Consider the following 288,358-nt stretch of genomic DNA (forward strand, 5'->3'; position numbering starts at 1 on the left):
TGTATCTATAGATTTAGTGCAATTCCAATCAAAATCCTAGCAGCTTTATAAAGCAGAAACTAACACAGCATTGTAAAGCAATTATACTCCAATAAAGATGCTAAAAAAAAAATCCTAGCAGATTTTTAATGGAAATTGACTGGCTGATTCTAAAATATATATGGCAATGGAAAGGCAGAAAAATGATCAAAGGCACATTTGAGGAAGAACAAAGCTAGAGGAGACATACATCTTGAAATATCAAGACTTATTTTAAAGCAAATTAAACAGTGAGAGATTGGTGTAAGGAGAGGCAAATACACCAATACAACAGATTAGAGGGTATAGAAACATAGGGGTCCCCAACCCCCAGGCCACAATGGTCTGTGGCCTGTTAGGATCCAGGCCGCACAGCAGGAGGTGAGCAGCTGGTGAGTGGGCGAAGCTTTACCTGCCGCTCCCCATCACTCACATTACCGCCTGAACCATTGCTTGCATTACCTCCGGAACCATTTCCCCCTTCCCGTCGGTGGAAAAACTGTCTTCCATGAAACCCGTTCCTGGTGCCAATGAGGTTGGGGACTGCTATAGAAACAGACCCATGCATACATGGTCAGCAGAATTATGGTAAATATATCACAACAGTACAGGTAAAAAGGATGATATTTTCAATAAGTTTACCAGATCAATTAGCTTTCTATACAAAAATAACTAACTCTAATACCATACATACACACAAAAATTCAGATAAATTATAAAATTAACTGAAGAGTAAGATGATTACATTTCTAGAAGACAGATGAAATATTTTCCTAATGCTGGCATAGGTAAAGGTTTTTTAAACAGGCTAGAATAACACTAAAGATCTTAATCATAACTAACTGATATACTGTATTTTGTTAAAATGAAATTTCTGTTCCTCAAAGACACTATTAAGAAAGTGAGAATGTAAAGCAACAAATGGGGGAAGATATTATATCTATCTATCTATCTATATTTGTATATGGAAAAGGACTCATGCCTAGAACTCCTATCAATCAATACAAACATCAGCAACCTAATTTTTGAAATGGACAAAAGGCTTAAATAGGCACGTAGCAAAAAAGGATATCTAAATTGCCAATAAGCCTATGAAATGGTGTTCAAGATCATCAGTCATCTGTAGACATAGACATGCTTATTTTAAATGTAGGTATTATTTATTTACTACTTAGTTACATAATCTGCTGATATGTAAAATATGATCTAAACCTTAAAAAATTCAATAAAAGTATCTAAAATAAATTAGTGAATTTAAATATTTTATTACAATTTATGTATTTTAAAATTTTGTGATTATATACTTGAATTCTTCCAAATATTTGTGTATGAATGAATTATTCCTCTAAAGTTATGGCCCAATTGTCAAAGCTTATATCACATGTACTAGTTAAGAGCTAATTATCTGGAAAGTTTAGGACAAAACTATTTTCATTAGGAAGAATTTGGCAAATATGTTCTGTTTTCAGGTATCTTCTGAATTTTTTTTTTTTTTTTTGGTTTTAGGTGTACAACATAGTGACTTGATTTTTTTTTATACATTAGGAAATGATCACGGTAAGACTAGTTACCATCTGTCACCATACAGAGTTATTAAAATATTACTGACTATATTCCCTACACCATACATTACATCCCCATAACTTACTTCTTTTATAGCTGGAAGGTTATACCTCTTAATCTTCTTCACCTATTTCTCCTGTCTCCCCCAGACCCCTCCCCTCTGGCAACCACTAGTTCTCTGTATCTATGAGTCTGTTTCTGTTTTGTTTGAATCATTAACACCCTTAAATTTCAAATTGAACAAAGGAGATAATATTGGGCTTTTTCCTTTGAAAACATGTATTAAGATTATGTTTTAATGATATCCTAAATATTAAAATTGCACTTATGTCTAGGGTTTCTTAATATTTTTAAGACAAGGAAAATGTCTACAATAATATCAAAATAGCCAGGTCCACACAAGTTTCATTTAATCTTAACTATGCAATGTAGGTAGGGAAGCACCAAGGGTAATTGTAATTAGGGATGTGTTTTATGTTGAAAATGTTAAAATAATAATAAAACCAACTAAAAGACAGTTTTCTTGGCAATTTGAAACAATGTCATTGACAAAACACTACTCTGCATCGCAGCAGACTGCTTATACCACCCTTCCCTTGGGATGCCACTGCTGGGTACAATTCATTTTTCAGGGAAAATTGGGATAAATATATGATAAATCCACACCAACTAAACTAACAGATCAAAATAAAATTATCTGTTTTCTTTGTATGAAACAGTAAAAATGGTTACTTTGAAAAAGCCTACTCTATCTGTGACTTGGTTATTTTTTCTTAAGCAAAATCATATGTGTCATCAATACAGACTTTCCAACTGAAATCATCAAAAATCCATGTGTGCAACAGCTGAGTAACTAAAAATTCAATTTAGAAGTATTTCATAGTGGTTTGTTAGCCTGTTTGTTTACTCTTCACTGGAAACATTTTTAACTTTGTGAGAAGAGGTCATGAGAATGACTATGCTGAATGCATAGTTGTTAAGAATTAATTTATGTTTATTTATGATCAAAATGTTTTTGAGCTTAAAGTCCACTCAACCCATTAGGAAAGAAAACGTTAAACTTGAAAGAGTTGTTATGAAAATATAATCCATCAATCATATATACATATGCGCTAATCTGACAAACTCATAATATTACTCAGCCTTCTGAAACTTTAATAATGAAAATTCTAAAACTTTGAATGTGTGAATCGCAAATGTGTGTGGGTTTTTTTTTGGTTATGCTGAAAGATATGACTTGAAGGCTTGATGTTGCAAAGAATTTTAGTGATCTGTTAGAAATATACTTTGCTATAAGACCCAGTTGTTAACACACGTATTAAAATGTTAAATTCTACTCATATGTCATTAATACCCACTGCTGGCTTACTTGTAATCCTTGTTAATATTTTGCCTATTGGAAAATGCATTTTATATCAGGTCAGTGTATAAACCCATAAGGAACTTATGTATTTGATTCAGAAACTATTCACGGAGGCTTCACCTTTTAAAAATACTGTTTTTCTGCCAAGGAATATAGTAAATTACAATATTATTGAAGTATAAAGATAATCAGTTTATTAGAAATTTCATAAGAAGTGATTTTTAACAACTTTTTAAATAAGAATGTTTTGTTTTAATTTAATTGAGAAAGGATTATACTTGCTTCATGAAGGCAATCGTTAATGTAAATGCATAATTTATTTGTAAATGACACTTTCAAATGGTTTTATATCAGTTGACTCTGTACCTCTGATGTTGCCTTTTTACTTTTTGCCTTTTTGTTTGTTTTGTTCACTGAAGTAAATGTTGACAATGTATTAGCTAAACTAATTAACATGGAAAAAATTACATTTCCTACCAGTAGAAATGCCAGGATTAAAATGTCCTATAATTCATTTTCAGATACTGAAAGATGCAATTATACTGCAGATAGGTTGAGTATCTCCACCATATGAAAAGTTCTCCATTTGAATTCACAGGATTAATTACATAATTTTGACATCTAGTCCAGATCTTGAAAAAAAACAGATAAAAGATTATGAACCCAGAAATTTCAGATGAAAGATAGAAAAACATTTACCACCCAAGAGATATGAAGAATCAATCATATGAAACTAGTTTTCACCAGCTCCTGATACAAAATGTCTCCTGACACAAATTTAAAAGCCTCAAAAATCAAATTGGAAGAAAGAAAGGAAAGAAAGAAAGGAAAGAAAGAAAGAGAAAGAGAGAGAGAGAGAGAGAGAGAGAGAGAGAGAGAGAGAGAAAGAGAGAGAAAGGGTAAACCAAGGCTATCAAATTCAAAGAATTAGAAATGGAAAGTCTATCACCAGCTTAGTTACCTGCTGAAATACACTAATTATTATATGAGAGATGCTGTTTTAACTAAGAGTAGGTCAGTGTATTTGTTATCTGAATTTACTTCAAGGATTCACATTTAAACATGAAAATCTAAAGTTGGGGGAGGGATGAAAAATGTGAGCTGAACGATGGATGCAATGATCCACAACAGAACAAGACAGAAAAGAGAATCTTGACACTAAACCCACTTAATTTTATCCATTTATATGTTATTACTTTTTCTAAAAGTTTTATTTCTATTTTTCAAACCCCACTTTTAACATATACATTTTTTTTTCAGGGACATTTTGTTCTATTTTTTCCTAGTCTCTTTTAGGTAGCTTCCATTTTTCTGTCCTGATTACTGCTTCCTGTGTCCCTGTAAGTATTCCAACTCACAATCAATGTCTACTAGAGACATTATGAGGAAACTTATGAATCAAAAGAAGAGTTGGATTCTCAGGTGCTGCAAAACTCTGACATTCTATGAAATACAGATTATAGTATGTCTACTGATTTTCTGGAGGGAACTGTTTATTAGTAAAAGTAGATGTAAGTACTTATTTTAGGTAAACTAAGGTGCTGAGAATAGTGAATAACCAAAGGAATGAAGGCTATTCGTGAGCAAGAAAATCATAATCTCTTTGAGGATATCTATCTGATCATTTGTAGGTAATATACTATAATAGTTACAGAATAAGATCTCAAGGGATATAAACTAATATATATTTGTCGTGCTCCAGTCCTCGGAAAAAGCAGGACAAAGCAAAGCCTTCTATTTCATTATCAAATAAATTTACATTTCCCCATGATGATTTATTGAACAATAAGTAGCAATTAAAAATAAGCCATCATGGGCTTCCCTGGTGGCGCAGTGGTTGAGAGTCCGCCTGCTGACGCAGGGGATACGGGTTCGTGTCCCGGTCTGGGAAGATCCCACATGCCGCGGAGCAGCTGGGCCCGTGAGCCATGGCCGCTGAGCCTGCGCGTCCGGAGCGTGTGCTCCGCAACGGGAGAGGCCACAACAGTGAGAGGCCCGCGTACCGCAAAAAAAAAAAAAAAAAAAAAAAAAAGTCATCACATAGAAAGTGACTCTTGAAGTTAGTCACTAAAAGCTAATGCCAACAGTCAAAATGAAAGTCAAAACCCATTTGTGAATTTTTATCAACAATTTAAAAAAATCATAGACTAGGATAAAACAGTACAGAAGAATTGAATCACATATAATTAGAGTAAACACTGCTTTGTGAAACACATGTTGCATATATGTACGCATAGTTCAGTAACATATATATGTATATACCATCACAATGTAAAAGGCATTCTTATTGTGAGTTATAGTTACAACACTTGAAATCTACTGTGTTTATCTATGTATAATCACGTTGACAGTACTGTAGTTCAACAGACGATAAATAAGTTTAAGAATTATTTTAATAACTGAAAATAATGCAATGACATGGAACGAAATGGCACAGAACAGTCAAGTAGGTGGGTGTCATAGTTATATAAGCACAAAAGAAAATAGACGATAACTTAAACAAAAGTTATTTTAAGGAGAGAGGGAGAAGTTTTAAGACTAGAGGAAAAAAGGATAAAATGAAATGAACTGTTTAGTCAAATTCAGAAGAACTGGAAATATGATGATTGTATTTAAGATAATAAGAGTATTTGAAAATGTTGCTATTGTAATGAGAAAGCAAACTGTCAAAAGGTGTTTTTGTTAAGTGTAACAGAATCACATAAGGAGTGATAATTAAAATGCAGAGTCTGGGGCCTCCTGCCAAAGTATTTAATCCAAAACTCTAGAGGTGCAACCCAGGAATACATACTTTTTAATAGACACCTCAGATGATCCTTATGCACACCAAAATTTAAGAACAGCTTCTTAATATTCTAACATAAAAATATCTTTTATCAACTCTTTGAAAATTTTCACTAAGAGAATGATTGAACTATGAGCCAGCTCACAATTTTCTCACAAAGCCCGTTATGTCTTTAGCACTGCAAGAGAAAAAATAAAATGACATGAAATGCACTCTGATGAAATTCTGAAGATTATAATGAGAGTACATTCATTTCAAATGTATCTAGTATTGGAATTTTTATGAGCACATAGGATAATATTATGTTCCTGCATTCTAATGCCATAGAGTAAGAAGAGAATATGGTAGAAAATTAATTTCAGCAATTATCAATCTCATGCTTCTTCTAAAGTACACACTTTGATGTTCACTTATTGGGATGCAAGAAGAACTATGGAAGCACTGAGAGCCACTTGGTATTTCAAAAGAGAATTAAATATCAGGTAGTTAAAAGTTCCAGTTGATTATTCGTAGGCAATGTACTGCAATTAGCATTTAAATAATTCAATGTTAGAAACCATTTTCTCTGAGATTAACAATGATTCATTCTTACATGCTGTGTTTTTAATCAAAGAGGTGAAAGGTATAGAGCATGGGACAGGAACAAAGATGTCTAGTTACAAACCCACTCTTGCAATTTGCTGGTAATGTGCCTGCCTGCATGTTTAAAAGCAACTTGAATGTGGTATGCTGCCTATTCAGACCTTAATGAGAATGTAAATGAAGGATTATTCGTTCCACCAGCAGATGATATTTCTTTAGAAATATTGCCTGAACCTTACTCCATTATTTCCCAACTTCCAAAAAATCTGTACGATAATGCACCTCATTAATGATATTGTCATTGTCATTTAGAAAACATGTGGAGACCTGCAAAGTCATTAATTACAGTCACATTCATGAAAGCAGAAACACTCAAATTCATCACTGTTTTTGTTAATTAGCTGAAAATTCAGTCCTATTTTATACATATTTCCCTAAAAATAACCTTATTACTTTTTTTTTTTTCTTTTGCGGTACGCGGGCCTCTCACTGTTGTGGCCTCTCCCGTTGCGGAGCACAGGCTCTGGACGCGCAGGCTCAGCGGCCATGGCTCACGGGCGCAGGCGCTCCGCGACATGTGGGATCTTCCCAGACTAGGGCATGAACCCGTGTCCCCTGCATCGGCAGGAGGACTCTCAACCACTGCGCCACCAGCGAAGCCCAACCTTACTACTTTTTTAAGGATAATTTTTTTTTTCAAAATGGACACTGATCAGGAGAATCATAATATGCCTTTCAACATAAACTACTCAATTTATTCCAGTCTAAATTGTCTCATCCAAAAGAACATGGTAAATACTACAATAGCAAAAAGTTTTTTTCCCCCCACTTTCCCTCCATTAAAATGGTCTGATTGCCCCTTGTCCATTTTTCTAAATGATAGATAATATCCTCTCCTCTTTTGCTTTTCTTGTCTATTATGTCCTTTATAGAAAACCTAAAATGAGGCATTTCCTGCAAGCCTGCAGAGAGAGAAGACTGAATAGGAAGCTGAAAGGGAGTATAGAGACCAGGATAAAAGGCAGTTATTAAATTTGTGAACTCTATCAGAAGACAAGAAAATAAACTATACCACTGGCTGGAAGGGTAGTGAAGTATGACATTTCATTTTTATGCAGGTCTCAGCATGATAGAAGTAACAGAGTGAAGAACACTGTAACAAAGCAGTTAGTGCATTCATTGGATGCCAGCATGGCTCCTCTGCTGTTCTTTGGTTGATCCTTTTTGTGTCTTTGTGGAATAGTAGTTCAGAGATTCATATATATGAGATCAGACCCATCAACAACCCTTTGTGAATTTTGATGATGAGAGGCCGAAATCTCATTCTGTGTAACTCCATGAGATTCAAGGTCCAGTTGTGCTTTATATTCTTCCACATTTCTTCTCCTTCAGTGTATGAATGCAGTCTCGTGCAGTTTCAATCTCTCTTTCTTTCTCCCTCTGACACACACACAGTGTCATAGAATAGAGGTGCATATAACGCTCTTACGTTAAGAATTCTTAGACATTAAATGGATATTTAATGTTTTGCTTTAGTTCATGAAAATAATACTAAAACTAAATATTTCTCTTTAGTTCTTTCAGATATTACATAAATAGATATTAGATAAGCAGGTGCAATAACTTTTTTAACATATATTTGTAACTTGCTATAAAAATTTTTTTAATGAGCTGTGCTAAATAGACAATGAACACAACACAATTTTATTTTTTTCCCCTTTCCTTTTTACAAATCTGATTTCTAGTCTCCATGTCTACCATACTTGGATGAAATCTTGAGTAGGACCTATTGCTTTTCAGCCACTGATCAGTCACAAAAATTGCCTTGGGTTAATAAATGAAAAATGTTGTCCTGTGTAATTTTTTTTTTTTTTTTTTTTTGCCGTACGCAGGCCTCTTGCTGTCGTGGCCTCTCCCGTTGCGGAGCACAGGCTCCGGACGTGCAGGCTCAGCAGCTATGGCTCATGAGACCAGCCGCTCCGCGGCATGTGGGATCTTCCCGGACCGGGCCATGAACCCGTGTCCCGTGCATTGGCAGGTGGACACTCAACCACTGCGCCACCAGGGAAGCCCTGTCCTGTGTAATTTTAATGCTCCAAACACATGAAAACTTTAAACTTTTTTCCCTTCTGCAACTCAAGTCTAACCTAAGCTTGAAAGTTTCAAGTGCGGACAGAGGCATTATAAGCTGGTTACTATGCTCTAACTCCAAAACTAACTCCAAAACATGCATCCATGAGTAGAAAGGATAGAACAATAACCTCTAGTACTCTTCTTCAGCAGCTATGAATATACGGCCATACTTATTTCATCTTTATCTCTTTCTTCTTTTTCCACTTTCCTACTCCTATTAGTTACTGAGTAATTTAAAGCAAATTTTAGAAATGACATCATTTCATCCATAAATAATTTGTTACATATTGCTAAGTGAAGACACTTTGAAAAACATAGCATAAAAACAGTATCACATAAATTTAAACAATAACATCTCAATAGCATCAAATAGCATCAAATGTGACCTGTCAAGGTCACAGAGTTTTGATTTTCTTAGAAATGCAATTTAAAAATTGTTTTTCAAATGTCAGTCATGTTTCAAATATTATACGCATTTTAAATCTCTTTTAGAAGAGATTTGATTAAAATTTTTTTCTTCTCATTTATTTGTCTTATAGAACACCCCACATTCAAATTTTTCTGATTGCATACCTGTGGTGTCATTTAACATTTTCTTCTACCTGGTTTTTAGAAACTGATTTATCTAAAAACTAGATCACACTTGATTTTTTGGCAAAAATACTCCATAGATGGTTTTCCAGTCTTCATATTGCAACACTATGGCCAGTAGGAGGCTCTTCACATTTGCATAACACTAGTAGTGTTTAATAGCATCCTTGGTTTCTAGTTGAACAAGTTCCCGTTTCACATGGTATAGGTCCGACTATTTCTCTAAAGGAGTCTTGTTTCTTTGGATAAAGAAATGGTAACTAGAGATGATAATTTAAGCACAAAGTGCTCTTTGCTAAAATCTTAGTCACTGCATCTAGACCTTTACAATAAACAGGGTTCTCCAGAGAAACAGAAGCAGTAGAATATTTTATATATATGGATGTTTATTATAGGAATTGGTTCACATGCTAATAGAGGCCAAGAAGTCCCATGATCTGCTATCTGCAAACTAGAGAACCAGGAAAGCCAGTGGTGTAATTCAATCCCAGTTCAAAGGCTTGAGAACAAGGGGGCTAATAGTGTAAGTTCCCATCTGAGGCCACAAGCCTGAGAACCAGAAGTGCTAATGTCTGAGGGCAAAAGATGGATGCCTCAGCTCAGCCAGAGAGAACAAATTCGCCCTTCCTCTGCCTTTCTGTTCTTTTCAGGCATACAACAGACTGAATGGTGGCCACCACATTAGAGAGGGCCATCAGCTTTACTCAGTTCACCAATTCAAATGCTAATCTCTTCTGGAAATATCCTCACAAACACACCCAGAAATAATGTTTAACCAGCTACTGGGCATCCCTTAGCCCAGTCAAGTCGACATATAAAATTAACCACATATATACACATATATATATGCAATGGATATGTACTATATATTATGCACACATACATACATTAGTGAACATTAAAATATCAAGATTATTATTAATATATGAATTCTGAATACAGGTTAAGATTATTTGTAGCTGTTAATTTTTCTTAGGCTACATCTCATCAGGGATATTCAATCAAATTACTGTCTTTTAGAGATGCAGAAAATAATTCTTCTCTGTGTAGTTAAGCAACTATCTCATTACAAGTATTTTTTAAAAGTTTGCTTTAATATTTTTGAATATGCATAATATTTGCATGATTGTAAGGTAAATATTATACAAGATACATTCAGAGAGTCTAGCTTCCAAAATATCCCCTTCACCCTATTCTCTCCATCTCCTTAACTAACTACTTTTATTAATGTTGCTCATCTTTTAATCAACTTATTTGAACTTATAAACAAATACATAAATATCTGCATTCTATACATTTTATAAAAATATATTAACTATTTACATTTTCTGGAACAGTATATCCTGAAGATCAACCCAAAGTAATACCTAGAGATTGTCCTTTTTAAAGCTGGTATCATGGTTTGTATGTATAATAATTTCTTATACATTTCACTATTCACTTACATTTGTGTTCTTTCCAGTCTTTTGCTATTTTAAATAGCACTGCAAAAAATAGCCTTTAGCATATTCCATTTTGAATATTCACAGTATGTCTTTGAAATCAATTCCTAGAGATAGTATTACTGGGTTAAGACGTAAACACAGTTGTAATTTTGTAAGGTATAGCCAAATTCACCTCTGTAGGAGGTTATAACATTTTGTATTACCACCAATACGGTAGAAGATACTTGTTTCCCATTAGCTCATCAAGAAAGCATGTTGTCAAATGTCTCAATAGGTGAGATATAGTATTTTATGTAATACTAAATTACATTTCTCCTAATTATAAATGAGAACAGTTTCTGTAAACTGATTCTATATGTTTTCTGTTTTCCATAAGTGATGGTCTTTTTCAGATCATTTTAATATCATATTAACTTCGTGATATTGTTGTAATTTTCTCTCAGTATTCCATTTTTTTTTTTTTACTCTCATCTTGGTTTATTTTTATATGTAATTTAAAAATTTGTTTAGTCATGTGTGCTATTCCTTTGTAACATAACTCCTGAATTTGAGCCTTATTTAGGAACATTTCCCCACAGCTATTTTATAGAAAAATAGCCTGATTTTTTTTAGCATTCATAAATATTTATTTTATCTGTAAATCTTTAATCCACTTATAAATTATCTATTTTCTTGTATGTGGTATCTGAACCAGATCACATTTAAAATTTTCCATAGGATTGTAACAGAGAAGAACAAACCTGACTCCTTATTGGAGCTATTCTTTTAGCTCTAACCCTTGTGCTCTGTTGCCTGTGTTTAGTCTTGCTGACTCTGTGTCTTTGTAAAGGAATGTTGCCTGTAGCCTGAAATACACATAATGATCCTTTCTCAAGGCTCTGCCTCCCAGGCTTGACCTTTAGAGGTATGACACTTTTCATTCTTATAGAGATATAAAGTTGCAGAACAGAGAATATTTGTCTTGTTGGCACTTTACATGAACACCTTGACCAGACCTACATGAACAGCTGCAAGAAAAAAGGATTATCACACCCCCTCCAGGGTCTGGCTGTCACCAAGAAGTATGCAACAACCAGCCACACCCCTTCCCCTTTTAGTGTAATAGAAGCCTGAATTCTAACTCAGATAAGATGGTTCTTTGGGACACTAGTCTGCCATCTTCTCCATCCGCTGAATTTACAAATAAGTTGCTATTCCTTGCGCCAGCACCTCATCTCTCCATTTACTGGCCTATTGTGCAGTAAGCAGTAGGGACCTGGACTGGGTAACATGATTATCCAATACCTCTTCTCAAAACAGTTTTCATTTTCCACTGATGTATTTGCTACCTTTTCATATACAAAATGTTTAAATGTACTTTAATCTATTTTTGAGTTCCAAATTCATTTGATCTATTAATCAATGCATACGATTTTGATTAAAGGTACAACACTTTGTAAAATATTTTGATATGTTTGTCTATCATTATTCAAGAACAGCATAGGCCATTTCATTTTTTCAAGTCTAGTTTTGCATCTTTCAGGAGTGTTTTATAGTTTTTCCTTTTATAAAATTTGGGCATTTCTTGTTAAATTTGTCATGCATAGATTTTTTAAGTGCTGTCTGAGTGAATCTGATTTTATAGCCCAGACAGAGACTCACTCACCCACTAGTCTATAGTGTTTCTGCTGAGGTTGTGCTTAATATTATTTTTAAAATATTCAAGTCCTTGGGCTTCGCTAGTGGTACAGGGGTTAAGAATCCACCTGCCAATGCAGGGGACATGGGTTCAAGCCCTGGTCCAGGAAAGCAACTAAGCCCGTGCAACACAACTACTGAGCCTGCGCTCTAGAGCCCGTGAGCCACAACTACTGAAGCCAGTGCACCTAGAGCTCGTGCTCCGCAACAAGAGAAGCCACCTCAATGAGAAGCCCACGCACCCCACTCGCTGCAGCTAGAGAAAGCCCACACGCAGCAACGAAGACCCAACACAGCCAAAAGTAAATTAATTAATTTTAAAAAATACTCAAATCCAATATGAGTTAAAAGTATAAAACTAGTGGGATTGTTAAAAGTGCTAATACAAAGAAGTATACAATTTTAATAAAGAAAAAATTTGAGTGAATCATGAAGTGAGAAGTTTGCTTTTAGCAAAATTGTAAACTACAAGTTCAGAAAACAATGAGAAGTCTGATAGCACCCACTAGATTATGAACACAATGAAGGCAAACTTAGGTCTTATTCATTGGTAAAGCAATTGGCACAAATAGGCATTGAGTAAGTTCTAAAAAATCAGTTGTACAGTATATGCAGATTATGTGCCTATATGACTTACCTTCATCATCAAGAGGGGATGAAAATTGATTGATAAAATTGAGAAGGAGGAGACAAAACTTTTGAGTGTATGACTATAAAAGAAGTCTGAAATTCCTGGACCATAAGCCTTATGGTGATTAAATTAAAGGCCAGAATAGAAACGCCAAGAACCATGAAAATATCATAAAATATTTGTTATAAGCCAAGAGTGGTTCTATATATTTTCTAAAATTAAAAAGAGAAATAAAGATTTTGATCTTTCCATTGATAAAACTCATTTCTGTAATAAAAAAAATCATATGACAACGTGTTTCTGTCATAACCTCTTACATCACTGTTATATTGTCCTATAATTACGCTTAGATGGCTATTCTAAATATCAGAAAACTGAGTTTAATATGGCATTAATTTGTCTTAGCAAGATTTTTCTTATTATTATCTGACACAGCATGAAGAAGCAATGATTTAGCATATAATTACTCAACAACAGTTATGCTAGGCTCTGAGGGTCCAAAGATGAATAAAATGGAAATCCCCTAAGAAGATCACAGTCTAGTGTCAAAAAAGACATTTTTTTTTGCAGATTTATTTTTAATAACATGAAGTACTCCTATCCCTCTAGCTGAAATAAATTCACTAAAAGGAAAGCTGTCTTCATTAAAAATATCAATGTTTACACAATTCCTCATTAATGCTTTGCAAATGGAGAAAATTAATGATGTGTTTTTTTGTATATTTCATTTGTGAATGATAATCACACAAAACAAAGCAGACCAAAATAAACAAAAGCAGCCAGTATGAAAAGTATGGATGAAATCAATTCAAGGTTTGATAACGCTAGCTTTCTTTTCAGTCTTTTTGCATGTACTATATTTATGGTAAACACTTGTGATAACGCCAGCAAAAATTTTCCATCTTGCTGCATGCTTAATTTCATCTAACTTGTTTTATGGCAGTGTACTGAAACACAGAGTGAAGTTCTGTTTAAACCATTTGTCTCTGTTTCTCTTTGCAGAATGCCAACAGATTTGTTTAAACCAAAACAAAACGCATAAACAATCATGTCTTCTTTAAGCTAACTATACAACTTAAATTTCAGAACTTATTTTTATAATATGCTGAAATTTATTAACTGAAATTCTATTTTTGGTGCTAGCAACCTCTTTTTCTGTTCCTTTTTCTGTTCACCTTGAGAACAAGGTGAAGAATGTTTACTCATTCATTATTCTTTATGTTCCTGGGCTGCATATTGTTTTGGTTTTATAAATTACACAATGCAAATATACACTTTATTTTAAATACGGTAGTTTCAGGTGAATAGTCAGATAAATGTAGTGTTTTTACTGTTTTTTCGGAATATCAGACTTCAAATGTGGACACAGGTCCCTGATATATTTTTTCAAATTTGAGAGCAGCTGTAAAATTTTTCCTATCTGGGTAGCTAACATCAAATCATTTCCTACAACATTAATTGAGTTTAATCATTTTCGTGTGTGATTTTTAGACCAGCAGTATCAGCATCACTGTGTAAGAAACGAGGAATCTCAGACCCCTCCATAACTACTGGATCAGAATGCACATTTAACAAGATCCTAAGGTGATTAACATGCACATGAAAGTGTGAGATGTTCTTATTAAGAACGAGCTGATGAAGGAAATATGGTTTAAGGAAGGTTTATTCCTATAGTAGGTCTTATTGGTAGTAGATGTGGATGGAAAGGACTGGGTAATTTTTGCTTTTGCTTAAGAACGAGAATTCATACAGTCATATTATTTGAGCTTAAAATGACCTTAGATATTATATAATCAGTAATCCTATTTTTACTTGAGGTAATTGAAGATATATTGTTTTATCACTTTTGTATTTTGAGAAAGCAGCTAATGATGTATATGGATTCATTTCAGAATTGTAAAAATATATAATTCTGGGCTTCCCTGGTGGTGCAGTGGTTGAGAGTCTGCCTGCCGATGCAGGGGACACGGGTTCGTGCCCCGGTCCAGGAGGATCCCACATGCCGCAGAGCAGCTGGGCCTGTGAGCCATGGCCGCTGAGCCTGCGCGTCCGGAGCCTGTGCTCCGCAACGGGAGAGGCCGCAGCAGTGAGAGGCCCGCGTATCGCAAAAAAAAAAAATATATATATATATAATTCTATATTGATGCTATAATTTGTTCCAGAAAGGTTTTAAAGGATTAACAATGATATATAAAGTATAACATGATAAATAAACTTAAAATAAAAGAAACAAAGAACAAGAAAGTAATGACATAAAAGTACGGGAAAAATATGGGTAAGAAAAAATCAATGCCAAATTTAAGATGTATAGCTTTGCAAAACAAAAGAAACCCAGTTAGACAAATTTATTGCAAAGATCAGATCAAAACAAACCATTTGCTAATGAGAAGTATATTATTCTTTGTATAAATTGCAGACAGAAATTTCTCTGTTGTATAATAAGCAAGATCTTCAAATTATTCTTAAAAGAGACACAGGTAGAATGAATTTCATGAGACTGTAGTTTTTCTTATAATGACAATATCAATTGGCAATATCATGTAGAATTATATTTTGGGTTAACAGTTCTGTTAGTGGGCCAGTGAGATCTGAAAAAGCAGCTTTTGCTGATCTGACTGCAACCAATGAGTAAGTAAATTTCAACTATAGGCTGTTTATGGAAAATGTTTTTTCAGAATACTGTTTGAACATTACTATTGTACTTGTTATTCCGAGCACAACTGATGCATATAAAAGCTTTGTTTGCATACTTGCTCACTCAGTTCCTGAGGGTTGCAGGGAAGGATAAATATTCCTTACAACAAATCTCACTACACACCCTAAAAGATATAGAAACATAAGATACTTGTTCTCTACAGTGATCTAAACCATAAAAATTGCAGTAAACATTTAATCATCTAGTTTCCAAATTCCTTCCTACCAGAGTATAATTGCCAGATCATATTCCTCACCTTGGTAGAATCAGTCCTGTCTAAGCATAATAGACAGTAGGTCTTATTCCATATGCATTTATTTAAATCATCCATGAAAGAGTTTTCTAGACACTTAATGAAGCTTAGAGGTAAATGGAATACACATTTTCAACTTTTGCAGTAGTCCAAAAAAAAGAGAAACACATTATCTTATTGGTTTGCAAAACACACTTTTATTTCCTGCTCATATTATGTGAGAGCTGGTGCTTCCACTGCACTCTACCAGGATTCATGTGTCTTCCTACCTGAGACCCAGACTGAAAGAGTACCTGCCCTGTAGGTCATATGAGTCTGGTGGTAGAGGGGAGGAGAACAGGAGAGTCAGAGGGAACCACAAAATCATCTTTAAAGCATCTACTATGATGGGGCAATGCTGTTCTAAGCTCCTCTCATTAGCCAAAGCATATCATCTGGCCAAACTTAAAGCCCATGAGACAGGAATGCACATACCCCTTATAGGATAAATTACAAGTTGGGAAAAAGTAATTCTACCTAACTTAACAGAGTAAAATATTTTCTATTCAAAAGAACAACAATTCCTAAGGGAAGTGCTGAGAGGCTGGCTGGGGAGTCAGACAGCATAGGTTTGAATCCTGGATCACTCCCTGTGTTAACTTGGGAAATTTATTCAACGTTTCTGAAGCTTAGATTTCTTTCTGTAAAACAAGGATAAAATCCATCCTTGTGATTATTTACGAAAACAGTGAATCATTGATTTTGTTTCCCTTCTTAACTCTTTATTCAAAAGTGATTAGAAGGTCTAAGGTTTAAATTTATTATTTTAGACTTGTTTTAAATTTATCATAAATGAAAACAATGCTTTTCTCAAAGATGTGCTAAATTGTAAAAGACATTGTTCTCTGTGAGTACTTATGATGCTCACCTCTTAATCATGTTTACCGATTATTGATTTTCATTATTCTTGAAAGTTGGCTAGTGCATGTCAGTTTTGCCAATATAATTCAGTGGTATTTTAAAATTAATCAGAAAGTGTTAAATTTTTTATACATAAAAATATTTTTAAACTGGCATAATCCCCTTGCTTAAAACATTTTTTTAAAGATTAGAATATATTTTCTGTCTTTCAAACGTTCAGTTTTAGATTTCCTAAAATGGTGACATTCTTATATTTCCTTGGGCCATACTAACATATAAAAATGGAGCTATTTCCAAAATATTTCTAAAATATATTTTCTGTAATATGAGGGTTGTTGTTTGAAAAATAATTTCCAACCTATCTTGTTAAGATGCCACATTTACACTACAGAGCAGTTGTAAGTTTTATATTTTTAATGTTATATTGCATTCTCATCATTTATACTTTATAATCTTGGCTAATCAAGAGCTCTTTCTAGGGACCGTAGTGTCCAGCTGACCTTTTCTCATTCTTTTCTTTCAATCATTGTTAATATTTTCTCTAATTCATGTTTTTGTGCAGATATAGTTTTATGATATTTTTCTTTTTTGTAATGTTTAGTTGAAAACTAGATAATATAATTCATGACTCTATAAAACATTACATCATAAAACTTTGAAAGCAAAATAAAAACTTGGGATGTCACTCTAGGCTCCTCCTCTTTGCAGAAATATCACTTAGATATTTAGTTATCCAGAGGGTTTCTCAGACATCATATAAGAAAAAGGTCTAACTTTCTCTTCCTATTTTGTATTATAGTATGCGCTTCTAGACTGCAAACACCCATGTAGACCAGTAGTTCGAGTACAAATGCAAAGTGCTATGAGAAAACAAACTAAAAATAAGGGCAGTCAACAGTGGGAAGATGATCTGGAGATAGGTCCATCTCAAGGGCCTCGTTATGCAGCATAGCTTAGTTTGACCCAGGCTCACATTGCACAAGAGTTCCACAGATGTATTGATTTCCAAACTCAGGTGGACTTCTACATACCTATGCTAACTATAAGGTAGGTCAGCATCTCTTAAAAATTCAAATTAGTCAATTAGCTCAAAGACTTTAATTTCCAAAATTATTCTTTTCTATTTGTGTAACAGTTTTATTCAGATAAAATGCACATTTATAAAACACACTCCCTTAAAGTGCACTATTTAGTGATTTTTAATATACTCAGAGATGAGTAACCATCACCACTATCTATTTTTAGAATATTTTCATCACCCCAAAATTGAATCCCATATTCATTAGCAGGCACTCTCCATTATCCCCTCTCCCAGACCTTAACTATCACTAATCTATTTTAGTCTCTATTGATTTGCCTGTTCTAGATATGAATGGAATCATAACATATGTGGTTCCTTATCTTTGGCCTTTTTCACTTAGAATGTTTTCAAAGTTCGTTCATGTTGTAGCACATATTATTAGTACATTCCTTTTCTGGCTGAATAATGTTCCACTTTATGGATATACTGCATTTCTTAATCTATTCATCGATTCATGGAAGTTTGGGGTTTTTCTACTTTTGCTATTAATAATGCCTCTATGAACATTTGTATATAGTGTTTTTAGATCTCTTGTGCATATTCCTAGGAGTGCAGCTGCTGGGTTTTATGGTAACTCTATGCATAACCTTTTGAGGAACTGCCAAACTGTTTTCCAAAGTGGCTGCATCATTTTACATTCCAACCAATTATTTATGAGGGTAACAATTTCTCCATAACCTCACAAACACTTATTATTGTCCAACTTTTTCATTGTAGCAATCCTAGTGTGCTTGAATTATATCTCATAATGGTTTTGATTTGCATTTCCCTAATGAATGACTTCCGATGTTGAGCATCTTTTCATGCATTCACTCACCACTCATCTATCTTCTTTAGAGAAATGTCTGTTCAAATCTTTGCCCAATTTTTAATGCTCACTTGTAAAACTTTTTTATATATTCTGGATACAAGTTACGTATAAGATATGTGATTTGCAAATATTACCTCCCATTCTGTGGACTGCCTTTTAACTTTCTTGGTAGTATCTTTTAGAGCACAAAGATTTTTAACTTTGATGATGTTCAATTTACCTATTTTTTTTCTTCTGCTGTTTTTGCTTTTACTATCATATCTAAGAAACCATTGCCTAATCCAATGTTTCAAAGATTTACTCCTATGCTTTCTTCTAAGATTTTTTATAGTTTTAGATATTAAATGTGGGTCTATGATTCATTCTAAGTTATATTTTGCATATGATGTGAGGTGGGCATTTGATTTCATTCTTTTACATGTAGATATCCAGTTGTTTCAGCACCATTTATTGAAGAGACTTTTCTTTCCTTCACTGAATTATCTTGACCCCCTGTCTAAAATCAATCGACTGTAAAAATAAAGGTTTATTTCTGAAACATCTATTCTTTTTCATTGCTCTGAGTGTTTATCCTTAGGTGAGTACCTCACTGCCTTGATTACTGAGGCTTGGTAGAAAGTTTGAAATTGCAAAGAGTGAGTCCTCAACTTTGTTCTTCTTTTTCAAGATCATTTAGACTATTCTGAGTTCCTTGAATTTCCATAAACTTTTGAATCAGCCAGAAAGTTTCTGTGAAAAAAATGCAGCTGAGATTTTGATAGAAATTGTGCTGATTCTGTAGATCAACTTGGGAAGTATAGCCAACCTAATAATATTGTCTTCCAGTCCATGGAGAAAAAAAAAAAAAAGGATGCCTTTTCATTTTGTAGGTCTTCTTTAATTTCTTTCAACACTGTTAAATATTATCAAAATTCAAGTACCTCTTTCTGTATTGATTTATATAATGTAAAGTTATATTTAAAAGCTTTGACAGCCATATTATTGATCTACCTACTGGAATATTACCTTATAGAACATTATGTATTTTCAAGAATCTAATTTGGAAGATCATTTTAAAGGCATCTAAGTGATTATATTTCTCTTTATTAATAGAAAGATACAAAAATTTTAATTTTTTTCATAGTTAAATCCTCCTGGTTCAGAACTCTTGGTGGAGAAACCTCCAAAGCAATATGTTACTACTTGGAAAATTGTTATAATATCTAAGTTTAATTTTATGGTGCTTATAAAATAAGAGGATCACGTCTGATATTTGAAATGTATTTTAATTACATTTTACAGAATTCTAGATCCCCAAACGATATATTCACCTAAAATAATTTTTGAATTACAATACTCTTTTCAGTAAATAAGGCAAACATGACCCAGCTTGTTTAAATCACTCCACTAATAGCAGGAAGAAAAGGGGAATTGACAATCAGATTCATGCACTGCCTGCAATATTACAGCTATTCTGCAACACTATCTTGTATTTATTGTTTCTAAAATCTGAAAACTTTACAGTTAGGGCTGCCAGATTTAGCAAAATATACATGCATGAAACCCAGTTAAATTTGAATTTTGGATAAACAACCAATAATCTTTTAGTATAAGTATGTCCTAAATACTTTGTGGGCAAAACTTAGACTAAAACATGTGTTATATATCTGAAATTCAAATATAACTGGTCATTCTGTATATTATCTGGCAATCCTATATACAGTATGTGTCTGAACTATGATCTCTAATATAGACTTGATTCGTGCTTCGATAATAGATTTAAAATAAAGAACTCAGTTGAATTCAAGATTATTTTTTAAGAACACACACTGACCTCCATTTATTGATTTCAAGACACATGAAAAAAGTTTATGAATTCCTATAGACCAAAATTTTATCTGCATAGTTCCTTTGGGAAAATGTTCTACGAGGGAAACTATAAAGTCACTTTCAATTCCAAGATTATTTAATGCTTTGCAGTATCAAATGAAGTCTGGCACTTTACATGACACATACTGTCTTAGTTAATTCTAGTCAATTTTCACCATTTTACTTTCTCTTTATTTAACTGAGAGATACGTGTAAATTTCCCCCATTAAATACAGATGAGAAAACTGAAACTCAGATAATTGCTCAAGGACTTATAGTTGGTGGTATTACAATTAAACACTGATCTGGCTTATTCTAAATCCTATATTCCCCCTTTTCATACTTTTTATACTTTTAAGTGTTTGCATATGGCTACCTCTATAATCCAAATTAGTAAATATTCACCATTTATTTCACTTTGTGCATACATATCTGAACTTTCAGATAGTATCTAAAACCAAAACATACTGATTAATTTAACATTAAAGATTTTTATTATTACTAAGTCCAGAAAAATTCTATACATATTTTATAATTCATTGATTCATCCAATTTTATTATGTAGGAAGAGCAGTGAAGAATGAAATTGTCTTATTATTTTAATCCTTCTAGAGAATGAAATTGTCTTGTTTATTATTTTAACCCTTCTATTCTAACATTTCAAAAGAGAAGTGTTCATTATTTATCCTGTTATATGCTGTTATTTTTGACATAAAAACATTTTAAATGATGCCAGACCCCTAATTAGAGTCTCAAATTTTATTGTATTTAGTAATTTGAAGCTTTTATGTTCCTGAATATTGCCCCAGGTAAAAGAAACACCTATATTCAGGTCAGTTTATATATTCCCAGCTCTTTGTTACATAGCAAAGCAAAATATAAGTTCTGCTTGTCATTTATTGGATACAGGGTTATGTTTCACTAGGATGACACAAACTGCTTTTCCAACATAATTCCCCTGTGGGGATTTAACCAACCAAAAGTATCAATAAATCAGAAATGGAATTTTGCTCTAGTCTGAATCTAGTTTAATCATACTTTTACTGAAGAAATCTTCCTTATAAGATTCAGGGTTATCTGCTATGCATATATTATTGGAAAGCATGACCTACTAGCCTTCACGAGTCTATGATACATTTTGAAAGTGTCAAAAGTGGAAAATGAAGACTTACTATCTCTTCTGGCAGGCAACCAACATGGCAGATATATTATACATATAAAACTACAATAATCTATAACAATCTAGGCTTCTAGTAATTTATATTCCAAAATTTCAATACTTGCTATATATATATTTATTTTTATTTTTAATTTTTTGCTAAATCTAAGTGTCAGCCCCAGGTTTAGCCAAAGGCAAAGCTGTGAGACATTGGGAATTTGCCTTTACAATTTTCAGCCTTTCTCTCATGCTCTTCTCCCAGAGTAGCATAGCTTCATTCAGCTCTATCATGTGTCCTAGGCCACTAAGCTCTAATAACACTTTTTATACTATTTTCAGTTCTTCATTCAAAATTATGTGCTACACCTCCTAGAATTATTGATACTTTGATATCTACTTTTTCATTTATTCAACAAGAATTGAGTGCCTACTGTGTGCAAGTCACTGATGCTGAGTTCTAGAAACCAGAGCTCCCTTAAGGAGCTCATAGCCTGTTGGCTGTACAGAAACAAAGACAAACAAGAAATAGGAGATATCCAAGAACAGAACAAACACCATATTTTTATTTAGCCCACAGGGTGCCCTGGCCTCTTGATTTTATTGCTACTTCTCAGGAAACAGTTACTCAGAGCCTGTGCTAGTGCTTCTTGTCTTCCAATAATTATGAGAGTCCACGGATCCATCATGAGCTTTTTTTATCTTTATCTATACCCATCCCATGGTGATCACATACTGTCCACTGGGTTTAAGAAAACTGATGGTCCTCCAGATTATTACCTCCAGCCCTTACCTCCTCTGTGAATTCTAGACTAACATCTCTAACCTCCTGCTTGAAATCTTCCCTCTGATGTTTAATAAATATCTCATATTTAACATGTAAAACAACTATTACTTCCTATTTTGCCTCCTCAAATCTGCTCCTGCACCAGGCTTTCCCACCAAAGGTATTGTCATTGCTTTTGTCCCAAATGCTTTATGTCCTACTTTTCAACCAATCCTTCAGCAAACACTATCAAACTAAACTTTTAATTCTATCAGTTAACTTCTTCCATTTCTGAATTTTTTCTCAGCCATGATGATCTTTGGTCTGGAATAGGTAATATTCCATCTAACCTAGCCTCTCTGTTTGTACTTTTGTTCTGTTTCCCTATAATTTATTCTAGGAGCAAGATACTTTAAAAGGAAAAAAAAAATGATCATGTGTTGTTTTCAACACTCTAATCATGTTAGGTCACACTTGGAATAATATTTGAGTGTAACATATCAAAAGGACTCTACGTGGTCAGACCTCTGCCAAAATTTTTACCCTTATTTTCTAAAACCTTATACCTCAATCACTTTAATCCAGGCACACTGGTCTTTCTGTCATGCCTTGAACACATCAATCACATTTCTGCCTTAAACCATTTGCAAGGACTGTTCCTTCTCCCCAGAATATTTACTGTACTGGCCTGTATACTCACACCACTTAGGTAATTTTCCTCACATATCACCTCCGGAGGTCTTATTGGACCACCCTATTACCCATTCTAATGCCTCATTTGTAAATCATTTCTACTCCCATTTCCATCCCACATATTTTACTCCCCTCATCTCTTTTTTTTTTTTTTTTTTTGCGGTACGCAGGCCTCTCACTGTTGTGGCCTCTCCCATTGCGGAGCAACAGGCTCCGGACGCGCAGGCTCAGCAGCCATGGCTCACGCGCCTAGCCGCTCCGCGGCATGTGGCATCTTCCCGGACCGGGGCACGAACCCGCGTCCCCTGCATCAGCAGGCAGACTCCCAACCACTGTGCCACCAGGGAAGCCCCTTCTTATTCTATTTTATCCTTCTTTATAAACAGTTATCAACGACATTATACTATATATTTATTTACGTTCTGTCTCCCTGACAACAGAGTAAGCTCCAAAAAGGCAGAAATTTGTCTTTTCTGTCCACTGCTGTTACCTCAATGCCTAGAAAATAATTGATAATATAAATGACTTTCTCTTTTCTCCTATGGCATCCATCACAAAATAGATGTTTGTGTTCAAAGTTTCTACGTTCCGCCTCCCGCTTTCTCTTTTTCAAACTCCAATCTACATTTTGTCCCCCTACATTAAAACACCTCTTTTTGCATATAAGAGAACAGGAGTTTTCAATCACTGTCAGTTATGGAGACAACTGGTAAAATCCTTATGGAGATCAATTTTGCAACATCTAATCAAGTTCCAGCACACATATATTGTACAGACAAGAAACTCCATATCTAGTTATACGTCCCAAAGAACATGAGTCATGTGCAAAGATGTTCACAGCAGCATTATTTGTAATGGAAAAATATTGGATATAAGTGAGATGCCAGTAATTAGAAGAATGAGAAAATACATTTTTGGCAAATTTTTCTATTCATATTCAGCAGTTATAATCCATGAACTAGCTCTATATATAGCCACACAGGTATCCAGAATGTGTGATGTTGAGTGAAAAAAATCAAATGTTATAACACATTACATTTAAGAAATTGATGGAAATGGAAAAAAAAAACTACTTAACAGTATTATATTTGTGTGGTATACATACAAGAGTGTGTGTATGTGTGTGTGTGTGTGTGTGTGTGTGTGTGTGCGTGCAGTTAAAAACATGAACTAGATATCATTTTCATGGGTAAACCACTAAGTGAAGAAAATGACAAAAGCCCAAACCTCTTTTTGTCTCTGCCTCTTTGATCTCGTCCCCTCTCTCTCCTTCTCTCTCAACAGAAATTCATAAATTAACATTCAACTTCCAAGTCATTTTTAAATTTATTAACCTAGAACATGAATAATGAGTTTCTAAATCTTCATATTTAATGTCATGTTTCAAATATCTTTGCTCTGATTTTTTGCATTTTTGTATAATCCTAAGGGGTCTATACTTAGAATGTATGATTGGCATATAATATCCCATGCTACGATTTACATTTTTTTTTTTTTTTTTTTGCAGTACGTGGGCCTCTCACTGTTGTGGCCTCTCCCGTTGTGGAGCACAGGCTCCGGATGCACAGCCTCAGCGGCCATGGCTCACGGACCCAGCCGCTCCGCGGCATGTGGGATCCTCCCGGACCGGGGCACAAACCGGTGTCCCCTGCATTGGGAGGCGGACTCTCAACCACTGCGCCACCAGGGAAGCCCCTATGATTTACTTTTAAGGTTTTGATTATGAAGATGATGTGGGTCTCATAAATGATTTAGATAATGTCTCCTTTGTTTTTATCAATTATTTCTCAAATACTGTGGTAGAGTTCACTGGCAAAGACATATGATCCCCAAAGTTTTATTGGGAGAAATTTTAAATTAATATTTCAATTACTTAATAGTTATAGACCTAATTAAGTCTCCTACTTCTTAATGCATCTCTTTCAAAGTGTTGTATTTTTCTAGTATGATGAGTCAACTTAATTTGTAAATTCGTTTTCATAAAGTATTCATAATCTAAGTATTTCTTTGTTAAATGATACGACTTACATATAGTAAGATGCACACAATTTGATGTATAGCTACATGTGTTTTACATAGGCACACGCCCACATAACCACCTGAGAGACTAAGACTGAGCATTTCTATCACTCCTAGGAGGTTTCCTTATGCCCCTTATTAATAACCACTATTCTGACTTCTCTAATTATACATGTTTTGTCTTTTCTTGCACTTCACGTAAATGGAAACATAACCTAATTGTGCCTATCTTCTTTTGTTAAATAAAGCTTTTTAAAAAATTAATTCCTATTGTGTGTATCACTAGTACATTTTTTAATTTCTGTGCTAAATCCCATTTTACGTATATATCACAATTTGTTTATCAATTTTCCACTAGATGAATATTTGGTTTGTTTCTAATACATGGCTATTATGAATAAAACGGTTATGAACAATTTTTATGTGCCCTTTGTGCAAATATGCACTCCTTTCTCTTGAGTATCTATCTAAAACTACAAGTACTATATTGTTTAGATATTGTTGAATAGTTCTCCAAAGTGAATGCAGGAATTACACTTCTGACAATTATTTATAAGATTGCTAGGTTCTCTTATTATCTCACCAACAATTAGTTATTTTTTTCGTTATATCAAGCATGAGGGTGGGGATTAAATTGCAAACTAATGCTACATGAATCCATGGAGTTTTATTATATCTTAAGTGAGAAATCCTTTCTTGATAGCAATTTACTCATGTGTTGAGAGGGATTATCTTTGCTTTTGGAGATCAGTGTACTAGTTGATCAAATTAAATGCATGTTAAATACATTACTAATTGTCAAAAAAATCATTTTTTGCTCCAAGAGTAAAGGATATATTTCATATTTTAGATAAGATATTTTGTGTGTAGATGACACCGTGGTGAATTTTCTTAGGTTAAATTGCCTATGGGTGTCTCTATATTCAATTACATTGCACAAGTACCTTATTTTTAAACAGTCACGGATATCACCATTCCTGTTTTTGTTATCCTCTTTGTGTGTAGGATCTGATTGTATATGACCTTTCTGGTTCCCTTGACATTTATATTGGCACAAGTCTAAGCATCCTGAAAAAGTTGCCTGCGTGTATCGGTCTTTCAGATTTGAACCCTGTAGGTTTTCTACAGATCTGATATTTTTATTAATCTTGATAATAACAAAACTCAATACTTCAATGTATTGAATGAGGTTTAAGAGAGTAAATTCCACTTATAATATGCACTACTCTACCTCCTACCCCACGCAAATACACTATGTACCTGAAACCCTCCCCATTCCCCTTGGAAGACATGTTCTTCCTTCTATGAAAGAATATTTACTTCCTGTTTCAAATTCAGTATTTTCCCACATGATTTTGATATTTTGAGTTAATTATTGCAATTTGCATTATCCTTCACTGAAGCTGACAGGCCTGATGTTTCAGAAAGATGTTAAATTCTTAACATCTGTACATGAGGACTTCAGAATGAAAAATATGAATCAAGAAATATTACATCAGTATAGACACAGATGTCCTCTATCCATTCTTCCTTTCATTTATACTTGGCTTGATATTCTTAAAGTATATGGATATCTATACCTGCCCATCCATGATTGATTCAAGCAAAAAATACAGTCTTTCATTACTTCTACATGAATATGTACACACGTATAAACGTATTTTTATATATGTGTTGCTGAATTGAAGGGATAAGTTTTAGAGGAACATAAATTACCCTATATGTACACATGTTCCAAAATTCTGTCCATATTCCATTTGATTCTATTTTTCCTCCTTCTCTCCCTACCATTTCCAAGAAGAGTAATACTAAATATTTCTATATATCACTACATAGGTATTATTTACTAAATAATATTTTAAAATAACATAAGTGATTGCAATTTTGTCCCTTTTGTGCCTGAAATCAACTTTTCTAGCTTTCAAGTGATTAATACTTATTAGACAGTAAGATTTACTCTAGGGTTCATGGTGATAATCTCTTACATTACTATAAAATGAAAAATATACTTTGTAAGTTCAGTGTTCATTCCATTTTGTTGGAAGGAGTAAATACTTCAGATTTGAAATGAAAGCCAATTGTCTGCGTTTGTTGTATATGATTACGTTTGATTTGAGGGTGTTCATGAAGTATCTTATCATGATGATAAATAGTAAAGATGATTTTGCCTAATTTCATTTTAATACATTATAGACATTTAATCAAAAAATAGAAGTAAAGTGAAACTTGCCTTACTTAAATCACATCAGGATTGTGTTTTTTGGGGAGGACTGATTCTTGGCAAATTTGTAATCCTCACTTGTTTAGACCTTGTGATTTTAGTCACATTGACACATGCTTTAAACTTATCTGGATCATACAGTTCAATCTATAGGATTCAACTACTTTGTCAGATCTGTATCAGTAAGTTTGAGCACCCTATAAATGTGTTCAGCTTCTTCAATACCATCTACATTCTTCTAAGGAGTAAAACAAGATCATTTATTACCTCTTGGGAAGAATCTGTCTTCTAAAACTGACTTGCCTGAAACAAAAGACAAAGCCCCCAAATGAAAAGTCCTCTCAGTATTCTCTAAAGCTCTTGTCATACTTGTTACTATAAATGACGACTTCTGCCACAAAATATTTCTTTCCTTTATTTATCTTCTTTTAGTTAGTTATCTGGTTCAAGGTTTAATTTAAAACAAAGGGATGTAGTAGATTTTAGTGTTAGTTGGCAGAGGATTAAGGGCCTCAGTACTCCATTTTATTTTGCCCTGATGTGTGATGGAACTGCTAATGAAAGTAAACAAAGAAATATACAAATGCATTGAAATTTTAAAAAGATATATGTATTAGTCAGTGTTGTGATAGTTTCCTGAAGATGTTATCAAAGCAGGGATATATACCCAAAACAGAATGACATAAACAGAGAAGAATATCTACTTTTCTTCAAAGAATTACAGCAGCTAAACACTTCTGTTTATGCTATTCTATGTATTTTCTCTTTCTTACGTGCAGATTCTGGATGTGGTTTAATCAAGCTTGCTAATTATTCTGTTCATCTGTCTACCTATTAATCTTGCCTTTATCTATTAAACAACATATTGAGACCAATTTCAGCATACGGATAAATTTTTAAAAAAATATCCATTGAAGCAATACTTGTGTCCCATAGCTACATAATCAGGTAAGAGTGGGCTTATGTCCACGAACACTAGAATTTTCTATTATTTTTCAGATTAAATTCATGGTACATTATTTCCTTGGTCTTCAAGTTAATAAAAAGTCTTTGGAAACCTTGGCAGCAAAAAAAGAGTCAAGAAGATTCCATGCATGAGAAAGATTTCAATTGTCATTGCTGATTCTGAGATGCAGGGGCCCGTACATAAAGAGCAGAGAGAAGCTTCTTATAGCTAAGGGAGGTCTCTGGCTGAGAGTCAGCAAGGAAATGGGGACATGAGTCCTATAACTGCAAAGAACTGAAATTGGCTAACAACCAAATAGAATTGTTTTTCCTCACAACCTTCACTACAGATATAGCTCTACATTAACCTTGATTTTAGCCTGGTGAGACCCATGTCAGATTTCGAAGCCACAAAGCTGTGAGGTAGTAAGTTGGTGTTGTTTTAAGCTGCCAAGTTGGTGTGGTTTGTATGGCAGTAATAGAAAACTAGTATAGGCAAACTCAGAAGAAGCTCTAAGAAGAATTTTAATTCTAATTGTATTTCTAATTGTCCTTTTACCTTTAGAGAAATGCACAAAGTAAGTTTACTAATGATTTTAACTTCATGACTACTTCTTTCCAAACTCCCCTTCTGAAAGAGTACTACGAGTTGAATTGATTTTTTGCTCACTACTTTCTTTCCAATATTCAACTTTTTCTCCTGCCCTATTCTCCATTGTTTGTTTTTTCAGTTTGTCCTGTTATGATTTTTTAATTTTTTCTTTTATACTCTAGTAAGAAGCCATCAATTTGGCCAATACAAGTGTTAGGAACAGAAATCTAAATCAAAATTTTTTCATCTCTTTTACATATATTTGATAATATTAACAAAAGTCTTAGAGTAAAATTTTTATAGTATCATTATCAAATATAGATAACCAACATTATTTAAGTATATTCATCTAATTTTTGTATGGCTAGATTTTCATTCAGTATCTCTGAGGAAGAATAATAACAGTATGTGCTCTTATATTTATGTTAATGTCCATGAAAGGAAAATTTAAATGAAAGTGTAGAACGTAAAACTCACACTGTTATTTATTACCTTACATGATTGTTAAATAAATGATTTTTCTTTTAGGGTATTTTGATACATGAGGCAAAGAAAAAATATCTTTTCCAGAAATTTAGCAAAATTTATTTTTGTTTCAGAAAAGAAAAATAATAAAGTGTAGACAAATACTAAAATTATAATGTTCAAATAAATGAATGACATATGTTTTATAAACTATTTCTAGCCAAAGAAAAGTGTTCAGAGGTGGATATATAACTTCCCTTATATCCAATTCAGGGGAATTAAATAAAACTTGGGAAATTTATTTTTTATCCATAGCTGATAATCAGTTATTATGAAAAAGTAAGTTTTCTATATCTGGTAATTCAGTCAAGCATGTGAAAATGCCTAGTAGTACCAGAAAAGGCCTACCAATTTCTAATCCTTATCATACCTATAAAATTCATTTTTAACCTACAAAACTGTAGAATCAGTATGAGATGCAATGTGTCAGTAAATTCTCATACTCTTTTAAGTGGTACACTGTAAGAAAAGAGATAATAGTTTTGCACAGGGCATGACAACTCCTATTCATTCATTTATTCAATATGCTCTAGTGCACACCATGCATAACATGGAATTCTATTATGGGATATGTAGAAAATAGAACTTGACCTGTAAAACCTAGCCCAGTATCCGACTATAATATAAAGAGCAAATACTACCCTTAAAGAAATTTCAGCATAACAGAAATTTATGGATGGCATAAATTTGGATTTATGAATGGATGGCAAGTGCATAAAGTTAAAGTGTAAAGGAGAAAGTATTAGTCCTATAAGAGTCCTAATTTTCACATGCAGTTATTGCTTCCAGCTGGTGGGATCAAATAAGTTTTCATTGAGAGCGTCATATTGATACTGAGACATGAAGAATAAATAGAGTGAGACAAAAAGAAAAAAAAATGATAAGCATCCCATTAAAAGAAGTATGGGACATCCTAAAATGGAAAAGCATGAAAAATTGGTATCAAGAATTGGGTTTTGGTAGTGTATATATGTCCATGTCACTCTCTCACTTCTTCCCAGCTTAACCTTCCCCATCCTCATGTCCTCAAGTCCATTCTCTACATCTGCATCTTTATTCCTGTCCTGCACCTAGGTTCTTCAGAACCATTTTTTTTCTTTTTTCAGATTCCATATATATGTGTTAGCATACCGTATTTGTTTTTCTCTTTCTTACTTCACTCTGTATGACAGACTCTAGGTCCATCCACCTCACTACAAATAACCAATTTTGTTTCTTTTTATGGCTGGGTAATATTCCATTGTATATACGTGCCACATCTTCTTTATCCATTCATCTGTCGATGGAAACTTAGGTTGCCTCCATCTCCTGGCTATTGAAAATAGAGCTGCAATGAACATCGTGGTACACGACTCTTTTTGAATTATGGTTTTCTCAGGGTATATGCCCAGTAGTGGGATTGCTGGGTTGTATGGTAGTTCTATTTTTAGTTTTTTAAGGAACCTCCATACTGTTCTCCACAGTGGCTGTATCAATTTACATTCCCACCAACAGTGCAAGAGGGTTCCCTTTTCTCCACACCCTCTCCAGCATTTATTGTTTGTAGACTTTTATACACTACCAAATGTAAAATAGATAGCTAGTGGGAAGCAGCCACATAACACAGGGAGATCAGCTCTGTGCTCTGTGACCACCTAGAGGGGTGGGATAGGGAGGGTGGGAGGGAGACGCAAGAGGGAGGAGATAAGGGGATATATGTATATGTATAGTTGATTCACTTTGTTATAAAGCAGAGACTAACACACCATTGTAAAGCAATTATACTCCAATAAAGATGTTAAAAAGAAAAAGAATTGGGTTTTGCATTTTATCAGAAAACCCTAGATAGGCTAGAAAATCACTAGTTTGGCTAGAAATGTGAGAGTCAGGAAAAATAATACAAGAAAACAACTTTTCCCATTAGATTCAGAAAAATAATTCAGGACTAATGCCTGGAGTGTCTGGCCAAGACTCTAAGATTTACTGCAGAGACAATGAGAAACCATTAACAGTAGAATTAACACTATTTGGATGAGGTTGAGAATGGAGTTACCATCAACAATTTAGTAACACTTTTTGATTGAAGTTGTAGGTACCTATATATATATGTATATATATATATACATATATATATATGATAGGTATGCTGATTACTAACATTTAGACAGTTTTTCTAATTTTATTGCTATAACATCATGTTAACTAATGCTATCTTCAGTATTGATACAGAATCTTCATTATAAATAGATACAATTTTATAATGTTTATATTTAATATGTGAAGAATATTGTTTATAAAATTCTGCATTTAAATAATGTATTCCCATTGTTCAAAACTGGTATTCTCTATTTGTCTTGAATCAACTTAAAGCCAGATTGTGTCTTTTTTACACTGTATGATACCTGGAGCCTAATATACTAAGATAAATTTATAACATCAATATACACTTGGATGATTGTATTTATAGTGGTGTTATACTTTAAAAATTAAATTTGTAAATTTTATTCCTACATAGTATACAAACATTCATTTAGGATGAATTTCTCTCAAAGTATATGCAGCCAACAGATTTAGCTAAATTATGTTGTGGTAAAAATAACCCAAAAAATCTTAGCAATCGACAAGAGGAGTTTATTTTCTCTCATGGTACATGCCTTTTGAGGATTGCCTGTAGCTCTGTTCCAGGCTGCTATTCATTCTATGATCTAGGCTAAAAGGATTACCTCTGTCCTGGTCTCTTGGCAGAGGAAAAGCATGTGGACAATCCATGAGATGCTTCTTATAGCTTTGCTTCCAACTATTCCTATATCACTTTTGTCCACATTCTATTGGACAAAATGAGTCTTATGTCCAAGGCTTGTCCATGGGACAAGAATATATTCTCCTTTTACAATGAAGTTCTGCCAGTTACATAGTGCCTGGTAAGAATAAGACACCTTCCTACAGGCAAGGGAGCCAATACTTGGTTACAATAATGCAATCTATAACATTTAATTCTATAGGCACTGGTATCATGAAAAGGTCTGGTTAAAAAATAAAACCTTTGAAATTTTGTAAGTTATATTTATTTGGAGATCATGATGTATCTTAATATGTTAAATATGTTTAGTTTTTTGTAGTGTAAAGGTGGATAGATTTTTAGGTTTATTTTTTAATGTAGTTCTTCACAGTAATCTGCTTAAGTCCTGTGGTTGGTGGCTTCACTTCATATCACTTACAAAGACTTATTTTTCAGCAAATACTTGGGATCTGAAATACTGTACAGGAAAGTACCAAGTTGACAAAAAAATTCACCTATTCATGCACTCTCTTAAAACAATATAATAAATGCACATGACGCCTCTTGGTCATTTACTGTCTTAGAAATCCCCGCCCATCACTTCAAAGAAGAGTGGCAAATTTGCAATATATAATAAGATATATTCCATTTCTCACTTTCCTATATCAGCCATCCATAATTTTTTCTCCATTACTATGTTACAAACACTTTTCTATTATCAAGGAAACAAAAAAGACATACTAACTAGTAGAGAGGAAAGAAACTCACAGATTTGAAATAATTGAATTTGTGCCACTACTGGCCTTTTAGAAAGTCATTTACCAGGTGAGAAACTCATTTCTATTATGTGCTGTTACAGTACCTATGAGATTCATTTACATAGAATCCCTTGATACTATTATTACCTCTTCATCTTGATAGTAAAAATGGTTCACTGTTATAGATAGTAGGGCAGAGATGAGTATTTACAACTGTAGCACTTAGTTGGTCTTCACATATACTATTAAACTATTCCTTAGAATTATGTGCCTATATTTGAGTACATTTTTGTGTATTTATTAATAAAGTTTTATCTGCTCTTATTTTCAGTTCCAATTCTAGGAATTTCAAAATAATGGATGTGGCTGAGACTGCACATTACATAGCAGTAAGCCAGCTGCTGCCACTTAAAGAAATATTTTACAACTTACAATGCTATTATTTGACATAGTAAGAAAGAGAACACAGTTTACCATTCTACACAGTAAGTTTAAAACTTGGTCCATATATTTAAAATACACTCGGCTTGAAAAATGAATAAAATTATCCTACATTAACCCTCATAGATACTAAATTTTTATTCATTGTGGGCAAGTAGATATTTCCATGGATGCTAAAATACTTGTTTAGCCAATTATTTATAGAAGAGTTGAAATTCTCAAATTTTAGTGCATACACACAAGCTTTTAAAATAAGACTTATGTTTCATGTCATACTTCATGTCCCCCCAGAAAATGTAGCTAAAATATGCTTATGCTTTTTAGATGTATAATAGAAGATATCTTAGGGAAAATCACTCACTATGTTAGTCAGGGGTCTCACAAAGACCCTCTTCTTGACCCTGCTTTACTTATGCTCCTGTGAGCCCTCTTCTGAACTTGATATCAGCACTGGGCTTCTGTGTCCTGACCAAATCCACTTTTAGCAAGAATCCTGCTGAATCAGTTTAATGAGAATCTCCCCAACCCTTCATATCTGACCACCCTGGCTTGCTTTCAGTGAAAATTCTGTTAAGTTGGTTTAGCAAGAACTGCACCCACATTTATTTTTCTTCTTAGTGATTTTCCATCCACTGACCTCCCTCACTCACCCACCCAGCTCCTTGGCCATAAATTCCCCTTGTCTTTGCTGTATTTGGAGTTGAGTCTGATCTTTCTCCCCTGTTGCAATAGTCTTAAAATTAAGTCTTCCTGACCAGTTTAACAAGTGTCAGAATATTTTTTTCTTTAATAGTTCTCCAGAAAAATAGAACCAGTGAGATATAAGTATATAAAGAAAGAGATTTATTTTAAGGAATTGGCTGATGGTGATCCTAAAGACCAACAAGTCCAAAATCTGAAGGGCAGGCTAGCAGGATGGAAACCCAGTGTTAAATCCAAGATTTAGAGGGCAGACTGACAAGACTGCAAATTTAGGTAAGATTTCTGTTACAGTTTTGAGGCAGTATTTCTTTTTCTCCTGGAAACCTCACCTTTTACTTATAAGACCTTCAACTGATTAAAAGAGGCCTACTAACTTTATTGCAGATAATCTCCTTTACTTAAAATCAACTGATTATAAGTGTTAATCACATCTATAAAATACCTTCACAGCAACATTTAGACTAGTGTTTGACCAAACAGCTGGACACCGAAGGCTAGCAAAGTTGACACATGAAATTAACCATTCTAAGCAAACAAAAGCCATTCTTTTGTGCTCCAAACAGTAAGTCAGCATAACAAAAATGTATATGAATAATTAAAAGGCATGTCCCAACTCTGTATAAAATTGGATTGACACGCTCTACATTGTCCTTATCAAAATTCCACTATGGATATATCTTTAGTTCCTAACTGAAAATGATCTTCAAATTCTGAGTATGATCTCATATTTCATTAGTAAACATTACAGAAGATAGGGGATTCATTTTCTTTTATTTTTTTAACACCTTCATTGGAGTATAATTGCTTTACAATGGTGTGTTAGTTTCTTCTGTATAAAAAAAGTGAATCAGCTATACATATACATAATCCCCATATCTCCTCCCTCTTGTGTCTCCTTCCCACCCACCCTATTCCACCCCTCTAGCTGGACAGAAAGCACGGAGCTGCTCTCCCTATGCTATGCGGCTGCTTCCTACTAGCTCTCTATTTTACATTGGGTAGTATATATATGGTCCATGCCACATGCCGCACTCTCACTTCGTCCCAGCTTACCCTTCCACGTCTCCATGTCCTCAATTCCATTCTCTACGTCTGTGTCTTTATTAGTGTCCTGCCCCTAGGTTCTTCAGAATTTTTTTTTAATATTCCATATATATGAGTTAGCATACGGTGTTTTTCTCTTTCTGACTTACTCCACTCTGTATGACAGACTCTAGGTCCATCCACCTTACTACAAATAAGTCAATTTTGTTACTCTTTATGGCTGAGTAATATTCCATTGTATATATGTGCCACATCTTCTTTTTCCCTTCACCTGTCGATGGACACTTAGGTTGCTTCCATGTCCTGGCTATTGTAAATAGAGCTGCAATGAACATTGTGGGACATGACTCTTTTTGAATTATGGTTTTCTCAGGGTATATGCCCAGGAGTGGGATTGCTGGGTCATATGGTAATTCTATTTATAGTTTTTTTAAGGAACCTCCATACTGTTCTGCACAGTGGCTGTATCAATTTACATTCCCACCAACAGTGCAAGAGGGTTCCCTTTTCTCCACACCCTCTCCAGCATTTATTGTTTCTAGATTTTTTGATGATGGCCATTCTGACTGCTGTGGTTTTGGTTTGCATTTCTCTAATGATTAATAATGTTTAGCATCGCTTCATGTGTTTGTTGGCAATCTGTATATCTTCTTTGGAGAAATGTCTATTTAGGTCTTCTGCCCATTTTTGGATTGGGTTGTTTGTCTTTTTGATATTGAGTGGCATGAGCTGCTTGTAAATTTCAGAGATTAATCCTTTGTCAGTTGCTTTGCTTGCAAATATTTTCTCCCATTCTGAGGGTTGTCTTTTCATCTTGTTTATGGTTTCCTTTGCTTTGAAAAAGCTTTTAAGTTTCATTAGGTCCCATTTTTTTATTTTTGGTTTTACTTCCATTTCTCTAGGAGGCGGGTCAAAAAGGATCTTGCTGTGATTTATGTCATAGAGTGTTTTGCCTATGTTTTCCTCTAAGAGTTTTATAATGCCTGGCCTTACATTTAGGTCTTTAATCCATTTTGAGTTTATTTTTGTGTATGGTGTTAGGAAGTGTTCTAATTTCATTCTTTTACATGTAGCTGCCCAGTTTTCCAGCTCCAGTTATTGAAGAGGCTGTCTTTTCTCCATTGTACATTCTTGCCACCTTTATCAAAGATAAGGTGACCATATGTGCGTGGGTTTACCTCTGGGCTTTCCATCTTATTCCATTGATCTATATTTCTGTTTTTGTGCCAATACCATACTGTCTTGATTTACTGCAGCTTTGTAGTATAGTCTGAAGACAAGAAGCATGATTCCTCCAGCTCCACTTTTATTTCTCAAGATTGCTTTGCCTATTTGGGGTCTTTTGTGTTTCCATACAAATTGTAAGATTTTTTTGTTCTAGTTCTGTGAAAAATGCCAGTGGTAGTTTGATAGGGATTGCACTGAATCTGTAGATTGCTTGGCATACTAGAGTCATTTTCACAATGTTGATACTTCCAATCCAAGAACATGGTATATCTCTCCATCTGTTTGTATCACCTTTAATTTCTTTCATCAGTGTCTTATAGTTTTCCACATACAGGTCTTTTGTCTCCATAGGTAGGTTTATACCTAGATATTTTACTCTTTTTGTTGGTAAATGGGAGTGTTTCCTTAATTTCTCTTTCAGATTTTTCATCATTAGTGTATAGGAATGCAAGAGATTTCTGTGCATTAATTATGTGTATCCTGCTACTTTACCAATTCATTGATTAGCTCTAGTAGTTTTCTGGTAGCATCTTTACGATTCTCTATGTATAGTATCATGTCATCAGCAAACAATGACAGCTTTATTTCTTTTCTGATTTGGATTCCTTTTATTTCTTTTTCTTGTCTGAGTGCTGTGGCTGAAACTTCCAAAACTATGTTGAATAATAGTGGTAAAAGTGGGGAACCTTGGCTTGTACCTGATCTTAGTGGAAATGGTTTCAGTTTTTCACTAGTGAGAATGATGTTGGCTGTGGGTTTGTAATATACAGCCTGTATTATGTTGAGGTAAGTTCTCTCTATGCCTACTTTCTGGAGGGTTTTTATCACAAATGGGTGTTGAACTTTGTCAAAAGATTTTTCTGCCTCTATTGAGATGATCATATGTTTTTACTCCTTCATTTGTCAATATGGTTTATCATACTGATTGATTTGTGTATATTGAAGAATCCTTGCATTCCTGGGATAAACCCACTTGATCATGGTGTATGATCCTTTTAATGTGCTGTTGGATTCTGTTTCCTAGTATTTTGCTGAGGATTTCTGCATCTATGTTCATCAGTGATATTGGCCTGTAGTTTTTTTTGTGACATCTTCGTCTGGTTTTCATATCAGGGTGATGGTGGTCTGAAATAATGAGTTTGGGAGTGTTCCTCCCTCTGCCATATTTTGGAAGAGTTTGAGAAGGATACGTGTTAGCTCTTCTCTAAATGTTTGATAGAATTTGCCTGTGAATTCATCTGGTCCTGGGCTTTTGTTTGTTGGAAGATTTTTTTTTTTTTTTTTTGCGGTACGCGGGCCTCTCACTGCTGTGGCCTCTCCCGTTGCGGAGCACAGGTTCCGGACGCGCAGGCTCCGCGCAGGCCCAGCTGCCGTGGCTCACGGGCCCAGCCGCTCCGCGGCATGTGGGATCCTCCCGGACCGGGGCACGAACCCGTGTCCCCTGCATCGGCAGGCGGACTCCCAACCACTGCGCCACCAGGGAAGCCCTGTTGGAAGATTTTTAATCACCATTTCTATTTCAGTGCTTGTGATTCATCTATTTATATTTTCTATTTCTTCCTGGTTCAGTCTCAAAATTTGTCCTTTTCTAAGAATTTGTCCATTTCTTCCAGGTTGCCCATTTTATTGGCATATAGTTGCTTGTAGTAATCTCTCATGATCCTTTGTATTTCTGCAATGTCAGTTGTTACTTCTCCTTTTTCTTTTCTAATTCTGTTGATTTCACTCTTCTCCCTTTTTTTTCTTGATGAGTCTGGCTAATGGTTTTTCAATTTTTTTTTAACTTTTCAAAGAACCAGATTTTAGCTTTATTGATCTTTGCTATCGTTTCCTTCATTTCTTTTTCATTTATTTCTGATCTGATATTTATGATTTCTTTCCTTCTGCTAACTTTGGGGTTTTTTAGTTCTTCTTTCTCTAATTGCTTTAGGTGTAAAGTTAGGTTGTTTAATTGAGATGTTTCTTGTTCCTTGAGGTAGGATTGTATTGCTATAAAAGATACTTGAAAAGTACCTTGAAAAGATAGTTGAAAAGATACTTGATATGATTTCAATTTTCTTAAATTTACCAAGGCTTGATTTGTGACCCAAGATATGATCTATCCTGGAGAATGTTCCATGAGCACTTAAGAAGAAAGTGTATTCTGTTGTTTTTGGATAGAATGTCCTATAAATATCAATTAAGTCCACCTTGTTTAATGTATCATTTAAAGCTTGTGTTTGTTATTAATTTTCATACTGGATGATCTATTGGTGAAGTGGGGTGTTAAATTCCCCTACTATGTTTGTGCTACTGTTGATTTCCCCTTTTATGGCTGTTAGCATTTGCCTTATGTATTGAGGTGCTCCTATGTTGCGTGCATAAATATTTACAATTGTTATATCTTCTTTGATTGATCCCTTCATCATTATGTAGTGGCCTTCTTTGTCTCTTGTAGTAGTCTTTATTTTAAAGGCTACTGTGTCTGATATGAGAGTTGCTACTCCAGCTTTGATATGATTTCCATTTGCATGGAATATCTTTTTCCATCCCATCACTTTCAGTCTGTACGTGTCCTAGGTCTGAAATGGGTCTCTTGTAGACAGCATATATACAGTCTTGTTTTGTATCCATTCAGCCAGTCTATGTCTTCTGTTTGGAGAACTTAATCTTTTTATATTTAAGGTAGTTATTGATATGTATGTTCCTATTACCATTTTCTTAATTGTTTTGGGTTTGTTATTGTAGGGCTTTTTTTCTCTTGTGTTTCCTGCCTAGAGAAGTTCCTTTAGCATTTGTTGTAAAGCTGGTTTGGTTATGCTGAAATCTCTTAGCTTTTGCTTGTCTCTAAAGGTTTTAATTTCTCCATCAAATCTGAATGAGATCCTTGCTAGGGGAGTAATCTTGGTTGTAGGTTTTTCCCTTTCATCACTTTAAATATGTCCTGCCACTCCCTGCTGGCTTGCAGAGTTGCTGCTGAAACATCAGCTGTTTACCTGTGGGGATTCCCTTGTACGTGTTTGTTGTTTTCCCCTTGCTGCTTTTAATATTTTTTCTTTGTATTTAATTTTTGAGAGTTTGATTAATATGTGTCTTGGCATGTTTCTCCTTGGATTTATCCTGTATGGGATTCTCTGCACTTCCTGGACTTGATTGACTATTTCCTTTCCCATATTAGGGAAGTTTTCAACTATAATCTCTTCAAATATTTTCTCAGTCCCTTTCTTTTTCTCTTCTTCTTCTGGGACTCCTATAATTCAAATGTTTGTGCCTTTAATGCTGTCCTAGAGGTCTCTGAGACTGTCCTCAATTCTTTTCATTGTTTTTTCTTTATTCTCCTCTGCAGTCATTATTTCCACTATTTTATCTCCCAGGTCACTTATCTGTCTTCTGCCTCAGTTATTGATTCCTTCTAGACAATTTTTAATTTCATTTATTGTGTTGTTCACCAGTTTTTGTTTGTTGCTAAGTTCTTCTAGGTCCTTTTTAAACGTTTCTTGTATTTTCTCCATTCTATTTCCAAGATTTTGGATCAACTTTACTACCATTACTCTGAATTATTTTTCAGGTAGACTGCCTATTTCCTCTTCATTTGTTTGGTCTGGTGGGTTTTTATCTTGCTCCTTCGTCTACTGTGTATTTCTTGTCTTCTCATTTTACTTAACTTACTGTGTTTGAGGTCTCCTTTTCACATGCTGCAGTTTGTAGTTTTAGGTGTGGGTGAGGTTGGTTTAATGGCTTGTGTAGGCTTCCTGGTGGAGGGGACCAGTGCCTGTGTTCTGGTGGACAAGACTGGATCTTGTCTTTCTGGTGGGCAGAACCACATCCAGGAGTGTGTTTTGGGGTGTCTGTGAACTTATTATGATTTTAGGCAGCCTCTCTGCTAATGGGTGGGCTTGTGTTCCTGTCTTGCTAGTTGTTTGGCATAAGGTATCCAGCACTGTAGCTTGCTGGTCATTGAGTGGAGCTGTGTCTTAGCGTTGAGATGGAGATCTCTGGGAGAGCTTTTGCTGTTTGATATTACATGGGGCCAGGAGGTCTCTGGTAGACCAATGTCCTGAACTTGGCTCTCCCACCTCAGAGGCTCAGACTTGACACCCGGCCAGAGCACCAAGACCCTGTCAGCCACACAGCTCAGAAGAAAAGGGAGAAAAAAAAAAGAGAGAACGAAAAAAATAAATAAAATTTTAAAAATTTTAAAAAATTATTAAAAAGTAATAGAAAAGAAAAGAAAGAAGAGCAACCAAACCAAAAAACATACCCACCAATGATAACAAGTGCTAAAAAGTATACTTAAATAAATAAATAAATAAATGAATGGACAGAGAGAACCCTAGGACAAATGGTAAAAGCAAAGCTATACAGACAAAAATCACACAAAAAAGCATACACATATACACTCAGAAAAAGAGAACAAGGAAAATATATATATAAAGGAAGAGAGCAACGAAATCAATAAACAAATCTACCAGTGATAATAAGCTCTAAATACTAAACTAAGATAAACATAAAACCAGAAACAAATTAGATGCAGAAAGCAGACCTCAAGTCTACAGTTGCTCTGAAAATCCATGGCCTCAATTTTGGGATGATATGTTATCTGTTCAGGTACTCCAGAGATGCAGGGTACATCAAGTTGATGTGGATATTTAATCTGCTGCTCCTGAGGCTGCTGGGAGAAATTTCCCTTTCTCTTCTTTGTTTGCACAGCTCCTGGGGTTCAGCTTTCAATTTGGCCCTGCCTCCGCATGTAGGTCGCCTGAAGGCATCTCTTCCCCACCCAGACAGGAGGAGGTTAAAGGAGCAGCTGATTAGGGGGCTCTGGCTCACTCAGGCCAGGGGAAGAGAGGGTTACAGTATGCAGGGTGAGCCTGTGGTGGTAGAAGCCGGTATGACATTGCAACAGCCTGAGGCGTGCTGTGTGTTCTCCTGGGGAAGTTGTCCCTGGATCACGGGACTCTGGCAGTGGCTGGCTGCACAGGCTCCTAGGAGGGGAAGGTGTGGATAGTGACCTGTGCTTGCACACAGACTTCTTGGTGGCTGCAGTAGCAGCCGTAGCATTTCATGCCCTTCTCTGGTGTCCGCGCTGATAGACGCAGCTCATGCCCATCTCTGGATCTTGTTTAGGTGGTGCTTGGAATCCCCTCTCCTTGTGCACCCTGAAACAATGTTCTCTTGCCTCTTAGGGAGCTCCAGAGTTTTCTCGGACTCCCTCCTAGCTAGCTGTGGCGCACTAGCCCCCTTCAGGCTGTGTTCACGCAGCCAACCCCAGTCCTCCCCCTGGGATCTGACCTCTGAAGCCCAAGCCTCAGCTCCCAGTCCCCACCCACCCCAGTGGGTGAGCAGACAAGCCTCTCAGGCTGGTGAGTGCTGGTCAGCACTGATCCTCTGTGCGGGAATCTTCCGCTTTGCCCTCTGCAGCCCTGTTGCTGCGTTATCCTCCATGGCTCCAAAGCTTCCCCCCACCCCACCCACTCCCATTTCCGCAAGTGAAGGGGCTTATTAGTGTGTGGAAACTTTTCCTCCACAGCTCCCTCCCAGAGGTGCAGGTGCCGTCCCTATTCTTTTTTTTTTTTTTTTTTTTTGCAGTACACCTTCCTCTCACTGCCGTGGCCTCTCCTCCTGCCGCGGAGCACAGGCTCTGGACGCGCAGGCTCAGCGGCCATGGCTCACGGGCCCAGCTGCTCCGCGGCACGTGGGATCCTCCCAGACCGGGGCACGAACCCGCGTCCCCTGCATCGGCAGTCGGACTCTCAACCACTGCGCCACCAGGGAAGCCCCATCCCTATTCTTTTGTCTCTGTTTTTTCTTTTTTCTTTTGTCCTACCCAGGTATGTGTGGAGTTTCTTGCCTTTTGGGAAGTCTGAGGTCTTCTGCCAGCATTCAGTAGGTTTTCTGTAGGAGTTTTTCCATATGTAGATGTAGTTTTGATGTATCTGTGGGGAGGAAGGTGTTTCTCCATGTCTTAGTCCTCTGCCATCTTGAAGGTCCCCTCAGGGGATTCATTTTCTTTCTAAAAATCTTGATGGACATATTGCTGTCTTCTTATTCCCAAGTCAGCTCTGTTTTTATAGACAAAATACTCTCCTGAAGCATTCTCAGGTTTCAACACTTGGAGTGTCTTGAATCCTTTAAACAGTCCATTGGCACAATTTATTGGCCATATTTATATCACTCACAAAAGCCTTAGGGAAAATCATGGATTTCAGGGGTTTTGTTGGCTGAGTTAAATGTTCTGATTTATGCTTTATACTTCCAAATAAAGAGGGATGATGATCATATAATCTATGTCCAATGACAAGCAATTATTTTATTTACTTAAATATTTATTCTTCTAAAAGATTTATTTAGATTTGACAATTTGCTATCTAAAAATTAAAAATAGTAGAAATAAATGACAAATGATTACTTAAACTCTTCCTTTCTTGGAAAAGAAAGCAAAATTTCAGATCAAAGAAATGATTATACTAGGAGTATGAAGGTCATAAAACTCCACTCAATCAAAATCAGAGCAAAGGCAGACACAAAGTGGCAGCTGAGGAATCTGAGGCATAAAACATGCAGAGAGAGAGAGAGGGAAAAAAAACAACAACAGAGGACTATGAAAGCTTTTCAGGAAGAGGAGATAGTTTCCATAGTAACAAAGCATAATGTTCTCTCAATGTAAAAGATCCTATTTTGAATGCATTATTGGTGATTCAGATGCAAAAATAATAATAATAATAATGTAGTTTAGAGAAGATGGCACAGGAATTTACATGCCACAGGTTTTAAGTCTAGGAAGCAACGACTTGTTAAGAATACACTTGTAAGTTTTGTTGTTAGATTTGTGCCCCTATAAGATATCTGTATTTGGTAGTGCAACTTATTCAATCCATGAGGGCCTATAAGTGAAAGGGTAAGAATGACCTAAAATTTAATACTCACTTTACTTACCAAACTTTGCGTATTAGAAATATATCCATCTGGAATAGAGCAGAACCCTGCAGCACTGCCCCCAAGTATAAAACTGAGCAGTTAATGATTAGGACACTAGCATCACAGGCTCTGTATCTGATGCATATTCCTGAGTTGTTTTACAAATACTATAACTGCCACCAGAGGGGGAAAAAAAAAGCTATTTTCATCGCTGCAAGATGACCAGACTGTAGCTAGGACACAAGATGAGTAGTACTGCATCTATGGCTAGTACAGTTCCAAGAACTGGCCTCAAGAGCATGGGATTAATATTATTGCTCATAATAATCTATATCTTTGTGAGCATCAGATTAATTATAACTTGCTCTGCCCATATATGTAATCAGGCAACTAAAATTGTCAGCAAAGAGATGCTACAGACCCATGTTGACATCTTCCACTTTGAGAATACAGCACCCTATGTCAACATGAAGAAGTTACAAAAGGTGGATCTTCTCCCCTAATCCCATAGAAATAGAATGATGTTTGACAGTGGGGAACTGAAAGAAGCTCTGACAGTGGGGAATTGAAAGAAGTTCTTTGGCTCTTTCCTGTTTGCTTATTTCTGTTCCCCTCTGACCTTAAAAGAACCTAATTATAAATTAGGTTATATTCCTAATTATAAATTAGGAATGAGATTATTAGACAATTTAACTCCTGACTTATGCTCTCCTGAATGCACACCATGCCTTGACTAACCTGTCAATTCATTTCCTAGATAAAAAGAAGTAAGAATGCAGAATTAAGTAGTTAAAGAATGATTAGCTCTCTATCCCCAAAAGCCCCCTAAGGAATCCTGCAGGCAGATCACATGGGCAAGGTAACAAATGAAGAGTCAGCCAGTCTGTATGCAATGGAGATTAACGCAGAACCCTACCTTTTGCCTCGATGATTCACTGATATTCTTCCCCCCATTTTTCCCTTTAAAAACTGTCATCACTGAGCAGAATCTTTGGAGTAGGTCTCTGAACACAAGTCCACCATCTCCCCAGATTGCCAGCTTTTCTAATTAAAGCACCTTTCCTTTCTACTGACCCTTGCCTCTCAAATTACTGGCTTTTGAGTGGTGAGCAGCCGAACCTGAGTTTGATAATACAACCACAAGAAAGAACCCCTTTTTCCTTATTTGCATATGGTAGCTGTGTGTTTATGTGTTTATTGAGAGAGAAAAGGAGGGAAGTAAATGAAAATTTCATTTAAAAGCATAGTACCAATATGGATTAAGTGGTTGCAGATTCGATAACTCTTCAGAAACATTTACTTCAAACATCCTCCACTTCTGTGGGCTGAAGGTAGATCAGAAAGCAGGCTTTCTTTAGAATTGGTCATGTTGTTCATATTTGTTATGAACAAATATGACTATAGCAGGTGTGAAGAGACAAAAGGGTTAAAAAAAATCCATGTACTATTGATCTTGCTCTCTTGAACCTCTGCTACCATCCTAAGAAAAACATGCATAGTCTAGCCCGTTGGTGCAAGAAGTATAAGCAAAATACGGAGCAGATGCATTTCAACTGAATCCATCCTAGATCAACTAACCTCCAGTTGAATGTGAGAATGTTTGTTATGCATAAATAGTCAAACATTATTAAAACTGGCAACTAGAAATGGAGTGCTATCGTATGTAACATTGGCTTTGAAAGTGAGAACCAGGTGAAGATAGGAAAACATAATAATATTATTACTGGAGGCTTGAAAAATAGAAACCTGTCTTATGTCACCCACAGTAACTAAAAATGTACTTAAGGAAGGTTGTTGCCAGACAGATTGTTGAATGTATGAAATAGCTTCTTTTGACCAAATATAATCAGGTTCTATAAGACAGAGGTAGGTAAGCTCAGAAAAACAAAACCCAAAACAAAACACACATAAAAAAACCAGGTCCAATTTATAAGCAGAATTTAGAAAGAAAATAAAACTGTTGAGTCTGGTTTCTGTTTCCATATTAAGGACTCACAATGGAAGTCACCTCTTCATCCTAACAAGTAAAAATCTGAACAGACTGAAATATCAACAGCTTTTCTTGGATCCATAAGACAAGTGAGAACACAGGACAAACTGATGCCTGGGGAGACAGACAGGCAAATACAGGGAGTCACTGCTTACTGGAGCAGAGACTCACAAGTGGAAACCAGAAACAGACACACGAAGCAATGCTGGGGTGGAGATATCTGAATTGTAATTGATGAATTGTTGGAGGCTCAGTGTGGACAAGTCTAAGAGTTAAAATCTCCTGGGGGAACCTGCCATAGAAGGGATCCCACAATACTGTGACATTCATCCCTAGGAACTTGATAAGGTTTCCACAGTAAATATTAGAGGAAAAGCCCCTAGTGCTCTGGTAGGAGGAAACAAAAAGAAACAACTTTGAAATACGCCAGAGCACTCTCTTATTCTTAACAAGGCCTGTCCTCAGGGTAAAGTATTTTACTTAAAGTTAGGTAAACAGCCTAACCTGCTGGGGTATTATCAGAGGCTAGCTGACCTGGAGAAAGGGAAATACCCAACTCCAGCCCATTCTAGCCATCATATTCCACCTAAGAAGAAGGAAAAAACTGAGAAATTCTTATGAAATTCATAGTCCAGTCTCATTTAAAGAATCATACTTAACCATAGGATTATAAAATTCTTCTCCTTCCCCCACACTTTACCACCACATTACGAAAGACCCACTTACAGCACTTCTTTTTATTCAGTACATCATGTTCAGCTAGCAAGAAAAATTTACAAGCTTATCAAAAAGCAAAATACACAACTTGGAGAGACAGAGTAAGTATCATAACCAGACATGCAGGATTGTTGGCATTATTAGAAATTTAAAACAACTAAGATTAATATGCTAGGGGCTCTAATGGGTATAGTAAACATGCAATAGCTATAAGCAGAGAGATGGAAATCCTAAGAAAGACCCAAAAAGAAATGCTAGAGATCAAAATCATTGTAATAGAAATGAAGAATGCCTTTGATGGGCTTACTAGTAGACTGGACATAGCCAAGGAAAGAATTTCTGAGCTAGAGGATATATCAATAGAATCCTCAAAAATTAGTACAAAATATCTAAGGATGGTGGGACAACTGCAAAAGTTGTGACATATGCATAGTAAAAATACCAGAATATATATTGGAAAAGAAAGAAAGAAAATGAAGATATATTTGAAACAATAATGACTGAGAATTCCCCCAATTTAATATCAGAAACAAAACCACTGATCCAAGAAGCTCAGAGAACATCAAGCAGAATAAATGTCAAAAAACTACACCTACACATATCATTTTCAAACTACAGAAAATCAAAGATAAAGAAAGAAATCCTGAAAGAAGTCAGAGGAAAAAATTCTTAACTATAGAGGAACAAAGGTGAGAATTATATCTGACTTCTCTTCAGAAACTATGCAAGCAAGAAGACAGTGAAGTATTTAAAGTGTTGAGTGAAAAAAAAACAAGCAACCTAGAATTCTGTGCCTTGCAAAATTATGCTTTAAAAATGAAGCTGAGTTAAAGACTTCCTCAACCAACAAAAATTGAGGGAATTTGTTCCCAGAAGACCTGTCTTGCAATAAATGTTAAAAGAAGTTCATTCAAGAAAAAAGAAAAATAGTAGAGGTTAGAAACTTGGATCTACATCAAGTAAGAGAGAGCATTGGAGAAGGAAGAAGTGAAAGTTTAAAAAAAGCTTTATTTTTCTTATTCTTAATGTAACAGATAAAATTTTTTCAAAACAATCATACCAAGAATGTGTCAATTATGTATACTTGTGTGTGTATATTTATATTTATGTATGCTTGTATATAAGTGAAGTGAATGACAATAATGACACAAGGAACAGAAGGGAGGGATTAGGATTATTTTATTATTAAAAGGTACCCTCATAAAGTGGTATAGTGTTATTTGACAGAATTAGATTAGATGTAAATGTATATTTATGGACCCCAATTAGCCAAAACAAGTTTGTCAACACTGGAAAACTCACACTTATTGATTTTAAAACATATAACAAAGGTATAGAAATCAAAACAGTGCAGTACTGGCATAAAGGCAGACATCTAGACCAATGGAATGGAATAGAGACCTAAGAAATGAACCCTCACATATATGGTCAAATGAACTTCTACAAGGGTACCAAGAGTAGTCAGTTGCAGAAAGGACAGCCTTTTCAACAAATGTTGGTAGGAAAACTGGATATCCCCATGTAAAAGAATAAATTTCAACCTTTATCTTACTCCATATACAAAAATTAACCCAAAATAGATTAAAGATCTCAATATAAGAACTAAAGCTATAAAACTCCTAAAAGAAAATATAGAGGACATCTTCATGATATTGGATTTGGCAATGATTTCTTGGACAGTACACCAAAAGCACAGAAATCGAAAGTAAAAATAGACAAATGGGGCTACATTAAACTTAAAAACTTTTGTGCTAGCAACCTACAGAATGGGAGAACATATTTGCAAATCATATATCTGATAAGAGATTAATATCCAGAATATATAAAGAACTCCTATGACTCAACAACAACAAAATAACACAATTTTAAAATGTATGAAAGATCTGAATAGACATTTCTCCAAAGAAGACCTACAAATGGCCAAAAAGTTTATGAAAAGATGCACAACATCACTAATCATTAGAGAAATGCAAATCAAAATCACCAAGAGATATCACCTCACGCCTATTAGGATGGCTACTATCAAAAAAATAGAAAATAACAAATATTGAAAAGGTGTGGAAAAATGAGAACCCTTGTACACTGTTGTGGGATTCTAAACTGGTGCAAATGTTGTATAAAACAGTATGAGTTTGTTCAAAAAATTAAAAATAGAAATACCTTGTCTTATAGTAATCCCATTTCTGGGTTTAAAGCCAAAATAATTGAAAGCAGGGTCTTGAAGAAATATTGCATATCTTTGTTCATAGCAGCATTATTCACAATAGCCAAGAGGTGGACGCAACCCAAATATACATTGGTGGACGAATAAATAAGTAAAATGTATTACATACTTAAAATGGAATATTATCCGCCTTAAAAAGGAGGGAAATTCTGACATATGCTACTACTAATCTCATGGATGAACCTTGAGAACATTATGCTGAATGTAATAAGTCAGTCACAAAAATACAAATATTGTATTTGTATTCACTTATGTGAAGTGTATAAATAGTGAAATTCATAGAAATGGAGAGTAGAATGGTGGTTATTAGGGATGAGAGTGGGAAAGGGGGAGTAGTTTAATGTTCAGATTTGCAAAATGAAAAAGTTCTGAAGATCTGTTTCACAACAATGTGAATATAATTAACATTACTGAACTTTACACTTAAAATTGGTTAAGATGGCAAATTTTATGTTATGTGCTTTTTGTTTGTCTGTTTGTTACCATTTTTTAAAACAATATGCCTAGGCCAGTAAGTTTGTTCAAGGATAAAGAGAGATGCATGAAGTAGGGCAGCCCCAGTTGAGGCAGCTAAGATAAGCTGTCCCCAGCCAAACTGCTAGCTAGTCAGGGGTAAGAAATAATTGTCTTAAGCTGATGAATTTGGGGGCCTATGCAGAAATTGCAATCCAATTCAGAATTAAACAAAATTGGGAGACTTATGACAAAGATTTACATAACCTCAAGAATGGAAAAGAATTAATTAGGCAGAAAATCACAGGTTGTATAAAGATAACTTTTTTTCTCCACCAAATTAATAAATTGATCACTTTTAGTAGTTCATGTACCTCTTTTTATTCACTTTATTATAAAATATTAAATTGAAAAATATGTTATTCTCATCTCAGTATTATCATCAAGGTAGATTGGTAGATTTATGAATTCCTTGGTATTTTTGTGGCTATTTAAGTTTAATGCATATGGTTATATAACATACCTATTGAGGACTTACTAGGCACTGTGTAAGGCATTGGCAATATATTTCTGATAAAAATAAATAGGGTTAATGCTATGTGTCTTTCAATGTTTTTGGCAAGGTAGTAAGTAGATGATGTATGTAATATATAATTAAAATAGTGATGAATGCTTCAAAGGAAAACTACAAGGTTTCTGGAGATTATATAAGAGGGCATGACCAAGCCTTGAGGTAGACAAGAACACTACCCTTGAGGAAACTACAATAAATAATAATAATAAGTATTATTCTTTTATCATCATATAATAGCTATCATTTACTGAATACCCAACACCTACTAGACAACATTTTAAACACTTTACACAAATTAAACTATTTAGTGTTTAAAACCTATGAGGTAGGTATGTTACTGGTCTCATTTTACAAGTAAATGAGACAGCCTAAACTCTCACAGCTAGAAATTGATGGAGCCTGGATTTGAACCTAGGAAACCTGGATATAAAAGCTGAGATCTTAAGGGTTAATTGGTACTTTTGATTACTGAAAATTGTATAGATACATACATATATGTATATATTTTTACACATAGATACAAACGTATACACAAACTATTTGTTTAACATAGACTTCATAAGAACTTACCATGCATCGTACTAAGTATTAGAGATACATAAATGCATTTTATTAGCTAGGCAAAGAGGAGATGGTGAGCATTAGAGTAATAGAATTCCAGTAAAAGATAATAACATGGGCAAATTCCCGATAAGGGAAGAATCATGGGGTAAATTCTGAAAGTGAAATAGGCTGGCATAGCTAGATATGCATGGGGAGGAGAGTCCTGAGAGATAAAGCAGAAAATATAGGAAATTTCAGCACCATTCAGGTGCTCTTAAGGTATATTCATATTTTTGATTTTCATATTGGACAAAATGGAAGCCATTGAAAGATTTTCAATAACACAGTGATAGTAATATTTGTATTTCTACAAACTTTATTTTGTAAGACAGGTGTTTTAGTTTAGGAAGTCTCACTCTGCTGAATTCATCCTTAACATACAAACGTAATAACTTCTAAATATTTGCAACATCATACGTTTTTAGTGTAGTCATATTAACCATTTTATAGTAATCTTTTACCTTCTATTTTGTCTTGCTTTTTAAATTATGACATAGAATTGATTATATATAATATATGACAAAATTTTGATGATCTGTCCCTGAAAATTTTGTCCTTTCTGGAAAGTTAGGATTATATCATACTGGAAATACATTTCCTTTTATCTTGTTCTTAGATATATCACAATGGACTCTGAGCAAAGCATTACAAATTGATTTGACTCCTACATTTTTCAGGGAGGGATTAGGAGCACCACCTCAAAGCACCTATTCTCTTATTCTGTCCACAAAAATAGGGAAGGAGAAAAGTAACATGCAAAGGAACAAAATAAGACTTTCCAAGAGTTAAGGGCAAAGCAGCTCTACACACTAAGGTTTGCCACTCCATTTCGGGGTCTGATATCTAGGAAAGTTTAGGTGCTGGGCTAAATTAATGTTTGCAGAACACAGTGATTATATTAACCCAGAGCTTGAAGGCTCATCTCACCCATTTCCTTGGTTTTCTCTTTCCCCAGATGAGGCCAAGGTGGGAAAACTAGCTCTCAAGGACATATATTCCACAATACACTCTCCAAAGTTAAAATATTCTCAAAAACACAATTTGCAAATGGAAAGATCAAAGAAGAACTGACTTGACCATTTCAAAAATAATATGAGAAATAGTTTCTTTTAATGGCAATAGAAAGGACTCTGAAGTGTCTTGCAACAGCAGTTAAATGCTCTAGTTCAAATGTGACCCAAATCGTTTCTGAGCATTAGCTGTTGGTCGGAATTAGTCACGTCTCTGCCTAATAAAACAGCAGACTGTGACACTGTAATCTTCCCTTTTGCCTCATCAAACAATTTGTTAATTGAGGTTAAGAAACATGTTGTCCTACTGTGTTATTCATCCATGTATACTCACTGCCTATATTGGAAACTTGCAGGAAATAGACATTTATGAAATTTAGGTTGATTGATTGAATGAATGAATGAATAAAAGAATAAGTCAGTCTAGACTCGGCTCAGATTAGAGGCAAATGCCATTGTTTTCCTCAGGTCTTACAGTGATTTATGAATGATTAAACTGATATATTAAAATTTCCCTATCCAGTATAATAGAAAGTTGTGTGGCTGGGTAATAGAAAAGTCGGAGTTTTCTAATTTGATAATGAAAAAAAAACTGAATAATTGAGTTGGAGTTGGAATGGTGTTATACATAACTAGAGAAGTGGCACATTAAAGAGCTCTTTCTTGGAAATTTAAGTGATCTCTCGGTCAGTAGAAACCTTAATAGCTTTTTAGAAACCCGCTGTGGCTGAGAATGAGTTGGCCATCCATGAGTGGTTACTAGCGGTCTTTCTCACAACTACATTGCACTGACATTAGCTACACCCTGTGGTGGTAGATTTTGCAGAGAGCCCGTGGATCGAGAATATTTGGTGACTGAAAAATCCCACCACCTGTGGAGCCAATCTCTAAAATACAAGTTTAATTATTATACTGGCATTTCTTTTACAATACCCATCTTACACACTGAATGATTACCCTTGTTTCAATATTTTTTTCTCATATATTTATTGTTCAAATAAATTTTATTTAAAAAGCCTATCAAGAAACATAAAATAACTAACTGAATATCTCATTTCAGTTTTAACATCTAAACACAAAGCCTATATACTTAAAAAATTCATTTCTTAATGCAGCTTCATTTAATTTTCTTACGTTACGTTGGAAATATGACATGCATAAAGCAGTGTGTTTCTCTTACCTGTTTAATTTGATTTCTTTCCTTATCCAATGATGTTCAAGACATGAACAATATTAATCCTAATTAGATCACACTGAGACTATTTTTTTTTCTTTTTTCTTCTCCTATAGAGTCAGCTTACTTAAGTAATGTCAATAACTGTGATTGTAATGGGAACATTTATTTCCACAAGGCTTTAGATGTGTTTACATCTTGAGTCTCTTAAGACAGCACTGCTCCAAGTGTATTCCCAGGACCAGCAGTTCCAATATCCCCTAGAAATTTTTAGAGATGCAAATTCTTGGGCCACACCTCAGACCTAATGAATCAAAACATCTAGTGGTGAAGTCCCAGAAATCTGTATTTTAAAATATCCTTAGGAACATGAAACTTTGAGAACTACCGCCCAAGGGAAATACAATTTTAGCATATTCTGTTCCAGCAGAATGTAGCAAAAAATTTTTAATTCAGAATTTTTTTATTTTGTTGTGCTTTTAAGTAATATTACTAAAAATGTCAAACCAGAATTCTTAAAACAGCAAGCATAAACAGTATTTAAATCATTAATATTTAACTTCGAGATTCTCCTAAAAATATTTTTGGCTAAGAGTAACGTATGTACATTTCTACCTCTATCAGAACAAAATCATTACTTGTGTATTCCAAAACATCAACTAATTGGTTACCTTAAGTATCTGTAAAAAATAAACGTATGCTAATGCATATTTGGAATAAGGAAATGTCACCAGCCCCAATGGGGCAATTATAAGTTGGCCTTTGACAGCATATTTTTTTTAAGAGTGATGTGCATCACAACGTGAGAATAAGTCAGGTATTAAATCAGAGTCACACAAAAGAAGAAGGAGATAAATTAGTTATTATAGTTATTCATCTTCATTTGTGCTTTAGGTATTTCTGTTGCCCTTTAAGGCATTCACCTTGTGGATATTCTATAAATAATAATTAATGATTGTGACCAATTATGCCTGATGTCGCTGTAGAGAATTGAGACCATGCTATAATATTGATATTGTAGTGAAAAGAAAAGGTGATCATTTGGAGGCAACTCTATTCATAAACAAATAGGACAGATACATATACATGTTATTACAAAGGGTGAAGTAACCAGCTACAGAGAATATTTAGAAAGAAATTGGTGGCACTGGTAAAGTACCCTAAGCAACTGTTATAAGCATTTTCTTTACCTCTAGATCTTAAATCAATTTTATTTTCATATAAAAAGACATGGAGCTCATAAAAAAATTATATCATTAATAATTTTACAGTGGCATAGCTGACAGTTCTGACAGCCACATGTGGTAGCTAAGAACTATATTCTTTTGCTACCTGAAGTATTAATAGAACATTGACTATCTTTTTCATGATCTATAAAGCCCAGAAGTTATTATGAAATTTGGGTTTGCCTTCAGAGGATTTGGTTTAGTTACTATACCAGCAGGTAGTTTTTGTGTATTTGCTTTCTGAAGGATCGATAATTTTTGAAGCAAAGGCAGAGAAGTCTTAATAAATCATATCTTTATGAAATATTCATTACATCTGTATATTCTTTACAAGGCTTCTGTCAGATAAATTAAAATAAAGAATGATTAAAAAAACATTTAGTAGCAAGTTGACAAGTCACTTTATAAAGCTAGAAGAGTTTTGGGTTCCAACTAAAAGTTTTCAAAAGAAATTCTGCCCACTCTTATTAGACAAGTAGAGTAAAAATGAAATCAAACGGCAAAGGAGGCCAGATATTGTGAAATTTCCCTATTCAGAAGTAAATTATTTCCTACTACTCTCTTTTGGACATTATCATTTTTTACCAGAGGATTCATAATGTTTACTGCTTAGAACTGATGATTTGCTGAACAGAAAAGATTGGTAAAGGTGGACCTTAGGTCTAAAAGATCCTCCGTTCAGGCCTAGAGAAAAGCAAGTAGATATGACAGATGTTAAGAACAGATTCTAGAGCCTTACTGCCTGGGTCCAAATTTCAGCTCTGATAAATAATTTTGCTCCTCTCTGCTGTAATTTCCTCACTTGTTAAATGGAGACTTTATTAGATACCTAGCTCATGTGTCGTTTTGAGTATTAAATGAATTAATATATGCTAAGTGCTAACAAAAGGACAAACATTAAGTACTACAAAACTTGATTATTCTAAAGGATGAAAAATAGACACTATCCAGGAATCCCAGGTAAATTGATGAGTGTGCTTGCTTTGTGCATTTTAGATCCCATATTAAATCTCATATGTACATAGCCAACACCACTCACGACTTTTGGTTAGGCAGAGATGAAATGCATTACACGTGTCACTCCCACCCTTTGCTCTAAGATCACCTTAAATGGCTAACCTATGGCCTAAAGTCCCTGTGTGAAATAACACTTAATTTTTTTTCTGGTTGGTGCCAGTACATCATTGTCCAGCTTTTAGAAAGCCCCACTCAGAGGATATGGACTCTCACAAATCCAATTTTCACATTCTTAAGATTCATTTCTGGATAATTAATGACTTTCTTAACACCACTCCAGTTTAAGTAGCTCATGTGCAACCTGCTGAGAAACTCTTTATTTGGGCATAGAAATTAATGATGCAGACCATTTATTTCTCCCAAGTGCAAGGGTTTATGAGAAATAAAATGATGGTGCTGACAGACAAAGTCGGCTATAGTATCACACCGCTGTGGAATATTTCATAAAGCTTCAGTTGTCTTAGTGGTGTATTTGCTTCTGACAGTTCACTGTAATTGTAGTGGAAAACTCAAAGGCAGGAAAAAGAGAATCATTCTAGATCTGAAAATGAAGAATGTATTTATTTAAAGCGGAATTTTATATTATACGTAGCATTTGGCAAACATATTAAAAAATTCTCATCTTCTTAGAAAAATGGAAGGTACCATTGATAATGATCCTATATTTCATGCTATTTGTCCAAAGCAGCATATTTTGGCCCAAAGTTATTGCAAGTGAAATCAGAGACTTAGATTCTTCAGACAGGAAATTCTTTTTCCAGGTTCATAACAAGCTCAAAGCAGTGGGCTTACTATACAATACTATGATGTTAGTTGTCACTTTGAGTTGCAAGCAATATTTAAACTGAAGCAAATGAAAATATTACATTCTCTATGCTATGTCAATCTCCTCTTCTGACCTTCATTTAGGTGTAAAGTAAAAGGAAAATGAAGTGGGATTTAATAGGAGTCATTATCCTAAATTATAGGGATGCATGATTGAGGGAAAAAACATTGAAGTTGGGAAATCTTAGCTCTATGCTATGATTCCAAACTCATTACTTTGTATTAGACAAAATTTTTAGCCATGTTATTTTAGCTGAAAATGGTGATTATATAAACTACAATCTTGAGTCAGTAACATTTATGTGACTCTATTGTTTATTGGGCATTACCTTATGTCCTTTTTAGGACTATGGTGAGTGTTAAATAACTGATATGCATAACTTTTATAACCACAAAATTTATACATTTGTTAGCTGGCACTGATAATTATCATCTTCCCCCTTTCCCCACATCATCAGATCTGGGTATGTTCGCTTTGAAACCTAATTAGAATAGATGCTGAAGAAAGTATTTAACTGCAGGAAATCTGTGCTTTTAAGATTTTGTTCATACCAACTCTCATACATAAATTTCTAACAACATTCCTATGACATCATTAGACTGCTCTCACGTATTAATTCTATGACTTGTTCAAGAGACTCAGTTTTACAAAACTTGTCTCAATTTTTTCTTTGCCATTTTTTTTAACACTGTGAGTATTTTAATATGCAGAACAGTTATATCTAGAATAGAATTTTCATATGAATAAAAGATTATTCATTTGTTTTTAAGAAGAGCATTTAGTTATTTGACAATTTAAATATGACCATGAAGAATATATATTGACAAAAACGAAATTAAATTATGGTTCAGATATCAACTAGCACTTTCATATTTTTAACTTAAAAAATGAATATAGATTCTAACTTTATGAGGAAATACTTTCTTTCATATCTTGGCCTATGCCAGTGTGAATGGCTTTCTTTTTACATCTCTTAACTTAGAATGGGAAATAAATAAATAAATACAAACGTATATATATATATATATGTATATATATAATTTTCCTATTCAAAAAATAAGATTGCTAATGTGTGCTTACATTGCAGGTAAACTTATCACTGCTACTTCTTTTGATGGACAAAATGTGAAATTTCCCATTGGCCTCTTCCTCTCAAAATATCAATTAGCACAATTTTTAAAGAACTCTGTTTTCTTGGGTAAAGTTCACGGGTCTTAACGGAGAAATCTAAGAAATGATATGGTCAGCCCTCCATATCCATGGGTTCAGCATCCACAGATTCAACTAACCTAGGATGGAAAATATCTTTTAAAAAAATTCCAAAAAGTAAAACTTGAATTTGCCATGAACCGGCAACTGTTTACAAAGCATTTACAAAGCATTTATATTGTATTAGGTACTATAATCTAGAGGTGATTTAAAGTATACAGGAGGATGTGCATAGTTTATGTGCAAATACTATGCCATTGTGTAAGGAATTTGAGCATCCACTGATTTTGGTATCCATGGGGGTCCTGGAACCAGTCCACCAAGGGTATTGAGGGACAACTGTAGGCAGTTTTCAGAGTTATATAGTTGTGTTTTATATATATATATATATATATATATATATATATATATATATATATGTATGATTGTTGACAATAAACATATTTTTTAGGTAAAATAGAAAAGGATTCTGTCCCTAGTCTTTAATGTAAAAGAGCAATCAGGAGCAAGTAACTAAATTTTTATTACATAGAGTGTTAATTTTCATTCCCTTATTTATTATCTTTTAAAAACATGACCATAGATGAGTTCATTATTGCTCAACATAAAAATAATTTCAATTCAAGGCAAACTATGTCTTTGGAATATCAATTATCACTTACGTAGAGAAGAGGTAATATAAAATGGCAGCTTCCTCATTTATTTGTTTTACGTCAGCGGCTTTCAACCTTACTTTTAAAACATAGTGTGCATTTTAAGCATAAGTCGAGACAACAACCAGCACAACATTTGGTTTAAAACCCAGGTTTGTAATGACTTTATCTCTCAAGCTGCCAAAAGCTCGTTGCTGGTGTCTGCCACTGCATATGCTCTCTCAACTCCCGACTGAGACAACATACTTGAAAGCATTTTCCTGCCTGAGATTATATTAAAAATTTGTACCTGTGCTAGCAGCATGAATTCAAGTTGATTATTGTTCTAAATCTGTGACTTCCCACTTATCCTCCTAAAGATATAAATGCTTGCTTTTCAGTAGGTCACACACGTAGAAATTATTATGAAGGCAAGATTGAGTAACAATTATATGCATAGCACTATATTCAGATTGAATTGGAACACCCACATTAACACATAAGAAAAGCCTAAAGCATAAGTGCACAAGGCAAGCACTGCCGCGGTTGCACACCCCATCTATTCCAATACTGCCAACATCAATGTTACTAAAGTTTCTGGGGAAGATTCGCCACGTTTTGTCTTAATGTGCGTTTTTTAAAATATTTTTCTTTAAATGGTTAAATAACCCTCCATGTGATAATAAAAGGAAGCATGGGGGAAAAAATCCTCAAAAATAGTAAAATTGCTCAATGTTAATTCAAATAAAGGATTTTTCTTAAAGATACCTGTATAACACTTCAGGTTGGAAAAGCACTTTGGAAGGTGCTTAAAACCACGTCTACATTACTTGAATTGTGACCTTGGCCTAAAACATACACGTTGGGAGACATTTTTCAATTAGGAGGCAGCCTATTCAATTTTTGAGAACTGTAACTTATAGAAAGTTCAGATTTTTGACAGAACCAAGATCTGAATGTTTATATGTAGGTTTTAGTAGTCAACCTCCATATCCAATTGTTCTACCACACAACATACTTTCAAATGCTATACGACTAATAACATGTCACTGCACCTATGCTGTTTCAAAGCAAACTATCTCTATGCCCATCTTTCAAGATTTCTAGATCTTTCACCAAATATCAATTGCACTTAATAAACTTCATTTGTGTCATGAAGAACCTAGGGATAAGACAGGGATAGAGGCGCAGAACTACTGGAGAACGGACTTGAGGATATGGGGAGGGGGAAGGGTGAGTTTTGACAGGGCGAGAGAGAGTCATGGACATATACACACTAACAAACGTAGTAAGGTAGATAGCTAGGGGGAAGCAGCCGCAAGGCACAGGGATATTAGCTCGGGGCTTTGGGACAGCCTGGAGGGGTGGGATGGGGAGAGTGGGAGGGAGGGAGACGCAAGAGGGAAGACACATGGGAGCATATGTATATGTATAGCTGATTCACTTTGTTATAAAGCAGAAACTAACACACTATTGTAAAGCAATTATACCCCAATAAAGATGTTAAAAAAAATAAAATAAAATAAAAAATAAATAAATAAATAAACTTCATTTGTCAAAGTTCATCTTATGTTTCAAAAGTTGGATTTTCCCTCCTTGTGTTGGGAGATAATTATTCTACTCTACTATGGGGTAATTAATTTTATTTCATATCACTATATGTTTCAAAATACCATCAGAATCAATGAGTTATCCAATTCTAGAACATTCATGTAGAAACTTGACATGATGTTAAGAGACTTGAATATGGAATATATGGCATGTTACCAAATTCTATTATTAATAAAAACCTACATATGGATTTTTTATACATGGCTTTTTCATTCAACTTCGTATTTGTGAACTATGTCCATATTTTTCTGTGTAGTAGAAGGTCATTATTTCTCATGCATTTTATGAATATACAAAAATTTTATTTATCCCTTCTATTTTTAATGGGCATACTGGAGGTTATTAATTTAATGCTGGTATAAATAGTGCTTCTATGAGTATTTATTTACATGCCTCTGCATATGGATTTAAGACTAGAATTTCTGTTGGCTGCATAACCTAGAAGCAGAATTCTTGAATCACATGGTATGGGTATACTGCTCAAGAACTGTCCAAGGTAATTGAGCAAATTTGTACTCCTAGCAGGGTAGGGCTGAGGTGTTATATTAGTTATGATAGCAGCAACCTCAAACATATAATGTCTCATACTGAATTTTCTTTTTTGTTCATCCAACCATACTGGAGAAATAATCAGGAGAGTGGAACGGATCCAGCAAGGCATTCAGGCTCATGAACTATCTGTCAGCTTCAACAAATGACTTTGAGGGTATCTGGTATTCTCTAAATTACATACAATAACAAAAAAGTTAAATGAAAAATAGAGCATGAAAGTTAAACAGTATGGTTTCAATTCAAGAACATAAATATATCCAGGTAAAGGTATAGAATTCAATGTTTTATTGCCTCTAGCTGTTCAGAGCAAAACTCTTTTCAGAATCAGATAAACCAGACTGAGGCCCGGTCTCAGTATTTACAAGCTAGTTAAACTTTTGAGCTCTTTAGATTTTCCAGTTCAGGAATTATAGGCAAATAAGATTTCTTAGATACTACTTCAAGATGACAATATTTAATTCAAAAAATATTACAATAATTAATGAGATAATTTATATGGGCTATTTTTTGATATTTTATAACCACAGACAGATGTTTTCTCATATTCTTTGTGGAATCAAGGAACCATTCATATATAATACAACAGTGTAAGTATTACAGTTTCTCATGTTTTTTTTTCTGACTGCTTTAGAAAAGGAGGGAGAAGAAATGTGAATCAGCCTGAGAAAACAGTTTTGGAAGATTTAATTTTCAACTGATTATTTGGAAATGTAAAGAAAAATTAAAATCAATGATTGAGTGCAATTCATGAGATGATATAGCCCTTATTCATTTTCCATGATTTAAAGATTTCTTCTCATATCATGAGGGGAAGGTGAAATTTAATAAAATGAGGTAAATGATCTACAAGGTGATATACACCAGGGATCCATAGGCCTGTACCTGAATGTGTATGTTCACAGGTGAACGGTGTGAAGGAGAAAGGGGAGAGAAAGACATTTGAGATTTACTCTTCCTGATTTCTTCTCACTTTTAGAGTCTAACTGAAAATGATTTTCCCTAAGGTAAACTTTGAGTGGAAATCAGTTTTGGATTATGTTACTAATCACTTTACCAAGAGCATTTGAAGCTCTGTCTGAAATGTTTTAATGCTCAAAATAAAGGAGATTATTTTTATAGCTTAATCTCATGAGGTCAATTAATGCCTTCTCTCCAGACTGACACTTTGAACATTAGTATTAACACTGCTGTCCTTAAAGCAACAACAATAGCCTGCAGTGCAACAAAATGTTGATGGCTAATAAAGCACAATGTTCAGCTGCTGCCTGAGGGCAGGATTCAGAATTGCCGTATCAACCCACAACCATGTTTTCATTTCTGGGGACAAGTTGCACTACTTAAAAGTTAAAATACTTCCATTTCTATCATTTTAATGTCTAGACTCGATTTATGGTTATTCAAAAACTGAATATATTATTATTCTTCCTTAGAGAATAACACAAATGGAATCTTCCACCATTATACAGAGAGGGTAGCTATAGGTAAGTAGATAGATGGGTAGAAAGATAGATATATGCATAAATGAAAGAGAGAGATACAAGTTATGTACACTGTTAAAATCCACATTCCCTTCTTTTCACAGTGAGATGCCTTCTCTCTGAAGGCGCAAACTACGTTTCCTTCATAGTTACCATGAAATCTATTCTAAGAATAATCTTTATATTGATGATAAATTTAATCAATAATTAATGCCCTCTGAACAATCTTTCAATATGTCAATGTTTTTGGAAATGTGCATTACAAATGGCTTTCCAAAAAGAAACTTTTGTGTGATATTTTAGGGGGTAGAAGCCATAGGTACACAATAAGGACAGATGGAACATTCTAATACAAAGTCCATAGCTAGAGGAAAGGCATCCCTGGAAAAGAAACAAATACAGGGACTGAAAGACAAAATGACTTGAAGAAACCAAGTGTCCAGATGAAAAATAGCAATATCAGACACAACAACATAGAGAATAAATGGTTTCTGTCTTCTAATTTGAGTATTTTGTCCATTTAAGTTCAGTGCAATTATTAATATATTAGGATTTTGATCTAGCATTATATTATGTGGTTTCTATTTTGCTCACTTTGTCTGTTTTTTTCTCCTTCTCCTTTCTTTTCTCCTTTGGGATGAGTCCAGTGTTTTTATTATTTCATTTTACTTTCGCTTCTATAGCATATTACATTCTGTTACTATCCTTTTAGTGGATACGTTACTATACAACCTTGCCTTTTAAAATTTAAGTTAATACTGTTGTCCCTCCATGACAAAAAACAATAAGCAGTTAATAGGAAATATTTTAAAAATAAAGATACAGAAGGTTTGAAAGTAAAGGATGGAATAAATATTCCTTGTGAGCACTAACTAAAACAAAGTTGGTGTAGCTATACTGATTTCAGAATACCAATTATTTTGTGAAGGAGACTGACTGCTGGAGGGCACAAATGGGCTTTGGACAAAATGATAATGTTCTATTTATCGAGCTGGGTGTTATTTATATGAATGTGCAAGCTTTGTCAAAATGCATGGAACTCTGGGGGGGATAGACCTAAATAGACATTTCACTAAAGAAGACATACAAATGGCCAAAACACACATGAAAAGATGCTCAACATCACTAATTATTAGAGAAATGCAAATCAAAACTACAATAAGGTATCACCCACACAGGTCAGAATGGCCATCAGCAATCTACAAACAATAAATGCTGGCGAGGGTGTGGAGAAAAGGGAACCCTCTTACACTGCTGGCAGGAATGTAAATTGGTACAGCCACTATGGAGAACAGTATGGAGTTTCAAAAAAAAAACTAAAAATGGAACTACCATATGACCCAGCAATCCCACTACTGGGCATATACCTGTAGAAAACCGTAATTCAAAAAGATACATACCCTGCAGTGTTCACTGCAGCACTATTTACAGTAGCCAGGACATGGAAGCAACCTAAGTGTCCATCTACAGATGAATGGATAAAGAAGATGTGGTACATATATACAATGGAATATTACTCAGCGAAAAAAAGGAAGGAAATAGTCCTATTTGCAGAGACATGGATAGACCTAGAGAGTGCCATACAGAGTGAAGTAAGTCAGAAAGAGAAAAACAAATCTGGTATAATATCGCTTACATATGGAATCTAGAAACATTGTACAGATGAACTTATTTGCAAAGAAGAAATAGAGACACAGATGTAGAGAACAAGCTTATGGATACCAAGGTGGGGAAGGTGAGGTGGGATGAATTGGGAGATTGGGATTGACATATATACACTACTATGTATAAAATAGATAACTAATGAGAACCTACTATATAGCACAGGAAATGCTACTCAGTGCTCTGTGGTGACCTAGATGGGAAGGAAATCTAACAAAGAGGGGACATATGTATATGTATAACTGGTTCACTTTGTGGTAAAGCAGAAACTAACACAACATTGTAAAGCAACTATATTCCAGCAAAAATTAACTTTAAAAAACATACAGAATAGGACGCTGCTGAAAGGCCGCACCCAAGGAGGAATTTCAGGCTGGATAGACTGCTCCAGGTTTCAAGTTTACTGCTCCACAAGCCGAAGTTGCAGGCAGGCCTGAAGGAGTGCTGGTCTCCTCTGTGCCTGTGTAGCAATTTCCTACTGAAGCCTGGTCTGCAGCTCCCACTGCTCTGACAGGACCTCAACTTTGATGATGAGAATATCTTCCTGGAAAACATGGTATCCTTCAGCACAGGGCTAACCAAGCACCTGGCTGAATAAGGATCCTGCAGGAGCCACAGGAACCACAGAAGCTGCAGGCCAACTGGTGACCCACACCACTCTGGTGAGCCAGCAGCTATTAAAAATCTATTGCATGGGGACCTTCAAGATGGCAGAGGAGTAAGAAGTGGAGAGCACCTTCTCCCTCACAAATACATCAAAAATACATCTACATGTGGAACAACTCCTAGAGAACACTATTAAACACTGGCAGAAGACCTCAGACTTCCCAAAAGGCAAGAAAATCCCCACGTACCTGGGTAGGGCAAAAGAAAAAAGAAAAAACAAAGACAAAAGAATAGGGATGGGACCTGTGCCTCTGGGAGTGAGCTGTGAAAGTGGAAAAGGTTCTACACACTAGGAAGTCCCTTCACTGGCAGAGATGGGGGATGGGAAGTGGGGAAGCTTCGGAGCCATGGAGGAGAGCGCAGCAACAGGGGTGCAGAGGGCAAAGCAGAGAGATTCTCGCACAGGAGATTGGTGCTGACCAGCACTCACCAGCCTGAGACACTTGTCTGATCACCCGCCCGGGCACGTGGGGTCTGGGAGCTGAGGCTCGGGCTTCATAGATCAGACCCCAGGGAGATGGCGGGGGTTTTCTGCGTGAACACAGCCTGAGGGGGGCTAGTGCGCCACAGCTAGCCAGGAGGGAGTCCAAGAAAAAGTCTGGACTGGCTGAAGAGGCAAGAGACCAATATTTTGGGGTGCGTGAGGAGAGGGGCTTCCTGTTCCATGGACCCACAGATGGCCGAACACTGCCTAAGTGAGCTCTAGAGATAGACGTGAGCTGCGGCTATCATCTCGGAACCCAGACACGGGCACAGACCACTACTGCTGTGGCCGCTGCCACCAAGAATCCTGTGTACAAGCGCAGATAACTACCCACACCCCCCCGAGGCCTGTGAAGCATGCCACTGCCAGGGTCCCATGATCCAGGGCCAACCCAAGGAGAACACGTGGCACACGGCACACCTCAGGCTGTTGCAATGTCATGCCGGCCTCTGCCACTGCAGGCACGCCCTGCGTGCCAATTATGACCTACCATACCCCTCTCTCTTCCAGGTCTGAGTGAGCAAGAGAGCCCTAATCAGCTGCTGCTTTAACACCCTCCTGTCTGGGCAGGGAACAGATGCCTGAGGGCAAACTACATGCAGAGGCAGGGCAAAAACCAAAGTTTAACCCCAGGAGCTGTTCGAACAAAGAAGAGAAAGGGAAATTTCTCCATGCAGCCTCAGGAGAAGCAGATTAAATCCTCAAAATAGGTTTGATAAGCCCCACACCTGGGGAATACCTGAATAGAAGATGAACGTTCCCAAAATTGAGGCAACGGACTTCGGGAACAACTGTAGACTTGGGGTTTGCTTTCTGCATTTGATTTGGTTTTGGTGTTATGTTTATCTTAGTTTAGTTTTTAGTGCATGCTTTCATTGATGGGTTTGTTTATTGGTTCGGTTTCTCTCTTTTTTTTCTTTCTGTGAGTGTGTGTGTATTTTTTTGTGTGTGATTTTGTCTGTTTAGTTTTGCTTCTATAGTTTGTCTTGGGGTTCTGTCTGTTCATATTTGTTTTTTTGTTTTGGTTTTTGGTTCTTCCTTTTCTGCCAAGCCGTGCAGCTGGCAGGGTCTTGGTGCTCTGTCCAGCTGTTGGGCCTGAGCCTCCAAGGTGGGAGAGCCGAGTCCAGGACACTGGACCACCATAGATCTCCTGGCCCCATGTAATATTAATCAGCAAGAGCTCTCCCAGAGATCTCTGTCTCAACACTAAGACTCAGCTCCAACCAATGGCCAGCAAGGTCCAGTGCTGGATGTCCCATGCCAAACAACTATCAAGACAGGAACACAACCCCACCCATTAGCAGAGAGGCTGCCTAAAATAATAATAAGGTGACAGACACCCCAAAACACACCACCGGATGCAGCCCTAACCACCAGAGGGACAAAATCCACCAGAACACAGGCACCATTACCCGCAACCAGGAATCCTACACAGGTCACTGAACCAAACTCACCCACTGGGGGCAAACACCAGATATAAGAGGAACAGTGAACCTGCAGTCTGTGAAAAGGAGATCCCAAACACAGTAAGTTAAACAAAATGAGAAGACAAGGAAATATGCAGCAGATGAAGGAACAAGGTAAAAACCCAACAGACCAAACAAATAAAGAGGAAATAAGCAATTTTTTTACCTGAAAAAGAATTCAGAGTAATGATAGTAAAGATGATACAAAAACCTCAGAAACAGAATGGAGAAAATTCAAGAAATGTTTAACAAGGACCTAGAAGAACTAAAGACAAACAATGATGAACAACACGATAAATGAAATTAAAAATACTCTAGAAGGAATCAACAGTAGAATAACTGAGGCAGAAGAACAGATAAATGACCTGGAAGATAAAATAGTGGAGATAACTGTCACAAAACAGAATAAAGAAAAAAGAAAGAAAAGAATTGAGGACAGCTTCAGAGACTTCTGGGACAGCATTAAATGCACCAACATTCGAATTACAGGGATCCCAGAAGAAGAAGGGAAATAGAAAGGGTCTGAGAAAATATCTGAAGAGATTATAGTCAAAAACTGCTGTATCATGGGAAACGAAATAGTCAGTCATGTCCAGGAAGCACAGAGAGTCCCATAAAGGATAAATCCAAGGAGAAACATGCCAAGACATATATTAATTAACTTATCAAAAATTAAATACAAAGAAAAAATATTAAAAGCAGCAAGGGAAAAGCAACAAATAACAAACAAGGGAATCCCCATAAGGTTAACAGCTGACATTTCAGCAGAAAATCTGCAAGCCAGAAGGGAGTGGCAGGACATATTTAAAGTGATGAAAGGGGAAAACCTACAACCAAGATTACTCTACCTAGCAAGGATCCCATTGAGATTAGACAGAAATTAAAACCTTTACAGACAAGCAAAAGCTAAGAGAATTCAGCACCACCAAACCAGCTTTACAACAAATGATAAAGGTACTTCTTTAGGCAGGAAACACAAGAGAAGGAAAAGACCTACAATAAGAAAACCCAAAACAATTAAGAAAATGGTAATAGGAACATACATATCAATAACTACCTTAAATGTAAATGGATTAAATGCTCCAAGCAAAAGACATAGACTGGCTGAATGGATACAAAAACAAGATACTTATATATGCTGTCTACAAGAGACCCACTTCAGACCTAGGGACACATACAGACTGAAAGGGAGGGGATGGAAAAAGATATTCAATGCAAAGGGAAATCCAAAGAAAGCTGGAGTAGCAATTCTCATATCAGACAAAATAGAACTTTAAAATAAAGACTATTACAAGAGACAAAGAAGGACACAACATAACAACCAAGGGGTCAATCCAAGAAGAATATATAACAATGGTAAATATTTAAGCACCCAACATAGGAGCACCTCAATACATAAGGGAAATGCTAACAGCCATAAAAGGGGAAATCGACAGTAACACAATCATAGTAGTGGACTTTAATACCCCACTTATACCAATGGACAGATCATCCCAAATGAAAGGAGACACAAGCTTTAAATAATACATTAAACAAGATGGAGTTAATTGATATTTATAGAACATTCTGTCCAAAAGCAACAGAGTACATTTTCTTCTCAAGTGCACATGGAATATTTTCCAGGATAGATCATATCTTGGGTCACAAAACAAGCCTGGATAAATTTAAGAAAACTGAAGTCATAACAAGTATCTTTTTTTACCACAATGTTATGAGACTAGATATCAATTAGAGGAAAAAAACTGTAAAAAATACAAACACATGGAGGCTAAACAATAAACTACTAAATAACCAAAAGGTCACTGAAGAAATCAAAGAGGAAATCAAAAAATATCTAGAAACAAATGACAATGTAAACACAATGACCCAAAACCTATGGGATACAGCAAAAGCAGTTCTAAGTGGGAAGTTTATATCAATACAATCCTACCTCAAGAAACAAGAGAACTAATAAACAACCTAACCTTATATCTAAAGTAATTAGATAAATGAGACCAAAAAACCCCCAAAGTTAGCAGAAGGAAATAAATCATAAAGATCAGATCAGAAATAAATGAAAAAGAAATGAAAGAAACAATAGCAAAGATTAACAAAACTAAAAGCTGGTTCTTTGAGAAGATAAACAAAATTGATAAACCATTAGCCAGACTCATCAGGGAAAAAAGGAAGAAGACTCAAATCAACAGAATTAGAAATGAAAAAGGAGAAGTGACAACTGACACTGCAGAAATACAAAGGATCATGAGAGACAACTACAAGCAACTATATGCCAATAAAATGGAAAACCTGGAAGAAATGGAGAAATTCTTAGAAAAGCACAACCTTCAAAGACTGAACCAGTAAGAAATAGAAAATATGAACAGACCAATCACAAGCACTGAAATTGAAACTGTGATTAAAAATCGTCCAAGAAACGAAAGCACAGGACAAGATGGCTTCACAGGTGAATTTTATCAAACATTTAGAGAAGAGTTAACACCTACCCTTCTAAAACTCCTCCAAAATATAGCAGAGGGAGGAGCACTCCCAAACTCATTCTTGGAGGCCACCATCACCCTGATATGAAAACCAGACAAAGATGTCACAAAAAAAAGAAAACTACAGGCCAATATCACTGATGAACATAGATGCAAATATCATCAACAAAATACTAGCAAACAGAATCCAACAGCACATTAAAAGGATCATGCAACATGATCAAGTGGGGTTTATCCCAGGAATGCAAGGATTCTTCAATATACACAAATCAATCAATATGATAAACCATATCAACAAACTGAAGGAGAAAAAACATATGATCATGTCAATAGATGCAGAAAAAGCTTTCATCAAAATTCAACACCCATTTATGACAAAAACTCTCCAGAAAGTGGGCACAGAGGGGATCTACCTGAACATAATAAAGGCCATATATGACAAACCCACAGCCAACATCATTCTCAATGGTGAAAACTTGAAACCATTTCCTCTAAGATCAGGAACAAGACACGGGTTCCCACTCTCACCACTATTATTCAACATAGTTTTGGAAGTTCTGGCCAAGGCAATCAGAGAAGAAAAAGAAATAAAAGGAATCCAAATCAAAAAAGAAGTAAAACTGTCACTGTTTGCAGATGACATGATACTCTACATAATGAATCCTAAAGATACTACCAGAAAACTACTAGAAGTAATCCATGAATTTGGTAAAGCAGCAGGATACAAAATTAATGCAGAGAAATCTCTTACATTCCTATACACTAACAACGAAAAATCTGAAAGAGAAATTAAGAAAACACTCCCATTTACCATAGCAACACAAAGAATAAAGTACCTAGGAATAAACCTATCTAAGGAGACAAAAGACCTGTATCCAGAAAACTTTAAGACACTAATGAAAGAAATAAAGACAATACAAACAGATGGACAGACAGACCATGTTCTTGGATTGGATAAATCAACACCGTGAAAATGACTCTACTACCCAAAGGAATCTACAGATTCATGGTAATTCCTATCAAACTACTAATGGTATTTTTCTCAGAACTAGAACCAAAAATTTTACAATTTGTATGGAAACACAAAAGACCCCGAATACCCAAAGAAGCAATCTTGAGAAAGAAAAACAAAGCTGGAGGAATAAGGCTCCCTGACTTCAGACTATACTACAAAGCTACAGTAATCAAGACAGTATGGTACTGGCACAAAACAGAAATATAGATCAATGGAATAGGATAGAAAGCCCAGAGATAAATCCAGGCACATATGGTCACCTTATCTTTGACCAAAGAGGCAAGAATATACTTGGAGAAAAGACAGTATCTTCAATAACTGGTGCTGGGAAAACTGGACAGGTACATGTAAAAGAATGAAATTAGAACATTTCTTAACACGATATACAAAAATAAACTCAAAATGGATTAAACACCTAAATGTAAGGCTAGATACTACAAAACTCTTAGAGGAAAACATAGGCAGAACACTCTATGACAAAAATCACAGTAAGATCCTTTTTGACCCACCTCCTAGAGTAATGGAAATAAAAACAAAAATAAACAAATGGGACCTGATGAAACTTAAAAGCTTTTGCACAGCAAAGGAAACCATAAAAAAGATGAAAAGACAACCCTCAGAATGGGAGAAAATACTTGTGATCGAAGCAACTGACAAAGGATTAATCTCCAAAATATACAAGCAGCTCATGCAGCTCAATATCAAAAAAAAAACAAACAACAGGGGCTTCCCCGGTAGTGCAGTGGTTGAGATGCAGGGGACATGGGTTCGTGTCCCGGTCCGGGACGATCCCACATGCCGTGGAGTGGCTGGGCCCGTGAGCCATGGCCACTGAGCCTGTGCTCTGCAACAGGAGAGGCCAAAAAGTGAGAGGCCTGCGTACCACAAAAAACAAACAAACAAACAACCCAATCCAACAATGGGCAGAAGACCTAAATAGACATTTCTCCAAAGAAGATATACAGATTGCCAACAAATACATGCAAGGATGCTCAACATCACTAATCATTAGAGAAATGCAAATCAAAACCACAATAAGCTATCACCTCACACAGGTCAGAATGGCCATCATCAAAAAATCTACAAACAACAAATGCTGGAGAGAGTGTGGAGAAAAGGGAACCCTCTTGCACTGTTGGTGGGAATGTAAATTGATACAGCCACTATGGAGAACAGTATGGAGGTTCTTTAAAAAACCAAAAAAAGAACTACCATATGACCCAGCAATCCCACTACTGGGCATATACTCTGAGAAAATCATAATTCAAAAACAGACATGTACCACAATATTCACTGCAGCTCTATTTACAATAGCCAGGACATGGAAGCAACCTAAGTGTCCATCGACAGATGAATGGATAAAGAGGGAGGGTATATGGGCATATATGTATACATATAGTGGATTCACTTTGTTGTACAGCAGAAACTAACACAACATTGTAAAGCAGTTATACTTCAATAAAGATGTAAAAAACAAATGCACGGAGCTCTAGTCCTATGATTTGTAGGATTTTATATATAGATATAAAGCATATCTATATACAAATATAGATATAGTACAACATATAATTATATATCTATATATAAGATCTACATCTAGTTTACAATAAAATAAAATGTTCTTTGAAAATGAAATATCATTTAGCACCCACTAGAATGGGGGGAAAAAAATACCAGACAGATAATACTAAGTCTGTAAAAGGTGTAGACCAACTGGAAATCTTCCATACTGCTGATGGAAATGTAATTTGCTACACCATGTGAGAAAACCATTTAGTGATATCTTTGGTACAAAGCTGAACACATGATGACACAGCAATTCCTTTCTTAGGTATGCTTGCACTAATATACCAGAAGACATGCATAAGAGTATGCATTATGGTACTCCTTTTTCTTTTTTTAATTTACTTTTTTATTGAGGTAAGATTGGTTTATGGCATTATCTAAGTTTCATGTATACAATCTTAAATGGTACTCCTTCAATTTTATCAAAATAGAATCCATCCCCCCAGAATCAACAACATAACAGATAAACTGTGATATATTCATAAATGTAAATACTATGTAAAAGTATAGATAAAAGAAATACTAGTGTATCGCCATCTGCTCTACTCCAATCACTCTGCTCTGTGAGTGGAGTTTAGAGATGCTGAACGCCTTGCCCAAGTTCACAGTTAGTATGCATAGGGACAAGTTTTGAATCCAGCTATTTTTGATACATAGCCTAAGCTTTGATTTATTACATTTTTATGTGCTTATCTACACCTGGGACATTATTTCCTAATGCTTCTTTCACAAGACCTCGAATAGTTAAGATATTCCATGAAAAAGGGGTCTTCTTAACTAATGTTGTGAAATGTTGCATACTCCAAATTCTCCATTTGTGTATTCATAATACACCTTATTACATTAAGGCCTCAGTCCTATCCTTAGTTAAAAAGCCTTTTAAACAGTGTCTAACTCAGACTTCCCCAAATTATTTGACCACAGAATTATTTGCATTAAGTTAATATAGTTACAACCTAGACCCTAATACAAGGAAATAGCTGTATTTCAGAAATTAAGGTAAAATGATTAAGCAATACATTTAACTAGAAATGCATGTTTCCAGATATTACTTATACTTCTATTCAAATTATTAAAAAAGCAAAAATATATAATATATATGATATAGTTATATAATTATATATATATATAAAAGTGTATATACACTACACAAAATGGTAAAAAATTTATAGCATTTAGTATGTGCTACACACTATTTTTATAAACATTTATATCAATATATTTATAGTTACAACATCCCTATAAAGTTGTTTATTATTGCAATTTTATCCCAACTCATTATTATCCCAATTTTATAAATGAAGAAAGCAAGTAGCAGAGATGATTTGAACATAATCTATCTAGCACCAAATCTATGCCCTTAAAGTGAACCAACACTTTACACCCTATTTATATAGTCTAAACTTGTGAAAATTTACATATATTGATATGTGTGATTGGAAAATATAGTTGTGAGGAAAAAATAATAAATATGCTATGTGAGCAACTTACAAAAGAAGAAATTAAAATGTCATTAAAGTAATCTCTATAATAAAATATAGATAAAATATAAGATATCAGATTTTAAACAGATTTTCTTAAAATAGCATTTTTAAAATTCAAAACAGTAAAGTACACAAATACTCAGTTTAAAAAATATATGCTCATATACTTGAAGGGGAGCAGGATATAGCACCCCAAAATATAAGGCATAAGGATTATTTTGAGCTGGTTATTTGTAAGAAACTGCAAACACAGAAGACACTCTGAAAACGAGTAGAAGTTGTCCTTTTGTAAGAGACATTTATGTTTATAAAGAAAATCTCTATTTGTAAGGATAATAATCTCTATTTCTCTATACCAGGAAGAAAAAGATGGCTCTAAATCTCTAGAAACTCGTATCAGTGAAGAAGGCAAAGACTTAAATCTGTATAATAACCATTTCCTCTTTTACTACTCTTTGCTTGATAACTTCCCATAACTGGATACTACCCCGCCCCTCTGCCTTCAACATCTTGTCTTTAGCTGGAGATGGTATTTGAGGTGGTGGCTTGGGCCATTTGTTTATTCATTCAGTTTGCCTGGGTATCTCTCATGTGTATAGGAGGCATACATCTTATTAAACTTTGTTTCTTTTTCTCCAGTTTAACCAGTCATTCATTACAGGGGAGTCTCAGCCAAGAATCTAGAAGGGTAGAGGGAAAATGATTTTTTCTCCCCAGCATACAAAACCCCAGTAAAGTTACAGAGCATTAATATCACTATAAAAAGTTCCCTTGCATCTTTTCCAAGTCCATTCTCTCCCTGACTATAGGCACCCACTATTCACTTTATAATCCTCATGGTATAGTTTTGCCTGTTCCTAAACTTCATATAAATGGAATTATTAACTGCATACTCTTTTGGGTCTGATTTCTTTTGTTCAATGTGATGTTTTTTAAATGTTTCCATGTGGTTGCTTGTGTCAGTACCTTGCTACTTTCTATTGCAGGGAAGTATTCCTTGTATGAATAAACCACAATTTTTTTATTCATTCTCAGGGTGATGGATATTTGGGTTATTTCCACATTTGGACCATGTGAATACAGTTACCATAAGCATTCTTGTATAAGTCTTTTAGTAAACATATGTTTTCATTTCTTTGTGTACAAATTCTGAAGAGTGGAGTTGCTAGATTTAAGAATGGTGTATGTTTAACTGTTTTCCACAGTGGTATAGAATTTTACATTTCAATCAGTAATATATAAGAGATTTAGTTGTTCCTTATCCTACTCATCATTTGGTATTGTTTATATTTTAGATATTCTATTGGAAGTGTAGTGGAATCTCATTGTGATTCTAACATATATTTCACTAATATCTAATTATATTGATCATCTTTTCATGAGCTCATTGACTATTTGAATATCATTTGTGTGTGTGTATGTGTGTGTGTATGAAGTGTCCAAATAATTTTTCCCTTTTAATAATTGGGTGATGTGCCAATTTATTATTGAGAGTTGACAATTTTGGATGGGACATGCACAGTATTTTATAATTAAGTATGATATTTGCTGTGGAATTTTATATGTCTATTAAATTGAAGCAATCTCCTTCTATTTCTAGTTTGCTGAGAGTTTTAGGGTTGATTATTGTCAGATTTTTTTTTCTGTGTCTAATGTGATGAGCATATGGGGTTTTTTTGCCTTTACTGTATCAATGTGTCAAAATTACAAGGATTGATTTTTGAATACAAAATAAGGCTTGCATTTCTGCAATTAAACCCACTTAGTCAAAATTATTTTCACTCCTATATCTTTTTTTTTTTTTTTGCGGTACGCGGGCCTCTCACTGTTGTGGCCTCTCCCGTTGCGGAGCACAGGCTCCGGATGCGCAGGCTCAGCGGCCATGGCTCACGGGCCCAGCCGCTCCGTGATGAAAAGTGGGCAAATTAACCAAAGTAAGACAGATGAAAATAAGAAAGGAGAAGAAATCAGTGAAATAGAAAACAAATAATAGAGAAAAATCACTATATCCACAATTGGTCTTTTGAAAAAATTAAAAAGATTGATAATCTCTTAAAAGACTGGTAAAAAACAAAAGAAAATAAACACAAATAGCCAATATCAAGAATGAAAGAGGGGCTAATATCCCAGATCCTTCAGACACTAAATGCCTAAAAAGGAAATATCATGAATGAATTTATTCCAAAGAAACAATGGAGTTGAAATGTAAAAACCTCTTGAAAAATCCAACTTAGATAAAGTAATTCAAAAATAAATGGATATATTAAATAGCCCTATATCCATTACATATATGTAGGATTTCTAATGATCTGTTTATAACTTCAATCAACTGCTTAGACTCAGTTTACCAATTCTTACCATTTTCATACTTAAATTCATATACAAATTTATAATAACTATATAAAGTTCCTTGTCTAATGGCTTCAATATTTCAAGTTTCTAGGTTGGCTTCTGCTGATTTTTTTCTTGAATGTGAGTGTTGTGTTTTTGCTTCTTCACATACCTTACTCTCTTTTATTGCATAATGTGCAGTGCATAAAATGATAGTGGCAATATAGGGATACTGTTTTATTGGGTTTTGTTGTTGTCATTATTTTTCTTCCAGTTAGAAGGGACTCTGCTCTATGTGTTGATGCTAAAATGAGAAAGTAATAAACAAAATTTCACCAAATTTTGAGTAAATACGCTACAGAGCCACAACTTTAAGAAGACTGAGCTCACTTTTGGTTAGCCCAACTCCTGTACAACTGTGCCACTTCTACTGATCCTGGTGCCATCTCTGCTTCTGCTGTTGCTATAGCTAACTGGTGATTAGTTTTGGTTAGTGTCTGAGCCTGAAGGCTGAAGGGAGGTGAGCAGGAATATTGTGTTAGGATCAATGGTTCCAAAACACATGAGAATGGGCCACACTGAAGTTTCTTCCTGCTTTTAATCCCATCTTCACTTGCCACTCCTCAGCAAAGTTTTGGGGAAGACTAGGATGTGGAGAGTTTCTATTTTGAGACAATGGTTGTTGCTTTGAATTTTCCAGATATGTCAATCAATCCCATCTTCCTCAGTCTACCATTAAATCCATTGATCTCTGCTTCACCCACTAGGCTTTCTGTTCCTGGAGGGCCTTCACTTCCACCAGCTTTTGCAACCAGAAGCTAACATGGCTGGCTATTAATCTAGGAAGGGCTAGACTTGCTGATTAACAGTTTACCAAGGCTTTAGTGAGTTCACTGCTAATAATCACATAGATTTGTATGACTTTAATATTATGCAGATTTTTCTTGGTCTTCTTTTTCTTTCCCTATACTCAACTGGAAGTGGAAGCCTAACCCATTATTCTCTTACCTTCTTTTTTCATTTAACAGACACACACATACACATACAGACAGATATACACACACACACACACACACACTCACACAATCCTATAGCCAGTCTGTAGTGCATTTAAGTTTCCTCTTGCTTTTGCATAATTTCAAATATCTCAACCAAATTTCTCATTTGAAAAAAAAATCGTTTTTCAATACTTCATCCATTTTTCAATACTGAAATTTTTTTTTTTTTTTTTTTTTTTTTTTTGCGGTACACGGGCCTCTCACTGTTGTGGCCTCTCCCGTTGTGGAGCACAGGCTCCGGACGCGCAGGCTCAGCGGCCATGGCTCACGGGCCCAGCCGCTCCGCGGCACGTGGGATCTTCCCAGACCAGGGCACGAACCCGTGTCCCCTGCATCGGCAGGCAGACTCTCAACCACTGCGCCACCAGGGAAGCCCAATACTGAAATTTTTAAATACTGAATTGTCTATTTATGCCAGCACTCTTAACACATATATAATATAGTATAATTAATATATCTCTTAGTAGCTATGTAAGAGATATGTAAATCTGGACTCTATTGATTGAAGTAAGAATGTCATTACAATCATCTAAAAATCATTTGATTGTATTAAATATTTAAACTTCTGCTTATTCTGTTTATCAAACTTTGCTTCTTCTCAGAACGCCCATACATTTTCCCATGTGAAGTTTCCAGGAGAAGTTTCAGACAATAATTTTTTTTTCATACTAAATGGTGAATTACCCACTGAGAAATATGTTAATTATGATAAACAATCATGACGTTAATATCTCAGGAGTTTTTAAAAACTGTATTTCAGAAAATATTCAAAATTATTTTACTTATAAATTACACTCTTCAAGGGTATTTACATATTCTGACAATTACATGTTTTAGAATGAAATTTTGATTGATTAAAAATGGCAGCAACAGAAAATCAAACCAAAAAATTTCACAAAATCCTTCATAGACTTCACAATTTTATGAAGTCCCACATTCTTATATAGCCTATATTTTTTAAAGGTATTTTTAGCAGTTAATTTTCTTATTAAAAAATTCTTTCTATACTTTGATAGGACAACAGCCCAAACCATTGTCTTTCTCTTTCTTCCCACCTGCAACAGGAACATATAGGATGGCTAAGGAAGATCACCTGTTTTGTGACCATGACGAAATGAACACAAATTTAAATGACTGAAAGAAAGATGGAATGATCAGGGACTATGCTGCTATCTTAGATACTGGCTCTGTACCACCTGCAATAGCCCTTCTTGTGAGAAAAATAATTGTGCTACTTTTTAAATAATCATCTGAATACACTTCTTAACTGATACAAATATTTAAAAACACTGATGAATTAAACATAGAAATATGGAAAAATTTTATATCACTTTGTCTACTGTAAAATTTGAAATTGTTTCTTTATGGATCAGTAAGTTATTTAATGTTCTTTCACTCTTGAGTCCACACTGTAAATTAAAATTATGTCAGCTTTGAAGAATAACCAATTTAAAATTATGATCTAAATTTACACTTGGATTTTGACTAACAGTAAGAACTCTCATGACCTACTCTATCTAAAGGAATAATATTCATGCAACTTCTAAATGTACAGAATAACCTGTCCTCCTCGTGAAGGTGGAATATCTAGAATATATGTAATGCATTTCATTTCTGGGGGAAAAGGAGATGTTTCATAACATAGCCTCAAACATTTAGTTTAAAAAATGAGAGAAGAAATATGCTATAGAAGTTTGGTTGGATTTATTCCCAACATGCAAAGTCCTTGGAAGTCATAACTTTTGTCCTTACAATAAAAAAAAGCGAGAAAATTGAAAATCAATGACTTTTTTCAGAGAACTGAGAATGCAGAGCAAACACCACTGCAAAACAGAGAGAGAGGCAAATCAGGCAAGATCTACTTCCTGGGGCAGATATTGCTAAAGCCAAATCTCGTAGGAGCACTAAAGTGTTGATTTTGACTGATTACTGGAAGCTCAGTACGGATTAGTATGAAGGAAGAAACTCCTGTGGGGAAGTTTTACGGATACCCCCAAATTTTCATGGGTTTCATCTCCAAGAACCCCACAGAGTTCTCATGGTAAAGACTAAGAGTGATCCTTTAGGACTCTCTGATATGGCAAGGATAAGAGTAATCATATGAAATACAATGGGTGTCTTCTTCATAGCAAAGACTTATAGTCCAGGGTAAAAGACATTGCCAGAGCCGTATTACATCTGGTGCGGGGGGCATTCCTCTGCATCAAACATTCTTGTCTCACTAGCAAGGGGGAACTAAAAAATATACTAGTGGAGAAATCATTGTAAAGGTCATAAAAGTACATAGGTCCACTAAAAGACTGAGATTTAATTATGATATTATAGTGGTTTACCTCCCTCATACCTTAAAATTTAAGCCAACTGAACTTCAGTATAACAACTGGAGGTTACAGCTGAAAAAACTGTGAGAAGCAGACACTCTTTGAGGAAGAGTACTTAGGAAAGCCCAAAGTTAGGAGACATAACAAAGGACACTAGAGGAATTTGAAGCCTCTGACGTCTAGAGTTATAGCAAACATCAAACATAGCTCAACTTGTAGCCAGATTAGCATATATCTTCACATTAAGGGTTTATTTACCCCAGTACCTATTACTGATACAACACATCTGACTTTCATCAACAACAAAAAATTATGAAGCATGGCAAAGGCAAGGAAAAAAAAAACAACACAGTCTGAAGAGATAAAGAGATCAGCAGAACAAGACTCAGTGACGATGCAGATTTTGTAAGTATCAGACAGGGAATTTAAAATTACTATGCTTAAGATGTTAAGGGCTCTAATGAAAAAAGTAGACAACATGCAAGAACAGATGGGTAATGAAAGCAGAGAGATAAAAACTCTAAGAAAGAATCAAAAGGAAATGCTAGAAATCAAAACAACTTTAACAGAAATAGAGAATGTCTTTGATGGGTTCATTAGTAGACCAGACACAGTTGAAGACAGTGAGATTTAAGATAGTTCAAGAGAAATATTTCAAACTAAAATGCCAAGAGAAAAAAGAAAAAAATACCAAACAGAGCATCCTAGAACGTGGGACAATTTTCAAAGTTGTAATATACACGTAATTGGAATACTAGAAGGAGAAGAGAGAGAGAGAAGAGAGGTGAATAAATATCTGAAGCAGTCATCGTCAAGAAATTTTAAAACATAAAAACATGAATGAAATCACAGACCCAGGAAGCTCAGAAAATATCCAGCATGATTATCATGCCAAAAATGCAACAGCTAGGCCTAACATATTCTATCTGCAAAAAATCAAAGATGAGAAAAACTTGAGAGAAGCCAGAAGAAAAAATACATTACCTGCAGAAGATCAAGGGTAAGGATTATAGCCCACTTCTCATAAGAAACCACACAAGTAAGAAGAGAGTGAGATGAAATATTTAAAGTGTTGAAAGAATAAAAGCATCAACTTAAAATTCTATATCTAGTAAAATTATCCTTCAAGTGAAGGAGAAATAAAAATTTTACCAGACAGCTGAAAACTAAGGGAACTCATTGCTAGCAACCCCACCCTGCAAATGTGTTTTAAAAAAGTTCTTTAGGGAGTGGAAAATGATACAGGTCAGAAACTTGCATCTGCACAAAGGAAGGAATTATATCAGAGAAGGACTAACTGAGGGTAAAATAAAATGTTTTATTTTTCTTGTTCTATACTGATATAAACTATAACTGTTTGTGTAAAGTAATAATAGCAAGGATGTATTGGCTTATTATAGCTGGAAATGGATAATCAAAATGGGAAAGAGGAATTGGAAATATGCTGTTAAAATCCCTTAACATGTGAAGTGGTATGAAGTGTTATTTGAAGGTGATCTTAGATTAGTTTAAAATGTATATTTAGAACTAGTTAAAAAAAGATATGCTCATGTTAAGAGTGATCTTGAGTTTGATGATGCATTTATAAAGACAACCTCAAAAACTTGATCTCTAGTGGAAAAAATTTGTTAAATTGGGTTTTACTAAAATTAAAAATGTCTATGCTATGAAAGACACTATCAAGATAATGCAAAGACAAGTCACAGACTGAGAGATAATATCTACAAAACATACATCTGATAAAGGACTGATATCCAAAATATACAAAGAACCCTTAAAACTCAACAATAAGAAAACAAACAACTGGATTAAAAAACGGAGAATGGATCCAAACAGAAACTGTACCAAAGAAGATATACTGACGGTAAGTAGCATATTAAAAGATGCTCAACATAATTTGTCATTACAGAAATGCAAATCAAAACAATAGTGAGATACCACTGTACACTCATTCAAATGGCTAAAATTTATGGCTAACAATAACAAAATCTGACAAATATGCACAGCGATAATTGCTGTTATTGCCAGAATTTTAAATGGTACAGACACTGAAAGACAGCTTGCGCTTTCTTATAAATCCAAACACAGTCTCACCATACTCTCCAGCAATCATGCGCCCGTGTATTTACCCAAATGCTATGAAGACTTATAGAACATAAAAATGTACACATAAATGCCTACTGCAGCTTTTTTCATAATCATAAAAACTGACAGCAACTTTAGATGACTTTAAATAGGTTAATTGATAGATTATGGTACACCCGTACAATAGACTATTATTCAGTAATAAACTATCAAGCTACAAGAAAAAATAGATGAATGTTAAATACCTATTGCTCTGTGAAAGAAGTTTGTCTGAAAAAGCTACCTACTGCATGATTCTAACTGTACTGTATAAACTTGTGTAGAAGGCAGAATTAGAGAAACAGCAAAAAGATCAAAGGTATCACAGGGAAAAGGAGAGGAAGAGGATTGAACAGATAAAACACTGGGGACTTGTTTTTTTGAAGTTAAAACGATCTCTATGATACTGTAATGGTGGACGCATGATATTATTCATTTGTCAATATGCATAGAATTTTTGAGCATGAAGAGTGAACCTTACTTTATGAAATTTTTTAAAGTTACCATTTGGGAAGTAGAGAGATTGCAAAATGGAATGCAGAATTTGACAAAAAGTATAACTATTAAAATGTATGAAACACAAACTATTATATATGTAAAATGGCTAAACAACAAAGTCCTACTGTATAGCACAGGGAACTATATTCAATATCCCATATTAAATCATAATGGAAAATAATATGAAAAAGAATCTATATATTTGTATAAATGTATTACTTTGCTGTACAGCAGAAATTAACACATTATAAATCAATTGTACTTCAATAAAATATATATTTTTTTAATGTATGAAACAATCTCACTGAAGTAGGTGAAGGAGATATGCTTAACAAAGTGACTTTGGAATTGAGACTATAAGATTAAAGGCAACAGGAACTGTACATCAGCACAGTACTTCAGTTAAGCTTTTTTTCTCCCACAGGGGTATAGCTTAACCATTCTGCTAACACTATACATGCATACTGCAAATGAACAATTAAGTAAACTGATGGTGGATTGTGGAAACCAGATTTTTCACGGTTTGGGTAGGAGATTACAGAAAAGGTGAGAAAGCTAGAACGAGCCATGTTGTGATGTCTTTAAGTTGGAGACATCAGTATGAACTCACGTTTAGCTTAATACAGATATGCATGGTTGATATAGAAATATTTACAATTACTGTATACACATGGGCTATACTTCCTTGCTCTGTTAGCTGAAAGTACCTGGGAGCAACAACTCCCCAGAAGCAACAAGCAAACCTGGCATCTGTATCTTGATTATTAATGCAATTCTCCAATAAAAGGTAACATATTAATCAATTAAATATTAGTCCAAATTGCAATGTTATATTTTGTATTGCTAAGATTCTTAGAAAAATTGATTTAATTAGGTTTTTAAAAGTATACTTTTCAAGGATTAGAAGATCATTTTTTTCAAGAATAGTTCCAAAAACTACTAATCTTTAGGAATACCTCCACATTCTCGTGCATCTCATTTGCTACCATAAACTACTGAAGAGAGAATAAATAAAATATATCATGCCACTGAGGGACCTTAGTTTTCAGTGAAATAATTTTTTTTTCAAATAAAAATACATGTAAATATCTTATTGAGTATCCTGTAAGGAATTACTAAATGAATATTTTCTTTGAGTAAAATCTCATTTATTCAATAGGCTATATTCAATGTTACAATCCCTTCTATAAATTTTGCAGGATTTTTAGGAGAAATGCTTTCTCCAAATTCGGGAACCCTTCTTATCTGATGGTTGGGTTCTAGCTACATTCTGGTTCTTCCCAAAATAGTTCGGGTCAAATGCAAGGACTGAAAAAAGTCCCTTTCAAGTTCTAAGTTTTAGACAACCTAGTACACAAATCAGTCAAGAATTAATGACCATATATGAATAAAAAGTGAATTAATGACCATATATGAATAAAAAGTAAGCTCTCTCGTAGGCTCAGAGAGAAAATCCCATTACCCCCAATATGGAAGGCATTTTTTAATGGCTCTGTTGAACAACTACTTACTTACCAATATAAATTGAAAAGTTCTCTACAACAGAGCTCTGAATCTCTATCATAAACTGATAGAGCTTGTGTCTCAGGCTAGACTACCCAGAGACTGATAAACTGAGATGGAGAGAATGAAACAGAGCTAGGCATAGCAGAAAGGTTTATCCTTAAACTGCTCACCATATACAAAATAGAAGCACAAACCAAGCCCACAGCCTGAAACCTGGCATGTCTAGGATACAGGTAGCCATGCCATACATAAATATATGAAATAAATTAAATACAATAGAAAAATAATAGTTTTTTATGAATCTGTTGCCAAAAATTAGGAATTCCTTTTCTCACAGAGGAAGTTGTTAGAGGCTGTTAAGGACACTACAAAAACACTTCCTCTGAAGTAAGATAGGAGTCTCCACTCAGGAAATAATATGATGGAAAATAAATTGTCTTTCCTATCTCTTAGTATATCAACTCTAAATATCAAAGGCTATGGTCAACCAATGTGTGCCAATCTATTTTGGGATGAAGGAGATTTACATAGGCCAATCCATACCCACTTTCATAAGGCCCCCTCACTGATACCTCTCTCTTTGTATGTCCTCCTCCGCCCCATGAGCTTAGGGCTGCCATAGGAGGTTCTTAAAAGTGCTAGATCCACATCAAGGCTACACTGCCTCTTAGGACAAAAATATTTCTCCTATTCAATATTCCAGCTCAAGTTTAAACACATTTATTTGCATTTCTCTACTAAGTCTTTCACGTCTATTTCAGTTCTGAACTTAGTATGGAATATGTCTAGTGAAATAACCTTCATCTCTTGTGGATAATTAACATTTATAATCATTTCTTCTAACTCTGCCCATATCCCAATCCCTTGCCTTTCTATTGTACTTTGGTCTTCTAGGGCCCTCATATCCCAAAGGAAATCAGTCTCTCCTTTTCTCCATGTAGTCAGAAATGGAGAATCACCTGTAAAATTTTTAGCCTAAAGATGTTGATAAATTTTGCAGCCTGGTCCATAGGAGCCCAAGGAAGACTAGTACTTCCAATGATCCTCAAAATGTTCCCTGCCCTCGGCCTTTGCACTTTTCAGGTTTGAATAACTTGTATCATTCCCAAGACAGCAGGGATACTCCTACCTGATCATCTATCCCTGCAGCAGTGGAACACACTTTCTCTGTTGACCTCTAAGACTTTCAATTATTTTGTATGTTTATCTCACCCTTTCTCTCACACATGTAGGTCTAACAGTATCTACTGGTTTGAGATGGTTTCTTTTCTTTTATTTTTCTATGTATGTTTGGGCCTATTTTTATTTTCTTAATATACTTCTTTAATTATATCTTTTAGAGTCACACAGTGAGAGATTTGAGGTCAGTGGATTCTGAATCCACGTAGGTACCCACGTTTACCCTCCCTGACCTATGGGTACTTCTCCTTTTCCCATTCATATATGCCAAGCCTCAAACTCTCTTTAAAGCAAAGTTGTTTTTCAAGCTCTATCACTATGTCTTTATTTGTTTCTCTTTAATCTTTCTGTTGATCATTTTCTGAACACCAAAAACTATCTTATAAAACACCCTATGTGTCTCACGCCTGCTACACAGAGATAGTGAGTTCCAAACATTATAAATTTCTTACTCTTTGATTTATAATTATTCAGTTTTATTTTTCTATTTCAACCCAAGAAAATGTATATATATGCCCTTTCAGAAGAATTCAGATTTATCTTTAGTTGTTCATGGATTAATATATACCAGTCCCTAGTGTTTCTATAACAGTATGCTTCTGAAAGACATAATTACTATCAGCATTTATCAAACAATCAAACTTGATACTCTGTTTGGTTTTGGCAAGGGGAGAGAGGAGATAATACCAGGAGTCTGAGGAGATGGTCAATATATCCAATACCTATGTATTTCCTTCTTTGGCTTGAAATGTAATTTAGAACAAGTTAAATAGAATCAAAATCTGAGTTTGCTGATTTAATGCCTAGATAATAGTGTCCAGACCTAACAAGATAAGGTCAAAACCTCTTATACTCAGCTTGGTTTAAAACTTACCATTTGACCTGGGATTCTGGCTGAAAAATATATTAAGGACAAAAAGTAATCTGATGTAGCACAAACTGCCACACCAACGTATGCTGAAAATCTGGTATACAGTGCTCTGCTTATCCGAACTGAGCTTTAAAGTTTGTCCTTGAAAAAATATTTACTTACTTCTGTACTGCCGCCATTCCAAGCAACTCCAGCCAAAACAGGACAAAGTCACAAACAGCCTCCGCATGGCATATGCCTCAGCTCACACGCTGGCGCTGTACATGCACGAGCATCAGTTCTCAGCCAATATGATGGTGTGTGCTGGTTCTGCATGCTTACTTGTCCTTTTCCCTCTCCTGGTTTTAGCCTGTATGAAGGAGACAAAGGAAGTCAAGGGGAATCAGTTACTAGTTTTACTAGTGCTTCTCTAACAACACATTTGATACTATAACTGGGACATTAAGGCTAAAGAGGGGCCCTCAGACTACTTTTCACAATATACATCTATATGTGTCAACATGTATTCATAGTACATGGTCATGGTCCAAGCCTGAAACACCAGTGAGACATCCATCTGAGTGTCCTGAGCTTGGACAGGTCCCACCCCATAAGGAGACTATTGTATTTATGTTACTCTCTGACTATCCTCAAAGGATGATGTCATCTATCTTAAAAAGACAATAGTTTTTTGTTTTGTTTTTATTTTAATAAAGCTAAATTTTAGCTATAAAATTTAGCATTCTAGAAATCAGTTATGCATTTTTTGAACATATCATATTCCTAGGTTAACATCAAGTCCAGAAATTATTTTTAATGTGTTGAATATAAAGAGAATCAGGAAGAAGACAAATAGAAATACAATTTGAATGCAAAACATAATAGTACTCTACTCTAGCCCTCCAAATTATGTCTTTCAAATATATCACTGATCATCAAAATGGAAAATATATAGAAAAGGTGGGGTCCCCCAAAAAGCTGGTAATGATGTTGAAACTAAAAACTGATAAATTACAAGTGCTTTTTAAATGTGCTCTTTATTCTAAAAGAATGCAAATAATTATCCATAATCATCCATAATTCTTGTACTTTACAGATCAGTCGTTTACTGGATACAATTTTCCTAATTGTAGACTTAAAGTGAAAAAATACGGGATTGAGCTACTGTTATGTCCATTACTGGGGCCGCAATTTTGCTTAAGTAAATTCACTTTCTATGAGCTCCATTTGCTTCATCTATAACATAAAAGATCCGTACTGAATGATCTGTTTTTTCTAGCTATAAAATTCCCCAAACTTAATCTCCAATTTACTTTATAGGTAGGAAATTTAAGAATAAGCTCTGTCCATCTGATCAATATTGTGTAGTCAACAAAAATTGCACATTTCATATTTATTGCTAGGCATTGACAATAACTTTCATACACGTGTAATATTTACAAATAAGAAAAAAAATTCAGTGTGTTGAAATCAAGGATCACACAGGATCATTATCATCATAAAGGTCATTACTTGGCTGTATTCTTAATTATAACCACAGATAGATAAACATGAAGAATGATCTTTTTATGTACTTCTTATGTTAAGTCCTTCTTCTGTGACAATATGTTTTAGTTTTCTTTAAATTGGTAATGGTAAAGGGACAATAACAATAAGATAATAATACATCTTACAGTTGGAAGAAAGTGATTTATCCATTATTTTAAAGCTGTTCATGAGGAAGCAAGTATCTTATTTTTAATGAATATTAATTTAATTAAGGTAATTTAAAAACCAAAATAAAAACTACCTGATATTTTAAAATTTAAACTAAACGTTCTTCAATATGTTGTTCACTCCTGGCTTCTATATTACAATTTTATTTTTTATTTGTATATTTATCTGACTAACATCATATTCCCTAAGACTTACATTCATGAAGAGATTTTACCTCTTTTGTTCATGATAGGATAGCCAATGTCTAATAACATACTAGTTATTCTAGATATTCCGTCCAAAATTTGTTGAATTAATTAGTAAATAAATTAGCAAGTCTCTAATGGATTTTAGAGTCTGTTGAAGGAGACAAATACATATACAAATGACTATTAATGGCATGAAAGATAGAATGCTTAATATTATTATTAACAAAGGGCTATGTGAGTATAGAACAAGTAGTTATTAATTTCAACTTGTTCCCACAAGCTTTGTGGATGAGTTGGTATTTTAACCTTACCTTAAATAATAACCAGGAGTTAGATAAATTGAAATGAGACATTTTACAAGCAGGAAATAATACAGGCAAAGGCATGGATGCTCAAAATTTCCAGGCTAAAAGGGGAATATAGTTGGGAATAATGCAGGTTGCTGAAGGGAAGGAAATATGAAGCAAGACCTCTGAAGAAGTGAAAAACTAATAATTTTAATCTCTATTATTTGTGCTACGGAGAGCACAAGCAGCAATAGGAGCCTTGGTTTCCTCATCTTTGAAAGAGAAATAATAGGAAATAACCCACTGAGATATTAAGAAGTAAACAGTATAATGAAAGCAAAGTATGCCACATTTTTCCTAGCAAATAATAGGTTTTCAATAAATGATAACTGTAATTATTTTTTAAAAAGATCTTATTTTTGTATAATTTGTATCATTATTGAAAAGAGAGAATGGAAAAAAGAATACTTTCATGGCTCTCCAAATAGGGCAATTTGGATGAATACATGTATATATTCTATATATATATATACAGGTAAGTTCCCAGCACATTGAGCTAACAGGGAAAAGAGCTGCAGAAATATAATCCCCGAAACTAAGAGAAGGAAGAATACCATCTGAGATTTAAGCATTTTAAAGCAACCTAAGGGGTCTAAAGCCAAGAGGATTTTTCAGTGTCAGGAATGAATTCATTAACATAGCTAAAGAAAGTCTGTCAATCACAGGACAGTTAGTCACTTTTTGAAACAGAGATGCAGATGAGTCTCTAAGATATAAATCTGCATTCTCTTCAAGTACAATTCCAAGTCCTGAGATAGGAAGGAAGCCTGGGCTAGTGAAATTGCCAATTCCACTGGCAAGACTTCCTATCATGAAAATGCATGTGCCCATTGCTTTTGACTTGATAGCATTAAAATTTCGAATTATCTCTTTTTTTTCTGATATAATACATACCCAGCAATCATGGGACTATATTTTGTTTTTCCATACAGATGTGCCTTTGGGGGAAAATATGTACTGGCCATGCTGAAGTAAGAATTTTATTTCATATAACATAATTCTTGTTATAAATTAATAAACTAACATTCTGATTGTATTTTGGTTGTTATGGCTACGTCTCTAAAAAGATATGTTGAAATCCTAACCCCAGCACTTGTGAATGTGACCTTATTTGGAAATAGGGTCTTTGCAGATATAATCAAGTTAAGATGAGGATATGTGGGATCAGGGTGGGTCCTAATTCAATGATTAGTGTCCTTACAAGAAGAGGAAATTTGGACAGAGAAACAGAGTTACACAGGGAAGAACCCCATAGGATGACAGAGGCAGAGATCAGAGTAATACACCGACAAAGAAAAGAAACACCAGAAATTGCTGGCAACCACCAGAAACTGGGAGAGGCATGGAACAGACACTCCCTCAGAGCTCTCCAGAAGCAACCAAACTTGCCAACACCTAGATTTTGAACATCTAGTCTCCAGAACCATGAGATGATAAATTTTTGTTGTTTTAAGCTGCCCACATTGTGAGTCTTTATTATGGTAGCTCTAGGATATTAATGCAATAATTAAAGGAAATAATTTATTTTCCTATGCCCTGAAACTTAAAAAAAAAATTTTTTTTCATAGACAGTTTTTTTTTTCATTTGTTGGTTTTGGCTTTACATATACTGGATCAAATATCTTTAGTGATACTTTTCTTAGACATTACTTTTGGAAACATTTTAAAGAAGACTCATGGAAATCAATCTATTCTGATTGAATACTTCTATTAAAAGAATTTGACATTTTTCAGAGTGGATCACGTGCAGCTGCTGTGTGATGTGTTATTGTCTTAGATGTTGTGTATGTATAGCACTTGCAAAATAATCTCAATTCTGGTTGAAGTAGGAAATAACTCTTCCATTGTTGCCCTCAAACCGGATTCTATTTCTTAGCACAACAGAGCAATAAGTGTGTCTGTGGGTGTTGTTGTGGAAGCTATTAACTGAGAAATGTTCAAATATGTTTTTTATTTGGATTCTTTAGCTGCTAACTAAATTCGCGTTCTTGTTGTTATTTTAGTAAGGAATAATGAAACATATCATCAATGAAAGTTAAAGGAACAAGGTGAATCAATCTAATGGGAGAATCTAAATCTTTCCAGGGATCTATCTAAGTCCATAAAAAAAGCACCCGTTGATAGGTAACAGCAGGGGATTAAAGACTGAAGCAGTGTACTGCAGGCTATGACTGACCTGATCCCTTAATCCATCTGTCTTTTTATATGAGAATGCTATGCTAATTAGCTGTGTAAATTGTTTCCTGATGACATTAATTTTGTGCCTTTTTGTTATTCTAGGCTTTGACTTTCACTGTGATAAAAATATACTAAGGGACATTTCCAATTTAGACGGTTCCGATCCTGATAAATTCCAACACAGAAGCAATGTCGTGGGGAAATATGCATAAACAGCAAACAATCAATCCTGGGGATAGACATAGAGGACTTTGGCTTCCTATATAATCGTTCTCTTTAGCTTCTAAAGCATTACATTAACACACTTGAAATGTTGAAACATAATTCAAGGAGAACTTTTAGCAAATGCAGTTTTCATTGCTCCATTTTCTTTGGAGAAAATCTAGACTTGAATATTAACATGGAGAAAGTAATGGAACAGATAGTCGTGATGTGAAATCTTATTAGTAAACAAGAGCTGCATCTGAAAAAATATTGTCATTAAAAGCTATGTAGTAGTTAATTGAGTTTTATATGAAATTTAGTGCTGGAAAGTTAATGACTAATGCAACTATTTCACAGAGCTTGGTTACTGCAGACTCCATTATGATCTCCTTTTGCTTCAGAGCAACAATGAAATTAACCTCTCTGTTGTCCTGCAGGTGTTGTGTTCTGATAATGCATATCCCTTACAAGTTTGGGTGAATTATTTGCTTTGCATATAAATTAATCCTAAAGCTGAATCAATATTATAATAATGAAAATGTAGAGAATATTTGTATTGTAATAAAACAAAGATTTATAGCAAAGTATATCAAAGTCTTATGTCCAGATCCAATTTCAGGAGAATGAATTTAAAAAATATTTACAATGCACAAAAGAGAGAGAGAGAGAGAGAGAGAGAGAGAGAGAGAGAGAGAGAAAATTGAGGGGAAGGAAGAATGATTTTGGAAAATAAAATATTTCATTATTTTTTGCATTAGTCAGGATGAAATAATTGAGAATGAGTACGTTTTGTTTTTCAGTATAAAAATAGTGAGATGGTTCTTATTTTACAATTCATAACATCTTCTGAGCTTCGCTTTATTGGGTATGTATTATCCTTTAGTTAAACTCTAATTTCAAAATGTAAAGCATTACAGCAATAAGGTAAAGACCAAATTTTCACTTATATAGTGGATTAGTAGTTATATTTCACTGCCAATAAAACATTTCCTTTTCTTCTTTCGCACTTCCAGAGACCTTTTTCCCTCATATTTTCCTCTGTGTTTTTCCTTCTTTAGTATTTCTTCTTTTAAAAATGTGTATAAGTTATTTATAAATATGACTTTTTTCTTCTTTGAAATGATACCTAAATTCAAATTGCTTTTATCTGACTCAAAATTCAGAGGTGAATTCAGCAGTGACCTGTTAAATGCTTGATAGTGTGTCATACTACATAAGGTACAAAAACTTTTGTGAATTGGAGGAGAAAAGTTAACACTTTCTCTGGCTCTCTATACTTAAAGAATATGTTTACCCATGGATATTGATCAAGAGACTTATGCGTAATATTTAGGTGGTAAAAAGGGAATAAATGATATTATGAGCATTTTGTCAAGTAATAAATTTAGTCCTTCATGTTTACTTTTATTTTAACTGCAATAGGAATAATCCTGTTTTGTTTACTACAAAACATTCTTTAATCTCCTCCCTTACAGTTGAGCATTGGGTATAGCTTTGATATTCTTGGTTATTACCCACTGGGTTCAATGTTCACTCTTTGTTTCTAAATTCCAAAAGCAAAGTGGAATCTAAAGTACAATAATAATCATTAATAATTTATAGAATGCTCATTTGCAAAACAAAATCAGGGACACTATAGGCAATAATAAGCACACATTAAACCAACTGGGCACTGTGCCCAGAAAACCTGCCAAGTACACACAATGGGCAAGAAAATAGCTTGTGTGTATGTGAGGAGAAATAAGTAAGAGAAAACAGTACATGAAGACTTGCAAACAGAACATCTAGGGAGTCAAGATTCCCAAACTTCCATAGGAAACAAAAATATTTTGAAGTTCTTCCTGTTGGGTCTACTAACTGTCTTTCAATGTATGATAGGTATGAATCCCATCAGAAGTCACTGAGTGTATTCTAAAAATTTTGAATTTGCTAGGTCTAGGTGTAATAGATTATTTTAGGTTTTGCAAGCTACCAAGTGAGGAGTTCCAGGGCCACCAGATAGCTACAGATTTGTGAGACTTTTCATTGTTGGATATGATGTAAACCGGTTTTTTTCTCCTATGATTTACTGAAGCTACAGAACTCTACTTGGGATGGCATGTGATTATAACAAGGGAGAATCACATGCCATCACTAAAGAGTCTCATGTAGGTGTTTTCTCACCTCATAAAACAGTACTTGCACTTTCTTAGGTCAGGTCTCTCCTGGCAAATTAAAGCAGGAAAATGCTCCCATGAGCTGAAGAAATCTATGAAAGTTAACTTACTGAAATGTTGCCTCTGACTTCCTTTAGGTAGGCTTCCATAGGTTATAGGTGTGAAGAACAACAGCAAACACAAAATGCTAAAAATATTTTTCTGATGGAAAAGTGCTTCAAAATTCTATTCTGTGTAAGCTTGAGAGTTGAACACTAATTTGCTTAATATGCACTTATTATAAAACAACTACTTGGGTAGGTGCAACCCAGCTGTAGTTGGCAAGAGAGCAACTAGGGACATACATTTACTTTTGCAATTATATCCAAACCAGGAGAAGAATACATGCGAAAAGTCTTTAACTAGGATTAAAAAGTTAACATGATGATTAAATTTAATTCTGCTCAGTACAAATAATATTCGGTAGAGTTTTAGGAACTTACTGTATATCCTAATTCTCAACTTGTAACCAAGATTATTGACAGTAAATATCTTGGGATTAACCAGGTAAATAAATTACTTATTTGGAATATGAATTTTTTTCCTGAATAATATTCAGTGAACTGATAAATCTGTTTTGTTAAATTGAAACCTAGGTTTCAGGGATAATATATTGATACTCAATAGGATGAACTGTTTACATCGAGAAAATGAATTTTACTCCATGAAACTATTATTTATCAGGAATGACTGTTACTAAAGCTTATTTTCAAGCCATGTAAAAGAGAATGACCCTTGTGCCAACTTCTCCTTAGGCTGTGAAATTTTATATTGGCAAAAGTATTTAGATATGAAATTCTGAAAGTCTTTGAACATAAAGTTTTTGATTAGTTACACCATAATTAAATAATATTTCTCTAACAGTGTGTGTGTCTTAGGGGGTGGAGGGGCAGAAGGTTTGGAAGTAAACATCTCACTAGTAGGATAGTATGCCCACTGTCTAAAATTTACTTTTCTTGGTTGATTCTAGTAATTGAGCTGTTTGGATAATTCTGAATGAGTATAGAAAACAACAGAACTATTGTTTCTAAAGAAAACTATGGGAAGGGGTATACAAAGGCTTCACTTATGCAAAGGCTATTAAAAGGGAAACTTGTTTTTTTCTTCTTAAAATTCTTAGTTTGGGGCTTCCCTGGTGGCGCGGTGGTTGAGAATCTGCCTGCTAATGCAGGGGACACGGGTTCGAGCCCTGGTCTGGGAAGATCCCACATGCTGCGGAGCAACTAGGCCCGTGAGCCACAACTACTGAGCCTGTGCGTCTGGAGCCTGCGCTCCGCAACAAGAGAGGCCGGGATAGTGAGAGGCCCGTGCACCGCGATGAAGAGTGGCCCCCGCTTGCCACAACTAGAGAAAGCCCTTGCACAGAAACGAAGACCCAACACAGCAAAAATAAATAAATAAATAAATAAAATAAAATAAAAAGTAACTGTACCATTTAAAAGAAAAAAAAATATTCTTAGCTTGACCAGTCAAATTTAGCACTGTTTCTTGGAGAAACATAAATACCCAAGTAACATAAATGGATTCAGTCATTATTAACTGAGTCAAAGGGATTTAATTTTTTTAAATTGTTTTACCAAGTGGCTAATAAGATTTACTCCATGTCTTTTTCTAACAACTTTACTGGCCCATTGTTTAGTGCTGGACATATAGAACACAAAGAGTTAAGTTCTGAGGATGACTGTTGCAAACTGTGGGAAATAAAGGACTTTATATGACATTACTTTGGAAGTGTGATATTTTGAAAAAGTGATTTCCATGCAAAATATTTTATAACTGAACGCTCTTTCAAGATTACATATACTGGTTATTTGTTGATCTATTTCTACCCAATGTCAAAATTTCTCACGTTTTCATTCAAACAAACATTAATTGAATACAAGTTGTGTCCCAGGAATCAATGACAAATAAGATTCTTAACCTCAGTAAGCATATGGCTGGAGGCTAAAGAACACAAACCAAGGTAATTATAGTAGAGTGTTTTAGTGATATATTAGTGTTAAGAATAGGGAGCTATAAGAAAAATTGAAAGAACATCTAACTGAATCTTTGGAGAGTTAAAAGCTTTCTTTTGAAAATAACCTCTAATGAGAGTTCTAAAAGACAAATAGGAATTAACCAGAAAAAGCAGAAAGAACATTTTAGGTGTCAAAAGGTCTTGTTCATGGGCAGGAAGCAGATTATTAAAATGTTCACTCATGTACGTGGTTGATTTTGTTCAACGTTTTGAAACTAATATCATGTAGTCTACACCACAGTTCATATCAGAATCTTTGGTACATATGACCCTGGTTCTGTGAGGTTTTGATAGGTATTACTTGAATAAAACTAGAGGTGTTCGGTATCTACATGCATTTAAGGGAAAAAATGTGCTTCTAAAAATTTCGTATTTTTTCCTGAATGATTTCTCTTTGATAAATTAAAGCACAATGTGAATTTCCAGAAAGTATTAATAGTAAGCAGTACTTTCCAAAATCTTGTGACCAAGAAACTCTTTACCCATAGGACAACTCTTAGAATGCGTTTCCTGAGGAATATGCTTTGAGAAATGCCCTAATTATGAGTGGATATGAAATTTTCCAAATCCAAGTTCTTTGTAGTAGAGATGACTAAAAGCATGGGGAAAAATTATGAAGTTTGATAGCAAACTCTAATGGTTTGAATGGTGTTCCCTCCCCAAATTATGTACACCTGGAACCTCAAAATATGGCCTTATTTGGAATAAGGGTCTTTGAAGATACAATTAAGGTAAGGATCTAAGATAAAATCATCCCGGATTATGAGGAGTTCTAAATCTAGTGATAAGTGTTCTTATAAGAGAATAGACAGAGACAGAAAGAGAAGGCCATGTGAAGACAGAGGCAGAGGTTGAAGTGATATGTCTAAAAGCCAAGGAACACCAAGAACTCCTAACAGTGCGGAATGGATTTTCTCTCAGAGCCGCCAGTAGGAACCAACACTACAAACACGTACACTTTAGACCTCTGACCTCCAGAACTGCAAGAGAATGAACTTCTGTTATTTGAAGCCACCAAGTTTGTTGTAATTTGTTATGACAACAGTAGGAACCAAACGTGAGGATATATTGCTTTTCCACTCAGACTACACAGTTCAACAAATTATAACCTTGACACATAGTATTACCAAATGATCAGTGAATCATGATGCCTCTTCAATTCCTGTCCTTACAGTGTCCTCCCAATCTGAACATAGGTTAGCCTTTTGAGTTACTTGAACCAAAAGAATACAGCAGAAATGACATTGTACAAGTTTCTGTCCTAGGCCTAGGGAGGCTTTCCAGTTTCCCTTTCTTCCTTCTTAGCCCTGAGCCACTGTGCAAAGATGTCCAGATTAGCTTTCTTTTATTTTTAATTAATTAATTTACTTATTATTTAGTTTTGGTTGCATTGGGTCTATCGTTGCTGTGCGCAGGCTTTCTCTAGTTGCGGTGAGCTGGGGCTACTCTTCGTTGTGGTGCTTGGGCTTCTCATTGTGGTGGCTTCCCTTGTTGTGGAGCACGGGCTCTAGGTGTGTGGGCTTCAGTAGTTGTGGCACGCGGGATCAGTAGTTGTGGCTTGTGGGTTCTAGAGCGCAGGCTCAGTAGTTGTGGCACATGGGCTTAGTTGCTCTGCGGCATGTGGGATCTTCCCGGACCAGGGCTTGAACCCGTGTCCCCTGCATTGGCAGGCGGGTTCTTAACCACTGCGCCACCAGGGAAGCCCAGATTAGCTTTCTTGAGGCTGAGCGTCCCCACGGTGGAAAAGGCCCAGGAGAATGGAGGACCAGGAAGACAGAAAAGAAGGCCCGGTCATCTCCTAGTCTCTCCTGCCCAACATATAAATGGGGCCATCCTGGAACCTCTAGTCCCAGTAGAGCTGCCCACTGAATATAAACACATGGGAAAACCTAGCCAACACCATCTGGAGGAAAGGCAAGCCACGCAGCTGAGTTTAGCCCAGATTGCAGAACCATGAGCAGATAAATGCTTGTTGCTTAGTTGTTTTAAGCTGCATGTTTGGGAGTGATTTGTTATACAGCCACAGAAAACTGTAATCAGCTAATATTATCTTCAAGTATTTATTTTTAAAACATGGAAAGACAAAAACAGATTATGAATAGAATGCCAGTCAGTATGCTATAGCAAAGGCAGATCTGACTTCTTTCTACCAATTAAGAATTTCGATCAACTTTCCTGTATCTTTTTCAATCCTATCATCCATTAACTTTAAACCTCTGGGAAAAAAGTGCAAGCCACCCTTAAGTAAATAGAGACTCCTTTTCATGAATACCCAAAGAGAAAGTTTTATTAACATTCTGCATAAGTATAGCCAGAATACAAAGAGCCGGATTGGAATTTTAGCACGTTTGACACTCAGCTTTTATGAGAAACAGACGAATGACTACTTAATCTTTAGGATATATTTTAAAAGGTTGCATCATAAGTACAGCATAGACTAGGAGCATCTCTTATAACTTTTATCTTCAGATCACTGCAGACAGCTGATATTCATAATGACCATGCATGATCTTGAAACGGCTTCTGGACATTCACAGTTAAATTCTGATCAGTTGTGGTTTTAAACATTTAGATATGCTTTGAGGTCTTTTAAAAATATATATTTGCAATCCACATAAGATGTATAGTTAATCATCAGGTGATTGGACGTCAAATTAACATATATCCCATTTTTTAGACATTACTAGATATAATCTGCTTAAAGATGTGACAACTATTGCTACAAATGAATTCTTATAAAAACCAGTTATTCAAATCACACACACACACACACACACACACACACACACACTCTCACACACACTCTTAATGCCCATATGTCTGTGGAGTGTGAGAGAAGTCCATAAATACAAAATTATATTAGAATTCTTATAGCAAATAAGCTAACAAGAGAATTGAGCCAACTTGGTAACTGAGTCTTGGTCTTGTGAAGGATGTGTTCTCTTTCTCTGACCTAGTCTTTTTATTAAATGAAAGTGGGCACACAGTGACCACACTTCTACTTTCCGTGGACACATAAATTGTATATTACATGGAGAAATGAGAAAATAATCCTGATTTTACTTAATCTTTATATTAGAAAGTTTAATAGACTGTATAAAATTAATGTTTTGAATCCATTCACTTACAGTATTGCTACTTTTTTTTTTTCAATTTTCTTTCCCCTTCATATTTGGCTTTATTTCTCTTCTTTTGCTCCCAATTTCTTCTTCTTCCTTCTTTCCTCTTCCTCCTCCTCTTCCTCTTTTGTTTTTATTATGAAATATGCATTCAGAAAAGCCCATATAGATATTGTTACTTATCTCAAGGAACCTAGATTTAACTTAGTGCTATTTCTGCATCTTCTCCTTCTTCCTTTTCTTCACTTTGTTTGTTTTCTATTTTGTTTTATTTTTCTTCTTAATAGAAGCTACAACTATGATTTTTCCTCTCATTGTATGGATGATTTTTAAGGCTAAAAATCAATTTTAATGGTAATTTTTCATAGGAAAGAAACAACAAAATATTTTGCAAACAAAAATTACTATATATAAGTAAATAATAACCATTTCTACTAAGATAATATTTCAACTGGTTTTCTTTCATCCCCGGCAACATTTTTATCTGACATAGTCTCTGCTATTTCTAAGTTCAATGTCCTGCAGCAAACATTGCCAGCAATACGGAATACTTTCAATTAGTAGTTCTCTACTTCTCTGGTCGCTAAGCAACTGACCTATGGTGAGGAATACATAATGATCTGCAGACACCTTAAAGTGGTGGAAAGTATAGGCTTCACAAATTTCACTTACTCTCTTGTGTTGATGCTACAATAAATAGTTAAATACATGGTAATATTTGACATTGGTTTGCTAAAATAAACTTAAAGGCTAAATTAAGCTCTGGACAAAGGTAGGACTAAACATGACACAGAATATCATATTTGTCTTTCATATATATTATCATATTGCTTACAGGGAAAACAAGTAATCAGATTAATAAATTGTTAAATGTGTATATGCTAATCACCATTGAAGGCAGAATTCAGCACATAGCAGAAATGGTGAGAGGGCTAAGGAGAAGCAAGTTGGACAAAAATGGGGAAACTAAATAGCAAATAAAATGAAAATTTTAAATGAAAACCATTATGTTTGATATATATGTGAGTGTTCAGTAGAGTGTCTTCATGTGTGTTAGAAAATAAAAAGAGAAATAGATTCAGCAGGAAGAATTAGGCACTTGAACCTTGGATATTTTTATTCTATTCTTCTAACATATTTTTATTGGTTTGTATTCCATTGACTACTATGTGCACTGACCCTCATTGAATCCACTCAATAAAGAGGAAAGATTGTATCTCCTCTTTATCAGTAGAGCCTTTTAGAAAGATGTTTTACCCTGTTTCTTATATGTATTTTGTTCAATTTGTACATTGTATTTTACAAACTGCTTTAGAACAGTGGAATAACTTTCCTTCATACAATACAGAGCTTTTGATATATTTTGAACAAATGAAAAATAAATTATTGAAATTTATGTTCTCATAATGTACAATAAATGCAGTATCAGTGGAACCAATATTACTGAGATTAATAAAAACAGTAATCCTAATGCACTTTCAAAGTTAGGAAAAAACCTGACTATTTACTGAAAAGCAACAGATAACTAAAACTTCATGTTATGCAATGAAAAAGACTTGAAATTTTAAATAGGACTTTTATTATTTTTGATAATGCCATTGTATGCATTTTAAGTCCTTCTAGCACGATGGCTAGGACTAACTTTTAATTTCCCTTTTAAACCACACACTGAATGCATCTGTAAAAAATGACCTATAAATATACAATATAAATTTAATTACATATTTTCAGTGGGCTCTGTCTTCTTAGTTTAGCACATGTTTATGCAAAACTATTCTATTTGGTAACGTATAATTTTAAAACAAAAACCAAAACCTAGTAGACCTTGTCCTAACCTCTGCTCGGATGGTATCAGAGAAGAACAAGTGGGAACGTAGGACTTTCTTTTCTTTCCTACCAAGAGTAACAATGTGCCCTTCTCCTTCGCCATGTACTTCCTCTCCTTTGGGTGATGTCAAAGGAGACCGAGTGAGAAACTGGAACTTTCACGAGCATCTAGTGGTAACAAGGACCAAGGCCTCCTGATACATGCCCTCCCTTTGTGAAGCCCACATTAGGGAGCAAACACAAGAAGCCCCTTGTACTCTCCTAAGGAGTCTGAGTGGAAAACCCGGACTTTTACTCCCACCCAGCAGTAACAAGGCAGCCTCCACTTTCACCCTATGTCATGTCAGAGGAGATTTACTCACCAAAATTTAAATAAAATACAGTCTTGTAATACTCGGAATGTCCTGAATACGCTGAAAATTACTAAGCATACCAAGAAACAGAATAATCATATCTTCAGTGAGAAGATAACACATGTCAACATAAAGATGACACATATACTAGATTTATCCAACAAGGATTTCAAAGACACCATTATAAAAGTATTTTAATGAGCAGTTATGAATATGCTTAAAACAAATGAAACAAATGGAAAGCTTTACAAATAAATAGTAGATATAAAGAACCAAGTAGAAATTCTGGAACTGACAATTATAGTAACTAAAAATTTTTTAAAACCCTCAATATACTAAATAGTAGAAAAAAGACGATGGAGGAAACAATAAGTGAACTTGATAAAAAGATCAATACAAATTACCCAATCTGGAGAATAAAGACAAAATAGACTGAAAACAAAGAAACAAACAAAACCCCCAGAACTTCAAGGACCTGTGGGACTGCAACAAAAACTCTAATATTTATGTCATCAGAGTTTCACAAAGAAAGGAGAAAAACGGTGGGGCTAAAAGTGTATCTGAAGAAATAATGGCTAAAATATTTCCAAGTTTGGCAAAAAATAAGCCAAGGTTCAAGAACTGAACCCAAAAGGATAAATCCAAAGACATTCACACCCAAACAGAAACCAAACAAACGTAAAACTTCAGTAAACAAACCAGAGAATAAAATCTTGAAAGCAGTAAGAGTGAAACAACGCTTTACTTACAGGGGAAAAACAATTTGAATGAAAGTGGATTTCTCATCAGAAAGCATGTAGGCCAGAGGAATAAGTGACACATTGTTCAGGTGTTCAAAGGCAAAAAATGTCAACCCAGAAATCTATATTAGGCAAAACTTTCTTTCAGAAACTAAGGGAAATTAAAAACATTTTCAAAAGAAGGAAAACTAAAAATTTGTCACCAGCAGACCTACCCAAAAGAATGGCCAAAGGAAGCTCTTGAAACAGAAATAACATGATAAAAGGTGTCTTAAATCATCAGGAGGGAAGAATGAACAGCAAAAAGATCAAAAGTATGGGTATACAATAAACTCTCCCTCTTCTCTTGCGTTTTCTAAATTATATTTGACTTGAAGCAAACAATGTAACAATGTCCGATGTGGTTCTCAGTGTGTCTAAAGGAAATACATTAAAAAATTATGAACAGGGTAGGTAAAAAGACTTCGAGGGAGGTAGGATTTTGTACTTCACTGAAAGTGTTCAGTGTTTTGATAGTACTGGTGGTTATAGGAATCTACATGTGTGATAAAATATCAGAGAGCTATACACACACATTTTATAAATGTCAATTTCCTTTTTTTTTAATACTATTTATTTATTTATTTTTGGCTGTGTTGGGTCTTTGTTGCTGTGCCCGGGCTTTCTCTAGTTGCGGCGAGCAGGGGCTACTCTTAAATGCGGTGCATGGGCTTCTCATTGCAGTGGCTTCTCTTGTTGCGGAGCACAGGCTCTAGGTGTGCTGGCTTCAGTAGTTGTGGCACACGGCTTAGTTGCTCCGTGGCATGTGGGATCTTCCCAGACCAGGGATTGAACCCGTGTCCCCTGCACTGGCAAACAGATTCTTAACTACTGCGCCACCAGGGAAGTCCCAATTTCCTGGTTTTGATATTGTACTATAGTTACTAAAAATGTAACCACTGGGGAAACCTGGTGAAGGAGTATGAGGGACCTCTCTGCATTATACTGCAACTTTCTATAAACCTTTATTTTAAAACTGACAGTTACCAAAAACCTTAATAGAAATATGGTCAACAGACTAATAGTTTCATATGGAGGGCAGAATGATTAAAAAGAATAAGAGATTTTGTTTATATAAATAAGTGAAGGCGTCCATGAAAGAGATGAGCTTTGCAGTTGAATAAGTCCAATGCTAACAGAGCACAGGGAATAATATAGAATTTATGTCAGATATTTTAGAAGGCCAAAATCATTTCCAATTGAAAATTTCTACATTCATGCTACCAAAGAATCTAAGAGAACTCTTGATCTACACAATTATCCTATTTCTAATATATGAGTGAATATTCTCTTTATCCTAAACCATTCAGACATTAAGACTATCATTGATAATCATTAGCCACAGGGGAAAAATGGAGATGAAAGGAAAAGAAATAAGACATGGGAAAAGTAAAAAGAAGAATATTAAACTTCAAAAGCTTCCTCAGAAAGTTTCACCCAAATATATTTTAACAGCATCTGTGCCATAATGTCACTACAGGTTGTTGCTTATTGCTCTTTTGCTGAGTGAATCTACTTTATGAACATAAATAAAAAGATTGTACCCATTATAGGTATAAAATTTTCAAAAATGTCTATATTTATATAAGAGTTTCAAATCAAAGTGGATCCATTTCTGTTGTTCTGCTCACAGGGAGATGGTTACTGTCCTGTGCTTCTTTAATGAAAGGGCCAAGAAGTATATTTACTTGTAATAGACAATAATCATTTTAGCTAAAGTCTGTCAGCTAATATTTATTAGATAACATTATCTGCCACTCCAAGAATGTGGAAATGTTTAGAAATGTTTAGAAAATGGCCTTCACGATATCTGTAGAATTTTTCAGAACTGTCAAATTTGCTTTGAATCTTTTTTGTCTATATTTTAGTTCCAAAGGAATCATTTTTAATAAAATATTTTCATGATTTGCATGTCCCTTTCAAGGAATCTTGGAACGCTATTTGTAATGTTTACCTCTGACTAAATTCCAAAATGGTGAGATTTTTTAAATGTTCACAGAAAATCACTGCGATTTACAGGTTAGAGATATAGAAGCTACACAATTCTAATATAAGTATTGTCGTGTTGACCCTTCATCATAAAAAACATATTAATAACTAACTTGCAGTGTTTTGTCATATCCACACACACACAAAAATGCATCACTCTATGTCTCTTAAACTCATTAATATTTGCCTAGCATTAAAACTATGGATGTGGACATTATTGATAAGGAGAGTCAAATGATTTCAAGCCAAACGATTGTAAGTAAGTATGTCACTTGAGCAGACATACCATCATGAGCAGAAGAAAGTAAAACTATTTTTGTCCATAGGATATGGGCTAAATCATGTTTCCTATATTGATGACATCAGTTATTCAATGGATCTACTGGAATTCTCTTGCTGATCTTATAAAGCTTTTTGATAGCTTTTCCCAGAACACTTTAAAAAGTGTTTTATACTCTCACAACTTTTTATTGTCTACTGACTTACTGAACAAACTACAGTTGTTTAAGTAACTGCTAATAATGTATATTGAAATAACAATCATAATGTCACTACAGGTTGTTACTGATTCTTAAATATTCTCTACCATTAGTTTCATGGCCTAATCGTTTTAAGTTATACACATTATTTCTTTTACAAACATTACAGAAGGTAACACCTAGGGCTATACAAAAGTTAGATAGTATATGTATTTTGTTTCCTTGATCTTTTTGTGAACTAAAATAGGCTACTTTATTATTTTTTTATTTTTAAAACATAAATTTATTTATTTTGGGGTGTGTTGGGTCTTCATTGCTGCACGGGGACTTTCTCTAGTTGCAGCAGGTGGGGGCTACTCTTTGTTGCGGTGCACGGGCTTCTCAATGCAGTGGCTTCTCTTGTTGCGGAGCACAGGCTCTAGGCGCATGGGCTCAGTAGTTGTGGCTCACGGGCTCTAGAGCGCAGGCTCAGTAGTGTGGCACACAGGCTTAGTTGTTCTGTGGCATGTGGGATCTTCCCGGACCATGGATCGAACCCGTGTCCCCTGCATTAGCAGGCAGATTCTTAACCACTGTGCCAGCAGGGAAGTCCCTAAAATAGGCTACTTTAAATGGCCAATTTTTAACAATGTTCTGTAAAATTTTATAAATCACCATGTGATTTCCAATTTACAAATTGAATCTATGAATTTTATATATACATATGTATATATACCCATCCAGTAATACTATTGTAGAAATATTTAAAGTATTAATATATGTATGTACCTTGTGTGTTAAATAGTTAGAATTTTCCCTAGGGTTTTTCTCTCTCTCTGAATATGTGTGTGTGAGTGTGTGTGTGTGTGTGTGTGTGTGTGTGTGTTCTTAGAATACTCTTTGCCTCTTGTTTTTCTGATTACTGACTCGTTTTGAGATTATTGTACTCAAGTGCAAGAAATAAATATGCTGAATGGCAGGGGTATTAGACAACTGGGTAAAATGTCAAAATTAGAGTGACATAAAATAAAAAATCAGAAACTTAAAAAAGTAGAAAATGAAAATACAACCTTGTGAAAGGTTTCCCTTTAATATACATGCATATTAATGAAAATAAGACTAAATTGGTTGCTGAAAGATATAAATGGACAGTAGTACTTTATTAATATGTTACTAAGAAAAGATTTTGACAGGAATGAGAAATTCTACAAGTTCAAAGGATTTTCATGTATATAATTTTCACTCAGTGGTGAAAGTTATTTACATAGCACTTCATGTGCCACTTTAAAAGTAGACCATTAATACTCAGAACCAGTACCTAACCCCTTTTCATTTTTTTTCTACCTTCTGTAATGACTTTTAAAATGCAAATCCAATCAATCTGCCTCTAAGTAGATACCGCTATGTAACAGACACATGTTTAAGACATAGTAAACATAGGAACATAAGCTGGATTTCAGCAAGTCAGAAATGGTAATAGAAAAAAAAAAGACTAATTCCAAGAACAAAATGTAATGACTAAGTCATTTTTCACTTTTTCTAGATATGGGCAGAGTTTTTTAATGAGTTTTTTAAATGTTTGGAGAACAGCAGGTATTGCTGAATGGTATAATGTTTGGGACTACACTTCCACTGTATAAATTACAAGGCTGATGACTTATATTACTTTATTTTGACATTTAGAAATAGTTCAAGTATAAATATTATAAAATGTGTTTTTCCTAGTTTTTGTTTTTTTTTAACTTGGGAGTGAAGCTAAAAGAAGCTATTTATAAATACTACTAAGTCCATGTCTACTTGTTCATAAATAAATCTCGATACATCATAAGGATCAAATGATATGGATATCCTAACTGCCTCCAAACCTGAGTCTGCTCTTTCACGAGAAGGAAAAAGGCTTTATCAAAGTAAATGGATGAACAAACTGTACACCTGATTCTAATGAAAAAAAAAAAAAAAAAGACATTTCTTATAATATTAAAGTCAACTTGGGGAAAAGAAGTTAGAGATCCAGGCCTCCCCCTCATTTGTGGGACCTGGAGAAATAGTCTAAATTTAAGCCTTCATATCACATGCTTAAATTTTTATTTTTCATCAGTGAAACTTTATTCTGGAGTATATCTAACTTCTGCCAGCATAATGAAATGGTTGTTTACACCACTAAGTTTGGGGTAGTTTTTAATGCATCAATACATAACTGGAACAGAATGGGGTACTGCCATTCTTCATATGCCTAAATACTTAAAAGACATAAATCGAGTTAACATATATACAGGTAACGTATATACATATAATCGACTGACATATATATACTATTGATACTATGTATAAAATAGATAACTAATGAGAACCTACTGTCTAGCACAGGGAACTCTACTCAATGCTCTGTGGTGACCTAAATGGGAAGGAAATCCACAAAAGAGGGGATATATGCATACGTATTGCCGATTCACTTTGCTATACAGTAGAAACTAACACAATACTGTAAAGCAACCATACTCCAATAAAAATTAAAAAAAAAATTTTTTTAGGTCAAGCATGGTCTATGATCCTACATTGACAAATACAATTTCATAACAACTTGGAAAACCAAGTTAGAATCCTGAATTCCTAGACTACTTGCAGTTCCATGCTGGACTGTGGGGACTGAGGAAAGCACCCTTAAGCCTGTAGTCTCTGTCCATTCTCCCACCCATATTTCCATTTTGCAGATGAAGGGCTTTGTATACATTCAAGGAGATACCACTGCCTACTCTCTGGCTTCCCCCTCAGTTAGCCACCCCTTTGGGCTAGGGCTGTGCACACCAGCTCACCTTCAAGAGGGAAGAGGCTTGAACAGGTCTTGAAAGCAATCTTAAGACCTTGTATCTTTCCTACTGAGGATTACAGTCTTGAGTACTTGTACCCTGGCACCGACAGACAGGTATGAACATGCCACTTGTTATATGCGAACATATTCCCTTGCTCCGTGGACTCCTCGTGCCATGTTGGAAGGAGGGAGGGAGGGGTGCACTCTAAAGGGCGGGGCCTAGAATTTGTAGGGCCCAAAGTTCCTGAGCATCTTATATGCGAGGCTTGTCAATCGCATTATTTTCAACCCATCACAGCACATTCAAGGTGTACCTTTTGACATCCATCTGTACCCCATCCCCAAACCTCAAATTCTTTCAACTCCTGACCAGTGAGGAAAAGTCATTTGGGGAAGTAAACGTGTCAATGCGTCAATAAACAGCCCTGCACGCTGGGAAAAAAAAAAAAAAAAAGGTATTGCCATCATAATGATAGTAAGTCTTCCAGTCTATGAACATGGAATATCTTCTCATTTATCTAAATCTTTCAGAATTTTCTTCAACAATGTTTTACCGTTTTCAGTGTCCAAGTATTACAAAAAAAATTGTGTTAAATTTATTTCTAAATTGCTTTTTATGCTATTGAGAATGGAATTTTTTAATTTCATTTTTGGTTTGTTGCTAGTGGATAGAAATGTAATTGATTTTGTATATTGCTCTTGTATCCTATGATCTTGCTGAACTTGTTTATCCTAGTAATATTTTCAGTGAATTCCTTAGGATTTTCTATGTATAAGGTTCATGTCATTTGTGAATAAAGACAGTTTTACTTCTTCCCTGTGTCTAAGCACGGCACTGCAGCTCTGCCCCTCTACAGTTCATTTTTACCACAGAATGAGTCAAAGATATGAAAAGAGCCTGAAGACACCTTTCACAAATATTTGTAAATGAAAGTTCACTAATAAAATTAAAGGAGATATATCAACACATAGCCAGTCATTCGGAAGCTAGAAAGCAAACACTCCATATTGTATAGAATTAATGGGTGCACAGTCCTTTACCGAGTATTCTGTGTGACCAGAGAAGATAGCATATAGAGACTTTACCTTCAGGTAATTTAGTATCCAGGTCTGAACATAAGAAACATAGACACAAAGAAGATAGCTTGCAGAAAAGTGCCGTGCAATAGGTATTGCGAATCTTCTAGGAGGGAGGTGCCGTTGTGAGCTAAGGTAATCAATTAATAGGGGAAGTGAAATTTGAATGTGGTCTTGGGAAATGATTTTATGAGGAAGAGGAAGGAGTACGTTACAGATGATATAAACCACAAGTGCAAATTTATGGTGGAGGGATTATAGAAAACGTATTTAGAGGTTTACAGAATGTATGCATTAGCTAAAAGAATGTAATTGAGAATATCTGAAGATATGATTAAAAGTTAATCGTCAGGACAAAGTGTGGATGATTTGGAATGTTAAACTAAGGGATTTGGATTTTATCCCATAAGTAAGTGGAAAAAGAAAGAATGATTTAAAATTGCTAACCACCCTACAAAAAGAGTCATGGAACAATAATATTTGTTAATTAGATATAATCAAAAAGAAAGCAGGAAGACTGTCTTCTTCATCCTTCACCCCTTCACTTTCTAAGTGTAAGGGCCACAGTAGGTAAAGGAAGCAGAAATATATTTGTTAAATCACTGAAATGAAGAATTTAAATATATGTTATGTAGACATGGGAAAACCAAGGAAATGAAAGAGCATAACTCCAAATTCTGATTCAGACTGACAGTGATAACTTTGACACAAATAGGGGAAACTTGACACAGGGAATGTGTCCTTTACCCATAGCCCCTGGGCTAGGAGAGGTGCCAGGTTTGCTCAGCTGATGAGTGGTAGGGCTGGGATTTGAATTTACCTTGTCTGATTTTTAGAGACTATGCTTTTAACCAATATGTTATACCTCCTTCCTGAAGTGTTTATTTATTCAGGTAGAGACACGGATCCAGGGGATGCAGATGGGATGGTACAATTAGGGGAGAGATAGGTTGGCTAGGTCCTATTTTCCCAGAGTAGGATGGGGAAATCTACTCCTAGAATCAACTATCAAACCAAATTTCAAACATTCTAGGCACAGGGGACTGAAATGTTAGAATTCTTTATTTCGTAGTATGTTATTAATGACAGGTTTTGAGAAGAAAATAAACAGGGAACATACCTACACATCAATTATTACAGTTGGAAGTTACAGAAGAAATATTTTTAGTGAAAGAAGGTGGGAGTATGAAATAGTAGCCATATCAAATGAAGTCTTTCATGACAGACATACACAAATGTGCAGTTAGTAAAGAAGGAACTGCAGCAGATTAGGAGCTTAAACTTGCCAAAGATCTGGCGCTAGAGATGAAAGAAAGGATTGATTTAAAGCTGTGGTGGAAAGGTTAGTCTGGATAATAGGCCTCTTGAAATATCCTGAATGGATGAGAACCAAGTGTAGGAAAATGTGAGATGGGGATAATTCATTCATTGAATTCAAGAATTCATTCCTTCAAGAACTGTGTTAGTCATACATTTTTTAAAGTACATTCTTATCACGGTAAGTAACATGAATATTTCAGGATTCATCTGTTTTTTTTCTTGCCCTAATATTACATCTCTATTCTTATTTCCATCTGCCTCTCCCTCCCACTCCAATTATACTACTTTAAACAGTGTGTTTGCTGTAGGCTCTTGAATACGTATGTATTTTTGAATATTATTTAAAATTTTATGAAGTTTGGGAATTTACATGTTATATATATTTTTTACATTTTTTATTCAATACTTGATTAAGATCTTTGTTCTTGTATCTATTTTTTTATCTGCACAGTATCCATTATTTTCAGCAATATATACATATATATACATATATTATATATATATATAAAATATATATTATTCTCATAGCACTGGGTCTTTGGTTCCCTCCAACTCCCTGCAACAAAAAATAAATCTTTAATGAACATCATTACGTCCTTTCATAGATTTAAGTGGAAGTGCATTTGGTAAGTAGATCAGAAGTAGGACTGCTGTTTCGTAAGCCTAAGTTTCACTTCTCTAAGCACTTAAGTACTTCCGGGTTGCTCTCCAGAATAGCTGCACCAATCTATACTCCCATCAGCAGTATATGTTGGTTATAATTTCCTGAAATTTTCTTTGATATTTGCTACTCTCTGAACTTCATCTTCTATCTTACTAATGTGCCCCTCAAATTTATCCCTTTTGCTATTTATAAATACCCTGTATTTCATCCTTCATTTCAACAGATATGGTTTCCATGCTCAACCTGTATTTTAAGACTGTTTATTTATCTTTCAGGTTTCAAATACCCTCCCTTATATCTTTGAGAACATTTGATACACATATTTTAAATTATTGCTATTTTAGTACAATTATCTGGCTGTCTTTGCTGCATGTGGACTTTCTGCGTGGTTGGATTTCTCTGAGGTCTCGTTTTGTTTTTGGTGATCCTTATCATGCTCAGGTGGAAAAAGAAACTGGGCAGAGGGCACTAAAAGCCTGTTCAAAGTTAACCCCTTCTTAGTCAGTTTAGAATGAAGGATACTTTAGGGGAATAGTGGGATTCTGCCCCTCTTTGCCTTCCTCCCCCATAACCATTCCATTCTGAAATTTGATGCATACATGCATCCTAGTTATTGCTTTTTAGCAAGAGTGAGCTCCCTCAGTTTTAATCACCAACCTAACTCCTGATGTGTGTGGTTGCAGGTGTAGAAGAGAATGCCCACGGTTCAGATGGTTTTTCTTCACTTGTCATTATTTCCTCACTTTCCAAGCTGAGCTGAGTTTCACCCTATTGGTATTAACATCCTACCTGGCAGACTCCAAAATGGCTTTGAAGGAGATGGCAATGGTCTCTTTTTCAACTCCTCTCCTACTAGAATAGAAGCTCTATTTGGGCAGGAGTTTGCTGCTCTTGCTCTCTACTGAATTCTCACCACTTTGAAGAATACTCTGCACATAGCAGGTACTCTAAATTTTGAATGAGCAAGAAAAAAATGAATGCCAGGAAAAGAAATTGGTACAAGTAAAATCCTCTGCCTTAGCCTATTTTGTTATCCTTAGAGCTCACTTTTCTGCCTGCTGTTGTTCCTTTTCCACTCGCTAAGCTCACTGTAGATCATACTCCAAGGACTTCTCACACACCTTTTAGTATTAAATGCACCAGCTTTCCTCTTATCTGTGACATTCCTGGGGTTGTATTCATGGAAGGGAGAACATATGTTAGTTTTCCATCTTATCATAAAAAGCTGACTTTATCGAAAGTTTTCATGATATCCAAATCTCTCATCTATTTTCTTCTCAAGTTACTCCCACTTATGCAAATTTCTTTGAATAACTTTAAAATTTCAAGAGTCTAATCAATTATTGATTAAGCCAGGGTTTATAATTGTCTCCTATAGGATGAATCTATGATGAATCTATTCCTTAGTGCATTTTCCTGAAATATAACACAGCCAGTGACAAAGCATCAGCGATTGGTAGTTACTGGATCCTCATTTCTGATCCTCCAAAATGGAGTTTGCCAACTACTTTGCTATATGAAAACAAATGTAAAAGTCACAAACAGTGAAATGAAATAAGTATTCACAGAAGCAGAGTACACTGGACAAAACAGAAAAGTGGGATAAGAAAACATGCAGACACTGACTTAGCCCTTAATCATTATATAATTCTGGTGAGCACATTGCTTCTGTGGCTGTTTTTACAGAGGTAAAATGGGAATAAAAAAGCCTTGTCTGCCTGGCTCACAGAACTTCTGTGAGAATAAAAAGCAATGGATGTTTATTAAAGTACTTTATAAACATTATAGAGCACCATAATTATCAAAATAAGAGGAATGTTTGCTTCTTTTTGTACCCACTTTCTGTTGCAAATGTTTGTTTTGTTTTTAAATTTTAATATTGTTTTTCTACTACTCAATATTTGAACACTGACATTCTTATATATATATATGCCTTCTGCAAAACAAGGTTGTTATGGCCATAGAGTAATACATTTATGTGCTCAGTTTCTTAATTAAAAAAAGTATATTTTGATTCCCTGGTAGAGAAAGTAATTACGTTCTAATTTAGATTTTGTGTAAATTATAATAATTGTTTGGATTAAATAAGATAGTTCATGAGGCTATTTGTTGTTGTTGCACTGTTAAGACTACTTTTCATTTATGCAAACTTATTAATTGTTCCCTATCAGAAGTGAACCATCATCCAGGTAAATAAAGATTTGGTCTAAAAAACTTTGGTTTTGGATTTCAAATTCATGTAATGCCATCACTATCTTCTTTATAGTTTGGATAACTTATTCTAAATTACCCAGAAAAAAGAGGTTAAATAAGTATCTACAAAAACAAGAATACACTTGGGGTTTTTTTTGTTGTTTTGTTTTGTTTTTACATTCTCTAAGTCTCAGGATAAAATAAAAGAAAAACAAAGGAAAAGGAAATTGTACTCAAGTCACATAGACATCTAAAGTCTCTTACTTATGTGAGATCTTCTGTTTGGTAGAAGATATAGAGGAAAGAAGAGGATATTGAATTTCTGACAACATACATGCTTAGTGCTTTGCTACCAATGCGGTGAGCACATATTTATTTTTCATGTGCTTTCTGAATTGAAAGCAGTACATTATAAGCTTATCTTACAAATGCTTGCCAAAAAAAACCCAACAACAACAAAAACAAAAGAACTTTCCATTTATTTTCTATTTGTTCTTTTTTCCCCTGAGGTGACTGCCCTACACAGAGCCATTTTAACTTCTCGTGTCTTTGACAGTGGGAACATCTTGACATCACTCCAATTCCAATATGTTGGAAGAATCAAAACACATTTACTTTAAAATTCTGAAGCATATTAATGATACCATAGAAATACATCTCTCTTATGAAAATTCTATTAATTTTACCTTTGTTAACATGTTTCAGTGCAACTATGTGATTAACGTTTCACTCTATGCTGACTGCAGCTGTAGCAACTGCAGCTGCCAAGAAAAAGAGCAAAGTATGTTCCAAGCCAAAGCAAACAGCAAGGCTGCCACGAATGCCTTACTCATTCATCTTTTATATCTTGGTTTGTTGTGCTTTTCTTTCTTGTTCTAACTGTATAGTGAAATACTATTATCACTGTCATCATCCCTAGATTAAAGCTGAGAGAAAGAAGGAAACCCTATCCCAGCATTGATTTTCAGCACCTTTCACTCTGGAAATTCAGCAACAAGAGGATTTTCATTTGCTTCTTCATTGGAAGCGGGCTGCTGTGCATCTACAGGGAAGGAAGCACAGGTCTCTGTTTGCATTCTGGGGTATTAGCAGCAGTAAGCTTTAACAGCAAGGATCTGAAGTATTTAAGCGATCGTTATGGGGCAGATCCTGCTGGCCTTATCAGGAAGCTCTTACTAGCTTCTTGACCACCGCAAATTTCATCAAGCCCATAGATGGAATAAGCAATTAGGAGAAAACACCAGAATGGGCATTGCTAGAGCTGGTGACACTTCCCGACAGCAATAGGCATATCAATGGCCTGATAACAATGCAGTGCTAGTGACCAATGAAAGACTGCATTTAAACTAAGAATCTGAAAGTGTGAGTGTGTATGTTATTACCAGAGGACTTTCTTTTATTTACGCTCTGTTGATTTCAGCTTGCTCTAGACCTTTGGTGTAAACAAGTTAAGCAGTAGTCAGGATTTACTTTTTTTTTTCCTTTTACTCAGGATTGAAATTTGCTTACTGCAGTTTGAGATATAGAGGCCACGACGTGTGAACTCATGGTGAAAAGCCACAGAAGAAGGGGAATTCATGAGTGAGAGGGCATGCTGAACTTACTGGCCTGCCTGACCTCTGCTGCAAATATTACTCACAGAATCAGTAGCATTCAAAATGCTGACAGAAAGATTGTAAGAGGTCAGCAAAGGGTGAACCTGCATGAGCATCTTGGTACTAAACCTTTGAGAATTACGATAAACTATTAGCTATATAGTGGCAACAATTGAAATGCAACTGTTCATTTAGTTCCCTTTTTGCTTTTTGACATGTGCCCAATTCAATAGTGAATAAGTTCTCCTCTGTTGTAGAAAAAAATACAGAAGCTGCAGAAGATGTCAAGCTCTGGCATGCTTTAATAGGCAGTTGACAATGAATAAAAATAATTTGAAAAGAGAGTATCTTAGAGCATTCCAGCCTTGCTCCTCTGTCCCCTTGGGTTGCTTATCACTTACTGAGAATCACAGGGCCTCCTACCACTGTAATCTCTACTTTGTCCTCAGAGGATATGAGGATTTTCTAGAGTCAGTGGTATTTGATAGATTTTCTATACACAGGGTAATGTCAAGCCAGGGAAATGCTGATTCATCAATTTCTTAAATATTTACTGTGCAGCTACTATATGCCAGGATTTGTGATAAGCACTGGGTAGACGGTAGACTTGTTTCCTGCCCTTTTAAGCTCAGTCCAGGAGGGAAAATGCAGGTCCAGATATAATGTGCTTATTGTGTTTTATGTTACAAACATCTTTTTGGTTTCCATATTTATTTCCACCAGAGGAAGGGAGTGTGTATCTATGGGATCTTTTTCCATATATTCATTTCATTTTAGGACAGCCCCACTTCTGGTTTCCCAATTAAAATTTATCTATACCATTTTTAAAGGGGATAGATCCAGGCTTTGTGGGAATGAAGCTTATAAAATATGGGGACCTTCTTTCGGGAAAAGAATACAAGGCCCTAGCATGTGAGAAAATCTACCTATGAGTAATTGTCTAAAATTCTAGAATCCAATGTACTTACTGTGGTATATTCTGACTTCTTTTCTGAGTGGAAGATACCTTATAGTTCATACCGATTCCAAAGAAGGTTAATCTTTTTGTCTGGGTTATTTTTATTTATTATTACTTTTTACAATTTATTTAATTATCTTTTATTTTTCTCCCCTGTTTTAATTTTTTTGGACTCACTGCATGTGGGACCTTAGTTCCCTGACTAGAGATTGAACCAGCTCCCCCTGCATTGGAAGCATGGAGTCTTAACCACTGGACCACCAGGGAAATCCCATGGGTTATGTTTAGTTTTCAGCAAAATAAATGCATATACACAACAACCTCCAAACACTTTCTTTAGAGCGTGTAGTTCAAGTTCAGGATAACAGACAACTTACAAAATTGTTTTCTATTTGCATACTAGTTTATACATAAAAATATACTTCATTTAGGGCTACATTACAGCTTAAGATATTTAAGAATATATGTTGGATGAAAGAACAGAAAAAAAAGAACAAAGGGAAGGTAAGTCAGACCTTTTGTTACAGTTCTTGAGCCAAAGGTAGAAATTTAAAAGTTGAATTAAAAAAAATAAGCAAAGTTCAGTAAAGGCATATAGATCCATATTAAACAATTTAAATGTTATTATGCCCACCTTATTTGGAGAAATTTTTAGGATATAAATATAGATAAGGCCCTAATTACAGTAGTTAGAATGATTAAAGAATATTCTGGCCCATACTATAACTTTCACACACATTTTGATTATTGTGAAGTATTTAGAATCAGCAGACTAAACGTATGGATGATTTATTGTGAATTTTAAGTTTTGAAGGAGGCTATCAAATTTGGTATTAATTAAAGCACTTTAAGAAAAAGTGACATTTATATCTGGTTATACTTCTGTAAGTCCTATTTGAAGTATTTTTCTTATGACATTCTCTCATCACTATAGCAAGATATTAAAAACATACATTCTATAATAATTTAATCAAGCAAAATCTTTTTTCCTCTTTCATAGTATTTTTGTTGAACTTTATTGGAGGAGAACACACATACAGAAAACATGACCTGTATACATACTGATCATAAATGGGCAACTTGATGAACTTCAAGTGAATGACACTCTTTGGTAATCAACATGCAGATTAAGAATCAGAACATTGTGCTTTCCCGTGAAGACCTCATAACTTTCCTTTCTTGTTATTATTTACTTCCAACTTCATTTCTGCCATCAAAGATAGCAATTACCATGAATTTTAAAGTTTAATTTTAGCAGTGAATTTTAGATTCCATTTGCCTGATTGTTCATATATATGTACACGTGTGTATGTAACTCTTACTTTGATATGATTTAAAACTTACAAAAAGCTGCAAGAATAATAGAAGGTACTCCCATACACCCTTCACCAGATTCGCTCTTGATTAGATTTTGATGTATTGCCAGCTGTCTCTCTAGTTTTCCTTTCTGAACCATTTGTGAGTAAATTGAAGATGTTGTATACCTTTGAGCCTAAACACTTTATTGTGTATTACCTAAAAACCAAGATATTCTCTTTTATAACTGCATTCTATTATATAGTTACAATATCATTATCAGAAACAGGAAATTTTAGAGTATATTGTAGGATTTAAAAAATTTTTTAAATATACTAGGTTATCAATTATTTGTTAATGAATTAAACATAAACTTGAAACTAAACAACAATAACCAGGACCACTCTTTCTTTGTGGCATATTCTCAAGGAGAAAATAACAAACTTTAGGAAGCATGTTTCAAATTAATCATTTAACATGAGCTACAGCTACCAGAAAGCAATGACTTGCTTGGGTCTTCAGTGAGGTCCCTGGATTTCAACAATTTTTAAATTGATAGAAAAACCTGTCTCTGATTCCACCCCCTTTTTTTTCTTGATAGACAACAACAGAGTCCAATGCCATTAAAAGTCATCTTCCTTTACTATCTATTCTGCTATCATTTGGTTTGTTGGTATAAATACTATTGATGACACTTCTTAAGGTACAAAGATGAACAACTTACCATTCCATTTTGAGTTATTTTGTATTCCTTAAGCTAAAATTTTTGAGAAAATGTGTTGTCTAGCATACAATCCTGTACATAATACTTTGAAAAATAAAGATTAATAAAAAGCATCTTTGTTTTTAAGGAAATTCAAAACTAATAGAATGACAGACCTCTTGTATGAGAAAAATGTCTTATGTGTAGAAGAGAGCACAAGTGCACTAGGGATTGTGATGAGGGAAAAATCATTTCTACTTGGGTGATCAGAGAAGGATTTTTGAAAGAGCTGTCATTTGAGATGTATCATGAAAGATATGTAGGATTACTATAGGTGATAATAGATGAAGGCATTGAAAGGAATATGAGTCCAACACCACATAGGCAGAAAAATGCCAGGCAAATTTAAGGTATTGAAGAGTCTGATGGTTTAGCTGGGCAAGAAAGAAGAAATATTACCGGAACAATTGTAAAGGGCTATAAACAACTGGCTAAAGAATTTGTATATTAGTAGGTCTGGCAACAAGTGAACATTATTTTTATTTGAAGAGGTGATATATGCACATGATTCAAAAGTAGAAAAACTCTCCATTCTACCTTGTCCCTCATCTGCCCTGTTCTCACCTCTTACCATGAATAAATGCTGTCCTTAGTGTCTCACGAGTTTATGCACATGTAAGAATCAGTAATATAAGTTATCAATTTCCCTTATTTTGGCAGAGCATTATACGTCCTTTCTTGAAGAGCTTTCCACGTTAATACATATGGAGTCTTCTCATTACTTTTTTTTACGGTTATGGAATATTTCATCAAATGGAACTATCATGATTTATTTAAGTAACACTGTGTTGATGGTCTTGTTGCTTCCAGAATTTTCCAAATATATATGTTTTTGCAATGAATACATTTGTATATAAGTAATTTCACATGTAGGTAATTATTTAGGCTAACTTACCTAAGATGGAATTAACTGGAAATGCATATACCCATTTTTCATTTTGGTAGCTATTACCAAGTTGCCTTAGATAGACATGCACCAATTTATATTTCAACCATGGATTTGCATGGATGAGAGCACCTGTTTCTCTATGTGTTTGCAGAAGCTTGTGTTATCAAAGGATGTGTCATTCTGATTGGTGAAAGAATATTATCAAACTATAGTTTTAATTACAGCTTTCTTACTATGAGCTAACTTGAATATCCTTTCATATGTTTAAAAGTCACCTACATTTACTTTTCTATGAATTGTTTGCCTATATGCTTGCTTATTTGGTGGGTTATCAATCGTAAGCTCATACATTTCTAGGAACACTTCCTATATTAGAGAAATTATACTATATAAAAAGCAAATACTGTTTCTTAATTGATCACCTGTAGTTTCACTTTGTTTACAGGATTGTTTTTCCATGAAGAAGTTTTTTTTATCCTATTCAGGGTTATCCATCTTTAATCTTATGGCTTCTGGACTTCAAGTCATAGTTATATACACCTTAACCACTTTACGGTCATCAAGGAAATGTCTCACATTTTATTCAAAAGGCTTCACTTTTTTTTTCTACCTTTAATTTTTTAATCCACTGGAAATAATCTTATTATATATATAAGCAAAAAAAGATATGGATCCACTCACATTATTTTTCCACAAAATCGTAACTCATTTTCCTTCACTAATTTGAGATTTAGTATTCATCTATTTCTGGATTTTCTGTTCTTTTCTGTTCACTACTCTCTCTGTTCACGTACTGCAATTATTAATATATTTCACTTCTGGAGCATTACTACCAAATAACCTATGATATTTTAAACAATGAATTAGAATGAGAAGAGATAGGGAATGATGAATATCTGAAATATGGTGATGGCACAGATTAGAAAGTAGAAAGTAAGTGTGGTTTAGGAAAAGTACTGTGGTGAAAAGTACATAAGATTTATTTGCTTAATTCAAAGCTATGATAAAAATAGTGAACACTTTTATGACAGAGGAGTTGCTGTTAGGAATATATTTGTTTTTAGAAGAAGAGATACTTCGGTAGCTCTCAACAAATGAATTTTATACTTTTACTACACTGATATTCAGGTTTGCATTGTATTTTATATCATCTCAGAATTCTTTGCTAATAAGCATTCTCTTTGTTGCTTTAACACAGCCTTTGAGAAGATTTAGCTTATCTCTTATCCTCTTTTATCACTTCCTAGTTGTTATTTTGAAGCCCCTCTATTCTATAGGCATTTGAGGCATTTAGGAGCTGAGGGATAAGAAGCGGATCTGCTATCCATACTCTCTCTTTATCCAGAGGACACCTAAAAAATGTATATCCTCCCCAAATTCATACATTGAAGCCCTAATTCCCAGTCTGACTCATTTGGAGATAAGACCTTTAGAGAGGTAATTAAGGTTAAATGAGGTCATAAGGGTGGGGCCTTAATCCAATACTCTTTCATAAGAAGAGGTAGAGGAGCCAAGCTGGGGTGGGCACACACTGAAAAAAGGCCACATGAAGACACGAGTGAGAAGGTGGTCACCTGCAAGCCAAGGAGAGAGGTCTCAGGAGAAACCAAATCTGTGAACACTTTGATCTTGGACTTCCAGCCTCCAGAACTATGACAAAATAAAATTCTCTTATTTAAGCCACCCCATCTGCGACACTTTGTTCTGGTAGCCTTAGCAGACTAATACGCTTATAAATACACTAATGGCAAACTTCTTGGCAAACATGCTAATGGTGTTAGTTAGTGGAAGAGTTCTTATCTATGGGGCATTTTTAGCAGGATGTACCTGGTTGCTTAGCATTCCTTATGTTAAACACACCAAGGATCCACGTACATATGGGGCATAAATTCCTGGAAAATATGCACCTATTTGAATATTATATGGAGATGTTTCATAACTGATACTACTTTTCATGTAAATAACGTCCCAGAGTCTATCTGATGCAGAAAAGATCCAGACAGTCCTAGATCTCTCTCTCTGCTTCTCCCTGGGCCTCTAGATCCTAGCCTTTTAAGTCCTCAAAATGAATAGTAAATCCCTGCTTCTTATGAGCCTTATTTAACATTTTGATCATTTGTATTATCTCACTGATAAGTCTGACAAATTATTTCATGCATAATATATAGGTTCTTAGATGAGTGCGTTAGATTTTTCCTATGTTAAGTTTATTTAGAAAAGAATATATGTCCACTATTAACTGATTATGAAACATAGAGCAATGACTTTTCTATACATCTAAGGCATTAAGAGAATTTAGATGTGGATATTAGGCACAGTGACTGTACCTCAACAATGCACATCACCTTAACTGGTAGGAATATCCACTGAAGTAGAAATACTTTGATTTTACAGTGTAATCTGCCAAGGACAAGATATAAACTATCTTCAGTTTTATTCATCAAATAATTATTGTGTTGGAAGTGAGCCTGAGATCATATTTAAAGTCTTTCTATTTCAGAGCTTCTGATCATACACATCAGAAAGAGAAAATTACGTAAGTATAGAACATATCCAAAGGAACTTCCCAAACATCTTCCAGTAACACATCACAGGGTCTAATAACCCTAACAGTCAAAATGATTTACTTAATGTCTCAATGTAATGACTCCTGTTGTAAATCTTAAAAATTCCTACTCTCCTATTCTCAGTGGAAAGAAGAGTTGCTTGCGATTTCAAGCCCCTTCCCTTATTTATTCATTTGCATTCTATGCCAGTGAATTTCACTTACACACACACGCTCTCTCTCTCTCTCTCTTTCTCTTTTAATAATATGAGTAAAAGTTATCCCATAATGACATCAATCTACCTTGGTTGTTATAAACTACTTTTATGATGTTATAGACAGCACTACTTGCCTTTAAAACTAAACTCATGATATTCAGAGAGATTTTGAAACACTTTAATGAAATATACAAAGTAATTATCTGAATGAAAAAAGAACCATCCTAAATTGGAAGGAACAATTTAAGTTTTGGACTTGTCATTAAGGAGTTTTATCTTGCCCACATCTCTATCTTTACCATCCTAGCCAGCTGTTAAGCTATACTATTTTTTTTAATTGAAGTATAGTTGATTCTACACTATTCTAAAAAATTATCATGGCAAGGCGACTCCATAACTTCCCTTGATGTTATATGTAACGTTATTTACATTCAGAAGGCTCTCTTCATGTCTAAACTAAAATATTTAGCTGTAATTCATGACAACTGTTTCGTTTCCCCTTTCTCCCTCCCCCAATCCTCTACAATAGCCTGCAGAATTGATATACTATCTGCTTTCCTCCTTTAACTCTTTTTATAACAAAGATATCATAAGATGCAGTATCTGAAACCGAAGTTTTTGTTTTAATGGTGAAAATGTCAAACACTGTGTAAGGCCACTAAAAGAGAGATTTTTCACTGTGAGAGTCATTTTAGCATGAGTCAAATCACATGGCAGTCAATTTTATTCTCTGATTACACATACATATGCAATGAATTTAATCTGTGGGAGAAACTCTTTCCTCTCTTCCTACCCTGCCTTATTCTTTTTTCTCTCAATTTTTGCATTCTCATTTCCACTTTTTTTCCTAAAGTATCTTTTGAATAATGACTATGTGTTAGTCACTCTGAGAAACATGAACTTTACTCTATCAAAGGAATTTCACATAAATGATCTCTTCAGCCCTCTTTAAACATTTGCACTAGGGAAAAATACGTGAATTATCCAGCCCTATTTTATTGGAGCCAAAGTTAGTTGTATGTGTGTGTTTATTCATCTGATACAAACTATTACCTTTCCAAGTGAGTGTGAAGTTGCATTCTGGTCTGAGATATAGACATACATGTTATTCTCCTAAATCTGGTATGTATTTCAATTTTTTCCTCATTGTGGCATCATTGTAGAATAAAAAAAAAAAAAAACAAAAAACACTGCAATGAGAGGAAAGAAATTTGATTCTGTAGCTAACTTAACATATGAACTTGACCTCACTGATAATCTTTACAGATGTAAATTTCTGTATCAGTAAAACAGAGGTATTTGATTTTACATAGTCCCTAGGATGTCTCTTTTCTCTGGTACTCTCTGAAGCTCTAGCTGATTCTCTGTCCTAGTCTACTACATGAGAGTAGCAGCAAGTGAAAACTATAATGCTTGACCACGAAGATTATCATATGATACCTCTTAGTGTCCATGTATAGAATTCCCTTTTTTGTTCTGGAGATAAAATTTGTGTTCCAAAATTTGGGTTCCAAAATTGATAAATATAAAACTAGCTTTCAACAAAAATGTATTACATGTGAATCACGTGAATCGATAGGATTACTTGTTTTGGAAGATACCAGTCATATTACACAGCCTCTTGCTTCAAGAATCTTATCACTTGGCAAGTAATATGAAACAATTATACACACAACTGCCAGTAGGAAGCATTAAATGTCCGAAGTGATGGATATGAAGAGAACTAAGAAGGAAGGGCCCATGCGAATGCTAAAATGCTAATAAGGCCCAGATCTCAGGTGATGGTGATGGGAGTAAATGAACTGAACAGGTTTCAAGTGAATTAAAATAAATAGGAAGCAAGTGAATTGAACAGATTTAAGAGAGAACCATGAAGGAAATAAACCTGCATCCAAGGGCTCTTTCTATTTTTGAGTACATATTACATTTGAATCTCTTTCCTTAGTGGTGTGTGGTTAATCTTCCCTTTAAAATAGGTACAATAAACTTTCATCAAAATCTTGGATTTTGTAAATCGTAGAAGACAATGGCAGAATTATATGTCCTGTGAACAACAAATGTATGCATAATTTTGGAAACAAGAGATTCTCTGAACCGTTAGAAACAAAGGATTTCTTTCTTTCTTCTCTCTTACTTCCATCAAGGTTGTCTTTTCTCCTTCAAAGCTATATGAAATATTCTGAATACTAATGTGACAAAGTAAGATGCAATTCCCATATACTGTATTTGCTTATTGATAAATACCTAGTCCTTACCTCTAAGGATATTTAGACAATTCAGTTTGTCCTATAGCCTTGGGGTAGTCAGAAAAGTTAGGCGCAATATTTGAATGCTTATTCCTCCTCTTTCACTGTTAGCTATCTTTAATCCCTAATGCCTGGAACGGCATAAATTTCTCTACAAAGGAAGCCCACAGGTCGTTTTTATTTGGAGCACTTTTTTTTTTTTTTTTACATGCACCACAATATATTCCATTATGTATTACCTTGTCTGAATGCAAGACTGTTTTATATGCAGATTTAAGGTAATGAGCACTCAACTTTAAAAAATGGCTCTGGTATCCTGTAGCTTCTCAATAATAATATACTCTTACATTCCAACAGAGAAGGATGGATTATGGGTTTTTCAATTTGCATCAGGCATATTAATTGCAGAGTAGGGCTTCCACATAAAATATCAATGTACTGGAACAAACTGTTAACGTACCAGAATATGAACACTTACATTCACTTCTGGAACTTTAAAAGGAATCATCCTTTTTTCTTTCTTTCTTTTCTGTTGTTTCTATACCTCTAGAGATGGTACAGTTTTCTTGTGTTTTTTTTTTTTTTTTTTTCAGTCAGTTAATAAGAACTATGTAACCTCTGTTTCTCCAAAAATCCCTAATTAGATTAAGTGCAGTAGGGCTTTTCTTGTCATTCTGCTAGGGAACAATACAACAAGCCATTAGGGAAAAAGTAATTTAGAGGATCCGGAGGAAGGTTATTTCAGAGTTGCTTTTAAGAAACATGATATGGAAGGTCAGCTTTATGTTGTAGTTGGAAGCAGAGATGCACACTCAACTTTTATTTGCATTACATTATATTTCTCAACTGTGAAGAGACGACCTAAACTTGTAAAACTGTAATTGGAAGTTTTATAAGTAATTTTCAGCTGAGGTTTGGCACTGTAACTTTAACTGTAGAGAACTGTGTATTATATTTTATTTCAAGGAAGTACTTGAATTATACATGTTCTTGTAAGCATAAAACCGAATGTCCATTGAAAAGTGAACAGAAATATAATAAACAGATGAGCAAAATCCTTGTGTTTTACTTATCTTAATAGGTTTGATAACTAATATAAATTAGAGATCGAGATTGATTAGACTAGCATACAGATTTGAATAGTTAAAAATATGTTCTCTACATTTTGTAATGTGGATGTCTTCCTATGTTGAAAAGATAAAGCCTCAGGAAGAGATAAAGCCTGAGATTTAAACACACAGACTACATTTTTTTCTCCTGAAGCCTGTACATAAGATACAGATTCTAAGAAACTGATGAATATTCATGGTATGAAATTCTCATCTATTGTATCCTAAATTATTACTTCTTTCCCACTATATTTTATTCCATATTCTTTTTGATGCTTAATGAAATCTGTGATTTTATTATCCCCAAACAACAGTAAAATGCGGACCCACATTTCAAAACCATTTGGAGAAAGACAATATTTGAGTTTACATGCTACAGCTGTAAGCAAGGAATTATCTCACTAGGAGAGAGAAGAAATACCACCCATATAATCCAATAGGAGACTTGATTCATTTTGTGTCTGGAGCAATCTGTGCAATGTTACAAACTGAAATGAATTTCCTTTTCAATCTTCAGGTGAAAAAAATAGTGAGAATGCCCTGCTTTCTCTGTCAATGTAAATTATTTTCTTAACTCTTCTTAAATCATGTGTTTGTATGTGCCTGTGTTTTCTTTTGCAATGGTAACTTTGACCTAATATTATAAGGCTAAGCGTGTCATAGGACAAAAATGAAGGCAAGGTAGACTTTTCTTAGCAATAAAATACAACCCAATCTATGTAAAAGTAATTTTCATACCTCTTTAAAGAAAAAGCACTGGGCAACATGAATGTTCCTTTGCTGTAGCATGTTGGCTGAAAAATAAGCATATATATATATGCTCAATGTGGACACCAGGGTAAATCACTGGCATATAAACTCTCCCTGTAACTGTTGGGAGCTAACATTTTGAGAAATGCTGAAAGTGTGTTATTCTCATTTTATATAACATATAGTAGGTGTATTTTACACTCAAGGAATTTGATTTCTAGTAAGAAAGCCAAATAAAGTATTGCAATTATTTTATTTATGGGCAATTCTTTCAACCAGACTCCTTTTATTTCCAGATTTCTTTTTCTTCTTGTTTGAAATGCTACATAACACAAGATGCTGCCTATTTCTGTGCCTTTTTATATCGCATACATAGATGGAAAGTAGGTTCAAGTATCTCATTTGAAAATCTTTTAATTCCATCAGTTGAAAAGATGATATCACCTTTTCAGAATTTGCTTTTCTTGGTAAACATCACTAACAAAAGCGTAATGCTTATGAAGGATACCATAAGTCTTAATTTGATACATAGAGCAATGTGAGTTTTTATGAACTTTTATTATTTAATAAAAATTGCTTTTGGATAATAAAGGATATTTTTAGAGGTAGTGATTAAATGCACCTGCCCATCCTCCCAATGCATCTGCCTTCTATGGCCTCAGATTAAAATCAAATGAAAATTAACCTCAGGTTTAAAGTGATGTTAACTGAATTCAGGAATCTTACGATGTCCTTTATTTCTTTGAAGCATCATTTGACAACACAAGTATAATTTCAGCATAGCTGTTGATTTTTAGCTGTAGTTTTTATACTTTAATTCTTGTGGGGAAAGGGATTTAATCTCTCAAACTTCGTTGGTAAATTACATTGATGAATGCATTCTGACAGGAAGCTCTACTGAAATGAAAAGGACTCATGTGTAAGGGTGGGAATAACTATTCTAAGAGCTTTTTCATGGTGCTCGTTGCCAGGGAAACCACTGCTTTGTCTGTACGTGTTTGGAATGGCTGCCTCATTAGAACTCAGGCTCCCAGACAGTCACTTTCTGATACTGATGAAATGAAAGGGATGAACCTATTTCAGCTGATTAACTCCAAATTAAGAAAAATAGCATATTTAAAAGACAGATTTCTAAAAGCTAAACATGTAGAATTATAAGGAAACTGTAAATGTAGTATTGATTAGGCCTTTTCAGCCACTTTGTGAACTGGAAGAATATATATATTTTTTTCTCTCCCTTTGCCTATTTACATATCAATAAAAGAGAAAGCAAATGGAATATTATATATTAGTATCACCAAATAAACACTGGATGTGATAGATCCTGATATTTGCATAAATATGCACATATTTCTCTTACTAGCAAGTCATTTTTTCCTTGCAGTGACTGACCTATGCCATGGCTACAATATTATCATAGCGGACTGAGTTCATTGACTCAGGGGAATAATAGGTATTAAAAACCTGTGTTAGATACCCACACTGAGGTAGTTTTCATTTTTCTTGGAAGAACCAAAGCAGTGACATACTCAGAAATTATATGAGTCAATATTAACAACAAAAAGGGCAATATAACTTATTACTGCTCTAAACTTATTTTTTTTTAAAAGGGAGCAAGCAGGCATGAAACAATCTCAAAATCAAGGAAGCTCAGACCAATTCACAATGTAATACTGCTTTTGCTATGAGACAAATTTCCTTTGGCAATTTGTTGGCATTTAAAATTTCTGGTTTTGACTCATGACGAAGAGATGAACCAGCAGATTTATAAGCTCTTTTCTTTCAAACACAAGTTCTATAAATTGTTTTTTCTGTCATTCAATATAAGTATACTCAAGGTACTAGAATCTTTAATATTATTATCTAACAATTTAACTTGAGGGGAAGGAAAAGATACAAAATCCAGACAAATTTTACCCCACGAGATGTTTTTAATTTATGTCAAATAAGTTAGCTTTAACCAAATTGACAATATTTTTTTTTCCCTATAGTACCATTTCAGGAAATGTCAAAATGATATTCTAGATTTTGCAAGCCTAGTTTTGATTGGCAATGTCAGAAATTTGGTTTTACACATGTTAAGCTTAAAATGGCTATTAGACATTTAAGAAGAGATGTTGTTAAGAAATCTTTCACAAAGATAGAATGCACAAGACTTGGTTTTTAATTGAGTGTGGAATGAAAAGAAGGTGGGGATAAATTCAGGGTTTATCATGACTCCCAGGCCTGGATGAGTAAAAGTTATTAACTTTATAGTTGTTCATTGAGATTGGAACTGTTAGAGCAACGGTTCTCAACCTTGGCTACACATGAGCATCACCTGGGAAGTTTTTCAGAATACTAAAGCCTAATATATCCACACAGAAGTAAAATTCAGAGCAAATACAACTACTAGGGATAAAGATGAACATTACATGATAAAAGGGTTAATTCACCAACAAGACATAACAATCCTAAGTGTGTTTGCACTTAACAGCATTTCAAAATACATAATACAAAAACTGCAGGAAATGAAAAGAGAAAGACAAATCCACCATTACGGTTGAAAATGTTAGCACTCCTTTCTGAGTAACAGATTGAACATGTAGACGAAATATAGAAGGATGTAATGCCATCAACAAACTAGACCTAATTGACATTTATGGACCACTCCACCCAACAATAATGGAAACATTATTTTCAAGTTTACATGGCACTTTCACCAAGATATACCATATCATGGATCATAAAACTTTAACAAATTGGTACAAGTTGAAATTTTACAACATGACCTCAGATCAAAATGGAATTAAACTAGAAATCAATAACAAAAAGATAATTTAAAAATCTTCAAATTCCCAAAATTAAACCACACATTTCTAAATAATCCATGGATCAAAGAGAAAGTCTCAAGAGAAATTACTACAATTAAAATATAAACATATCAAAATTTGTGGGATGCAGCTAAAGAAATGCTCAGACAGAAATTTCAGCATTAAATGCTTATATAAAAACAAAAAACCCAAACAAACAAACCAAAAAACCCAAAATACTAAAGCCTAAGGTCCAACCTCAGAGATCTGTATTCAATTGATAAGGGATGGGGCCTAGAATGGTATTTAAAAATTGCTCCCCTGGTAATTCTAATGTGCAGCCAGACTTGAGAAACTTTACAGAACTCATCATGGTGCTGCTCAACAGGCCTGAACATTAGAGGCACCTGAAACATCTTAAAAAGCCCAATACCCAGGTAGAATCCCAGATTAATTAAATCAGCACCTGTGAAAGCCGGGCCCAGATTTTTAAATTTCTCCAGGTGATACCCATGGGAGTCAGGGTTGCAAATCATGATACTAGAGGAAGAGAAGTTTAGGTGAAGAGCTGGTGTTAGAAAGAAATATTAAATTTGAATGGGAGCTGGGACTCTCAGCCTGAATGAAGTACTTAGACACTTGAGTATAAATCAAACTGCAGAGCACAATCTAGATATAAAAAAGTGGATTACGGGAAGATTTTTATAATAATGGAAAACTGAGGAGAGGAGGGATTCATTAGTGACCTTATAAAGAAATTAGAAAAAGGGGGCCAAGAGCAGAAGCTTGGTAAACACTGGCCTTTAAGAGGAGGGAAGAGGGAAAAGAACCAGAACTGAAAACTAAGAAAAACAAGAAAGGGATTTGGAAACCTGAGACATTATGAACCCAGGTTATTCCTATTCTCTCATCTCTCTCTCCCTCCACTCTCTCACTTTCTCTCACTCTGTCCCTCTCCCTCCCTCTTCATTCCTCTCCAGTCTCTCTCATTGGACATTTACTACTCCTTTCTACTCTAAATTTTGCTTCTATCATGGATAATATCTAGGCTGATAAACATAATTTCAGATTCTTTTGACTCAAGTTTATTTTCTCCCACACTTCACACCATAGAACTACTTGGTTTGCAGTGTCCATAACCCTTCTTGAATATTACTTCATTCCAAACCATTTCAAATTACATTAACCTTTCATCTATTCAAATGATGGTCTATTTCAAGCGGATTTATACCAGTATTCTCAATGTTTAAGTCTTTTGTTCTTTGTCATATTTTCCCTGATAATGCCAAGTATTGGCTCAACATTCTTTTCCTCCTGTATCTTGATATGAAAATGTCATTGGAGAAAATCACATATTTATGTAGATTATGGTGCTCTGAATCTCACCTAGTCAATATGAACTACTTGAAAGTTATCTTGAGCATGTGAGTTATTCCAAATTTTTACCAATGTCTTCAAATCCCTCATATTACTGCCACTCCTACTACAGAAGGTAAATATAATCTTAGCAGAAATTGTGGCTATCAGTCAAATTCCCTCAATTTCCTGTCCTAATCTCCTTATGTAACAACTAAAAAAGAAAAACAACAGAATTAGAATTGTACTCACTTTCACGTCTTTTTCTCCAGTCACAGAGGATAAGCTGTTCATTTTCTTTTCAGGGATGATTTCTCCACCAGTGATCCTGATCTCTATACTTCCATTTCTTCCATAACCTGAATTCTAATCTCAAATATTTTCAACTTCTGTTGACAATATTTCCTATCGTCAAGTCTTTTATTTTCCTCTCTCGTTTCCTCTCCTTCCCTTTGCAGCCAAGCTTTTGAAAAGAATACTCCACGCAATGGTTTTTAAACCTGACTAAATATTAGAATCATGTGGGGAACCTTTGGAAGCTATTGGCAACCAATCCCCTTCCCCAGAAATTCTGACGCAATTTCTCTGGAGTAGAGCGCAGGCACTGGCGGTTTTTAAAAACTCCCCATGTGATTCTAATACCTGGCCAGCTTTGAAAGCCACTGTTTTACTAACTCAGACTACAGTTGCTCATTCCCTACTCCAATCAGTTTCTATTTCTATACTTCTTCTGAAACTGTTCTCTTAAAGGGCACCAATATCTACTTGATTTCCAAGTCCAGTTAAATATTTTTAGTTTTCACATCAACTTTTCATACTGAGCCTCTGTCAAAATTGACCACCCTACTTTTCTTCAAAAGTTTTTGCTTTCTATCCTTTGCACTGCTGCAGTGAAATCTTGCTTATTACTTAGCTTTATGCTGATCTAAGTATGGGCCGTGTAACAATGAAACCAAAATGACAGACTTCTTGTGTTTTGTAAACACAAAAACTGTTCTATATGTATGCTTATGTGCTAGTGGAGGATTTCCTTAAAGTGAAGCTTCACTTAAGAAGATGGAGTGATTCTTCATCTAGCGAGTTTAGTTATGATAAAATGGTAAGAAGTAATATACATGTTGAAGACAGCATCACAACAGAACTGTAGGAGTCCAAATTTAATACACTAGCTTTAAAAAGTCTAGATTATATGACATTTTATTATATAAAATCACTGTCTTAACTTTTTGTTCAAAAATGTTTTGAATACAATAAAATATTGATAGAAATATTGACAGTTTTATAAGACATGGATTTGAAGGCAGAGTTTAGAAATAGGAACACTAACTGGGAGATTATTTCATTAATCAAAATGTAGGAGATAAAGGCCTTGGGTAAAAAACTTGAAAGTAAATGTAGATAAGATGAGACAAATGTGAAAGTGATTAAAGTCATAAGTGGAAGAACTCAATAACAGATTAAAATTTACAGTGAAGAATAAAGGGGGAAATATGATTTCAAAATATTTAGCCTGGCAATGGAAAGATTTGTGTAACAAGTGACATTGTAAGATATTTAAAAAACAAACAGTGATTTGGGATGGGAGAAATGATTTCCAGTTAATACCATTTTGAACCTAATGGCTGGCCATTTATGTGAGTCAGTGCCTTGTCAACGTGGGACTGCAGTAGATGGGAAATACCAGGACTGGAGATACTATTTAAAGTGTCATCCCTACAGAACTGGACATTCAAATCTTAAGAGTAGATGAGATTTCCAAATGGGTAATTGTAAACAATAACAGTAAGAGAGCCAGAGAATGTTGAGAAACACCCGCATTAACGGAAGATGCAACATGGTGTGATAAGAGAACATAGCTCCTGAAATCAGACTGTATTGTGTTTGTATTATGGTCTTAGCTCATACTAATTATGTGATCTCAGATTTTTATCTTACCTAGTCAGCTTCATTTTAGTCATCTATAAATTAAGGATAATATTATCTTCCTCACAGGACTGTGGGAGTCTTTGTACCCACATTTGTGTGTGTGTGTGTGTGTGTGTGTGTGTGTGTGTGCGTCTGTGTGTGTTTAGACAGAGAGAGGGAGAGAATATAAATCATTACTCAATGAATATTTCTATTTTATGGTAGATTACAAATATAATTAAATAAAAACAAGTCAAAGTACTGTGAGGGATTAGAAGGTACAAGAAACATGCAATGTTTTAGAAACCAAGGGAAGAGGGTTTTAAGGACAGTCATGGTCAACAATTTAAAATATCACTAAGAAAAATTATTCCTAGAAAAGTACAAATCTCTCCATTATAATGATAATAAAAGCATAGTATGCTAACTTATTACTTAAAACTGAAACATAAAGTACCTGTATGCATATTATCTTATTCACCTTATTAACGTGTAAAAAGGAGAAGCAATTAAATTCCAGATTTTTAAAGCATTGTTTTTATTTAAAACCCAAATTTTGGTTGCAAAAGCTATGCATGAATGAAATAAAAAAATAAAATAGTGCCAAATGGTTTGCCAGTAAAAAGAAGGCTTTCTCTGACTACACATACCAGATTTCTCCTCAGCAGCAAGTGCTCTTGGTTTCTTGTATTAACTTCTCACATTTTTGTGTACCTGTCTGAGCATATATGAATACGGTCATTATGTTTTTAAAAGGAGAATATGTGTGTGCACATACCTTCCTCTTTCTCTCTCTCCCTGTATTACTCCACATTTTGGGGATCATTCCCAAAGACACATATAGATTTTTTTCTTGTCCTTTTCCTCCTCTCCTCTTCATTCTTCAAATTGCCTAATAGCATGCCAAAATTTATTTAGTTAGCTCCTTATTGACGGACACTTAGGGTCCATCTGTTAAGGCTCTGTGAAATGTATTGAGTCTTATAATTAACAGAAAGCTTTCATATGCTAACTGGAACTGTAAGAGAAAATTGCATTTTTTCCCCCAGCTGTGCCCACAAGCTTAAGGCTAAACAGATTCTAGAATTATCAGGGCATTTCTGGGTTTTCACCCTGCTGAACTCCAATTCAAAAAGTGAAGGGGAAGAGAGGATAAATTAGGAGTTTGGGATTAACAAATAGACTCTATTATAAATAAAATAGAAAACCAACAAGGACTTACTGTATAGCACAGGGAACTATACTCAATATTTTGTAATAACCTATAAGGGAAAAGAATCTTAAAAAGAATATATATATATATATACTGAATCACTTTGCTGTACACCTGAAACTAACACAACACTGTAAATCAACTATACTTCAATAAAGAGAAGCAGACATTTATCGACAATAATTTCATCATATTATATTATAATGTACAAATTGATAACCTAATTGAACATTGATATAATTTTTAAAAAGGAAATCCACAAAAAAGGGAAGGATTTTTGAAGTTGGTACATATTGAAACTTCCAAATTCAGTATAACAACACAGAAATTTCATTGTGAGACTTATTAGAATCTTTCTGGAGGGGATGGGTTGGGAAAAAACATGATATATGGGTGACTAAATTACACGTGTGTCTTTGACTTAGCAAGACATTTTGATTCACCAAAGCCATGTGTACAATGGATATGCTTATCTATTCTCACAGGAAGGCACACATCCAGCTCAGTGTATTAAAGCAGATGAAGAAAACTCCATGAGGTAGGTGGGCTGGTTTGTTTTCTAAGTCCCTGCTCAACAAAAAATAACTTACTTACTTCTGGTTCCAATTTTTAGGGAGCTCAAATATAAGAAAAAAACAATTGCATAATTCTTTGTTTTTTTGTGATTTAAGACATACAGAACATAGGATTGGCAGAGAATTATTTGGATGTGTATAATTTATAGATTTGGCCTCGAAAATATTGATAGTTTATCATAGTTTCATTTTTCCACCTCCAGAAGACTACATTATTATTATTTTTATGGAAACTTGTGATTACAAATTAGAATTAAGCTGAATGAAGTTAAAGAGACATCACAGCATCAAATCTCTGCCAGGGAAGAATTACATTTGCACAAGTAGAAAGTTCTTTGCAATTCTCACTAAGCTAAAGTGTATTTCTAGTTGTGTCTGTAGATTTTTGTCATTCTGAAAATAGCCACATCCTAGGTCTGCATTTTCCATCTAAAAACAATGTTTATTAGGAGTAAATTTCTTCCTGACATTCAATTTCTGAATATTTGCAAGGTGAAACTTGTATTCACCTCTATTCAAATGCAGATTCTCTGAACGGCAATTGTGTGGTTATTTCATACATTGAACCTCAGACAAAACATATCACATTCAAATGATATATTGTAAAAGGACCCAAAGTTTGTAGGGGGTGTTTCAGTATTGCATAGCACTTATGTGGATAGATAGATACAAAACATAGAACCATATAACATACGCATAGATAACTATTTTCCAATAATTAGAAGTGAGATCATGTCTTCACTCGAAAATAATACAAAGAACATTTTAAAATCTGTTTTTAAAATTTCATATGTGATCATTTCTACCATTATCTCTGTTTTTCTCAGTAGAACTTATATTAAATCAATGATTTTGTTTTTTAACAAGGAAAATAGTCTTAAAGATACCAAGGTATTAAATTATCACTATTATTTGTAATATAAGCACATTTTAAACAACTTAAATGTATACTAAAAAAGAATAGTTAAATGGTGATATATCCATGTTATGGAATACCCTACACACCACTGAAAATAATGACATGCGTCTATATATGTTGACAAGAAATGGGTATTTGATATATTGATAAATTGTTTCTTTGAGTGAAAACTATTCTATTTGTATAAATATAATTATACACCTGCAGGGCTGTAGCATTGTGCAACTCTAGCAGGTAAGTAATTCAGTAGCATCAGTATTATATATGCATCATAGATATTTCTGCATACAAATGCACATTGAAGAGAAATTATTAGCACTTAAAAATGTAATTATATTTATGTAGAAAAAGTTATAGTAGTAAACACTGCAAATTATAAATAGCAGAAACCCTTAATAGGTAAGATGGTGGAAAGGGTAGAGATGAGGTTACTATTGCTTTTCATTTTTGCTTTACACACCTTTGTATTCCTTGAATGTTTCAATTGAATTTGCATTAATATTTTGCATTGTTCTTTCCTTTTTTTTTTTTCTGCGGTACGCGGGCCTCTCACTGCTGCGGCCCCTCCTGTCGCGGAGCACAGGCTCCGGACGCACAGGCCCAGCCGCTCCGCGGCACGTGGGATCCTCCCAGACCGGGGCACGAACCCGTGCCCCCTGCATCGGCAAGCGGACTCCCAACCACTGCGCCACCAGGGAAGTCCTGTTCTTTTCTTTTAATCATCAATTTCTACACTGACTTCACAATAATGCCATACTCCCACCAATTAAAGAAACCAAAAAATAAAAAAGAAGCAAAATAAAGAAGTAAGCAAACTAAAACCAAATCTTCTCCTAGGGATATCACCTTTTGTGCCAGGCCTTCAAATGAGATGTGTAAACTATCTTTGACTTCTCTCTTTCTTGAAGATATTTGACTTAAATAATCAACTCCAAACTTTGCCATGTCCCAAAAAGATATCTTTACTCTACATTCTTTCTAAAATACTAGCCTGATTCAGACCAGTGTCATCTTACTGGGATTACAGTTAGTAACTTCTTCACTCGTTTCCCTTCCTTTCGTTTCTTACCTTGGTGTACATTACTATAGAGTTAATTTCCTGAAGCATAGATGAAATCATGTTATTATACTTATCAAAATATTTGTGGGCCCCATCATTCACAGAATCAGTTTCAAATTTCTAGGCATAACATCTAGGACCTTTCATGTCCTGATGCCAAATTGCATGCCTTATTAGCATAACCTTAAACTGTACCCTTCCAATCACTCCTAAACTTCCATAAATATAAATAATGTGCTTTTTCATGCCTCTAAGTCTCTCTACCATGTAGTTCACTTCTCTTATTCTCCTCATCCTTCAAGGATCACTACAAATACCACTCTTTCTAGGAAACAAACTCTTTATTTTAGCTGACAATGGAATTAAATACACCTGTTTTCCTACAGGACTTTGCTTGACCTATATTAGAGATCTTATTTCACCTGCAATTACCTTGGTTGATTTTTAGTCTGTTTTGCTCTTCACTAAATAATTTATTACTTAGAGTCAGGACCTACTATCAACTGATCTATGAATTCTCAGGATTCCTAATAAAATTGTGTTTGATGAATTTGTTTGCCTTGCTTTTAGCCAGATAACTTAGAGTTCCTTTAGCTTTATTAGGAAACACATACACTTATTAGGAAACACGGTTGATGAGGTTGCTATATATGAACCAGTCTACAGCAAAAATAAGTGTCACCTTAGTTCTATTCCAAAACACATTTACGTCCTACCCATCTGTTTCAATTGATTTGATATTTACAACTATTTGTGGATTTGCATCTTTGTCTTGTTGATGCTCTAAGGATACGCTGTCCAGTATATAGCCATTAGACACATGCACCTATTTACATTTATATTTAATTAATCAAAATTAAATAAAATAAAGGATGCACTCCACAGTTTTTCTAGCCACATTTAAAAGGCTAGAAATCTATATTATAGATTTAGCCACATCTAAAGATCTAGATCTAGGCACATCTATTATATAACTTTCCATCATCACAGAATTTTCTATTTGTTGTGCTGCTCTAAAGTTTAAACTCAAAATACAAATTATATCTCTGCTCAGTTGGTGACATCCTGATGGATAAATGGCATGCTTTACAATTGAATCTTAGCATTGCTTTTACCTAAGTAGTACCTATATCTGTACAACTAGCTTACTAGGCAACTGATGTAAGGACTAATATTTCTCTAATACTTCAAAATTTACTTTCAATAATACAGTTGATGGCATATATCCTTTTACACATCCCTTTATACACACATCACCCACACTGGAGTAGGGTGTGAGGAATTGACTATGCATATTTGTGAAATGCATATTATTAAATGAAAGTCCCAGCTCCCGGTGACAGAAGATCTGACCATTCTGAACATCCCATTGGCCAATTTAGCAGAAATGTCAAAGAAGGGACCAAGAGAGAATAGATGTTTAGAGCTCAGAATAAAAGGAATCCACTTGCTTTCACCTTTAGTGTGGAAATGTCCTGTTCTTACACAAAGGTCACCACAGTGTCATGATTTCAAGCCTTTATACCATGGCATTTATTTTGCTCACTCTCTTCACCCTTCAAGGCTTACCTTGAACTTATTTCCCCCAATTTTTCTCCATGCTGGTTAGGAAGTCTGCAAGTATAGAACGAAATTTAAAAAAGGATATTCCTCTCCTTGGGATGAGAACTGGCCTGTCTTTTTTTTTTTTCTTTTAGCGGTACGCGGGCCTCTCACTGTTGTGCCCTCTCCTGTTGTGGAGCAACAGGCTCCGGACGCGCAGGCTCAGCGATCATGGCTCACGGAGCCAGCGGCTCTGCGGCATGTGGGATCTTCCCGGACCGAGGCACGAACCCGTGTCCCCTGCATCGGCAGGCGGACTCTCAACCACTGCGCCACCAGGGAAGCCCGGACTGGCCTGACTTTGATACAGTATGTTGGATCCTGTGATAGCTACTTTTTTAATGCAGACTTAATATATATTTGATCATCTAACATAGAAGTTGAAACTTTGGCATCTGCTTGACAACCACCACTTTGCTGCTTCCATTTTTCACCTATAAAGAAATTTGCTGCCCTTTTTGTTAATTAGATGAGCTATATTTTTCACTTTGAAAAGACATACCCCTGTTGCTTTGATGCTGCGACACTGCCTCATGACATCTTTTTCTCTGTTATTAAGGTACTGTAGTTTTGATTCCATAATTTTCAGCAGATGTTCATTTAACAAAGGAGTGAACAAAGGATCAAATTGTTATTACTGGGGACATAATAACCTCTACCAACTGACCTTCAGTAATGGAAAGACTCCTTGGTGGGAAGAGGGTTTTCATGCTGACACTTTCCTAATAGAGAACTCTTTGCACATATAATCAGTGAAGTGTGTGTATAGCTTTATATTTAATATGAAGAATCAAAAAAAAATGTGTTAGAAAGCTAGGGAACTAAGTTGTACTGTTAGGTGCTTTCAAAAGTGGGAGCAAAAAAGATATAGGGGAAGTTAACCCCCTCAAAATTTTAGTCTAATCAATTTCCACAAGAATATTTGAAAACTATTCATCCCACAAAATTAATTTTCACTAATAACATTTACCAAGTTCACTTCTGCAATGCTCTTTTTATGTGAATAATGTTTTCTTTAGCACATTATGTAAAATATCATGTATATGTAAATTATGGTTGAATTGCTTTGAGAATAAGGTACTCTTCAATATATGGGTATTAACACTAACCACAGCAAAAACAGGAAACAAAAAGGACAGTGCTTTCTCTACTTAGTATAACCAACCTCTTGTGCCTTATATTTGGTTTTATATAACTATAGAAATATATCTGTATTCTTCAGAATTGCAAAACTTAATTTTAATCAGGAACCCAAATGAACAAATACTTCCCACAATTTTAAACCTCTTTATTGTCTGCATTCATACTTTTGTAAGTTACTATAATGTGAAACCTCAAAAGATTTCTCTGGGCAGTCTAAAGATCACTTTGTTAGGATTGCTAAACAGATGTATTCAAATGTATTTTCATGACTGAATTTTTATTAAGCAAGTTCAGTGTTTACCTTTTCCTTGCCTATATGAAAAATGTTATAGGATTTTTCTGAAAATAACATCATCCAGATAAAAATGTTGAAAATATCCCAAACCACATAAGGCTCATAAGGAATGAGGGAAGCAAGTGTACCAGCTAATCGAGTTCACTATTCTCATAAAGGGCAGTGGTGGCACTTTAGAGCCAGTACATCTATTCATTTTCATGGTAATAAAACCATTCCTGAAAGTGCCTTTGTCCAGAGCAAATGGCTTTGTGTTATAACATGATGTACTTCAGAGGTGAGTTGTCAAAGATCACCAAATAATATGACCACCTTTGCAAATGGAGACTATATTACCATTTTTCCAAAATTTACCCAGTCTTTCAATGGAAAAAAGGTTTAATATAAATGCCATCATGGCCAACAAATGGAAAGGGATGCAGAGGAAATAAATAGGTATTTCTCCATTCTCATAGAGAAACAAGTTACATTTTTGCATTTAAACAGCAAAGGAAAGTTAACATGCTATAAAAGAGAAAATTCTGATGTAAAGATTATTGGTTAAAAGTGAGGATTATGAAAGCAGTAGTTATATGTATTTAGTGGATATGACTTACTCCTTTTAGGAGAAGTGTGTAATTTAATACACTTACAAACTATATTTATATTGTTAATTATAATACCCTCATTAAGCAGAGTCACTAAAGTACAAAAAATTGTTTACAAATGAATTCCTCATATAGATCACAAATGTTATATAGACTGATATTTACCATAAACATATCAAATAATTGCATTTTCTGATTATAATTATATAGGATAGTTATGCATTTGGATTCTCAAGGATATTTTATTATAAACCATAATCATCCATTCTACCAAAAATGAATGAGAAATAGCAAATAACTATGAAGGGAAAAGACTAGAGAAGAGGGACATTAAAGGAAAGAGGATAAAAATGTTCCTAGTTTTTGTATTAAACTTTTAATTTTGCTCTTACTGCTGATTTTTTTTTAACATCTTTACTGGAGTATAATTGCTTTACAATGGTGTGTTATTTTCTGCTTTATAAAACAATCGGTGTCAGTACACCTGCAATCTCAGTTCAGGGTTACTATGTCTTAACTTAGATTAAAAAAGAGGTCAGGATAGAAAAATTTAGTCATTGGCAAAAGAATGCTTCTGATCCGGTCATCGTTTTACCACACTGTTTTCAATATATAATTCTCATGGTTAATTGAAACACAGTGCTAATTGAGCTCAGTCTTGATGGGTGTTTCAGAGACTAGACTAGCATAGTTCTACAGTATAGTTCAGAGGGGAGTAGGACCAGCCCCTCCTCTCCTTCCACCAGCGGGCACAGCAGAGCTCAGCAGACGGCAATTACTATATTCCTCAATCACATTTCTCTTGGTTCATAAATTATCTGGTGCATAGACTAGTGGCCCCTATAGACCCACACTGATAGTCTCTCTGTCTAAAAGTGGTTTATATTAAAGAGTTAGAAATGACCTTTGTGTTGATCTGGCTCAAATATGCTCATACATTTCAAAACTTTATAATACAAAGAATTCTTCACAAATGGACACCATAATATCCTCCAAGGACATTCAGTGCTGTAAAGGTGCCTAATGTTTTATTGTTGGACAGTTCAAATGACTGTAAATTTTTAATATATTCATCATTACAAATTTCTTGCCTTCTGAAGAAATACTGAAAATTTGCTTCTATTTTTGACAAGTTAATCTTTCAGATTATTTGAAGACAATTAGGTTCTGTGATTGAACGTGATAGCTGTAGTTTTGCTACTCCTCCTGCTTCTTCATCTTGTATTTCTTTTAACATTTACCTGGGAGATCATATCCCAATGCCAGGTGGTATAGACCAGGTTTTCTCAACCTCGACACTATTGACATTTCAGGCCAGAAATTACTTGTTGTTGGAGGATGTCCTGTGTATTACAGAATGTCAGCAGCATTCCCAGCTTCTAACCACTAGATTCCAGTGCAACCCCCACCCACATTTTTGACAACCAAACATTTCTCTAGATATTGCCAAATGTCCCCTGACAAGGTAATCAAAGAACACTCTTCCTCACAACCATGCAAAAAGAATTCCCTGTCATCAGGGAAATTCATGGAGAAGTATATTTGGGTTGATAATGTCTGTGACTGACATTATCAGGTGTCTCCCCCAAACAATTCTTTTTTTTTCTATTAAGAGAAGCCCAATGGGTATGAATATGTTGAAAAAAACATTTCCCAATTTCCTACGTGGAGAAGCTACTCGACACAGCTGTGGCAAATGAAAAGAAAATAGAAGGTACTAGGTGATGCTTCTAGAAAAGCGCTTGGAAAGAAAAGGATATTATCTAACATCATTTGCCCTGTGTCCTGTGTACTTACTACCTAGGCTGTAAATACAGTGCTAAGTTTTGTAAGCCATGAAGACTAAGCAAGACTATAAAATATTGGAACAGGAAGATTTCAAGTAACTTGGTCCTTGATCATGTCCTTGGCTTGTCCTTGATCAGCCCGGGACTAGCTATTCCAGACATCTTGTTGGGGGGATGAAGGGGGGTGTAGAATTTTTTTAATCCACTAGTTTTGTTTTGCCTTCTATAAGGAAGTTAATTTAACACAATCTCCAGCTAATAGTAATGGCTTGGCTTTAGGAAAAAGTAAGATGAATGTCTATATTATAACTATCCCAAGTCTCTTCTCATGTTGAGGCTGTTTTTATATATGCTTATTTTCAGTCATTCCGCATTTACCCTGTTTCACCTATAATAAGCAAGGTATTCTACTCAGTCCAAAATATAAAGATATAAACAATATATTCCTTCAGAGAATTTCTTAGGATAAGAAAACAATTTTATGAGACTGCTAGTGTTTTGTTATAATCATATGTAAATTATCAGGAGAAGAAAAGGAAAGCATTAGACAAGACAGGTGATGAGCTTCAATAAGAAAGATGAAAAACAGTAATAATACAATGTCAATGTTGAATCATTCAAAATGTATGATAAAAGCAGGAGCGGCTCTTCCTGAAAATTTCATAATTTTTAATCTGTGACCTCACGATCACATATAAGAGGACATAAAAAAAATCTGAGTTTAAAATTTCCAAAACTGACTGTTGGCTATTCATTTGATTGGTCTTTTAACTGTACACACATGTATGTCAACACCAGTATGCTTTCAAGTGCCATTAGGCTCAAACTTTTTTTGTTGTTGTTTCATGATATATAATATCTTCACCCCAAAGACCTTTGCTGAGAAACCAACAAATGGTTTCCTACAGATACGCTACTTGGAAGAAGCTTCCTGCTAAATAATCCCTCACACACGTGTGGATGTGCTCCTGTCTTCCCTGTGCATATCTTACTGATTGCATTCCTCTCACTCCCATCAGCAGATTTGCTTCACAAGCACTAGACTGTGTCATTACTTACGAGTCATCAGTTGTGGCATAATCATATCGATTCGTGCCCAATGTCTTCTGTCCTCATTTAACTACAAATTTTTCTTCTATTGCCAAGCTATCAAATATGTTTTATTCACTGAGTCTTGTAATAAGATGTGAAACAGCACAGTCTGCACTCAGCAGCAAGATAAAAAAAAAAAAAGTTGTAACATTCAAATTATTGCATGAAGTTTTCTGATGTACTCCTTTTTTGAAAATCTAACAACTATGCAATCATATATGTATGCACATATATACGCTGATTACAGTTAGTAATCTGAGTAAAAACTTATGAAAAAATCAGGAAATTATGATAATTTTTTTTTTTTTTTTTTTTTTTTTTTTACCATTTGCCCAGCTATCTTGGAAGTGATACAGAATGTAAAGGTCCTGATATTCTCTTATTTAGTAATGCTTGAATTCCCACCTACTGAAGGAAAAGAAACTCCAGCCTTTTGAACCTGAAAGTTCAATACACTCAATACTATAAGTGGAATTTCTCTATTTGTAATGAAATACAATGAAAGGTAAACACACATTCACATAGTTTCATTTACAATACTCTTTTAGTTTTATACATTTAAGCACCATCATTTGAGTTTATTATTCATTTTGTTTAAGATGTTATTAGTACAATTTCCCCCTATTGTTACTTTAGTGCTGAATTCCAATTTCTCAGGGGTCTGTTATCATAAATAATACTTCTGTGTTACATGACCTCAGTTACCACTGAAACCTGCAGAAGTGGCAGAAAATAAAAACAACTGAATGCCAAACTTTCCCAAATAATTTTACCACATATTATAATTTTTAAATTCCCATTTATTTAGTTTCTACTTATTGACAGATTGGAGTTTAACCATAATCAATTTTGAAAGGCAAAAATACAATTGCATTATAACACAGCTTGGTTATAATTCCATATTAAAATTATGTTTTGATATTTTTCAGTACCCTTGCTAATTCTCTGCTATCTTGGGTACATCTCAGATGCTTACATTTCTACATAAAAAAAATAAAAAGAACTCAGAAAATTAAAATTGATGAAAATTATAGAGCAATGATCCAATTTTTTTGAATGAACAAAACCAATCTTGGTGATGTCATTCAATGTAACTCCATTTTTGTCTTTCATGGTTCTACAAGATTTCTTTCAGGAAAGTTTCCTTAATCTACTGGATGAAAATCCTAGCACTTCTGTAATTTCCATTCTGTTTTGTTTAAATTTTCCATTCTGTTTTGTTTAAATTTATATCCTCTATTTTGGTTGCCCTTGTTTTTTTTTTCTCTAAACAATAATAAACTAACTCTGGATTCAACTCCCCTTTGAGAAAAACATATAAAAAATATGAATTAAAGTGTCAAAAAGACACCAAACCATTAAACATTACAGGGCCAAAATACTGAAGAAAAGGGCACTTCAGAACAGAAATAGCACTGTTGATAATCCTTTGACCCTTGAAGGATTTTCCCATCTATAAATGTCTATTGCTACAATGAGAAGCTAAGCAGAAATGTTAATAGTCTTACAGGGCCGAGGGGAATAAAAAACATGGGTAAAGACACTACAAGTGAGGCCCCTTTTAAACACCCAAGGCTTTCATCTGAAACCTCAAAGGCCCAAGAGCAAGGATGGAAATGAAATAGGTTACCATTCACAAGAATTGCAGCCTAACCGCAAACCAGTTTAATTGCTGCTTGCTTGGAAGTGATCCGCACAGCTCTTAGGCCACCCCCCGAAAACAAAATTAGTCTTCTGTGGAAAGTGGTAATGCAAACCAGATTTTTTTAAACTTATCATAAGAATCTTCATAAGCAATGAGCATCATTTAAATGTGTATGTATATATGTCTATAAAATAAAATACTAAAAGATGAGTTTGACTAAAAACTGAAGAAAAAATATTGACAATAGGAACAAGCCCAGATCCAAATACTAGGGTCATCAGACTTAGACTTTATATACTTGTGATCCAATAAAGAAATTTAAGGAAATTCTAAAGATAAAATAGTAATCAAAATTAAGAACTAAAAAGGTGGGCCAAAGAGCACTTATATGCATAACATATGTTTAGAGTTAACCAGAATTAACTAGTAAGTAGAATTCCAGAAGGAGATAAGAGATGTAAAGAGCAAAAGTCACATTTAAATAAGTAAAAGCTTAAAATTTTTCATCACTTTGGAAAATTCTAAGTCACAGATTCAGGAAGTACTGCAATGAAGCAGGACAAATATAGAGATAACCATATAGCTCCTAATTTAAAACTAAGGAAAACTTAGTTAATGACAAAGAGACTATTTTTTTTTTTTTTTTTTTTTTTGCGGTACGCAGGCCTCTCACTGTTGTGGCCTCTCCTGTTGTGGAGCACAGGCTCCGGACGCGCAGGCTCTGCGGCCATGGCTCACGGGCCCAGCCGCTCCGCGGCACGTGGGATCTTCCCGGACCGGGGCACGAACCCGTGTCCCCTGCATCGGCAGGCGGACTCTCAACCACTGCACCACCAGGGAAGCCCAGAGACTATTTTAAAAGTAGTTCTAGAAAAAAGACACATTACTTATAAAGGAGTGACAATATGACATAGAGATGACTTCTCAAATGGAAGTCAACTGCCAACTAGAATTCTACACACAATTGAAATGTCCTTTGATATAAGGAAAAAAAATGAAGCCATTTCAGAAAAACAAAACAAATGAGGAATTGCCTACATCAGATATAAATACTAAACTAAGGGAAATAATGCTATTCTTCAGGCACAAGAAAAATTATTCCAGGTATATATATACATAGAAATTCAGAAACAAATGTCATGTAAGGAAAGAATAAAATACGTGGATAAATATAAATGAATATTAACCATGTAAACAAAAAAAAATGCTGTAATGTAAAATTTTAAATAAAGATTGACAAAAACTACCTAATAAAATATGTCAAAAGTATTCTAAGATATTTATACTTTAAGAAAAGTAATTAAAGTGTTATTTTATATTAGACCTTAAGTCAAGGAATCATTGTAATATCCAGGGTAAAATCATAAGATACTAAAACTAATAAGATAATAAAGGAGCAAATGGAAGAATAAAAATGCTTAATTAAAATGACAGCAAGAAAGAACAAAGGAAACATAACAGATGGAAAAAATAGCAAGGTGGTAGATTAAATTCTAAGTATCTTTAGCTAGATATAAATGATTTTAATACTCCAATTAAGGAAAATTTCAAAAATAAATTTTAAAGTCTTTTAAGTGGTTTTTACAAAAAAAAAAAAAAAGGATATAGAAAGCCTGAATAAAAAAGATGAAAAATGCTTTATCATGCTAACACAACCAAAAGAAAGCTGATGTAGCTATACTACTATAAGAGAAAATAAATTTTATGGCCTCAATGAGTACTAGGGATAATGACATACTTTTCATAATGTTAAATGAGAAGTATACCAGGAAGACACGGCACTTTTAAATTTCTATGCATGTAATAATGGGAGAAATATATGACTCCATAATCATATTACAAATTTTACCATGTTAACTATTGGAAGAAATAGAAAAAAATCATCAGTAAGAATTTAGAAGATTTAACTATCTCTATTAAAAAATTTGGCCTAATTAACACATATAAACCATTGCACTCAAGAACTCATAATGTATTCTTTTGATGTACAGATTTAATATTTATTCAAATGCAACATATGCTGTTCCATAACGCAAGTCTTGACAAATTTAAAGGATTGAAATAATACATTTTTTGATACTAGTTGAATTAAGTTAGAAATCAACTACATGACAACTTAAAAATCCCTCAGTGTTTTAAAGTCAGGCAACCTATTCCTAAATAATCCATAAATCACAACATAAATCTCAATGAAGATTAGAAAATATTTTAAATAAATGAAGAAGAAAATATGACATATTGAAAACTCAAGAAAATTTATAACCTTAATGGTATATATTAAAAAGGAAAAAGAAAAGCTAAATTCAATAATCTAAGTACCTGAATAACAGCTTAAAGCAGAATAAGCCTAAAACATTTAACATAAAGAAGCTAGAAACCAAACAGTAAACCAAATCAAATGAAATTAAAAACCATATAAAAAATTAAGATGTTAACAGAAATGGGTACATTATGAATCACACAGTAAAGAAGGTTTTTTTTAAAGTTGTCCCCTTGTAAAGAAAAGTAAAATCACTAATCTGCAAAACTTGGGGTGGGGAGAGAAGGGAGAGAAGGAGGGAGAGGACAGAAGAATGTGCAGTAATTATAAAACACAATGTAATGACAGATCCTACAGAATAAAGAAATTCATAAGATTTGAGATACTTTATGCAAATATATTTGGCAATTTAAACTAAATGGAAAAAAATCTTTGAAAACTACCATTTACCAAAACTGACATGAGAAGACATAAAAATTAAAGTATCCCTACACCTACTGAAAAAAAATAATCTGTAACAAATAACTTTGTCACACACATGCAAAAATTGTAGGTCCCATTATTTCAATGGAGAATTCTTCAAAACATTTACAAAGGAAATAAAACCAACCTTACACAAATATTTCCACAGATAAAAAGGAAATAGTTCCCAGTTTGTTTTATGAATCTAGCATAACATTAATTTGGAAACCTGAGAAAGATGTTACAAGAAAAGACAATTATAGGCCAATCGCTCTTATGAACACAGATGCAAAAATTCTAAATTAAATATTATACATCAAATCCAGCAATATATAAACCATCAGCATTTTTGTATTTGCTAAAGAAATGAATATGTTTTCATATCCAAATTTTTGAAACACAATTTATCACCTTAATAGTATAAAGTAGAAAAATCATATGAAATTCTCCATAATTAAAAAATAATAAATTCTAAATATTATTCATGATAAAAACTATTACCAAAACTATGAATGTGGAAAGAAATCCCTAATTTATTAAAGGCTATCTCCAAAATGGCTGTAACAAACATCTTTTGTAACGGTGACATACTGGATATTTCCCTCTTGATACTGGGAACAAGAAAATTATACCCTCTATTAATTTTGTTCAACATTTTACCTGACAATATAAATAGTGAAAAAGGCAAGGAGAAAAAAAAGATGAAAGAACTTGAAAGGAAGAAATGAAACTATTTTTCATAGAAAATCTTAAATAATCTACAGATAAACTATTTTAGTATATAAATACATTTACAAGGTAGTTAGCTATGAGTCATCAATTGTATTTCCATTTACCAAAATATAAAATTTGAAAAAATGATTCCACTAATATTAATGTCAAAATCAATTATCCAGGAATTAATCTACTAAATAGAGTACAGAGCTCAAAACAGTAACCTAGAAAGCATTATGAAGAAATTTTTGAAAATGAAGATATTAGTTATCTGGAAAAGGTTAGGAGGAAATTATCCTAGGAAGGAGTTGAGAGGGATTCTAGGTTGCTAGTAATGTAATCCTGACCTATGTTGTTGTTACTTACGTTTATTGTAAAATTCTAGCCTATTTTTCTTTATATTTTTTGATATCCATTGAAATGTGTATTATGTGCTATTCATTATGATATATATTTATGATATTTTTCTATGCATGTGAAACAATAAAACATTTATTTTTAAAAACTGACTTAACAATATATTTTATTAAGATATTCTAGGATTTGTACATCCTATATCTCTTGACATGCTGTCTATATTGATTTTCTTATCTGAATACTTTTTTCAAAAATATTTTCAGTATATGCTCTGTATGTCAAGCCAATTGAAGCTGAATGTGCCTGGGAATATTTTTTTTAATATTCTCAGTGTTCAATAGCATTTTAGTTGGATATAAAATTCTGCATCACAGCTGTTTTCCCTCAATACTTTAATAATATCCCATTATATTCTTACAACCAGGTTACAGGTATCAAAACTTCACAGAAAGGTAATTTTCAGTCCACTTTAGGTGATCAGCTCTTGTTCATTTGCTGTTAGAATTTTTGTTGACTTAACCTAACTGAAATAACTACAGAAGGCACATCCTTTTCAAGAACACACAGGATGTTTTACAAAATAAAATAACCATATACTGACCGCAAAGCAAGTCTAAATAGATTTCAAGGTATTTAAATCATTTAGATATGCCCTCTGGACAAAACACCTCCAGAAAAGCATTATATTTTATTTCTTTGTTTCAAATTCTACAAAGGAAGGATGTCTAATTTCTCTTATTTCTGATAAATGTCATGTAGTGTTAAGTTGGTTTAGCCCTTCTTTTCTGGCCTCTTTGTGTCATAGCCCTTACAGTTTTTGTTTTTGTTTATTTTTATTGTTCTTGTTTGCTTGTTCTTTTGGTGAAAGCCTACTTTTTTCCCTCAGTTTTTAAAGTTTGTTTCTAAAGTACTAATTGACATTGATCAAGCTAATATATTTAATGATTGTATCCATCTCTCATCATTTCCCCAACCCTAGGTTAAATTTTTTCAAAGTTGACACTGGCGGTTAATTTCTTCCATTGGTTACATTTACTCTGCCTTAGAGAGTAGTGAGACAGAGACTAAGGAGTGGACTAGAATTTGTAATTCAACAATTAATAAGTTTTGGGAAAATCAGTGGCTATAGAAATGTAGATAAGCATGATACACGTCAATACAATGCTTACTCTTTACAATTTAGTCACTGATCAGATATGAGTTATGAAAAAAGCAATGGAAAAAAGAGAAATTATGGGAATATGGATGTAGTCTTAAGTTTGACACTGGATTTCTAAACCAAAGAGAATATCATTTACAATAATGGAAAAGGGAAGAAGAGATGAACTTGGGTGGGTGAAATGAATTTATAGTGAACAAGAAAAGATCAAGCTCTAGGAAATGACTCCCAGACTCAAATTAGAGAAATAAAATGAACCAATGAAGAGAACAAAATAAAAATGTCAAAAAATAGAAACAAAACTGGAAGCCTGCAATGTCACAGAAGACAAAAAAAAAAGATTTCAATGAATATTGACTATAGCAAATAGATACTTATCAACATATAGAAAATTTGATTTGGTACAATAATAATTATTTAGCTTAAAGAATATTTCTGACCAAAGAACAATAATTTGGATCAAATGTCATATTTTGGTAAATACTTTTCTAATTCTATTTTTTAAATTACATTTCAATCTAGGTGAGATGGCTATAATTCTTAAATCACTTCCTACTATTTCCTAGCTACTCAATTAGATTATTTTTTTTTAATTTACACACTGTGTTTTATTTAAGGCTTCTATTTCTAAAGGAAAATATTTTATGAGTAACCTAAATTTAACTGGGGCCCTGGGGCCCCATGTGGTCCAGTCTCAGGATGGTGTCATACTAAAAGAAACAGTTGGTTCTGATCAGTAGACAGAAAGGAACTTAAAACACTTCAAATATTTTCTGAGTCCTTTGGACCTTTATGCACAGGAAACCATTTTTATAATTTTCTCTCCCCATCTCTGCCTTCTCAGTACCATTTGCAGGACTCATAGCTGTTCCCCAATAACTTTTTTTTCCACTCTTTATTTCCCATACCTCAAAATTCTCCAAATTTCAATCCTCACAAGTTGTATCTCTCCTCACCCTGTTTTTTTTTTTAAACATCTTTATTGCAGTATAATTGCTTTACAATGGTGTGTTAGTTTCTGCTTTATAACAAAGTGAATCAGCTATACATATACATATATCCCCATATCTCTTCCCTCTTGTGTCTCCCTCCAACCCTCCCTGTCCCACCCCTCTAGGTGGTCACAAAGCACTGAGCTGATCTCCCTGTGCTATGCAGCTGCTTCTATTTTACATTTGGTAGTGTATATATGTCCATGCCACTCTCTCACTTCATCCCAGCTTACCTTCCCCCTCCCCGTGTTGTCAAGTCCATTCTCTACATTTGCACCTTTATTCCTGTCCTGCCCCTAGGTTTATCAGAACCATTTTTATTTTTTAGATTCCATATATATGTGTTAGCATACAGTATTTGTTTTTTTCTTTCTGACTTCACTCTATATGACAGTCTCTAGATCCATCCACCTCACTACAAATAACTCAATTCTGTTTCTTTTTATGTCTGAGTAATATTCCATTGTATATATGTGCCACATCTTCTTTAACCATTCATCTGTTGATGGACACTTAGGTTGCTTCCATGTCCTGGCTATTGTAAATAGAGCTGCGATGAACATTGTGGTACATGATTCTTTTTGAATTATGGTTTTATCAGGATATATGCCTAGTAGTGGGATTGCTGGGTCATATGGTAGTTCTATTTTTAGTGCTCACGGAACATTCTCCAGGATAGATCGTATCTTGACACAAATCAAGGCTTGGTAAATTTTAGAAAACTGAAATCATATCAAGTATCTTTTCCAAACACAATGCTATGAGACTAGATAGCAATTACAGGAAAAAGTCTGTAAAAAATACAAACACATGGAGGCTAAACAATACACTACTAAAAAACCAGAGATCACTGAAGAAATCAAAGAGGAAATCAAAAAATACCTAGAAACAAATGACAATGAAAACTCTGACAATGCAAACTCAGATTATTTTTAAAGTCTAACCTCTTTTCATTGACTTCTACCTGTATCATCTAATTATTACTGGGAGGCAATCATATACTATTGATAACATTAATATAACTTACCTCTTTTGAAAGTTTGCAAGAATATACTCATGGATGTTTTTTTCTTTTTATTACTATATCACACCTCTGAAATTATATACCAAGGGACAGAGTTGAGCACCTGTAAATAACAGAGAAATATATTAGTAATATTATTAGAAACAAATTTAAGGAGAAATATATGTATCTAAAATTATTCTTTATTGGAACAAGAGAATTAAAAGATAAACTAAATATAATGAAATCTTTGATTAGGAGAAGATTGGGAAGGAAAAATATTTGAAAAATAAAACAGTGTTGAGCTAGTTTATATTATGTTTTTTGGGGAGAAAGTATATTACCAACAATAAACTAAGTGAATTTTTAATAATTGAAATAAGGTACCACAAGAAAAAAGTCAAGAAGTAAACCAGTGAAATACAGGTAATGAAGAAAATTACATGATTCAAACTTAAACAAAACTTGGATATTTATTCTATGTAAGTGGGACAGAAATTATATGATTTGGAGAACAGAATACAAGGAAGAACAGATAAAATAGGCACAAATAACTTACTGTTACACTTTAATATCAAATAGAAAGGATAGAGAAGAAGTTAAAGAAATATTCTTATGAGACCTCTTTACAGGCCACATATGGACTAAATATGTCAGAGACATGTTTGCCTTATGGTTGCTTTAATTTCTGGTCTCAACAAGAACAATAAAAGAATATTTGCACAAGTAATTGCACAAGTCACTTAACATAAAAATTCAACTTATAGCTACTGATCAGTTTTATTTATAGAAAAGTTTAGAGTAATATAAAGTTATGGTGAAACAGGCATATAAGTGTATGTGTTGGTGAAATTTGAAAGGAGTGGATCATGCTTTGATAACCTCAGTAGTTGCTTCAGGAAGATGAATTTTTATTTAGGAATATAAAATATAAGATAAAGGAACAAAAACAGTAAAATACAAAAAACCAGAATTCCATACAAACAAGTATACAGAGAAAAAAAATTAATTCATCTATCAAGTGAAAAGGAAATCACTTTTAAAATAGGGATATTTTAAAAGTAGAGGACACACAGACTGGGAGAGAGAAAACCCAGGTTAGACAGAAACCTAAACAAATTGAAAAACAGAAAAAATGAGAAAAACATTAAAGAAAATATAGTACAACAGTTGAAAACTATAACTCAAATGACAAAATACCACAATCATTTTTCAAAATGTTCTCACCAATTCTGTGGAGGGATATTTCAGGATATTTGAATTTATTAACATAGGGAATGGTAGCAAACAAAGTCATGGAAAAATATATAGTTAAATATTTCTGTCTATTTGGTTTGAAATACTCCTCTAAAAATTAACAAAAATGATTAGTTTCCATTTCCCATGTGTCCTATTGCTCCATAACAAATTACCATAAATTTAGTGATTCAAAATAATATCCAATTATTAATCTCACAGTTTTGTACATCAGAGGTCCAGGCAGACTCTACTACATTGTTTATGAACTCACAAGTCCAAATTCAAGGTATCAGTAAAGCTGATTTGTATGTGGAAGTTCTGGGGGAAAAGTTACCTCTAATCTCATCCAGGTTCTTGTAAGAATTCAGTTCCTTATAGTTGTAGGAATGAGGATCTCACTTCCTTTCTGGTTGTCAGCTAGGGGTCAAGCTCAGCTGCTAGACTGGGGACATTCCCTGGTCCTTGAATGAGGCCCCTTCCGTCTTCAAAGCCTTTACCAGTACACTAAAGCCTTCTCATGCTTCAAATCACTATGACTTCTACTGCAAGCCAGAGAAGACTCTGCTTTTAAAGAGTTAATTAATTAGATTAAGCCCACCTGGATAGAAAGTAAGACTCCTGCTTATTTTCTAAGACAAAACTTAAGATGGTTTATCTAATAAATTAATTGTGATTGAGAAGGTGTTTTTATATTTGTACCTAAATTATTTTTTTTTCCTCAAACTTTGATGGTTCTTTCACTCTAAGAGATTTGTCCTGCTGGGAATAACTACAGAAAGGAAATAAAGGAACTAAATAACTGGTGGTTGCCTATAGCAAGTAGGAAAATAAAGAACAAAGTTCCCTCTTGTAACAATACCTGGTGCTAACACTTTATAATAATCCTTGACTAAGTCTGAATGTTTAAATGCATGTATGCTAACATTTTATTTTATTTGAGGCTTTGATATTACAAAATAGTTTTGAAAGCTTAAAAAACACACACCTGTTTTAATGTTTTGTTTTGTTTTTTCTTTCGGTACGCGGGCCTCTCACTGCTGTGGCCTCTCCCTTTGTGGAGCACAGGCTCCGGACGCGCAGGCGCAGAGGCCATGGCTCACGGGCCCAGCCGCTCCGCGGCATGTGGGATCCTCCCAGACCAGGGCATGAACCCGCGTCCCCTGCATCGGCAGGCGGACTCCCAACCACTGTGCCACCAGGGAAGCCCCACACACCTGTTTTAGAATAGCAAAAGTAAGAGCTTCCTCAGTAGCATATTGTTCCCCACTTATATTTGGAAAAGTATAGTTTCAACTAGGAAAGCTCAGTAACAGAGCTAGAGTTCAATATGAATAAGGAGATTTAGCAGATTAAAAAATAAATACCACGTAGAGATTTCAAAGATATTAGTTTTCCCTTTCCTTCTATTACTACTCTTTTACTAGCTGTTTATTGGCTTCCCTTTCTTTGCCTGTTCATTAAATGTAGAATTCCTTCAAATGTATTTCCTCTATTCATCCTGTCCCTGGATAATATCATTAACATTCTCCTGGAAGTGATTCTTCACATCCTGAATATTCTTCTGAGGCCTGTAACTAAATGACCATATAATTCAGTCTCACAAAAGAGGGAAATTGTACCATTTGCACCAACATGGATGGACCTGGAAGGCATGCTAAGTGTAATAAGTCAGTCACAGAAGGACAAATACTACATGATTCCACTTGTATGAGGTACCTAAAATAGTCAAACTCAGAAGCAGAAAAGAGTGTGGTGTTTGCCAGGTGATGGGGAGTTACTGAATAAGTATAAAATCACGGTGTTAGGGAACCAGGTCAACTTGCCAGACATATAGCAAGCCAAACACCGAGATGTGGAGGTTTACTGCTGCCACAAGACAGCCAAGCAAGAAGGGAGAACAAGTCTGAGATCCACCCCCACGAAGGCGAGGGAGTTGGGATATTTATGGGATAAGCAGGGTGGTCTTAGGCATGGGGAAAGGTGATTGGAGATAGGGAAAAGGTGGGGTAATCGGTGCTCTACGCAGGGGCATGGGAGTTACATGCTTCTGCTATTCAAATTGGAGGCATGTTCCAGCCCGCTGATGTCAAAAGCCCATTCATTGAACACCTGCGTGGGCCCAGTTTTAGAGTCGGCGGTGCCAACCAGCCTTAGCTGGCTTGTGCTGTGCAGGAGCTGACTCCAAGTTCCTGTAAAACAACTGGGCTGTGTGAAGCTGGGAAGGTGTCTGTTAAAAAGAAGGGAAAAAAAGAAAAGCAAAATAACTAAAGTGAGCTTAATCAATGAAGACAGGTGACGAAAGCAGAAGGGTTTCAACAAGCTGTTCCCCCTGTCTGTTGCTCTGCAAGGCAAGCTCAAGAATTTCTATTAGCCATCAGCTTCTCTTAATTCTAGGGGGCATGGTTTCAATAGTTGTACAAGATGAATAAGTTCTAGAGATCCGCTGTACAACACACCGCCTATACTGTCAATACTATACTGTGAACTCAAAATCTTAAGCGGTTAGATCGCATGTTAAATGTTCTTACCACAGAAAACAAACAAACAAAAAGATACACACGGAAACTTTTGGAGGTGACGGCTATGTTTATTATGTTGATTGTGGTGATATCTTGGTTGTATGCATACATCCAAACTCATCAAATTGTATTCATTAAATATCTGCTTTTTATATCACTTATACCTCAATAAAGCTTTTTTAAAGTGAAGGTAAAAGAAAGACATTTTCAGATACAAAAAAGACACTTGGGGACAACTGACATATATGAAAAATAAAAAGTTGACTAATATAACTAAGCCCAGGGGCAATCTGATTTCAAGTAAAGGTGATTTCAGGGTCCAAATGAAAAAATTAGAATTCAGCTTATCTCCATTTGCTATCTCTCCTTCCACTGGGTTGGACCTATTTTCACAGAAATACTTCCCTCATGCACAAGACTATACAATATCTCACAACTTAGGGCCAAGAAAAAGCTTTCCATCTTTCACAATCAAAATCAAAGTCCTGCACCAGGTTCTCTTTAGCCCAAAGTAGGTTCTGGCACTGGATTCTCCATCTCAATGAGCACAGGCAAATGAGATAAACAGGAATTTGTGGCCCACTTATCCGTGGTCTAGAGTGTCTCACCTTGGGGGAAGACTGGGATGCAGATTACAAGGATTCTGATCGTGAAGCGGAAGAATTTGAATTATATAAATAAGGATTTCTTTGAGATATCTGCTCTAGAAACTTCCTAAGCAATAATGGCTCATTACTTCTTGGACTGACTCTAAATCAAGGTAATTAATAAAACGTATGACAGTCTATATTAATTGTTCTACTTCCTTGCGTTGCTGTTTGGAAGTACCATGATCGAAAATAATGCAGAAGCTCCGTCTCCTGATACCTGGGGTAAATTGGCCTGAATTCATATCAGTTTGCTTTCTGTACCCATTTTATATCCTGCGAGTTTCTAGACTGCTGTGTAGAGGCATAGAATAGAGTGAATTGGCCCTAACTTGCCTACAGATTATAGCACATTCATTTAGGAAGGAATTTAAGACCCTCCACTGTTTGTTTTCATCTTGTCCTTTTCCAGCCCTTACTACTATTTTCCCTTTCATGCTCCAGTCTCAAGAGAATTCTTGTATTTTTCCCCCTCTAAATTTATACAAATCCGTCAATACATGCTTAGTGAGTGAATGAGTAAATGAATATTTCTTGAAGTTATTATTCATTTTAGGTTCCCTTTGCACTTAAGATTATTTTATAATTTTAGAGTTAAATGCATTTCTTACAACCTTTCTAGACCCAAATTAAATGCAATTTCATAATGAAGGTGCAACACTTCCCCCCGCAAAAGGTTTTTCAATTATTTTGCATGTCTACATATATGTGTAGGTATATATATATTTGAATATATATATTTAATGATTTATTTGATTCTACATCAATTATTTTTGCTTTCTGCTTTTTCATTATCCCCCTCCAAAAAGTAAAATGCACACTTGGTTCATTTCTTTACTACTGTAGCACCTAACACAGTTGTTGCTCAAAAAAATTATGTAACGGATAAGATAGTTGTATAATTTAGTATTGTTCATATATTATTTCCTACATATATAGGTCAGTTTTGTTTCCTAACTCTTCTCAGTTGGAAGCCATTAAACAGTACAGAACTATATTTATTGTATAGATTCAAGCATGCAGTGGACACAAATAAGTAATCTTTCACTTCTCACTTATTAGAATCCTGACCTACCAATTATCTGGTTTTATATCAGCCTTAATGGTATTGGAAAATACCCCTTCTTTGCAACTCAGAATATGAGATTATATACCTGATGTATCTTAAGCCCATCTGAACAAAGACCCTATATATATTATTGTCTTTTTTCCAGATAGCATTTAGAAATAAGTGTTTGTATTGTTTTTTATTGGAGTGAAATTGCTTTACAATGCTGTGTTAGTTTCTGCTGTACAATGAAGTGAATCAGCTATATGTATACCTATATCCCCTCCCTCTTGGACCTCTGTCCGCCCCCCATCCCACCCATCTAGTTCGTCATAGAGCACTCAGCTGAGTTCCCTGTGCTGTACAGCAGGTTCCCACTAGCTATCTATTTTACACATGGTAGTGTATTTATGTCAAACCGAATCTCCCAATTTGTCCCACACTCCTCTTCCCCCACTGTGTCCACATGTCTGTTCTCTACATATATGTCTCTATTCCTGCCCTACAAATAAGTTCATCTGTACCATTTTTCTAGATTCCACATATATGCATTAATATACAGTATTTGTTTTTCTCTTTCTGGCTTACTTAATCTCTAAAATATACAAACCGCTCATGGAGCTCAATATCAGAAAAACAGACAACCCAATTAAAAAATGGGTGGAAGACCTAAATAGACATTTCACTAAAGAAGACATACAGCTGGCCAAGAGGCACATGAAAAGATGCTCAACATCACTAATTATTAGAGAAATGCAAATCAAAACCACAATGAGGTATCATCTCACACCAGTCAGAATGGCCATCATAAAAAAAATCTACAAACAATAAATGCTGGAGAGGGTTTGGAGAAACGGGAACCGTTTTGCACTGTTGGTGGGAATATAAATTGATACAGCCACTATGGAGAACAGTATGGAGGCTCCTTAAAAAACTAAAAGTGTTGGTATTTTTGCATAAAATAAACCAATTTCTACTTACATGGATGGAAGGAATACTCTAGAAGAAGGTAAATAAACAGGCATTCAAAACATTCTAACAAATCTAGTTCACATTTTGCACAGATTTGCAATATTTTATTATATAATGAAATGAAGATGTATTTTAAGTCAGATTGCTAATGTTTGGACAGCATGCCTACATCAGAAGACGTGTAGTTTAGAATTCTGTTTATTTTTACTTTTTAAGTAAAAATACTGATTGAACTGTGCTTAATTATTTTTTTATCCAAAATACGTAAAACTCAAGATAGATAATGTTTTCATCTGTGGGAAATAACTTGCTTTTCTTGTACTGATAATTAAAGGTTATAGCAACCATTGAGAAAAAATGACAGATTAAAAAAAATAATAATCCTTTATAGCAATGAAAACTTTAATCTGCTACTTGAAAGCAATAGAACAGCAAAGGACAAGATCATATCAGTGTGGTCTTATTTAGAATACAACATTCAAATTCACTAAGTGCTTTATGTTTTTGTCTGAATTCTAACTCAATCTTTAGAATCTATAAAGATAATAAATCAAAATATGGCTTCTATCTTTGTCAGGTGATTAATTTAGAAAAATGTAAAATAGCACAGACTTCACAAGCAAAATTCATTTTTGTATGTAGAAAAATATTTCATGAAAATGATGATTCTTCTTTTGTATAAAATCACTGCGAAAATGAGAAAACTCATTTTAATATTCCCCGTTGAATGATACCCGAGTCCTATGATTCCAATTACAAGTTAAGTGAAATTCAGGGAATTTCAATAGAAGACTGAAATTGGTCTATTGACCAAGATTCAATAGAAGGAATGGACTTTCTTTTTCCGGCATGGACTGTCAACAATTTACTCTCCGTCAAATATGTGGGTCAGTCTAAGATTTCAACATAATTATCATTTTGTACGTGGTTACTCTGGGTGACATGTTTGGCTTTTATTGATATTTCTAAACAGATTAACTAAATGAAAAATTTAAAAATAGATAATGTATCAACTTTTACATATTTTTGCCCAAATTGAGGATGAAATAAATTTTCCACCACTTTATCTTCTTTTTATTTTGGGTTAATTTTCTACCTAGGTATTAATATGAATACTATGAAAGAACAATAACTCCTATAAACCATAGATTGCTCCATGGATCTGCAACAAAACCATCTTTCTTTTCCAGAAAAATCTCACCACTGAAAAGGGGATCTGTAAAGAAACTTACATGGAATTGGCATGTAATGAAGCAAGCTTTTCATAAACAAATGGTTCCCCAGTACATAAACTCATTAATGTCCTTCATAGGAACACCAATAAAAGTAAATCATGAGATGGGAGATTTGGGCATTATAACAGACCTTAGGGCCATGTTCTATTCCACCACCTATGAGTTTCACCTTCTTATTGATGACACTGAGTAGTGCATATTTAATTTCTAGCCATTTCATCAACAGATATTACTTGTGACTAAGGGTTCCATTTCCTATTCCTACCCCATGATATTCCATTGGCTCAATAATCATCATTTCTAGCAGACAATGTAAGTGCTTTATAAAAGTGAATTAGACACATTCATGCGCCTTCATGTTTAGGGTGTCACTGACTTCTTTTTTTAACCTATAAATAAAAGATCCATCCGCTTATTATTATTTAGAAATACAAAATGATTCTGTTATTTCTGCATTATTATTTCTGTTACAAAAGACCACCTCATCCTGATGAAACACACATGGTGATTTAGGACAGAATAGCAAGTAGGTTTCAAAGCTGTCATGTTTGCATTAACCTCTTCCATATTTTCGAATATATCTCTTCTGTCACCTATCCCTCAACTGCTCTCACATTAATTTCTCATTCTTCATATATTAAGAATATTTACTTAATAATTAAAAAGAGCAGAAAAGGGCCAATTGACCGATTTTATATGCATTGTGGTCTCTCAAATCTTGCTCAATAAGTAAATATCTTGCTAAATAAATAAATTAGGCCTCACCTGATCCAGAAACCATGGATTGGTACTAAACATGGGGACAAATGTAAAAAGAACATCCAGTTCTTGTAAAACACAGAAAGTACAAACACAAATTACAGGATCTCATATTTTAAAGGCTCAAAGTTCCTTAAAATTTATGTGATTTACTAATTTCCTCTAGAACTTCTTGTAGAACAGTAGATAAAAATTGGATACGTAGTAATTTTAAGGCTAAACTTTATTTTTACCTTAATATGAATATATTTACATTTTCCTCAGTTCCATGAATGTCATGGAATCTCAGTAGGGAAGTGACTTTTCAAAGTAAGCTCTGGGCAGGGAGCCACAAGGAAAACTACAGTGGCACAGATATGCTGTGCTTCTAAATGTGGAAGATCAGTTGCATGGTACCGTGGGATGGTTGATTTAAACATCAATGAACTATGTAAGACAAGGTACATTCATCAATATGAGTTTTTATTTTAACTTTAGGAATTAGATGTGAAATGATGTTCAGGTTTATTAAATAAATAAAGGGAAAGCTGTCAACTAGATGTTGAGGTTTTTATTTTTATTCATTCTGACAGTATCCCCCTTTAGTTGGTATATTAAGACCATGTACATTTAAAGTGATTATTGATATAGCTGGATTGATATCTACCATGTTTGTAGCTGATTTCTATTAATATCATTTGTTCTTTGCCCCTACCCTCTTTTTCTTCCTTCTCTGGTTTTGACATTTTATATAATTCCACTGTATCTCCTCTCTTAGAATGATGATTATACTTAAAAAAAAAAATTAAGTGGTTGCCCTAGGGTTTGCAATATACATTTTTAACTAATCTCAGTCTACCTTTGAATAACACTTTAAATAAATCAAATAACACAAATATCACTTCACACTTGGTATGGGTACCCTATAAAAGTATTTTCGATTCCTCCCTCCCATTCTTGGATACTGTTGCCAATCATGTCACTTATTTATATGCTATAATCACCCAAAACATTATTATTATTATTATTTTAAACAAACTGTTATCTTTTAGATCAACTAAGAATAACAAAATAAAATATTTTTAACATCATTATTGGAGTATAATTGCTTTACGTTGCTGTGTTAGTTTCTGCTGTATAACAAAGTGAATCAGCTATATGTATACATATATCTCCATATCCCCTCCCTCTCGTGTCTCCCTCCCACCCTCCCTATCCCACCCCTCTAGGTGGTCACAAAGCACGGAGCTGATCTCCCTGTGCTATGGGGCTGCTTCCCACTAGCTATCTATTTCACATTTGGTAGTGTATATATGTCTATGCCACTCTCTCACTTCGTCCCAGCTTACCCTTCCCCCTCCTCGTGTCCTCAAGTCCATTCTCTATGTCTGTGTGTTTACTCCTGTCCTGCCCCTAGGTCCACCAGAACCATTTTTTTAAAATTCCATATATATATGTTACCATACGGTATTTGTTTTTCTCTTTCTGATTTACTTCACTCTGTATGACAGACTCTAGGTCCATCTACTTCACTACAAATAACTGTTTTATTTCTTTTTATGGCTGAGTAATATTCCATTGTATATATGTGTCACATCTTCTTTATCCATTTGTCTGTCAATGGACACTTATGTTGCTTCCATGTCCTGGCTATTGTAAATAGAGGTGCAATGAACCTTGTGGTACATGACTCTTTTTGAATTATGGTTTTCTCAGGGTATATGCCCAGTAGTGGGATTGCTAAAAAAATAAAAAATACATAGAACTACCTTACAACCCAATATAAAATATTTTATTTTACCTTCTTTTATTCCTTTGATGATATTATTCCTTTCTTTTATGCAGATCCAGTTTCTGACCCATATAAATTTTCTTCTCCCTGAAGAACTTCTTTTAACGTATCTTGCAAGGCACGTCTACTGGCCAGGAAGGCTCTCAGTTTGTTTTTGTCTGAGAAGGTCTTTATTTCTCCCTCACTATTGAAGGATAATTTCACTGGATATAGAAATCTATACTTTGATTTTTTTTCTTTATTTTAAATACTTTAAAAATTTCACCTCACTCTCTTTTTGCTTTCATGATTTCTGATGAAAAGTCCACTGTAATTTTTTTCCTTATTTCTCTATAAGTAAGGTGTCTTGTTTACTTTGGCTCCTTTCAAGATGTCTCTTCATCTTTGCTTTTTTGTTGTTTGAATATGATATGACTAAGTGTAGAATTTGATATATATCCTCATTGTTGTTCTTTTAACTTCTCAGGTTTGTATTTGGTGTGTGTTATTAATTTTGGAAAATTCTTGGCCATTATTAACTCAAATATTTCTTTTGCTCCATTTTCTCTTTTTTCACCTTCTGATATTCCCCATGGCCAAATAATATTCTACTAAAAAATAAAATAGAATATAAAATTAAGTGAAATAAAATAAGGAGCAGCATTGCAATGGTTTGAATATGATTTGATCCATTAAAGAAAATAATCTATCTGCATAAAGGTTCATAAGGTTTATAGTTAATATGTAATTTAGAATATTTTGAACTAAAGGGTTTTTTGTTTTTCTTTAGTGTTTTTCAATAAAAGTAAACTGAATTTGAATATAGACTTTTCCCTAAAGAATTGAAATAATTATCATTGCTTCATTTCTTTCCTTGTCTTAATTTTCTTATCATATCTATGTATATGGAGATTATAGACCTGTAATCCTTAGTGCAATTCCTGATATGATACATATCTTCAATGAATATTTGTTCTCCCTTTCCTTTTTGTAATCTGGATGCTGGTCCAAGGATATGGTTGCTGTCTAATTTCTCGAACATGTCAAGGAATGGAAAGTAAACTGTAGTACATTATTATGTCAAGGCCAGCAAATATATCATTTTATAAAACTGACAATAAAAAACTTCTCTTTAAAAATTACAAGGTTGCTTTTAAGGTTTGAAGCCAACATCAACAATGCACTGACAGCTTCTGATTAGTTTATACAGAAGTATTTAAGAACAAAGAAGAGGCACACTGTACCACATAAAAATTTGCACATGAAAGTTTATTGTAGCTTGATTCATAATTGCCAAAACTTTGAAGCAGCCAAGAGGTCCTTCAAATGTGAATGGAATACAACAGATAAACTGTGGTACATCCATACAATGGCATATTACTCAGGGATAAAAAGAAATAAGCTACCCAGCCATGATAAGACATGGAGGAACATTGAATATATCTTACTTAGTGAAAGCCGCCAGTCTGCAAAGTCTGCATGTTGTATGATTCCAACTACCTGACCTCCTGGAAAGAGAAAAACTATAGGGATAGTAAAAAAAAAAAAAAAAAAATCAGTAGTTACTAGGGGTTGATGTGGGAGGGGTGAAGAGGTAGAGAACACGGGATTTTCAGGGCAGTGAAACTATTGCGTATGATACTCTTATGATAGATACATAACATTATACATTTGGAAAAGCCCATAGAGCTGTACAATAAAAGAGTGAACTTTAAACTATGGGCTTTAGTTAACAATAACATATCAATATTGGTTCATCAATTTTAATAAAAGTACCAGGCCAATGCAAGATGTTAATAATAGGGAAACTGGTTGGGGTTTGCGGGGCGGGGGGACAGATGAGAAGGGAGACAGTATAGGGAACTCTGTACTTTCCGTTCAATTTTTCTGTAACCTACAGCTACTCTAATAAGTCAAGTCTACTAATTAATAAAGTAAAGCAAAAAATACTGTAAGTCAAGCATATTGTCATGGTAACATGCAATTTAGTTTTTTAAAACATATACAAATTTCCTTTTTTTTTTTTTTTGCGGCACGCGGGCCTCTCACTGTTGTGTCCTCTCCCGTTGCGGAGCACAGGCTCCGGATGCGCAGGCTCAGTGGCCATGGCTCACGGGCCCAGCCGCTCCGCGGCATGTGGGATCTTCCCGGACCAGGGCACAAACCCATGTCCCCTGCATTGGCAGGCGGACTCTCAACCACTGCGCCACCAGGGAAGCCAGCTAATTTTTTTTCTTGCAGATTATTTTTTTTCAGGGTGTTTCTTTTTAATAACTTCTAACTTAGCTTGGCTCTTTTCTAATGGATAAAGCTGGAAATTAAATATGTTTTTATTATTCAGAAGATATGATGTTACAGGGAATTATTAATATTTAAGAATATATTAACATATTTATATATTGTAATATTAAATGGATTTTTGTTTCCAAACAAAACACAATTGACAGGATAAAAGTAAAATTACCCAGTGATGAGCATCATAATGAGCGATATGGAACGATCTCATTAACATTTTATCCTGTCAACCATAGAGATACTCAGTCTAAAAAAATAAAAACAAAACTTTCTCAGGGCAACTTGAATTACATACTATGGTTTCAATTTGTGTAAAATATTCGGCATTGATAAATGTTCTCAGAACACTCCCTACATTAAAAGTTTGGTGGGGACATAATAGTTGTAACAAAAAACAAATACAGATTTATAGAGAACAGGAAAAACAGCAGTGTGTTGTGATTTATGAAAACAATGAGTTCTTTAGAAATTATAAATTATTTTATCGTTATATTTTAAATATAGAATATACTTCATTTGAATAATGTTTCAGTTTTACATTATTGCATTGAGAAATACTGACCCTAATAGTATTATGGGTTGAACTGTATCCTCCATAAAGATATGTTAAAGTGTTAACCCCCAATACTGCAGAATGTGGACTTATTTGGAAACAGGGTCATTACAGATGTAATAAAGATGAGTTTATACAGGAGTAGAGTGTTCTCTTAGTCCAATGTGTCTGATGTCCTTATAAGAAGATGCAACTGTAAGCCAAGGAATGCCAAGGGTTGATGGCTGCCATCAAAATTTAGGAAGAGGTGAGAAAGAATTCTTCCCTATAGGTTTCAGAGGGAGCATGGTGCTGTCAGCACCTTGGTATTAAACTAATAGCCTCCAGAACTGTGACTGCATACATTTCTGTTGTTTAAGCAAGTAAGTTTGTGGTACTTTGTATAATGGCCCTAGGAAACTAATATAGATAGTAACCTATACAAACTACCTATGCTCTCATTTTTTATCATAACACTTATCACTCAAAAACCGATATTATGTTCTCTACTTTTTAATCATCTTTCTTTCCTAGTAGAATGTAAACTTCTTGATGGCAGGAACTTTGTTCTTTATTTTGTTCACAAAATTTAGAACATTGCCTGACAGTTGAATGCTTATTAGTAATGATAGGTTTGGTTATTACACAATAATAAGAAACATCCCAATATCAGTAATTTATGAAAGGTTTATTTTAGTGTATGCTACATGTCCTATACAGAGCTCCTCCCCTCATTGTAGTCAGTCAGGGATCCAGGCTGTTGGAAAATCCATTTGATACCTGTCTCCATGGTCATAGAGACAGAAGAAAGGGAACATAGAAAAGCATGACCTGACTCAAAGTTTTTATATTTTGTCTTAGTTGGGGTCTTTTCAGGAAACAGATGCTGAACAATTAAGAATAACTTGAGGAATGTTTAAATACAAAGAAAGGAGAATAAGGAAATTACCAGCAATAAATCTGGAACTGGGGCTGGGTGAGGGAAGAAGAGGTTAGCACACCTGGAAAAAGAGGGAACCACCTGGAGAACTAACAGTGACCTTCCATGGAGAGACTCAGCTAGCTAAGGAGACCTCATGGGGAAGAAATCCATAGGATAAATAGTCAGACCCATCTCTTCTTTTTCCTTGCTAACTCTTGCCAATGTTCTTCATTGGAGGAACTGAACCTAACCTGAAGTCAGAGAGCAAGGGAGCTTTTGGATGTAGTCCTTATAAGTCAGTATCCCAAGTCTAAGCAGGACCAGGAAGGATAGAGAGTATATTGGAGATGCAGTAGACGATATTTGGCCCATTATTTCCATTTTTGCCATTTTATAATATTTCAAGGAGCAATCTTACACATCAGTCCTTGTCTACTCTCAAATTATCTAGGATACATACCTAAAGTTGCTTACCCTATTTTGTTAGCTAGTAGACACTTTATAAATCCTATAAATAACAAGGGAATCTACTTATCTTTGTGATTCATAATTCCTCATAATGCATAGTCTTATTTTCAGTGTTTTTTTGTGAAAAGTAAAATGTCCTATTTCACAAGGTTGACTATGTTACATAATTTCAAGATTCAGTTCATTGCATAGAAGACAACACTTGAGGGTGATTTCAAGAAATAAAGGGTCCTAAATTAAGTTTGAGTTACAGAGGACCAGCAGTATATTGAATAGGAAACATTTTTAATCTAGTTAAGCTATTTTAATTTCTTTATTTATCACCTATTATGCAAATATTTTTAACAATCTAAATTTAGATTGGTTTGCAATATGTTTTCAACATAGAGACTCTGATATTATTTCTAGTTATATCTAAGAAACTAGATTTTTGCATTGTCTCTATTATTAGGTTAGTAAGAGAGAAGTATTGGCTATATTGATTTGATTATTTGGTATCTATTAAGAGAATCATTATTTAACCAACTAACAAACCAATGAACAAAACAATATGCTTAATGTTGTGGTAAATTAAAATTAAATGGGACATGATCTCTGTCCTCAGGGGGATCACATGCTTACTGGCCACCAGATTGTAAAGATAACTGTGATATGCAGCAGGATGAAATAAGTATTAATACTATACTAGCCAGTGTTAAGAGATAATTTTAAGTGTTTGGGAGGAATGAAGAGAAGTATTTAATTCTACATTGAGAAATAAGGAGAGTGTTCTTAGAGAAAATGGCATTTGATTTGAATATTAATGAACAGGTAGGATTTTACAGTTGAGAAAAGAAGAAAGGACTTCATAGTCTAATATAAGCAGAGTACAAAGATGGAAATAGTATTTTCAGGGAAAACATACTAGTACCAAATGTTTTAAATTTTGATGAAGTTCAATAGCAAGGAAGATGGGCTGAAGAGAAAGCCTAATGGCCCCTTCATTTTTGTTTTAATTGATTTATTTAAAAAATATGAATAGACAGTTCAGTATAGGAAAGGGAGAAACAGAAGCCTGCTGAAGCATGCTTGGAAAGATAGAAAATAAAATCCTTACAACCATCTTTATAACTGCTAATCAAAGTGGACTGAACAAAGGAATATGTGGAAAAATCTATGAAATAAAGTACGTTTGCCACAAATGTTTGCAATGACCTAACCTCTTAAAAGGGTGTCCTCTTGGCAGTGTGTCAGAGAAAGGATAAAAATGCAAGGAAGCAGATGTGAGTGCTGGAAGGGAGGCATCCTTTTCTGACCACAAGAACAGATTTGCCAAGGCAGGAGAGTTGATAAATGAAGAGAAAAATATCACATCTGTAAAGCTGTCCACTCAGACTATGATTATTACTCTAATTTTCTCCCTAGTACACTTAAACACTAAATTATTGAAAGAAAAAAAATACTGTAGTTCAAGTTATCAGGCAAGAACCTCTAAAGTTCTCAAGTAAACCAGCCTGCTGGGATCAGGAGGGACATTTATTTGTTGTCCTTATTAAAGTGGGAAGACCAAATGCAGGGCTCATTCATTGCATTAGTTATAAGGTGAAATATACTTCATAATCTACATGAATGCTACCTAATGGAGGTATCAGTCATGCTCAGATAAAATAGTCTTAAGTCAAAGATGAACTGAGAGAAAAGCCACAATATAGAACCTATTCAAAAATGGAAGGGAAATATAGTAACATATGTTTATAAAAACAAAAAAAAAGCATGAAGAGGTCAATTTAGATGATGATTTACTTTAGAAAATGGAGGAAATATTATTCTACTGCTTTGTTCCATACAAGAATTTTTAGAGGCTATTGTATGTATGAAATAAGAAATCAAAAGAAGCATTATAATAAAACAGAATGAGAGTAAAGGGAAGTTACTAGAATTAAAACAAGGAGAAAACAGAAACTAATCCAAGAGTATCCCATGGTGGTTTATGATGAACATGGATATGTACTGCCCTTCCAGGAGGGTTTTGATGCACAAACCAGCTTGCTTCTCCCTTCTCTGTGTGATTCGCACCACGTCTCATTTAGTGTTTAAGAAAAATCACAGAAAATCATACTAATTTCCACCAGAATTAAAGGGATTTGGTGAGAGGATGGTCATTATGGAGAAGAGAGAACTAAGATTCAGTGTAAAGATAATTAGTATTCCTGAAGGAAATAGGAAAGAATTGGTACAGGAAAGAATCTTTCAAAAATGTGATAGAATGTTCTTGAAGTACTAGAATGCCTGAAAATTCAGATATAAGTTATGCAATATATAAGAAAAATGACAAAGCATAATGATTAAGAAATATCCTGATGAATTTACTGACCTACATGGATTAGAAAAAGAATTCCATAGGGAGTTATCTTGTCCATGGAATTTGCCTCTGAAGAATGAAAACAAAAAAGATTACCTACATATTTTTGATGGAAAACAATATTCCTCCTATTATATGACTAAAACATAAGCAATATATTCTCCCATACTCAGGAATTATGAAAAGATAGCATGTATACACCCTTTCTGAAAAAAAACTGTTTTGAACGCACAGTCCAGCCAATTCCCAGTTTAATCAAAATTAAGAAATTACAATAGGGTAGTTGTGTTATAAAAAACCTGATGGTACTTATTAAATTCTTTTTAACTTCCTATAATAGTATATGATTCTCTTTATAAGCTTTGTGGTTTTTCTATTATATGTGATCAAGTTACAGTGGTCTGAAGACTCTTTCCTAAGGATGTGTTTTTGTTAAGTTGAACCATATGAAACTGCCCTTTTTGTAGGTCAAAAAATGGTAGAATATAAGGAATTTCATGAGATTCAATTTCACAGTTAGAATTTTTAATTTCAAAAATGTTAACATAATTTTAGGCATCTTTTCCTTTGATGATTTAGGTGAGATTTTTAAAGTTTTTCTTTGTAAGTCTATTCATATGCTACCATCTTTCCCTGAAATCCATGAATTTTTATTAATTAGATTTCTTAATAAGCTCCTTTTTTCAGATTAAAAAAATAAATCTTGCCTGAACAGAATAATTAGGTTAACCTTTCTTTGCTCAAAAGTTCACTTGTATAAGTCATGGTGATTTATAATGACATCAGTGTACCCTCTCAATGTTTAACAATTAAATCTATTTTTGTTCTTATCTTCACTTTGAGCTAAAATTTAATCATTTTCATTATTCCAAGAAAAGACTTATTGTATGGAATAAATTATCTCCGTAGCTAATAATTTAGTCACTTGAAACTAAACATTATTAATATAAATGCTTTATAATTTGTTTTGTTTGCAAATCTTTATGAGGAGATAAAAGCCATAGCTTATTTAATCTCAACATCCTGCTGTTATCAAGAGCTCCTTTTTTGCTAAGGGATTCTGGGAATATGGCAACCTGAGTATATCCTCCTTACTCTTCATTCCCAACTACAATTTACTTCCCTCTGGTTAACCAGGATCCTGCTAAAACTGAAAAACACTTGGAGTGGCAATATCTCTGTTTAATTTTCAAAGGGCTCCCTTAGCAGTCATAGGAAAAAAAAAAAAAAAAATCAGTAGAAAGCAGGGACAGAGCCCAGGCAATAGATCCCGGAAGAGCTTTGCTATCAAAAGTATTAGCACTTAAGTCTAAAAATAATTTCAACATAAGTTGAAGTTATTCCTTCAACATAAGGAATAAGCATGTTGATGTCCTTGACATTGAAAAAGGTCAGGAGAAAGTCATTAGCTTTTTTGCCTTTCACCAAAGGTGAGATTCCACCCTTACTGATATTCAAAATATAGGTCTCAAATTCAAGGAGCCATCAAAAAACTAAAAAGCTAGCATAACTTATTTGCACAAATAGAAGGTAGAAAACAATTAAGACATGAGATAATGAGAGAGAAAAAGCGTTCACCCATACCATACATGTCACGGGAGAAAGAAAAAAAAGAGAGATTTAAGCTATTTAAAAAGTGAGAAACCTTATTAATTAAGTACTTGAAGAAAGACTTCACCCAAAATAATAAACTGAAACAGAGAACTCAATACGGGAAAAAATAAACAGCAGAGGAAAGAGTGGTTAGGAGTGAACCTTGATATTTAGGTATTTAATGGCTAAAGATAGCCTCTTTAGGACTATGTAATATCAATATCAAAGAAAGTTTCCTCAATCAGAAGAATCACAGAGTAAGAGAATTTCTATTAGAAACTAATGATCAGAAAAGAAAAAAAAAAAGCTAGGAAATGAAGGTTGAGAGAGAGGATATTATGTACATGTATTCTAAAGGCAAAACAGAAAAATGAAAGGAAAACTAGTGGATGAGAGGAGAAAAAGTAAAATTATTATAAAGATCATATCCTTCCTTTGAGAGGGAAGTAAATTAAAGTGCCATGGTTGAGTAAAATACATCTCAGAGATGAAAAACAGTTATCTTTTCAAAAATTAAGTACTGGTCATTCATATCTGATTAGGAGAATAGGTTAAAAAATGGTAATTATTTAAAGAAATGGGAAATTGGAGTAGAGAGAAACTAACAATAAACAAAACAAAGTCCCTGCTCTCATGGAGTTTACATTTAGTGGGAGGAGGTAAAATAAATTCATTTTTAGGAGGTGATATTTCTATGTAGAAAAATGAAACAGCATAAAAGATGGAAAATGGTGAATGATCAAGGGAATTGTTTCTCACAGCATGGCAATGCTCAAACTGGAAGCCTGTCTGGCTTATTTGGAAAATAGAAAGAAGTCATGGTATCTAAAAAAATGATGAGCAAGGAATTCAAAGATAAGAGATCAGAGAAGTAGTAAGGGCAAACATCATGCAGGGCCTTACATGCCATGGTGAAGAATGCTTCTATTCTAAGTGAGATGGGAGTCACTGGAAGTTTATGGGTAGAGTAATGAGAGGCTTTACCTTGTATTTTAATACAATTACTCACCTGTGTTGAAAATAAGATTAGAAGTAAAAGGGTAAAGATGGGGTGAACTCCCTTATAGATTTTTTTTTTTAATTTGCTAAGTTTCCCATGTACAGAAATAAGGTGATGACAAATTCCATATGTGCCTAACAATGGTCTCTGCAAGAGAATATTTGCTCCCCAATATTAGTTGCTCAAATTCTTTAGAAATATAGCCCTACATTTATGGTGGGATACATTCCATTTAGCCTAAAGATAGCATTTCCTCCTATACCTAGCAGCTAGATATGGAAAAGTGACTACACTCATGCCAGTAGGAGGTAAATGTAAGTGTTATGCCTCTTCTTCATGAAATTCATGTGATGTCAGGGCTGGAACTACCACCCTGGACCATGAAATGATCCTAGAAATTAAATACATGCAGAGCAGAGCACAGATAAAAGAGCCTTAAATAACTACCACAACAGAAAACTACACCAGCCCTGGACTACTTACTGCGGGCTTTGTATTTGAGAAGGAAAACTTCCCTATCTTTTTTTAATCATAGCTATTTGGGGTTTCTCTCATCATGCTGAATATAACCATAACTGATATAATTTGGCAAACAAATTAAAGCATCTGCCTGAAACCTTAGCCAGAGAAAATTTCTCCCAGTACACATGAGCTAAGTACATGGAGCAACTGTTACAAATATTTTGGTCAAACATTTCGTGAGCAATCATAACAGCAAAACTGTGTTTGTAACTACAAATGGACATTTTGAAAAGGAAAATTTCCATTTGTTAATAATTTTTGAGCAGGTGAAATTGACTACCAAATTTCCAATTAAGACCTCACAAAAGGATTTATAATCTCCCACCTACCAATCAATTCTAGCCACTAGCTAACTAGATTTTCTTCTCAGGGACACTAGAACAAAGGGAAATGCACATTTTTTTTTCTATTATTAACATGTAATTGATATCCAGTAAATGTTTTAAGCATCAGGTCACTGATTCCAGTTTATTTTTAAGCATTCAGATAGTGTGAACGTTTGATTTCCATGGGAACATAACAAAAAGGAATTAGAAAACACTAATTTATTTCACTTCATTTTGACTAATTTGTATGACTTAGATATAGGGTTTATGAGCCAGTGCTTAATTTCATGGCTGTCACAAAACTTACGGTTTTCAAAAACAGACAAAGTGTTGCCAAAAATTATAAGTAACAAAATTTTCTCAAAGACAGTCTTGTGATATTCCTGAACATGAGTTTCATATTTTCTAATTATAAATAAAATGTATATTTATTAACATATATTTGGAAAATACAAGATATTATAAAATCACCCTCAACAAAATCATTTGAACAGCATATATACAAAATCACTTGTACCTTCTTAGCTAAATAGCTATTTTTCATTTTGCCATTTTATGAATTTCCTTTCACTCATTTGAAATAATTTACTCATAGAATAATTTGAACATTGTTATTCTTTATTTTTGGAAGTTTGTAAGATATTTAGTTTTATACTTATTTATGAATGAACATTTTAAAATTAGAAAAAGTTATAATTGAAAGTGTTATTTGATCGTAGTTAAAATGTCCAGGATGCCTACAAAACTCTGTAAAACTTATTTAAATAGCTATCACTCCTTAGTCGGGTCAAATTTGAACTACAGCAAAACTCTTCTCTGGCATAACAAAAGAAACTTTAGAAAAGCAAGTTATTCCCACCCTGCCAAAGAAAACAGCTCATTGACCTATAAAACTTTAATATATAAGAGCAAAGTAAGACTTATCCTTATAAAGTTACTAACTTCAAGGAAAAAGAAGAAGAAAACCTACAAAGGTCTAGGCAGAAGAGTAGGTTGCCCACAAAAAAAACAAATAACTGGAATTATTTTATAGTTTTCAACATCCACTCAACAGCACCAGAAGCCAGATCAACTTTGACAAGTAACTGTGCGGAAAAAGACACATGCTGATGACCCTTTACCCAATTAAGTTCATTTTAATATGCAAAGGAAATAGAAAATATGTTTAAATGACTTAATGATTCAACAATGTAATCTTATACACTTACAGAAGAATTTATTTGAAGACATAATTTTGCCAAATGAAAGATAAATTAACCCACAAATGTGGAAGCCATTTCAAAAAACTATGATATTTAATTGTCTAAAAATATAGAGTTGATCTAAAAGACTGTTAAAAAAAAAGATTGGTGGGCTTCCCTGGTGGCGCAGTGGTTGAGAGTCCGCCTGCCGATACAGGGGACACGAGTTCGTGCCCCGGTCCGGGAGGATCCCACACGCTCGAGGAGCGGCTGTGCCCGTGAGCCATGGCTCTGCAACGGGAGAGGCCACAGCAGTGAGAGGGCCGCGTACCGCAAAAAAAAAAAAAAAGATTGGTATTCATTGTTATACACAATTGTCAACATTATGTTTTCCTATAATGTAAAAATAATAAATATAAAAATATACTGACTCCCAAATCATTTAAATGTATGGTGACGTATCAGGAATTTAAAAAAAATGCTAATTCATTCAACTTTGGTCTAAAGATTAAAAATCTTGGTTAGACTATCTGATTGGCTCATTCATGTCCCATGGTCTCTGTGCTTCTAATTTTTCTTTTTTCCCCCCCAGTTTTATTGAGATATAATTGATATATCACATTGTACAAGTTTAAGATATACAAGATGATGATTTGATACATGTCATGATATTTACATGATATTGTAAAACTATTACCACAATAAGGTTAGTTAACATATCCATCACCTAACATAATCACCTAGGTATCATATTTTTTCCTGTGGTGATAGAATTTAAGATCTTCTCTCGTAGTAACCTGTGAGTTACAGTATCATTCACTATAATGTTCAGTTTCTAATCTTGTATATCCAACCACAGCTGTTCCTGTCCCCAGTCCAATAACAGGCAGCAGTTAAAGATTTTGAAAACCTAGATTAGATAATGGAACACTGTAGATTAAAACCATCCAAGGACTTCTAATTTCACAGAGAATAGAATTCAAACTCATAATCAGAGATTATGAATTTCTGTGATCCTGCAACCACCCATCTCACCAGCCTCAACTCACACTGCTCTCTTTCGTTCAATGAGCTCCTGTCACATTTTGTGGACAGCATTTTCCACCTCAATGCTCTTCACTTAAGGATCCATTGGCTTAGAAGTCTCTTCTCATAGACTCGTTGTTTAACTGATTTCTTCTCATCCTTCAACTCTCAGCTAGAGTTTCACCTGCTCAGAGAGGTTTTACCTCATCATGACATTTTAAATACTTTCTCAGTATTTCATTCTGCGGAAGTACCCTGTCCACTTTAATCATAGCAGCAATGTTTGTAGTCTTTTAATTTTTTTCATAAAATTACATTTCTCATGTTTTGTTACTATTTAGGCTTTTAGATTAAATTGTAAACACTCACATATATATGGAAGTCACATATGTAATTTTAAGATATATCAGATATATCACTCCCTTCAATATGGAGAATGATTTAGAGAGAAATAATATAAAAGACAGAGATTTGTATAACTAATAAATTCTGCTCAAAGTGATGAATGCTGTATTAAAAGTAAATTAATATTGCTATTGAAGCACTGAGAGACTTTCATTTGAGTAGTTTACTGATCTGGACATTTAGAGTGTTTTAGCAGTAGAATCATTTCTACATTCATCTTTCCTGCCTCATCTCACTGAAAGCTTTTACTTTGAAATCACATTTGGGATTGTAAACCTTTAAATAATATTTTTAAACATTGCCTTCATCTTCAATGCAAAAACTTACTGATCATCATACCTCTACCTGTATTCTGCATTCAAAATCGAAGACATAAATATTGTGAAATACATTGAAATTATGAAAAGCAAAAGTCATGTTGACCTTTGAATAACTATTGCACATTCATAGATATTTCTTCCGAATGAAAATTCTCAAAAATAATCTTGATAATAACAAGTTATTTTTGGTGTCTAACATTTTTGAAAAGGCATAGATTCAGAACTAATTTTTAGTAATAATAGTACAAAAAGATGTTAATGCATAATATTGTAATAATAGTGTTAATATTTATCATTGGTGAGATTATGGTTATTTTAAATGTTTTTATTATACTTTGTATATTTTCCTATTGTTTAGAATTAGCATGAGTTATTTGCATAATAAAGTGTTAGTAATATAATCATTCACTCAAAAATATTTATGAGCAGCTATAGGTATTTGAATTTCTTCTAGGATCTTGGGTACATGAGTGAATAAAGCAGAAAAGATCCTTTGCCCTTGTGGAGTTTATATTTTAGAAAGAGGAGAAGAACAGTGAGGAATACACATAGTAAGTAACTAAATTATAGAACATATTAAAAATTTTTAACATGTTAAAATTTTTAACTTTTAACATATTAAAAATTTTTAACATGTTAAAAGTGCTATGGAAAAACAGGAAGAATCAGAGTAACATAAGGGAGATCAGAAGTGTCTGGGAAAGGGGATGGTTGCATTCCATTGTCAAGACAGGCTCTGACGTGAAGTGAGGTTTCAGTAAAACCTGCTAAGAGATGGAGAGAGAACTACACATACATCCAGAGGGAGGGAGAACAAGTGCATCTCAGGCAGAGGGAATAACCATTACAGTGGACCTAATGTGCCTGCCATATTTGGGGAAGAACAGGAGGCCAGAGTGAGGTCTCAGGGGAGACTGGCAGAAGAGGAGGTGAGAGACTTCAAGGTACCCCAAATGACTAAATGACTTTTGTCTCTCCCCACTCCAATACATATCTGAGCTATATCTATCAATCTGATGAGTATATAACAAACTAACCCCCTTAAAGAATTTTCTTTGTCCTAGCTGTTTCCTCATGCTCCGTGCCTTAAGTCGTGGCTCTGATGGTAAAGTGAGCCCCTGCTAAATGAAAAGGCTTTAACATCAAAGAGATCTGCATTTAAACCCTGGCTTCACCACTAAGGAAATATGTCCTTACCCAAGTATTTACTTTTTCTAAACCTCCATTTCCTTTTATGTAAGATCTAGAAAATCACACTACCTGTTTTATGGTTTTGTTCTAAGGATTACACTAGATGCTCTTAACACAAAGAAAGCATATCGTACTTACCTCATAGTAAGAACCCACACTTTAGTTATTTAACATTGTTATTACTGTTATTATAATTATTGTTACCCTGTCATCACAACTGCTCCATTACTTTCCCTATATTATCTCCCATTGTCCTTATATACAGGCCAGCCACTACAGATAAACTGAAATAAATGCCAATTCTACACTATGTTTATATCTCTTTTATTTTATCTAAATTCTAATTATCTTTATGCCTTGCAAGGTCCATGGAGTCCATTTATGTAAATTTTCTATATATTTTCTCTCACCTTGAAAATTCTACAGTACTTGATCTCTATACCATTAATTTGGCACTGGTCAATTGCTAGCCTCTATTGTTAGTTGTTTTATTTCATAGTTTATAGCCTACTTCCCCAAATGTCTTTAAGCTCCTTAAAGACAGGAAAACTACTTCTAAATAGTTATTATAAAAATGTCTTATATATGGTAGGCACTCCCATCAATTTTGTTGATTTAGTGTTTGAGGAAAAGATAATGCATCCCTTTTATTACAAAACGGAGTAGAGTTTGCAGTTATGGCTGGGGTCACTTTGTTAATAAAAGAACTACTGGCAGGATTTTTAAATTATGGTTATGCTTCTAATGTATACTGCAAAATGAAGTACTACAGTTTTATGCATTACTTCTTTAACTGGCCTGGAGAGAGAGGTGGTAGCAAAGCTGTTGGAGGTGATATAAAAGTTTTAAAAACCTGCTGGAAAACTGCAGAAAACAAAGTGCGAACCAGGACTGGAATGGCAGGAACATAGGTCTAGTTGCCAGAAATATTGTAAAGTAATGAAAGTCTTTCCACCAACCTCATTTAGATCACTAACACCTGCCCCAGCTGCCTAGGAAGCTCTAAGATAACTATTGGCACACCCTAAACCCAGCTGCTGCTGTGATTACACCGTTTACCTCTGTTTGCTTCCCTATAAGTTTGCCAATGCATATCAATCCCTATATTAATAGTCTAAATTAAAAAACTGGCCAAAAGGTCATGCTTTCCTCCATATACACACTTATGATTCAACTGGACGTGAAGAGTGAAAACATAAATAACAGTGTGAGGACTGGTTTAGTCTGGTCTTAGATTTGGAATGGAAAGTAGAGGAATTCAATCTTTAATAAAAGAAAGGTTGAAAGTTTGGGGACTCTAACATAGTATTAGAATATTCTCAGGAGTTCTTAATTATAAAACAGTTTATTAAAAATAGTCAGCATAAGAGATTTCATTTTAAAGCTTCTGATAAATAACTAAAATTATAGTGTATCATGGGCATTTAATTACTTTAAAAGCTGTACATTTTATAATATTATTTTGCAAAATGATATATAGTTTAGAACCATGTGCCAATTAGTCTTATTTTTAAATGGAGGTCAAACCTTTCTAATGCATCACTATTGTGGGACCAATTAAAAATGAATGTAAACACTAAATGTGGCCATATTTTGTAAACTAATGATATAATAAATCATTTCAAAAACTGACAAATAATTGTAGCAAAAAACAGTGATTTATTTTCTCCCCAAAGAGAATTAACAAGCAATGTATCGAATGGCTGATTGTGGATCAGTTAGGCCATGCCACCTGATAGCAACCGCATTTTAAACATCAACTGTGCCCAGCTGGTGATTTAGTCAGAAACACACGGGCTCTGGTGTTTCAGAACCTGGGATGAAATCCCAGCTTTGCCACTTGTCACCTTTATAAACAATCAAGAAATGGGACCACTTCATGTCTCAATAAAAGAGATGATAGTAGTAACTAATCGTGGCTTGTTGTGGGTGTGCATGAGGTAATCTCTTCAAACATTATATTAATACTTAAGGGCTTAACACCAACAATTATTGTGATGATTAAATAAACATGTGAATCATGGCACCTAGCATAGTTTCACCAATTTATATTTAGGTCTTCAGGATTCAATATACCTTATGGAGTCTTGGAAATCAAGTTAAGATGAAATGCTCTAAACAGCAGGCACACAAAGATGGGATCAACTTAAAATCTAACAACAAAGCAAGAATTGTAAGATTCAGCAAAATCGGAAGGAAACTCACAGGAATCTTTAGTTTACATAAATTCCAAAATTTTTGTACTGTTCAGAATAAGAAACTTAATAACAATAAATAACAATAAACAATAAAGCCTTTAATTAACCTATTTTTCTTCAGAAAAATAGGATCTTAGCTTAAGGAATCAGAATCTCAATAGATTTTTGTCCATGACAAGGAAGGAACCATACTTCATCATTTTAACACCTCTGTTTTTACAACGTGATAACTTCTTTTTTCCTTCAAGCAAATGGGTTTTAAACTAGTTCCAGAATTAGGTAGTTATAGAGAAATTTAACAATATACAATTCATTTTTAAATGATGCATTGCATTATATAGATGTATTTGTAAAATGCATGGATAGTCTTTTTAACTTTTAAAATATACCAATAGAGAAAAAAATTATTGGTTTACTGCATGTACATTTTATTATAGCATATGAAATTAACTGAAAATTGGAAAGTGAGGCATGGTAAAAAATATCTGCAGAATCTATGAAAGAAATCATATGAAATGAAAATGAAATAAAATTATGTTCCTATTACTCTTGTGTAGGAAAACTGGAGAGAGGAATGTAAGAAAGATTGGAATCAGTGTGCTAAGTTCTCTAAGTATTAATAGGAGTTAAATATGCTCTGTCGTGGGAATGGAGAAAGTCTGAAATATAACTAAGACATTTGTGGAAAATAATTTTGTGGAAGGTGGCAATGATGAAATTGGAAGTGAAAAACATTTGGTTGATTATAGTTATGTAAGAAATAATATGCCCGTGTTTTAAATTTCTTTCATTTCAGAATGAATCGCACGTAAAATCTGAATGACACATGAAGCAGAAAGTTTCCAAATTAAGAAATGGTTTTAATCCGATGCTAGTGCCTCTTTTGATATAAAATTGTATGTGTATTTTAAACTCTCAAATACATGTTATCATTTGAAAAAAATACAAATACTAAGTTAGGTGAGGTGGGCAGGATGACCCCATTTTGAACAAGTAATATCGAATTAAAATATTTTTGCAACTAGGAAGGCTCAGGATTAAACAAATGCAGAAGTACTTAGAAGTAAACTCTTTGATCACTACATGTGAGGGGATGGATTTGGTGGGAGCAAGGCAACAACAGTAATAACTACAACAGTATGAGAGTCACATTTCAAAGGTGAATTAGCAATTTGAACTCCCTGGACACAGAAGCAGAAGAACAATGCATACGATGTAAAAAGTAATTCTCCTAGCATAATCACAGTGCTGTGTATAGGCCTGGACTCACTAAGTTAAAAAGACCTTGGAAAAGTTGAGGAAGGTTTAAGGACAAGCAATAAACATGATTAATAGCTTGGAAAATAGAATCTCAGAGGTAAGGTTAAGGGAACTAATATTATTTAAGCTGGAAAATAGGCTGGGGAAACAAGTTGGTTTTCAATTACATGAAGGATTATCACCTAGAAGGTGCTGATCAGTACTCTGATGCCACAGAGGGCAGAACAAGAATAAGTGAACTTGAAATGTTGTATAAAGCATTTAGGTTAGCTAAAAGAAAGAACTTGCATCAGGACTGCAAGCCATTAAAATGTAAAGTACTAAATTTCTTTCTGTATAGACTTTTCAAAATGCACTTGAAACTCATTTGTCTAGGAAAGTTTACATGAAACCCAGCCCCAACGGGTGGAGAGGAAAGAGACATAGGTGAATGGAGTCTTTACAAGGCCTGTCTTTCCTAAGTTTCCCTCCACTGTCTAAATTCTGAATGTCTGCATTATGGATTTGTTATGGTACATAGCAAGGAAAAGAGTGTCCACAGATCAAAATCTTGGAAATATAGCTGAAGTGTGCACATGCCTTTGGTTAATATAGTAAACTTAAGAAGCATTGCAACTCTAAAATTTCTTGTTGTAGCTGTTCAAGCAATTTTAGCTTGTTTACTAATTCAAGTTCCTGAGACTACTGGCAACTAATTGCATTTTTGTTTCTTGGTTTCTCAACCCCGTCTTTGCAGTACGTTTTCTGTTTGTTCTTTTAGAAATGACTCAAACCAATTGAATATTCTTTCATAAAGTAATAAAAATAATATATTTTCTTCCAAAAAAATTTTATTTACTTAGAAAAATAGGCTATTCTCTGAATACCTGCACATTTAGTTCTCTTAGAGTTAAATTATACAAGAATTCCATGCCACTGATTTCTGAGGCTTGTGCTAACAAAGATAAATGAAAGCAGGGATTTCAATAAAATTTTGTAAACAATTCTGTTAGAGCTTGTCAAATACACACAAGATATGAGTTCTAACTCCTTTCATTTATGTGTCAATGTTATGAAAATCACTAAATGAAAGTATGGACTACTGCATACAGTCTGTACAAAGGGATAAAAATGAAAACTCGAGCTGGAAGCTTTTAAATATTTCTTTGGTGATGATGTTTATTTTTTCCCCCTGCAAAATATTTCATTTTCTTTAAAGTATATCATAAATAAATGAACATTTCTACCAAATACAAATAGGCAGTATAAATTGTATTATGAAAAAGGCTTTTTTATTTTAAACAACATCTATGACTTTACGTTTGGGAAGTGCTTTGTAGTCATTAATAATTAATTCTTTACAATGTCAGTAAGAACAGAGGCATGACACAGATATTTCCTCTTCTAAGGTGAGAAATGGAGCCATGAAAAAATGAATAACCAAATTTATACAACAAGTTGTTGACAAGATGGAATTGTAACTTTAATATCTTGACTCAAGGTTTTTGTGTTTTGATTCTACAAAAAGACTCAGAAAAGTTGAAATAAACTAGCAGGGAACAGTTTAAAACCTGTATTAGCAAGCAAACCAAGTGGGAGTTAATCTTCTACCATGTCTAACAGCTAGTTCATGTTAAAAAGTTTCCATTTAGGAAAGAGTAAGGATTTCCACAATGTGATATTATACTCTATGCAGAACAAGGTCAACCAGCAAAGTCTCTTCCTTCTGATAACTAAGGTAACACACATGATGGATAGAGAGATAACCTTGAATGAGTAAGCATGAATGCTGTGCCACTGAAAAAAGGTGGCGATGCTTATCACAATTTGTCATATTTGTACAATCCATCTGAAAATATATGACTTTTTCATTAGCTCCAATCAAATTTTTTGGACTTTGGCATTTCTCTTCAAACAAATCTAAACCCACTCAGAAGTTTAGAATTTCCTACATCCATATACCTCTGCCCCACACAGAAGATCACCAGTTTCTGCTCAGCATCTACACAAATTTACAATGAATGATACTCACTGAAAATCAGACTGGGTTACTCAGTCACAACTGTCATCCTTATGCTTCCTGCAATGTTTTCATTAAGTCTACCTTCTAATTCTCACCGCCTTTTATTATTCTGTTAATTAGCTCAGTACTCCAGCATCCTCCTAGAATCAGGGCCCTAGCAATGACTTGGATGTACACAAGCTAAAGAACTAGCATTACAATATTTTCCATATCTGTATTCCGCTCCTTGTAATACCATCCACTTAAAGTGTTCCTCCATTTTTGGAATGACTAATAATTCCACCTGAAACTCTTATGATAGCATTCCTTCTACCTGAAACTAAATATTATCCATGTTAGCATGACCTAAAACCAAAGATACACAAATAATGCAGTTATACTTGCCATTTAGAACACGGTATAGAAGTCTATCATTTTGTCACATATGATACAATTTTGATATTTGTAGCTGTTTTTCTTTGCAATGAAAACCTATATTCTTTTGGGGGGCTTCCTTTTTTAGAGGATAGATATTATTATTTTTCTGTGAAATATTTGAGCTGTCACATCAACTGTTCTCTTAATGTCAAGGGGAATCAAAGCTCCTGAGGTTTTTCAAGATGGATTTTTTTCCCCCTTTCTTGAAGCCACAGAAAGTCTATGATTACTGAGAGGAGGGGAATATCACTTTACTGGAAAGATCCTGAACTAAGCTTCACTTGGAATACATTTTGGACATTATTTATCGGGCTTCCTGGCCATATGCCTTGCGGTTCATCTGCAGCTAATTATTAAATCTTCTCCCAGTGACTTAGAAAATGAATGTCTTCTTGTGTCTGAATTTTTGTCTCTCATATGCTGACATAAATTGCTAATTTCCCAAGAATGCATTGCCGAATTCAAAAAGTATGTGTGGGGCTTCCCTGGTGGCGCAGTGGTTGAGAGTCCGCCTGCCGATGCAGGAGACGCGGGTTCGTGCCCCGGTCCGGGAAGATCCCACATGCCGCGGAGCGGCTGGGGCCGAGAGCCATGGCCGCTGGGCCTGTGCGTCCGGAGCCTGTGCTCCACAACGGGAGGAGGCCACAACAGTGAGAGGCCCGTGTACAGCAAAAAAAAAAGAACAAAAAGTATGTGTGGCATATTAACATCATCAGATCGTTACTTAACAAAAATTCAGAACTTCTTTGTTTTTATTTCAAAGCATCATATGATAAGATGCTCAAATTCCTTACTCAGAGGAATTCACTTTCATCACCAAGGGATGAGACTGAAATGAAAAGAATCATCCCTCTTAATGTTATGATTCTAGCTTCCTAAGAGTTCCTTCCCACCTTGACATAATATAAAAGATATAGTGAATTAGACTTATTCAGTTCAAATTTGTCAGCAGCAAAATAATCTTAAGCATTTCTGAACAAAATCACTAGAAGCACATACCTAAATTTTGAATTACAGGTAAAAAGCCAGTAGGTAAAGTACTTCCTACAATTAACCAAAATTCCCATTGCATGATAAGTATCCTCACTCAGGGCCTTAGAGCTCCACATAAGAAACAAGCAGGGCCTCCCTCGTGGCACAGTGGTTGAGAGCCTGCCTGCCGATGCAGGGGACATGTGTTCGTGCCCCCGGTCCAGGAAGATCCCACATGCCGAGGAGCTGCTGGGCCCGTGAGCCATGGCCGCTTAGCCTGCGCGTCCAGAGCTCCGCAACGGGAGAGGCCACAACAGTGAGAGGCCCGTGTACCGCAAAAAAAAAAAAAAAAAAAAAAAAGAAACAAGCAGAAAAGGCCAGAGGCCAATGAGAAACACTGTGCAACTGTCCTATGTCACATTCTTCTGAGAAGAAATCCATGCTCAAACGCATGAAAGTCATAGGAAGTTGAAAATGCCAGAAAGTTGCCATGCTTTCTCTTTGTGTTTCTTTAGCTGTAAAATGATTTGTATCTGCATTCAGATTTCTAACCATATTAGAAAAAAGCTCATTCAATACTGATCAGGGTGTACTATGATTTTTATATGAAAGCATGCCAAACTTGTTGCAAATTGTCAGAAAAATATTATGGGAAATATGAATCCTCTCCTTTAAGAGCCACCCTAATTTCATTCCTTTTTTTTTTTTTTTTTTTTGATTTGGTTTAGTTTTTGACATTGAACACCTTTCTTTCTTAGTTACTAAAGCCAAGCTTAGGCATAATGTCATGTTCTCATTTTTTTCCCCATCTTTCCTCACGTGGCTTAATGAGCTAGTCCACACAACAAAATGCATGTTCTTACAGCTCTCTCATCCCTTATCAAGTTGTGCCTTTGAGGAGTTTGCCAGGAATTTGATCCTTTATACACTGACATTAACTCATTTCTATATTAAGTACCATATTTATATGGAACATGATAAAAGATATTAAAAGCCAAAATAGCTAGCATGCAAATAACACCAAAATTTTCACGGCTTCAAACTTCTGACTTTTGAGTTCTTTATGAGTTTACATTGCTTTGCTAAAATGCTTGTTTTAAAGGAAAAGTATTTGGGAGGAAGACTTTCAGCAGCTAGCATGTGGGAAAAGGTTTAACTATTGTCATTTTCTATCAGTGATATAATTTTTCGTAAGATATTCCTCTAATTTCTTTCTTTTCAGTTTATATGAGCAGATCTAGATTTAAGTCACAAAAGACAGAAATTGTGTGCTTTAATCTTTATGAACCCTCTGTCTATAGTATCATCTAGCAGTGTTTGAAGGCTTGCTTTACCTGTATTATTTCATGAAATGTTTATAAAAGCACTATTATTTTCTGCATTATAAAGATGAAGAAAATGGGTTAGAGAGGTATGAAATAATTTGCTCAACACTACAAATTTTATAAGCAGTGGAACAAAGGAAAACATAGGGAGTTTGATATGAGAAAGCTCACTCAGAACTACTACTATGCACTACTGAAGTAGTACTATGTACATGTACCTTACATAAAGTAAAATTATATCTATGTATACACACACAGGCACACACGCATGCAAATAGATTTGAAAGTGACAAATACATAGGTCAACTTGCTACTTCTTGAAAGATATGTTACCTTTTGGAGAGTCCTGTAAAATACAATCCTACCTCAACAACCCAGATAAATATTTTAGCTCTCTTGAGATTGTGATTATAGAGAATTACATGTGGTTATACATGCAAAATAGAATGGAATTCAATTCACAATAACTTTTAAGCAAGGAATGGCTTCTGATTAGGACTGCCACAGTGTTTTGGGAAATAACAGAAATTTATACCATCTTGTTTTGGAGTAAAATCAATCACCAATGAACAGCAAGAATTTTTCTGAACTATGAACTATAATCCATAATTTTCTCTAAGCTTCATTTTTCAAATGCTGGTCGATGTTTCTACAAGAACAGTTTCACCAGAGATGAAAAATATAAACATATATATTGCTGGGCCTCACTCCAGTCTTCTTCAAGGAGAGCCTTGCAGGGTGCAATCGTGCAGAATGCAGAATCATCAAGTACCTGGACTGAACTGGAGTCACATCAAATTTGAGAATCATCTCCCTAAGATACGAAGAGGATTGACAGAGTAATCATTTTGCTAGGTTTGCTAGGTCCTACAAGTCAATGACAACACATGAGCTACTCTTATCTATGTTTTACTGCATTTTTCCCCATCAGATTATCATATTATGTCACCACAGAATTTTGGTGAGAAGATTCATACATTGCATTTAAATAAAGCATAATAAAATGGATGGAAATATTTATAGGGATAAACAATAAAAGGAAACAAATTATGATATTTAGGCTATGTCTAATTTAGAAACGAGTAGGTTATAAGAGGATTAAAATCATAGAAAACAGAATGAAAGATTATAAAGTTGTGAAAATAAAGCATTGAGGAAAAAGTAGAAGATGAGGCAGCTTTTGGGAACTGTTAACTCAAACTTTGAGATGGAAAAACACTTACATGACTTAATAGTTCATTTTCCATAGGTTAAAAATATTTTGTATACATTTGCTGAAGGAAAGGAAATGATCAAATATTATTTAGTTGATGATGGATCAGAGACTAGTACACTCAGTTATCAAAAATCAGAAATTTCTCCACAACACATAATTATTGTGTCTGTGACAGAGAAAAAAAGAGAAAGTAAGTATAATTTTAAGAAATATATAATTTATTTCAAATTTGGTGGGGATTATTGTACCAAAATTAGACGCCTTTTTATGTGTACCATTTTTATTTGTAAATATTATATTTGGAAAATAGTACAATCATGTTTAAGTGAATGATAGAGTTGAATAAGTTATGATACTATTCATTTTATAAATATATTTTATGTCTATTTTATGTCAAGAAATATACTAGAGTAAATGTATGGGGTATAGAGAAACAACTGGTATGTAATAATCTCTTCCTTTTAGTACACAGTTACCAAAAAAATAGAAGAAAGAAGTGAAAATGAAATATTAAATAGAAGTGTTAAAAGAAGTTAAGGGCTTCCCTGGTGGCACAGTGGTTGAGAATCTGCCTGCCAATGCAGGGTACACGGGTTCGAGCCCTGGTCTGGGAAGATCCCACATGCCATGGAGCAACTAGGCCCGTGAGCTACAACTACTGAGCCTGCGTGTCCGGAGCCTGTGCTCCGCAACAAAAGAGGCCGCGATAGTGAGAGGCCCGCGCACCGCGATGAAGAGGGGCCCCTGCTTGCCGCAACTGGAGAAAGCCCTTGCACAGAAACGAAGACCCAACACAGCCATAAATAAATAAATAAATAATAAAAATAAAGGAATTCCCTTAAAAAAAAGAAGTTAAAAATCTTTACTGATTAGTTTAGTATTTGAGACTTTAGAGTAGGAATTTCACAGACCATAAAAAGGGAAACATATTTAAGATTAAGGAAACAGCTGGGAGAGTTCAGGGAAATGTGAAATTCACTTCATTTTCAGAAATGAAAGAGTAAGTTGCATGTCGTGTTCAAGTTAATTTTTATCCTGAGAAAACTTAAGATCGCTGACCATTCACAACTTTAGTTGAAAAACCAATGGCAGAATTACCTAAAAATAGACATTTTAGTTATAACTTCTGAAGTTATCTAAGAAACTCTAGATTGCTCAAATTACCAGTCAATGGATACCAATATCACAAGTGTTGAACACAGTTAACTGATCAAAAATCCTAAGCTCTTGCCAGAGTTGTATTTAAATGCATGCTACAGATAGAAACACAGATGGATGATAGATACATACATACATACATACATAGATTTATGTATAATAACTCAATATTTGTAGAATAAATGTTTGGAGCAATACTGAGTGGTGGGAGAAATAGAGCTTATTTTCTCTAACACATGCTTCCAAGCCCTCTCTCTGGATCTCTTACATATGAGGAAGTGAAAAGAAAGTGGGAGGGAAGTGAGGAGAGGGACAAGGAACTGATGATTATATTTATAAAGCTTACTAGCAGCTCAAAACATATTTCTGCAAAGAATGAGTTTTCTCTATCTGCTGCTATCTGCTGCCGTTGCATAAATTATTATTTGCAGAAAATTATAGAAACAAAGAATGTAGGCTTTGGAATCAGAGAGCCCGAATTCAGATATATTTCACTTAATATTTGAGAAAATTAACTAACTTCTTTCGGATCTCCGATCCCTCTTCCACCCTTGGAGATAATAATTCCTGACTCATGACATACTTAGAAGGTGAAATGAGGTCACCCGTGTAAACTGCTCAGCATATTATCAAACACGCTGCACGTCTGAGATGGGAAGGTAAGTAGGGTGTTTGGAGAGAGAGACCCTCTGTTCTCCAAGTTTCCCTGTGAAGGGAATTCAGGAAGAGAAAAATCTCCTGAATTTTCTTATCCCTCACTCTACTTGATAAGGGTGAGTGAAGAAACTCAGATTCTTTGCCTCTGCCTTTTCTAGATGCTCTCTCTTTTGAATCGACCTGCCTATACAAAACAAAAACAAACAATCAAAAACAAACAAACAAAAAATTCTGTCCTGATCATTCCTGTGTGGAAAGATTAATGGTGACCCCTATGTCTCATTTCTTAGCTGATTCTTCAACTTCAATGAAGTAGACAAGGGCATTACGTCTCCTTAAAATCTAACGTGATTGCTATTATTTTATTAAAACAAGCAACCATTATGAATTACATCTTATGAGTTAGAATTTAGAAAAACTCTCTGTAATTGTCTTTTAAGCAGTCTGTTTATAATTTAAAATTATATTTAATAATGATAACTTTAAAACGTTTAATGTGATTCCAGGACAATACAAAGTCTGTACTACATGAAAAAAAAAAAAAAAAAGGTATCACCAGAAATGTTATCCTAGAAACAGTATTATTTGAATAGTGAAACTTAGAGATTTATAACATTAGCAGGTATCATGGGGTGATAATGACAAGAATATTAGTTATTTATACGACACTGTGTGACAGAGATGGTTAACTCAATTAGATCCTGGTGGTATTAAAGTCAAGGTCACATATTTAATTTCCATATGGGCCAGTATATTTCTGACTGGGAAAACTCTGTTCTCTACTCACAGACTGCACCCCTAACCCCAATCTGTTATTTCTCAATTATGTGCCATTAATTGATGCAATATCCTACTGATAGTAGGTCATCTGTGCCATCTGCATAAATGAAGGACAGCATGTCTATGAGGTAGCTGACAGAGAGCAACTTGAGGCCAATAGTACCAGAAAATTCACTAATAACCTGTAGTTTTCTTCAGGGGCAAAAAATAGCTCCAAGTATTCCAAGGAAGAATTAACTGCAAACATTATTCAAAAGAAGGTTGGAATCAACTCACAGTCCCTTTCTGTAAAAATGCGTCAAATAGAAGCTCAATAGCCCTAGTAAGCTTTTTAAATTTTTTTGTACTTATATCCAGCACATATTTATCTGATAAGATGTTGTCTCATGTAGCATGTTTCCTGATAAAGAAGACTTTAAAAATTTTTTTCTATGACTGTATTTACTAACTCTGTGCTTCCTTCTATTAGTTCTAAATCTTAATGGGAATTTGTACAATAATATTTTGCAGCACCACCCATTCATAAATGTAATGTATCAACACATATGTGATTAAAAGGCACACTGTACATACACAGGGAGTAGTTGGATATTTCTCCTCCTTACTCACTAATGAGATCTAATTTCTATACTCTAGCAGAGAACTGACCCAATGTAATAGTATAATATAGAGTCTATAAATCAAGACTTAACAGTTTGAACAGAGGTAGGGAGACTAAGCCCTAACTTCCATGCTTTCCTCCTCATTCAGGAATTCTCCAAACAAGCTACTTATCAAAACATTCTTTCAGGAAGAGATTGATGGAAATCATTTAAACTCTTGTTAATTTATGCTAAAAATGTTTCATCTATGAGAACAATGATTTGAGCTACTATCTAAGAGACATAAGCATCTGTCTCCTATTAATATATTTCAAGTAACAGTCACCAAATGGAGCAAAATTTTCTGTGTATGTGTTGGTGGACATCAGGACACCCTAGACAAATATTTCTTGAAAACATCTATGTTAGAGACATTGAGCTAGCAGTAGATTTAACAGAATATAAAAACATGAAAGCCCCCATGCTCAAGGATTTGGCATCCTAACGAAACAGAAAAGTAATAAGTTAAAAGAGAGAGAGAGAGACTATTTACTGAGATGAGAATCAATAAGAATCACATATTTTTTTAATATTCAAATTTAATTTTAAATGTTACAAAATTGCCCTAAGCAGGTCCCATAAGAGAAAACAATATGATTTTGATTCCACCATAATTAACAAATTTCAAAATTTTAAAGTTCAGATTCCCTGCCTTATATCTGTCTCTTTTGTGAATACTTTTCTCCTTCTCTTTTCAATCAAGCAAAATTCTGTCTCGTCATCAGGCTCAGCTTCTCCATCACTGAAGGAGCCTTTCCCAACTACAAAATGGAGAAATCTCTCACTGCTCTGATTTCACATGACATCCGGAGTCTATCTCTATCACTAGACTCATGAGAATCTATGCTTGCACTTTTGTGCTTTATCCTTCTGGCTACCTGAGATGGCAATGCCCGAGTTGATTGTGGATCCCACATAATGAAACATAACAGCCTTTGTCAGACTGGGTAATGTGGAACTGAACCCAATCCCCACCTTGGAATCAACTTGAACTCTTATAAGAGCTAGGGATAAACTATTATGTTGAAAGAGTTACACAGTTTTGGATCTATATGTTCCTGTAGCCTCGACTTCTATAATCAATACACCACATAACCATCTTGAATATATCCTATACATAACTTATGTACGGGGTAGTACCAATGCTACTCTTAGAGAGTGTATTAGTCTGTGTTCTTCAGAGAAACAGAGGCAATAGGAGATATAGATACAGATAGATTTATTATGAGGAATTGGTTCATGTGGTTCTGAGAAGTCCCAAGATCTATACTCAGCAAGCTGACTGGAGACCCAGGAGAGCCAATAATATAATTTCAGTTCAAGTCCAAGGGCTAAAGACCAATGGCCCAGCTCAAACATAGCCCAGCAGAGAGGGTAAATTCTCCCTTACTCTGTTTTTTGTTCTATTCATGCCTTCAATGGTTTAGATGAAAACCCCCCATACTGGGGAGGGCAATCTGCTTTGCTCAGTCTACAGATTCAAATGTTAATCTCCTTCAGAAACACCCTTAAAGACATTCCCAAAATACTGCTTAATCAAATATCTGGGCAGCCCATGGCCCAGTCAAGTTGACATAAAATTAAACATCACAGAATGTATTCTCCAAAACTGAACACAACACTATGATGGCAATCTGACCAGTGAACAGTAGGGCAGGATTATTATGGCCTTTACTTTAAAGATTGTATACTAATACAACCTCAGTCCAAATTATACACTACATTATGCTTTCTCAGGGCCACGTATTTCAGATAACTGATCAGCATATTACTTCACTCACAATGTTATTCTTATAGTTTTAGAAGGAGCTAAATCAGAACACTATTATAAGGTGAGAAGATACTTTATGTTAAGTTTAATCCAGATAAAATTTTAATAAAAATGGTGATTTTAGATATCACTTTGTACGAGAATACAGGACAACATGCCTCTTTTTCTGCTGTAAAATAATTGCTTATTTTTGGCTAAAATAGAAAATATATGTGGCTACAATAAAGAAATAACATCAAAATAAAACACTGCCTATGTATACACTGTGCAGAGTAAAAAATGTTGTGACTATCAGGTTATAACGTCTGCTTTAAAGTGTTTCAGCCCTTGCCACTGAATTTCCAAACCTCCAACAAACAGACAGAAAAAATAGGTCATATTTTTCTCATAGAACAAGTGGACTATTTAACTATACAAGTGTTTTTGGTTAAAGCAATAAGGCATGAGTGAAAGGACTAACAGTATCATAAATAGAACAGACCTAAGGTAAATTCTCTCACTGCCCTTTGAATATTTCTTTTGCAGGCCTCTTCAGTATGGTATCTGATCTTTGGATAACACCACCATTTTTCTACTCCTGTGCCAAAGGATGAACTTAGAATTGTCTCCAGTTTCTTAGCCCTTAAAAAATCAAACAGAAATAAGCATGATAGACTACATTGAATTTCCTTTAATGATAAGATGACTAGACTGGTAAAAAAGTTAGTTCAGCATACCAGTGAACACAAAATCAGATTTGATAATTCAGGAAATATTTATAACTCTACAGTGAGAAATGGCTTATTCCTTTAGAATGAGATGATAATCTAATGAACCAAGTTAATCCATGTTCTAGGTCTACAGTCCTCCCTGTTCATCAGGTGACATGTGAACACTGTTCAGTGTGTTATAATTAAAAATTTAACTCACTTTGGAGTATTACAAGTGATGATGGAAATTATTTATTCTTAAGTACCTGGTTATTTTGTTATTAAATGTCATAATTTACTATTCCTTCTTTAAAACTATAAAACTCATGGGGCTCCAGAGAGATTTTCCCTGATTGTGTTTACTGTTGTATCCCGAATGCTTAGACCAATCAGTGGTATACAAGAGGTGTTTTAAAAATATCTATTGAATTATACGAAGGATTGAATGAATTATTTGCTTGGTCATCACACCGCAGTCATACCTTCTTTCTGTTTTTAATCTGTCATGTTCCTCCTGGTTTCAGGGGCTTTGCACAAGTTCTTCCTTTTCCTTGGTGATCTTTGCATCTAACTCTCCCTTACTCATTGTGTAGGTCTGTCTCACATGTAATAGCACTTTCTCCATTGAGGCCTTCCCTGAGTAGAGGCTTTCTTCTCTGATCTCTATATAACATAGTACTCTACTTTATGTTCTTCATAGCATGAGTCAGTTTTACTGGAATATGTGTATTGAGGGTAGATTGCATCTGTCTTTCTCACCATACCTCACTGCCTGGAAGAGTGTTTAGGGAAATTAGGTTTTTGAAATATACGTGCTGGTGGCTGGTGCCTGACCCTATGCTCATGCTGAACATACACTAGTGAAAATTTTGCTTTCACAGAACTAACAGAAGGAAAATGAGCAAAAAGCCATTTTACCCCCAAATTACTATAAGTGATGAAAGAAATGAATTATGAAATAAACCCCTAATTTACTATAAGAATTATGAAAGAAATGAATATGGTAATATGATAGAGAATAAAAAAGACTTCTATTTAGACTTTTTGATCAGCAAAGACCTGTCAGGTGGTGACATGAACAAAATCCTTAAGGATGAGGCAGCAGTCATATGGAAACCTGGGGAAAGATCTCTATGCGAGGAGGAAACCATAAGGCTCAATGCAGAAAGAGCAACGTGTGTTTGAGAAACAGTAAGAAGACAGGGGCCTAGGGTAAGGCCAGAGATGTATATAAAGGCCAGGTCAGATAGGGACTTAGAGTAAGGAGTTTAGATTTTATTGTAAGAGCAGTGAAAACAACAAAAGATAGGCATTTGCTTTGCTTTAAGAATACTGTGTCCACTGTGTAGACAAAAGATTTGAAGTGGGAAAGGGTGAAAGTGAAGATAGAAACTGTTTCAGGAGTCTCTTTGCTAATCTAGGATGATAGTAGTAGAGACGAAGAGGCTGGATTCCGTACATTTTAGAGATAAAATTGACAGGACATAATGATTAGCTCTACGAAATCATAGATGATTATAATTGTCATCCATATGATATGATTTTGACTGGAAGATGAAATAGTATTAATAATTATGCCTGGATGACAACGGATTGTCCAAGGCAAACTAGGAGGTATGGTCAGGCTCATATTTTTAAAATATTTGGTGAACAATATTGTTTTTCATTAAAATGGCATCAATTCAGGAAGGAAAAAGATAATGAAGAGTTGAGCTAAAGGTACTGTTTGGGCAATCAAAACAGAAAGATTTGAAGGTGCAAAAACACTGAGAATGGAGACAACATGACAAGTTTTGGACTTCTCAAATAGTTTAGATAAAACCAAAATTTGACCAGGATTTGAAAGATATAGGCTAATGTTCATCATACGCTATCATTAACTACTAATTTGTGGGGATGCAGGTTTATTACATTTGCTTCGCATATTCTATGTCTGAAAATAACACACTAAAAAGCTAGTATATTTTTCTAGTTGCTGAAATTAACATTTTAAGTTCCAGTACTTTAATCTCCCAATAGTTCTAAAATGAATCATGATTCCTTAATTATAAATACTTAAAGATACTTAAAAGAAAACTGGAGATGCAAAGAATTTATTTTGCTGAATTGCTCTTGAAAAAACGAAGGGACTAATGGCAAACCTTTTTCATACACTAATAACTATTAGAAGAGAAAATACTGATGAGTTTTTGATGTAACTTGAATTTAAATGCCTAAAGAGACTTAGAAAATCCCTACATCTATTTACTCCAGATTGGATCTGAAAGTCTATTTTCTTTCAATTTCTTAGCATTATTAGTAATGAAATATAAAGCCGGGATGACTGACCTAAGTGAGGCAACAGATTTAGAAAAACTCATACACCACATAACTTTGAATACAGATTACCGGGCAAGTGACTGTTATGTCGAGTTCAGTCAAGTTTGATAGGGTTTTTACGACTGGTTCAGGAAATGAATTACTGAGGTTCCTCTTTACAGAGAATTTGTTCACTGCAGCCTTAATGTGAAAGTCAGATTGAAAATTCATATCCATAGCAGGTACAGTAAATGGAATTTTTTCCATAGATTAGAAAATGGAATTATTATTAAGAACTGTTTTCACTCAAAATATTGTCTTGATGTAGAGTCCTGATAGGACAAGGCTTATCTGTTTATTTATGCTTTACCTTCCTATGTTTTGATCAATGCTTAACCGTATGCATGTCTGCTGTCCTGATGGATGGGCTTGCAGCAGATATGGTACAGCAAATGAAAAGATGGCACAAACACTAAAAGATACATAAAGATTTATGACTCAGTAAGAAAACCTGTACCAAAAAAAAGAAAGAAAAGAAAATTTGTATTATGGTGATTATGCTTAGAGGATTGTGGTTCCAAATGTTTCCTCTTTTCCTTTTCTATTTGGAATCTTCTAGTACTTCTACAGACTAAAGATATAAATGCATTAAATATTTTCCAAAAATACTTTGGTCCAGGCTTCTTAATAATTTTTGAACCCTTCATTGAAGAATAAAATATGTAAAGGAGAGTGCACAAGTCATAACTGTAGAGCTGGGTGACTTCAAAAACTGAACACACACGCACGTAACCGGCAGCAAGATAAAGCAGCAACGTTACCGGGATTCCCATGCAGGCAGTGACATAGCACAGGTCAACTGCCCTTTGACTTTTAATATAATGAAGATGCATCTTTTGTTTTTGAACTACTATATACAAGTGGATTCTGACAGCATGAACTCTTTGGGGTGTGACTTCCTTCATGCAATATTGTATTTGTGAGGTTTATCCATATCAGTGGATTGTGTATTGTGTATTGTGAGGTTTATCCATATCAGTGAAGGCAGTCACATTATTCTCGTTCTCATTGTGTATTACTATTCTATGTGTGAATATACCATACTTTTTTTAATCCATTCTACTCCTGCTGGGAATATGGGTAGTTTCAGTTTTTAGCTATCATATACAGTGCTGCCATGAACATTTTAATAAATTTATTTAGTGAACAAATGTATGAATTTCTGTTGTGTACATACTTAGAAGTGGAATTACTTGGTCCTAGTGTATGCAAATAACCACTTTTGGTAAATAGTGCCAAATCAGTTTTCAAAGTCATTTTAACAATTTATGTTCCCACAACCTTACCAAACTTTGTCATTGGCATCTGTTTCCTTTTAGTGGTAGTGGTAACATAACGTATTTACATTTTGCAATTGCTTGAAAATGAATAAATTTTAAAACTTTTACACATGTTTACTGGCCTTCTGAATCTTTTTTTAAAGGCTTGACTCTATCTTTTGCTTAATTTTCTATTGGATTTCTGTCTTTTTCTTATTGACTTCCAAGGGTTCTTTATATATAGTCTGACAAATCATTTTAAAAAAAATATATTGCAAATACCTTATCTTACTCTGTGGCCTGCCTATTCACACTCTTACTGGGGGGGGGGGGGTTGATCCTATAGTCTAATAAATTATTTTTATTTTGGTCATAATTAAAGGGTTTTTCATTCCATTTAGGAAAATTTTGCATACTTCATGGTTATGAAGATATTCTCTCAGGTTTTCTTCTAAAATATTTATTGGTTTACTTTTCACACTTAACTTTGCAATTCTTCTGGAGTTGATTTTTGTGTACAGTGTAAGATAGGAATTCACTTTTTTTCAATATGGAAAATCAATCAACCTAACACTATTTATTGAAAGGTCATTATTTCCTCACTAGCCTGCAGTGTCACCTTTGTCTTAAAGTGACTGTATGTATATAGTGATCTGATTCTGTACTTTCTATTCTTTACCACTGACATTTCTTCCATTATGTATGAGAAGTACGTTACTTGCTATGATAAAATGCACAAAGTTCAAAAAGTAAAATATGATATAAAGCTAGAAGTAAGCTTTATTTCCAGTTCTGTTTTCATTTCCTAAGTTTACTTCCTGAAGGCAAATGTAGATACCAGTTTTGTTATATTGTGCCATTTATTTTCTACACAAATTCAAACATGTAAATGCACATACATTTATTTTTACACAACTATTAGCATAATAAACGCATGGTTTCTCATCTCTTTTTTTTCCCCCACATAGTAATAAAGCCTGATGCTTCTGCCTTACCCACATCAGGTCTGTGCCAGAAACAGAGGTGCTCACTAAGCACTTCATATACTCTCTCCCATTCTTCAGACCCTTGCTGTTAGGCAGAGTTATTTAACTAGCTATGTCCAAAAGGCATAGAATGGACAGAGTGATATATTTCGCTTCCTAGACAAAGTTTAAAGAAGCTGGATAAAGATCCCACAACCACCCCTGTGTTAAGTCAGTGACTAAGAAAGACACATTTTCTAGATGGTACAAATCAGAGATGTTAAATACTGAAAATGTTAAAGGATTGTTTAAAAAAAAATTAAGGAAGACCCAAATAAATGGCAAGACAGCCTGCGTTCATTAATCAGAATATGTAATATTGTTAAGATAACAATAATCCCCAAATTGATCTACAGATTCAACACAATCCCTTTCAAAATCTCAGCTGCCTTTTTTGCAGGAATGGACAAGTTGATTCTAAAGTTCATATGTAACTGCAAGGAGCACAGATTAGCAAAAACAATTTTAATAAAGAAGAAGAAAGTTAGAACATTAATATTCCCTGATTTCAAACCTTGCCACAAGCCTATAGTTATCAAAGCAGTGTGGTGCTGGCATAAACAGACATATAGATCAATGGAATAGAAATTAGAGCTCATGAATAAATACTTGCATTCATGGTCAAATGATTTTTGACAAGTGTGCCAAGAAAATTCAATGGAGAATGAAAAGTCTCTTCAATGAATGCTCTGGGGACAACTGAATATCCACATGCAAATAAATGAAGTTGGATCCCTACTTCACTTAACTCAAAATTGAACATAGACCTAAATGTAAGAGCTAAAAGTATAAAACTTTAGAAGAAAACATAAGAGTGAATCTTCCTGACCTGGTTAGGCAATGGTGTCTTACATATGACACCATAACCACAAACCAAAAAGAACAAAATAGATAAAGAGAACTCATCACAACTAAACTTTGTGTTTCAAAGGACATCATTAAAAAAAAGTGAAAGGGCAATCCACTGAATGGGAGAAGATATTTCCAAGTTATATATTTGATAAGATATTTGTATCCAAATTATATTAACAATGCTCACAACTCAATATAAACAGTAACCCAATTTAAAAATGATCAGAGGATTTAAATAGACATTATTCCAAAGAAGATATGCAAATATCCTCTAACTACATGACATAATGCTTAACATCATTACTTAGTAGAGAAATGCAAATCAAAATTGCAAACAGATACCACTTCACATGTACTAGGATGGCTAAAAAAAAGAAAAAAGAAAGAGACAATGTAGGCTCAAGGAATGTAGGCTGTGGATTCCATATTGGACCTATCCCTCTGCCTTGTTCTAGCTCACTGTCATCTCCCAGAAAAAGAGCATATAAACTCTGCTGGAGCCCTGTTTCTTATGACTGCCACAGAAATCTGGAGACTGGAAGGGAGTGGCATGATATGTTCAAAGTGCTGAAAGAAAAAAAAAAAAACTTCCAATCAAGATTAATCTATCCAGCAAAGTTATCACAGAATTAAAGGTAAGATAAGAGTTGTCTATACACGTCAATCTAAAGGCATTCATCACCACTAAACCAGACTGGCAAGAAATGTTAAAGTGATTTATTTAAGCTGAGAAGCATGGGTGCCAATTACTAATGAGAAAACATATGTAAGAATAAATCTCACAGGAAAAGAATATGTGGTAAAGTTAGTGAATTAATCACTTATAAATGTAGTATGATGGATAAAAGACAAAAGAACTAAAAATAACTAAAATTACAATAGTTAAAGGGTACACAGGATAAAAAGAGGTAAAATGTGAGCTCAAAAGCTTAAAATGTGGGCTTCCCTGGTGGCGCAGTGGTTGAGAGTCCATCTGCTGATGCAGGGGACACGGGTTCGTGCCCTGGTCAGGCAGGATCCCACATGCCGCGGAGTGGCTGGGCCCGTGAGCCATGGCCACTGAGCTTGTGCATCCGGAGCCTGTGCTCCGCAACGGGAGAGGCCACAAGAGTGAGAGGCCCACATACCACAAAAAAAAAAAAAACCCAAAAAACCCCAAACTTAAAATGTGGGTGGGGGAGAGTAAAAATGTTAAGCTTTAGAATGAGACCAAACTTAAGTTGTTATGGACTTAACATAGATTGTTACAGATGTAAGTTGTTATATGCAAGCCTCATGATAACTACAAAGCAAATTCCATGATAACCACAAAGCAAATTACAAACCACAGGAAACAAGAGAAGTCTCAAATAAACAACCTAACTTTATACCTCAAGGAACTAGAAAGAGAAGAACAAATGAAGCCCAAAATTAGTAGAAGGAAAAAAATAGCAAAGATTAGAGCAGAAATTTTAAAAAATAGAGACTAAAAAGATAATAGAGAAGATCAACAAAACTAAGAGCTTGTTCTTTGAAAAAATAAACAAAATTAGAAACATTTAGCTAAACTCATCAAGGCAGAAAGAGAGAGCACTCAAATAAATAAAATGAGAAATGAAAGCAGAGATGTTACAAGTGATACCACAGAAATATGAAAGACCATAAGAGCTACTATGAACAATTTTATGCCAATACCTTGAATAAACTAGAGAAAATCGATAAATTCCTAAAACACACAACCCACCAATACTAAGTCATGATGAAACAGAAAATCTGAACAGACTGATTGTTAGTAATGACATTGAATCAGTAATACAAAACCACCCAGAAAGCAAAAGTCCAGGACCAGACTGCTTCACTGATGATCCTACCAAACATTCAAAAAAGAATATCAGTTCTTCTCAAACTTCCAAAAAATATAAGACGGAACTCCTCCAAACTCATTTTATAAGAGCAGCATTATCTTGATACAGATACCAGAAGTGAATACCACAAGAAAATAAAATTACAGGCCAATATTCCTGATGAACATAGAGGCAAAAAACCTCAATAGGGCTTCCCTGGTGGCGCAGTGGTTGGGGGTCCGCCAGTCGATGCAGGGGACGTGGGTTCGTGCTCCAGTCCGGGAGGATCCCATGTGCCACAGAGCAGCTGGGCCTGTGTATCTGGAGCCTGTGCTCCGTGGCGGGAGAGGCTGCAGCAGTGAGAGGCCCGCGTACCACAAAAAAAAAAAAAAAAAAAAAAAAAAAAAAAATCCTCAATAAAATATTAGCTAGCAAACCGATTCAATAATACATTAAAAGGATCATACAAAACCATCAAGCAGGATTTATCCCAGGGATGCAAGGATGGCTCAAATCAGTCAATGTGATACACACATTAACAAAATAAAGGATAAAATTCATGTGATCATCTCAATAGATGCAGAAAAAGCATTTGAAAAAATTCAACATTGATTTATAATAAAAGCTCCCAACAGGGCTTCCCTGGTGGTGCAGTGGTTGAGAGTCCGCCTGCCGATGCAGGGGACACGGGTTCGTGCCCCTGTCCGGGAAGATCCCACATGCCGCGGAGCAGCTGGGCCCGTGAGCCATGGCCACTGAGCCTGCGAGTCCAGAGCCTGTGCTCCGCAAAGGGAGAGGCCACAACAGTGAGAGGCCCGCGTACCGCAAAAAAAAAAAAAGTCAGTGAAATCTTGCCATTTGTGACAACATGAATGTAACTTGAAGTTTGGCTAAGTGAAATAAGTCAGACAGAGAAAGATAAATAGCATATGATTTCTGTTATATGTGGAATTTTCAAAAAGGTTAAACCCATTGACACAGGGAAGAGATTTGTGGTTGACAGAGGTAGGGGTAGGAGGTTTGAAAAATAGGTGAAGGGGGTCAATAGGTAAAAAGAAAAACACTGCCAGAAAACAAAAGGCAATTATCAATTTTCAGAAGAAGGTGGAAAAATTTAACATTCATTTACACTTTGGAAAACAGTTTGGCAGTTTTCAAAAGTGAAACATAGATGTCATCCAGCAATTGCACTCTTAGGTATACTCCCAAGGAAAATGAAAACATATTTCCATACAAAAACTTGTACACAAATGTTCATAGCTGAATTACTCACAGCTAAAAATTGATGACAGAAAACCAAAATGTGGTATATCTATACAATGGAACATTATTCGGCAAAATAAAGAAATGAAGTAGTGATCATGCTACAACATGGATCAACCTTGCAAACATAAGTGAAAGAAGCCAATCACGAAGACCACAAATTGTATTATTACATTTACATGAAATGTTTACAATAGACAGATAAACAAAGTTAGAAAAACATCAACTTGGAAAAAGACAAATGAAAAAATTAGGTGAAATGTCAAGGATAAAATAGGTAACAGGCAAAAGAAATAGCATCATATAAAATAACCAACCAAGGAACGCATACTGTTTTTAAAACCGTACAATCGCTTATTGGTGATGAAATAGAGAACAAATACTCTCAGATTTATAGAAATATATTTGTACAAATTATGGCGGACATTTTCAGAAATAAGTGCAATCTAGAAATTCTAGTTTAAGTATTTAGCCTAAAGGCAGTATGAATTCATTTGTGTAAATATTTATATTTCTGTTTGTTCTTCATACTATTGTTCAAAATATTTAAAAATTATAAAACAAACTTGCTTAAAAATTATGATCTTTCCATATAGTTGAATAATATTCAGCCTGTAGAAACACTGTTGCATATGAAAATATATTGGCATAAAAATTACCATGATTTACCGTTGATGAAAACAGTTTCAAAACAGTGTTTATATGTACAATGGTTACGTATTGGGATGGCCAAAAACTGCCTTCGGTTTTTAAGTAAAAATAAAAGACACATTTTTCATTTTCACCAAGAACTTTATTGAACAATGTATAAAACCTTTTGTTCCACTACCTTCTGCCAGTTTTCAGGCAACTTCATAATTCCATCTTAACAAAACTTTTTATCTTTTTGAGCAAAGACCTGATCCAGGTGCATTTTACAGTCTTTCAGGGAGTTGAAATTTTTTCCATTAAGAGAATTTTGTAAACACCAAAATAAATGGAAATCCGAAGGTGCAATGTCTGGTGAATACGGCAGGTGAATCAGAACTTCCCAGCCAAGCTGTAACAGTTTTTGCCTGGTCATCAAAGAAACATGTGGTCTTGCGTTATCCTGATGGAAGATTATGTGTATTCTGTTGACTAATTCTGGACACTTTTCGTTGAGTGCTGTTTTCAGTTGGTCTAAGTGGGAACAGTACTTGCTGGAATTAATCATTTGGTTTTCCAGAAGGCACTCATAATAGAGGACTCCCTTCTAATCCCACCATATATACAACATCACCTTCTTTGGATGAAGACCGGCCTTTGGTGTGGTTGGTGGTGGTTCATTTCACTTGCCCCACGGTCTCTTCCATTCCACGTTATTGTACAGTATCCCCTTTTCATCACCTGTCACAGTTTGTTTTAAAAATGGAATGTTTTCATTACATTTAAGTAGAGAATCACATGTGGAAACACGGTCAAGAAGGTTTTTTTGGCTTAACTGATGTGGAACCCAAACATCAAGGTGATGAACATAACCAAGCTGGTGCAAATGATTTTCAACACTTGATTTGGATATTTTGAGTATGTCGGCTATCTCTCGCATGGTATAACATTGATTGTTCTCAACTCATGTCTTGATTTGATCCCTATCAACTTCAACTGGTCTACCTGACCGTGGAGCATCGTCCAGGGAGAAATCTCCAGCATGAAACTTCACAAACCACTTCTGACACATTCAGTCAGTTACATCACCTTCTCCATGCACTGCACAAATCTTTTTTGCATTTTGGTTGTGTTTTTACCTTTCTTGAAACAATAAAGCATCATATGCCGAAAATGTTGCTTTTTTTCTTCCATCTTCAATATTAAAATGGCTACAAAATAATTCACCAAATTTGATGTCTTTTTTTTTTTTTTTTGTGGTACGTGGGCCTCCCACTGTTGTGGCCTCTCCCATTGCGGAGCACGGGCTCCAGACGCACAGACTCAGCGGCCATGGCTCACGGGCCCAGTCGCTCCGCGGCATGTGGGACCCTCCCGGAACGGGGCACGAACCCGTGTCCCCTGCATCGGCAGGCGGACTCCCAACCACTGCGCCACCAGGGAAGCCCTGCTGTCTTTTTTTGAAAGTCATGCTGATATGACAGCTGTCACATACAGTCTAACAAAATTGTTTTAAAGAAGTTAAAGAAAACTAAGTGCTACTAGGGCCATCTTATGGGAAAAAATGAACAAAAATTTTGGCCAACCCAACATTACACACATTCACATTAATGAAGAAACATAAACTCACAGTGAAAGACAGAGACACAGAGAGATATCTCAAAGTATATACTCATAAAGATAGTAATGGCTTATAGCACTTAATAGAGTAATCATTTGCATAGCATTTTTATTTTTAGGGAAACAAATGTACATATTTTTATTTGCATGAATGTATCAATTAGGATATTTTCATTGTCAGGTGTTTAAAATTAATTTTGAGGTAAGAAGTCTTAGTTGTACCCCTGATATTATATACTGTAAACTTCCCTATACTTTGTCCAGTTGTAACATCTGTCCTTTGGCGGAGGAAAAGAGCTCTTATGGTAGTAGCATACGTTTAAGTAAGCACTTTGATGTATGGAGGAGTGAAATATTTTCTGAGGTTGTGACATAACTCTGTGTCACAACAGTGGTCTTAGCAGTCATTTATGAAATCAAATGAAATGAAAAGTCGTGTTTTAAAATTTTGTAAAATCACGCACATAGGTACATAAGGCATGATGCCAGTTGTAAGGTAGTGGTGTTATATTTCGTAGACTAGATTATGAGAAGTAACAAATTTAAAAGTCTGCAAGTCATTTGAGCTGTACTAATAATGAGTTTTAAAGTGTCTTCTTTGTAGCACTTTTCCAGTATAACATACAATTCATTATATTGTATGAAAATTGAGCAAAAGGTATATGTGGTGCAACACTCTTCCTTTTTCACAATCCCGTAGATTATCATTATTTCACTTTATTTCAAGAGTTTTATAAATTGAGTTGATAAGGAAAAGCATTTTCAGCAAAAAAATATTTAATGTCTTTGGGTAAATAGCAGCCTCTTTACAAAAAGCTAAGAATGAACATAAAGAGACATAAAAAATGCTAACGTTTAGGGTATATGAAAATATAGTTACCTATTGCATTAAAATGTAGATCCATACAAGTGGAAACTTTTTTAAATTACCACTTTTGCCCTGCATTTCTCTTTGTTCAAATAATGGAGACAAAGTATAGTAATTAGACAAATGAACAAGGGCTTTTAAATCTGACAGGCAGGACTTTATTTCTGCCCCACCAATAAGAGATTGTAATACCTTTGGAAATTTCTTCTCTCAGTTTATCACCTGTAAAAGTGAAGACAATAACATGTACATCTCAAGGCTGCCCAGAAAACTGAATGAGATATGATTAAATGGGTGTTAAGTGAAAACATCTAGGACATTATTAGCTATGTTTTCCCATTAAAGAAGAAAGAGGAAATAACATGTCTTAAAAGTACAGTCCATCATGCTATAACACTTGTTTTGGAAATGCAAATTTATTCCAACACTTGGGAACAATTTGATCATAAAATACTTTTTGAGCTTACTTATACATAATTCCAACCATAACAAATAGTAGGTGAATGCATAAAAGTGCACCCAGCTGAACCCAGTCACACAGGAATAACATCTCCCATCCCAAACACAGTGTGTGTGTGTGTGTGTGTGTGTGTGTGATGAGGTACACCTATCCATATCTTGTGTTATGACTTCCTGTCTGATTTCAAATAACTTCCTTCCATCATTTATCTATAACTCACAAGTTGTAACCCTTCCTGTGACCACATTCACAGGCAAACTTCAGGTCTTTTTCAAGGTAAAGTGCCATATTCACTGTAGTACTTGTGCATTTCCTAACAATTTGACATGTGTAAAACTGTTAATGTTTTTATCACGGCCCATCTTTGTGTGTATGTGGGTGTGTCTGTGTGTGCTGTGTGTGTCTTAGTCTATTTAGGCTACTAAAACAAAATACCACAGATTGGGTAGCTTACAAAAAACAGAAATTTATTTGTCACAATTCTGGAGGCTGGAATTCTAAGATCAGGATGCTGGTATGGTCAGTTTCTGGTGAAGACCCTCTTCCTGGTTTTAGACTGTCACTTCTCACTGTGTCCTCACATGGTGGAAGGGAAGAGGGATGATCTCAGGCCTCTTTTATAAAGGCACTATTCCCATATATGAGGGCTGTGCATTCATGGCCCAATCACCTCCCAAAGGCCCCACCTCCTAATACCATCATCTTCGGGGTAAGATTTCAACGTGTATAAATTTTAAGGGGACACAAATATTCAGACCTTAGTAATGTGTCACTAATGAAGTTGTTTGTTTGTTTGTTTTTTGCGGTACGCGGGCCTCTCACTGCTGTGGCCTCTCCCGTTGCGGAGCACAGGCTCCGGACGTGCAGGCTCGGCGGCCATGCCTCACGGGCCAGGCCGCTCTGTGGCATGTGGGATCCTCCTGGACCGGGGCACGAACCTGTGTCCCCTGCATCGGCAGGCGGACTCTCAACCACCGCGCCACCAGGGAAGCTCACTAATTAAGTTTTTGAGTGTTGTGTCCCTAACGCCATTTTTTCCGTATGGCATGTAGTTTTTATTGTACTATTTTGCATAGCACATTAATTGTTAGAACACATATGTCATGCTACATGATAGTAATGGCCCATAGCTATTATATGTACTATCAATATTCAATGTTTTTAAAATCTCTCCTATCTCTACTTTTTTTTTTCATTTAGCAAATATATCATGGAGTCGTGAACACCTTAAGTTTAGAGTTAAAAAAGATTGATTTATCTATGCATTTCTTGAATAAACCCCAATAAACACTTCTAAATAATAAGGCTCTTAATTTTCATGGAATATGATACTCCATTATTTTGAATGTTGAACACACAGAAACAGCTTCAATAAACACATGTCTATGCTAGTTAAGCTTCCTGAATCCAAAACTTGTGGCAGATAACTCTTCATTTGAGATCAATATTTTCTTTAGTAGAATATTTTCATAAATATCTCAGTAAATAAATGTATGTAGTAATTCATCTCAAAATAATGTAGGTTAATAATACTACAGAAGACTTTTTGTTGTTTGTTTGTTTTTAACAGATCTGTTACTTGTTTCCAAGTAACAGATACTTGGAAATTGCTTTTTCTGTTTCTTGCCTTGCTTCTCACAGCTTGCTAAGTCCCTTCAGCGCTAGTATTTGGAGACCAGGGAAAGGAACAGGGGAAGTTAAGGTCTCACTCCAGCTAAATATTTCTGAATCTGGTTTTGCCTTTTCTGACTGGTGGTAGTTATTTAAAGACAGAGTTCTTTATTCTTGTGGGAAGTTTTCATACACTTTGTACAGGTCCCTACTAGACTTGTCACTCTTGCAATACCTTTAGTCCAGGCACCTCAAATCCAAGTACTTTCTGCCAAGGTCTTTTTATCCATCAGGTAGCTCTACTAGAAAAGACTCAAGATAATTTCACACTGGTTCTCTCTCCCACAGGGTACACATCTACTCCATGGTTAATCATCACATATTCCTTGTCTTCCCCAACTCTGGATATTACAGAGCAACACTCTGCTGGCTCCCTTATCAAGGCAGTTGCTCAGCCTTTCTCTGCCTTCTTGATTTCCTTGGACAGGAGTGAGTACCCAGTCTAGTATCTGCCTAGGAATCTCAAATGTTAGTTTGTTATCATCTTATGCTCTGTATATTACCCCTACAAGAAACACATTTCAAAGCTTCACAAGGCTGCTAAAGGCACAGAGATTAAAATATGTAAAGTCATATTTTGACCTATAGAATGTAAAGCTTTTGAGCAGCTTCCCTGTGAATTACTTTGCCCTTTTCCATATTCTTTCAAATCCAGCTCCAGATTTCAGGTCCCCAGCAGGTGCCCTGTCCTTGGTCAGTTAGCACACCCCAGTGCCTGGACGCAGCCTCCTGTGTGATAGATACTTTGGAGTACAAAAAAAGCAAAAAGCAAAAGAGAGTCCATGAAATGAAACTTATAGATTAAAAAAATATTCTCAAAAGGGTTTTGAGGCTATTTTTGTTATCACCGTTGTTGTTTAATAGTCTAAAATAAGAGATTGGAAAGTTGTTTAAATACCTATTTTTAAAATATTCTAAGACACCAGAACACCGACAATAAACTTGAAATTTACACTACCTCAATTAATTGCACATCTTGGTTAAGGCATTTAAACAAGATAAGCAAAAAAAGAAACAACTAGTAGTTGATATCCTTATTTATAAACAATGAAGTTGGACTCTTACGCCCCTGTATGAGCTATCTCTTGCTGAGGGGTTTAGTTCCTCTCTGCCATTGGCTTTAGGACCACCTCAGTTCTTGCTACTTTACCTCTGTAGGACCATGCACAACATAGTAACTGCCTTTCATTAGAGTGAACAAGCAAGAAAGCAAGATATGGGGAACAAGAAAGAAGCCAGAGTCTTTGTAACCCAATCCTGCAAGTGACATCCCATAATTTTTATCATAGTCTATTTATTAGAAGCAAATTATTAGGTCCAGTAAACACTCAATAGGAGATGACACAGAGCATGAATAATGGGAGATGAGCTTATCTGAGCCATTTTGGAAGCTATCACAATTCTCTTCCTGTTTTAATATTCTTTGATCCAATGACTACCTGCTTTCTTGTAACAATAGAGCATCTATTGATAAATTAGTAATATCATAAATTTCAAATATAGCAATGATAAAAATGCCTATTGGTCACTTGCTGGTCTTTAAGAAATGTTTAGCTAGGAAGAGTTGCAAATTTTCTAATTTTGTTGACTAATCAGAATAAGCCAATGAAAAAAGCCATATTTTCCATGTACTCCTATAATTAATAAGCTCTCCTACCCAGGCCCATGGACATGAGATATAAATATGAGGAACAAAGTAAAAATCAAACAGAAGTAAACATGGGAAGGCAAAAGAATGATAATGATCTTTCTCCTCTATCACTACTCTGGGCTTCAGAACAGAGAAAAACTGGCAAGAGATAAAGGAGGAAGGCTGGAATGATAGGGAGACAAGAACTCCAGAACATTTAAAAACTGATTATAGATGGGGAAAGTGGAGACAAGCTGCAGAGGAAGAACTATTAAGGCCAAGACTGAGTGCTGGCTAGTCTTGAATATGTAAATCTCAAGTTTTATTGTTGAAAATTTAAGTCCCCCAGCATAATAATCCATTTATTTTCCATTTTAGACACATGAATCTAATATTTTATTAATAACAACAAGAACAAAAAACCCATAAAATTCCATACTGTGGAACTGAGAATTTTGCTGTTTTAAAATTAATCTTTAAAAGTAAGGTGTTAAGTTTTGACTTACATAAACTTTATGCAAAATAGCTGTCTATGAGAACATTCTTAATCCAGAAGAAGGTACATAGTTTTTATATACTGACTAAATAAATTATGATTATCTCAGTGAGCTAATTACCATAAAATAAATGAGCAAATTCAACTTCTCATGACAATTGTTCTATACAAGTTTAAGTAAATACATACAATTCTCCAAAACAAACATCCTAACAAATGTCATTTCTTACAAATATATGAATAGTTTCTAAGTTACTAGTTATTAATCTTTGAAAGATAACTATTAGAAAAAATCTATTCAATGTGACAGGAAAACAGTTTCCCTTTTTAGTAAACAAATAGGAACAATTATGTGATGAAAAGGCACAAAAAGTATACATTAATGTCCTTTTATTGACTGTAGGCAAATATTCGCTGATCTTTAAAGCTTTTCTGTGCAGATCACAAGGACAAAGCTAGTGCTTTTCATTCTAGCAAGGACTTTTGTCAACAACTTCTTTACACAGCCTATTATTAAGAGATACCAAAACTTGTTACCAATGATTTAACTAATTTTAAGGATAGCATACCAAATAAATTGAGGTTTATTATAATTATTTTTGCAAACATAAGTGAAAACGTATGTGAAAATTAAAGAGGAGCTCCAGATCAAGATGGCAGAGTAGGAAGATCCTGAGCTCACCTCTTCCCACAGACACACCGAAACTACAACTACATGTAGAATAACTATTTCTGACGATGACATGGAGACTAGCAGAACAGATTTTCTATAACTAAAGATATAAAGAAAAGGTCACATTCAGTTGGGTAACAGGAGCAGAGACAAGGTCTAGTCAGAACCCATACCCCTAGTGCAGTGACAGACAAACAGGAGGGATATCACAAATGCAGAGGTATCCCTGAGGAGCTGAAGAGGGAGGGAGTGAGCCCCACATCAAGCTCCCCAGCCCTGTGAACCTACACTGGACAGAGAAGCCCCCAGAAAATCTGGCTTTGAAAACCACTGGGGCTTACATCCAGGAGAACTGAAGGGCTGTAGGAAACTGAGACTCCACTCTTGAAGGGCTAACGCATAAACTCCCTCCCTCCAAGTCCCAATGTACAGGCGGTAGCTTGAAACGTACATGGGTCATAGGAGAAGCAGAATCATTGACTAATTTCAAGATGTGTGCTAGAGGGGCAGGGATCTGGTGGAACTTTCTCTGGGGATGAAAGTGCAAGCAGGCACCTTTTTTTTTTTTTAAACTCTCCTTCAACCTCACTGTCCTGGTGCTGGTGGGTGCCTTTTCTGTCATTCTCTGTCAACCTTGTTAACGCCTGTTATTCCCCTAAGAAACAGACCCACCCAATCTTCCCATCCCAGGTGGCTCCTCCAAAGTGGAGTCTGTGCCAGGCGCCAGCACCAAGAACACTCTACCTAGCAAGGTTATAACTCAGAATGGAAGGGGAGATAAAGAAGTTCCTAGACAAGAAAAGCTAAAAGAAGGGAATTACATAACAGTAAAGGAATCAATCCAACAAGAGGATACGACACTTCTAAATATCTATGCACCTAACATAAGAATACCTAAATACATAAATATTAACAGACATAAAGGGAAGTATTGACAGTAATACAAATATAGTAGGAGACTTTAACACCCCACTTAAATTAATGGACAGAATATCCAGACAGAAAATCAATAAGGAAAGACTGGTCTTAAACAACACATTAGACAAGATTCTACTCCAAAACAGCAGAATACACATCCTTCTCAAGTGCACGTGCAACATCCTCCAGGATAGATCACATGTTAGAACACAAAAAAAGTCTCAATAAATAATAGAAGACTGAAGTCATACCAAGCATCTTTCCCAACCACAATGGTATAATACTGGAAGTCAATTACAAGAAGAACATAAATACATAGAGGCTAAACAACATACTACTAAACAACCAATGGATCAAGAAATCAAAGATGGAATCAAAAAATACTAAGAGACAAATAAAAATGGAAACACAACTATGCAAAATCTACAGGACATAGTAAAAGCAGTTCTAAAGAGGGAAGTTTATGGTGATACAAGCCTATCTCAGGAAACAATAACAGTTGCAAAAAAAAAACCAAAACAAAACCAAACAAACAGACAAAAAACAACTAACGAACTTAAACTTAAACCTAAAGTAACTAGAAAAAGAAGAACAAACAAAACCCAGTTAGCAGAAGAAAAGAAATAATAAAGATTAGAGCAGAAATAAATAAATAGAGACTTTAAAAAGCTATAGAAGAGATCAATGAAACTAAGAGCTGTTTCTTTGGAAAGATAAAATATAATTGATAGACCTTTAGCTAGACTCATCAAGAAAAAAAGAAGTGAGAGGACCCAAAACATAAAATCAGAAATGAAACAGGAGAAATTACAACCAACAGCACAGAAATACAAAAGAACATATGAGATTACTACAGTGATATGCCAATAAACTGGACAACCTGGAAGAAATGAATAAATAACTAGAAACAAATAAACCTCCAAGACTGAATCAGGGAGAAATAGAAAATTTGAACAGACCAATCTTAGTAACGAAATTGAATCAGTAATCAAAAACCTCCCAACAAACAAAAATCCATGACCATATGGCCTCACAGGTGAATTCTACGATACATTTAAATAAGAGTTAATACCTAACCCTCTCAAACTATTCTGAAATATTGAAGAGGAGGGAACACTTCCAAACTCATTCTACGAGGCCAACATTATCCTGATACCAACACCAGATAGATAGTACAAAAAAATGTTATGAACCAACAACCCTAATAAACATAGATGCAAAAATATTCAACAAATATTAGCAAACCAACTTCAACAATACATTAAAGGGATCATACACCACGATCAAGTGGGATTTATTCCAGTGATGCAAAGATGGTTGAATATTCATAAATCAATCAATGTGATACACCACACTAACAAACAAAGGATAAAAATCATATGAACATCTCAATAGATGCAGAAAAAGCTTTTGACAAAATTCAACATCCACTTATGATAAAAACTCTCCCCTGGGACTTCCCTGGTGGCACAGTGGTTAAGAATCTGCCGTCAATGCAGGGGACACAGGCTCGAGCCCTGGTCTGGGAAGATCCCACGTGCCGTGAAGCAACTAAGCCCATGAGCCACAACTACTGAGCCTGCGCTCTAGAGCCTGAGCCACAACTACTGAAGGCCGCGTGCCTAGAGCCCATGCTCTGCAACAAAGAGAAGCCACTGCAATGAGAAGCCCGTGCACCACAACAAAGAGTAGCTCCCGCTCACCACAACCAGAGAAAGCCCGTGCGCAGCAACGAAGACCCAATGCAGCCGAAAATAAGTAAATGAATAAATTTATTAAAAATAAATACTCTCCACAAAGTGGGTATAGAGGGGATGTACCTCAACATAATAAAAGTCACATAGGACAAACCCACAGTGAGCATATACTCAACGATAAAAAGCTGAAAGATTTTCCTCTAAGATTAGGAACAAGATGAGGATGCCCACTCTCATTACTTTTATTCAACATAGTATTGGAAGTCCTAGCCACGGCAGTCAGACCAAAAAGAGAGAGACACAGAGAGACAGAGAGAGAGAAAGAGAGAAAGGCATCCAAATTGAGTATGAAGAAGTAAAACTGTCAACATTTGCAGATGACATGATGTTATATATAGAATACCCTAAAGACTCCACCAAAAATCCTGTTAAAACTAATAAATGAATATAATGTATTTTTTGCAAGGTAAAAAATCAATGTACAGATATCTGTTGTGCTCTATAAACTAATAAACTATCAGAAAGAGAAATAAAGAAAAAAAATTCCATTTACAAGTGCATCAAAAAGAATAAAATACCTAGGAATAAATTTAACCAAGGAGGTGAAAGACATGCACCCTGAAAGACGTTAATTAAGACGTTGAAGATGACACAAATAAATGGAAAGAAATAGCATGCTAGTGGATTAGAAGAAGTCATATTGTTAAAATATCCAGGCTATTCAAAGCAATCTATAGATTCAGTGCAATCCCTGCCAAAATTCCAATGGCATTTTCTACAGAACTGGAACAAATAATCGTAAAATTTGTATGGGACCACAAAAGGCAGCATATAGTGAAAACAATGTTAAATAAGAAGAACCTGGTGGCATCATGCTTCCTGATATCAAAATACTCTACAAAGGTATAGTATGGTACTCGCACAAAAACAGAGAGAGCACAGATATAAACCCACATTTATATAGTCTATTAATTTACCACAAAGGAGGCAAGAATATACAGTGGGGAAAAGACAGTCCTTCAATAAATGGTGTTTAGAAAACTGAACAGCTATATGCAAAAGAATAAAACTGAAACGCTTTTTACACCATATACAAAAACAAACTCAAAGTGAATTAAAGACTTAAATCTAAGGCCTGACCCATAAAACTCCTAGAAGAAAACATAGGCAGTTCACTCTTTGACATCAGTGTTAGTAATATTTTGGGGGTCTGTCACCTCAGGCAAGGGAAACAAAAGCAAAACTAAACAAATGGGACTATATCAAACTGAAAATCTTTTTCACAGAGAAGGAACCCATCAACAAACTGAAAACTTAATAAATGGGAAGAGATATTTGCAAATGATATATCTGATAAGGGGTTAATATCCAAAATAATAAAGAACTCACACAACTCAATACCAAAAAAGCAAAGAATCCAAATAAAAGGTGGACAAAGTACAACATCAACATCACTAATCATCAGGGAAATGTAAATCAAAACCTCAATGAGATACCACCTCACAGCTGTCAGAATGGCTATTATCAAAAAGAGAACAACAACGACAAAAAAAAGACAAGACAAGTGGTCTCAAGAATGTAGAGAAAAAGGAACACTTGTGCACTGTTGGTGGGAATGTAATTGGTACAATCACTATGGAAAACAGTATGGAGATTGCGCCAACACTTAAAAACAGAACTACCATATGGTACAGCAATTCCACTTCCAAGTATTTATCTGAAGAAAACAAAACCACTAATTTGAAAAGACATATGCATTCCATGTTCATAGCAGCATTATTTACAATAGCCAAGATATGGAAGCAACTTAAGTGTTCATTGACAAATGAGTAGATAAAGAAACCTGGTTTCTCTTTTTTGTCTGATTACCTGTGCACCTGCCTCTGGTCCATCTACTAGATAGTACATTTTTAACACATCATTTTTAACACAATGGAATATTATTCAGCCATAAAAAAGAATGAAATCTTGCCATTTGCTACAAGATAGATGGACCTAGATGGTATTATGCTAATGAAATTAGTCAGAGAGAGAAAAACAAATACTGTATGATTTCACTTATATATGGAATCTAAAAAGCAAAGCAAAACAAAACAGAAATAGACTCACAGATACAGAAAACAAACTGGTGGTCACCAGTGGGGAGGAGGGTAGGAAGTTGGGCAAAACAGGCGAAGGGGCTTAAGAGGTACAAACTTCCAGTTATAAAATAAATGGCTCAGGGGTATAATGTATAGCATAACAAATATAGTCAGTAATATTGCAATAACTTTATATGGTGACAAATGATTAGTAGACTTATCATGGCGATCAATTCATAATGTATATAAATGCCAAATCCCAATGTTGTACAACTAAAACTAATACAATATTGTATGTCACTATACCTTTTAAAAAATGAGAACATATGTAACATCATAATAATTTTTGCTAATAGAGTTTTATAGCTAGTTTGAATACTAAACAAAGCCTGATATGTTCCAGAGAATGTAAAAAGGAAAACAGAGAAGCTAGATTTACTTTGCAGTATGGTGAATATCTTTCTTTATTTGTATATTTCTTAATTAATTTTAAAATGTATACTGAATACCCATCATGTGACATGCTAGCAACACACATGGTGGAAGTTCAGTTAAATCCCAAAAGTTGAAAAACTTTGTCACCTGAAGAAAAATGAAGTATGAAACTAGGGGTAAGCTAGGTCAGAGGTCAAAAGAAGTTCTACCCAGAAGACATATGTTTGTTAAAGGGAAATTACATTGTCTGTGAAGAAGAAGAAGGAAGGAAGAACTGAAACCATGCTGCAAGGTGCCTAGACAGTGGCATTACATCAGGCAGAAAATTACAAGTAACTTTAGTTATCATCATTTCCCTTTTAATTGAGGCACCTCATTTACTCTCTCACTAATTGCATAAGTGCAGCAAAAGATTAGAAATGCAATTTCATGTTTTTCCAGATCCAGAAACATCGTAGTTCAGATGTTATTAACATGGCTTAAATGTATTTGCTGGTGTGAAAATTTTAGCAAGGTCACAATACCGCGTTAAGAAATAATTATATGCATGTTAGAATAATTTGAGCATTGTCTTTCTGATGAACATCTGATCTCAAAGGGTCCCTCTGAGGAGAATATATTCCATTCTGGGTCACACCTGCCAAGGCTTCCACATCAAAACCTGTGCACCTGCCTCTGGTCCATCTCCCAGATAGTACATTTTTAACACATCATCTGCCAGGGGGGAAAAGATCACATAACAGAAGCTCGCTTCAAATGAAAGATTTTCTGCCAAGAGGATTGGGAATTATGCTGCCAGGCTGGCAGATGATATGGAAGCATAAATCTGAAACCTATTCTTTTATGTCATCTGGTTTGAGACACTTTCATCACCATTTCAACCCTGAATTCTATTCATAAATCTGTGCATTAACTTAAATAAAATCCAAGCATTTTTTTAATTAAGAAATTTTTTCAACCAGGTTTAAACTAGAATCTCAACCATGTGCATTTATAGGATCCCTGTGCAAAATTTTTCTTTTTTTCACTAAACTTCGTTGTGGCTTCAAATGCACATACCTGTCATTACCTTCAGCGTTTGTATTGTTTATTACTTGGCTATTCCTCAACATTTTATAAAACAAACAAGTGTTACTAACACAGAGTCACTTGTTCAAACTAGCAAAAGACCAACCAATTGAAAGGATTAAAGATTGAATCGTAACATATTTTTGAGGAAATAATATTTCAAGATATTCAAATATATAATTAATCTAAATTCATTAAGGAATGACAGTCATTCACTTATATATCTTATGCATTCAGTCTATAATCAGCTCAGAGAATATTTTTTTAGAATACTTTTAATAAAGTCATACAAATGTGGCACTGCTAAGTGTACTATATACATTCTGTCCTTTTTTATTAACAGAGGCCATTTCTCTCCCAGGAAGAAATGAATGGAATGAAAAATATGTTTCCCATCTTCCCTTGAAGCTAGGTTTAACCTTGTGAGTAGACAGGCTAATGAACCTCAACAGAAGTTTGCTAGGGGATTCTGGAAAAGTTCTTCTTTCCTATGGTCCTCCTTGACCCCTTCTCATGCATACCCAGTTTGTTCCTTTTTCCTTATTTCTGCCTGGAACACAGACATGCTGGCTGAAGTTGCAGCAGCCATAATACAATTAAAAAGAAGTTCAAGAGAGTCCCAGAGACTGTGGCATCCTGTGACAGCATAGACAGTGATGCCCAGCATAAGACTTCTCATTCCTTGAGAATAAATTTGTTACTTTTTTCCTTTTATTTTCTTCCCTTTTAGTTACTGAGGCATAAGTTGCATATATCAAGGTACACAAATCTTAAGAGTACAGCTTGGTGGCTTTTTAACCTATGTATACACCCATGTAACCACCACCCATATCAAGATATGTGTAAATCTCCAGAAGCTTCCATCCTGATTGATACCCTTTGCCAAAGGCAACTTCTAGTCTAACCTCTAAACCCAAGTTTCTTTAAAGCACTATTTAGTCAGTTTTACTGTTACTTGTAGTCAAATATAATTTTCTACAATTCTTTTAAAAAGCAAATTTTCTGTTGACAACAGGATTGTATAGGTTGGCCAAAAAGTTCGTTCGGGTTTTCCATATGCTCTTATGGAAGAACCTGAACGAATTTTTGGGCCAACCCAATATTAGGTCCCCCTCACAATATTTTTAAAAGTTGACCTTTAACAAAAGGCTTTTTAATCCTACATAAATTTTGCATATTTTGTAATTTTCTTTACCCCTAAATCACATTTTTAGTAATTTCTATGAATGTAAGCAAATATTATTTTCCTATTTAATACAGAGATTTTAATTATCCATGTGACAAAATGATTATGTCTAGATAGACAAACTTAATCACTTTATTAAAAAAATAAACTCTAAAGGTTACATGGGGATTATTTAAATGATAAAATAGCCCAAATGTTTAATAAACAACAAACATATTTCTTCCTACTTGTTAATCATTTCCCTACTAAGATGCATGTCTTAGAAAAAAACTACCTTGTATTCTTCAATAATCCAAAGATCAAATAGTTATTTTACTAATCTTTTCAATATTATCTACATTTATTAAATATCTTTTAACACTTTCCTATGCCTTTTTTAAAATAGGGAAAATGATTAGGAAATAATTGAAGCAATATTAAAACCTAATTTAAAATAATAAACAAGATGATTCAAAATTATATTTAAAATTTTTTTCACAATAGGCAATCTTCATTTTCAGTCACTGAAGTTACATTAATACTGGAACTTATATTGTATGTATTGAGGGTGAGTGATTTTAATTCAAAACAAATTAAGCTATAGTTCATTAGCAAGTATTAAGTAAGGTTTATTTGGGGAATTAATAAAATTATCCAGCTTTTGTTAACTATACAGAAGTGTACATTAGCTGGACCATATACCCATGAATAATCCTTAATTCTGCCTCAGATTGCAAATAACCCGATGGGAAGAAGTTTAATAAGTATGCTAATTTCATAGGACCTAGTCACATGCTGGGATTGTTACATAAAATGGATACGGCACAAATCAGGAATTTTGCTTTCCTCTCTCGTATTAATCCCCTTCCACCTAAACCAAGGCCCAGTACTCCTCATCTTATCAGACAGTCTGGGCAAGACAAATGACCTAGAAAAAACAGTTGGACCAATGAAACTCAATCAATTTCCCAGATCCTATAGGTATGAATTTGAGGTTGAAGTAGATAAAAAGTAGGAGCTTGCTGTGTCAATTTTTTCAAATCAGAGAGTAAAAAGAAGCTTTCAGGTGGACTTGGGTCTGATATTGACTCCTGCAGGGTCTTGATAGGTTATAGAGCAATAGCCTGCAAAAGCCATGAATACCAAACAAGTCAGGCAGACCAAACTGTGATGCCTGCGGCTCCTCCAGCTGGTCTCTTCTAGCAGGTCACTTTCTGGAGACAACAAAGAATATGAGGAAAATGTAGGAGAGACACACTACTAAGAAATTGACACACATTTCAGATTAGACTCATTCTAAACCCATAAACTTTTTAAAGATCTTTTTATATGCTTCATTCTGTATTGTGATGATATAATAGATTGGTTACAAACCTCATGATTGTGAAAACCAAGGATTGTCTGATGTATTAAATGAAGGTCCTAAAAGGGAAATATTGCCAATGATACTCTTTTCTTTTCTCCTGTTATAAATGATATTTGTGCTCTCTGTTTTATTTTCAACATTTGTCAGAATAAAGGCCTGCATCAATGATTCGACCATTTTTGAGTTGACAGGTAACACACAAATACACAAATAGATTAAAGTTACTGTAGCTAGAGAGCTATTTTTTAATGAATACTGTTTCCCACCTTAAATGACCTCTAACAAAAATTTTAACACAAAGATAACAAAAAGTATTCTTTTGGTAAAGATTAAGTGATAAAATTAAAACAGGAAAAGCACTCTTAAACTTGACATCTATAGAGGTATTGAATTTTGGTCAATTTTTTCTGAACATTACTGCAATATAAGTGTAAAGATCAAATTTTCTAAGCAGATTTCTCTTCTGTAAAAATTTGTAATATCTTGGGATATCTTATCTCAGACATACAGACATTTGTCCATAGATATAAGAAGCCAGAGGATAAATGTGTAGTATTTTATCCTAAAGTGTCAATTTTATTCCATGGAATATCCTTAAAAATATAAATATACATTATAGAATGTAATAAAAGAGATACTGTTACATTATGCAGTAGAGAACCCAATTTGTCTAAATATTTCAAGATAAAACAGCTTCTCAAACTTCAACTATGAACTAAGTTTTAGTGGTGCTTTGATAGAAAAATTTAACAACCATAGTCATAATCTATGGTGTAAAGACACATACGCAAAATATCTAGAAGGAAATATATAATTTATTTTTTAACAAAAAATAGGTCAATATTCCAAAAAGATTCTTTTTCAGTAAAATCAGTAATTATAGTGATGATTACATTCCTCGTAAATCATTCAATGGGTAAAGTAATTTTCTATCTCCGTGTTTTACCTAATTTGAAAGTTTCTTTAATGTCTTATGTTACCTCAATCAAAGAAAAATAATAGCTATTATGCTGCTCTAAAATACTTTTGTCATTAGCTCTTTGTCAATAATTATATTGGCTTCCTTAGTTTATACTATCCTCTCTACATACTCGGTTTTTCTTATTTAAAATACAGTTAACATGTCTCAAAATAACCATTAATATTTCATTTTTATCATCTAGAAAATATTTCAATAAAATCGCATAGATCCACATCAGTTTATATTGAGTTATCTTCACATCTAAGTTAACACATCATCTCTCAAATAAATTCACACAATAATATTGATGATAATAGACTAAGATTCTATGTGGGAACAAGTTTTTAAAATGAATGTACATTCATTCACTCAACACATCAATTTATTGAGTGCCTACTATTTTTTCTATAACTTCTATTAAGTTAAAATATAGTAAACAAAATACTTCTATGATAAGATATAATAGAATGCTTCCCTGAGGAAATGACAGTAGACCTGAAAGGATGACCAACATTAACTATCAAGATTTAGGTCCTAGCATTAGAAAGTGGTAGAGTTAAGACTGGAAGGCAGGCAGACTGACTCGAAGCCAATTCTTTTAACCACAAAGTACTATAGGGAAATTTACAGTGAATTCTTCTTGGATTGGGCTCTTGGTAGGATTTGAGAGAGGTAGGAAATCTCCTGCTTAGACTCCAGTTCTTCCATACAAAATGGCCTAGAATGGGAGGAGGAAGAAAGTTTTTATAAAAGCCAATTTACGCAAAAAAAAAAAAAAAAAAAAGAAAGAAAGGACTTCCCTGGTGGCGCAGTGGTTAAGAGTCCGCCTGCCGTTGCAGGGGACACGGGTTCGTGCCCCAGTCCGGGAAGATCCCACATGCCGCGGAGCGGCTAGGCCCGTGATCCATGGCCGCTGGGCCTGCGCGTCCGGAGCCTGTGCTCCGCAACGGGAGAGGCCACAGCAGTGAGAGGCCCGCGTACCGCAAAAAAAAAAAAAAAAAAGCCAATTTAATCTCTGCTGACAATTATTTCTAAACAAAAGAGATTTAGACTCAAGGTAGAGTGCAAGAGGAAAGCTTAATCATTTACCTGGGATTCAACCTTAGAGCATCAAAACAAAGATAACGGAGGCAAAACAAACCAAAGAAAAGGCAAGTGGGTCCTGCAGCTCTGCTGTCCCTGCTCCCAATCATACTAGCTAGCCTGATGGCCAGTAAATTTTCACTTCAATAGCCAAAAGCTGAGGGGAGCACAACCACATCCCCAGATCTACTCCTGGGGCACAAGTCAATTCTAAAGGGAAAAGACATGGAGAAAATATACTGATATCCATTTGCTGCTGCTGCCTATCTCATTTTCTGACTCACGCAAAACATAAAGTTGAACAAAGAATATAATCCATCCTGTAGCCCAAAATTGTTTTTCAATTTCACTTAAAAATTATGACCATCCTCCTCCAACCCAGTTTTTATGTGTTATCTTCTACTGTCTTGATTAGAAGGCACGGCTCTTTCTCTATGCTTTGGAGGAGGGTAATTAGCATAGACAGTAGGTCTCTTTTGAAAGTTTGAAAGAATATAACAGTTCATTTGTCTGAGATTGAATTTAATTTGCAACAGGTGGGGAGAGTGGGAATGGTAAGGCAAGAGTAGTATTCTGGTGTAATTCTTAATATTTTCCATTATTATAGCTTTATGTATTTTTAAAATAATTTAAACAAATTTCAGATTTGAAGATTTATGTGAGGGACTCCCAGTTAATGGTCTAGCATGTGAGGAACTTTGAAGTCTCTATTTTATTCTAACAGTAAGTAAAAAGCTAAACAAACTGAAAAAAAATCAACAACTCTTCTTCGCTCCTTCAGATAGTTGATGTCACAGGGAAATCAGCTGCACCAAATTGGAGAGACAAACAGGTGAATATAAGAATCACAGCTTACTAGAGCAGACACTGACAAGCAAATACACCTGTGGGAACCAGTGCTGGAAGCGGGAAATCTAAACCGTAATTGACAAATTGCTGGAGGTTCAGTGTGGACAAATTTGAGAGTGAAAAACTCAGAGTGGACCAAGTCAAGTAATGGGGGCCTCCGTGCTTTTGTATTACCTCTATTCCTCTATTCCTGATATTCCCATTTATTTTCTAAGTATTCAATAGTTTTTCCCTTCATAATTACATTAAGTCATTTGAGCATCATTATCATTATTTTTCTAACATGTTATACCAGATCCTTATCAACACATTTTATTCTTTTATGTTTAATAAAGAAATGGACTGAGGTATTGTACACCCTCTGTTTATAAAATATATACCATTTTTTTATACTTAGCATCGCTGAATTGGAGATTTTCTAATTCTACACCTCCAATATCATTTCTGATTCAAGAGTTGTGGAAGAAAACATTTGTATTGTTTTTGTTTATAGTGTTTGCTTAATTTAAATATGCAGTATTTATTTCTGAGAACTAAACCTTAAGGTTTTTATGTCTTCTCACCTGTAGAATGAGCTAATACTGATCCTTGCCTTAGAGGGGTGTATGGAAAAAATTAGATAATGCATGTAAAATGTATACAGCCAGGTAGATGCTATAAACATTATTGTTATTTAAAATATTTTTTAAAGAAAATAGGGTTGGATATATCAAAGAAGATAATGATGGAAAGTACGTCATTAAACCCAGATCCCCAAGTGAAACTGGCTAACTAATTTTTCCCGTTGTTTTTCTTGCTTAATTTTGATATCTGTGTTTATTATAGACTTCGTTAAAATTAAAAACATTCTAGTTAGTTTAATACCACAGGGTTATCTGTTCTTTAAAATATGGGAGAATATGTCTATAGAACAATATAGATTATGAAAATGGTATTACATATACACACACAACATATATATAACCTATAATGTAATATCACTAACGTATATAGAATAGGAAGGATTACAGTGATTTTTTGTTTAGCCACCGCATCTCCATTAAACAAAGACTACTTTAAAAATTCTCAGGGATAGGATTGAGAAGATGGGAGTCAGCAATGCTCATTGCTGGAATAGTCACACATTTCTGTTCAATACAATAGGTCTTGGACAAACCAAAGACATGGGAAATCTGATCTTTCGAGGAAAATCAATTATCCCCCAAATGTAATTTTCTTATTTATCCATTTATTCATGGAGCACTGAGTTTATGTATTCCTGAATTGTAGTTAGTGAAGGACATTTGAGGAAATTCTGACCAAATATAAAGTGATTAGTAACAACAAACAAAATATATTTTATCTCCAACAATGCTAAAACAGAAGCATTTGCAAAATCGAAACCCATTCCTGAATAAGAAAAAAACAAGGGAAAAAAACGACAAGAAGAAAAACAATAAAACGTTTCTCAGTAAACATGAAAAAGAAGTAAAGCTTCTTGGCTAGATTCACTCATAATTTGGATGTTCAAAGAAAATGTAAAATCTTATTGGTGTTTTTTCCAATAATTTGATCTTTTTCTTAAGCCTTCACCTTGCTGGCTAGCTGGAAAAGTTAACTAAATATCCATTCAGCAAAAACTATCTTCAAACCTTATTAAATTTTTAATTATAATTATTATACTATTTTATTATAATCATTATAATTAATGACATCATAATTAATGATAATATTTTATTATAATTTATCACTTTAAATAATTTAAAAGAAACATTTTTATCCTGTAAGTCATTTTTAGATTAAAAATTTCTCAGTCTCTATTTCTTCTTATTTTTCTATTTTTGAGAAAAAAGCTGAAAATTAAAAATGGAGAAATAATATCTAGGGGGAAAAATAACAAAACTAAGCAGTTTTTCACTGTCTAACCATGCCTGTATTTTATGGGGCAATATATCTTGTACGCCCTCTGCTTTCACTCTTGCATTCAAGACTGACATTTGCAAAGGATGTATTGTAACTTGCGATCTTGTCTTGTTCAAAGCCTGGGTAAGAGTCCCTGGCTGACTCGGTGGCATCCTAGCCCCTTGCAGCATTGTAGTCATCTGAAACATCTGGCTCTGACTTATTTAGTCCCAGACAGGGTATAATATTGCTCAGGGCAAAGCAACTAAAACCTTGTCCTCATGCTCTCCTTTGACAAGCTCCCAGATCCACTTTCTGCTTTCTGGTTCAATTACATTCCTCAAGGAACCTAGGAGCGGCTAAGAAATACTAAGATACAAACTTTTAGGACCTCCTTTTACCTGAATGTTTGCTGTCAAATTTTCTTTGATTTATTGGTACTGTGTACCAGTAAATTCTCTGCAATTCTACACTCAGTCTTACTCTCAGTAATCTGATCAGCTTTAGTGGCTCTGCACCATCTAGAACCAGAGTTTTTGTTTTTTCTTTTATCTCCCTGTATGGCATCCTTTTACTGCAGAACACCACACTTCAAAGCATTGCTGCCAAAGATAAAAGGATCATCTTGTCTACTTTACGAGTATGGTCCTACTCCCATGGCCATGGGAATGATAAATGAGCATTAAAAGAATTAGGAAAATCTCTTAAGAAAATACCTTGGCTTTCAATGTTATTATATTACTGCATAATCCTACTTTTGAAGGTTAGATTTTTTCCCCCAATTTTCTAGAATAATTCCTAATTTTCCATTCACAAAACATATTCTCAATCCCAAGTAAATAATACTCAGACTAACTAAGGTAAATATTCTCTAGTCAGAAATGCCAATGGGAAAAACACATTAATAATTATTTTTAAAATCTCATCATTATTGCATATGTAGTTTTTACCCACACAATTATACTGTGAAAAATCTATCGAAGAGAAACAAATGCTTATATGACAGGATAAGTGCACCCCATTTTTAAAATTGCATGACAACAAATAACAAAATTCTAGATAATAATTACTGAATATATACTTTGTGCCAAGATATGAAAATATCTCAAAGGCATATTGTTAAGTGAAAAAATACAAGTCATATTAGAATAATTATAGAATGATATAATCTTCTTTAAATAAAAATGTTTATTTAAAGAGATATATGTGCATAATTATGTTTATTAAATGTGCAAAGTACCAAGTTAACACAGAACAAATTGTTAACCATAGTCTGTGGTTTTGTCTGCAAACAGGGAATGTATCAGTTAGGAGACTGACTTTGGATATTCATTCAGTTTTCCTCAGTATATCTTTGTTCCTTTGCCAGACTAGTTTCACATATTAGTTGTACACCTTTTTTATAAATGAAAAATAAAGTAAACTGAATTATTTAAATACATGCTTAAGTGATTTAATAAGAAGGTTTTCATTAACATTCTGGAGGGAATAAATGATGATCCAGGTCACTAAACATGCTGGTGTCAAACCTTCAGTAACATTCATTTCTGAATCTCTGCTATCTGACAATTAAAAGCTATTTGCTCAAAAAGAGAAATAGCACATAGCAAAGTGGTCTGTTGCTAGGATTCCAGACTAGATTAATGTAGAAAATGTTGAGGAAAATAGTACAAAAGCAGTTCTATTTACACAGCATGAAATGTAGATCTTTTAAGCAGGGTCAGCTGACATAAAATGGAAGCTTCAAAAGAACCCATTTTTCACTTAAATGAAGTTGACAAGCAATTTAAGGGTTTTTCTTTTAAAGAAAATGTCTTTGAAAATTTAATCTTGATTTGAAGAAGCTCAAGTGTCTATATGTTGTGACTCATGAAACAATTTTCCTAAAAAAGATATTTAAGTTATTTCAGTTGCTTTTTAATTTGTGAATTTTTTTGCCTTATGTTAGCAGGGAAAATAACATTTAGGTTAAAGAAATTTCCAAGACATTAATTTCAATGTTATTTTTAATATTTCCTTTATAGAGCTTTTATCACTTATTGGTGAATATGATTTTATTCAAAGCAGATAAATTGCTTTTAAAATGAGATGCTAAACAACTATAAGACAGACTACAAATGGCATGCTGCTTTCTGCTCCTTTTTGGATTCATGAAATTATTTTAAATGTCTTGCAGGCACTTATTGACATAGAAAATACCTTTTGATATTCATTTTGTGCATGCTATTTTATGTATCCTGATTTAGTTCTACCCTAATTAGTCAAGTGTAAATAATGTTAAAAATGCTATTTGATTACATCTTTAGCTTTTTTCTTTTTGTGTACTTTGTAGGTCTTCTTTGATACACATATGTATAAATTCATGTATCACATTTCTTTTAATTAACATCTATTGAAAGATGCCATGAAAAATACATAAAGGTAAATATTCAAAGAAGAATAATGTGAAATTTATTGCAATTTCAGTGAAATGCTATCTATATAAAATTCTAAAAGAATAAAAGTCTTGTTTATTTAATACAGATTATCATTTGGTTTACAATTCTTATAGATTTCTTTCCCTGGTAATTATTATTAATATAATCAATGTGATTTGATTTTTAACTAGTATGTTTTTAGAAGTACACAACATTAGAAGTACTATTTAAAGAAATTATAAACAGTTACATTCACTGTATATTCTTACTATATTATTATTTTCAAAACTGCTGAAAAAAAATTTTTTTTTTTAAATAACCATCACAGAATAGGGGAAAGTAGCTCTTTATTGATGCTCTTTATTTTCATCTTGGTTCTTCATGCAAAAAAATCTACTTAAGATCATTTAAATTCAGATTACTCTCAACTACTCTCAACTCTCAACTACTATTGTTTACACAATAGTTCCCCGGACAAGAAGCAGTAAAAAAAACACAAATCAAAACAAAATAAATCAAAAAACCTATAGGCAACATATTAGTTATTATTATACTATTAGAATGGATGTAGAATAGAATAAATGTATTTTTGCATAGGAAGAATTATCAATAGATTAAAAAGTTATTTGCATCTAGATTGGGAGTCTGAAATTGTCATGTCCATGCTAGTATATTTAAAATAGATAACCAACAAGGATCTACTGCAAAATAAATTAAATTTTATGTATGTGTCAAATAGAAAAGCCAAAACACTGATTTTGCTTACTCTGTGAAGGAATAATGAGTGAATATAATGATTTAAATGTCTTTATTATTTTAAAAATATTATGCAACAATGAAAATATAGCATGTTCAATTTCACTAAACAGGATTTTAGCTAGATTTATAATTTTACATTTGGTGAAAGCTTTTCATCATCTCCCAAAATCTTATGCTTTCCTTCCATTATCAAGGAATTTGATTAGCCAATCTTACTGAAGAGATTTTTTTATTTCACTTGGTCTCACAAAAAGCATTTGCTAATCTCTTTATAACTGGAAGTTATAAGCTACAGTCACTCATAAACCTCTATCTGTACCCACTGTATAAAAGATATGTTCCCATTTCTGTGTCCAATTATGCAGTTGAAAGATATAGGAGGCACTTAATTTTTGCACCTTAGACAATGAAATTCATTAAACTGAAAGCAGCTATCTCTGAACATCCTTCGCCCCAACATTCAAATTATTTCAATTATAAATCAAGTTGAATAAACAAAGATTACACATTAAAAGGTATAATTGGAATTGTTAATATATAATGTAAGTCTTATGACCATTACTACTGTACTTCAAGGTATGAAAACCATAAAAAAAGGTACTGTAAATAGATTCTTGGAATGGGTCAAAATAAAATAGAAACAAAACAAATAATCCATATTATACCAGGAAATTTAATGCTACTCTTATTCCTCATGGTCTTTCTACAGAAGACCCCAGGGTTTATTGCAAATAAATCATCAAAAATGAATTCTAAGTATCAAATGAGTTAATTTTGTCCATTAAATGAAATTGGTTCAAATCCTCTATACTACTTTGTGGGGGAGGTCTAATGCCTTCCTGAAGTTTCTTTAAATTCTCTCAAAATTACCTCTTGCTTAAATTTTCAGTTCCCACCAAACTACTGATCTCACCTATATATTACTTTAGATGGTTGTTCTCATGCCCCTACACTACTGATTTGTATTAATCTTGCTAGAGCTGGCGAAACAAAATACCACAGACTACTTGGCTGAAACAATAGGCATTTATTTTCTTATTTATGGAGCCTAGAAATCCAATATCAGTGTGTCAATAGGGTTGGTTTTGGTGAGTCCTCCCTTCTAGGCTTGAAGATGGCCAGCTTCTTGCTGTATCTTCATGTAGCCTTTCCTCTGTGTGCATGCAGAGACAAGCAAAGACAGAGAGAGACAAAGATCTCTGATGTCCCTTCCTCTTACAGAGACACCAGTCTACAGGATTAGGGCCTCATTTAACCTTAATCACCTCTTTAAGAGCACTACCTTCATATAGACACATTGGGGATTAGGAATTCAACATATGAATTTGAGGATGGGACACAAAGTAGTTCATAACATGACTCATGTGAAATTCACTCCAGCCTTTTTAAATTCTTTTATTTTTTATTTTTATGAATTTTATTTTTTTATACAGCAGGTTCTTATTAGTCATCTATTTTATACACATCAGTGTATACATGTCAATCCCAATCGTCCAATTCAGCACACCACCATCCCAACACCCCTGTGGTTTTCCCCCCTTGGTGTCCATACATTTATTCTCTACATCTGTGTCTCTTCTGCTGTGCAAACCGGTTCATCGGTACCATTTTTCTAGGTTCCACGTACATGCATTAATATACGATATTTGTTTTTCTCTTTCTGACTTACTTCACTCTGCATGACAGTCTCTAGATCCATCCTCATCTCAACAAAAGACTCAATTTCATTCCTTTTTATGCCTGAGTAATATTCCATTGTATATATGTACCACTTCTTCTTTATCCATTCATCTGTCTGTTAACATTTAGGTTGCTTCCATGACCTGGCTATTGTAAATAGTGCTGCAATGAACATTGGGGTGCATGTGTCTTTTTGAACTATGGTTTTCTCTGGGTATATGCCCAGTAGTGGGATTGATGGATCATATGCTAATTCTATTTTTAGTTTTTTAAGGAACCTCCATACTGCTCTCCATAGTGGATGTATCAATTTACATTCCCACCAACAGTACAAGAGGGTTCCCTTTTCTCCACACCCTCTCCAGCATTTGTTGTTTGTAGATTTTCTGATGATGCCCATTCTAACCTGTGTGACGTGATACCTCATTGTAATTTTGTTTGCATTTCTCTAATACTTAGTGAGGTTGAGCAGCTTTTCATGTGCTTCTTGGCCATCTGTATGTCATCTTTGGAGAAATGTTTATTTAGGTCTTCTGCCCATTTTTGGATTGGGTTGTTTGTTTTTTAAATATTGAACTGCATGAGGTGTTTATATATTATGGAGATTAATCCTTTGTCTGTTGGTTCATTTGCAAATATTTTCTCCCATTCTGAGGGTTTTCTTTTTGTCTTGTTTATGGTTTCCTTTGCTGTGCAAAAGCTTTGAAGTTTCATTAGGTCCCATTTGTTTATTTTTGTTTTTATTTCCATTACTCTAGGAGGTGGATCAAAAAAGATTTTGCTGTGATTTATGTCAAAGAGTGTCCTTCCAATGTTTTCCTCTAAGAGTTTTATAGTGTTCAGTCATACATTTAGGTTTTGAATCCATTTTGAGTTTATTTTTGTGTATGGTGTTAGGGAGTGTTCTAAATTCATTCTTTTACTTGTAGCTGTCCAGTTTTCCCAGCAGCACTTATTGAAGAGACTGTCTTTTCTCCATTGTATATCCTTGCCTCCTTTATCATAGATTAGTTGACCACAGGTGCATGGGTTTATCTCTAGGCTTTCTGTCTTGTTCCATTGATCTATATTTCTGTTTCTGTGCCACTACCATAGTGTCTTGATTACACTAGCTTTGTAGTATAGTCTGAAGTCAGGGAGTCTGATTCCTCCATCTCTGCTTTTTTTCCTCAAGACTGCTTTGGCTATTCATGGTATTTTGTGTCTCCCTACAAATTTTAAGATTTTTTGTTTTAGTTCTGTAAAAAATGCCATTGGTAGTTTGATAGGGATTGCATTCAACCTGTAGATTGCTTTGGGTAGTATAGTCATTTTCACAATGTTGATTATTCTAATCCAAGAATGTGGTATATCCCTCCATCTGTTGGTATCATCTGTAATTTCTTTCATCAGTGTCTTATAGTTTTCTGCATACATATCTTTTGTCTCCCTAGGTAGGTTTTTTTGTAGGTATTTTAATCTTTTGGTTGCAATGGTAAATGGAAGTGTTTCCTTAATTTCTCTTTCAGATTTTTCATCATTAGTATATAGGAATGCAAGAGATTTCTGTGCATTAATTTTGTATCCTGCAACTTTACCAAATTCATTGATTAGCTCTAGTAGTTTTCTGGTGACATCTTACAGTTCTCTATGCATACTATCATGTCATCTGCAAACAGTTACAGTTTTACTTCCTCTTTTCCAATTTGTATTACTTTTATTTATTTTTCTTCTCTTATTGCCATGGCTAGGGCTTCCAAAACTATGTTGAATAATAGTGGTGAGAGTGGACATCCTTGTCTTGTTCCTGATCTTACAGGAAATGTTTTCAGTTTTTCACCATTGGGAATGATGTTTGCTGTGGGTTTGTCATATATGGCGTTTATTATGTTGGGGTAGGCTCCCTCTATGTCCACTTTCTAGAGAGTTTTTATCATAACTCGGTGTTGAATTTTGTCAAAAGCTTTTTCTGCATCTGTTGAGATGATCATATGGTTTGACTCCTTCAATTTGTTAATATGGTGCATCACATTCATTGATTTGTGTATACTGTAGAATCCTTGCATCCCTAGGATAAATCCCACTTGATCATGGTGTATGATCCTTTTAATGTGCAATTGGATTCTGTTTGCTAGTATTTCATTGAGGATTTTTGCATCTATCTTCATCAGTGATATTGGCCTGTAGTTTTCTTTCTTTGTGATATCTTTGTCTGGTTTTGGTATCAAGGTGATGGTGGCCTCATAGGATAAGTTTGGGAGTGTTCCTCCCTCTGCTGTATTTTGGAAGAGTTTGAGAAGGATATGCGTTAACTCTTCTCTAAATATTGGATAGAATTTGCCTGTGAAGCCATCTGGTCATGGGCTTTTGTTTGTTGAAAGATTTTTAATCACAGTTTCAATTTCAGTGCTTGTGACGGTATTCTTATGTATTCTATTTCTTCCTGGTTCAGTCTTGGAAGGTTGTACTTTTCTAAGAATTTGTCCATTTCTTCTGGGTTGTCCATTTTATTGGCATAGAGTTGTTTGTAGTAATGTCTCATGATTCTTTGTATTTCTGCAGTGTCAGTTGTTACTTCTCCTTTTTCATTTCTAATTCTATTGATTTGAGTCTTCTCCCTTTTTTTCTTGGTGAGTCTGGCTAATGGTTTATCAATTTTGTTTACCTTCTCAAAGAACCAGCTTTCAGCTTTACTGATCTTTGTTAACGTTTCCTTCATTTCTTTTTCATTTATTTCTGATCTGATCTTTATGATTTCTTTCCTTCTGCTAACTTTGAGGGATTTTTGTTCTTCTTTCTCTAATTGCTTTAGGTGTAAGGTTAGGTTGTTTATTTGAGATATTTCTTGTTTCTTAAGGTACGATTGTACTGCTGTAAACTTCCCTCTTAGAAATGCTTTTGCTGCATCCCATAGGTTTTGCGTCGTCGTGTTTTCATTGTCATTTGTTGCTAGGTATTTTTTGATTTCCGCTTTAATTTCTTTAGTGATCTCTTGGTTATTAAGTAGTATATTGTTTAGCCTTGATGTGTTTGTATTTTTTACAGATGTTTTTCCTGTAACTGATATCTAGTCTCATAGTGTTGCATTGTGAATATGACCATACTATGCAAAGCAATCTACAGATTCAATGCAATCCCTGTCAAACTACCACTGGCATTTTTCACAGACTAGAACACAAAATTTCACAATTTGAATGGAAACACAAAAGACCCCGAATAGCCAAAGCAATCTTGAGAAAGAAAAACGGAGCTGGAGGAAAAAGGCTCCCTGACTTCAGACTATACTACATTGCTACAGTAATCAAGACACTATGGTAGTGGCAAAAAAACCCCCAGGAATATCAATCAATGGAACAGGATAGAAAGCCCAGAGATAAACCCACATACATCTGGTCACGTTATTTTTGATAAAGGAGGCAAGAATATACAGTGCAGAAAAGACAGCCTCTTCAATAAGTGGTGCTGGGAAAACTGGACAGCTACATGCAAAAGAATGAAATTGGAACACTCCCTAACACCATACACAAAAATAAACTCAAAATGGATTAAAGATCTAAATGTAAAAGAAAACAAAACAAAAACAAACAAACAAACAAGAAAAAGACCTAAATGTAAGGCCAGACACTATCAAACTCTTAGAGGAAAACATAGGCAGAACACTCTATGACATAAATCACAGCAAGATCCTTTTTGACCCACCTCCTAGAGAAATGGTAATAAAAACAAACAAATGGGACCTAATGAAACTTAAAACCTTTTGCACAGCAAAGGAAACCATAAATAAGACAAAAAGAAAACGCTCTGAATGGGAGAAAATATTTGCAAATGAAGCAACTGACAAAGGGTTAATCTCCAATATTTACAAGCAGCTCATGCAGCTCAATATAAAAAAACAAACAACCCAATCCAAAAATGGGCAGAAGACCTAAATAGACATTTCTCCAAAGACAATATACAGATTGCCAACAAACACATGAAAGGATGCTCAACATCAGTAATCATTAGAGATATGCAAATCTAAACTACAATGAGATATCACCTCACACAGGTCAGAATGGCCATCAGCAAAAAGTCTACAAACAATAAATGCTGAAGAGGGTGTGGAGAAAAAGGAACCCTCTTGCACTGTTGGTAGGAATATAAATTGATACAGCCACTATGGAGAACAGTATGGAGGTTCATTAAAAAACAAAAATAGAACTACCATACGACCCAGCAGTTCCACTCCTAGGCATATACCCTGAGAAAACCATAATTCAAAAAGAGTCATGTACCACAATGTTCACTGCAGCTCTATTTACAATAGCCAGGACATGGAAGCAACCTAAGTATCCACTGACAGATGAATGGATAAAGAAGATGTGGCACATATACACAATGGAATATTACTCAGCCATAAAAGGAAACAAAATTGAGTTATTTGTAGTGAGGTGGATGAACTTAGAGTCTGTCATACAGAGTGAAGTAAGTCAGAAAGAGAAAAACAAATACCATATGCTAACACATATATATGGAATCTACAAAAAAAAAAAAAAAGGTTATGAAGAACCTAGGGGCAGGATGGGAATAAAGACACAGACCTACTAGAGAATGTACCTGAGCACATGGGGAGGGGAAGGGCAAGCTGGAACGAAATGAGAGAGTGGCATGGACATATATATACTATCAAATGTAAAATCTATAGCTAGTGGGAAGCAGTCGCATAGCACAGGGATATCAGCTCAGTGCTTTGTGACCACCTAGAGGGGTGGTATAGGGAGGGTGGGAGGGAGGGAGAGGTAAGAGTGAAGAGATAGGTGGATGTATGTATATGTATAGCTGATTCACTTTGTTATAAAGCAGAAACTAACACACCATTGTAAAGCAATTATACTCCAATAAAGTTGTTAAAAATAAGTAAATAAAGTCTATTTTGTCTTATATGAGAATTGGAACTCCAGCTTTTTTTGATTTCCATTTGCATGGAATATCTTTTTCCATCCCCTCACTTTCAGCCTGTATGTGTCCCTAGGTCTGAAGTAGGTCTCCTGTAAACAGCATATAGATGGGTCTTGTTTTTGTATCCATTCGGCCAGTCTACGTCTTTTGGTGGGAGCATTTAATCCATTTACGTTTAAGGTAATTATCGATATGTATGTTCCCATTACCATTTTCTTAATTGTTTTGGGTTTGCTATTGTAGGTCTTTTCCTTCTCTTGTGTTTCCTGCCTAGAGAAGTTCCTTTAGCATTTGTTGTAAAGCTGGTTTGGTGGTGCTGAATTCTCTTAGCTTTTGCTTATCTGTAAAGTTTTTAATTTCTCCATTGAATCTGAATGAGATCCTTGCTGGGTAGAGTAATCTTGTTTGTAGGTTTTCCCCTTTCATCACTTTAAATATGTCCTGCCAGTCCCTTCTGGCTTGCAGAGTTCTTCTGAAAGATCAGCTGTTAACCTTATGGGGATTCCCTTGTATGTTATTTTTCCCTTCCTGCTTTTAATATTTTTTCGTGTGTTTAATTATTGATAGTTTGATTAATATGTGTCTTGGCATGTTTCTCCTTGGATTTATCTTGTATGGGACTCTCTGTGTTTCCTGGACTTGATTGACTATTTCCTTTCCCATATTAGGGGAGTTTTCAACTATAATCTCTTCAAATATTTTCTCAGTCCCTTTCTTTCTCTCTTCTTCTTCTGAGACCCCCATAATTCAAATGTTGGTGCATTTAATGTTGTCCCAAAGGTCTCTACGACTGTCCTCAATTCTTTTCGTTCTTTTTTTCTTTTTTCTGCTCTGCAGTTATTTCCACTATTTTATCTTCCAGGTCACTTATCCGTTCTTCTGCCTCAGTTATTCTGCTATTGATTCCTTCTAGAGAATTTTTAACTTCATTTATTGCATTGTTCATCATTGTTTGTTTGCTCTTTAATTCTTCTACGTCCTTGTTAAACGTTTCTTGTATTTTCTCCATTCTATTTCTAAGATTTTGGATCATCTTTACTATCATTACTCTGAATTCTTTTTCAGGTAGACTGCCTATTTCCTCTTCATTTGTTTGGCCTTGCTGCTTCATTTGCTGTGTGTTTCTCTGTCTCCTCATTTTGCTTAACTTGCTGTGTTTGGGGTCTCCTTTTCGCAGGCTGCAGGTTTGTAGTTCCCATTGTTTTTGGTGTCTGCTTCCATTGCTAAGGTTGGTTCAGTGGATTGTGTAGGCTTCCTGGTGGAGGGGACTAGTGCCTGTGTTCTGGTGGATGAGGCTGGATCTTTTCTTTCTGGTGGGCAGGGCCACATCCAGGGATTGTTTGGGGGTTTCTGTAATCTTATTATGATTTTAGGCAGCCTCTCTGCTAATGCATGGGTTTGTGTTCCTGTCTTGCTAGTTGTTTGGCATAGGGTTTCTAGCACTGTATCTTGCTGGTTGTTGAGTGGAGCTGGGTCTTAGCGCTGAGATGGAGATCTCTGGGAGAGCTTTCACCATTTGATATTATGTGGAGCCGGGAGGTCTCTGGTGCTCCAGTGTCCTGATCTTGGCTCTCCCACCTCAGAGGCACAGGCCTGACACCCAGCCAGAGCACCAAAAGCTTGTCAGCCATACGGTAGTGCAAAGGAAGGTCAACACCATGGCCAGGGAGTAAGGTGGCCCTGGATCTGGTCCCAGGACACTTGCTTTTTTTTTTGTTTCCAGTCCCTCATTCCACAGAAAAGAGGTATCTGTGGCTCCTGGAGCAGGGAGACTTGCAAAAACCCCAGGACCTGAAAAGGGGGGAGTTGTTTTTAAGTCATTGTCTAGTATGTCTGGTGTGTGTTTCTTCACAGACAGTTTCTGAAGTTTTGTTTTGTTCATCTGAATGGGCCATGTTTCCTGTTTCTTTGTTTGCCTTAAAATCTTTTGTTGAAAATTAGGCATTTGAAGAAAGAACAAACTCTCCCAGTCTTTGCAGTCTGGTGTGGAAGGCCTTTACGAATTAGCAGGCTCTTAAGTCTCAAGATCAGCCTGATGTAAAGGTGTAATTTCTTCTCAGGTGTATTTTGGACATATGTCCTGTCTGGACCTGTGTGTGTGTGCTTCTTTTTCCATTTTCCCTCAGCTGCTTTTAAAAGACTTAATTTCCCAAAGAGTCTCAACCAGCATTGTCTCAGGGTCTTAAATGATCTACTGTATTACTGTGCTTATAATCTCTTGCTCCCAGGCACCTGTTGAGTCTTCAGTCCTCCTTCAATTTTCATGTACTGTAAGACCTACCATGCCTCTATGACTTCTATTCTGAGATCCTAACAGTGCTGTCATTCCTGCCTGACCTCCAAGTAAGGCAAGATATATGCTAGTCCCTTAGAAAGCCCACAGACAGGTCAGAATATTACAAACATTGCAAATGTTTTCTGGTCTGAGGGAAAGAATCTGGTATTGAGCCACTTCCTCCCAGGAAGTTGTATAGCACTGGTGAAGCAATGAAACAAGGGTAAGTAAAAATGCTATGAAATTTCCTACTATTTTTAATATTACTTTTTCTTGTTTGGGCATTTGCTTAGTTGTTGTAGACTTCTGACTGGTTTCCAGAGCCCCTAGAAAGTTATTTTAGTCAGCCTGTGGTTTTCTATTTGATGTTACTCTTTTGAAATGGGATGGGAGCTTCCTGTTAACTTAGTTTCTCAAAGGTAACCTAAGACACTGTGGAAAAAATGTAGTATCTTCATCATAACTGGTTACTATATGTCTGATTCTCTAGGCAAATAGTACGTGGTCTCCTCAGGCCAAAAAAGCACTTTATCAGAGCAAAACAATCTCTCAAATATTACTTTGCATGGGGGAATTCAGAGTGCTGGCATCTTTACTCTTTCCACTGAAACATACTCAACAGGAGTGCTAACGTAGTGTGATCACTACATATATATGACTGCAATCTCTCTACTTACTTGTAAATAAGTACACTTTCACAAGCAACCTGCTCATTGCTGTCTGTTTAGGACTGAAGTAACATTTTCCTTTACTCATGTGGAGATTCTTGAGAACTTCCTATATCTATCACATTTTCTACAGTCATGAAGATTTAACACCATATATCAATCTACCTTAGGTTTCTTTTGTTCTTCCTCTTTGATTGCTTCTGGTTGTAGATTAGGGAGATAAAGTTAGTAGCACTGGCTCACAACATAAAATGAGTCATATTTAGGTAATTTTTCTCTTAGTATATTTTAAAATATCTTCTATTTTTAAAGATAAATTAAGCAGCACAGTTATGACCCTCTGCCATCACTTATCTTTGTTACCATGACTACGGTTTTTACTATGTATGGTGAACATTTTTCAGGAGCAAGAACTATACATAAAACTTTGTTCATATATTAAACACACACATATATACACATACACACACACACTCATACATATACAGACACAAATATATTACAAGGCTATATAGTATTAGTTAGTATATAGTATAGTATTAGTTAAGAGAATAGGTTCTGGCGCTAGTCTTCCTAAGTTTCAATCCTAGTTCTATTATTTACTCCTTCTGTAACTTGGGGCACATTACTTAACCTGTCTGTAACTCATTTCTCCCAGATGTAAAATGTGGATAAAAGTAATATGCAGCAAAATTTTATCAGAATTAAATTAATTGGCACCTACAAAATGCACAGACTATTTCCTGATATATAATATAGTCCCAGTAAATTAAATAAATAGATAGATAATAGATAGAATATACATCATTTAGTTTTGACAAATTTAAAGTGTTTGTGCTAAATGGCTACCTAAGTTGAATTTTATTTGTGTACAAGGTATACCAGTTTTTTCTTTAGTTTACTACACATTCCAGCTTTTCTATATGAATTTTATTTTCTCTCTATATAAATACCTAAATACAGTGCTCATTAAAATGCTGGCTTTAGTTACCATGAGAAACCACTCAGGTTTTATATGTTATATAAATAGGATGACAATAACAAGGGTGGCTATAAGTATAATACTAAACACTTTTAAGAATGAAATTGGCAATATTACTAATTATGATAACAAGCATATTTTAGAACTTTTTCAAGAAATCCAGGAGATAAATATTAGATTTAAGGGCTTAATAGCTCGAGAGGCCACAGTGAAACCACAAGGATATAATTTAAATTATCAGAAAGAACATAGCTAAATAGAGGTAAAACGAATATTGCCAAAAGAGAAACCATGTCACAATTCAGCTCCAACCCTAATTTGAGTAAATCGGTCAGCCCTATTCCATTGGTATAAAAAATAATGAACAAACTCTGCCTTACAGAAGATAAAATTACCTAATGTTTCTATACTTAAAAAAAAAAAGTTAATAAAGAAAAACATGGAAAATGAAATAATATTTGATTAATTTTAAAAAGACAGAGGGATAAATTAATGTAAATAGATGATTTGGAAAAATTAGAAATTAAAATTTAAATATGTCAGTAATAACTTTAAATATGTAAAGACAAAAGATATAATCAAAAAAAACAATGCCAGAGTATATTAAAAATTTTAAAGATATGCTATTTATAAGATGCATATCTTACAATAAGGTATTATAATTACAAATAAAATGAAGGGAAAATATATCATGCAAACTACCAAAAGAAAATGAAAAGGGAAAAGCCACAGTTGAACTCATTTTCAATGAGGAAAGACTGAAAGTGCTTCCTCTAAGATCAGGAACAAGGCAGCGATGCCCACTCTTGACACTTCTATTCAACATAGTGCTGGAGGTTCTGAGCCAGAGTAAGTAGGCAAGGAAAAGAAATAAAAGTTATCTGAATGGAAAGGAAGTAGTAAAATTATCTCTGTTCACAGATGGCATGATCTTATATGCATACAACCCTAAAGATTCCACAGGAAAAACTGTTAAAACAAATAAACACATTCAGCACAGTTGCAGGATACAAAATCAACATATGGAAACCACTTGTATTTCTATACACCAATAATGAACAATCAGAAAATTAAGAAAACAATTCTATTTATAAGAGCATCAAAAAAAACAAAATACTTAAAAATTAACTTAACCAAGGAGACAAAAGACTGGTACACTGAAAACTACAAAATATTTCTGAAAGAAATTAAAGAAGATACAAATTAGTGAAATGATATCCCATGTTCATGGGTTGGAAAACTTAATATTGTTAAGATGTCAATACTACCCAAAGTGATCTACAGATTTAATGTAATTCTTATTAAAATCCCAATGATATTTCTCTGAGATATAGAAAACAATCCTAAAGTTCATATGAAATCACAAGACCGTAAATAGTCAAAACAGACTTGAAAAAGAGAATCAAAGTTAGAAGTCACACTTCCTGATTCCAAAACTTATTACAAATCTACAGTAACCAAGGATGGTGACTCTAATTCAGTGCAGCTTTAATCTCAGCAATAGAATATTTGTATAACCTTTTATTGTTACATTTGCCAAATACCTATTGAGATATTTAAGGCTATTTGCTCCGTACAAAATGGCTATAAATTCAGTGTTCTTTTTATTTCTTCTGACTGATATTTGAATCTTTTCCCCTAATTTCCATTCTAGCAACTGTCAGTAAGTATGACCAATACTAATTTGTGGTTTGCAATATTCTATTTTTTAAAATACTGGAAACAAGAGAACAAAAGTTATTAGAAACCTAGGTAAAAAGTATCCAGTATCTGAGAGAGTCTTAACTTTCTCACAATTCACATTCTAGGTACGTGAGTTGTAGTTTATATGCTTAGAAATGTGTCAAATCTTATATTTTTACATTAAATATCAATGGCATACTTTACACTGAACATTGTTATTATTTAATATTATCTTATTCTCTATCTTTTTTAAAATTTAAATCCCTTATAGCTGCTAAAGAGGAAAAAAGCATTATTTAGAAATATACAGCTTTCTTATGATTATATTATCACTGTGAAGGATACAAAAGAATACAGTATGAGTGAAGATAGCCCAAACATTACTGCATAATAATCCTCTTGCCTCCATAAAAAAATTCTCAGAGGTTTAGGTAGTAAATATTTATTTCTGGTTCATGCTACAGGTGCAATGCAAGGAGTTCTGCTTAATATATTACCAATTCAAAAATCTAAGTTGATAAAGGCTTCGTTGCAAGATGTACTTCTATATTTGAGAAATAAAAAAAGAAAAGAGGGTAGGTAGTGTAGAATCTGGCTCTCAAATATTTCACATTTTATTTTCCACAGCAAATTAAGCTTAATTTCAAAGGAGTGGGGAAATGTGATCAGTCCCCTACAAAATATGCACAAGGAGAAAACTGGAATATTTGAAAAAATACTCTAATGATCACTACACACAGTTCTAATAAATCTCTAGAAAATAATTTAACAGGGTTCATAAAACCCTGGAAAGCCTAATAAATTGCAGGTGTATGAATTCTGTGACAATGTTTGAAAAACAAGATGTAAAATGCCTTTGTCAGATTATCAAGGATTCATGGAATTCTTTCATTAGAAAAGCATGAAGAAATTATATTATGTATCAGGAAAATAGAGAAATATTTCCAAGTAGGCAAAGTACCAAAAGAACTATGTAGCACTTTACTCATATAATGTGACTATATTTGAAGTATAGTAGAAGATTTTAGTCAGGACTATATTTCTTGTCCTGAAATTTCTCTGTAATGTGATAAATAGTATTATTTCTTAGGATCTTGGTTGTTCCACTTCATCTTTGCAACAGCAAAATCAGGACATATGCTGATTAAGGGAATTGCTTTAAATTCACTGGAACAAATACCACCTTGTAACATTCATTCTACAATGCTTCCCTTTTCCCATTTAGAACATCGAGTTCTAGGTTAAATGATGAATCTGCGATCTTGGAAGAAACCAAAGTAGATAAAGAGTTATATTCTGTACTAAATTGAAAAGTTTTATTTCCTATTTCAGACCTCTAAAGTACAGGGAAAATTCATATTGCTCTTTGTGCTGACAAATCTCTTCAAGAAATGATTCACTTTTTGCCATCAAAATGGAGTAGATGAATCTGACTCATTAAAAAAGGTTGTTATGAAAGAGGCTGTGATGATGCAGATTAATTTCCTACCATTCTGTGCTTTAGAAACTTTAAAACATTTATTACTACCATGTTTATGTGCTTGTGTAGTTCAGTAAAATGACAGCAACATTTTATCTCAAGCAGTTAGAGAAGAATGCATTTTTAAAATACATTTATTGGGCATTTCACTGAAATACGGGGCTGTAATAATGCATACAACAGCATTATCATAAATAGTAGCTATAATAAACAATAGTTTAAAAGATTTTATGGGAAATAATAGCCAAAAAACAGCTTTCTCTCACTGTCTAGGATATATACTTTAAAACTATTAGTTTCCCTTCTCCTATAGTTGATAGAATGTTTATATTTAACATTGCAAAAAAGTTGATAAAGAATTGTCAGTATGATTTTTGTATGTCAGATGTTCACATATATTTTGCTAGCTTCATTTTGTAAGCAGTGTTGAAATATGCAAAGTGAAATAAAGAACAAAAGACATTACCTAGAGTAAAACAAATCCTTTTTCCCCCACTAATTGCTTAGATTGTTTATGTATAGACATATTCAGGTTTTCAAAAAAAATTTCCAGATGGTCATATGAAACTGTCTTTCCTCATATTGTTAGAATCAGTAATATTTGATTACATTAATTGATTGATATTAAACTAGACTTTTTTACCTGAAATGTACTATGAAACATAAGGTTATTTTTTTTAAGAACACAAATAATTTGGGATAAGAATTTTTTAGTTGAATGATTTTTAAATAAAGGGAACTGAGTAAGTAGCTGTATGTTAGCAAATGTGAGTATTTAGTTCAAATAATTCTTTATCTGCATTTCTTATAAAATAGGCAAGAGATTTTATAGGCAAGAGATACTAACCTCAGTCATCGTAAAGGGCAATCAGACAAGCCACAAGGTTTTAGACTAGGAAAGGGGATACATACTTCACAGCTCCTGTGAGATTTACAGCATGTAAAATAGACTTTTATGACCCTGGATGAGATTGTGCTTCAGTACTGGATGTATCCATTTTTTATGGTCATTAAAAGTTATTGAGTTAACTGCTCATTATACAGTTTAATCTTCACTCTTACTTTTGATCTACTTTTAGGAGAGCTGAAGTAGTTAAGTTAAAATAAAAGTTCTTCCAAAACTTTGAAAATGTGTAAAATTTGACCTCCGCTATAAATGTGTTTGAGATTCAGAAAGGTTTCGTTGGTTTGATTAAGTTATTTTTCATTTATATGCATTGCAAATACCGTTACCTAGTCCACAGCTTTCATGCGTACTCTTTTCAATGCTGTCTTTGTAGAAGTTTTTAATTTAAATGCAGTCCAATATATTAATTCCTTTCCTTTATGGGTAGTGATGATTTATGCATTCTTTTAAATAAAACTTTCTACACCATAATTCAAGAATGTATTCTCTTAGCACTTTCTAGAAGCACTAGGAATTTATTTTTCTTCTATGTTTATATAACTAATCCATTTGGAGTGGATTTTCTATATAGGGTTATGTTGGGGGTGGAGGCTAGGTACATTGAGATTGTTAAAGTAATTAAAGTGGCTTAGATTCAAAATGCAATATTTAGTCAGGTAGGATAGGGGTATATTTTTCTCATTCCCAACCTCAGGGAAAAGTTTTCAATATTTGAAAAATAAGTATGAATTTTTTTGTAGAGTTTTGTAGGTGCTACTTACTGAATAACAAAGTTTTCTTAATTTTTCATTAGTAGTTTCTATAATGAATAAGTGTAGATCTTTTGAAATATATTTCTTCCCATATATTGAGGATATAAAATTGTTCTTCCTTATTTCTTAAATATAGTGATTATGATGGTTTAATTTCTAATGTTAACTCAATCCTAAAATCCTAGGCTAAACATATTTATTTGTGATTTTTAACTATTTTACATATTCTCAGATTTGTGATTTTTATCCTCTGTGTTCCTGAGGGAGGCCTACTTGTAATTTTTTTCCTGGTGGTACCCTAGTCCCATTTTGTTGTTAAGATAATGATAACTCTATAAAAAATAAGCTTGGGATTTATTTACTAGTTTCCTGATCTTCTAATAATTTTATTTAAATGGCTTTATTTCTTTAACTATTTAGAGGGAGTTGCTGATAAATCCCAGCTGGGCCTAAAAGTTTCTTTTTGGGAATATTAAAATATGGATTCAATTTCTTTGATAGATTCAAGACTGATTAAATGTATTATTGATATATGTATTGGTACCAGTTTTGTAAACTGTGCTTTCTAGGAATGTGCCTATATCTTCCAAAATATATTGGTAGAAAATTGTTCAATATTAAGAAGTCTGTTTCCTGCTTAACAACCTACATATGATTTTTCAGGCCTGACCATAGATGATTACGAAGTCTTTCCCTGACAGGCCTCATGAAGGAAATCTGCCCTTCCCACACCAGACTTGAAGCACAGCTAATGCACTGCAGCCTCTGAAGAGAAGTGCACTCAAGGTCTCAGCCCCCAGGCTGGCCATGCTCTTTTGCATATTTACATTGCTAGCCCAGCACCTTCATTCCTAGGTCTCATCTGAGACCTCAGACAAAAGTCTTTTTTAAAAAAATTGTTTTAACATCTTTATTGGGGTATAATTGCTTTACAATGGTGTGTTAGTTTCTGCTTTATAACAAAGTGAATCAGTTATACATATACATATGTTCCCATATCTCTTCCTTCTTGCGTCTCCCTCCCTCCCACCTTCCCTATCCCACCCCTCTAGGTGGTCACAAAGCACCGAGCTGATCTCCCTGTGCTATGCAGCTGCTTCCCACTAGCTATCTATTTTATGTTTGGTAGTGTATATATGTCCTGGTGATTCTGCTGAGCCCTTTATAATGGGGAAGCAAGGGGAAACCTTGAAGATATTTTTCCCGCTCTGACTTAAAACCCTGTATTTTCCACTCCTAGCCCTTCTCCTTCCCACCCCCTCTACACCCGCATAACCCCAAGTCGAGGTCCATAGAACCGCTGAAACATTTTGTTTGCAACTTCCTCAGCAGTGATATGACCTCCAAGTGTTCTGCTACTCCACCTGACCCTCAAGTGTGCGCCGCTCCATGGGGAACAATGGACGGGGCGTGGGGGGGTGGTCAAGTGCTTTCTCAGGTTTTAGACTCTTTATAATACCATCTCAGTAAGGATTAAATCATATCACATAATTATAATTCCTTTTCTGTGGCTAGAATAATTAAGATCTAGTCTCTTAACAAGTTTGATGGTTACAGTACATGTTGTTTATATTTACTATAATGTGCACAAAATCTTCATTTCCATTATAAATACAATGTTATCGACTATAGTCACAAAGTTATACATTAGATCCTTAGATCTCATTCATCTTATAACTAAAAGTTTGTATGGTACTACCAACCTCTATTTTCCTCATCCCCAAGCCACCGGCATCCACTTTTCTACTCTTTTTTACTTTGAGTTCAACTTTTTATTTTTAGATTGCACATAAAATTGATCCCATGAGGTATCTGTCTTTCTCTGTCTGACTTCTTTCACTTAGCATAATATCCTCCAGGTTCATCTATACTGTTGCAAATGGCAGGATTTCCTCCTTTTCGAAAGCTAAATAATATTCCATTATATATATATATACACCACATTTTCTCTATCCATTCATCCATGTATGAACACATAAGTTGTTTCCATACCTTGGCTAGTGTGAATAATGCTGCTATGAACATAAGAGTGCATATATCTCATTGGCATAATGATTTTGTTTACTTTGGGTATATACTCAGAAGCAGGATTGCTGGATTTTAGTATAGTTCTATTTGTAATTTTTTGAGGAGCCTCCATACTGTTTTCCATATTGGCTATACCAGTTTACATTTCTGTCAACAGTGTTTAAGTGTTCTCTTTTCTCCACATCCTCATCAGTATTTGTTATCTCTTGTCTTTTTGATAATAGTTATCCTAAGAGCTATGAGGTGATATCTCATTGTCGTTTTGATTTACATTCCCTTGATGATTAGTGATGTTGATCACCTTTTCATACCTGTTGGTCCCTTGTATGTTTTCTTAGGAAAACTGTCTATTCACATGGTCTGCCCATTTTTTTAAACTGAGTAATTTATCTTTTTGCTATTGAATTATATGAGTTCTTTGTATATTTTGAATATTAACCCCTTATTCAATATGGGGTTTGGAAATATTTTCTCCCATTCCATAGGTTGCCTTTTCGTTTTGTTGATGGTTTCCTTTGCTGTGCAGAAGCTGTTTATTTTGATGTAGTCCCACTTGTTTATTTTTGCTTTTGTTGTCTTTTCTTTTGGTGTCAAATCAAAAATATCATTGCCAAAGCCAATGTCAAGAAGACTATCCCTTATATCTTCTTCTAGGAGTTTTTAAGGTTTCAGGTCTTATGTTCAAGTCTTTATTCAATTTTGAGTTGTTTTTTGTGTATAGTGTTAGATAGGGATCCAGTTTCATACTATGTTTTCCCAAGACCAGTTTCCTCAACATCATTTATTGAAGAGGCGATTCTTTCCCCATTGTACATTCTTGGTTCCTTTGTCAAAAATTAATTGACCATAAATGCACGTTTATTTCTTGGCTGTGTATTTTGTTCCATTGATCCATGTGTCTGTTTCCATGCCAGCACAATACTATTTTGGTTACTATAGCTTCGTAATATAGTTTGGAATCAGGAAGTGTAATGCCTCCAGCTTTGTTCTTCTTCCTTGAAACTTCTTTGACCATACAAATTTTAGGATGCTTTTTTCTATTTCTGTGAAAAATGTTATTGGAATTTTGATAGAAATTACATTGATTCTGTAGATTGCTTTAGTTAGTATGAGCATTTTAACAATATTAATTCTTACAATCCATGAACACAGACTATCTTTCCATTTATTTGTGTATTTGATCAGTCTTATCATTTTTAGTGTACAGATCTTCCATCTCCTTGGTTAATTTGTTCCTATGTATTTTATTCTTTTTGTGCTTTTGTAATGGGATTGTTTTCTTAATTTCTCCTTTTGATAGTTCAGTGTTTTTGTACAAAACACAATTAATTTTTGTATATTGATTCTGTATCCTGCAAATTTATTGAAATTATTATTAGTTCTAACAGTTTTTTTGGTGGAGTCACGCTATCTGCAAACAGAGACCACTTTACTTTGTATTCTCTAATTTGGATACCTTTTGTTTCTTTTACTTGTCTGAATATTCCCCAGGATAGATCATATGTTAGGTTATAAAACAAATCTTAACAAATTTGAAAAGACTTAAATCATATCAAGCTGCTCTTCTGACCACAATAGCATGAAACTAGAAATCAATTACAAGAAGGAAACTGGAAAATTCACAAATACATGGAGATTAAACAACATACTCCTGAACAACCAATGAATCAAAGAAGAAATCAAAAGAGAAATAAAAAAAAATCTTGATACAAATGAAAATGAAAAGGCAACACTCCAAACTTATGGGATGCATCAAAAGGAGTTCTAATAGGGAAGTTTATAGATAAACAGCTACATTAAGAGAAAATACCTTAAATAAACAACCTAAGTTTACACTTCCAGGAATTAGAAAAGAAGAGCATACTAAACTCAAAGTTAGCAGAATGAAGGAAATAACAAAGATCAGAGTGGAAATATAGAAATGATAAATGAAACTAAAAGCTGAGTTTTTGAAATGATAAAAAATATAGAAAAACCATTAGCTAGACTTACCAAGAAAAAGGTAGAGAATATTTGAATAATAAATTGACAAATTAAGGAGGAGATGTTACAACTAATACCACAGAAATACAAAGGATAATACAATTATATGCCAAAAAATTGGACAACCTAGAAGAAGTGGATAAATTCCTAGAAACATACAACTACCAGACTGAATTATGATGAAAGAGAAAATCTAAACAGACTGATTTCTAGTAAGGAGATTGAAACAGTTATCAAAAACCTCCCAACAGACAGAAGGCCATAAACAGACAGCTTCACTGGTGGTGTCTACCAAACATTTAAAGAGCTAATACCAATCCTTCTCAAATTATTTTAAAAAATAAGGGGATGGGAACAATTCCAAACTTACTTTACAAGGCCAGCATTACCCTGATAGCAAAGCCAGTCAAGGACATTATAAAAAAGAAAATTACAGACCAATATCCCTGGTGAACATAGGTAGAAAATCTTCAACAAAATGTTAGCGAATTGAATTCAACAATATACTAAGACAACCATGATGAAGTGGGATTTATTCCAGGGATGCAAGGATGATGGTTCAACATCTGCAAATCAGTCAATGTGATTATACCACATTAACAAATTTCGGATAAAAATCATATAATCTTCTCAAAAGATGCAGAAAAAGCATTTGACAAAATTCAATGTACTTTTATGATAAAAACTCTCAATAAACTGGGTACAGAGGGAACACACTCAACACAATAAAGTCCATATATGGCAAGCCCACAGCTAACATCTTATTCAATGGTGATACACTGAAAATTTTTCCTCTAAGATAAGGAATAAGAAAAAGATGCCCACTTTGGTCACCTTTATTCATTTTTAACTATAGCTTTAACTGGCTACTCTGACACATGGCAGCTCAGATCTAACCCTTGCAGCTCAGCTGAACTACAGACAAATTTGTTAATAATATAAGATATAATGTATATTAATATATATTACCATATCAAATATATAATATATAAACTAATATATAAAAATATGTTACTATTGTCAAGTATCTCTAAAATGTGCAATTTTTTTTTTTTTGCATTTATGAAGTTCTTCTGAATCCTCCTTTTCTCTTCTTTTTTCTCTTTCTATTGATTGGTCTTTCCAGAGAATCTATTAATATTTCAATATCTAACTTTCAGCTTTATCTGTGTTTTCTATTACAAATTTGATTTAATAACTTTTGATAAGTTTATTTGATAATTTTATCAACTTCTGTTCTAATTCTGTTATTCCTAACTTTTCTTTTTCTTATTTTTATTTTTTTATAAATTTATTTATTTTTGGCTGCACTGGGTCTTCATTGCTGTGCACGGCTTCCTCTAGTTGCAGCAAGTGGGGGCTACTCTTCGCTGTGGTACATGGGCTTCTCAGTGCTGCAGCCTCTCTTGTTGCAGAGCATGGCCTCTAGGTGCACGGGCTTCAGTAGTTGTGGCATGTGGGCTCAGTAGTTGTGGCTCACGGGCTCTAGAACGCAGGCTCAGTAGTTGTGGTGCACGGGCTTAGTTGCTCCGCGGCATGTGGGATCTTCCTGGACAAGGGCTCAAACCCATGTCCCTGGCATTGGCAGGCAGATTCTTAACCACTGCACCACCAGGGAAGTCCTGTTGTTCCTAACTTTTTAAAATTAATATGTAATTGCTTTTCAGCATCTTTATTTCTTGATATACATAGTTCTAATGCTATAAATTTCCCCCTGCATGACTTTAGCTGCATTCTACACTTTTTATGTTTCATTTTTTTTTAAAGATTATTTTATTTATTTATTTTTGGCTACATTGGGTCTTCATTGCTGTGCGCGGGTTTTTCTCTAGTTGCGGCGAGTGGGGACTACTCTTCATTGCGGAGCACAGTCTTCGCATTGCAGTGGCTTCTCTTGTTGTGGAGCATGGGAGCAAGGTGCGTGGGCTTCAGAAGTTGTAGCACGTGGGCTCAGTAGTTGTGGCTCACAGGCTCTAGAGCGCAGGCTCAGTAGTTGTGGTGCACAGGCTTAGTCGCTCCATGACATATGGGATCTTTCTGGACCAGGGCTAGAACCCGTGTCCCCTGCATTGGCAGGTGGATTCTTAACCACTGAACCACCAGGGAAGCCCTATGTTTTATTTTTAGTATCATTCAGTTGAACATTTTCTAATTTCTATTAAGATGTTTTTGCTCTGATCCATGCGTTATATCAAATAATACTGCTAACTTCCAAAATACTTGGGGAATATTTTTTCCTTTTTTTAAAAATTGTATTCTAAATTACTCTCCTTATAGTCAGAGAATTCTCAGAATAACCTTAATCCCTTAAATTGTACTGAGGTTTTCATTATGGCCCAATATATGGTCAACTGTGTAAATATTCTAGCTGTGTTCTAAAAAAAAAAAAAAAAATGTTGATTCTGCAGTGTTCTACATGTTGATAGTTTAATTTTTTAATTTTGTTCAGATTTTTAATATTTCTCTTTATTGTCTTTATTTTCTCAACCATTAAGACAGACATGTTAAAGTCTCCTGCTATGATTGTGGGTATATCTATTTCTTTTTTTAATTTCAATACCTCTTTATATATTTTGTAGCTACATTGTTACTTATATATAAATTTTGAATAATATATATTCTTGATGATTTTACCAATTACTTGATAATATTGTTATATTACTCTGTTTTTAAATCCCCATGCCTGTCAACAGTAGTCACTCAATACACGTTTAATTTATTTTATTGATGAAACAGCTATCTTTTGTTATACACTATTATGTCATGTGTACCTTACTCTGCCCAATACCAGAGACAGAACTTTTCAGAAGATATTTTGGGGTATATATTACAAATATTTAAATATTTATCTAGGGAGGGAATTTAAGCCAGTAAAATCCATTGTTTTGAGAATAAGACTTAAATTTTTACAAATGGTAATAAGCTTAAAATTTAATTTAAGTAATCTATTAGTAAAAGCTATTAGAAAATATGAAATTTCTTGGAGTTTCTGATTATGTGGATATGAGCCAATAAAAGCTACTATATTTTATTTTAAATATGATTGCTTTAATATTTTTGGGGTACCCTGTCATATTTAAATAACCACCTTCTAATGATATACTAAATGAAATGGTGGAATTAAAGGAGATAAGAATGAAAATGAGATACTTGTCACAGATTGTAGAGCTCATTTATTTCAAAAATGGGCTAATTGAAAGGTTGGAATGGGTTAGATAAGCATATTATCATGAATTTCTGTTGTAATCTTTCATATATTCATAAGACAATAAATGCACATCTATTTTCCACCTATTTTCAGTTTAAAAATAAAAAATAATTTATAATGCCAATTAACTTAGTACTGATTTCACTTAATGTTTCCTGGAAAATGACAGAGCTTGGAAATATGACACGGTTTTATATATCCATAAGAAAAATAAGTTGCATGGTATGTTAAGATCTTTGAATCTTAGCTTTAGAGATCATTACTACTTTATGCTTTTTAAATGAGAAGAATCAAATTTTAGGATTGAAAAGACTTGTCAAAAGTGACCTAATTATAAAATAATGAAAACTACGGAACATTTCCAGCTTCTTCCAGAAGGGTATTTCCATATGTCATTCTCTTCTGTTAAGGTGTATCTGAGAAATCTTTATACCTGTAATTCTAAACCCAATAGAATAAGGATGTTATGCAAGTAAGGTATATTATTCTTATGTACCTATTTAAGGTAATTATGCAGTAAAAATAAAGTAGTCAAGAGTTTATGGCAAACATCCTAAATGTCCATCAACAGATGAATGGATAAAGAAGACGTGGTCTTACACATATACATATATACAATGGAATATTATTCAGCCGTAAGCCATAAAAAAGAATAAAACATTGTCATTTACAGCAACATGAATGAACCTAGATATTATCATACTAAGTGAAGTAAGTCATAAAAAGAAAGATAAATATTATATGATATCACTTATATGTGGACTTTAAAAAATAATACAAATCAACTTATTTACAAAACAGAAACAGACTCACAGACATAGAAAACAAACTTACAGCTAATGAAGGGGAAAGTGGAGGGGAAGGGATAAATTAGGAGTATGGGATTAATGGATACACAACACTATATTTAAAATAAACAGCAAGGATTTACTGTATAGCACAGGGAACTGTACTAAATATCTTGTAATAACCTATAATGGAAAAGAATCTGAAGCTCTATACCTGAAACTAATACAGTATTGTAAATAAACTATAGTTAATTTTTTTAAATAAATGGAGTTTATGGCAAACAGAAGAATGAATCAAGTTGGTTTCCAAATGACTTAAATAAAGGTAACAATACCACACAACTGTGGTATTAGTACTGTTTAGTGACAAAGGGTTTTAATTTCTGGCTATTGTTTCCCAGGACAACTTCTTCAAGCTTTACACAAAATATTTTTAAAGACTCAGAATTACTTAAGAGCTCAAAGAAATTTTTCAAAGAGAATTAAAAATCCACGTTTTGCCAATAACTTGGAGAGATTTTACTAATTAAGTCAAACTTAATTTATTTTATTTTATATTTGTACAAGGTGTCAATATTTATTGGAAAGGCATAAATCCTAGAAAGAGACAATGAATAGTGTATAGATTCAATCAATAGGTGCCTTGAATTAGCACAATTCATCTTAGATTTTAGGTAATATACTAATGCAATCTGGGTTAAAGTCATGGAAAATCTTAGCAGTATTCTATCTTGGAGATGCTAGTTTTACATATACTCTGGTTATTCAAATTGGTAGGGAAGTATCAATGAAAATATGAGAAGATTCCTTCCAATTTCCCTGTCTTAGTGAATAGTCATATCATGAAACTTGAATATTATCCTGATCTTTGTTTACTTTATCCCCTGCTCACTGATTCACACACACACACAAAGTCAGCAAGTACTAACAATTGTATATTTTTAAATCATTTCTGTATGTCTGACCCTTCATCAATACTCAAGTGAATTATGCTCACCACCTAACTCATCACCATTCTCCAGTACTGTCAGTTTGCAGCAAGAGTACTTTGGATAAAACATAAATATGATTATATTGGGTGGGCCAAAAGGTTCGTTCATTTTATTCCATAAGATGGCTCTAATAGCACTTAGCTGTCTTTAACTTCATTTGAAACAATTTTGTTAAAGTGTATGTGACAGCTGTCATATCAGCATGTATTTAGAAAAAAGACTTATCAAAATCGGTGAACTTTTATGTAGCCATTTTGCTATTGAAGATGGAAGAGAAAAAGCAACATTTTTGGCATATTATGCTTTATTAGTTCAAGAAAGGTAAAAATGCAACAAAAACACACAAAAAGATTTGTGCAGTGTGTGGAGAAGGTGCTGTGACTGATCGAATGTGTCAAAAGTGGTTTGTGAAATTTCGTGCTGGAGATTTCTCGCTGGACGATGCTCCACGGTTGGGTAGACCAGTTGAAGTTGATAGCGATCAAATCGAGACATTAATTGAGAACAATCAACGTTATACCATGCAGGAGATAGCTGACATATTCAAAATATCCAAATCAAGAGTTGAAAATCATTTGCACCAGCTTGGTTATGTTCATCGCTTTGATGTTTGGGTTCCACATAAGTTAAGCGAGAAAAACCTTCTTGACCGTATTTCCGCATGTGATTGTCTACTTAAACGTAATGAAAACATTCCGTTTTTAAAACAGATTGTGACAGGCGATGAAAAGTGGATACTGTACAATAATATGGAATGGAAGAGATCATGGGGCAAGCAAAATGAACACCACCAACCACACCAAAGGCGGGTCTTCATCCAAAGAAGGTAATGTTGTGTATATGGTGGGATTGGAAGGGAGTCCTCTATTATGAGCTCCTTCTGGAAAACCAAATGATTAATTCCAACAAGTAGTGTTCCCAATTAGACCAACTGAAAGCAGCACTCGATGAAAAGTGTCCAGAATTAGTCAACAGAAAACGCATAATCTTCCATCAGGATAATGCAAGACCACATGTTTCCTTGATGACCGGGAAAACACTGTTATAGCTTAGCTGGGAAATTCTGATTCATCTGCTGTATTCACCAGACATTGCACCTTCGGATTTCCATTTATTTCGGTCTTTATAAAATTCTCTTAATGGAAAAAATTTCAATTCCCTGGAAGACTGTAAAATGCACCTGGAACAGGTCTTTGCTCAAAAAGATAAAAAGTTTTGGGAAGATGGAATTATGAAGTTGCCTGAAAATGGCAGAAGGTAGTGGAACAAAAGGCTGAATATGCCATTCAATAAAGTTCTTGGTGAAAATGAAAAATATGCTTTTTATTTTTACTTAAAATACTGAAGGCACTTTTTGGCCCACCCAATATTACTCTGTTATTTAACCTAGTCTTAAAATGCATTCTAGTATGTCCCATCTTACCATGTCCCTTATGATTTGACCTACTTTATCTTTTTCCACTATCACTTTTGTACCCCCGTTCTTCCACTAAATGACTTCCCTCATGTTATTAGATCACTTATTTACAATTATTTATTGATCACCTACTTTGTACTTGGTGCCATGCAATACCTGGAAGAAACTGCGAGAAATATTTAAATGAACAAAGCTTTCTTTCACCTCTGGATCTTCATCTGGACAAAAGAGAAATATACTAACTTTCATCCTGCCTATTAAAAAACATATCCAGTGTTGTATAAGTACTTGGAATGTCAGGAAATTCAAATAGAAATACTAATAGACACAAAAATAAGCCCACCCCATACAAAAATGTAAAGTGCTAAGAAAAGAAGGATTTGCAACAAAAACATTAGACATATTTTTATTACTTAGTGAGAATAAGATGGTGAAAATGCTTTATCACAAAAATGCTTTAGGAAATGGTTTAGTAATTAAATAGGTGGGAAATGTAGCTTCAATAAACTTGGAGCAGAAAATACAAGAAATAAATAAGGAAAGGAGAATGAACAGCAGAATGAATTGGAAAGGGGTATGAATAATATCAGAAATAACTTTAAGAAATATAACAAATCACATAGGAGAATTAAAATTTGTAGTTCTGTCAGAGAAATCAAAATTGGCAATGAAAAATAAATTTAATGATCGTCCTACTGGAAATACTCCCATGGTAAAGTAAATGCAAAATATCTTGCTCTTAGGTAAATAAATGGGAAAGTGAATGTGATATGAGTGCCTTTTTTAAATGGTAAAAATAATGTAGAAATATTATACAAAGTATGGATCACAAAATATAAACAATGTCATATAAAAACTAACAAAAAATATCTGTTTATAAACTCTAAAATATAATAGAACATTGAGAAGTGAGGGGAAAACACTAGGAAATAGGACAAAATTCTTTACAAAAAATCATATTTTTCCATATGTTATTTGTTATTTAAGAGTAATTAATAAAAAATGAAAGAAATTGTAAAATGAGTAAAGAAGATAATATATATATACATATACATATATATATATATATATATATATATATATCAAAAGAAAGAATACAGGAAGAACATATAAGAGACTACAGAATCAAAACAAAACTTATCCCTTATGACAATAAATGTAAATGGATTAAATCTCCATAGGAAAAGCAATTTACACTCAGAATTGTGTTTGTGTGTGTGTGTGTGTGTGTGTGTGTGTGTGTTTTAAGCAACTACAGTTGGCCCACCATACCAGCAGTTTCCACATCTACAGATCAACCAACTGTGGATCAGAGATTTTTTTAATATCCAGAAAGTTCCAAAAAGCAAAACTTGAATTTCATGCATGCCAGAAACTATTTCCATAGCATTTATATTGTATTTACATAGCATTTACATTGTAGTAGATGTTATAAGTAACCTAGAGATAATTTAAAGTATACAGGAGGATGTTATATCCAAATAATACACCATTTTATATAAGTGAAACTTGAGCATCAGTGGATTTTGGTATATTAGGGCAATCCTGGAACCAACCTCTCAAGGATACTAAGGGACAGCTGTATATCCTACTAAGCCAAGGAAAACCAAAACTAAAGACATAAAACATGAAATGCTTTAATGCTATATGTAACCTGACTTTCCATCAATATTCCTTGGACTTTTGTATAGTTTCACTCTTCCATGCTAAAAGTGAATCTACTGGCAGACTAAGTAGTACATTGTTTCCTTGGGAAAAAAATCTAAGTTGCAGAAACTCACCTAAATCAGCATTCAAAAGAAATTCTTAAAGATTACAGAAACCCATTATTTTTCACATTAAATCTTTATGGTACCACTCAAGATATTTTGAAAATTTTTGGAAAGTAGAAGAAACATAGCCAGCAAAAAATCCAGAATAAAGTGTAAAAAGTTAAGTTTGTTTTCTAAAGCAATTTTAGGAAAATTAAACAAAATTGAAATACTAAAGGTATTAATCACGATGAAAACTCTAATTTCCAATGTTCCTTCCTAGACAGAAGCAAACATATCATATAACTGCAGTATGAATTAAAATATATAGCAATCAAATCAGCTTGGTGTAATAAAATAATACAGTTTTAACATCTGCTATAAAAAGTTAGACCCTCCTGGCAATATTCTCAGAGATATTAGGAAACATAACTTAAAGTGACATTTGTTTGGATATTAAATGCTCGAGGCCTCAGATAATGTCAGTGTTCTGTCAATGTCTACAACCCAAATATCTATTTTTAAGTACTTTGCAGCACAGCTCACCCTTCTACAGAATTGCCTTGCACTAAATTGTAGATGTTTTCTCATAGGTGGATTAGAGCAAAATTCATTTTCAGCTATCCAAAAGATTCATTCATATCAACTAAATTATAATAATACAAGCAAAGAATATATCTCTAAATTTTTAAAGATGAAACTGCACATCACAGCCCATTTCACATTTTAGATTGTATAGTGTATATAAAAATGTTTAGATTAAAAAAAAGTTTAGATAAAATAAAAGTAGTATTTATATAAAATGAAATACAGTACAGAAAAACTAATTGGCTTAGAGAAATAGAAAGTGCAAGAAAGCATACTTTTTGTTCAAGTGTTTATCACTACCTTGATAAAATATTTCATTTACTCATCACAAAATTTCTGTTAATATCATTATGATGATTTGACTATTAAGGAAACATTTCTCCGAGTTGTTAAATAATCTGCTACATTTCAGACAATAAGCAGGTGACAAACCAGGATTCAAAACCAGTTCTGACTGATTCTGATTGCCTTTTGTGGGTTTTGTTTTTGGTTTTCCATGTACGCAAATGAGGGTATGTGCAGTTCTACTGGAGAATGGACCTCAGTGGGAAGCAAAGAGAGGAAGAAATGGCAGTTTGAGGTTCACCTCAATGTCATCATAAAGGAATATGAAGAAAAATGCCTCCAATCAAACCAGTGTCCAAGTAGAGCTTTAATTCTCAAACTCAAGCTGCATTAGAAATAGTGATGGGGATGTGGTTTTAAGAAAACATATGACATTTATCTTTCTTTTGTAAAATAAAATGCAGCAAATATCTCATGAATGACTCTCTTTAAAAACAGGTAAAGTGAGGGTTTACGTAGGCAGCCTGAGAGACACCTGATCATTTCCATGAAAAATTAACTTTCGTTTCCTTTCACAAACAGGAAAGTAGTTATAGCTTACCATTTTGATGTCTCTAAGCTGGAAAGAAAGCAGAGAGGAAATGAGTACCATCATAAATACCCTCAGAACCTATGCGTCTAGCATAATGAAGAGAAAAAGCACGCATAAAATTTGAATGAACAGGTTGCCCTGGCACATGAGATAAGACATCAAACTCCTTTTCAACCTAATCCTAAATTTCCACTAGGGCTTGGAATGGGCAATGGAGAGAGAAATGCCAAGAAGAGACTGGTGAAGTGAGGAGATGGAAACATCTGAGATAGCTTGTGGATACAAGCAAAGCCTTGGTAGCTCCATGTTAAATTAGGGAAGTGATTCAAAAGCAAGTTTATTTCTCAAGGGAAATAAAACTTCCTCCTGGAAAGAAGGAGCAAGCCCTTATACTCGGGTTTTAATAACATTTCAGAGCTGGAAACAAGAGTCCAGGCCCTTTAACCAAGGCTGCACACCAGTTGATTTTACTTGTCTATTCCCTACACACTCAGGCTAGAGAAAAAGTAGACACATTTCAAAAACCCGGTCCTCAAACTGTAGCTCAATGTGAAAAAGTGGAGACTAATTCATCCACAATACATCAGAGTGAAAGAGCTGTCCATCTTAAGTCCAGGAAGCCTGAAAATCATAGCAAGTATGAAGTTATTTTACAGTAAGAAGACAAGGCAATAAAAGAACATAAAACAGCATGCAAGCAGCAGATATGGAATTCATTCTATAAAATGACAAAATTCCCCAAGAATAATTCTATAGAAAAATGCAGTGGGAACATTAATTCAATAAAATAAGAATCCATCAAGGAGACAAAAAGCACCCACTAGATTAAAATGAAATGAAAAATTCCAGAGCCAAAGATATACACCTGTGGCCAAAATAACACTGTTAAAAATAATAATACAATTCGAAGCAGAAAGGATGAAAGTGATGAGTCTATCACAGTGTCAAACAATTTTAAAACAGTTTATAAAATCAAGGTTTGGTGAGGGTATGACAAAGAAACACTCTTACTTTTGTTTGTGGCTTTATAAATTGGTGTAACTTTTGCACAGGAATGCAGTAATATAGAGCAAAATTTAAAGTGTATATATGATTTGACTCAACCATTAATCTCAAAATTTAATCTAAAATATATTTTAAAAAGCATGCCAAGTTGTAAACAAGAAGGTTTATTGTATCATTACTTGTTTTGCATCAAATTTCCAATTTATAACACATTGGAAACAACCCAGATGTCTATAACTGGTAGACTGGAAGAACATTATGCAACAACTGAAAAACTGAGATATATGACTATGTCTTTTTAGGTTTGGGGGTAATACGAGTTAAGAGTCATCCTTCTGAAGAAATGCATATGTCATAAACATGAACAGCTTTATTATCTACAAAAGTGAATCAAACAATACAGCATGATCACTGGCCAGATTAACCACTTAATTTCCAGAAATAAACAAATCTACACCACAATGAAGGACTCTACATGGTAGGGGAAAGAGTCTACTAAATTGAGGAACATAATTAAAATGAACTGAGAACAGACTGTTCACAAAAAAGACAGTGACTGAGACACATATTTGGACCTTTTATGTCTCAATCTCACAAGTCTGATAATTCACTGCTTCCTGAGAGAGAGAAGTGAGGGAGCAGAACTGAGAAAGTCAATTTCCTGACTGTACTCTCTGGGGGTACGGGGGAGGAGTGGAAGTTTCTCAGCCACAGTTAAAAGCAACGAGAGAGAAAATATTTCCTCCAACGGTGTGAATGCAATGTTAACTTATAAACTATGCAAATTAAACATTTATTTCTCATAAGAGTTGATATTACACCCCATACATGAAATCTAATTTGGAGGAAGTGAAAAAGACGAGCATAGCTCAAAAAAAAAAACCCTAATTCTTTATCCATAAGGATAATTTTTATTCACTTATGGGCTGAATTTGCCCATAAGTGCATTGTGAATGAGGTACTTTATCTTGAGCCTTCTTCACTTTCAATCTCCTTTTCTATTTTTTTCCCTTTTTGTTTCCAGATCTCACTGTTATTTTTTCTCCCACACATTTTCAGGCTATCAGTGTCTTTAAGTTTCCTGGACCCGCATCACATAATGCAAAGCCTGCTGTTAATTGAAGTCACTACATACCCTAGGAAAATAGGTCAGGTCAGCTTAAACATAAGGTTTGTAGAAAAATCTGGGTTTGAATTCTGTTTCTTTTCCTTAGTTTTCTAGATGTTCCTGAGCACATCACTTAAGGCCTATTAGCCTCATTTTTTTTTAAGTGTAAAATGAAAATATCTAAAATTACCAAGGTTTTTTTTATAAATAAATTCCTGGAAGAGTGGAAATTTAATTAAATTGTAACTATTAACAGAAAGAGAACACCCAGAAATTTTTCTAGTGGTAGATACCAGGACTTAGTAGTAGTCTATTAAAGGCTTATTTTTAGGAGAATTTTTCTTACTAGAATTCAGCTATCACCCTGGGATATAAGGAAATACCTAAATATCTTCTGAATTCAAAATACACAGCCCACATTGATATAGCTTAGACAGTATATATTACAGTTGCATGATTTTAGACCTCATAATGTAATAATCAGGAGACCACACAGTGAACTGGAGACACAGTCAGTTTATAATGTGCAGTTCTAAAGTACTTTAAAATATCCATAAAATAACTTGTTTTGTTCACCTCCCACAAACAAGCATTAACACATGGAAGGACTGTGGGAAGCATCCCTTGCTTTACAAAGCCAAAGTGAATTACTTATTCATGAACATTTCAGAGAAATGCCCAAATATTAATATTATCAAAACTGTTAAACCAGTTCATTCAGTTCGGGTGAGATGAGGGTACAGCATAAAAAGTTTAGTTCAGTTACAAACTAATTGGCCTAATACCAGCTAATACGGGGTTTCCTTTCTATAAGAGACACAGCCCAGAGCTCCAAATTAAAGTTCAACGTACTGTGACAGAAAAAAAAAATAACAAACTCATAAAATACTAGCAAACATTGTTATTAAAAATACATAGTTACAGTTTATGAAAGATTATGAGTGGAAGAATAAAATGTTGACAATAAAATCTTATTCTTCTCTATTTGGTCTTTTCTTTTTTCTTCTATTTTAATCAGAAATAACTCCAAACATTGGGAAATTTACCATTTCGGAAAACCATGGCTCATTACCCTGGTAGAGCATATTGACATGTAACCTTTCAAGTTGTTTGTTGTGAAACCATCTGAGAGACCAAGCAATCCTGTCCTTATATCTACTTACTTCATAACCCTCCCACTCTCTTCCCCTATAATGTTCTGATAAGACTGACTTCATGTAAATGATACTAGTTACTATAATCAAAGATGCTCCTATGTCAGTCGGCTACCATTCCATTCTAAACACACACACACACATTTTTAGAAAGGAGATAATCATATATATAATCTGATATATATATATGCACACAAATACGTATACCAGAGGCATAGCTTCAAATCCTACAGAATAACAGTTTATTCAGTTGTCATATAGCTTGCTATCTAGGAGAGGAATGTCTACTGGTTTATTTCCACAGCTGAAAAAAAAAAGGAAAAACGAAAGCTCCTCCTTCCAATGTTTGTCATTTAAGTCCCAACTGTGCTGTAGCCTTTAACTGTGTAAGACAGCAAGACAGCGCATTTTGTAGATTAAACCAATAAACTAGCAAACATAAAAGAAACAAATCTCATAATTGTGGATTTCAATTAAAGGAAGGGGGATCAAAGCAAACATTCTGCTTGAAATTGCACAGCTGCTATCTATACAAAATGAGAAAAACGTCTAGAGCCTGCCATAATTTTGCAGAGGGAAAAAGCCATGCGGCAAAGCCTGCAGTAGGACACATTGTCTATGCCCCTCACGTCCCAATCAGTAATACAGAAATATTGAGTTATAAATTCCTTGCCTCTCTCGATCTGAAAAGCTCCCACCATCTGTGAAAGACAATTTGTAACAGCCTCAATATTAAGATTCAGTAAACAGACAATCACTCCCATTGTGCCAAGCAGTGGCTACATTTGGAGAAAAGCATAAAGCAAAACAATTAGTAAAACCAAAACCCCTCCATTACAAATTACCCAGCCACCAAAACAACTAGTTTCAATTGCAGAGTTTCCCGTTAACTGGAGAGGAATGCAGGAGATTGTGCAGATCTAGCTACCTCTGTGGCCCCGTACGGAGGCCTCATCCTAATGCGGTGAATTATTATTGATGGCTGAGGCAGTTCTGCTCTGTTGGTGAACCAATAATGTCAAGGCAGTACCTGCAAGATTAATTATAGGAGAGAATAGGCTGAGGTTTCCCAGGACTGAGACATTAATATAGACTGAGCATTAGTTTCAGGGGACTCAACAGACAGCTGAACAAACGCCTCAAACAACGTGATCCACACTAAATCCTGGCAGCTGTACCTTAGAGCACTTGGAAGTTTACAACAATTGTTTTTAACTGTGAGACACAAAGCATTATGTATAAGAATAATAAAAAAAAATCCAAAAGTATGAAAGTGACAATCCTACCTGAGTTACAAATTCAACCTGAGCTGTATACTTGGCATAACTGGTGACATCATTTCACAAGAAAAGTTGGTACCACTTTTTTTTTTTAATGTCTTTGTCCCTGGAACATATAAAATGTGTGGTTCTCATTCACTGTATTTTCTGGGATTTTGAGTAGGGTGACTCAAACTCTTCCTGGTTTGCTTGAGTGATTATTAAAACCACATACATTTTACTCTTAAACTGACGAGTTTGTGTGATATGGTCACCCTAGTTATAAGGCACATGGAGCCTGAAGTATTTTCTCTCGGTGGCTAAAGTAATCTTTTACTTAAATATTTTATTTGCTTATGATATATTTTGTTGCAGATATTAACAGTAAAATTCATAAAGAGAAGCTGATGTGTGTCATTAAAGAGAATGAAGGAATGGTTACATTTTTAACCTCAATGAAATTCAATTCATGGCTTCCACTTAATTTTGCCAAACTAAATTTGTATAATATGCAGTTATATCATATATATATGCATACATACAAAACATATACTCACATGGTATTAGCAAACATTTAGTTCTTACTCTATGCTAGAAAGCTATCTGAAGACTTTACATATATGTATTCTTTTAATCTCTTTAATACATTTGAGTTCTATACATATTTTATTAATATTTACAGCTGAGAAAAATGATGCACAGACAAGTTAAGTTTCATAACCATGGTTAGAAGGTGAACAAAAGTGCTCAGATTCAAATCCAAAAAATCTCTAGCCTCAGTGTCCAGTCTGACCAGTAGACATGCTGTCTTGTAATATGTGCATGTGTGTGTGTGAGTGTGTGTGTGTGCATCTCACGTACACCAAAGAAAGTCAGAGGCTCATAACCATGTATTGCCGAATTTCTCATTGTAACTGAGAAGCTATTTTATATTTTAATACAGAAAAATTATCCCAAAATAATTTATGTTGTGAATTAATGCTACTCTCCACTTTCTCCGTATTCTAAGCAGCAATCATACGGAAAGTGATAAAGAAATCCAAAATAGATTTGATCTATTGTGTTAAAACTTCATGACTGTGTAGTATGTGATAGAAGTGAGTTATCAGGCATCTCCGCCTAAGTAAAGACAAATGTCACTGTCAATCTTAAATAGACAGGAAGGAACACTCTGCTTGTGAAAGAACTTTAATTCCAAGTAACTGGAAGGATTGCATTCATATATATAATACATGTATATAGATCACCTATCTATCACTGGCACTCCTGTTGGGAGTGTTTCAGTAGAAAATTTAGAATTTAAAAAGGGCTTGCAATCTGAATCCACCACGTAAGGTTTTACAGTTTAAGATAATTACAAATTATAAAAAAATAAAATTTTATTCATGTTATTCTTTGGCACGAGTAAAACACAAGAACAGAGACCATGCCTTCTGCTAACCAGAGAAAATAAGGAACAAGCATCTACCAATCCATTATATTCTTCCCTGGTTCCTAGGTTACATTCAAAAGAGTAAGTTAAGCAAGTGGTTTTGGAAGAAGCTCTAGCTCTTCTATTACTCCATAGTTCACTTTCCTACAGGGAATTTCCATGCCAGTTGATAAAACTATCCTCTTTCTATTGTTCTTCATCCCAAATATACTCCTCAGTTATTAAGCACACATTGTTTCAGGCACAGATCAACACTGGTCTAGATGCTTGGTACTAAGATGAGTGAGACAGACCAGATCTCTGCCTGCGTAGTGCATATAGTCTTGTGAACAAGAGAAACAATAACTATGTAGATAAATATATAACTGAGAGAGTTGCTTATTCTTTCTTTCTACTAGTAATACCTTAATTCTTTTTTTCTTTTTACTTCAGTGTCATCTCTGAGTTCTCTTATATTCCTCTGTAATCAGTAAGTAGGTCACCAAAACCTTCAGATTTGATATCTAAAATTTGAGGCAATATCCTCATTGTTCATTCTCTTCCTTCCCTTTCCTATATGACGAAAAGCATGTTTAATACATTTTTTTTTAATAAATAGCAGCTATGAAGTCTTTAGTATGGTCTTCTTGGACTTCTTTATTGTTTTATATAGTTAGCTTTCTGAAATGAACTACATCTTCTGTTCTTACATTATTTTAGGTTGTTTCTCTTTAGTACTGAGTGTGTGTCTTTATATTTGTGAGTATCTAAAATTTATATAAGGTTTTCAATTCAGCATTTTCGCTGTTTGAGTCGTATTACTGTATTATTAAAATATGCTTTCAAATTTGGGATTCAGGTACAGTGTGTTGAACTAAGTTCACAGCACACCATCATTACTGGACTGTGCCACAAAACTCTCATTTTTTTTTTTGTTGGTTGGTTGGTTTTATTCACTTTATGTGGTATTCCCCACTTGCATTCCCCTCCCACATACTCCATAGAAAGCCATTCTATGATGTTGAATATGGGAACGTTTTTGGTATATGTTCTTTTAAAACAGGCATTTACATTCAGTGCTTGTATTTTAATTAACGTAATAGAAATGTGTAATCATTTTCAAAATAATTCTCTTTTTTTTTAGGTTTTGAAGATTCATGTATGTTGCCTTACCTACACCTAATCTCTTACTTTAACCGCTGCCTACTGTTCCATGGAGTATAGCCATCAAAGCTAACTATACACTTGCCTAATGAAGTACAACCTGCTACAACAAATCTCATGGTAAAAAACTAACTCTAACGTATTTCCTCATACATACCTGTGTGAGAGTGTCTTTGGATATATACCAAGTGGAATTTAAGTGTCATGGTTTATGGAAGGAAAGGGTTAACAGCAGCCCGTGATCAAACTTTTTCTACTATCTGGTTGTCCGAAACAGAAAGATGCCCTATTCAAATCATCTTGTAAACATATTAATATCTGGTCTTATGCAAAACACATAGTGATATTTTGTAGTGGGCAAGCCCTTAAGTTTGGAATATTTAAGAAGGCTCTATCGGTTTTCTAGGGCTTCCATAACACAATACCACAGACTGGGTGGCCTAACAGAAATTTATTTTTTCACAGTTCTGGAGACAAGAAGTCCAAGATCAAGGTTTCACAGGTCTGGTTTCTCCTGAGGTCTCTCTCCTCAGTATACAGGTGTCTGCCTTCTTGCAATGTCCTCATGTGGTCTTTTCTCTGTTTTCTACATTCCTGGTGTCTCTTTGTGTGTCCAAATATCCTCCTCTTATGAGAACACAAATAAGATTGGATAAAAGCCCACCCTAGTGGCCCTAAATTTAACATAATTAGTTTAATTTCATTTTAACTTAATTAGAGTTTTAAAGCCTCTATCTCCAAATAGAGACACAGTCTGAGATACTGAAGGTAAGGATTTCAATATATGAATTTGGGAGGAACACATGTGAGCCCATACACAAACCCTGTCTGGTTCATCTAAATGGCTTACTGTAAATAGACCTGGCACAGCTCTTTAGAAAAAGGTCATGTAGGCTAGATACTTTTCAGGGTATAAAATGGTAATATTTCATAACTCGCATAGCTTTTTTTTGGTATAAGTGATGCTCCCCCACCAAGAATAGCTGAGAGTGCATATGCTAAATCTATGTCAGACACACTGTAAAATAAAAAGGAAGGACATGAGGAGTATTGCTGACAGTCCTGGATTTCTTCATATCTCTCCCACGCTTCACAATTATTCATGTCCTTGAAATTAGTAGTGAAATTTGATGTTGAATGAGATCTCAGGTTCATATGTGTCTCATTTATAAACTAATTCTTTATACTTTCTAACATATACAACTATGAAAACTGATGTATTACTCTATTTTGATGATTATGTCTGCATACTATCAGTCCTTCTATCCCTGTTTTCATAAAGATTTTAGAATCATAAGACTTAACATTTTTAAATATAAACAAATTAGGAACATATTAATCATATCCTTGTGCCAACTTTTTTAAACAACTCATTGCTATGTATTATTATTTATTTGAATTAAAAAAAAAAGATGTTGGAAGGCATTCAGGAAGCCAAAATACCTTGTAGTAGAGGAAATAATAATGATTAAAATCTTGAAAAAAGTGGAAGAAGGCAAAATGACATCCCTGAGAATGAGAGAGGAACTCAGGGATCAAGACTGGGTAGTAAAACAGTCAATTAATCATCTAGATAATTATTTTACTACATCGAGAAACAAACCTAGAATTAAACACACCAAAGGGAAATTCTTCCCTTATTTTTCTCCATTTCATTAGCACTGAATTGTAAAAAGGAAAAATCAAGAAATCATGCACCATAAATAAGGATGTCCTTCCCAAACTTTCCTGTATTGTCAAAAGATTATCTAGATAGACTGTTAGCCCCCAGTTAAAAACAAGATGCCTAAAGGACACCAGCGCAGCGATTCAAAAGATTCGGTAAGTTTAGAGACTTAGAAAAAACAGCTGGAGGTTATATACTCCACTCATTAGGACTGCTGAACTGCTAGTTCAAAAATTCAGTACACCAGCACTAGGTTTTTGCTGCTAACCTGCAAAGAAGTTAACAACTTAAAACGCAACAAATACATTATTGCATTAAGAATACATCTGCCGCAAATAACAAATAATCTAAATGTCAGTGGCTTAAGCATAACAAGGGTTCACTGTTTTCTCATAATCAAAATATATTCCTTCAGGTAGCGACCTGTAACCCAAGTAGACAAAAGAAGGAAAACAGAAGAAATTTGTGAAACTCTTCATCAGGGAGGCACTAAAACTCTCCCTGAATTTTCTTACAGAATTCCATTTACATATCATTTGCTACAACATTATCACATGATCAAACTTTGCTGCAGGAGAAAGTTAAAAGGTACGTATTTTGAGCTGTACATCTAGCTACTTCAAGTAGGATCTTTTTAGTGAGAAAAAAAGAGGAATAGATATTGAGTAGACAACAAACAGTGATTGCTAAAGTAATGACTCCAAGGCTTATCTACAGAGAAGCTGAATATTTGAAACAGCAGACCAAAGAACCTATATTAGACTTGAGTTTTCTATATATTTATTTTAAATCAACATAACAAAATCTATGTTTCTACAAAGCATATGGCTGTTAAATTGCTACCCATAAATAAAAAATTTGTTTTATTCAAAACAGAAAAATTAATTGCATAGTATTTTTTCAAGAAATTTTAGCAAAAACTGCTATTTGTGATGTCTCTATTTCACAACACTATGTACATACAGTAACTAGCAGAAAATGTAAAGGGAGTCTGGGGTTTAAGCAAATCTCTGACTCACATCCCTTGCAGTGATCACAGAATCTTTATGTATGCCACCTTCTTATATAATTTTGACAATTACTGCTCCTACAAAGTAATCTCTCCTTTGCCTGAAATTTTTAACTTGCCTTGTTGCACTGACCTATTGTTACCTGGTGATATATTTACTGAGAATTCTTGTTGATTTAACTATAACATCAGATGTGTTTTATTCATTTATGTACCCCTTTATCACTTATTCAATCTTCAGCAAAGTAGATTCCTAACATATACCATACACTTATAGAATGAATGAATCTGATGAATACCAATGACCTCATTATTCCATAAACTTGTAATGTTTAGTGAATTTGTCTGAAATAATATAATTTCAACCCTAAACTCCATCTAGACCAACATTTGGTGTTATGGTGTGTGTGTGTATGTGTTATTTTTACATTCTAGTGACATTGTATAAGCCAGGGCTATTGTGCAAATGTAAAGGAAATTATGAGATGTGGTTTTGTTTTGTTTTTAGTATACTTGGAATAAGAAAATCTGCCTTTTCATATATGCTGAGAAATATGCAGTTTCTCTGTTCTAAAAGATATGTCTCCTTTTTGATGAGAGGGAAAATAAGCAAGTAACAATGCTAAATTTTGGTCCAAGTGATAAATTTTATTTTCTGTATATATCTGATTTATTCCAACTTTTGGGGTAGGCATTATAATTATAATGCTCTTCCCTCAAAGATGTCTCAATTCCCATAACCTGTGACTATGTTACTTTACATAGTAAAGGGAAATTTCCATATGTGATTAAATTAAACATCTTGCCACTTGAGAGTACATCCTCGATTAACCTGTGGGCTCAGTGTAATCACAAGGGTCCTTACAAGAGGGAGGCAGAAGGGTTAGAGTCAGAGAGAGAGATTTGAAGGTGTTACACTGTTGGCTTTGAAAATGGGGAAGGAGCCATGAGGAAGGTGACTTCTAGAAGCTGGAAAAGGCAAGGACAAATTCTCCCCTGAAGCATTTAGGAGCCACCTCCACCAACACCTGGATTTTAGCCTAGTAAGATTCACCTTGGATTTCTGACCTCCACACTGTAAGGTAATGACTCATGTTGTTTTCAACCACTAAGTTTTGGGTGAGTTGTTAACAACAGCAATAGGACACCAACACAACTCATTACCACAACTAATTGAAATGATCAATCTCTTTTGGATGACACTTCAGAGTCTTTATAGGTGAAATGTCCAGTGTCTCAAAATCCTGCCTCCCCCCACTTAGCCTCAAAATACATGGGGTGACTTACAGTGTTTTTATAACACAGAGTTAAAAGGGACCTTGAAACTGTGCAGGTTCAGTGGCTCCTATATCTCTGGTCAACTTTGTTCTTTTCCTGATCTTGCTGCAATTATTGGACTATTAGTCTTTCACCATTAAATATAATGTTGACTGTAGGTTTTTTTTGTAGAACTTGTTTATCAAGTTGAAGGAGTTTCATTCTATTCCTATTTTTCTGAGAGTATTTATCATAAATGGGTGTTGAAATTTTTCACATGATTTTTTCTGCATAGATTGATATATAATCACGTGATATTTTTAGCCTATTAATAAGGTAGATGATATTAAATAAGTTTTGAATACTGAACCAGCCATGCATCCCTAGAATAAACCCTGTGAGTCATGGTGTAAAATTGTTATCTATTGCTGAATTGTATTTGTTAATATTTCGTTAAACATTTTTGTGTCTATATTCATAAGTCATATTATTCTGTAGTGATTGGGGTGAACGTTCTTTGTGTGGTATCAGGTATTAGGATAATAATAACTTCAAAAAATCAATTAAGAGGTGTTTCCTCATCTTGAAATATCTGAAAGAGTTTGCATAATTTGTATTGATCTTTTAAAAGTTTTGTAAAATTCATCATAGAAGCCATCTGGACCTGGAGATTTCTTTTTAGAAAGTTTAAAATTACAAATCTAATGCCTTTATAGCGATATGGCTATTCAAATTATCTGTTTTATTTTAGATGATTTGTGGTACAGTTTTTCGAAGAACAAGTCCATTTTGTCTAAGTTGTCAAATGTATGTATTTTAGCATTCACGGTATCTTTTTTTAGCCTTTTGATATCTGCAGGGTCTGTACTGATATCCTATTTTTGACATTGATAATTTTTTCTTCTTTTTGTTTTTCAGTCTTGCCAGATGTTTGTGAATTTTATTGACCTTTTCAAATAATGAAGTCTTTGTTTCATTGACTATTGTTTATTTTTCTATTTTCGATTTCATTGATATATTTATTATTTTCTTCCTTCTGTTTGCTTTGGGTTTGTTTCACTCCTCTCTATTTGTAATCTTGAAGTGGGAGTGTAGGTGCTTTATTTGAGACTTTTCATTTTTCCTAATGTCTGCATTTACTGCTATACATTTCCTTCTCAGCACTGATTTGGCTATGTGCCACAAATTTTGGCATGCTGTCTTTTCATTTTCATTCCTGTCACTGTATTTTTCTAATTTCCCTTGATACTTCTTCTTTAACCCACAGATTATTTAGATGTGTATTTTAGCTTCTAAGTATTTGGAAAATTTCCTATTATCTTTCTGTTATTGATTTCTAGTTTGATTCCATTGTGATTGAAGAACATACTCTATGATTTCTGTGCTTTTCATTTTTGAGGAATTAAAAAAAGTGTTTCAAGTTCCCATCTATATTTGGATATGTTCTCTGAGCACTTGAAATTAATGTATATTCTCCTGTAGTTGGGTAGCATGTTCTAGAAATTGTTATTATATCTTGGTAGATAATGTTGCTGTTGAGTTTTTATATATACTTGCTGATATTCTGTTTAGTTAACCTATAAATTGTTCAGAGTATTGAGTTCTCCAACTGTAATTGTGGATTCATTTCTCCTTTCAGTTTGATCAGTTTTTGCTTAACATATTTTGCGGCTCTGGTATTTGGTGCATACACTTTTACAGTGTCTATATCTCCTTGGTAGATTGATCCTTTTAGCATTTTATAGTGTCCCTATCTGTCTCTGGTAGTTTATTTTTTAATTTTTTGATCTGAAATTTATTTTATCTAATATTATAGCCACTATTATTTTCCTTTGATTCAAGATTACATTATATATTTTATCCATCCTTTTACTTTCAACCTGTATATAGCATTATACTTGAAACAAGTTTTTTCTTGACAGAAAATAATTGGGTCACACTTATTAATTCACTCTGCCAATCTGTATTTTATTTGGGGAATTTAAACCATTTACTTTTAATGAAATTGTTGATGAATTTGGTCTTAAGTCTGTCATTATTTTTGTGTGTGACTATCTCTATAATCAAGCCTTAAAATGTGTATACAATACAATCAGTGATTTCTCCATAAATTATATAGTTACTTTAACATTATTCTGTAATTATGTGTTTGATATTTCTCTCTCCCACTAGAATATGTTCCTAAAAGTTAATGAAATCTTATTCCTATTTGTATTTCTAATGTCTGGCATGATATTTGGTATATAGATGTTATATTAATTTGCTAAGTTTACAGTTGCTGCTGTAACAAAATACCACAGACTGGGTGGTTTAAACAATAGAAATAAATTTTCTCACATTTGTGGAGGCTGAAAGTCTACAATCAGGTGCTGGCAGGGTTGGTTTCTTCTGAGGCCTCTCTCCTTGGATTGCAAATGTCTGCCTTCTTGCTGTGTCATCACATGCTCTTTCCTCTGTGCATGTAATCTCCGTTTCTTATGAGGACTCCAGGTATACTGGATTTGGGCCCACCCATATGACATCATTTTACCTTAATTACCTCTTTAAAGGCCTTATCTACAAGTACCACCACAAGTTCTGAGACATTGGGGATTAGAACTTCAACACGTGAATTATGGGGGGGGCACAATTTAGCCTAAAACAGATGTATTCAAAAAAAGGATATGTGTTTGGCTTTCCTGGTGGCGCAGTGGTTGAGAGTCCGCCTGCTGATGCAGGGGACACAGGTTCGTGCCCTGGTCCGGGAAGATCCCACATGCTGCAGAGCGGCTGGGCCCGTGAGCCATGGCCGCTGAGCCTGTGTGTCTGGAGCCTGTGCTCCGCAACAGGAGAGGCCACAGCAGTGAGAGGCCCATGTACCACAAAAAAAACCCCAAACAAACAAACAAAACAAAACAAAACGGATATGTGCATAATTGTGAAATAAAGGAATGAGCACTGAAATAATAAGAAAAATAAATTATGATGTTTTCTTGCCATTAATTGATATTTAGTTGAGCAAACCATTTTTGACCTATTAACTAACTGGAGTATTAAATGGTTTTAGTTGCTTACTTTTCCATTTCTGTAATTCTGTTTTACTACATGTACATAAAACACTATAATTTACTTGTACAGCAAAATTATTTACATAGAGCGTCCAAATTTTTAACTGATCAACTTATTTTAATAAATATTGTTTTTAAACAAATAAATCAGACAAAAAAACAAAATGTACTTTGTGACATAGGCCAACATTATCTGTTCCAAATAACATTAATATACATGTACAAAAACTGTGCTAGAAATTTTCATTGCTTAGGAATTTTGAAATACATTATAGTAATATTTAATTTTAATGTGTACTGATTATTTATAAGCCATTACATTTTATTTTTAGATTTCTACAAAGATGTAAATAATTATAAAACTTTGTAAAGATGTGTAGGCATAGACAAAATTTTGAAGTTGGCAATATTTATTTTTATTGTCTTCTAATTTTCCTTCTCCTTCTTAAGAAGCATTAAGAATCCGTGAAGGTGAGACAAGCATTTAAATTACCAAAAGACAGGAAGAAAAACAATTAACTCATTCAATGAACTGGATGAGTCCTTTAATACACCAGGGAAGATTATCAAGCTTATTATCTTTAGAAAGTAAAAGTTCCAAAGTAAGAGTGAAATAGAAAATTTTGTTGCAAAAAAATAATTGCAAATAGAGCTTGACTATAAACTGGTTATGTTTTTCAAACTGTTTATACACTGAAAGGTGAATCTTACACCCCATAATTTCTGACATTTCACTAGTCAATATTTTTTAAAAAAGGATTCTGTGGATGATGATGATGATGATGATTTCCCCTTGTTCTGAGCAAAGGAAATAGTACATATTTATGTCTCATTATGCAACATTAGACAGCACTGTAATAAGCTGATATTATGTTAATATTTTCTTTTATCCCATCATGTCATGCTTCTAAAATATTTTAAAATATAATTAAGAATTTTTTTTTTAAACTTAGATTGTCCTTGCTTAAGCATTTGGATTTCAGAGAAACATTGTACCATTTGAGTTAAATGTGTTTCATTTTTATTTAAAATGACATTTCATTTTATACATATATGATATTTTGAGGCTAATCTTAATGAATGTTTCAGTTACGGTCTAATAAAGAGACAGAAACCACAAAATAATTTAAACATGTAACAGGGAAAGTAATATGAAGAATTAATAATTATAACTGGGGTAATGAAGAATTGGCAAAGAGAACTCTAAATAACAGGAATAGTAGATATTGTTGCAACAAAATTTTTTAGAACCATCTGCCTCAGTGCCTTGGACTGAAACCTTAAGTGATATTATCCCTGACCATGACTCCTCCATGTCTCCAAACAGAATTGTTAGCCTCCAACTCCACCTATTCAAACTCTTCTTACTTGGATTACACAAAATGCTTTCTGCTTCCTTGAACAATTTCCTTTTATATATATATAAATTAATTTATTTTATTTATTTATTTTTGGTTGTGTTGGGTCTTTGTTGCTGTGCGTGGGTTTTCTCTAGTTGCGGTGAGCGGGGGCTACTGTTTGTTGCAGTGCACGGGCTTCTCATTGCAGTGGCTTCTCTTGTTGCAGAGCACGGGCTATAGGCGCGTGGGCTTCAGTAGTTGTGGCATGTGGGCTCAGTAATTGTGACTCAAGGGCTCTAGAGCGCAGGCTCAGTAGTTGTGGTGCACGGGCTTAGCTGCTCCATGGCATGTAGAATCTTCCCGGACCAGGGCTCGAACCCATGTCCCCTGCATTGGCAGGCAGATTCTCAACCACTGCGCCAACCGGGAAGGCCCCTTGAACAATTTCTGGTTAATATTATGTAAGAAGCCAAGTCACTAATGTTCCAGTTGGAATTTTCCACTCTAGGCCTGTTACCCAACACGAAAGACTGGAATTCCTTAGTCATGATCTTGAGGAATCTATCTTCTATCTCCCTTCTTTTGATCCCTTCTTTCCTGAGTTGAATATTTAAGTATTTTCTTGGTTTACTCATTTTATTGCAGCACATCAGCCAGAATCTTTTCGAAAAAGGTACATAGGAGATATTCATTTGTTGTTTGTTTTTGTCCTTTGCAAGTAGGAAACAATTTTACTCTTTTTATTGTTAAATTGTTTAGTTACAAAATTTTTTTTTTTTTTTTTTTTTTTTTTTTGCGGTACGCGGGCTTCTCACTGTTGTGGCCTCTCTCCCGTTGCGGAGCACAGGCTCCAGACGAGCAGGCTCAGCGGCCATGGCTCACGGACTCAGCCGCCCCGTGGCATGTGGGATCCTCCCGGACTGGGGCACGAACCCGTGTCCCCTGCATCGGCAGGTGGACTCTCTACCACTGCGCCACCAGGGAAGCCCTAGTTACAAAATTTGATGTAGGAATCCTATTGCTGCATGTAATTCTAAATTGCTGTTTAATCAATCCTGTATATGTCTTTTTATTTGTTTTTATTTGTCCTCCCAGAATCTCTTTAGCATTTCCTCTTTGTCCCTAGAGTTTCAAAACTGCACAATGGTATGCCTTTGTGCACAGTCACTTCTTTGAGGTAAAATAGATATTCAGTAAAATTTTCCAATTTTAAGTGTATAATTATACAAGATTTGGCAAATGTATAAAATCATGTAACTAACTCTCACAATTAAGAATTAGAACATTTTGATCATTCCCTTCTGTTACCATTGTCTTGACTTTCCTAGAATTTCACATAAGTACACAGGCTTTTTTGTCTGGTTTATTTAACTTAGAATCATGTTTTTGAGATTTGTCCAAGTTGTTCTTTTTTATCAGTTGTTTTTTTCCTTGCTGTTGCTGAGTAGTATTCTATTATTATATGCATATACCAAGTTTCCTTATACATTCACAAGTTGATGTGCATTTGAATGGTTTCCAGTATTTTGGATTTATATTTATTTTGAATAAAGTCGCCATGCACTTTACATACACATCTTTGTGTACACATATATTTCCATTTCTCTTAGATAAATACCTAGGAGCAGATGACAGTTTAATTTTAGAAGATGCTATCATTCTGCTTTCCAATGTGGCACTGTCATTTTTTTTATTCCCACCATTATACTAGAAATCAATGGCCTTTTAAATCAGAAAATTCATACCTTCTTGTTTGGGGGAATTTTGTTAAAGCCTGTCCTGGATAATTCCCTTTTTTTTTTTTTTTTTGCAGTACGCAGGCCTCTCACTGTTGTGGCCTCTTCCGTTGCGGAGCACAGGCTCCGGACGCGCAGGCTCAGCAGCCATGGCTCACAGGCCCAGCTGCTCCACGGCATGTGGGATCTTCCCAGACCAGGGCACAAACCCGTGTCCTCTGCATCGGCAGGTGGACTCTCAACCACTGCGCCACCAGGGAAGTCTAATAATTCCCTTTTTTAATCTATTCTCTTCTGCTAAACTCCCATTAATTAATTTGTGTGCAATAAGATGAAAATGTTAATATTGATATATATAGAGAGATATAAATTTGGATATAAAGACATAGAAATTTATATATATATATATACTTACATTTGGTAATAACGTATATAACGGTTTATTGCATTTTCAAAATTCTAATGTTATTTTATAATGGTATTTTCTTTTTGATGTATTTTTAAAAGCATTTACTTAAAATGAGAATAAAATGGCTATACTCTACTTCAGAATGAATATAAACAACTCAGTAACAAAGCCATTTTCATAGAAGAAATATCAAACTTCATAAACAATTAAACAGATTAAAGCATCTTCTTTAGAGTTGTGCTTAATGCGAGTGTGGGGAATTAAATACAGAATTTCCATTGAAATGACTGAGAAATTGTGCATGTATTTTCCTACTTGCCTTGATGAACATTCTGACCTTCCTACTGAATTTTTTAAAAGGGAATAATTCCATAGTTTAAAGAGTACCTGGCAATCTTGTCAACACAGACATTCTTACGTATTAAGTACAAGTGTTTATGAGAATTTTTGACGTTCAAGATGACAACTGGTGTACCTGTTTTACATTTCATTCCTATATGTGTTCTTGCAATAGTGTAAAATGTTACATTATTTTTTTCCATTAAATTTAAGAAAATTTAGTACATTGAGTTATTTTACTTCCTTGGTGAAAAGAGTCATATTTTTCTAACAGAAAATTGATTCCTGGCAAACAATGTGCTAGACATTTATGACACAAAAAGGATTAAGAAAGAAAAAATTGTATTTACCGCATTTCTTCTTTACGTTCCTAGGGGAAATGTAAAGTTCCTGACACCCCAGTCTCACATACCAACATTTAATATGTGGCTAGATTATTTTAAACTTTTGTCCACACAATGATGTTTAAAAAAATCCATGGACTTAATCAATTTATCACAGCTTTTACAGATGACATTGTTAAACTGAAAAGTTTGATCAAAGTTTTGTGCAAGCAAGGAAATAACAAAGATTAGAGCAGAAATAAGAAAAATAAAGACTAAAATGACAATATAGAAGATAAATAAAACTAAGAGCTGGTTCTTTGAAAAGATTTTAAAAATTGACAAGCCTTTATCTAGACTCACCAAGAAAAAAAGAAAAAGAACTCAAATAAATAAAATCAGAAATAAGAGAGGAAATGTTACAACTGATACCACAGAAATGCAAAGAATCAAAAGAGATTACTATGAACCATTATATGCCAACAAACTGGACAACACAGAAAAAAATTAACTCCTAGAAACACACAACCTACCAAGACTGAATCATGATGAAACAGAAAATATGAATAGACTGATTATTGGTAAGGAGATTGAACCAGCAGTCACAAACCTCCCAACAAACAAAAGTCCAGGACTCGATGGCTTCAGTGGTGAATTCTACCAAATGTTCAAAGAATAATCAATAATAATCATTCTCAAATTCCTCAAAAATAAAAGAGGAGAGAACTCTTGTAAAGTCATTTTATGAGGCAAGCATTACCTTGATACCAAAACCAGACAAGGATACCACAAGAAAAGAAATTTATAGACCAATATCCCTGATGAACATAAATATAAAAATCCTCAACAAAATATTAACAAATCAAATTCAATAATAAATTCAAAGGATCATACACCATGATCAAGTGGTGTTTATTCCAGGGATGCAAGGATGGTTCAACATGTGCAAATCAGTCAGTGTGATAAAATACATTACCAAAATGAAGTATAACAATTATATGATCATCTCAATAAATGCAGAAAGAGCATTTGACAATATTCAACATTAATTTATGATAAAAACTCTCAACAAACTGGGTATAGAGGGAATAAACCTCAACATAATAAAGGTCACGTATAATAAGCCCTCAGCTAATATCATACTCAAAACATGAAGAGTGGAAAGCCTTTCCTCTAAGCTTAGGAACAAGAAAAGTTTGTCCACTTTCACTACTTTTAATCAACATAGTATTGGAAGTCCTAGCCAGGGCAATTAGGCAAGAAAAAGAAATAAAAGGCATCCAATTGGAAAGAAAGGAGTAAAACTGTCACTATTTGCAGATGTTATGATATTATATATAGAGTACCCTAAAGAATCCTTCAAAAAAAAACTGTTAGAATTAATAAATGAATTCAGTAAGGTTGTAAGATACAAAATCAATACACAAAACTCTGTTGTGTTTCTGTACACTAATAATGAACTATCAAAAGGAGACATAAAGAAAACAATCCCATTTACAATTGTATCAAAAGAATAAAATACCTAGGAGTAAATTTAATCAAGGAGGTGAAAAACATCTATCCTTAAAACTGCAAGATATTAGTCAAAGAATATGAAGATGACACAAATGTAAAGATATTCCAAGCTCATTGATTAGAAGAATTAATATTATTAAAATCTTACTATCTAAAGCAATCTACAAATTCAGTACAATCTCTATCAAAATTCCAGTGGTACTTTTCAAAGAAATAGAATGAATAATCCTAAAAAATTTGTATGGAATCATAAAAAAAAAAAAAAGCCAAAGCAGTCTTGAGAAAGAAGAACAAAGCTGGAGGCACCCTGCTCCCTTTTCACAAACTATATTCCAAAAAAAACCACACATTTAGATTGATGGATGAGAATTGAGGGCCCAGAAATAAATCGATACATATATGGCTAATTAATTAACAACAAAGGAGCCAAGACAATTTAGTGGGGAAAGGACAGTTTTTTCAAAAATTCTGTTGGGAAAACTGGACAGCCACATGCAAAAGAATAAAACTAGACCACCTTACACTATACACAAAAATTAACTTAAAATGTTTTAAAGACTTGAATGTAAGACTTTAAACCAGAAAACTGTTAGAAGAAAACAGGTGATAACCTCCTTGACATAGGTCTTGGCAACAATTATTTTTAATTTGACAGAAAAAGCAAAAGAAACAAAGCAAAAATAAATAAGTGGGAAAATATCATACTAAAAAGGTTTCTGCACAGCAAAGGAAACCATCAGCAAAATGAAGAGAAGCAAGAAGAACTACAATCCTGCAGCCCAAGGAACAAAACCCACATTCACAGAAAGATAGACAAGATGAAAAGGCAGAGGGCTATGTATCAGATGAAGGAACAAGATAAAATCCCAGAAAAACAGCTAAGTGAAGTGGAGATAGGCAACCTTCCAGAAAAAGAATTTAGAATAATCATAGTGAAGATGATCCAGGACCTCGGAAAAAGAATTGAGGAAAAGATCGAGAAGATGCAAGAGATGTTTAACAAAGGCCTAGAAGAATTAAAGAACAAACAAACAGAGATGAACAATACAATAACAGACATGAAAAACAAACTAAAAGGAATCAATAGCAGAATAAATGAGGCAGAAGAACGGATAAGTGACCTGGAAGACAGAATGGTGGAATTCACGGCTGTGGAACAGAATAAAGAAAAAAGAATGAAAAGAAATGAAGACAGCCTAAGAGACTGCTGGGACAACATTAAACGTAACAACATTCATATTATAGGGGTCCCAGAAGGAGAAGAGAAAGAACCCAAGAAAATATTTGAAGAGATTATAGTCGAAAACTTCCCTAACATGGGAAAGGAAATAGCCACCCAAGTCCAGGAAGCACAGCGAGTCCCATACAGGATAAACCCAAGGAGAAACATGCTGAGACACATAGTAATCAAACTGGCAAAAATTAAAGACAAAGAAAAAGTATTGAAAGCAGCAAGGGAAAAATAACATACAAGGGAACTCCCATAAGGTTAACAGCTGATTTCTCAGCAGAAACTCTACAAGCCAGAAGGGAGTGGCATGATACACTAAAGTGATGAAAGGGAAGAACCTACAACCAAGATTACTCTACCTGGCAAAGATCTCATTCAGATGCGAAGGAGAAATCAAAAGCTTTACAGACAAGCAAAAACTAAGAGAATTCAGCACCACCAAACCAGCTCTACAACAAATGCTAAAGGAACTTCTCTAAGTGGGAAACACAAGAGGAGAAAAGGACCTACAAAAACAAATCCGAAACAATTAAGAAAATGGTCACAGGAACATACATAACGATAATTACCTTAAACGTGAATCGATTAAATGCTCCAACCAGAAGACACAGGCTTCCTGACTGGATACAAAAACAAGACCCATATATATGCTGTCTACAAGAGACCCACTTCAGACCTAGGAACACATACAGACTGAAAGTGAGGTGATGGAAAAAGATATTCCATGCAAATGGAAATCAAAAGAAAGCTGGAGTAGCAATTCTCATATCAGACAAAATAGACATTAAAATAAAGACTATTACAATAGACAAAGAAGGACACTATGTAATGATCAAGGGATCAATCCAAGAAGAAGATATAACAATTGTAAATATATATGCACCCAACATAGGAGCACCTCAATACATAAGGCAACTGCTAATAACAGCTATAAAAGAGGAAATTGACAGTAACACAGTAATAGTGGGGATCTTTAACACCTCACTTACACCAATGGACAGATCATCCAAAATGAAAATAAATAAGGAAACAGAAGCTTTAAACGACACAATAGACCAGGTAGATTTAATTGATATTTATAGGACATTCCATCTCAAAACAGCAGATTACTCTTTCTTAAGTGCACACAGAACATTCTCCAGGTTAGATCACATCTTGGGTCACAAATCAAGCCTCAGTAAATTTAAGAAAATTGAAATCATATCAAGCATCTTTTCTGACCACAACACTATGAGATTAGAAATGAATTACAGGGAAAAAAATGTAAAAAGCACAAACACATGGAAGTTAAACAATAAGTTATTAAATAACCAAGAGATCACTGAAGATAGCAAAGAGGTAATAAAAAAAAATACCTAGAGACAAATGACAATGAAAACACGAGGATCCAAAACCTAAGGGATGCAGCAAAAGCAGTTTGAATAGGAAGGTTTATAGCTATACAAGCCTACCTCAAGAAACAAGAAAAATCTCAAATAAAAAATCTAACCTTACACCTAAAGGAACTAGAGAAAGAAGAAGAACAACAACAAAAAAAAAAATGCCAAAATCAGCAGAAGGAAAGAAATCATAAAGATCAGGGCAGAAATAAATGAAATAGAAACAAAGAAAACAATAGCAAATATCAATAGAAATAAAAGCTGGTTCTTTGAGAAGGTAAACAAAATTGATAAACCATTATTAGCCAGACTCATCAAGAAAAAGAGGGAAAGGACTCAAATCAATAAAATTAGAAATGAAAAAGAAGTTACAACAGACACTGCAGAAATACAAAGCATCCTAAGAGACTACTACAAGCAACTCCATGCCAATAAAATGGACAACGTGGAAGAAATGGACAAATTCTTAGAAAAGTATAACCTTCCAAGACTGAACCAGGAAGAAATAGAAAATATGAACAGACCACTCACAAGTAATGAAATTGAAACTGTGATTACAAATCTTCCAACAAACAAAAGTCCAGGACCAGATGGCTTCACAGGTGAATTCTACCAAACATTTTGAGAAGAGCTAACACCTATCCTTCACAAACTCTTCCAAAAAATTGCAGAGGAAAGAATACTCCCACACTCATTCTATGAGGCCACCATCACCCTGATACCAAAACCAAAGATACTACAAAAAAAGAAAATTAGAGACCAATAGCACTGATGAACATAGATGCAAAAATCCTTAACAAAACACTAGCAAACAGAATCCAACAACACTTTAAAAGAATCATACAACATGATCAAGTGGGATTTATCCCAGGGATGCAAGGATACTTCAATATACATAAATCAATCAGTGTGATACATCATATTAACAAATTGAAGAATAAAAACCATACGATCATCTCAATAGGTGCAGAAAAAGCTTTTGACAAAATTCAACACCCATTTATGATAAAAACTCTCCAGAAAGTGGGCATAGAGGGAACCTACCTCAACATAATAAAGGCCATATACGACAAACCCACAGCAAACATCATTCTCAATGGTGAAAACCTGAAAGCATTTCCTCTAAGATCAGGAACAAGACAAGGATGTCCACTCTCACCACTATTATTCAACATAGTTTGGAAGTCCTAGCCATGGCAATCAGAGAAGAAAAAGAAATACAAATTGGAAAAGAGGAAGTAAAACTGTCACTGTTTGCAGATGACATGATACTATACATAGAGAATCCTAAAAATGCCACCAGAAAACTACTAGAGATAATCAATGAATTTGGTAAAGTTGCAGGATATAAAATTAATGTACAGAAATCTCTTGCATTCCTAACACTAATGATGAAAAATCTGAAAGAGAAATTAAGGAAACATTCCCATTTACCATCGCAACAAAAAGAATAGAATACCTAGGAATAAACCTACCTAGGGAAACAAAAGACCTGTATGCAGAAACCTATAAGACACTGATGAAAGAAATTAAAGATGATACCAACAGATGGAGAGATATACCATGTTCTTGGAGAGGAAGAATCAACATTGTGAAAATGACTGTACTACCCAAAGCAATCTACAGCTTCAATGCAATCCCTATCAAATTACCGATGGCATTTTTTACGGAACTAGAACAAAAAATCTTAAAGTTTGTAGGGAGACACAAAAGACCCCGAATAGCCAAAGGAGTCTTGAGGGGAAAAAATGGAGCTGGAAGAATCAGACTCCCTGACTTCAGACTATACTACAAAGCTACAGTAATCAAGATAATATGGTACTCTCACAAAAATGGAAACATAGATCAATAGAACAAGATAGAAAGCCCAGAGATAAACCCATGCACCTACGGTCAAATAAATCTATGACAAAGGAGGCAGAGATATACAATGGAGAAAAGATAGTCTCTTCAATAAGTGGTGCTGGGAAAACTGGACAGCTACATGTAAAAGAATGAATTTAGAACACTCCCTAACACCATACACAAAAATAAACTCAAAATGTATTCGAGACCTAAATGTAAGACTAGACACTATAAAACTCTTAGGGGAAAATGTCAGAAGAACACTCTTTGACATAAATCAGAGCAAGACCTTTTCTGACCCAGTAATTCCCACAAATCAAGAAGAAAAATACAAAAACTGACAAAATGGAATGGAAGATGGCAATACATATGAATAGGCAATTTACAGAGAAGAAACCTTAAAGTAGAACAAGATATAGAGATTTTCAAAAAAATTATGGGTTAGAGACATAATAAATAAATAAAGCAACAATTAAATATCACTATATACCAGACTGGTCAAGAACTGAATGCTGAATAATGTCAATATTCAAGGGGCTATGTGGATATGGAACCCAGACTCCTGCTGGCTGGATGAAAGATTGGGACACTTGCTTGTGAGAGGAAACCGGCAGCTCTTAGTTAAATTAAACATACACACGCTCTGATCTAGCAGTTCTTCTCCTGGACAGACATAGTCCATAAGGAAACATGTATAAGGATGTTCACTTATCTGTCAGTAGCAGCGAGAGAGATATTAGCCTCATGCCTTTTTTGGGATATTGTACATACAAGATGTGGTACATGCACACCATGCTACAGTCTGTAGATGTAAGAGACAAGATATTCATAGTGAATAAGACAGATCTTAAACACAGCACTAAGAAAAGAAAGCACAGAACAAAATTTGCAATATGTTGTTACATAAACTAAAATACATCAAAAACAACATACACATTTTATAAGAACATAAACGGACCAAAGGATGTACATTAGCTATATCAGAATGGTTGTCTACAGAGGGAGGGAAATGGGAGAGAGATATGGGAATAAATCAAAATAAATCACTTAAAAAGTAAGAGAAGGAACTTATGCAGACTGACTATGATGATATGTCATGAACTAGGGAGTAAGATTTACTCAACATTCTGGACAACTGTATATGTGATTTTTCTGACCCACAGTTATTTACCTGTAGTGTGAATGCTGAGAACTGGTAGGTTATCCACGAAAAAAGAAATATACCAGACCTTTATCTATATACTTCATAGATAGCATTGATTCCATGAAATGTTTTCATTTATTTAAACCTGTACTTTCAATTGTGAAAAAGGATTATGTTTTGCTTTGATTTTTACAATTTCTCCTCAAGTAGCTGTTTTGGGCAATAACATATAGATTATGTTCAGTGATCTGCAGATGCCAGCATGTAGACCTCAATATTTGGGGAAAGGGAACAAATTATTCTAAATATAATAAAGGTAAAATGTAGGTAAAAAATTGTGGTTACATCATATTAATTTGCAATAAAGAGAAACTGTTTAAGATCTGTGGAGGAAGTTATAACACTCTTCAAAGTAGTTTACAAGCATTTTATTTTATATAATATTTTGAAAGTAGAGTGTTATCTAAAAAACCTAAAGATGAATAGGATATTAATCTTCGTTTCTCAAACACTGCACCATTCCTCTCCTGCTATCCCCAACAAAAGTACATAAACGGCCTTCAGAATACGCATTTTGATGATTTTCAGACTGATTTCAAAGGCAGTCAAATTAATATTTAAATATGACAATATATACATACTTATTAAAATTTTATAAATTAACAAAGACATTAACAAAGACATTCTATATACACTTTCTAGTAGAATACAGCCTGATATAAAGTGAATGAAATAGTCACTGCTCTGTTATACATTTACAGAGCACAGGCTTAAAGAAATGCACTTGTTCTTTATTTCATTTTCGTCTTTTCTCCTGTGAAATGATACTTTAATTCAATAAGATCATACTGATATATATTTCTACATGTTGATTCACCCCCAAAAAGGAGATATGATATGAACCTCGAGAAACTATTTCTGGGAGACCAAATGCAAACTGTATTTCCAGTGCAAAGAAGCCTTTATGGCCATGAACACCTTCATCTGTTTACAGACGCTTCTCTAGAGTCACAAGCTCACTCTCTTTATTTCATCCACCCTACAGACAATCAATTCCTAAAAATGATAGATTTCACTTTTACCAAATTTATCCTGATTCAATATAACCTCATTATCTGTCATCTGTGCTACTGAGATAGCCTTCACACAATTCTTAATGATTAGCTTTAATCATTTTACTTAATATCTCACAAAACTTCCATGACTATAAGCTTGAAACTCATTGATATCAGACTCCTTATCCTAACATTTGAAGCATTCTATAATGTCTAAGCCTGACCTAGGTTCCAAAACTTATCTCTCTTCATTGACACTAAATTTGTTCCCACAGAACTACTCCATGTAACCTCTGTGTTTTAAACACATGTACATACATTATTTAATAAGGTCCCTCTGTCTTAAATATGGAGCCCTCTAAACTTTGAACAAGCCAAATCCTTCCTATTCTTAAGGCTCTTTTCCATTTTTTTTCATGAAATTACCTCTTGTTTCTTCACTTTGAATACCCATATCATTTATTATTTTTTTTATTTTGAAATAATTAGAGATTCACAGGAAATAGAAACCAAAAATCAGCAACAAAAAACAAATAAAACAAAACCATAGTGGGAAGTCCCATGTTCCCATTATCCAGTTTTACCCTAAATGGTAACATCCTGCAAAACTATAGTACAATATAAAAACAGAAATTTGGTATAATCCACAGAGCTTATTCAGATTTCACCAGTTTTACACTCACTCGTTTGTTGTATAGATGGGTGTAAAGTACTACACAACTTTATCACATGTGCAGATTTATGTAACCATCACCACAATCAAAATACAGCACTGTTCCATCAGCAACCATAAGGTTCCCCTTTATATCCCACACCGTTTCCCCACTACCCGTTGCTAAAGCCTGGCAAACACTAATCTATTCACCATCTAAGAACAATAATTTTGTTCTTTAATGAATATTATATAGATGGAAACATACTGTATATAACTTTTTGACATTGACTTTTCCCACTCAGCTTAAATTTTCTGAGATCATTCCTAGTTGTTATGTGTATCCGTAGTTCAACTCCTTTTTATTGCTGAGTGGTACACTCCATGACATGGATTTATTACCATTTGTTTAACCATTTGTGGATTGAGGGATAATCAGTTTGTTTCCAGTTTGGAACTATTACAGATAAACTGGTATGAATATTTATGTATTGGCTTTTGTGTGAACATACATTTTTCTCTCTCTGGGATAGATGTACAAGAGTGTGATTCCTAGGTCTTATGATAAGTGCATGATTAGTGTTGTATGATACTGAAAAACTGCTTCCCAGAGGGCTGCACCATTTTATTTTCTAACCAACAATGTATGAATGACCTAGTTTTTCTGCATCTTCATGAGCATTTGGTATTACTGCTATTTTATTTTAAGCCATTCTGATAGGTATGCCATAATATCACAAACATATTTTAACTTGTGTTTCCCTAATGGCTAATAATGTTGACCATCTTTCTCTTGTGCTTATTTACCGTTTGTACATCCTCTTCATTGAAATATCTGTTCATGACTTTTGACCAATTTCTAAATGGACTGTTTGGTTTTTACTGCTGAGTTTGAGAGTTCTTTATGCATTCTAGATATGAATGAATTCTTTGTTAGATACATGGTTTGTAAATATTATCTCCCACAAATAAGTTTACTCATACATTGTGTGATCTACCTCAATTTCTATCTTGTATTTTAATATTAAATACATTTAGTATTAAAATTAAATACATTTTTATTTATAATATTTTAATATTAAATACATTTAATATTATACATTTTTGTTTCTATCCTATAAGAATGCAAGTTCTTGAAAGGTAGAACCAGAGCTAATTAATCTTCACATACCCCACAAGTGTTTATTGCAGAGACACCTAATAAAACATTATTGACGAAGTGGTGAACAAAGAAATAAATCTATTAAAATAGGCATTCCAATAACAAAACACCTCACAAGATTATTATATTAAATTGATATAAGAATCATACTTTATAAGTGACAAAATATTTTGCTATTTTGATACCTGAGTTTTAGGCCTCCTTTCTCTTATGCAACCACGTTTTCTTTAAATTGAAGCTTTTTTCTCAACCTATAAAAATGTGATATCTTTTACCATATAAGCCTTAGGATGATGCAAGTCTATCTTGGTGTGAGTTTTTCTAACTTCTGGTCAGGATTTGTTTTAAGCGTAGCTTGGAAGATCAAGGCATGGAATCTCCAAATATGTCTATATAGCTGCATTACCTTCTCTTCTTTGGTATCTAGTATTTAGATGGTGACACAGTCCCTAATTTACTGCCTTTAAACTGTTAGCCTTTTATTGATTCACTTGGGATGTAATTGCTTGTTCTCTGTAAGTATTCTAATCAGAACAGCCAAGATCCCTTTATTACTCCCAATTCCAATGGAGTCACAGAAATTAGAGTTGCAAATAACCTAAGTCACCCTTTTAATCTTTTCTCCGGGCAGGGTTATTCCCTATGGTATATTTTTTTCTCTTTTTCCTTTTTTGTGAATCTGAACTTTAAAGAGGTTCAATAAGTGTGTTTTCTAATGCTTCCACTCCAAGACTGAACCTGGCAATCTCTCTGGAAGGAATGGCAATCATATATACTCTTACCAGTATCCAGTATCTTCTAGGCATGAACCATGATGGTTCTTTATCCATTACTTGATACAATTTTCTGAGTTCTTGGTTGCAAGTTTAATGATGAGAGAGGAACCTACTGCTTCTGTGAAGACTGACTTCCCTTGCTACTAACTGCCAATTTCATCAGAAACACGATTAACAGCTATAGCATTTTTAATGGTGATGAAGTTATCCCACTAGGAAGAAAAGGAAAATCAAATAATTATCTGTCATTTATATTCACCCTGAATTTCCCTCTCCTGAGTCACTTTTCTTAAACATAGGCCTAATTTTCCGATGAAAGTAGAAATGTAGGAAGTCAGAAATGAAGTGTAATTTGACTTTAAATACATCACTTGGGAATGGTATAACATTACTGTTTGCAAGTTTCTGTCAAATATCTTATTATACTGAGAGTGATGAGGTGAAGTGGAATGGGTTATTACCCACATTTTACAGATGACTGTATTGAGGTTCTGATCTAACTGCTTTAGGTTACTCAATTAAACGATTCTCAAACCCAGTTCTTTTTTATAATATGTGAAACTCAGAATCAGAACACAGGCATTTATTTGTTGGGGCCTATTTTATGCAAAATTGGATCAAAATACCCTCAGCTCCTAGACTTCCTTCATCATATGTCCTATTCCTTCTAAGTCTCCTTTGTAAGCATATCTTCTATTTTTCCTTAAGTTTTAATATATTTTAGAGCATTAGTTATCAATTTTGCTGCATATTTGAATCACCTATGCAGTTTTAGATATCATGATGCCCAGGTCATACCCTACAGTGATTAAAAAAATATATCTGGAGGAAAGACTCAGGATTCAATATATTTTCCTTAAACTCTCTAGTTGATTCCAAAGTACAGCCAAGTTTGAGAACTACTATCTTAGATTTCTATCCCAGGCTTTCTTCTCTTAACACTGTGCACTGAATCATGCATTTTGCTCGTACAACCACACATTGTAATTTCATTTTCTAGTTGCATGTTGATTTTTCTCAAGTCCACATCTTCACCTAGAACTCTGTCTTGGGCTTCAGAAGCTTCCCCACTTGTATATGCACCTCCAGAGAGGCTTTAAACTCAACAATCCCCATACTGAATTTATAGCTTTCCCTCAAAATATCTTTTTTTCTCTTATTTAGAATGTAGACTATTCTGTTGTAAAAATAAGACTCAAGGATTCAGGGGCTTTATCAAAACATGATATTTTCTCTCTCTCAGGTTTGAGACTAAGAAGCTCTGCTCCTCAACCTCCAGGTGTCGTTTCTTGTTCTCATTATTAACAATCAGCCAGCTGGAGGAAAGAATGGGGGAGTCCAGGTGCATCTCTCAAAGGGGCAGGGCTCAGAATGTGACATATTACTTCTGTGTTTATCCCATCAGTCAGGCATTATTCATATGGTCACACAAGGCTATAAGGGCAGATAGATTTGTAGTCTTTAGCTAGATAGCCATGTACCTGGCTAAAACCAAGAGGAAGGAACTTCTGACTCTGACAAGATGAAGTAACAGGGACTTAAATTACCCTCCTGCGTGAAACAACAACAACAAAAACTGCATTTCGTATGTTCAAAAAGTTAAGTAGAGACATGAAATATATATATATCCACATTTAAAAGGAACCAAACTGAACTGCTAAAGATGAAAACTACAATGTGAGATGAAAAATACACAGAATGGAATTAACAGCAGATTAGACATTGCAGAAAAAGGGTTAGTGAACTCTGAGACGTAACAGTAGGAACTATCCAAAATAAAACCCAGACAGCAAAAGAGAATAAAATAGTGAGGAGTTCAAGTGAGCTGTGAAAACTTCAAGTGGCCTCATATACATGCAATTGGAATCTCCAAAGGTTAGGAGATTTCAGAGAGGAGGAAAGAGGGATCAAAATTTTTTCAAGAAATGATAGATAAAATTGTTCCAAAATTGTTCCAAAATTGATGAAAATTAGAAACCCATAATTCAAGAATCTCAAAAAATCTCAAACACAAGAGACATCAAAAAAAAAAAAAAAAATACTCCAAGGCACAACATAATCAAATTTCTCAAAACTAGTGATAGAAAATCTTTAAAGCAGCCAGAGGAAAAGGCATCTTCTTTAAACTAATTATGTATTTAACATAATACATGTTATGTACAGAAACAAAGATAAGGATGGTTTATTTCTCGTAGAAAATATGTAAGTGAGACGACAATGGGCTAGCATTTTTAAGGTACTGAAAGAAAATGCTGTCAACCTAGAATCATCTACCTGGTAAATATATCTTTGAAAAAAGGATGTGAAATAAGACTTTTCAGACATCACAAGCAGACCAGCATAACATGAAAGGCATTTTCTTCATATCAGAGGGAAAAAAAACAACCACATGGAAATAAGGAACGAAGGGCACCTAGAAATGGAAGTTACCTGGGCAAATATATTTGATTTTTTCCTGTGATCTAAACCTTATTTTAAAGATAAATGACTGTTTAAAAATAATAATCATACTGTTTTGTGGAATTTAAAAGATATATAAAAGTAAAAGAGGTAACAAAAATAGAGCACAAATCCAGGAAGGGAGAGATGGGAAAGTGCTACAACACTTGAAGGTAGACTGTGATAAGATAAAGATGTATACTATAAACATAAAGCAACGATAAAATGACTGAACAATGAATTATAGATAATAAGTCAACAAAGAAGGTAAAATGGATTCATAAAATGATTGAAGTAGTCTACAAGAAGGCAGAAAAAAAGGACTGTTGTGACTTTGTGATGTTAAGTAGAGCCTAGGATGATGGGCCTCAGTTCAACCAAAGACCACAGGAAAACTAAAATGTAGAAGTTTATTATCCACAGCTCTTACAGAAAATGTACAGCATGCCTTGAAGGGCCACACAGGAGGTCAAGGCAGGGTGCAGGCAGAGTTTGCAGCAGGACCTGGGGCACATGACTTTATTAGGGTATGTGTGTAGAATGCTTTGGGGTTCCAAGGTTAAAACCAGATAGGACAATTCAAAGCAAAAATCAGGGTTTTGTTCAGTTCCTTAGATAAGGAACATGAAGGGGAAAGCCCTGAGATGTGGAAAAGCCTGTTTAACCACAAGGGCCAATGGAGTGGTCAGAGCAGGAACTTACATTTACTTGTGACCCAGTGGGCTGTTATCCATGTCATGTGCTTGCATGAAGGGCTAATGTCAATTTAAGGTCTCCAAGCAGATAAAATGGATGTGGAACCCAGAGTATAGCTAAATTCTTGGTAAGAATAAAGGGAATGAAGCTAAGATTGGGAAAATCAAAAACAAATAGTGCAAGGCAGATTTAAACCTAACAATATTAAAAATCACGTGAAATGCAAATAATCTAAGTACCACAAATATTATGAAGATTGTTATTAAGAAAATAAAATATTTCACATTTACCACAGTTCTTCTTGCTTAAAACTTTTAAATAAAATTTTATTATAAAGATAATTTACAAAATCCTCAATATGTTCTATAAGACTGTATGATCTGACAGTCTCTCTCATTTCAGGGGTATCTCATATGATGTTCTTTTCTTCCAAAAAACTGAAATTCTTTAGTTTTACTAAGATGCTATATTTTCTTTCTCCTTAAGTTAAGGTTTACCTTTCCTGAAAGAGTCTCCATCCTGGACTCTTTGTCATAGTTAAATTTTATACAGGCAGCGGGTGTCACTGTAGACTCTCCCTTCTTTAGGACCTGACCCTCCAACCCTGGGCTAGCTGTCCCTTCCAATCATTTCTATATCAGTGTGTTCTGTTTCTAAGAGCCTGGGAAGCAAGTAAGCTGGTTAAAAGTCTTTTTATGTACCAAGGAGGATACATTGATTTTGCCCTGACCTAGGATTTTAGCAACAGAGATGATAGGTGATTAGACTTAGTATGTGGATAAGTAGAGGCAAACAAAATTGCTGATAGTTTGATATGGGGATGAAGGATGATTTATCACATTTTATCTTAATTACCTGCTTGCTTATCATTACTGCACGGTATACAAATGCCATAATAGTAAGGAGTACTGTCATCCCCAGGCATAGTATATAGCAGGGGTCCCCAACCCCTACCCACAGCGGGAGGTAAGCGGCAGGCACACGGGTGAAGCTTCATCTGTTGCTCCTCATCATTCCCCATCACTCTCACCACCACCTGAACCATCCCCCACCCCATTGCTTGCATTACTGCCTGGACCATGCCCTCCCCACCCCATCTGTGGAAAAATTGTCTTTCACGCACGAAACCAGTTATGTAGTATAACATAGTGTTGTTATCTCTAGTGCAGAATAGGCATTCTTTAAATAATTTTTTCATTGAGAACTGAACCTCACAGCAGGCCTACACATTTGAATTTACAATTTCTACTTATAGGTAAAGAAATTGATATTTAGAGAAGTTATGTAACTGTAACTAAAAGATGGCATGATCTAGAATTTAGTTAGGAATATGGTTCCTGGAGTCATACAATCTGAATTTAAATTCTTATTCTAACGCTATCAAGCTGTGTGAACTTAGGCAAGTTACTTTTAACTTTCTATAACTTGATTTCCTCTTCTATAAAACGATACTATTATAAGTAGGTTGTTAAGAGGATTATGGGATAATGCATGGACACCATTAATACAATGTCTGACCAGCAAAAAGCACTCAATAACTATTAACTATTGTTTTTAATTATCATTACTATTATTAACAGATCATTATTTTAATCCTTATTATTCAAGGTAATCTAACTAATTAGAAGCCGATCTCCTAGCTGAACCAGGCCTTTCTGCTTCTTTCACTACAAATTAATACATTAGAAGATAATACACAAAAAAAATCAGATTTCAAATTTCATTTTTTTCTGTTTTTTGGACTCTTCGAGTACTTTGATTTGAACTTCACTGATCATTTCCACAACTTAGAGTTTAATCACTTCTTTATGACGTTATAGCTTTTCACTCTCCAGATTTATAATATAGATATTGAACCAAGTATGAGCCTATGGTTATTATTTTGTGGAATGTTTCATTAATATTAATAAATGACAGTTGCATGATCTTTTCTATGACCTTCAACTTGTTTTAAATCTATGTACTCTTAGCTCACTTCAAAATCAATTTGAATTGATTTAACAAGTAAGAACCCTGACATACATTTTGAAAGATTTTAAGTACTATTTCATAGATTTAGCCTGAGGATAGGATTTTAGAGGGAAAAAATTGGGTATTAGTAAATATACATTATTTCACTTAGGTTTGTTTTCTTTTAGATAGCTAGTGAAATTTGCTCAATCCAGTACAAATGTTATTCAATGGAACTTTTGGAATCTGCATTAACATGTCTAGGCTAAATTAATACTTCATCGCACTAAATAATATTTTAATGGCCTGAAAAGACCATACATGAATAGTGGAATTGCTTAGTCCCTGCCTGCAGGGAGGATTACAGCTATGACAAAAATTGAGTCTTATCTAAATCAGTAGCAGTAAAGGTGGTGCTTTACAAACTTTACTATAGGGAATGTTTTACTTAAATGGCAAAACTAAACACCGTCAGCAAATACTTGATATTTTACTTTAAGGCTATGCCAAAATTAAAACTAGCATGTTTCCTCAATTAAACTTAAAGTTAATTTGACCAGACAAATAAACAATAGGTCCTAATTATGTCTCAAATCAAGAAAAGAAAAACACTGTGTTCTGTAAGAAGCTTATCAGAGATGCCAGAGAGAATTCAGAAGTCACTAACTACCTGAATAATCATGGAAAAAATCAATGCAGTAAGTCATACACTGTCAAAGCAATTCATACAGAGCACTGCTAACATGTCTTGTTATTTTAACTGAAAGAAAGAACAATTAAAGGAGGAGTTAATTTTTTTCAAGGGGAATGAAAATTATAAATAGCATTTAACATCATCAGGAAAGGAGGAAAGAATGTTGGTGATGAAAAGAAAAGAAACTAGAAATGTATATTTCTATTAGATTTAGGGAGCTCTTTGGAGTGTCTCTTGAGAAGGCTAATGAAACATAATTGTCCTGGAAAGGTGAGCATTTGTTAAACAAATTATTATAAAGACAGTTTCAGATGCTAAAGAAGTAGAAAAGGTAGGTATAATCATGGGAGAAGTGGAAGGAATACTACTCAAAAATAATAGTTAGGCCAGGTCATCAGGGGAAGGAGTGAAGTTTCAACAAGTTACATTTAATTCAGACCATATTAATTAAAACTGAATCAGCTTGACAACTTTACTCATTTAGTGTTGAGATATATTATGGGACATATAGACAGTTAATACTTGATATTATAAAATTATTATAAAATGAAGGTTTAAGCTCCCTGAAAATTAATGAATTATCTTAACTTTAGAAAAACTATTTGTGTTAAAGGCAGTGTACAAATCACAAATGCTAGAATATCTCATAAATCTAGAATAATTAGAGGAAAGGAAAGTATAAACATCATCAAATTGTAATCCCACTATAGATATATATGCTTTCAGGAATTTGTGGCATTTCAAATAAGGACATAAACCATCACCTAATGGAAGGCCTTAAGTATCTGCAATTACATGAATTTGCAGGATTTTTTTTTTTCTACACCAATATATTATCTAGCAACATATAGAGCATAATAAATATCAGCCCATCATGGTCCAGTTCATGATACAGCAATGAAAAACAAACATATCTAGAACTTTTGTTCCATGCCAGGTATTGAGCTAGATGCTTCACATATATTATCTCTACTAATCATAATAACAAAAATATGTGGTAGCCTGTGTAAATTTAAAAAATGCTGCCTGCCATTCCAGTTCTACAAGGATCAAGCCATTAACCACTGCAGTGCAACTGAGGGGAACTCAGGATAGAGATAAACAGAAAGCATTCTGGGCTTTGGACACTGGCCCCTAGATAGTTAAGATACCTATCCAATGACAAATTTCAATGACCCCAGGTTCTTGAATCTTCCCATACATAGAAAAGCACTAAAATCATCAACCTGAGATGTCTGTTCCTTGTTATTAGCAGTAATCTTTTTATGCTTGACATGTCTTGACCAGCAAAAAGAAAACAAGCAAACACAGACTGCATATGTATACATCCTGGCTCCTCCCTTACCTCTTTGGAGCAGTTCCTAAGAGCTGCCTGAGAGGCCATCTCTAGGGCTATCGTCTTCAGTAGGGTCCCCAAATAAAACAACTCTTACATTGTTGAGTTTTTCTTTCAGTCAACACTTTACACTTGTACTTTGAAATACATATACTATCTACAATATGCACTTATATATATATTTCTTTTTAAATTAGAAGTATTTGGGGACTTCCCTGGCAGTCCAGTGGTTAAGACTTCACCTTCCAATCCAGGGGGTGCAAGTTTGACCCCTGGTCAGGGAGCTATGATCCCACATGCCTCACGGCCGAAAACCAAAACATAAAACAGAAGCAATATTGTAACAAATTCAATAAAGACTTTAAAAGTGGTCCCCATCAAAAAAAAAAAAAAAAAAAAAAATCTTTAAAATAAATAAATTAGAAGTATATTTGGTTAAAAGGAATTTTTCCATTACCTGTTTGATCAAGTCATCATAATCGTGCTTCTTTTGATATTAATTATAATAGCTAATTCACATTAATATTGTACATTATATTTTATGAGCATGAAGCATTTTCATTTGGAATGATATTACCTACACTGTCTTTTTGTAAGTAGCTAGGAAAAACAAGTATATATATCAATGTAGCTTTATGCTAATTTTAAATTCTATTTTGTATGCTTTTTAATATTCTCTTCATATTCTGCAGTAAGCAGTATTTACTTTTTATGATATTGTGATTTATAACGTAAGAGAGGAAGAAATTTTCCTCCACCCTTCTAGGTTCTTCTGGCTGGCCTAAGAATTAAATTGACGTGAGATAAGAGTAACAGGAGAAAATCAAACAAAAAGTTTAATTACATGGGGGAGACTCAAGAGAAGTGAGTAAGTTGCCAAAATGGCAGGATCCCTCACCTTAAAGACCACCTACAGCTAAAGACAAAAGAGGCTGTTGAGGGTAGTGTTTAGAACTTTCAAAAGGAAGGAAAAGCATCTCCATGTTTGGTAAATAAATGTTTGCTGGGCCCTGCAGAGACCCTGGGACAAAGAGAGGAATTTTAACAGACTTTGCTAGGTTCCTCCTTGTTTACACACCTAGTTCAAACTATAGTTATCTATGGAAATAGCTCCCTTCCTGGAACAGGCCTTCTATCTACATTCTTTAGGCAGTTAGAAAAAGGTCAAAGTCTTTTGGCCTTTGATTGTTTTCAGTTTGAAATAATCTGCACACCAGAGACATTTTGGGGTGGTAAGTTTTGCTCCCCTACAGTAATAAGAAATATATATTTGGTCTCTCCCATCTCCCCAGTTTCTGGCACAGAGCTTCTAAAACCATTGGAACTTCCTAAGTGCTGAGAGCAATAAAGTTGTCTTTATTATGTTAATGAGGTGGCTTTGGAAATCACCTAAGGATGGGGGCTGGTTGCCAGTGGAGCCAACTTTCAGCTCCACCTCCCAGCCTCAGGGGAGGTGATAGAGGCTAAAGGTTGAGTCAATCTCTGATGGCCAATGATTTAACCAATCATGTGAAGCCCCCATAAAAAAACAAAAAGATAGGGTTTGGAGAGCTTCTGGGTTGGTGAACACATGGATTTGTTGGGAGAGTAGTGCCCTGGAGAGGGCATGGAAGCATGGAGCCCTTTTCCTCATACATTGCCCTATGCATCTCTACCATCTGGCTGTTCCTGAGTCACATCCTTTTAGAATGAACCAATAATCTAGCAAGTGAAATGCAGCTTAAATCCTTAAGCTGCTCCAGCAAATTAGTTGAACCCAAGCAAGGAGGGGGTCATGGGAACCTCCGATTTACAGCCAGTCAGTCAGAAGCACAGGTTGCAACGTGGGCTTGCAATTGGCCTCTGAAGTTGCAGTGGGAGGCAGTCTATAGGATGGACCCCTTAACCTGTGGGATCTGATGCTATCTCCTAGTAGACGATGTCTGAATTGAGTTGAATTATAGGACACCCAGCTGGTGTCTATGGAGCACTGCCTGTTGGTGGTATGGGGGAAACCACCCTCCCACACATTGGAAGTGGGTCCAGCAACCCAAAAGACTTTTATAATCATAGAGGAAACTTATTGAGTATTAAAAATTAATCAACAGGGTTGGATAGTCATGCCCTAGCAGCAAACATACCAGTCTGACAATATGTAAACTTGAATGGAATGGATCATTTTGAGGAAAGGAACCCTGGCAATACATTTAAATGGCAATCTTTACCTAGTGCCATTAGCAGCTATAGTCACAAACATATGTCTGTGGGACTATTGGATGCCTAGGTTTTCCTTGTTAACCTAATGTTTTCATGCACTTCTCTTCAGCAAATATGTAAAACAACATTTCTTTGTGGCCAAATGCTGGAAAAACTTTCAAAAGTTCACTTCTACCACAGCCAAGCTTTATTCAAGGAGGTTCTTCTTAGAATTAGGCCTTGAGATAAAATTAGGCTCTGCTCCCCTATTGATTTTTCTTCCTCCGTGGTCATTTGTCCAAGTCAAGTAAAACAACTAATTACGTATTAATAAAGTTCAAACAGTTTACTACTCTAAGAGGAATTTTCAGCATCTGGTCCAGAAAAACTGGGCTTCCTGAATGGACTGACACGGCTTACCACTTAAATCTCATGATTTTCAGTTTTCAAAACGTTTGCCTCCAAGTTGAATATCTGATTTGAGGTAACCTCTTTTGTTATTATTAAAAAGAAAATGAGATGCTTTTGAAGGAACTTCAGAAGCATTATTAAATTCTAAATTACAACTGTCTCTCTATGTTCACACATCTAACTAATTAAATTATGCCCTGCAGTCCCCTCTCATAGCCACTGTCCAACCCTTTCTGTTTGAATCAATTTCTACTATTGTCTTCTCTTTACTCTAATGGTCTGTTCTTGTTCTACTGTTCTCACCATCCATCCTTAGATAGATTCATCTTTGCAGCGTTAGCTCTCTGTTCCTACATTTTTTCTACCCTATACAAATTACATTGGTTACTTTTAAATGAAATAATAACTTATAGACTAGCAAATAGCTTATACACTAATGATTTATAAAAACTAAACAAAAATTTCATTGTGATAGTTTTCTTATATATGGATATAGATATAGAGATAAAGATAGAGACAGAAATAGACATATTGAGAGAGACAGACAGACACTCTCATTAGAGATAGAAGTGGGGGAATTCAATGCATACTCACTGATTTATTTGGGTGTTCAAAATGTGAATATGTGTTTGATATGATCATAAACAAGTAAATGTTAGAAGACATTTTATAGAGATGATAAAGTGATTCCAAATTTCGTTTTAATTTTAAATTGTTTAATTTATAACAATTAAAATAATAATAAATAATGTGGAAAGGAACATCAACATCTGCCAGATCTTACAATATTTTCTAAAGAAACAATGATTAAAATTCTATATGTAGGCTACATCTAGATGGAATACCGGAAAAATACCTGCACACTAAAAACAAAAATTTTACATTTAATAATTTAATATGTAACAAAGAAAATGCAGACCCATAATCCACACATTAGAGGAAAATAAATTCCTATTGAATTAGAGTTAAAATGAAAAGAATGCAATACGTAACTTAATAAATATTTTAAAATTAATGCAGATATGCCTTGTTATTTGAATTCTCACTATCTTAATATTCCCTAAGATGACTCCCAAATATTTTGCTGAAAGCTCATTCTCTGAATATAAAACTGGTTATAATGAATTGGCTTGTGTGTGCCAGTGAAAGTGCTTAAGTGATGCATTTTGGGTAAGAGAATGTATAGTCAAGGCAGTTGTATTTCAGCTGTTTGCCCAAAAGGACCATGTTCTCCAAAGCAAATCTTGGACGTTTATTCTTTTACTTACCCTTCTCACTGTCACATATCACCAAACAGCAGCAGTGACTACAGCCTCCATTTTCTTTCTCCTGCCACCAAATCTCACTCAGGCTTCTCTTCATTTGGTCAGTAACAACTTAAAAAAAAAAAAAATGATGTTCACTTATTTTATTTTGCTAAGTGCTTTCTGCGTTCACCACGTATCTTTAACATTTTTTTTCTTTTTGTCTGCATTACGGTATACATTCATTTAGAGTCAAAGAAACCTAATTAATACATGCACACATATATCTCTACAAATCTGTTTTAGTAAAAAGTAATTGATGTTTTAAACACCTTAAATAATATGTTTCAATTTTCTAAAATAAATGATAAAATTTAGCTCATTGATATTATTCACTCCTGTCTTTCTGTCAAATACCTGACAATTATATTCACATTGGTATTACTCTTATTTAGTTCTTCTCCTGCTCCCTTTGTGTGGCTTTAAATAATATGATTAAGCAGAGATTAATTTCCACATCAATTTTTCAATAATAAATCCCTAGTTTTAAAACTTTTTTTTTTTTTTTGCAGTACGCAGGCCTCTCACCGCCGCGGCCCCTCCCGTTGCGGAGCACAGGCCCCGGACGCGCAGGCTCAGCGGCCATGGCCCACAGGCCCAGCCGCTCCGTGGCACGTGAAAATCCCTAATTTTAAAATAAGACTTTTAGTATTCAAAACTTTTCCTACATATTTCCAGTTCTCAAACTTCTAAATTCTCTAGTCTAGTCCCTATATTTTTAAAGATTTCTCTTCCACAGATTAGATTTCTCTGGCTCCACATGAATCCTTTTTTTTTCTACTCTTGATGATATCAATCATAGTGGAACTTTCCTTCATTGCTTGCCAGAGTTGGTGACACTGCCTCCTTAAAGTTACAACTTGCTTTTTCTTGGTATGTGTCTCAT

The sequence above is a fragment of the Phocoena phocoena genome, chromosome 2 (genome assembly GCF_963924675.1).
Source record: "Phocoena phocoena chromosome 2, mPhoPho1.1, whole genome shotgun sequence".
Classification (NCBI taxonomy): domain Eukaryota; kingdom Metazoa; phylum Chordata; class Mammalia; order Artiodactyla; family Phocoenidae; genus Phocoena; species Phocoena phocoena.